The sequence below is a fragment of the Eublepharis macularius genome, chromosome 15 (assembly GCF_028583425.1).
Source record: "Eublepharis macularius isolate TG4126 chromosome 15, MPM_Emac_v1.0, whole genome shotgun sequence".
NCBI classification, from domain to species: Eukaryota; Metazoa; Chordata; class Lepidosauria; order Squamata; family Eublepharidae; genus Eublepharis; species Eublepharis macularius.
In genome coordinates this window covers 27,509,290-27,797,647 of record NC_072804.1, presented here as the reverse complement: position 1 = coordinate 27,797,647, position 288,358 = coordinate 27,509,290, and the positions used below count along the sequence as shown (strand labels likewise).

Genomic DNA, 288,358 nt, shown 5'->3' with positions numbered 1-288,358 from the left:
GTTGTGACCCAGTCAGGAAGCTGGGAGACCACACCCACCTGGCGCCAGGGCTGAAGCCTGCAGGGAGCCATGAGATGCTGGCGGAAAGGAAAGGGTGTCCAGGCAGCATTTAGGAAGGCAGGGCATGGCTCAGGTGGGCCCTGGGCCTGAGCGGGGCCAGCAGAGGTCAGCAGCCTCCGCTGGGAGAGGTTGGGACCAGGAGGCAGGGAGGCCGGGCTGCTGTTTGGGGCGGGCTTTAAAAACAGCAGCCAGCTGCTCTTGAGGGGCTGGTGGTGCTGAGCTGTTGTTGTGGGCCATGTGGCAGGAAGGGCACTGCCAACCACTTCCTTGCCTTGATTACATGATGCTTGGAATAAACATCTGTTCTTGAACTGACTGGTGAGTCCAGTGTGATCCTGGAGACACGGGACTCAGAGACCCTCGACCTTTCCTTAACATGCTCCCTGGCCCTGCCCTGGCCCTCTGGATTGCAGCCTGGACAGGATTTTGCTACCCTTAGTATTGCCCACTAGCCAGGAGGAAAACCTTTCCATAGCATGGAGGTAAATCACATCACCAGGTATTTGCTGCAGATTAAACTGATATTTAAAGGGATAGCTAGAGGGACCCATTTAAAAGTTGGCAGCCCTGCACGAACCCTTTCATGAATGTTCTTGTCTTGATTACAGCCAGTGGGCATATTACTATGGCTTTGCTTACCTAATGGGTTTTTTACAGCCAGAGTGGGGGCAAGAGTGGTTCTAACAAAAGAACCTTAACAAATAGCTGGAGATGTTTTCCTTTCCGTCCTGGAAATCTCGCTTGCTCGCCTTTGAAATGCAGCACCTGAAGGAGGGACAGAGAGTCAGAAGTTTGACGGTTTGAATTGGCACACAGAGAAAGACAGTTTAGCTGAACTGGAAGCATCCTGGACATGTGGGTGTGGGAGATGAAGCATTCTATTGTTCACAGGGGATCTGATTCTGATCAGTGGTTTTGCTGCCTATATTTGAAGTGTCTGCCTGCTTCCGATGGGGCTGTATGGCGGTAAATGAAGCACATGTTGCAAAGGCACAAGAACAGAGATTCCAGTGTCTCCAGTGTTTTCCCACTCTGACAGGACTGAAAGCTTGAATGTCACCTCCCCCCTGACTTTTGATTTCTCAGGGAAGGGGGACACATTTAAAAATAGGTTCCATGTTTGCAGTGGCAGACACATGTGACCCATGGCCAACTTCTGGCATGCTCTTCTACATGATAACAATGTAGAAGCCATTCACACCCAACTGGCTATGGGGTAAGTCTCCTACCCCCCTGCAAAAGCAGAAGCCACAAGAGAATACAAAAAAGGGGGTGTGCACATGACAAGGATTGACATCTAACAACAACAACAACATTCAATTTATATACCGCCCTTCAGGAAGACTTTTTTTCCCCAAAGACCCTTTTCCTTTTTTTTTTATTATTTTATAAACATAAACATGAACAATAACAGTAACTATCCAATGTAAAATTACATAAAGTGTCTAAAGAGACTAAATAACAGAGGTGCTTTTTCCTGAAATCGCATTTTATACATAGTTCGTTTCCACACGGCTTACCTCTCTTCGTAACGTCCCGGTAGATCGCGCAAAAAACACGGAAGATCGCATTTTCTCGCACGAGCTTTGCGCAATGTCACGTGACGTTACACAAATCTTGCGCAAGGAAACGCGATCTTCGATGTTTTTTGCGCGATCTACTGGGACATTACGAAGAGAGGTAAGTCGTGTGGAAACGGCCATAGCTTAATACATTGAAGAGAAAAGATCTTATATATATAGGTTGGTGATATCTTGATGAGGTAAGTTAGATACCAATAACTCATTGTTTGTAAGAAATTCAAAAAAAGGACTCTGTTTAGTATATATGTTTGATGATAATGACGGGTTAGTAGACAGTATATTTTCCAATATTTTCTCCATTATCAGTTGTTCCCAAATTTTAGTATACCACAAATTAAGAGATGGTGGATATTGTGACTGTCAGGTCCAGTATATATCTAAACTGTACTGACTCCATTTTCTAATGCTTCTAGTGTTTAAGTGCTTTCTTCCCAGGTGCACCAGTTCCCAGGCAGCATTCCCACCGGAGGAGACTGTTTTGTCTAACACCGTTCCACCAAGCATTGGCCTTGAAGGAGAGCAGCTTCCCAGGACTGAAAGATGTTGTTTTGAGAACTGTGGGGGGAGGCTGATCCAGATGGGTATTGTTACTCTGTATCCTATGCTTGCTCTTCATTGGTAACAATGACCATGTACCATCCTGAGTCTCCTATTCAGGACAGTGGACTATAATGGACCTTTTCTGCAATAAAGCTTCCTTTGCCAGAGACTGGACTTATTCTTGCTTCTAAAGGGGACCTCGCAGAGAGTGCCTTATCTAGCCACAGTCTGACATTTTGTTACCAATCATGTCTGAGTCGGGCCCAGCGGAATCCAAGGTTGTCCCGGACAGGGATCCTTTGTTTGATCCGTATGCGTCTCCCGACACTCAACCTGTGCAAGCCCAAGACTCCCAGGAGCTGGGAGCAACCGGGAACGGAACCGGAGCTTCCACTTCCACCCCGCCTCTCATCGACCTCAGTACTCGGGACGAGACCGAAGGCGACCTCGGGGCAAGGCCGAAAGCAACCGCTCTCCCCTTGATCTCGGTACCCACCCCGTCGGAGTGGGGAGCCAGACCTCGAGAAACGAGAGAGCGCCGGGCAGGTGGACTCCATCCACGAGTTTCGATGGACGGGCGCCGAAGCCTAGAAACCGTCCCGGAGCTAGATAGCAGCCAACCATGGCGATATTGGAACAGGACGTCTGAGCAGACGGAGGGGGACACGTCTCGCCGCGGCGCCCTGAGTTGGGATTATTCCGAACTTGCTCCGTGGAAAGAGCCAACGGAAGTCCCTGAACAAAGTTGGGAGCAGATACAAGGTCGCACCTATGCGGTAGATACCAGCATCTCGGCCGTGACAGGTATGGCCAAGGGAATTCTAGCCGCGAGGTCGCGAGTCGTCCAAGGGGACCCTCCTCCTTGGGGCCCTTTCTCCCCGGTGAGTACAACGAATGAAGGTTCCATGAGTGAACAACCGGGGCCAAGTCGAATGCAACAGTTAGAAGCTAAGCTGATGGATATGGAAGAAAGTTTGGCTCATGCCATTCATTTAATTTCCTCAATGGGAGCAGGAGAAAGACTGTCTCCTGAAGAGATGGCGATACAGATAGCTACCCTCCAAAGTGTCATCTCCTATCCAGTGGAGGAAGTTCAGCAGCGGTCGTCACCTACAGGCGAGGGGGGCACCTATCCTGGCGAATCGGGAGAACAACCCAAGGAACTTCCCACACAGCAGGAAGTTCCACCGGGAAGGGATAACCCGGTTGAGCCACCCGGAGAGACTCCCACCGAACCTCCTAACGCGGGAGGGGATGTACCGCCAGACGAGACTCCCGTTGAGAGGCCTACGGAAGGGGAGGAAAAGCCAAGTGATACACCGGTGATACCCCCCCATACGTCTCCTATAACGGTCCGGCCTGACCAAGCGGGAGCACACGCGGCTCCATCCGAGGGGGGAGCCCCTGGTCAACCGCGAGAAACTGTTCCCGTCGGGCAACCTTCGGGAGATGGTCTACCAGCGCCACGAGGCCAGCCGTTGCTTCCCAGAATAACAACGCCTGGAGGGGCAAGCCCGCGCGGCCTTCCGCCCGTTCGACCCTCGCCGCTGCGGCCCCTCTCACCTCGACCGCAGTTCATACCGTCGCAGCAGCCCCAGGACCGGCCCGCCTTACCACCTCCGAATCAACCGGGAAGGCCTGCACCACTACGGCACCTCCAACCCCCTCCTCAGCGGCCGATCTCCACTCAACCACCCCAGCCTCCTCCACCTCGACAGCTGCCGCCAACGCCTCCCGTGTTACCAGCCAGGCCAAGGCTGCCGCCACCTACTCGCCCGCCACTGCAGCCTCCGGCCCAACCGAGACCACCCCCGGCAGCTCAACCACGACAACCTCCGCCCGCACCGCCGGCCCAACCTCCGCCGGCACTGCCGGTTCAACCGCCGCCAGTACAGCCGCCACCGTTGCCCCGACCGAGGCTCCAGTTACCTCCTCCCGCGCCCCAGGCGCAATTAAGACTGCCGATGGACTTCTACCCAGCGCCTGCTCCAAGACAAGAACTCCCGATGGGCTGGGTGAAGCTGGAAGCCACCTTCGATGGGGATCCCTCCAAACTGGGATTTTTCTTGGTGCAAGTGGTACAGTTTTTCAACCGGTGGGGGCACCTTTTTGGCAGTGAGGCTAGCCAAATTGAACATCTTGGATCTCGTTTGCAGGGCAAGGCAGCAGATTGGTATGTAGGACTATACAATGTGGGGGCCCCAGAACTTGATACTCTCCAGGGGTTAGTGGATGCTATCCGAGCACAATATGAGGACCCCTTAGAAGAAACCCGGGCCCGAACAGAATTGCAAGCCCTCAAACAAGGCAGCATGTCAGCAAGAGACTATGTCACAGAATTCCGGCAATTAGCAGCCAAGTGCCCCAGGTGTGAGGAGTCCACAAAAATTATTCTGTTCAAACAAGGACTTAACCCGAAACTTTTGGACAGAGCCCTCATGCAAGACAATCCCCCTACACTGTTAGGTTGGATTCAACTTGTGTGCGAAGTGGAGAATCGCATTTTAGAAGTCCGTTTGGTTGAACAACAACAACAAACGGGACAAAGAAGACCATTGACCTTACAGAGGGGAGCACGGGGGACTGGCTACGCCACCCGTGGAGCGAGAGATGCTAGATGGCAACAAGGGCTGTGTTTGCAATGCGGACAGGCTGGTCACTTTGCAGCACAATGCCCCTACCGGCCTGTGCAAAGACCTCCGCTTCAATTACGGCGTCCAACCCTTGCTCCGTTTCCTACGCTCCAACGCCCGACTCCAGCTCCACGAGCGAACAGAGGCCGCGGCGCTTCCCAAAGGTCAGCCTCAGAGAGAGGGCTGGAAGCGGAAGAAGTTATGGAATACGATCCCGCTTCCCCATCTTCAGAAGTCAATCCAGAAAGTCCCCAGTCGGGAAACGAGATGGATCTGTCGTAAAAGGGCCCAAACGACAGATCCGCCCCAAGCCCGTCCCTGCACGGAACCGGCCACCTGGGTCCATCTTATTCATGCCAGTGACTCTAATCAACCCAGAGAGGAAAATGCACATTCGGGTGCAAGCTCTTATTGACTCGGGCTGCTCGAGAGACATTATAGCCCCAGCTCTAGTCAATGGACTAGTCTTACCAACTCGGGATTTACAAAATCCAGTAATCTTTGAACAAATGGATGGTACCAACATGAATCCTGTCACAACTGAAACCATCCCGGTGATCACAGGCATGGGACAACATTGGGAGAAGAGGTCCTTTGTCATCAGCTCTACTGCCAAGTACCCGTTAATTCTAGGCAGCAAATGGCTATGTGATCACAATCCCTACATAGACTGGGCACAAGGATGTATTACCTTCAATCATGCCAACTGTAAAAACCACCGTTGGAATCAAAACTGGGGCGAAGATCCAACTCACAAGGAAAAGGCACTCCTCACCCAAGAAGAAGTCAACCAAATACCCGAACCGTACTGGCCTTTTCTAAATGCTTTCTCTGAGGAGGAAGCTGATACTCTACCCCCGCACCGACGAACGGACTGTGCGGTGGAAATTTTACCCGGGGCCTCACTGCCCAAAGGACGACTCTATCCCATGAGTCTCCATGAACGCGAAGAGCTCCGGAAATTCATCGACACCAACCTCCAACGAGGGTTCATCCGCCCAGCCTCTAGCCCCCACGCCGCTCCAGTCCTCTTCGTGAAAAAGAAGGATGGGGGGCTCAGACTGTGCACGGATTTCCGAGGACTGAATGCAGTATCCACCAACAACGCCTATCCCATACCGCTCATCCGAGACCTTCTCAACGTCGTGGCCCAAGGTAAGATCTTTACGAAATTAGATCTAAAAGAGGCTTACTTCCACGTTCGTATCAAGGCAGGGGATGAGTGGAAAACCGCGTTTAATACGCCCCTCGGACAATATGAATACTTAGTTATGCCTTTTGGATTGACGGGAGCCCCGTCTGTATTCATGTCCATGATAAATGAAGTTCTACACGAATTTCTGTACAAAGGGGTGGTGGTGTACCTTGATGATGTTTTAATTTATTCGGACACCGAGGAAGAACATATTCAAATGGTACAAAAAGTCCTAGCCACCTTGATGAAGAATAAACTGCCCATCAAGTTGTCCAAATGTGAATTCCATAAAACCGAACTCACTTACCTTGGATATTGTATCTCCCAAGAGGGTCTAAAAATGGATCCAGCCAAAATACAGGCGATCCAAGATTGGCAGACACCCACCACCCGCAAAGAACTGCAATCCTTCCTGGGTTTTGCCAACTTCTATAGAGACTTCATAGCAAATTTCGCCCAAATCACACTCCCCTTAACAGAGTTGCTGAAAACCAAAGATAAAGGGGACCAAGCTAAAAAACCCTCTTCCAAATTATCATGGACCCCCGATTGCCAAACGGCCTTCGAATGCCTAAAAAGGCAATTTGTAACGGAACCCATCCTCTCCCACCCCAACGAACAATCCCCCTTCATAGTACAGGTCGACGCCAGCGATACGGCAATAGGGGGGGTTTTGCTACAGAAGGGGGAGGATGGGAAATTGCGGCCTTGTGCATTCTTGTCTAGAAAGTTTTCGGAGGCGGAAAGGAATTGGAATGTGTGGGAGAAGGAGGCCTTTGCAGTAAAAGCAGCCCTTACTAACTGGAGGCATTGGCTGGAGGGAGCGCGATACCCTTTCGAGGTCTGGACAGATCATAAAAATTTGGAGGCTCTCCGAAGCCCACGCAGACTGAATGCCAAGCAATTGCGGTGGGCGGAATTCTTTTCCAAATTCAACTTCACTCTAAATTATCTCCCGGGCAAAACTAACTTTTTGGCGGACGCCCTGTCGCGCATGCCCCAACATAAGAGCAAACGGGCGGAGACTGTCGACACGGTCTTCTCGCCTACGCAACTTGGGGGCGTGGTGACTACTCGCAGCCGTGCCAAGCAGCCCCTCCCGGCCAACCAAGAGTGGAAATCGAAACTTAAAACTGAAGTGGAGAAGGAGGGGGATAAAGCTCCTCGAAACAAACTAACCCAATCTCCACACGGGGATTGGCTAGCTGGGAGCAAGTTTTATGTCCCAGACAGCCTCAAGCTGGAGGTCTTGCAGCGCTGTCATGATGCTCCCACTGCTGGACATTATGGGTACCTGAAAACTTTGCACCTAATTCAAAGACAATTCTGGTGGCCGGGCATGCGCAAAGACATTTCCCAATACATTAGTTCCTGCCCTGTTTGCCTCAGCGCAAAAACCAGAAAAGGGAAGCCTCCGGGTCTCCTGCAACCATTGGAAACGCCGAACAGGCCCTGGGAAATAATCTCCATGGACTTTATTACTGATCTACCTAGCTCAAAAGGACATAATTGTATTTTAGTTGTGGTAGATCTGTTCTCCAAACAAGCTCATTTTATCCCCTGTACTGCTATACCCTCCGCTCGGAAACTAGCGGATCTGTTTCTAAAACACATCGTAAAATTACATTCTTTTCCGTCCAAGGTGATTTCGGATCGCGGCGGACAGTTCGTTGCCAACTTCTGGCGGGAGCTTTTGAAAATGTTGAATATTGAGCAAGGCATCAGTTCAAGCCACCACCCACAAACCGACGGGCAATCCGAAAAAACAAACCAGATATTAGAACAGTTCCTTCGTTGCTACATCAATTTTCAACAAGATAACTGGGTGGACCTTCTCCCCCTAGCCGAATTCTCCTATAACAACAGTGTACACGCTTCAACGGGAGAGGCCCCATTCAAAATTGTATACGGGACTCACTTCAATCCCTTCCCATTGGACGCACCCCCTCTCCATTCCTCTAAACTGCCAGATGTATCTTCATGGTGGGGGGAGGCGGCGCAGCAGTGGGCTCTTATTAAGAAACACCTTGAAAAAGCCAAACTGGATTATAAAAAATACGCAGATCGCCATCGTGTGGCCGAATGGGAATTACAACCCGGAGATCATGTGTATATTTCCACAAAAAACCTGAAACTAGCTCAGACAAGCCGCAAACTCGCTCTAAAATTCCTGGGACCTTTTCCTGTGCGCAAGATAATAAATAAAGTGACTGTTGCTGTAACTTTGCCCAAGAACCTGCGCCATGTGCATGATACGTTCCATGTCAGCCTTTTAAAGAGAGCTCCCACCGACAACAAATGGCACATCAAAGCTCCACCCATTCCAACTTTAATTGACGACCAAATACACTATGAGGTACAACAAATTTTGGACTCTAAACTCAAGCGTAATCAGCTTTTTTACCTCATTAGATGGAAGGACTTTGATTCTGGTTACGATGAATGGGTGAACTCTGCACATGTTCATGCTCCTAGATTAACCAAAGCTTTTCATACTCGCTACCCATATAAACCAGGGGGGGATCTGTTTTAAGGGGGGCAGAATGTCAGGTCCAGTATATATCTAAACTGTACTGACTCCATTTTCTAATGCTTCTAGTGTTTAAGTGCTTTCTTCCCAGGTGCACCAGTTCCCAGGCAGCATTCCCACCGGAGGAGACTGTTTTGTCTAACACCGTTCCACCAAGCATTGGCCTTGAAGGAGAGCAGCTTCCCAGGACTGAAAGATGTTGTTTTGAGAACTGTGGGGGGAGGCTGATCCAGATGGGTATTGTTACTCTGTATCCTATGCTTGCTCTTCATTGGTAACAATGACCATGTACCATCCTGAGTCTCCTATTCAGGACAGTGGACTATAATGGACCTTTTCTGCAATAAAGCTTCCTTTGCCAGAGACTGGACTTATTCTTGCTTCTAAAGGGGACCTCGCAGAGAGTGCCTTATCTAGCCACAGTCTGACAGTGACCTCCATTTTATTGCGATTGCAGTCTTTGCTGCCACAAATAATATTGAGATTAGGTCACGTCTAATTTGCAGTAGGGCCATGTCTTCCCAATAATTAAGGAAGATCAATTCTGGTTTAAAAGCTATACTGTAAGATGTCATAAGGGATCTTTGGTTAAGGACTTTATCCCATTACTCTCTTATATATTTACATCCCCACCAGCAATTGGAGAACGTGTCCATTTCCCCACATTTTTTCCAACGAAGTGGAGATTTTTTGGATGAGATGATTGCTAATTTTTTTGGTGTTAAGTACCAGTAGTGTATGTTTTTATATGTCTGAAGTTTTGTGCTGATTACTGATGAGTTAATTAGTTTGGAGCGCCATATTTGAGCCCAAATATCATCTGTTAATATTGTTTCACAATCATTTTGCCAATTAGATTGAATTTTCAATGCCTATTGTTTTTCTGAATTTTATAGTACATTATAGATTTTGGAGATAAGACCCTTGCAGGAACCATTAGATTTATCTATAAGGTACTCTAGATCTGTTTTGGCTTTAGCCATTATGTTTTTAATTTCCAATTTGTTTAACGTATATTTAATTTGAAAGTAAAGGAACCAAGAGATATTTATTGAGAGTTTGATTTCCAGTTCTGCTTTGCTTAGTACCCCTTCTTTTGTAGCTAAGTCAACTACCTTCAGGAAGACTTAACACCCACTCAGAGCAGTTTACAAAGAATGCAGAGCCGGATCGAGGGGGGGCAGGGGGTAGTCTGCCCCTGGCACCACCAAGGAGGGGGCACCGAGCGCAGCTGACAGCCACCGGGAGCGCGCGGGTGGCAGCGCAGGCAGCCTCCCAGCTCCCCACGCTGCCTTTTGCCTGCCCTGCAGGACAGGGGGTGGCTGAAAAGGCAGGGTTCCCTCCCCCTCAACTTTGATTGGCCCATTTTTTGCTCATCACAGACCACTTTCTAACAATTGGCTGGTGACAGGCCAGATCTCAAAACAAGAATCACTACTTTGCACATATTGCTGGTCATTGACCATGAAAATAAACTACTACTACTACTACTACTACTACTACTACTACTACTACTTTGCACATATCACTACTTAGGACATGAGCTCCCTCGATTTACAGCTCTGCATATGCAGGGCTGCTAGGATAACCCTTCATTTTAGTCTTTGGGAGGTGTCTTTTAACCAAACTTTCCGATAAGCCCTTAGCCAAAAGAAGAAAGAGGTGAGCCAGACAGGCCTGTGGCTACCTACTGGAGGTATCCTTTCAATGCTGCTGAGCAAGCGAGGAGAGGGGGAAAGCAAATAATTGCTCTGATGAGGCAGAATTCCCAGCAACAGAGGATTCTCGCCCGCCACCTCTTTTCTGCGATAACCAATAATAATATAATCCTTCTAATCCCTTCCCTTAGGAGCCTGCATTCCGCTCACCGACAGGAAATGGTGGCGCGCTTCTGCCTCTGCTGATAACTTTGAACAATTCCGGCCCCTGTGGGAAAATGACTGCCTTGGGTTGCTTTTTTACTCTGGCTCACCCATCTCCCTGGATACAGGGTACCCTCAAACTTCCTTTTGCTATCCGCAGCTTCTCCAGCCTCAGCAGGGCGGCAGTCTGTGGAGCCAATTTTAACCACTGCTAGGCCCGGCCCACTCAGTGTTGAATCATCAGGAATATTTTCCCGGAGCAGCAGTGCGATCAGCCCCCCCGGATGGCTACTCTCACGTCACTCCCACCTACCCATTCTCCAGATGTCGCCCACTCCTGCAAGTTCTTTGGCGCGGAGCACGCCACCAAATCTTTCCCAGAGGGGAGGGCGGTGTTTGGTTCTTGCAGCAAAACCCACCAAGAGTTGGGCGAAACTCCTCTTTAAAAATCCACAAATGAATAACTGCGATCGCTCATTGGTTGTCTGAAACCGCCGGGAGATTTTCAGAAGTCCCTTCTAACACAACTACTTCTCAATATGGTTACTGTTAGAAACAAATCACTAAAAAGATGGAACCCCTCAGTTAGAAACCTGGGTTAAAAGAAAAGTTTTAGTCTGGCTTTTTCACTCTCTGAAAAACAGTTGCTGTGGGAATTACCAGATACTATTATACAGATCTCGCCGAATAAGCATCAGCGAAATATATATCTGAATAAAACAATCACTTTTCCCATTGCACCATCATTTTTCAATTTGCTCTGTCCTTGGTGCTGCTGTCTTCCCTGGCATTTGACTTGTTTAAATGACTGTAAGGTAGGTACCAGATGAGCCTCAAGAAAGGGAGAGCGTTACAAAGTGAGGGGCCACCACTGAAAAAGCCCTGCCTCTAGTAGCCACCCATCTGACCTCTGAAAGCCAGGGCACAGAGAACAGGGCTTGAGAGGCGGATGGGCTGGATAGTATGAGAGGATACAGTCCTTCAGTTTAGCTGGCAAGGTCATGTGTCTGCCCTTGGTGGCCTCTGGGAAGTTCCTTTTGGCTCTGTAACCCACTACATGGGGATTCAAGTCCTGTTCTGACTATTTCCACAGAGGCTGTTCCTTTGAGTGGTAGACCATCTCCTTTGCCTGCAGAAGTTTACAGGTTAAATCCCTGGCATGTCAAGTTAAAAGGATCAGATAGGAGGAGATGTGGAAGAGCTCTACCTAAGAGCCAAGCCACAAGTGACGCCTGACACAGGTTGGACACTTGTCAGCTTACCTCAAGTTTTGATGGGAAACGTTGGCATCCTGGTTTTACAGCTGGGCTCTCCATTACAGCTGCAAGACCAGGACCGATTCCAGACGACTAACCTTAAGGCGCTGCATGCCGCCATGTTCCGGATCGCGACAGGGAAAACGCGAAATATCGCATTTTCTTGCGCAAGTTTGGCGCGACGTCACACCAAACTCGCGCGAAAAAACGCGATATTTTGCGTTTTCCCCGTCGCGATCCGGAACATGGCGGCATGCAGCGCCTTAAGGTTAGTCGTCTGGAATCGGCCCAGGATGCCTACATTTCTCATCAAAACTTGAGGGAAGCTGACAAGTGTCCAACCTGTGTCAGGCATCACTTGTGGCTTGGCTCTATGACTCTGGATAGCCACTGCCAGCAAGACCTTAAAAAGCAGGTGAAGAGAGGGCAGTGCCACTAGAAAGGGGCCACAGCTCAGTAGTACAGCATGTGCAGATCCCATGTTCAATTTCCAGTGTTTCTACTTAAAATTATTTCGGGTAACAAGGCTAGGAAAGAATCCAGCTGAGAATACAGAGCCCTGCTGCCTGTCAGAGTACTGGGCCAGATGGACGAATGTCTCATTTACTGTACGGCAGCTTCATCTATTGAGAGCCAGAGTAGTCTAGTGGTTAGAGTGTCATAAAACAACCTAGGCGACCCAGGTTCAAGTTTCCACTGCCATGAGAGCCAGTTTGGTGTAGTTGTTAAGAGTGGTGGGACTCTAATCTGGAGAACCGGGTTTGATTCCCCACTCCTCCACTTGAAGCCAGCTGGGTGATCTTGGGTCAGTCACAGCTTCTAGCTCTCTCAGCCCCACCCACCTCAAAGGGTGTTTTGTTGTGGGGATAATAATAACATACTTTGTAAACTGCTCTGAGTGGGTGTTAAGTCATCCTGAAGGGCAGTATATAAATTGAATGTTGTTGTTGTTGTTGTTGTTGTTGTTGTTGTTGTTGTTGTTGTTGTTGTTGTTGTTGTTGTTGTTGTTGTTGTGGAAGCCTGCTGGGTGACCTTGGGCCAGCTGCATACCCTCAGCTTAACCTACCTCATAAGATTGTTGTGAGGATAAAATGAAGAAAAGGGGAATATTATAAGCTGCTTTGGGGAATAGTGGAGTAAAAATGAAGAAAATAAATACAACATTCAAGAAAACTTTTCACCAAAGATAGCCCCTTGAGGAAAATCAAAAATTAATTTTAATTTAATTTAATTTATTATATTTATATTCCGCCCTCCCCGCTTTCGCAGGCTCAGGGCGGATAACAAATACAAACATGTTTAAAAACATTTAAAAACATTAAATAATACATTTAAAAACATTTAAAAACATTAAATATAACAATTCATGCTGCATAGTGGTTCATACATGCCTCTGTGTTTGCATAGGGGTGATGGTTTAACCCCCCCTTCATGGGGGGGTTAAAAGAGTCCAGTAGCACCTTTAAGACTAACCAATTTTATTGTAGCATAAGCTTTCGAGAATCAAGTTCTCTTCATCAGATGCATGATCCAAACTGGTCAAATACAGAAGAGGAGGAGGGAGAGGGGAGAGAAGAGGACATATATCAGAAGGGGACAGGATGCAATTAGCGGGGAGGCAACCAAAACATTCCTTTGCTAGTAAATGTAAACATCTCCTTGATGTAAAGCACCCCTAGAGGAGGTGCTTTAAAAAAAACAGAAGGGGGTGCTGGGCAGCCATTCATAATAAAGTTGCCCCACAGCCTGGCTTATTCCAAAGAAGTAAACACTCAGAGACTCTTGGGACCTGCTGGCCCAAATGGCAAGATGCACTAGAGAGAAAGAGAATGGCCAGTTGGCAAGTGGGGCACGCCATCTCCCAAATGCAGGGGTAGTCCAGGCAGATCCTGTCCCTTCCTCCTGTCTGTTCCTCTCCCTCCTCTGCTGTGGCAAGCAAGAATCCAGATGTGCTGCACAGCAGACGATGACGGATGTGTGTGGATGACAGGAACCAGTGGGAAGAGCTGCAGCTATTTTGGTTCCTGCTGCATCAGAAGATTGAGGGCCAAAATCCCCAATGCAAATTCACATGTCAAGACACAGGTTCCCCACCTGACTCATGTTTATAAGCTCTCGTGGGGGTTCACCTTCCAAAGCTCTCTGTTTCTCCGTTTGGCTGCAAATGGGGTGTGCTGCAGGGAAATGCTTCAGGCTTCCCTCCCGCAGCATTTCCGCCACCAAAAATGGCAAGAACCAGTACTTGGAATTGCACACAGTTAACAGATCGTGGCTAACAAAGCAACAACAGTAAGTGGCAAAGACTCAAAACAGCACAACTGTGCACCAATAAGATAAAAACAATGCACAGGTTAAAAACATAGCTAGTTCCTTCCTAAATGCAGTGTGTGATGCCCTAACAATGCAGAGCTTTCTGTGCAGGGATGACAGATACAATCAGATACAATCTCTGTACCAGCCCCAGACAGTAACCTGCCTGCTCCCTTCTGGGCCAACTGAAGTTTCCAAATAGTTTTCAAAGGCAACTCCAGCCCTTATGTAAAGCACATCACAATAATCTAATCCTGATGTGATCACCGAGCACGAGTCACTGTGGCCAGATCATGTTTTCTGAGGAATGGCAGGAACCAAAGCCAGAAAAAGTCTCTACATGCCACAGAGAAGACCTGTGCCTCCAAGCACAGGCCAAAATTCAGCAGCACACACATGCAAGCTTCTGGGCATTCAAAGAGCTTGTTTAGAAAGTTGTATTGCTGTTTTCTGTGCTGGAACACGGGTGCAAGCCAGGTGCACAGCCAAGGGACTAAAAAAAAAAAGGTGTGTTTCGATGCTGCCATGTTTGTGGTATCCATAAACACAGAAAAATGGGGAGGAGCAGGGCTTTTTTTCAGCTGGAAAGTGGTGGAACGGAGTTCCAGCACCTCTTGAAAATGGTCACATGGCTGGTGGCCCCGCCCCCTGATCTCCAGACAGAGGGGGGTTTAGATTGCCCTCCGTGAGGCGCTGTCTGGAGATCAGGGGGCGGGGCCACCAGCCATGTGACCATTTTCTCTGAGGGCAACCCTCTGAGTTCCACCACCTCTTTTCCTGGAAAAAAAGCTCTGGGAAGGAGCATTCTCTATTGTCCATGAATCCTGTTTTTTGAACCTGTGAAATCTGATGGAATCTTGGCCAATCTTCAGGTGGAGTCTGGAGTTCTTCTGGATTTACAACGGATCTCCGGACTCCAGAGATCAGGTCCCTTGAAGGAAACCGTGCTTTTGGAGGGCAGACTCTATAGTATTGCATCCTCTCTGAGCTCCCCTTTTTGCCCCAACTCTGTCCTCTCAAGGCACCACTCCAAATCTCCAGGAATTTCCCAAGTTAAAATTGGCAACCCTAGGACTCACCAAAGATAATCGGAGTCCAGCCCCCGGATTCATGAGAGGGAGGAATCCCACATGGAACAGGGCTCACCCCTAATTTTTAATTTCCACACACCACTAGCAGATAAGGCTGGGCCATTCCTCCACAAGAAAGCAGTTTTGAGTCTGCAGGGCCCGTTTCTTCCATTGCAAGCTACATTCTGCAGCGTGGCCTGTGCAGAGCTGAGCACCCACCTGGTCAGTTTTCATCAGCAGCAGTCCTTTTAAGAGCTTTGGCTTCTCTTCTGTGGCGCGGCTGCTGAGCTCAGCTCCTCCAGTTCCATAACAGCTTTTAGAATTACCGACAAATGGAGACCTTTCAACAGGCCCTGCCCCCAGCTGTGCTGGCTTTTAGCCACAAGCCCCCTCCGTCCCTGCCATTATATATATGAGCAGACACACTTTGAGGGCAACGCATACCAGCACAAAAGGGAATGGGAGAATAAAGCTGTAGGCGGATACAAAAACCTCAACTTTTGGCGTACAAGGACAGGCTTTTGCTCTTAGAAACCCAGGGCCCAGTTTCGAGTATTAGATTGCTTGAAAGACATTAGAGGGAATAGAGGAAACAAGCAGCCCCCCCCTCTCCCCAGCATGTTTGGCTCCAGCTCCATCCAGCTCCCAACTGTTATTGCCGAGGCGATCTGTAGGGGGCCAGAAGGCAGTCAGATCCCCTCCTGTGTGTCTGATTCCAGAGTCAGCTGCGAATTCTCTCCCCAAGGAATATTTGTATTGAATTTTAATATCCTTTGCATTTTTTTAACTTCTGTGGTTTGGGAGTCAATTTGGGATGAACATATAAAATATCCCTGGGTGTGTTATGTGCCATCAAGTCGCCTCCGACCTATGGTGACCCTATGAATGAAAGACCTCCAAAATGTCCTATCATTAACAGATTTGCTCAGATCTTAAAAACTGGAGGACGTCGCTTCTTTTATTGAGTTAAGCGACCTTGTTTTAGATCTTCCTCTTTTCCTACTGCCCTACACCCTTTAATAAATGATAAGGAAACTCTAAGATTCGCTTTACTTGAAGCAGCAGGGCTACCGGTCAGGGATTCTTCAAGGGTCACCATATTTGGGCAGCTTGAGCAAGGCAGCTTTGCTCTGTCTTCATGTCTAAACGGGAGTGGGTTTGGGGAAACAGCCATAGGATGCCATCCCATAACGATTCACTTTCCACTTTGCTGCTATCTTTCCCAAATTTGTTTTGGTGTGCTCTTTCGGGAAAGACTGCCGGCAAAGGACCTTTGCAGGTCGTGTGTATTTTTGCAGGACTTCGGGTTGCCAGCTCTGGCTTGGGAAATTCCTGGAGATTTGAGGGGAGTACCTTAGGAAGAACAGAGTTTGGGGAGAGGGGCAGTCCAGTGGGGATATAATGCCACAGAGTCCACCCTCTGTAATCCCTATAGCGTGGAGATCAGTTATAATTTTGGGACAACTCCAGGCCTAGGATTGCCCGCTCCAGGTTGAGAAATTCCTGGAGATTTGGGGGGTGCAGTCTGGAGAGGGCACAGCTTGGAGAGGGGAGAGACCTCAACATGGTATAATGCCATAGAGCCCACCCTCCAAAGCAGCCATTTTCCCCAGGGGAACTGATCTCTTTGTCCTGGAGATCAATTGTAATTCCGGGAGATCTCCAGCCATCACCTGCAAAATAGTAAAGAGTCCAGTAGCACCTTTAAGACTAACCAACTTTATTGTAGCTTAAGCTTTTGAGAACCACAGCTCTCTTTGTCAGATGCAAGAGAGTTGTGGTTCTTGAAAGCTTATGCTACAAAAAATTGGTTAGTCTTAAAGGTGCTACTGGAATCTACTATTTTGCAACTACAGACTAACATGGCTAACTCCTCTGGAGCTATCACCTGGAGGCTGGCAACTCTATCCAGACCTCATCTGGAGGTTGGCAAACCTATCACAGGCCCCACCCCCATCCACACCATTTTCCTTGCCCCAGTTTGGGAAAGATTGCAACAAAGCAGGGGAAACACAGCATGTGGCCAGTTATGTGACAACCTGGGCACTCCGTCATGCGTGAAGATTCAAGCCTCAGATTGTCAGGCCAGAGACCCTCACAGCTTTTCCCAAGACAAGCCTTCCAGGAATGGTTGTGCCAATGGTTTTGTAAAGCTCATTTGGGCCAGGATGCTGGTTTGCATTACAAATGCCTCTCTTATTCCCTCTTCCCCTATTGACCGTGATAACTGCACCCAACATAACAAGCATCCACCCACACATAGCTAGCATGAGAAAGGCTCCAAAGCGGGGAGGGGGGATTTGAGCTTCACAGAAAACCTTTTAAATTGGCTGCTTCAGATGTCCATTTCTTTCCCAAGTGTTAAGGCAAGGAACAACTTCGTGGTTGTGCTGCTGCTTGATTTGCGCTTAATCCATCTTATTTGGTCTAATGGCAATGTTGCGCCAAAGCGTTCCACTGGCATAGCATCTAGCAATGGGGAATGCAGGGCAACAGAAGCCCATTCATCCCTTCGGCTTGGCTTTCGCTGCCGCACCAGCCGCAGTTCCTTTGCCTGGAGCTCTCTGCCTAAGCCGGCAGGGACTACGGCTGGGGATTTTTGATGTCTGGATGAGGCAGACAAGAAGAGTCACATGGAGGAGCTGCAGAACAACTTATGAGTCCTTGGCTGGCCTTTTAGTTGCAGCGACGTCCCCTTTATCTCCTTGTGCTAGATTCCCCTGGCAGCAGGCATGTACATGGGCCCATTCCTCCAAATCACAGAGCAGAGATTAGTTCCCCCTTAACGATTTTTACTATCATACTCACAAGGGGAAGCCAATGCCAACTGACCAAAAAAATAATAAAATCTCTTTACCCCAGGCTGCTCCTATGCCTTTAACAGCAGCTGGCTTAAATGTCAGTAAAGTGACGTTTTCCATGGCACGGAGCTGAGTGTTATCATTTAGTAACTGCTGCAGATCCAGCTGCTGCTAAAAACACAGGGCCAGTAAAAAAAAAGTCGACAATCCTCCCAGCAGGGGCAACATTTCCAGGGAAGGCGGGGCCAATAAGAAAGGCATTTGTAATGCAAATGAGCCTTCTGGCCAATGATCGGACCAGCAAGCACTATTGATATGTTAAGATGGAAAACTGTGGCTTGAGGAGGGGGGAGTGAGTGAACTGGATTGAGGGCCACACTGTTGGGTGAGGGTATTTCCTTCCATGCTGTTTCCCAAAGGAAAACCACCCACCCAGCTACTATATGGGCTGGAGAGATGGATTCAATGATTCATTTTGTTTTCTCCACCATAGCTCACAGCAGCTTAGGCGGAAAGGAATTTCAAACGGGGAAACAGTACTAAGGGGGGGGCAGGCCTCCAGCTCTCCTCCAGTCCTGCAGTTCTGATCCAGTTCTCCCCCCGCAACCTGCTGCTTTTTATCCACCAAGAAAGCATGAAGATATCTGATTCTGGATGTTCGATGTACAGGGTGGTTTGGCCCTGGCTAATGGAGTGACTGGCTGGAGGCAATCTGATTAATTTGCCTCCGTCACCTCAGGCAGCAGAATAGGGGTGAGGGAGGGAAGGGGGCAGAGAAGAGAATCCTCATTTTCATCTTGCAGCACAGGATCCTTTCCAAACTTAGATTTATTCAATCCTCTTGTGGAAGTTTGGCCACCGTTTTGGGTTGCCTGTTGCCCAAATGGTGGGTGACCTCTTGCGAGAGGAATTCTTACTTGTCCTGGAGGTGTTGCAGACAAAGAAGCCCTCCCAGGAAGGAAAACAAACCCAGACCATCGCGCCATTCCTTCGTGACATGGGCCATGATCAGGGATGCTACCTCCCATTCCTTGGACAGAAATTTACTCTACATGAATCATCAGAGAAAGCTAAACACAGTTTGTCTAGTACCTCTTGATCCTCTCCTTGGCTGCTTCCACACTACTTACCTTCACCCGGAACGCCGTGGAACATCGCGAAAAAACCGCAGAAGATAGCATCTTCTCGTGCGAGTTTTGCGCGATGTCGCACAAAACTCGCGCAAGAAAACACTATCTTCTGTGGCATTCTGGATGAAGGTAAGTGGAAATGGCCCTTCTTCCAAGGAGTTTCAGGCAGTGTCCAGGATTCTCCCATCCTTCCTTTCATCCCCACAACAACAACAACCCTGTGGGGCATGTTAGTCTGAAAGAGAATGACTGGTCCAAGGTCACCCAGCTAGAGAAGATTTGAACACAGATCCCCAGACACTTGAAGCAACCACCACATTACATTGGCCATAGAGCGAGCTGTCATTAAAGGAATAGCTACAGCAGTAGGTTCAAATGTTGGTGATTCTAGCAATGAGGTACAGATAAAAGATATTTTGGGATGAATCCACAGCACAGCACAAAGCGCTCGTTATGTGGACTCACTCCATCAGTGTAACGCTGTGCCCGACAAGCTCAGATACTTCAAGTCCCTCTTCTCTGGTCTTTGTCCCACCCTTTTTTCATCTTTGGGTTATGCTTGATTAAAATGGCAGCGGGAATTGCTAGAACTGTCATTCTTCAAGGTTCAGCTCCTTTCCTTCAAGTCTCTGCCAGTTAAATCTCAGACTGAACTGTGGATGCCGCTAATCCACAGGTAGAGAAAAAACAACCCCATGAACAGAGGCACCCAGGCTGTCATATCAAAAGCTGCAACTTCTGAGAGCCTCTTTTAGGACATTTTTTCCTGGTAAACCTTTAACAACAGCCAGTGGACAATGAGACAGTTATGTGTTGTCTTTTTGCTCATTTTTTGAAACAAAACTTGGTTCCCAAAGGACTCATAAAACTCAAAATCTCAGGGGTCATTTCATGGAAAAAGAGCTGGAGGAACTCATTAGCATAACTTATTAGCACAACTCATTAGCATATGCCACACCCCTTGACATCACCAGAAGTGTGTCATTAGCATAACTGGTTTGCATATGCCACACCCACTGACATCACCTATCCTGGCTGTTTTGGACCCAATCCTGGCCATTCAGGGCCAAAATTGGGCACAAAATGGCAAAAAAGGGACTGAAAATGGCCAAAAAGGGTCCCAAAATGGTCAAGATTGGGCCGCTGCTGAGCAGGAGAGTGATCCAGCACCTGTCAGAGGCCCTATCCTGGCTGTTTCGGCCCCAATCCAGGCCGAAACGGATCCAAAATGGCTGAGTCAGGTGGGTGGAGCCACCTGACATGTGACCTCTTTGGGGAACTGCCGGAACTGCGTTCCTGCGTGTTCCCCCTCGAAATGAGCCCTGCAAAATCTAATACAAAATGTCTGCCAGGAAGGGCAACTGTCACCTGGACTTGGGGTGCCCAGATGCTTCCTGCTTTCCCAAAAGTGAAGGCAGACTACAGAGATGCTGCAGGCAGGGCAGAGACTTCTATACGCTACAGTGTCTAGTAATTGGATTGAGATCCTCAGAACAATATGGTGTAGTGGTTAGAGTGTTGTCTTGGAGATACACAGGCTCAAATCCCCCTGCTCTATGGAACTTGGGGCCAGTTGATTTGTCAGGCTAACCTACCTCAGCAGGGTTGTTGAGAGGACAAAATGGTAGAAGGAAGAGTCATAGGTTGGGTCCAGCCGAAGAGTTCACACAAGCAGTTAGTAGGGGTTGCTAGCCAGCTTCCCATGAGAACCTTGGTTAGCACTAAGGTTGGAATGAATGTAATTCTCAATAACATATAAGGCCAGCCAGGGCAAGATGAAAGAAAACCACCCTGGGGAGAGATTGCACAATCACAACTCCCAATCTCTTAATCATGGGCCGATTCCAGATGGCCAGTAATTGCGGTTTTTCTGCGGAAATAATCGCTTACCGGCCACACGTTCACTTTCGTCTCCATCCGCTTTGTCTCGCAGCGTGCCGTGCCATCCCGCTTCCGGATATTCGCACGGCCAACTGAGGTACCCGGGATTGGTTGTTTCCTCCCCGTCACAGTTGATGTCGGGGGACTTCATTGGTTTGCATTTCAGTTTTTTTTTAAAAAAAATTTTTTTTACGTGTTTTGCGCAAATGCACAAATGTGCAGGTATGCGAATACGCAGCGTCAACTTTTGTGCATTTGTGCATTTGTGCGCATTTGCGCAGTTCAATGTGCACAAACGTGCGACTGCGCAAATGGCGCCCGGTTTAAAAAAAAAATTAAGGGAATATTGTTTCCGGCCGGCCGGCAAAGGAAGGAAGGAAAGGGGAGGGCCTCTCCACGGCGACGAAGCGTCCAGAAGTGTGCAAACCCGCAATACGGCGTTCACACTGTCCGCTTCTGGAGCGCAACACAGCACCATGAACCGGAGGTAAGCAGGGACGGGACATTACGGGTTTTTACGAGTGAGGTCGCTGGAAAAGCGAAAGCACTCGCTTTATTTGTGCCCGTCTGGAATCGGCCCAGGTTACGTCTGCACTGGTTGAGAATCACATACTTTGCATGGATAGTGGATTCCCTGCTGACAGCTGAATAAACTCCCTTGTTGCCACTCTTGTTTACCAAGTTCTGCTGTGTTCCTGTTTTGCCCTCAGCATGGAAACAGGGGCACTAACTGCTTTGTGGCGGGGATCCTGTGCAGGCCAGCTAGAAATTCAACAGGCACAGCTTTTCTTAGCATACAACTATAGATATGAGGCTGCATTCCTTCTTGTTTTACAGCTGTCAAGGCACTGGGCTCTGGGGGGAGGAGGGAAAGGGCTGGCAGTCCCATCATGAGGAGGCATTGTGATTATTCTTCCTGTTAAGAATGTTTCTGGAGTTCTGAAAAAACGTGCCAATGGATTACTAAACTAGATAAGCTTTTCCTGGAGAGCAGTCAGGTTCCTTTCACCCTTAAGTGCCGGGCTACCCTGTTCCCAGCAAATAGACACTGGCCATTACAAAACTGGATTTTTCTGTCCACAAGTCCTGAGTCCACATTCATCAAGGCTTTCCCGAACCTATTGTTTAAAACTGAAAGCCATGATCGATTCTTCCACAGCTACATATAACCAGGATGGCACACTATGATTGGTTTGGAGATGTTGGCATGGAGGGGAGGGGAAGGCCTTCTCCCCCTCTCCCCGCTTCTTTCACTCTCTTTTCCAGTAGATAGGAGTCTTGTAGCATCTTAAAGAATAACTGACTTACATGATGTAAGTTCTTCCACAGTAGAAGAGCGAGCATGGCATAACAGTTAAGAGTGCTGGGCTAGGATTTGGGCGACCCAAGTTCAAATCCCCACTCTGCCATGGAAATTCACTGGGTGACCTTGGACCAGTCACACACTCTTCTCCTAACCCACCTTACAGGGTTGTTGTGAGAATAATATGGGGAAGGGGATAATGTTGTATGGATTCCCACAGGGAAGAAAAGTAGTCTATAAGCAAACAAAACAATAGAAGCCAATTCGCCAGCTCCATGAGATCTTATATTTTTATATACATGTATACATTCACATACACATATAGGCATGCCCAAAGCAGGCACTCTCACCCACCTTTTTCTTCTAGGGCTGGCCATTGTTGGGGGTGGAAGTAACACTGTGTGATGTGTCAATGTCACATTTGGATGAAAAGCCAAATATGACATCAGCATGTCAGAGTCCCTCTACATGAGACCTCTTACACGAGGACACTCACATGTAGGGAGGTGCAATGTTAGCCAGGAAGTGTAGTTTAAAAAGACAGAGCCAAAGGCTCTGTCAATTTCACCTCTCTACAGGAGGGTAGTTTAAAAAGACAGAGCTGACAGAGATTGCTCAAGGCTCTGTCAATTTCACCTCCCCTTCAGGGAGGTGAAGATGAAATTAACAAACCCTCTGAGGAGCCACCTCTGCAGACTCTGTCTTTTAAATCTACCCTCTATAGGGAGGTGAAATTGACAGAACCTTTGGCTCTGTCTTTTAAAACTACACTTCCTGGCTAACACTGTCTCTACCTACACTTGAGTATCCTCATGAAGGAGGTCTCGTGTGGAGAGACTCTCAATCGGCCAATGATCTAGAAACTCTATGGTAACTCCCTAGATTTTCCAGAGTGTCAGCTGACACCAGATAGATGCGATGTTGACACATTGCGCAATGTCACATCTGCCCTTTGCCCTTTGCCGTACCCCCCAAGCTCCTGGGGATGCCAGGTATTGGCTTACTTGGCATTCGCATGAGCGTAAGAACTGGCCTCTGCAAGGATGACAGGAGCTGCCTAGATCACTCCAGCCGGCCTAGCTGCTCTGAGGCAGTCAGGGCTGCACCCCCACCAGTAGAGAAGAATCACTGAGGGGCATGACCAGCCTGCTGCTTTTGCTCCAATCAAGGAGGAAGTTACACCCATAAGCCCAGTACAACCGCAGTGGGTATCAAAAGCTTTCAGCAGCCAGCCAACGGGGTAGGCCTCAAGGAAACCCACCCATCTTGACGAACAGGGTGCTGGGACAGGGCCTATGGCTCGGCCGAAGAGCCTCTGCTTTGCAGGCAGAAGGTCCTAGGTCCAGTCCCCAGCATCTCCAGTTAAAAGGTAGGAGGGTGATGCGAAAGACCTCTACACTGAGACCCTGGAGAGGAGCTGCCAGTCAGAGTAGACAACGTTGATTTTGACAGACCGTGATAGGACTGCCATCAACCTGGAGAGAAAAAAATCATGTTCTTTTAATGACGCTTGATGTGTGGAAATGGGAAAGTGACGGCATGGAGGTGAATGACATCATCAGATCAATAACACCCCATTAGGCCTCTCTTAAAGAGACAGGACATGCCAAGCTGATGGCAACCCTATAGACCAATGGCAAATCTATAGATCTGGTATAAAGCACCTTCATCTATTCAAACATATCTTACTATGGATACTAAGTGGTAAAGCATACGCTTTGCATGGAAAGCCCCCAAATTCATTCCCTGGGATCTCCAGTGAAATTATCTCAGATAATAAATGCTGTATAAGATCCCTCTGGAAGAGTCTCTGCCTGTCAGAGCAGACAATACTGGCCTTTTTGATAGGCCAAGAGCCTGACGCAGTTTAATGCCGCCTCAGGTGTCTCCTTCCCATGTACTTGGAGCACTTCTAACTTCAACACAGTATCTCGGACTAGTATTTCCATGGGTCCTTTCCAAGCATTGGTGACTATCCCTGCTCCATAATGGGAAAAGTTGTCCACCCAGAGCTGCCGGTGAGAATCCTCAAAGAAGAGACCGGCAACACACACACACAAGGTTCCTGCAACAAATCTGAGTGGCATTGTGATGAAGTTCCTCATAGTGCAACAGGAGATGAGGGAGCGCCACTCAGCAGAAACGGGGAAGCCACGCAGCCAACGCTCCTCCTAGTGCACGCTGGGCAGGAAGGAAATTGACTTGTGGCCGCGGGCCTGATGTCCCCCTCTCAAGGTCTGCTCAGTGCCAGAGAGGATTTCAGCAGAGCAGCAGCTGGGAAAAAGAATCGCTCTGTGTGCGCCTCTTACATCCACAGCCAGCGGTTTAGACACGCAGCCCTCTGAAGTCAGCTTTGCAAGCAACTTTCATTCAAGCACAGCACTCGAGGGCCTTGGCAAAGCACTCACAGGGAATCTGTATGAACCCCACAGCACAACCTTGGAACATTTAATGGATGAAAACAGGGAGGCTCTGGAAATGTGCTTATATAACACTCGAAGAACTGTCCTCCCAGCCTGAAAACCCTCCACTAGTACAGGGTGATTATTAGAAGTAAACAGTGCCCCAGAAAATTTTCTGCTGCCTTGTGGCAAGAAAAAAGAGACATCTTTAGATTGGCACCCACCAGGCCTGCAGACGTGGGAGCTGCCAGTGAGAGACAGCTTTGAGGTTTGGGGTGGGAGCAAGCAGAAGCAGAAATACTACAACAGGGATCCTCTGAACCGGAGGAAATGTTTGAAATTTTGGGAACAGAGACTGGGTGCCACCACAAAATGGCTGCCATGGGTGTGGGTGCAGGCAAGCACAAAATGGCTGCCAGGGAGGCTGGAGCCAATCACAAAATGGTGGGAGGTTCCAAGCCAAGCATCCTCCAATAATGGAGCCAGCCATTTCTGAATGAGTGCTCCCAGAGCAGGCATAAAGGTGATTCTGTCTGAAGCATTCCCTGCTGCAGTGAGATGGAGGAAAGCCGGGACTGGAAGAAGCAAATGGGTGCCATGGAACACGTGGACAAGCTCCTTGATGGCCACCAGCACCACGCTATTATTTACTTACTTTATTTACACCCCAGTTTTCACCAAAATAGGGACCCAGAATGGCTTACAACATTCTCCCAGCCTCCATTTTATTCTTACAACAACCCTGTGAGGTAGGTAAGGTTGGCAGTGCGTGACTGGCTCAAGGTCACCCAGCAAGCTTCTGTGGCAGAGTGGGGATGTGAACCTGCGTCTCTCAGATCTTAGTCCAACACTCTAAACTGCTCTAGACTAACCCATGCCCCTTGGCTTCTCTTTTGATTGGGGAATCTCTTAAATTCTGCCTGATCTGCCTGTTAGGTATGTGGTGGTGCCTGCTGTTAAGTTGGCTGTGCTACCCCTGTGCTTCCACATCGCTGGAGATTCTTCTCTACCAACTTCATTTACATTGCAAAAGCAATTTAGAAACAAAGAGGCTGTTGACTTTTCCTATTATACTTTTCATCAAAAGAAGATGGACAATTATCTTACAATACATCATTCGCCATTCAAAATGATCTTTTCCAGTTGCAGTGGGTGAAAATGGGAGACTGAACATTGGATGGCGCTTAACGTTCATGTGCTTACATGGGCATGTGGATGAATGACAACCTAACATGACACTGTAACATACTAAGCCATTCATGTTCCTGACAAGAGAATCACACTTGACTATGCTACCAGGCCTCTCTTTGTTTAACTCCTCCCCCTTTCCTCCTATCTTTCTGTAACTTTTTGGATAAATATGAAGGAAATGGTTTTCCTTCTTTCCATTGTATCTGAAGAAGTGAGCTCTAACTCACAAAAGCTCATGCTGGAATAAATGTTGTTAGTCTAAGGAGCCATTGGACCTGTTTTGTTTTTTAAACATATCAACAACAACAACAACAACATTCAATTTATATACCGCCTTTCAGGACAACTTAACACTCACTCAGAGCAGTTTACAAAGTATATTATTACCCCCACAACAATCACTCTGTGAGGTAGGTGGGACTAAGAGAGCTCCGAGAAGCTGTGAGCGACCCAAGGTCACCCAGCTGGCTTCAAGTGGAGGAGTGAGGAATCAAACCTGATCTCCTGTTGCTCTTAACCATCACACAAAACTGGATCCCCTCCTGGTCTGGCACTGTGGCTATCCAGGTCCAAAACCAACATGAGCCCAGAAGCTGATGGGTGTCCCTTACTTGGGCGAACAAAATACTTTGAAGCAACCTTGCAGGGTATATGCGCTGCTTATGATCGGGTTTGGGGTTTGGATACCTATCCTGGCTTCTGCTAAAGTCTCCCATCACTGCAGAAATATCCCTTCTAAATTGTCTGGGCTGGCCACACCGCCCTCCAGGCTTTCTCTCTCCAGTTTGGACACCGCAGACGTCGGTCGCAGATGTTTTGCTGGCACCATCTGCGCCATTTGGCCTCGCTCCGCCTGGACCTCTCTGAATCGGAATCAAACCATAGGAGGGAGAATGAATAGGAAAGAACTGAAGGAGGGGGTAGCGGCCAGAATTCCATCCTTTCTGTCCCTCTCTGGAGGCTCCCAAGGTCAGCCTGCTTGCCTCGCATTTCATGGGAAAGCCACTGAGAATTGGGGGCTGTTGGAAAAAGGAAAACCAAAGCATAGAGTCAAGTCACTTTAATTTCCTTGCAGATGCACTAGAACAAAAAAGGCCGCCTCTGAACATGGAGGTTCCATTTAGCCTTCCAGGTTCGTAGAGAATTTGTCCTTTTAAAGCCATCTCGGCTAGGGGCTGTCACAGGCCCCTTTTCCTTTGGACTCAGCAGAGTCATCATGTGGCCTGAGCACATGTGAAAAGCTAAGACAGAAACAGTGGCATCTCTCGTTTGAGAGACAGACACCTTTGCTGTGTTCAAATTTTTGTTTTTAAGCATACTTGTGAAGGGAAGTTAAACACCGGCACGGCAGGAAAATGCTGATGTTTGCACTCACTGAGATGTCTTTCAGAGTCTGAATCAATTTTAGTCACTGCTTTAAACTCTAACCATTATCCTCAGCAGGATTAAACCGGAGGGGGGGGAGGGGGCATTTCCAGGATGCACACGCAGCTCATTAGTACACTCAGATCTCCCCCCAACAGGGCAAATAGCTCGCATGGGGGCCATTTCAGGGTGGGAAAATATCATGGGGGAAACAGAAGCCCCTCCTCCACCTGTGCCATGGTTCTGATCCAAACCGAATCCCACACACTGGGGAAACAAGTTCCTTTTCAGCTGATAGATGACTGAGTTAAAGTCACTACATATTCAAAATAATAACATGTTGTTTGGCCCTTCAACTAGGATCTGAGAGACCCGGATTCAAATCCCCATTCTGCTATGAAGCTGGCTGGGTTTCCAGGGATTGGCCATTCTGTCAGCCTAGCCTACCTCACAGCTTTGTTGTGAAGATAAAATGGGGAAGGGATAACCATGTTTGCCATCCTGAGCTCTGAAATGAAAATGTATTAGATAGGCAGAAGGAGTTTTCAGATAGCCCGAGTACTCCAGGATAAGCTGTCTCTGCCACATAGGTAACTTGACTGGTAATAATTCCAGAGGGCTAGCTGGTTTATAATATTTCAGCAAAAACAAAACAGGAACCTAGTAGCAGACTCTTACTAAACGTTAATAAAATTTTATTCCAAATTAATTTTTTGAGAGTCTGCAGAGTGAGAATGCATTAATTGCATCCGATGAAGGGGGCTCTAATCCCTGGAACCTTTTGCTGGAATAAAATCTTGCTTTTCTCTATGGTACCACGACCCATTTTGATTGTCTGCATCATTTTATTAAGAGATAAGGAAGAGTTTTTATTTTTTAAGCGTTTAAAATAAATGTTAAATGGTCCTCCGCATGTCCTATTACCTCTTCTGAACAAAAGCTCACTAGAGAGGGAATTGTGTTCTACACAGACTCAGAGAGCTGCTGCAGCACAGTGGTTAAGTGGCTGGGCTATGAATCAGTACTCTCTTGGGTTGAATCCCACTACTGCCATGAGCTCAGTAGGTGGCCTTGGGTAAGCCTCTCCTCTCAGCCTGTATTGCGGGAATAGTAATAATAATTCTAACTTTGTTCACTGTTCTGAGCAGGACACTAATCTAGAAGAATCGTTATAAGCACAGGTATCTTATGCTTTTCATTAAAAAAATTCACAGTGGGTCTACCATGTTTAAAACACTCTACAACGATCCTGTAAGGTAGGCAAGTATTACTGCTGATTGGGGACTGCCAGCTTGCATAAACCTGCCAAGTGAAACCATCCTGTGAGATTTGTATCAGTGATTTTCTGTTTGGTACTTTTCCCTCAAGTTTTGATGGGAAATGTAGGCAGCTTGGTGGAATGTTGGACAAGTGACAGTTGAAAAGTCCTAGTCTGACACTCTAACCACTATACCATGCTGGTGTATGGATTTGGGCCTGAGATTGAGACCCAAAATTGAAGAGATTTTAATCAGCCACTTAACCACTATGCTACAGCAGCCTTCGCCACAGCTGAGGAACTTTACCAAGTGCCATAACTAGGGCTGCCACTAATCCATGGCGGGTAAATTTGGCAACAGGAGAAAAAAGAGGGAGCACCCATTGTACGTGTGGAAACATCATTTCGGGCCAAAAACTGACGATACATTCCTAGAGCATCGCTGCTTCTGGCATCACTTGACACCATTCCCACCTCTCTGTCCCCCCACCCCCAGCCATTCTGCCACCCCAGAAAGCCAACTGGGACAGGAGGAGAAGGAGCTTCAACCTTCCACTACACACTGTTACAAATGGTGTGCACTGGAACCTGAAGTCACTCTTCCCACTATGCTGCAATCCCAATCTGAAATAAGTTCTCCAGAAATGCTGTATGGTTGCAGGGAAAGCAGGTCAGGAGAAAATCGTGTATTGTTGCCAGCTTCCTAGTGGTGGCTGGAGATCTCGTGGAATTACAACTCATCTCCACATGACCGAGATCCATTCCCTTGGAGAAAATGGCTCCTTTGAGGGGTGGCGTCCATGGCATTATACCCTGCTGAGGTCCCTCCTCTCCTAAATCCTGCCCTCCCCAGTCTCCAGGAATTTCCCAACCAGGAGCTAGCAACCCCACGTCATCTTCTTTGGACCTTGACTGGCTATGGGGGTGTGTGGGGCTGGAGCAGCTTGTGCCAATGTACTCCTTGTCCTTCATTCTCAGCATCTTTGTTCTTGCTGAGTTTCTGACAATGAACAGGAATTGCCAGTAAAATGAACGATAAAGCCCTCAACAAACATGGGAATGTCTAATTGCAGGAGCCATAAGAATAAAATCTGTAAGAAGCCACTGCTGGTGGAGGGAATAATACTAACTGTTCCATTAAAAGCAGAGGAGGGATCTCAGCCAAGGAAGTAACAAAAACTAGCTAAAGGTCTAGCAACGTTCTCTCTTTCTCTGAAGTTCAATAAGCTTGGTACCAGGAGAACAGCTGTGAGGAAGGAACCACAGCTGAGGTGCCACCACAGAGAAATCCCTGTTTCTGGCGCTTATGTAACCCCTATGAGGTAATTGGTTTAGCCCAGTAGGGAGGAGTCAGTAGCTAGAGCCAGGCAGCTGAGGGACAAGCTGGTTGCTGGGGTGCTCTTATATGCTCTTATCACCTTGAGTAAGGGCTGTAATTCCCCAAGAAGGGGACCGAAGCCTGGGTTCCAGTTGCTTCAAATTGGAAAGATTGTGAAAAAAGACTCTATCACTTGGTGGCATCAGACAAATTGAACTGTTTACCTTTTCAAAGACATTATTGGTTTAAAGTTTCTGTATGGTTGCACTTAGGAGTTTAGTTAAAGGGGGAAAAGTTGTATTAATTGTAAAAAGGTTTAAAACATTTTTTCTTAACATACAGAAAGTTTGCTTCCTAAGCCCCATAGAACCAATACAAAGAGAAGTTACGCTTACCCACCTTGCTTCAGGACAGCCAGGACTCTTAGCTGAAAGCCAGGTTCATATGGCAAAAAGAGGTCCCATATGTGAACCCACACATAGCAATTAAGTAACAACAACAACAACATTCGATTTATATACTGCCCTTCAGGACAACTTAATGCCCATTCAGAGTGGTTTACAAAGTATGTTATTATTATCCTCACAACAATCACCCTGTGAGGTGGGTGGGGCTGAGAGAGTTCTGAGAGAGCTGCGACTGACCCAAGGGCACCCAGCTGGCTTCAAGTAGAGGAGTGAGGAATCAAACCCCGTTCTCCAGATTACAGTCCTGCTGCCCTTTGTTGTTGTTTTAACAGTGCTGACGTTCTCAACAAGGCCTCCTTTCTTTTTTATTGTCTCCTACATTAATGACCTTCAACTTTTTGTAGACTTTGGACCTACATTTAGCCCCCTAGGGAGCAAAATGGAACTAACTCATGTGTAAGCACATGATTTCACTTGACAGGAAGAGTTTTGACCTCTCCAGTATCAATAGTGAGGACAGGGAATCTTTACAGAATCCCACGATTTCCCTCTACTTTCCCTCTTTCACTCTACCCCAGGCTTAAGGCCTGCACTGCCAATTCCCAACCTATTAGCCTTAGCTCTAGTTCTGCCAGGCTTACCATTTCACAGAATCGCAGAGTTGGAAGGGGCCATACAGACCTTCTAGTCCAACCCCCTGCCCAATGCAGGATGAGCCTAAAGCATCCCTGACATATTCATCCAGCCTCTTCTTGAAAACTGCCAGTGAAGGGGTGCTCAGCGCCTTGTGGGAGGACAGCTCCCACTGGTGGGCTTGTCCTCTTGCCCCTGCAGGAGAAAGTTCTAGGACTGGAAATGATGTTACATGACATCATGGCTGATTCCAGACGGCCCTCCCCATGCCGAAACGTCGTGCGTGGTCGCGCGGAAAACGCGAAATATCGCGTTTTCCACGCGACGTTTCGGCATGGGGAGGGCCGTCTGGAATCGGCCCATGTCTGCTTGAAACCTTGGATGTGACATAAGCTCTTACATCACATCCAGTGTGATGCCACACACTGTAACATCATTTCTGCCCTAGCCCTGCCCCTAAAGCACCCAAGGAAGGTTGATCACTGGCCTGGCATCTTTAAATAGCGTAGAGTATAACATGGATGGCAGTAAACAGCTTGCCTGTGGGGAACCGTCTAGCAAACAGAAACCGCAGCCTTCTTGCCATCTGGCTGAAGCAACTTTTAACACCTGGGCAGGCCTCGAAGTCTTCGGATCTCGCTGACCAACACGAAACTGCTGTAAGAGAAGGAGGATCATTTTGCTGTCCCTTTCTCACGTTTTAGAGGGGGACAATCAAAGAGTTAGAGGTAGGCAGGTATGGGATCTGTTTGTCTTTGCTTTCTACTATCCTGCCACTATCCTTTGATGTGTGGAATGTATTCTCAGGGACTTCTGTCTCTCCCCGTATATTCCCCGGGAGAAAAACAACTGTTATTGGTCCCTGGCCCCAAGGAGGCCCGCCTCACCTCGACAAGAGCCAGGGCTTTCTCAGTCCTGGCTCCTACCTGGTGGAACGCTCTGTCTACTGAGACCAGGGCTTGGCAGGATTTACTATCTTTCCACCAGGCCTGTAAGACAGAGTTGTTCCGCCAGGCTCATGGCTGAGGTTGGGCCTCCACAGGCCGGAGGATGCAACATCTACCCCCCCTCCCTGTGAAAGTTGCACACCACTGTTTGTTTTTCAGCTGCTGTTACTGTGCTGCTATATCTAGTTGTACTGCTGTATCGTTGGCTATTAGTTGTATTGCTGCTGCCCGGCAAGAGTGCTGCTATTTTTATATGTTTTAATATGGAACATTTTAAAATGATTTTAAGGTTGTTATCCGCCCTGAGCCCGTTTGCAGGGAGGGCGGAATACAGATATAAATAAATAAATAAATTGCACTTCATCTTCCTCTCTTTGTCATACTCTCACACTCTTCTCCATCTTGCCACCATGGGTGGAGGACATGCCATCCTGCCATCCACGGGCATCTTTAGACTAGATAGCCAGAAAGAGACCTACCCTACCCTACCCTATCCTATAGGGAGTTCCAACTATAAATGAACTTGTATTTCTTTTCTAAAGCTTAGCGAAGGCTCTGAGTGTAAGTTTGTTTCTCTTTCCATACATGCACACTGTAACAGAGGCTCACATGCACACACTTCTCTGCATACTATGCAACTCTGCTGACATGGGACCAGCAATTTGTCCCATGGAGTGACATCTCAAGAGGATTACCAGGGATCCCCAGTAGGAGGCCAGATCTCCTGCTATAGTGGGAGCACTCCCAGGGGCGGCCCCCATTCCCTGTGCTGCTTCTCAGGGGTGGAAAGTAGGGAGTCGCTCATTAATCCTAGAACGTCATCCTGACGCAATGACATCACTTCTGGTTTTGTGCTGTAAGTGACAACATGTGTCAGCCCAACACTGGAGATGTCTTTGCCTCCGGCATCTCCTGGTGGATTTCTAGCTGCAGCTGGCCGCCCTAATCTCTGGTCTTCAGAGATTGATGGAGTAAGCCTCTCTGTGTTTGTTTTGCCTAGCTATGTAACCACCACTCTGCTTGTAACACAGCTTATAGCATCTCTGCTTATCACAAGTGATTTCTCCTTTTGGGGGGCATCCTATGAACCTAACAGCAGAGTCTGGCAGGCCCCGACTCCAAAGTAATACATGGACCTTTGCTTTCTACACATGCGCAAATGCAACAGAATAAAATTGCCTGCTCTATAGAAGTTTCTGACCCAGAAGGCAGGGTTCATGATTCACCTGATGGTTCCAATAGATCACTATTTGTTGCCAAAGGAGATCTGGAGGGCACACTCAATGACAGTCTCCCAGATTTTTTACAGATTAGGGTCAAGCTGCATCTGTTGAATGGTGTTTTGTTGTTGGTCAAATTGTATATGAGGCTATGAATCTGTCGTCTAGTATGTGAGTTCTCGCATGTGAACCTCAGCAGGCCTCTGAACAGGGAGAGTATACATTTTCTAAATAAATATTTGTTTTAAAGTGCTGAAATTTGCACATACAAAGAAAGTGAGATATATACTTCTAAAAGGGAAATAAAATAAACAATTAGGTACATCCAGCCTGGTAATACCAAAAGTATGTTGATTCCTGTCAAATTTTATAAACATCAAAATACGACTATTAGAGCTAGCAAGTCTTCACAATGTAGTGTGCAAGCTTTTGGTAGTTAATGTGGTGTAGTGATTATAGTGTCAGACCAGGGTTTAGGAGAGCCTAGTTCCAGTCCCCCTTCTGCCAAGGTGACCACAAACTAGTTCCCCTCTTTCAGCCTAACCTACCTCACAGGTGTGCTGTGAGACTAAGATGGGGTCAGTCGACCATTGTACGCTGCCTCAGGCCCCTTGGAGGAAGGAAGGATGGGATAAAAAGGAAGTTACAAAGAACTCTTCCTTAAATGAGGTGCTTAAAAAGAAGTGGGGGAGAAAGATGTTTCTGGGAGTCTCTCTACACAAGACATCTTACACAGGGATGCTCAAGTGTAGGGTGATGCAATGTTAGCCGGGAAGAGTAGTTTAAAAAGACAGAGCTGGTGGAGATCGCTCCCCAGAGGTTTTGTCAATTTCACCTCCCCTTCTCCAGGTGAAAATGAAATTAACAAACCCTCAGAGGAGCAATCTCCACTGGCTCTGTCTTTAAAACTACCCTCATGTAGAGTGGTGTAGACTTTTAGAGACAAGACTGCCAAACTACAAATCCCCAATGAAGTGGGGCAGGAGGCAGCCAGCTGAAACTCCTGGGGCAGCCATTGGTTCTCCCACCCATTCTTTCCCCTTCCTTTTCACCTGCTACCCCTGAAACATTGCACATATTTGCTGTGTGACATACCTGAACTCCCGTTCATCATGTTTGTTTGCTTATTATTTACGTTTTGTATGCCCCATCTTTCTTCCCGATGAAGACCCAAAGCAGTTGACATAATTCTCTCCTTTATTTTATCTCACAACAACTCTGTGAGGCAGGTTAGGTTGAGTGTGTGACTGGCCCAAGGTCACCCCGCAAAGCTCCATGGCAGAGCGGGGATTTGAACCTGGGTCTCCCACATCCTAGTCAGACATTCTAACCACTATGCCATTTATACCTCACTTTTCTCCCCAGTGGGGACCCCTTACACGATTCTTTCCTCCTTCTTTTTGTCCCTCCAGTAACCATCCTTTAAGGGAGGATAGGCAGAGAAAAGAGTGACTGGTCCAAAGTCACCAAGTAAACGCCAGTGGCACAGAGGGGATTCGAACCTAGGTCTGCCACCTTCCCTCAGCAGGGGCGGGGGCAAAAGGACCAAGGAAAGAATGAATGTTGGCTGTGTCATCTCCAGTTTCTTTAGGCGCTCCATTTATAGCTGCCCTGGTTGCAGCCCCAACCAATCAAACCCCAGAGGAAATTATCCCGATGACGCTCATTTTATTCTCAGGAACAGCCTTCCAAATTTTCCAGATTTCCCCCTTTTTCCAGAGACAGTAGATGCTCTTGCTGTCTTCCCTCCCCTTTCTTTCTCCCCCCGCCCTATTTCTGAACACAACAAAGCAGCTGAGGCAAGGGTGCAGCCATCCCTCGAACGCCAGTGGCCGGTCTTGGCATGTGCCAAGACGCATGCTGCCTTCCTTGCCTTGCCACCCTTGTGTCACAGAGAAAGATGTTGCTGGGTCTCCTTAGCCTTTTGCAGTGTCCCTGGCCCCTCACACACCACATCTTCTCAGCTTCACAGCTTCGGGAGGAGGGGGAGCAAAGCCTCTCTCTGTCTCCTGCTTTCTCTCCTTTTTGTCTATTCCCTTTGAGCTGGGGAAGGGAAGAAGGGTATGTGTGCGTGTCTTGCTCCAGCTCCATGCAAACATGAAGGGGAGGGGGAGAAAGATTTGGCTCCATGTAAACACCAGCTGTGTCAAGAGTGAGCAGCTCCTTCTAGGTCAACAGACAGCTGTGTGGTTGCCAGGCAACGGGCCTGGCACTTCCTCCACTCCAGCTTGGAGCAGCGTCAGGCTCCTCACAGTGCCTTGCGCAGCAGCGAGGTCGCTAACAAGGGAGAGGCCTCCACCACGCCTCAGAGGAGGCCAATTAAGCTAGCCAGGATCTGTGCCCTTGTGCTCTGTGCTGTGGCCTGTGGACCCCACATGACTCCTACGGCCAGATCTGATGCCAAAGCAACCAGGGCCCTGGTACCTTTTGCCACTGTGTTAAAAAGGAGGGGGCCATTCTTGCAAGGGCTGTGTGTCTCCCAACTGTGTAGCAACAAGCTGTACTGAGCAAAATGGCTCCTCCTCGCCATCTGATCACCAACTCTGCTGCACTTTCTTTCTCTTTCCCCTTGAGGGATGTAGCTTATCGGCTTGTCAGATCTCCTGCTATGGTGGGAGACTTCCTGGCAATCTGCACCATTGCCCACTGGCACCTCAAAAGGAGAAATGGGAGAAAAATTCAGAGAAATTGTGTGGTTACTTTCAGCAAAAATTGGAAATGTTGTCATGCTGCAGGGGTGACGCTCTAGGATTTGCCGAAAACTCTGTGGTCCCCATCATCCAAATCTTCTCAGGAATGTCAGGCAGCGGCCACCTATCATCCATTTCTCTAACTTAGAGGGGCTGAAGCATTGGAGATGGGTGTATTGTAGAGTTGCCAGGCTTGCTTAGCCTCCTGGAGAGGGCGGGGGGGAAACCTGGCACTTACCTATGTGTTCTTCTTGTGCAGGCTCCCATCAGGCAAGATGACGTCACTTCCGGAAGTGACATGCTGGCTCCTAAAACGGCTTCCAAAATGAATGTAGCCAAGATGGAGTCAGATGGAACAGATGGCACACATCTGGGAAGAAAGTCCCTGGTAACACTTTTTCCCACCCATGCACCAACTTACCATTTATCTGCCCCTCCATTTTCAGCTATAATTATTATTTATTTACTTCATTTATGCTCCACTTTTCTACACAATGGAGAAATCTGGCTCCAACCTCTAGATTTAATTATCTTCAGATTTGGCTGCATTTAGAATTAGAAATAGCTGAATATGGGGGGGGGGAATAAAAGGTGGTTGGGTGAGCGGGAAGGAGAAAAGGAAGCAGGAAAAGGTGAGTTTATGGGGGCAGCCAGGAGGAGGAAAAGAGGAAATAGTGTGGGGATGGTAATACAGGAGAAAGTGAGGTACCCCCTTGCAAGTCCTTGAGAGTTCTCCAGTTGTGAATATTTTAATTCTCAATGTGGCCACGTGGATTTTAGAATCCAGAGACTGGAGCCGTGAACAGACAAGACAGAACTTTCTATAAACCTGAAAAATATCCTGGGTTTGCAGAAAAATCTGAATAATAATAATAATAATAATAATAATATGATGATGATGATGATGAAGAAGGAGGAGGAGGAGGAGGAGGTTTTTTTTAAAAAAAAACTCCCCACAATAACAGAAGCAGCTCCTGTAGCTTTCAGGAATGAATACCCTCCGTGTCCATTGCTAGGAAACAACAGCAGTATTGCCAGTCTTCAAGCCTTGGTTTCCATCAGTAAAAGACAGGGGGAAGGGGGCAGGGCCCTTCCCTGGGCTCTTTTGGCCTTTAAGGGAGGAGTCCTCAGGGCCAGGGCCAGCAGCAATCACTTGGTGACATGCTACCACTGACTTGCATGACCCATCCAGGCCTAGCTGCCTTCCACTGTTCAAAAGCAGCCACCCCACAATAGCCAATATACTGTAGTGGTTAGAGTTTCAGACTGGTAGCTGGAAGACCCAGTTTTGAATTCCCACTGTGCTGTGGAAGCTCACTGGGTGACTTTGGGTCAGTTATACATTCTGAGCCTAATCCACCTCACAGAGTTGTTGTGGGAGATCTGGCATCAGCTCCTACTGCATAGTTATGCCAGTTTAGGTTTGCCAGTCCTCTGGGCATGGAACTGGGGGAGGGGGGTCTGGGGGTGACAGGAGAATTTACCTCACACATACTCTGGAGCACTTCCAAGCTGCAAGTCTTTTAAAGTCCTGCACTGCACAGCTGGGTCCATGCCTTGTGGCAGCTTGAGTTGCCAGACAGTGACAAAAACCAGACTCTTTTGATGAATCTCTCATGCATGCAAAGTGTGTGCACATGCTCCTGGGCCTATGTGATGGCATCACTTTCAGGAGTGATGTCATCTACCTCCCCCAGCTTTTGCAGGGCTGACTGGCCTTGCAGAGGGGCAAGGTGGCTGAGCGAGGCCTGGCCTATACTGCCACAGTGCCTCTTTCCCTTGCTAGGTGTTTGGATTTTTAATCTGTTTGCCAAGGACAGTCCAACAGAATATCAGACTGGCCGTGCGAAAACTGGACACCTGGCAACTAGAGATGGGCACGAACCAGAAAAAAATGAACCATGCAGTTCGTGGTTCGTCACGTTTCATGAACTACGAACCACGAACTTTCACAAATCTGCCCCGGTTCATGAATCGGTTCGTTTTGTTTCGTGAAAATGTCACCTCTGGGCCAGCAAATCACTACTTTCGGGTCAGCAGAATGTCTGCAGGAAGTCCATTCCCTGTTGCCTAGGAAACCAATTGACCGGCGCCAGGCTGTCTGCAGTGATGAACTGAAAAATGAACCAAATGAACCAGCCTAAAGTTTGTGGCGGTTCGTCAGAAATGGGATCTGATGAACCGCGTGAACCACAAACCGGCCTGGTTCGTCATGAATTTTGGTTCGTATTTCGGTTCGTGCTCATCTCTACTGGCAACCCTAGTGGCTGTTCCACAGAGTCGGGCCAGAGTTCTCCCAGGAAACAGCTGCCAGGAAGAGGGAAGGCTGAAGATGGGGGGGGGGGTAGGCTGGCTGGTGGGTGAGAAGGAGAGAAAGAAGCAGGAAAGGGGGCAAGTCTAAATGCTTTCAGGAAAGGCAAAAAGGAAATAGTCGGGGAGGTTGAAATTAGATGCCCCACAAGTCCTTGTGGGTCTCCTGCTTTTATTGTACTAATCTCAGTAAATACATAATAGTTGGTGCATATTTACTTTATTTCTTTTCCTTACATCAAAGTTTCTGCATCTGTACATGTCAATCGCTTTTACAAAGTCTTCTCTGGCGGTTTGGAGAGGTGGGTGCTAGTCAATATGTGCCTATTGATTGTAACCAGAACACTGAACATTAGAAGAGATCGGAACATTCCCCTTCAGTTCACCCAGAAGCCATGCCAAAGACTTGCAGAAATGTTTATTTTTCATAGCTGGCTATAAGCCTTTAAATCCCGCATGCCAGCATTGGGAATGCAGTGGAGGAACGATCAGGTGCCTCTACCGCTTTTGCTCAGGTTTAAACCTGGATGGTGTTTGGTTGTAATTCTGAAACGTAAGCAAGCCTCGCCAAACATTGTTGTGTCCCCTGTGGGGAGAATGTCATGCTGCGTTCCCTCTTCTGCTTTGACTACGGGGCCCTGTTGATGTTACCCTGGGTGTGTAGAAGCTGTTTTCAAACCAACCAACCATCGGGAAGGGCTGATTGCATGAGTCCCAACAGTGGAACTGGCTACCTGCCAGTGGGATACAACTCCCAGAAGGCCCGTGGTTTCTGTCTGTTCGTGGCAGACAACCCTGACACATTCCTGGCAAGAAGGTCTGAGTATAGAGGACCCCTGGAGATGGTGCAAAGGCAGCAGGAAAAGGCTACCCCCCCTACCCTGGCCCATACAGCAAGAGTACAGCACTGAAACCATGTTACAAAATCAATGGCTCCTTTGCTTCTGGGTTCAGAGCCTTTCTTTGTGCCATGCCGTGGCATCCCCACAGACCTGCATGAAGGGCTGCCTTCAGCATACCAGCGGAGGCGAAAGTTTGTACTGTTCACATTAACAAACACTTAGAAACTTCTCATATTCCCCCTGTTTCTCTCTCCTCTTTATTGTCCTTAAGCTGTGCAGGAATTAGCCAGGCTACCCCAGAGGCATTCCAGTGTTAATGGCAGGCAGGAAGGGATGGGAGAAGCACAAAGCATCTCTTTCCCTTCCGGCAGAAAACAAGCATGATATAAGGGTAAGGCAGGAGAAACTAAGGCTGGCCTAATGAAATGAGCTTCTGATATGTTCCGGTAAAATGGGGGAGAGAAGAAAAATGCAAGCTGCTTTGGGTCCCCACTGAGGAGAAAGGTGGGGAATGGATGAATGAATGAATGAATGAATGAATGAATGAATGAATGAATGTCCTACTGGCCACAGATCTGGGTGTTGCTGTCAGACTAGGATCTAGAAAGCACAGGTTTGAATCCACAGTCAGCCATAGAAGCTCGTGGGTGACCTTGGGCCAGTCACAAACACTCTCTGCCTGACCTACTTTGCTAGGGTTGTAAAAAGATAAAGGAGCAGCCATCCAGGATGTTGCCATGAGCGCCGTAGTGGAAGGGTGGGGTACGAAAATATTGTTTCCATAGGATGTTTAGGTTGGGTCAGGGAAGCAGAGGGAATTTTTGTCTGGGAACCCTTGACAGCTCAGGAAGAAGTAAGTCCATGTCTGAGGACTTGTGGAGCTAGCTGGAACTCTTTTAGCACTTTGGAAACCCCTGGCCACTGCTGTGCAAGTAAGGGCAATCATCCTTCTGGGCTGAAGCACTGGTGCCATGTAAGCCAAGAAGATATCTGCTCATCAGCCAGTCAAGTACCATGGCTATGTCGAGAGTCAGGCCACTGGCTGCAGTTGCCAGATTCCCCAGACACAGGGCGCCTCTGAGTTGATGTGACTAAAAGGGGTTAGAGTGCAGGGCCGGATCGAGGGGGGGCAGGGGGGGTAGCCTGCCCCCAGCGCCGCCAAAGAGGGGGCGCCGGGCGCGGCTGCCAACTGCCCGGGAGGCTGAGCGCAGGGTTGGGAGACCCTCGCCAGCCCTGCCAATGGGGCGGCTGGCGGGCTTGCCGCATGCACAGGACCTCCCAGCCCTGCGCTCAGCCACCAGTGCAGCAAGCCAGCTGCCCCAGCACACGCCCTCGCCACCACCAGCTCCGCAGCTCACCGTGCGCTGGGGTGGGCGGCTTGCCGCGCGGGTGGCACAGGGCAGCGGGGCATGCTAACTGCGCGGAGGGCCTCCTAGCCCTGTGCTCAGCTGGCCGTGCGGCAAGCTGGCCACCCCAGCACCTGGTGAGCCGCGGAGCTGGCAGCAGTGAGAGCGTGCGCTGGGGCAGCTGGCTTGCCATGCGGGGTGGCTGAGCGCAGGGCTGGGAGGTCCTGCGCGCGCAGCAAGCCAGCCAGCCGCCCCAGCGCACGCATGCACAGCCGCCAGTTCCATGGCTCACCGGGCGCTGGAGTGGCCGGCTTGCCGCACATGGCTCCCGCCATGCGTGATGATGTCACAAAAGTGACGTCATCACGCAGCGCCAGGAGCGCACACACAACGTTTGCCCTGGGCGTCCGCGCACCTGGATCCGGCGCTGTTAGAGTGTACCCAATATTTGTGTTTTAGAGTATGTGTGGCGGGCAGCTTTGGTAGCCAAGCCTACCTTACCTAAGAGCCAACGTACAAGTGACGCCTGACACAGGTTGGACACTTGTCAGCTTCCTTCAAGTTTTGATGGGAAATGTAGGCATCCTGGTTTTGCAGCTGTAATGGAGAGCCAAGCTGGAAGACCAGGACGCCTACATTTCCCACCAAAACTTGAGGTAAGCTGACAAGTGTCCAACCTGTGTAAGGCGTCCCTTGTAGCTTGGCTCAGAGCAGGGCTTTTTTCCAGAAGGAATGCAGTAGAACGGAGTTTCGGAACCTCTTGAAAATGGTCACATGGCCAGTGGCCCCGCCCCCTGATCTCCAGACAGAGGGGCATTTAGATTGCCTTCTGCGCCACTGAGCAATCTTAACTCCCCTCTGTCCGGAGATCAGGGGGCGGGGCCACCGGCCATGTGACCATTTTCTCCGAGGGCAACCCACTGAGTTCCACAACCTCTTTTCCCCAAAAAAAAGCCCTGCCTCAGAGGGTTGTTGTGGGAGGCACACTTCCAAGGCCGATTCCAGATGACTAACCTTAAGTCGCTTCATGCCGCCCTCTTCCGGATCGCGACGGGGAAAATGCGAAATATCGCGTTTCCTCGCGCGAGTTTTGCGCGTCGTCGCGCAAAACTCGCGCGAGGAAACGCGATATTTCGCATTTTCCCCGTCGCGATCCGGAAGAGGGCGGCATGAAGCGACTTAAGGTTAGTCATCTGGAATCGGCCCAACTATTCCTGGGAATAGTGAGATGTAAAAATCATAAGAAGTGGTACAGCATCGCACCTAAGTGAATGAGCTTTGGGAAGGTCTCTGGTAGAGGTGCAGGGAGCATATTCTGCAGAAGACCGTACCACTTTCAACAGCAAGACTTAGTCATCATGAGCTGAGCCTTGGCTCTTTCCGCCTCATTGCCGTCTCACTCCAGCATCCATCGAACAACTATGCAGCTGTGCAATAGTTATGGGTTGCAGAGTTTCCTTGCTTTATGTCTTGTAGCTGCTTTCACATCTGCACAGTAAATGAAATTAAATCTCCCTCAGGGTCACAAATAGCGTCAGGAAATGGAACAACTGGGGAGGGGACTGAAACTCCTATGAGGCCATGTGAAAATGTACATGTTTGAAATAACATTGATGATACGGACTTATATGGCCCCAATGATAAGGTATTTGTTTATGAATCACTGACTGTTTGTTCACTCTATATTTAAACACTTGGTGAGCAGTGGAGACAACTAAGGCTCCTATGCAGCTGTATCAGAACGCACACATCAAAATGCTGTCGATTCCACTGTTTGAATACACAAAAAAGTAACTGGCCAAACAGGCTCGATCTGTGTACCAGCTACCAAACTGCCTGATAAAAAAATGAGCGCCTCACTTGCAACTGGCAAGCTGCACATCAAGCCAAACCAGTGGGGGCTTCAGCACCCCCAGTCCCTATTCCCACGCTCAGCTCTGCCATAAACTTATTTGGCAAGGCACTGGGCCTCAACCCCCTTCCCCCCTCAGTCCACAAGATGGGAACACAGCCTCACAAGGTTTGTGTAAGAATTCCAGCCAGAGCACTTTAATCCCCAAAATGGTCACATATGTCCAAAGGGGTATTATAATAAATATATGGGGCAACAACTAATGTTTAAAATGCTGAAAATGTTTGAGTTATACAAAGCTCTTCTTCAGAAGCAGGCATTCAGAGAAAACAAAATCACAACAATAGTAAAGGAAAAAGTACATGACTGGATGTATGCTTAAAACTGCAATAAAAACTGAAATCTTCCAGGGCAAAGAGGTAGGCAATACAGCTGGGGAATTAATCAGGAAGAGCTGTTAGTAGGATCCTATTACACATGTTTTCTTTTGGGATGGGGAATAAAGAGCACATTTGCTGGCCATGTGGTACAGAAGAGGCCAATCACCTATAACATGAAAGGCCAAGTCTCCGTAGATGGGAATCATAGCCATGGGTGCGCTGTAGGAATCTGGGCTCCCAAGGGATACTTCTGGTCCCCCTTCCTGAATATGGAATATTCCTTTAAGTCTCCTCGATCCCAGCAGTCCCTAACTTTATTGAGCCCATGGGTGCTTTTGGAATGCTGAGTAGGAAGTAGGTACCAATTCAATGTGGCGGGCGGGGGGGGGGAATCACAAAATGGCTGCCACGGGATGCTGAGGCAAATCACAAAAGCTTGGGAAGCTGCAAGCCAAAAGATGGAGTCAGCTGTTTCCTAAAGGACTGTTTTTCTGCAGTCACAAAGGCCTCTGACCTCTTCTGAAGCCCCTCCTGTTTCAAAGAAGTAGGGGGAAACTCGGGCCAAATCTTCATTTTAGAAAAAAGATATTTTGTCAGTTAGAGAAATGGACAAGAAATCTAATGATTAGGCATCATATTAAGAATCATTGCTCTATTTAGTTATGGAGAGTTGAGGAAAAGAGGGTAGGCACTAGGCAGTATTCAGTAGGAATTAAACCTGCTGATAACTTTCTTTTGCCCTGACTAATGTCAAAGCCACGGGACAACTTACAAGGCCACAGGCAATTGGCACTTTAAAAAAACCCTGTTAAAATGATTGAATGAATTACATAACTTCAGTGAAAAAAACAGAGAGAAAAAGCGAAGCAGCAATGGGTTCTCCAACCAGTATGGAAACCGAGCTTCCTCTTGTCTTCACCATTTGCAAGACAGATAAATGTATCAATGAACCCAGTGCTAGTTTAGTCCTTAGTACTGCCCCCTCCTCCACCATGCCGGTCAGCTGTATGTTATATGTTCATCCTTTGTGTGAATAAAAAAGATATACCCGCCCCCCCCCTCTCCACTGCAAATTTGCTCTGGGGATTAGGGGGTTGAGTGGGTTGGTGACATCACAAGACAGCCAGTAAGTGCTATCATCTTGCGGGTCTTCCCATTTCAGCCACATTGAAACCTGCACAACTGCGTTTTGAGAGCTTGTCCCACATCTGGAGAAACATTTCTGCTTAAAAAGCAGCGAAACTACTTCCAGCACTCACAACCAAGCAGTGTGTTTCAATGCACTCTTTGCTCATATTTCAGTTTTAGCTCTTTGGCATTAACTTAAGATGGCCTGCCTTTAGACCGCCCTTTAGACCCCCCACAATTTCCTACGCCAGACCCAAACACTGACACCAGTGTCAGGTCCACAGTTATCTCTGGGCAGAAGAAACAAAGGGAAGGCTCCTGGGTAGCTTGGCTCTAGTTTCTGTTTATGTCTCACCCTGAAACTTCAACTCAGAACCTGATTCAGAGAAAAGAAATCTCCTTTCTGGACCCAACTTCCTCTTTCCTGCTTTTTTGTCCCCCTCCCTGCCCCTTTCTCTCCCTCTGCAAGCAGCTCCTATAAATAGAGCAGGGGCCTGCGGCCACGGGCTCTCCTCTCGTGTCTGCCTCGGCGCTGGGAAAATAAGAGTGCGGATCCTTTAAATCAGACCCTCCAAGGTCACCGTGGTTTGGCAGGTGGATGGAGTTTTTCTGATCTGTTTCCAGGCTCATTGTTTGATTTGGCCAAGATCACAGGCGAAAGGGAGGCAGGGAGTTTGGGGGCTGTTCCTTCTCGTGCATTCAGAAACTCTGCAGAGGGAAATGTCTGCCTGGGTCTTTGTCATTTCCCCCCTTCCTCGGAACAGCAAAGGAGAGAAAAGAAGGCGAGGCACAGAGACTGGGGAAAGAGCCCGCTTTAGCAAAGGAGATGGTGCCCAAATGCCATCCGCAAAGGAAAAGAGGCTTTGCGGCAAAAGCCACCGTTCCCTCTCCAGTTCCTCCCCCCTCCTAGTTCTCTCCTTTCACTGTACAGATGGCTCTCAAGCCTCTCCTGTTTGCTGTGGCAAATCTCCCCCCCAGTCCATCAGTATGCATCATGTGTTTTTCTCTCCATGGCAACCCCCTTTCTCCCTCCCCAGCCCCCAGCCTTGCAAAAGCACTTAGTAGCAACAGCCGTGACCCTGTGGATATTGCTAACCTCTTCCCACCACCCACAGGTAGCTCTGCCGTGCCTGTCGCCTGCCTCCGTCTCTGCGGTCCTGCCTGCCTGCCAGCCTTTCTCTCCTTCCCCTCCCACTGTAGGACACCGCAGGGCTTTGCCTTTTGATTCCTGGAACCTTCACGCCAGGCTGTGTTTATAGCATTGGCGTTTCCCCCCATCCGCCTCTCTCAACCTGTCTGCAGCCCAGGGTTGGTGCCGCCTCCTTGCCTTTGTCGGCTGGTACACAGGCTACCCGTGGCGATCTATCAAGCACCCCTTAGCCAGGCGCTGGCCACAGACAGGCCTCCAGGTGCAAAAAGGCCTCTGGCCTGGCTGGATCTGCAACAGGGCTGGGAAGGAAGCAGGCCGTTGGCTTTTCCAGCGGCTGAAGGACAGCCGAGGGCACTGCGCCAGGGGACAACTTCCCCCTGTGATCCATGCTCCCACACAGCCTTGAGCAAGAGGCAGCCTAAGCAGAAGCAGAGCACACAAGGTCTGCTCATGCTTACATACACAAGAGGGCCTGGGATGGATTCTCTTTGTTCCTGAAAGTTCGATCAATAACAGAAACTGGGGGGAACATGTGAAGCGGCCTTGCACCAATCAGTCCTTGCGTCTATCAAGGCCAGTATTTTCTACTCTGGCAGTGGCTCTCCGGGGTCTCAGGCAGAGGTCGTGCACATTTCCCACAACCTTATTTTTTTTGCTGGAAATACCAGGGAGTGAACCTGAGACTTTCCGCATGCAAAGCAGATAGCTGAGCTGGCCTTTTCCCCAAACCAGGCTTTTGTTTCACCTCATGTATTTGCAATTGAAAGGGGGGTGGAATCTTTCTTTCTTTCTTTCTTTCTTTCTTTCTTTCTTTCTTTCTTTCTTTCTTTCTTTCTTTCTTTCTTTCTTTCTTTCTTTCTTTCTTTCACAATTGAGAGAAATGAATCATGGTTGCAGGATACGTGCTTCAAATTTGCTGTCTCACTCGCCTCATTACCAGACTCTATTTGCATAGGGAAATGCTGAATCAGGAAACACCCGGCTGTGCCCTGGGACTCTGACAAAAGCGGTTTTTGAGCCTAAATGCATGGGAGGGGTGGAAGGGAAATGGGGTTTATGCTAAAGGAACATAAGGAATTCTGCCTGGGTTTAAGCTTCCTGTTGTAGGGGAGCTCTGCTATGACCGGGTTTTGCAAAATAATAGCTACTGGAATGGCTGGTCAGATTCAAAAGCTAGGATTGCTGATAAGTGTACTACCCAGTCAGTGTAAGGACCAGCCATATATTTGTTTCGGTCTAGCCTGTATCTGTTTTGCTAAAAGGCCAAAACCATCTGACTCCACCACCCCCCAAAGAATCCTGGGAAATGGAGTTTGGTAAAGATGCTGAAAATGATGCCTTCGAGAGTCACTTCAAAGAATGATAAAACTACTGCAATCTTCCCCAGACCTATTTGATATAATCTTTTGGGAAAGACTGCAAAGAGTTTTTGCAGGCTGTGTCAAGAGAATGTTTGTAGGTCCCATCTACATCAGCGCCATTTTCCTTAAGCCGTTTGCCGCTTCACCCCACGAAACGAAGGGACACATTGCAATAGGTTACAATTGGTAATTGACATATCATTGTCGCTTAATGCTATAGCAATAATAATAACTGTGCTTATATACTGCTCTTCTAGACAGATTAGACAAGTTAGTGTTATTATTATCCCCACAATAGAGCTGGGGAGCCGGGGCTGAGAGAAGTGGCTTACCCAAGGTCACCTACTGAGCTCATGGCAGTAGCAGGATTCGAACCAGTAGAGTAATCAATTACCCATTTTTTAAAAAGCCCAGTGGTGGGGGCAAGAAAGTGCAGGGGAAAGCTATCTTGTGTGCATTCAGATACTGCGGCAAATGCCTCTGTATTCACACCAGCAATGGAAGCAATACAGAAAATTGTTATTGCATAAATGCAGCCTAGCTTAGTTCTCTCGTTTACCGGGCCTGATTTTCATGGTACTTTGACCTGCAGATGTAGCAAGAGCCACTTCTATCACGGCCCCAGAACAATGCTGTTGATATTTCTCCCCCTACTCTCGGTATATTTGATGGGAGATCAAAGCAAATCCCAACTTACTAATGAATGCATCGTTAGGAAAAGGAATACATTTAAATGTGCCTGTCCTTAGGGCCTGTTCAAGGTATTTTGTTACTCTATAAGCAGGGCACACCCCTTGCCTCTTCCCTTGTTGCTCCTGGCTAAGTCCGAGCTGAGCCCCTGCTGTAGGGAATTGGTATGGACCTGGCAGGTAGTAGCACAGGTCCAGGAGACAACATGCTTCCCCCGCACTGCATTGGCACCTGCTGCACTGTGCAAGCCCCAAGCGGTCACCTGTGTGCCTTGGCTGGAGAGCATAACCTGGCTTGTTCTGCCACAGGGTTTAACCTCTATGCTGGAGAAAGTATCCAGAGCCAAGTCCCCTTCCTAAGCACCTTTCCTTGGAAGTAAATGATCAGTGAGAATCAGTCCTAAGTAAATGTACATAGGAGTAACCTGAAATGTGTGTTGAGACTTACTATTTAGCCAAACCATCAATTTCTTGTGGGTTAGGTTGGGAACAGAAACAGCCATCTCCCAGAGCCAGAGATTCCACTGTTGAGGCACGCCCCACCCTATTGTATAAGAGGCAGCTGTTTGGAAACTTCAACCCACCTTTTCTTTTTCTGCTTGCTGTCACCTGCAGAGAGCATCCATCACCTTCCTCTTATCTTTGCCATGGCAACAGGCTCATCAACAGGCCAGGCTTCCCCCCCACCATTCCCCTGCGTCCCTTGCACATCTGCTTTCCTTCCCTTTGGCTTTGCAAACCAGGACATCTTCCATCAATCCTCTATGCCTCTCTCTCTCTCTTTCTCTCTTTTAAAACCAGACAAATTCAGCCCTATATCCCCAATTCAGCCTGACAGAAGAAAGGCAGATGGGAGAAAGAAGTCCTGAACCCTTGTGTAGGGTCATAGTTGAGTGCTGTGATCTGAAAGGGCCTTTCTTTGAATATCACTTCTTCCACAAATGCCACTAGCTAGTCTGGGGGACACTGGAAAGGGGATATAAAAATGTTTTCAATAAATAAATAAATTTTAAAATATAAATAAATCCACGTGCATCGTGCATGATCATTGCACTATAAATATCACTATTTTGAAAGCTGATTGCTTTGTTCACAGAGGTCAGTCCAGATGCATGTTAGCTCACACTCCAACGGTGTGCTGCTGTAGCCTCCACTGGACTTTCCACACTATTCACCTTCATCCAGAATGCTGCGGAACATCGTGAAAAAACCACGGAAGATAGCATCTTCTCGCACAAGTTTTGCGCAATGTTGTGTAAAACTCGCGCAAGAAGACACTATCTTCCGCGTTTTTTTCGTGACATTCCGCAGCATTCCGGATGAAGGTGAGTAGTGTGGAAACGGCCCAGAATGGGGATTTTCACCCACATCAGTCTTAACATGCTATTCTAACTGCTGCTCTCTCCTGGCTCATGGTGCTCTGAGCACTGTAGTAGAATGGAACAGTCCAGGAAGCTGCCTTATATTGGAACAGGATTGTCGTCTAGGACAGTGATTCTTGTAGGAATCACCTTCCTTTGACTGCATTGTCCTTAGATCCTGTGATCCGCTCTTTGTTTTATTGATAGTATACCTTGCTTGAGATAGTATGTTGTTCACATTGTCCTCTAATTCTGTGATTCCTAGTCCTCCTGTATTGTTCATTGGTTGTCCTGTACTGTCTGATTGCAGTGATTTATCCTGTAATCCACCGAGTTTCTGCAAGAAAGGCAGACTATAAACAAAATACATACCTCGGTCTGGTTCTCCGGCTGACCATGAAGAGCATAGGCACAAAGACATGAAGCCGGCTTATACTGACTCAGACCATCAGTCCGTCAAGGTCAGTCTTGTCTCCTGTGACTGGCTGCAGCTCTCCGGGGTCTCAGGCAGAGCCTTTCACATCACCGCCTACCTGATCCCTTTAACTACAGATGCCAGGGATAGAACCCAGCACCGTCTGCATGCCGAGCATCAACAACGCACACCAGTGCCCTTGCCCTGCTAAGTTTACAGTGTACACTACCAATTAGCAGCTGCCTCCCCCACCAGAACTTGTTGTTGTTGTTGTTGTTGCTGCTGCTGCTGCTGCTGCTGCTGTTGGGAGCAGGGCTGGTCCCACCCAGGAGGCAAATCAAGAGATATTAAGAGGATTTTCCAAATTGAGTGGAAACCAAGAGGGGCACATTATGCCCGTGGTTGTGTCTCTTTGCAAGCTTCCACAATCTGCACTCAAACCCTGCTTGAACCTCTCTCATTGGTGATAGTCAGGTCAGTAGGCATGGGCACTGGCAGGGCTTTTTTTTCAGCAGGAACTCAGTGGAACGGAGTTCCGGAACCTCTTGAAAATGGTCACATGGCGAGATTCGGTTTCGTTTTCTCAGCCATGCCGGACGCTCCTCTCGGCTGGTCCGGGAGGAAACGACCGGGCACCCTGACCGGGCGGCTGATCCGTAAGGATTAGCCCCCAGGACTCCCAGGGAGGGAGCCAGGGTCCGGGACGCGGCGGGAAGAACTCCCCGAAATCAATGCGGGGGGGGAATTGCCCGTTTGTCCCTATGGAGGCCGGCAGATGTGCGCGGCGCCTCGAGTGCCGCCGGGCAACGAGAAACGGCAAGTAAAAGAAACAGGCGGAAGCCTGTAAACAAGCGAATCCCTTCTGTTCTACAAGCGTTTGTGAAGGAGAGGTTGATCTGAAGAAGACTCGCTCTTCCCCTTCGTGGAGTTCCAGAATTTTGTTGGCGCCCCCCCCCCCCAAAATGGCAGCAAAGAAGCAAAGTCCCGCTCTCGGTAAGTCAATCTCGGCCACCTTGCAGAAAGGGGAGTCGCTCGAAGAGTTGGTGCGCAGGGCGGTGGTGGAAGCCATAAAACCCTTTGTTGACAAGCTGAACGAAACTGATCAAAGGGTGGGCTTAATTGAAAGCGAGGTGAAAACCATTAAGGCAGCAGCGGGGGGGGGGCAGAAAAGTCTGCTCTGGAAAGTGCGTCACTTGTGAAGGCTACAAAAAAGGAGCTGAAGTTGGTGGAGAACCAACTGATCGGGCTACAGGTGGAACGAACGCAGACAATTTTGCGTCTCCAAAACGTGAAAGAGGAGGAAAATGAGGATCTGTGGGATTTGGTCTCGGAACTACTGGCGACACCCGCGAGGACGACTAAAGAAGAGGTTAAAAGCGCCATTTTGGAGGTCCGTCGGGCTTCTTCAAAATATGCAACAAAGCGACAGTTGCCTCGTGAGATCATTATTGACTTTTCAACTAAAAAGATTCGGGACACCATCCTATATAACTCATACAATGCGGATTTGGACTTTATGGGTTTGAAAGTCAAGATTTTGAAGGACGTTCCATTTCTAGTCCGGAAACGGCGTTTTAAATATAAAAAGTTTGCAGCTCTTCTGAGGGACCATGGAATAAAGTACAAATGGTTATTCCCGGAAGGAATATGGTTCAGATATAAAGATCAGGCCTATAAGATATTATCAGAAGATCAACTAAAGGATTTTGAGAATAAAAACCCAGAACTCTGCTGCACCAAGAACGAAGAAAAGGAGGAGCCGGAGGGGGGGGGGGAGGAGGAGAGCATCGCAACAGCAGTTGCACAGAGAGAATTGCGTCCGGGACCTAGAAGGGGGAGGAAAGTTTAATCAGAATTTGAAATGTTTATTTTCTGTATGATTAACCACTCCATCATTATTCTATGGAGCTATTTTTGTATTATGACAGTATGAAGGGAAACATTGAAGTGTAGTGTTTAGTGTTTGTAGTTCATTCCCCCCCCTTTTTCTTTTTCCACCCCCCTTTGTCCTTTCCCTCTCCCCTTTCCTTGTGATAGTCTGGTGTAGTGTTTTGTAGTTATGAAAAATAAAAAAAATTTATAAAAAAAAAAAAAGAAAAGAAAATGGTCACATGGCCAGTGGCCCCGCCCCCTGATCTCCAGACAGAGGGGAGCTTAGATTGCCCTACGCACTGCTGAGCGGCTCGGAGGGCAATCTAAACTGCCCTCTGTCTGGAGATCAGGGGGCGGGGCCACCGGCCATGTGACCATTTTCTCCGACGGCAACCCACTGAGTTCCACCACCTCTTTTCCCAGAAAAAAAGCCCTGGGCGCTGGCATCATCTCCTTGGGAACTACGTATCCCACTTTGTTTCTTTCAGCCACAGAGCAGCAGGAAGTTTTGGGGTGCGCCCAAAACTTAAGCAGGCCATCCAATGCCCACGATTATGAGAAAACCAGAAGACAGCCTGTGTGGTGTAGTGGTTTGGTCAGAATGTCAGACTAGGATCGGGAAGACCCCAGTTTAAATCCCTGCTCTGCCATGGAAGTTGGCTGAGTGACCTTGGCGCAGTCCTATGCCCCAGCTCGACCTACCTCATAGCATTCTGTGAAGATAATATGAAGGAGAGGAGAAAAAGGTAAGCCATGTTGGGTCCTCCCTGGAGAGAAGGCTGAGGTATAAATGAAGTAAAATAAATAAATAAAAAGAGAGAAACCTAATTTCAGCCACTTCCTGGAGGTCTCAGAGTAGGAAGGGCACCGATTGCAAAAAATCTTTGGGAGTGACTTTAGGCTGTAAACATAACAACCCTGCTGGATCAGGCGGGTGGCCCGTCTTGTGTGGCATCCTGTATCACACAGTGGCTTGGAAAAGCCAAGGCGACAGGGCAGCAAGGCCGTGGCCTTCCCTTGAGGCTTCCTAGCATGGGGATTCAATGGTTTACTGCCTAAGAACATGGAAGTTCCTTTTTCTTTCATCCCTGGGGATAGTAAACATTAATCTCCTAGTTGCTATGAGCACTTTTTAGAATGGAGGTGTCAGGGGCTGTGCAAAGGGGAACCGTACCTGAATCTAGGCTAAAGGAGAACATTGTGCAGGTGGAGGTCCTTGAGGTCAGCTGCTGGAGCTGGAAAAGCTGGCATCTAATGTGTTGCTCTCTTGTCCCGATGAGGTCATGAGTCCAGGCTGCCAGCATTCATATTAAGCTTGACCAGTGAAGAAGTTTTCATATTGGAATGGCTGGTGTTGAACATTGTTCTGGGCCTGAAGACACAGCAGGACCTGAGAGCAGAGAGTCTACCCTAAATCAGAAGGCTAAGTCTCAGCTCTGAGGTTTGTTGGGTTCGTGTTTTGAAGGCCTTTGGCCACATCATGTCCTGTGGGACACCTCCCAGACATGGCCACGATGGAGAGAGAGGAGAAGAAAGTTAATGGCAGTGGTGGCTCCTAAGGCTATTGCTTCTTGGATTCTGCCTGCTCCAAGGAGAATCAGTCCTCCTCACTCCCTCATCTTCTCTGTCTCTCTGAGTGGCAGGAGCTCAGGCTTGCTGTGGTGCCTTGCTTGGGCAGGTGAATGAACAGTGGACAGAGGGACCATTGACTTTGACCATTGATCTACTGAGGTCAATGCTGGTGACTCTGATGGGCTGCTGTCCTCCCAGCTCTCAGGATAAGGTCCTTCACAGCACCTCCTCTCTGATCCTTCTAACTGGAGGTGCTGGAGACTGGACCTCCTGCATGCAACTCGGAAGCTGCCCTGCTGAGCGACAGCCCCTTTGGTGAACGTCTCAGGCCATTCGTGGGCTGTGCTGTGCTGCCCAATGGACTCTGCTCCACCCCTCACCAGACAGCTGGCCTTATATTACCCCCCAATGATAGATCACTTTGTCCCAGCCACCTGGAGCCACACAATGGAGACACTGTGGTCTTTTCTCAGTTTAAATCTGAAACATGTCATTGAATCAGAGGTGGAAGTGATCTCTGGGGTTTGTTATCTCAGAACAGCTTATAAAACTTCTTCTAGCCCAACCTAGAACCCATCAGAGTTAGTGTGGTATAGTGGTAAGAATGCTGGATCTGGGATCTGGGAGAGACAGGTTTGAATCCCCATCAATAGTTCTTGCAGATAAGACCTGCTTGGAGACGATTGAAGTTTACAGAAACCCACACACATACACCCAGCGGAGGGGAAGGGGAGCGCCCGGCGAGACCCCGATGCCTGCAATCCCCTCCCGACCGCATGTTCTCCCTCCCATAGACTGCCACTCTGTAAGCTTCAATTAAGTGGAGAGCCAAGCTGCAAGGCCAGGACGTCTACATTTCCCATCAAAACTTGAGGGAAGCTGACAAGTGTCCAACCTGTGTCAGGCATCACTTGTAGCTTGGCTCTCAGGCTGAAAACTCAACCTACCTCCAGGCTAATAGCCAAGTTTTGTGTTATTGTGATGAAATTCCATAGCAAGCAACAATGTCATACATAGAGATCCACTTCTTCCTTCCTTTTGGCACGATCTCAACGATTTTAATGATCTTAACGTATTTTAAATTGTATTATGTATTTTTATACCTCACATTTTATATACTGGAATTTTATGTGGTTCCCATTTTATTTGGGACTGTTGAAAATATATGTTAATGGATTTTAATGGCCATTGACTGCAAACAAATAAATGAAATGAAATGAATCTGCACTCCCCCATGGAAGCTTGCTGGGTGACGTTGGGCCCATCGCACACTTTCAGCTCAGCCTACCTCACAGGGTTGTTCTGAGGATGAAATGAAGGAGGGGAGAATGTTCTGCACCTCTTTGAGTCCTCACAGGGGTGAAGAGTGGGGGATAAATGATGTAAATAAATATAGGAACTGAGAATTAAACAGTATGGAACAGACCAACATCTGCTCAGGGCTCTGACCTGAATGGAATCGGTGGGTACCCCTAAATCTTAAAAAAATAACCCAAACATTTCATCTTTATCAAGGCAGTATCCATTTTGAGAACAACAGCTTGTTTAGAGGATAGGAATATTTCTTATTTTTTAAAAAAATCCTTTAATTGCTATAACTGTGAGCATGGCAAAGGGTCTGAAAGGGATAATAGATGATTTAGGAATAGTCAATTTTTCATCTTAGAAGCTGGTTCCTCCCTGCTGTGATGCCCCACCCTCCCCACGTGCCAATTGGCAGAGGGTCTGTTCTCACCTAGACATGCTGCAGACCCACCTAGCGATGATGCAGCTGGTTGCAGCCCTGGGGCTGGCCTAGATATGCATGAATCAGGAGGGGAAGGGATTTTTTATGGAAAATGGAGTGCCCGGGAGGGGAAAACTGAACCTTCTCCGCTAGCTTCCTGGAGAAGGAAGTACATAACTTCAGGGAGGCTGATCCAAGATGGTGCCCTGAGCAGATACACCAGCACGTTGCTCTTGCTTTTACCCGGTTTTAAGATAAGTGTCGCTGTTGAGCTTTGAACTTTGAGAGCCAGTTTTGTGTAATGGTTAAGAGCGGTGGGACTCTAATCTGGAGAACTGGGTTTGATTCCCCGCTCCTCCTCTTGAAGCCAGCTGGGTGACCTTGGGTCAGTCACAGCTCTTCCAGAGCTCTCTCAGCCCCACCCACCTCACAGGGTGTTTTGTTGTGGGGATAATAATAACATACTTTGTAAACCACTGTGAGTGGGCATTAAGTTGTCCTGAATGTTATTATTATAAGTTACAGTTAGCTTGAATTTCACTAGCTTCCCTTCCTCTGCCCCTTCTATCCCATGAACTCAAGAGGTTGCCTTCCTGTGAGTCAGACCCTTCATCTCTTGAGGTCAGCCTGGCCTTCTCTGACTGGCACTAGTTCTCAGGCAAAGGTCTTCCATGTGACCTCACCCTTTTTGCTGGCTACGCTGCTGGGGATTGAACTTGGGACTCCCTGCACATAAAGCAGATGCTCTCCTGCTGAGCCACAGCCCCTATTCAGGCTCATTTCCTCCCTCCCAAGTTCTAGAACAGCTCTAGGGCGTAGAATGCCCACCAAACTCTTTTGTCTGATTCAAGAAGTGTGATTAAATCAGGCAGCATTTTGTTTTTAAAAGAGCTCATATACTTACAAATCCATGGGTGACAGGCACGACCCAAGGGGAGGCATTCTTCCTACTCTTTGACGCAAAATGGAACTCCTCTTCTGAGTCGTGTGTTCCATCTGAAGGTAAGGGATACATGTGCCTTTTCCTTGGGAAACATTGGTCCCATGCAGATCACATGACTGATTGATCGGGGTCTACTTGAGCAAGAGTCCTCGTGGGTTGGCGTTGCAGCCCAGATGGAGGAGAACCTCCTAACGTGGAGAGCAGGTAGAGAACGGGACAAATTAGAGGGCCGTCTAGCCTCTGCTTAAAAACTTCCCAAGGAGGAGAGTCCAGCACCTCCTGAGTAAGCCTGTTCCAGTTCCTCAGTGGAATAGACGTCCTTGGGAGGTGGTGGGCTCTCCGATGTGGAGGTTTTTAAGCAGAGGCTACATGGCCACCTTACAGCAACGTTGATTCTATGACTCCATATGAATTTAGGCAGGTCAGGAGAGGAAGGGCAGGAAGGGAGGAGCCTGTGCTCGGCTATAATGGCCCTTTCTTATATGCCCAGGGTAATGCTGATTGCCACTTTGGGGTCAGGAAGGAATTTTAATCCAGGCCTGATAGGCCAGGGATCCTGGCAGATTTTGTCTTCCTCTGGTCATAGATCAGGGATCACTGGGGGAGTGTGGGGGGTGGGGAGAGATACCTGTTAATTTCCTGCATTGTGAATGGGGTTGGACTAGATGACCTGTAGGATCCATTCCCGCTCTATGTTTCTAATTACCTAGGCAGGGAGTGTGGGCTTTTCCTCGCTGGAAGGCCCTCTTTTGCCATCTTCTCTGTCCTGCATAGATGGCTTATGAAGCCCCTTATAAAGTTCTGGACTCCAAGCTATTGTACGCTTGGTGTGTCTACATTGGATTCAAGCATGATACAGTGAGTGAGGGAGACACAAGCAGATTATGAACACGGGTGGGCACAAAGTGTGGGGAATGCAGGGAGCTAGCTTCCATTTCTCATAAGCCCAGGCTGAAGACGAGCCCCAAACACTTTCCTGCAGAGTTTATACAACATCATGAGACACATTATTATGGAGCACAATTCCTAAAGATACTTGCCAATCAATTTTTGGAAGCACTAGCAGGGCTTTTTTTCAGCTGGAATGCGGTGGAACGGAGTTCCGGAACCTCTTGAAAATGGTCACATGGCTGGTGGCCCCACCCCCTGATCTCCAGACAGAGGGGAGTTTAGATTGCGCTCTGCGCCGCTGAGCGGCGCAGAGGGCAATCTAAACTCCCCTCTGTCTGGAGATCAGGGGGTGGGGCCACCAGCCATGTGACCATTTTCTCCAAGGGCAACCCATGGAGTTCCACCACCTCTTTCCCCAGAAAAAAAGCCCTGAGCACTAGTATATTTTGGTACTGACAAGAGGCCAGGCAAGATGATGGAAGTGCTATATGAACCCTGCCCTAGTATATTTGAAAGTCCCATTGAGAGTCCCGTTGATTTACTCCCTGGAAAAGAGGACTGCAACATTCATCATTTTAAAGTGCAAAGTCTTGCTCCTTAGGTGTAAATTCACAGAAGAGGATAAAGATATTGCTGCAGCCCGAACAGTTGCTTTGAGGGAAGAATTACCAGCCTGGTCATTGTACCTAGTGAGATTCGGCCACAGAAATGGTGAAAGGAGCCATGTGGCAAGGTGGTCCATTTTGCCATGTCTATTGCTGGTACACAACTTAGAACCTCACGCTCCTGTCTGCACGGCAAAGCAAAGAAACTGTTTCAGATTTGTGCATATGTTCGGCGTGGTCCAGTTCTTTGAAATCTCCTTTGCTGCATGTTCCTCGAGTTGTAAATGGACCTTCTCTGCACTTGCATCAAAATTATGTGTGTGTTACGTGCTGTTACTTCCAGTTTATGGCAACCCTATGGATTAATTACCTCTAAGAGTTCCTTATGGAACTCTTTAAGTTTCTTCTAGTCCATGCCTGTTGGTCTTCCAATGTAAGGCAAAGGCAGTTTCGTTATGAAGTGTTTGACATGTGATCTTTAATCTGATCGTAGTTCTGTCTTTGATATGCTACTTAACCAGTACACCATGCTGGCTATGAAGGACTTGTGTGTGTGTGCGCACGTGCGCAAAAAATGTGCTACTAATATTTATTTTATATTATTATGAACAACAACCAGGAAAAGTCTGCTGTGAAGAGCTCCTGAGGATCACATACATTTATGAAGTGTTTCTCCATCCAAGGCCTATTCAGTCACGACGGCTAAGTGGAGAAGTCCTCCGTGCTCACAGAGGACTTTGAACACCACTTGTGGGAGGAAACGGAGAGGCACAAGGGCACTCGGTTGGCTACTTCGGGGGACAGGGAGCCAGAGTTGCAGAGTGATCCCTAAGCAGGGTTATATCCTTCTAAATCCATCCAGGTTAGAGGGGCCTAACTCTGATTAGGACTGCACTATAAATTGGTCTGATCTTCCAGGGATTCTTCTGTTGAGTAGCTGATAACATTGCTAATAAACCTCCCATTAGAGCAGCTTTTGCCACTGTGACTCTTGACTTTGGGGAGCAAGGTGAAGGATGGACATATATTAATCTGCCCTTAACTTGGCCCTTAAAATAGTTTTTCAACAAACAATGCAGACAGGCAGCTTAGCGCGGCAAGAACCAGGCAAGCTGGAGAGCCAAAACAGTATCCAATTTTTTTGATATGCACGCATGTAAAGAAAGCTGGGAATTCAGGACGAACACCTCCTGCCCGTTTTCACCTTTTGCAAGGGAGCGATTAATATAGCTCTCCTGTGGCATGCACCTGTTGGGTAGTTTCATGCTGTGCCAGCGCCCTGCCTGTCAGTAGATATGGCAGGCATTGGCGAGAGCAGATCTGTGCTGGAAATCTGCACAGCAGCAACCGTAAAAGCTTAAGAACGGCCCTACTAAATCAGACCAGTTGCCCGTCTATTCCAGCATCCTGTTTCACAAAGTGGCCAGCCAGTTGCCCTGGACAGCCAACGGGGCACAGAGAGCAAAGCCTTCCCCTGATGTTGCCTTTTAGCCCTGGGTTTCACAGGTTTACTGCTACTGAATATGGAGTTTCCCTTTACTTATCATGGTGAGTAGCCATTGATGGACCATGGATCTGTCTTACCCTCTTTTAAAGCCATTGGTGCCTATGGCCATCACTCCCACTACCAGGGAATTCCAGTTTAATTACTTGTTGAGTGAAGAAGTGTTTCCTTTTCTGTCCCGTGCCTATTGCCCATCAAATTTATTGGCTGGCTCCAAGTTCCAGTATCATGGGAGAGAGAGAAAGAGCTCCCTCTAGTCACTTTCTCCAGCCAATGCATCATTTCATAAGCCTCTGCACCACTGTGGTGCTCATAAGGGCTGTCCCCTTACGAACCTCCAAGTGGGCCTGGCATTCTCCCGGAATGCCAACTGATTTTCAGACCACAGAGATCAGTTCCTCTGCAGGAAATGGCAGCTTTGGTGGGTGGACTCTACGGCATCACATCACCGCTGACCTGCCTCCCTACCCCTAACCAGGTCTTCTCAAGGCACCACCCCCAAATCTCCAGGAATTTCCCAAGCCAGAGTTGGCAATCCCTACTTAGCACACTGACATTGAACTAGGGTAGGGAGTTGGCATCGTGAAGTGCCTTTATAGCAGCGCAACTTTTCGGACACTCCCCGCCCCCGCCAAACAAAATCAGCAGAGAATGGCTCGTGGGCAAGACTTCCCACTTTAAACCGCAGACCACAGCAAGCCTTTGTCCCCCCACCAAGCTTCTTCTGGTGTAGAGAGCTCTCAGCAGAGAAAAACGAGTGAGCTCTTTTCCTAGCCTCCAAGAGATGTTGGCAGCCCAAAGTGATGGGGCAGCAAGATGGAAGGTCAGATCCTCCAGCTACGCAGCACACAAAACCTTCTGTGCTCCCAATCCTGTGTCCTTTGACTCTGGCCTAGATCTCAGAAACAGCAGCCTTCGCAATGCATTGTCTCTCAGTTTGACCTTGATTGCGCCTCCACCCTCCCCAACTCCAATGCGCAACTGAACACATCTCATGCACATGAGCTAAGCATTTGTTCCAGCCCCCTCCCTCCTGCATCCCCAAGTGCTGGCAACAGACTCTCCCTAGATACCCCAGGCATCCATTCAGCTGCCAACAGAAGCAAACGAAACCAGCCGCATCGCTCAATATATAGGTTTCTTTTAATATAAAAAAGTGTCTATTAAAAATTCCTTCCTAAATACACAAAAAGACCAGTTGGGGTGCAGGGGAAGGGGGGAAGCAAAAAAGGGGGGGCATTGGGGGTGGCGGATGAAGGCAACTTGGCCTGGGGAAGGATTCAAGCAGGCAAGGAGCTTATATGGTAAAATCGGAGGTGTGTTTCTGTCTCCAAGCAAATCTGGTCTATTCAGTTGCAAACACTTGCACAGTTCAGATCAGTAATTGACAACACAGGATTTCTGGGGGGTGGAGGGGGGAAAGAAGTGTCTTCCTCTTTTTTTTCTCTTTTGCACAATCCACAAAGCTGTACAGAAGTTTCCAAATCTACGGGAAACATGGGTTTTGGGGGGGAGGAGTGGGTATAAAGAGGTGGACATAGGTTGAAAAGAAGTCAGCCACACACACACACGCACACGCACACACCCTGAGCTCAGCACCGGCGCAAGGGGACACACATAGAGGAAGGAAATACTTGTTTCGGTTTACAAGTGTCCCATGAAAACTTGGAAAATGCCTTGGCTCCCCTCCCTTCTCCCCCCCCCCAACAAAAGAGGGTTTCTTTGCTTATCTTTAATCTTTTTTCCTAAGTTTTTTTTAAATACAAATTTGGATCTTTGGGCGCGTACTGTCGCAAAAACAAAACCACCCCCCCCCCGGAAACAATAAAAAAGCAACTTAAAACCTCAATGAAACCCATGCTGAAATTTGCACATCACAAAACCACAGCAGATGTACAGATGCAATATACAATACACGATTTATAATAAAACATTATATACAATAAATAGGTTTCTTGTTACTTTTTTGTCAAACCATCTGCAAATAGATTTCTCAGTGCATACCCGACACAGTTAGCTTCTCTCCTGCTTGGATTCTCTCTCTGGACTCTTCCCCCTTTTATTTCTGATTCTGAAAACATTTGTGTGTTTTCATTTTGTTTGCTTTTTTTTGTATTGGTTTTTTAATTTTTAATTTTTTACATTTTTCAAAAGTATTTACAATTGCTGGTTTTGTGCAGAAAGCCCCCGTTTCCCACCCGCCTCCCCACCCCCCCAGCAAGCCCAACTTGCTTCTCAATAGAGGAGACATAAGCACCTCAGTGACAGACCTTGGACAGAGGGGAAAAGAGGAAAAGGTGGCACCACAGAAGAGTACAGTAAGACATAAGGGGGGAAGGCGACGGGAAGTTTCCTTCTTCTCGCTGGGACTTCGGTGAACGAGGATGTTTCCGGTGGAACTCCCGTCCCTTCCATCCCCTGCAAAGAAGAACTGTCAAGAGGAGCTGGGGATGGCTGTCAGTTTGTTGGAAGAGCATAGCGTGGTTGGGGGAGGCTCCACTCGTCGGTTGTGGAAACTAGGGGAAAAAAAACCAGGAGAGGAATTTATAGCACAAAAAATGAACAAGCAGAGCTGGCCAGCACAACTGAGAAACCAAGGCCGTTTCCACACGTCTTACCTGCCTGCAGAACATCGCACGAAAGTCCCGGAAGACACTGTCTTCTTGCGCGAAATTGTGCCAGGAAGACACTATTACCCGGGAGTTTTGTGCGATTTAGCATGAGAAGACGGTGTCTTCCAGGTCTTTCATGCAATGTTCCGCAGGCAGATAAGATGTGTGGAGATGGCCCAAGATGAACTTGGTTAAAAAGCCTGTTTGAAATGCCAGGCCTCAGAAGTCGCTTTCCAGGGCCTCTGCGCATATACAGAAGACACAGAACTGTGTTACTCCTTCCACGGTACAGTGAATGTACGTGCATCCTGCCTGCGCCTGCAGACATCTGTTTGTAAGAAACAGCCAACATGCATTCACTTCACAAATGAAACCGAGGACTAGGGCCTGGACATATCTGTGTTTTTAGTCACATCTTCTGCTGCATATGTGAGGAATGTGAGAATCAATGCACGTACATGGTTTTACCTCCATTCACTGTAACTTGTGAACAGGGCTGTGTCAGGCCATTGGCCTATCAAGGTCAGTCTTGTCTGCTCTAAACTAGCAGAAATTCTCCAGTACAGTTTTCCCCATCACAAACTACCTGCTCCTTTTAGCCACAGGTAACATGGATTGAAATTGGGACCTTCTGTATGCAAAGCAGATGCTGTGCCACTGAGCCCTAAATGAAGCAGCCTTATACCATAAGCTTAATCACTTCGATTTTGGCCTCTCTGACTGGTAACATTTTTTCCAGAAGTGGCCACCAACCTTTTGCATTGCAGCGTAGCTGGCCTTTCAACCTAACGTTACCTGCAAGCATCTTTTTGCAAAGATCTGACGCCTCTTCAAGGCACGTTTGTTACTCTGTGGAAAGTGGATGATGAGGTCGTTGGATAGGGGTTGGCCGACCTGACCCTCGGAGAAGGAAGCATGGGGGGCAAGGGACCCGATTCACGGGTTGCTGGCAGGGCAGACAGCATAGCAGCAGAGGCCAGAGGGTGCAATATCCTTGCTTGAAATAATAGCTTATTTGTGAATCTGCGTGTATATAGCGGTGGTGGGTGGGTGAGTAAAAGAAGTTGCCCTGCATGGAAGCTGTTCGGGATACCTGCAAATGTGTGAGGCTGGCTGTCATGCCTCAGTAGTAAAGTCACTGTCCAAAGGGCCTCTTCCCTTATTTTTATTTACTTCATTTATAGCCCACATTTCTTGCTGAGACTCAAGGTGGATCAAATTTTTTTTTAAAAATTCAATCAGACAGTAATTCAGTCAGACCTTCGATGAACAATACGTCAAGAGAGCCAGTGTGGTATGGTGGTTAAGAGTGCTGGACTAGGAGGGGTAAGGCCCAGGTTTGAATCCCTACCCTACCAAGGAAGCTTGCGGGGTGAGCTTGGGCCAGTCACGGTTTCCCTGTCAGCCTAACGCTACCTCAGCAGGTTGCTGTGAGGATAAAATAGAGACGGGGAGGACGAGGTTATAAGCTGCTTTCGGTCCACACTGGGTTACTAATATCTCAATGTTCATGTGGCTTATAGATTAGGCTTGACCTCTCTAAGTGAGTCACATCAAAGCAGAATCAGACAGAAGAGCAGCAGAGCCCGACTTTGTCATTCTTTCCCACGAGAGGCTTGAGAGTCATGAAAATGCAAAGGGACGGAGGGCCAAACCTCCTACCCCAAAGATGCTGGAGGCCCTCAGGCAGAAGAAACACTGACAGGCATTCTACTGAAAGCAAGGATGAGGAGAGCTGAGGGATCAGTTGTCATAGATACTGCGACTGCTAGATATGCTCAGCTTAGTGCACACGGAGATGCGGCAGAAGGCACCCAACGGACTGTTGAGAGGCTCTCAGAAGTGTCAACAAAATGGCCGCCATTAGGCAGGAACTGAGGAGGAGGTGGTGACGGCAGGGTTGTGCTAATGACACATCTGCTTGCGAATCTTAGTTTTAAAAAGGCTTCCCTCGAAAAGGCCTGGCTGTGCCCCAGCTTGGTGCTCCAGCCAAATTTATACAGGAAGTGGGCTGCAGCAAATACTGTCAGCTCTGCTTTTCATGCTCCAGCTTTATTTGTCGTGTTAGCAAGGCAGCAGTACACCCTCAAGGCTATCAATTGCCAATGGGCCATGTGTGAGTGGACCAATACCACGTGCTTTTAAACATGACTAGGCACACGTGAGAAGTTTTAAATCAGGCCTTCCTCCCTATGTTGGACACCTTTGGTATCTGGGCAGGACTGGAGCCTGAGTCGAGGGACAGAGTGTAGTGGAATCTGTTGGGAAATAAGTAAATAGTCAACGTTTTCTGTTTCTTCCATGGGCTGATGGAGGGGCAGTCTCTGATTCAGGTAGTGAATTCAATCCAGCATGGACCAGGGTCTGAGAGATACAGCCTCAAATCCCTACTCTGACATGGAAGTTCAATGGATGACCTTAGACCAGTCACTCTCTCGGCTTAATACTACCTCACAAGACTGTTGTTGTGAGGATAAAATGGAGGAAAGGAGAACAATGTTATAAGCCGTCTGAGGAAAAAAGTGGGTATAAATATCAAACTAAGTGTGAAGAAAGGAAGCTCCTTATGGGAATGGAAAAACGAGCACGTTCCACAGTTGCTACTATCCTGTAGTCACATCACTTTGACATCACTCACCCTGCCTCCCTTGGACAAGCAGAATTTGGATTGGGGGCGGGGGGTTGCACTAGAGTTGCCAACTCCAGTTTGGGGATTTCTGAGAGGCAGAGCTTTGGGAGGGCATAGTCTGAGTAGGAGAGGGGTCTCAGAAGAAGAAGAGTTGAGTTTTATATCCTGCCCTTCACTACCCAAAGGAGTCTTAGAGCAGCTTACAATCACCTTCCTCTCCCAACAGACACCCTGTGAGGTTAGTGGGGCTGAGAGAGCTGTGACTGACCCAAGGCCACCCAGCTGGCCTCAAGAAGAGGCACGGGGAATCAAATAGGTTCTCCAGATTAGAGTCCTGCCACTCTTAAACACCACACCAAACTGGCTTTCCAGCAGGGATGTGATACCATCAAGTCCACCCTCCAAAGCAGCCATTTCCTGATCTCTGTAGTCTGAAGATCACTTGTAATTCCAGAAGACCTCTAGGGCCTATCTGGATGTTGGTAACCATGCCTATATCCTCTGTTACTATGCCTCTCATGCAGCAGCATTTGAAATGGGATCCCGTTAACCTGGTTTCCGAATGATTGTACATGGCAATGCAATTCAGTAAGTAAAAATGCCGCTATCATTGTGTATGTATATGTGGGGGAAGGGAGCAAGCAAGCCCAACTAATTAAGAAGAGCCATGTGGAATCCTATCAAAGTTCCATCTATGCCACCATCCTGTTTCTCTACACTAGCTATCCAGACGCTCCCCAAAGGCTCACAAGCACAGCATGAAAGCATTTGCTGTCTTGGGATTTTGCACATACACTTTCCTCTAGTACTCAAGAGGTATACCAGCTCTGAACATGGAGATTCTATTTGGCTGATCTCCACTTGCCTTGTCCGTGAACCTGTCTAGTCCAAAAGCCACGTCAGGCAGGGCCAGAATTCCATTTTGTACCACTGAGTTTCATAAATGAATTCTGTATCACGTGAAGGAGGACTTTGGGTGGTGGAGGAATGAAGTCTGTCTGGAATCTACTGCCTCTGAATTTCACCAGTTGACCCCACATCCTGTCTTTTACATAAAGCATTCTGCAGGCTGACCAAGCTGGGCTGGGGTTTCTTTCTCAGTGGGTTGCCATCATATTTGTTTGTTTGAGAACTTGGGCACATTCCCTTCCCTCTTCATGGCATAGTCCTTTGCAGAGTTTAACACTTCAGGTGAGGTGTGTGTAGAGGGAAGTAGATTGCACTTCTGTAGTCTCCCACTGCAAAACCTTCCTGCATGCAGAAAGCTAGCTTGTCAGGGAGAAAGACAGGCTAGTTTTCCACGCATGCGTGTTGTAGACTTGGGGAAGATTTCAAACATGAAAATACTCTACTGTAAGTGTGCAACTGAGCTCTAAGTGCCTCCCTATTTTTTCTGGGTGTCTTTCACAGCATTTGGCTGTTATTCTTTCAAAATCCTTCTTTACCTGCTATGCTTTCCACCAGGTTCCAAGCACCCTTCACCAAAAAAACCCCCCGTGACCTGTACAGAATCGACATATTAAGCAAATCTGCATTTATGCATTTATTTCACACCTCTTGTACTACTTCTGCACGTCAGGAGATGGGACCCAGTAATATGCTCTGCCCCCAAGTTCTGCTCCCTGACCACTGGAAATCAGCTTCCAACTCTGGCTGCTGAGACTGCAGCAGGAACCGTTCAACCCACACAATTGCAAAACAATCTTCATAGCTTTGAGAGATATAAGCTCACTTTTAAAAGAAAGAAGGCAAAGATTCTCCAGACGCTGAAAGGTGCTGAGGAGGGAAAAGATCACTAATGGGGAACAAAAGATTTCCAAAATGACACCAATTTGGGAGAGAGAAAACTTTTCCTCCCTCTCTCATAACACCAGAACTCGGGACCACCTAAAAAAGGTGACTGGCAAGGGATCCAGGATAAAACGATGTATTTATTTATTTTAATTGTTTTTACATTCTGTTTGGAGCCTGAGGACTGTTGTTCATTCCTTCCTTCCTTCACAACTTTTATTCTCCATTCTCCTCCCCAATGAAGACACAAAGTGGCTTACAACATTCTCCCCTCCTCCATTTTATCCTCTCCACAATCCTGTGAGGTAAGTTATGTTGGGACAGGAAAGTGTAAGATACGCTGAATTACAAACAAGGGACCAAATCTTAGGGGAAAACACTCTTTTCCAGGGAAGGGAGTAATAAACTGCTTTAATTGCCAGCTGGGAAGAGATGAGTTTACTGCACTGAGATACACATTTGCCCAACTGCCGGGAAGGGGCAAGATGGACAGTGATTTGGATGACCTGAGTGGATCAATCACCTGTGCTCCAAGGTGATTGGAAAAAAGAGTGCCAAGTGACCCATAAGGGGCATCAATTCCCAAACACAGGACTGGGTGATAGTAAATCCTCCTAGCTGGGGCAGGAAGGATTAAAAAATCTGGACACCCTGTCAGAGGTGCTCAAGCCTGACCAGGAAGGAGGGAGAGAATAGAGGGCATCTGCCCCTATTTCATTCCTTCCAGGGGGCTTATATCCATCCCAAGGAGGGGATGCTAAGGCAACTTCTGAGTCTCTAATGCCTGGGCTTCAAGGGTTTCCCCCCCTTCCTTAACTCTGTAATAGTTCTTACTACAGTAATATGCCCTTTCCCTTATGCACGTGCACTCTAGTGTGTAAAACTGTTGTAGTGAATAAAGTACTTTCTCTTTAAAGATCTCAAGACTGCATTTGAAAAGCTTGGTCTGCAGGTTTAGTGTGTTTCATATGCTACAATTTCCTGGCTAGGCTGGGTTGGACAGCAAATCAAAGAAAGGGGGTGGGAGCTTGGAGCATCCAAACTCCTCTTATGTTCCAAACCACTGGTGAATTAGATAGATGGGAGGTGGCAGGTCCTGAACTACCTGGTGGGAAGGGGAGGGGGGGGACCAAGAAGTAAGCAGTGCCCTCGCCTACATCCGCTGCAGGGCCCCCTGCCTGCTGCCACAGGTTAGGCTGAGTATGTGACTTTCCCAAGATCTCCCAGCAAACTTCCATGGCAGAGTGAGGATTCGAATCTGTGTCTCCCAGATCCTAGTCTGATGCTCTAACCACTACACCAAACCGTTAAGAGGATCAGCTAGGCAGCTAAATGTTTTGCATTCTGGCTGGTTTTTTTTACTGGTTGCACTTTTAATCATTTGTTAATTTTAATGATTTTATCTTGTTTTATGCCGTGAGCTGCATAAAAAGAAGAGGTGGCATACTCATTCCCTACAATAAATAAATAAAATTAAACATGCTTTTAAAAAATACCCTTCTTTAAACCAAGATTCAGGACTGTTTACAATCCATTACAGAAAAAATGACAAGTAATAGGACGGTAAAACACACAATTCACTTAAGGAATTTATTGCTGCGGGATGCCAAGGCAGCTGCTTGTTCCAATGACAGGGTGACGGCTGCTAGTCTTAGCATCTTTAAAAGGGGATCAGACACATTTGTGAATATAGCAGCAATCCCTGGTGGTTCACTGGAGCTCGCATGTTCCTCTAGCTGGTCACTATAGAAAACAGGATGTGAGATGGGATGGGTATTTGACCTGATCCAACAGGGCTATTGTTATTTTCTTAATTTTATACCAATCGCTGAATTTCCTTGGTGAAGTTATTGAAGAGACTCTGTTTCTTCCCCTAGTTTTTAATTGGTTTGTTGTCTAAGTTAGACTGTAAGGTCATTTAGGCAGGACCTATCATGTGAATTCTGCAGAGCTTCACTTTTTTGGCACTTGGAAGACTGTGGTCACACACAGCTTAACTCATTAGCACCAACCAACTCCCCTCCTTTTCATTTCCATCACCCCATGCCTAATTTTCAATCCCCTGGGGCTTTCCAAAGACAGCCTCACAGGCGAGGGTATCAATGTTATAGAGTTAAAAGGAGGGCACCTTGCCCCCTTCCTTCCCACTGAATGGGTTTAAATAAACATTTAATGTGACTTTAACATGGCTGTTTCAGTATGCTAATCCAGTATCGATTGATTGTTAAAAGGGAAGCCCCTTTCCAAAAACAGAATGCATACTAGACCTTGCACGCAATTAGTGCCAAATTGCTGAGGACCTGGCGGCTCTGAGCATATCTTGATTAAAACTAGAAGCTTTAGGAGAAAAAAGGGCAAAATCCAGACAGACACCTGCATCATGGGAACACGTGCGCTGAGAGGCGTGATGTCCCATCGAGAAGTAGGTGCACAGGAGACGGGGAGACCTAATCAAGAGCATTAAAGGCACAGGTGTATGTGGAGGGGGTTGGTGCAACCCGGAGAATGTTTTTAAAACATTGAACAAGGAGGGAGTCTTGGCTAAAGTAAAGGAGTTGTGTGGAACAGGAGTGAAGGATCACAATACGCTGCAGATGGATTTTTAGGGCAGTTGAAGGTAGCATGTTGGCCATTGCCTTGGTATACATATATTCTCCATCCATAATGCACAAAAACCATCACCTTAAATTGGACCCAGAGGTAGACCAACACAGCCTGTGCAAACTGGCCCAATACAAAGTGAATATTCTCAGCACTTTCCTGGGTCCGCTAAAAAAGCCCCCAGGCAGCCAAATTTTACACCAGCCAAAGCGTCCCAGTCATCCTTGAGGACCCCCCGCCCCGCACTGCTGTAGTTAAAGCCAAGAGGTTACAAAAGATCTTTCTAGCTAGTAGAAACCAGAAGGGATTCTCCAGTATGGGGGCCAAATGGGGTAGCAACAGAAACGAGGAGTTCAAGCTGGTGAAGTGGGACAAACCTCTCTAATATTATTTCTCCAGGATGGAGAAAAGCAACTGCTTTGGAAAGAAGGTAATGGCTGAACTTCCAGCACGACGTTTAAGGCATTCAGTCTGTTTTTATTCTCCTTCTGCTCTTGAACTGCAAGTAGGTTTAGTCTCTGATGAGTGTCTTTACTACCAGTTGTGATCAGCCCCATCATTTCCCTACTGCCTTGTAGCACCACCTCCACTGCAAGTAAGAATACAACTTTGCTCGTTTGAAACACCCAGCATTTATCACTCTGATGGCCATGCCGCTGCTTACTAATCGTGGCACATGGGGGCCTAGGGCCAACCTATACCTTACATTAGACACATGGCTGCCAATGGGGGACTCAACTGTCAAGCATCCTGGTTCCCGATCTGGATCAGGGCCACGATTCATGGCAAGAAGGGGCTCTTGCCTCCCTCTCAAGCCATCGGGGACCATCTGCACATGAGCGCTTCACATGAGCACCCTTTCCTTGTGCGTCATAGTCCCTGTCCAAATCTGGGTCCCTCGTGCTTAAGAACTGAGTTCCTATGGGGAATTTATCTGACCTCAAATCCCCGTGGTAGCCACATAGAACATGTATTTTGGCCCCCAGAGCATGGAGGGTTGAATGGGGGAAGGCCTGGTGGGCAATTAACCTTTGAGGAAGTGGATCGAATGAAGGGTCCTTTTGGACATTTCCAGAGCTAAAACCACAATTATGAATAAGGAGGCAATTAGCAGGATTGAAAGTGTCAAGGCAGGGGAAGATCACTACTTACTGGGAGATAACGGTGTCTCCAAGATCCATTCATAGACTTGAAAAATCTTCTGGGCTCTCCAAAGATATTAAGCAACAAAAATATTTTCTCTTAAAAAAAAAAAAGCAAACAAATTGGGAGAAAAATAAAGAAACCCGCACAAGTGGGGGAGGGGGGGCGGGATGAGGAGGAAAATGCTGAGTCTTCAGTCTTCATCACTGAGTTTTCATTTGAGTTCACAGATTAGACGGTTTTCTTTTCCCTCCCCCCATAAAAAGAAACAAAAAACAATGTCCTGTTCCCCGAGGCTGTCCCTATTTGTTGCCGGTTGCCTTCCAGGTGTGTTTCTTGTACACATGCTGTAGGGGGTGGGCGGGAGTGGGTCAGAGCAACCCCCAGGCTTTCACGCTGCGCCCGGGTGGCGTCCATTCCTGTTCGATTGTCTTTCTGCTGGACTGCAGGGTGGAAAGAGGGTTCACGACACGGTCTGGTTCTAAAAAAAATCGCCTCCATGCCGTTCTCAAAGAAAGCGAGTTTTTATTTTTTTTTAATATATTTTCTTTTCTTTTTTTAAAAAAGGGTATTTATCTCTCTCTCTCCTTTCCCCTCTTTTCCTTTTTTCTTTTTTATAGAAAAAAACCCAAAAGAACAAACAAACAAACAAACAAAAAAGATCTTTTTTTTTTTTGATTTCCATTAAATACAGAACTTGAAAAGTGTTCCAGAAAAAGTGCTGGCTAAAGTAGCTCTGAAAGAGAGAAAGAGAGGGAGAGAGAGAGAGAGAGAGAGAACAAGACATATACATCAAAGCATTCTGTCCGAGCATTTTGTCTGAGCATTCATTCTGGACGGAGCTAGAGTGACCGATGATAACCTGTTCGTCAAATAACCCCTCTTCTTAGTATCTGCAGTTTCAGCGACCCCTTAAAAGCACCTCTACATTTCCTTTATTTACTACAGAGACAACCAACTGGCAACTTGCACAGCCTGCCTTCCAAGCAATTTCATCTGCTGCCCCCTCCCCCAGCATCCTTACTGAATTTTAATAACGGTAAAAAATGTTGCCCAGGGTTTCACTCGTAAGGGAACACATCCTGTATCTGTCCTTATCAAGGAACATATTGTGTTTCAACACATACTCTATTCCATTTTATGACTCTACAAGCCATAGACCTGTGACTTCTCCATCATGTTCTGAAACATCTTTTTTTCTCAACCGTTTCCCTTTTTGGGGGGTATCAAATGTCCAGCTTGATGAAGAGTTCTGTAGAACTCAAAAACCTTGCTCATTGTTTTGTGATATTTTGGTTGGTTATTACACAACTTACCTTTCTGGAATTTGTCAGGGAAAGAATTCTCATTTTTAAAGTTGGTGTGTGTGAAAGAGACCCCTTTGTTTGAAAGTTCTGTTTTAACGCTGGCTGGAACATCCATTGGACAATAGGGCAAAGACTGATGCGTTCTCCTCTCTCTAGCAAGACAAAATGTGTGATGCGGTGACATCACATTGCAAGTTGCCCCACCCTGCAAATGGCAGCCAATGAAGCAGAATGTGGGCAGGGCACCTCACAAAGGCATTACAACACCATTCTACATATGCATGTACCATCAAGTCTCAACCAACGTATGGTGTCTCCAGCAAGGTGCTGGGCAGAGGTGGTTTGCCATTGCCTTCCTCTGCAGAGTCTTCCTTGGCAGTTTTCCATCCAAGTACAGACCCTGCTTAGAGCCAAGCTACAAGTGACGCCTTACACTTCCCTCAAGTTTGGATGGGAAATGTAGGCATCCTGGTTTTCCAGCTTGGCTCTCCATTACAGCTGCAAGACCAGGACGCCTACATTTCCCATCAAAACTTGAGGGAAGCTGCCAAGTGTCCAACCTGTGTCAGGCGTCACTTGTAGCTTGGCTCTTAGCTTCTGAAATCTGACAAGATCAGGCTATACCATGCCACCTTCCCCCAGACATTATCGTACACATTACATTGTGATGTCATTATGCAACATCTAGTTCTGGCCTGTGTGTGTTTTGCAGCTAACGCCCAAGCCAAAATTGGGTCTCATTCTGCTGATAAACCTGTGACATAGCTGTACTCTTTGGGGGCCTCAGCATGACTGAATGCATTTCTGTACACAAAATTTCCTCTGTGCATAAAACTGGTGGGCTGGATGCAGGATTCTAGCCTGCCTCCCACCCTCGCTCAGCAGTTTTCTATGTATAGGGAATTCTTTTTATTATATGAAGGAATACTCAATCACATAAGTTCCCACTGGCAGTCTGGAAAAGGTTGGACACCTTTGTGAGACTCAAGCCAGAGTTCTGATTACTCCGCTTGCAAAAACACTTCTGGGCTCTAGACCACCTTCCCTCCCTCCTTGAAAATACGGCAGTTGGTCACTGATGTTTTAAGGAACGAGAAGTTCTATTTGAAATTCGCATGCAGTGCCTTGCAATTCACTTGTAGTCTTTCACAAGAAGGCCAAGCAATACGTAAAAAAGATGGGGACACTCTAAGCTCTCATTTTCACCCAGTAGCACCTGGCAAACATCACCCAGGTAAACATGACGCTTTCTACTGCCAGCTCAGGGGACAACATACACCTTGAAAAATTATCTATACAACCACTGGCATGAACTACCAAGCCAATTTGTATCATAATCACCAATTTCAGTCTTCCAAGATCTGAGGGGGTGGAAAGGCCTACCCAAATACAGATTTGCATCTAGCTTCATTTCCCCCTATGTGTTTGATGACTAACTGTACATAGATATATACACTTGTGATCTGGTTTTATATGAAAATCCAGTAAGATTTGGGGGAAAAAACCCTTATGCTACTGCGTATATTTGAACTCAACAGAAGCAGTGTATACCAGGAGTCCTCACCCTTGTTGAATCTGGGCTTTTTTGGAATTTTGAAAACAGGCACCAGATGCCATCCAAAAATGGCTGCCATTGAGAGGGACTTTGCCAACCATAAAATGGTTGCCAGGAGAGCTGGGGCCATCACAAAATGTTGGCAGTTTCCAAGCCAAGTGTCTTCCTATGTTGGAGGCTGCTGCTTCTGGATGGAGGCTCCCTGGAGACCCAAATGTGATGCTTGTGGGGTTCTCCTGAAACACCTCCTGATCCAAAGAGGTGTGGAAAAGCCAGGATCGGCTCTTTATCTTTCAGAAAGAAAGCAGGCACCAGAAACACATAGGTGGCTGCTATAGGGCCAATGGATACCATGTTGGGGATTATTGCACGGTTATGTTATGTTCTAGAGTCTTTCAGCAGTTTCTTTGTTTTGGTAACAAACTATGCAGTCTGAAATGGCTTGTATCCTGCGTATTTACAAAACTGCTTCCTTCCCTAAGATTGACCCAAATTGTTCCATTAACAACACGATCTGTGCATGTCGTCTGAACTTCAAAAACTTGCTTGAAAAGCCTTCTCAAGGTTCACTAAAGCTCTAGCATAGAAGCGGCGTAAGACAGAGCATGCAGCCAAAGGCTGGGGTTAGGCACAAAGTCTTTCTTTCTTATCTACTGGCTTTTATTTTTCTCAGTTTGAGGGCTGCTTCACAAGGTAATGAAAAAACAGGTCACTGGATTCCCACTCGGTTATAGCTCTGTCCTCTGTATAAGAGAGTTTCTGTGTCTGAAAATATGTCAGAGACAGTGTCGTGTAATGGTTAGTGTGTCAGACCGGGACCCGGGAGAATCAGGTTCAAATCCCTGTTTGGCCACGGAAGCTTGCTGGGCCGTTTTTTCCCCTTACACCTTAACCTACCTCACGTGGTTAGTGTGAGGATAAAATGGGGGAAGGAAGCTGTTTTAGGTCTATATTGGGGAAGAAAGCAGAGCATAAACAGCTAAATAGACAACGTGCACAGTAACCTCTGCCTATCATAGTTCACTTATTTTCAACTTGCAAACACCCATCAGATATCGCCAGATATTATCAGGGCTTATTCACACGTTACAGAGAACACAGCATTGTCCGGTGTGTGTGTGGGACTATTAGTTCAATTGGGGGAACCCATGTACGCATTTGGGCGTTTCTCCAACAGGCCAAATAGCTCCCTGGAGACCATTTTAGGTAGGGTTGCCAACCTGCAAGTGCTGGCTGGAGATCTTCTGGAATTAGAACTGATCTTCAGGCCACAAAGATCAGTTGCCCAGACGAAAATGGCTGCTTTGGAGGCTGGACTCTATAGCATTACACCTTGCTGAGGTCCCTCCCCATCCCAAACCCTGCCCTCTCCAGGCTCCATCCCCCAAATCTCCAGGAATTCCCCAGCTTGGAGCTGAAACCCCTGATTTTAGTTCAGTTAACTGGTGAAGTGGGGCGGGGGAGGTGGAAGCTTCCTCTCCACACATTCCAAATTTGTAATCTGGGCCGTTTCCACATGTCTTACCTGCCTGTGGAACATCGCGTGGAAGACACCATTTTCTCATGCGGAATCGCACCAGGAAGACGCTGTTATCCGGGAGTTTTGTGCAAAATCGCGCAAAGCTCCCGGATAACAGTGTCTTTCTGGCATGATTTCACATGAGAAGACACTGTCTTCCAAGTCTTTCGTGCCATGTTCTGCAGGCAGGCAAGACGTGTGGAAATGGCCCTGAATTGGGCACCACATGCACAGATATTGAGGAGAGCCCACAGCACACATGTAACGGTTACACAGGACACAAGGTGGCGACCCCAGACCCAACCTGTGTTCTCCATAATGTGCGAATTGGCCCCTGGAAGACTGCATTTGGTGTGGAATTTGTAAGCCCGGATACATGGCATGGCCACCCCTTATCTAGGAACTCCGGCAAATCAACAACCATTTTTGAAGGCAATGCAGATCCCATATTTCTCTTCACCATCCTGAGGGGCCGTTGAGGCCTGCTTCCCAACGTGGCAGGCAGAGGGTGCCACTCACTGGCCTCAGAAGTAAGGGCGGAGGGGGTTTCCAGCTCCTTGTTTCTCCTGCTGTTGACAGCTCCTTCTCCCACAGCCTGTTGAGGCTAACTTGGGGCTGTCCTGACTGGCTCCTCCCAATCTCCTTCAAAGGTAGTCTTGGCAGGCTGTGCAAGCCCCTGGCTGCTCCTGTCCTCGTATGCGGATTCTTTCTTCAAGGGAGGCAAGGAGCCAGCCAATCGATCACTGCAGCTGAGCCCTAACTCCCCGTAATGAACCAGCTACTGGGGCCCCTTCCTTCTGCCTTGGCAAACTGACCACCACCCCTCCTTTTATCTTCCCCCAGCGTTCCCTGTTTGGCAATTCGACAATACCCTGTAAAGCTCTTAGCCGGCACATTGCAAAGGAGCCCCAAACAGCCCCTCCCCTCAAAAGCATGCCACTCCCTTTCCGGTGTCTCTTCCAGCACCTACCCTGAAACAAAACCTCGTTGTCCGGTTGGCACTTCAGATGACACTACAATGAGGTGACTGTGAACGTGTCCTCAGGGTGTTGCTCTAGCATCGGACCCAAAAACCCACTCTTCTGGGCTGCGGCCATGATGGAGTGCCCTTGCGGGGCAAAGCTGGGGTACCTGTAGTTGTCCTGCAGCGGCAGCACAGAGTCTCTCGGGACTGGGGAGATATTCAAGTCGTTCATCAAGGGGCAAATGTAGGCCCCCCGGTGGTGAGCCCTGGCCATGTCCATGGGCTCCTTCTCGCTCTTAGAAGGGTTGGTGCTGGGGGGGCTAGTCAGGTGGGGGTTGAGGCAGGAAGCATCCGGGCTCCTCCCCATGAAGTCCAGGAGCATCCCGACCCCAGCTTTGTTGTCGTAGGGGGGGCTGCGAGTGCTAGCGGTGGGGGAGTACCAATAGCCAGGGGTTTTGCAGCTGGGAGAATCGTAGTGTGGCTGGGACATGGGCAGGTCCCGGCAGGTCATGTGTGCAGCCGAATGGGACATGCCGCCGGCCCCTTGCATGGTGTGTTTGAGCGAGTCGCAGGCTGGAAGCTTCCGGATGTCACCGGACCGTAAGTCCTCTTTAAAGGCCAGGGTCGGGGAGCAGTTGGGCGAGAAAGCTTTTTGCAAGCCTGTTTCAAACACAGTCTGTGGAGGGGGCGGGGCAGCCAGCTGGTGAGGGAGGCTGGGGAAATGTTTGCTCTCCAGGTCTGGCTGCCCGAGTCCGGGGGAGTCACTCTGGAACCCTTGCCCAAAGGTGCCGTCAGAAGGAGTGGAGGGATTCATGGAGTAAGGCCCCGCGTAGTCACATGGATCCCTTTCACTGAGCCCAAAGCCCCGGGACTGGGAGGGCAGAGGGGACATACTACTGTCTCCACTATAGTAATCTAGGCCAAGGTCAGTACTGTCTTGGAACAGCGGGTTCACCGGCTGGGATTTGGCAGGGAACTTGGTTTTCCCTGTGCCTCTCTCCTTTTTGGAGGCACAGGCTCCCCGGGAGCCCCGAGGCTGCCTGGCCCCTGTGCCCCGCTTGGAGGGATATGCAGACGTTGTGAAATTCAGGTGGGCAGCATCAAATATGTCCACTTTCTTTCGTCTTCCACGTCCTGGCTTGGAGCTACTTTGGAACAAGACACTCTGGTTCCAGTTGTAACCTGGGGCGGAAGATGACTCATTCCAGTCCATCATGAGTTTCTCCAGGCTAGAAAGGCTGGACTGACCTTCGCTAGACGAGGCCTCACTGTTGGCCCTTCGATACCCGGCTGGCTGGTTGAACTGAGTGCTGTCCGAAGAGGACTCGGAGAAGGTCTCAGACACCGTTTGCTGCTTGGCTTTCTGTGGTGTGTAGTTGGAGATATCTAGGATGACGTTGGGCTCGTTGATATGGCAGTCGAAGCCGGGATTGTAGAGCTGGCTGAAGGTGTCAGAGCTCCAGTCCAGGCTGCTGTAGCCTTGCCGGAAAGACCATTGGGAGGCACTGGGGAACTGCCGACAGTTCTCGGGCGAAGGCTGGAAGGAGGCTGAACCTTTGGGAACCATGTAGCCGCCAGGGGACACAGTGCTGGCACGACTATCACACCGCATGGGGGTGTGGGAGGAGCTGGAGAACTGGCTGGGGTCTGAACTGCTGAAGAAGGAGGCCTTACTCAAGGGCAAGCTGGGGGCTGAAGTCTGCTGGGTGTAGCTGACGCTGTGGGCGCTGCTTGGCGACGAGGGCAGGCTGTTCCCACTGCCATAGGTGAAGCTGCAGTCTTTGTTGTTCGGGCAGTCCTGTGTGGCATGGTATGGCTTCCCTTGCTGGAACAGGCTAGAGGAGGTCACGTTCTGCCCTCCACTGCTGCTGTAGCTGCCGTACTGTGCATAGCTGGAGGCGGCTGAGGAGTGAGCTGTGGGTGACCTGGAGACAGCTGAAAGCGGTGCCAGCTTTTGGAAGGTGTCTGCGCCACGGCACTCCGAAGGAGCCTGAGACATGTTGTATCCTGTCGCTCTGTTGGGAGGAAATGACTGCCGGCTTGGCATGACTGTATGGAAGGGTGCCTCAGTAGTTGCAGTAGTGGTGGTGGAGGCCGGTGTCACTTTGCCTCCCCGGCTCGGGTATGATGCCATGCCCCTCTGGGTAGCTATGGCGTTGGGAGGGGCCGTGTAGGTGGTAGTGGATTTCCGGGACTCAGAGCGGGTATTTGAGAGAGCAAAGTCCAGTAGATCAGAGGAATCATCCGAATCTAGCAAGGAGCGGAAGTAGCCCGTGAAAAGACTGTGTCTCTCCTGGCTTAACTCAGATTGTGACGACGGATTACTCCCACTGTAAAATCCACTCCTGCTGGAAGAACTGGTCTCCACTGTGGAAGAATGGAAGGTTCGAGAGTCAGCACCTTGGTAACTGCAGTTCCTGTTTGTCTGGCTGGAGAGATGTCCGTGGTGGGGCATCCAAGGGCTCTCTTTGTCTCCACTCCATTCACAGGCCCCATCATTGAAGTTCTGCCCAAGGTTCTGCTCTGGAAACAACACCCCGTTCTTGCGGGACCGCCTCTTTCTTTTGGGCTTGTCCATGGAGTCTGGTTCTTGTCGACCTCGTTTCCGTGGGTGTACAGGGTCTGCATGCATGGCTGCTACCGGGGTTATCTTCTTCTTCTTGCCGATGCCTTCAAAGAAATCGCTAAAGGAGCAGCGAGATGAGCGGGCGGAGTGGCTTCCTCCACGGCCAAACCCACCTCCTTTGCCACCACGCCGGCGGAACCCCTGGACCCGGTGTAAAAAGTGGGAGATGCTTTGAGTGTCAGGGGCCTGGTGGATGGAGTCCGGTTCACTTGGGGTCCAGCAGCGTGGTGGGGAGCAACGTGCCGAACATTGGCTCTGACGGTTTAGAAAGGCCAGCTTTGCCAGGACATCTGAGTAGTCGGCTTTACTGTCGTTGGTATCGGCCACATAAGAGGGTTGTGGCGATGCCAGTTTCTGCTTCCTCCTCCTCCGTTTCTTCACCTCTGGGGTGGGCTCCTTCGGTTTGCAGGGCCCCAGCATTAGATTTTTAGGGGGCCTCCCCCGCTTTCGCTTTAGGATAATTGGCATCTCACCAGGAGGGAAGACCACAACGACGTTACGGCCGTTGTTCTTCATCTTCAGCAGTGGGGTAGGTTCCATCGAGTTACAAGACGTCAGCTCTTTGCCTTCCAAATTCAAGTTGCTGCTCAGAGAGGAGACTTTGTATGTAGTCTTGTTCCGCCTCCCGAGGGAAACTGGGATCTTGGCCATCTTCACCACCATCCTGCGCACCCCACGGCATTTGGGCTTTGGGGCTGGCAGATTGGCAGCAGCCTTCTGACTGTCTTCTAGGTCCAAGGTCGAGAGGAGAGGATCCACTTCATCTGCTGATGCAGCCACCACGGGCATGCTCACTTCCTCTGGCTGCGCCACTACCACTTCCACTGGTACGGGCATGGGGAGGACCCTGGTCTCAGCTACCACCTCTGCCCGCCGTCCCCGGCCTCCCCTCCTCCGACGGCAGAGAATCTTTGGTTTATCTGTTCTGCGTAGAGCATATTTCCTGTGATCATCCCTGCCCCGTCCTGCCCCTCGCCTCACCACTCCTCTCACAGAGCAGCCTCCAAGGCGGGGCTGGGGTTGTAACGGGTGTGTTCCTAGGGACTCGTCTGTCCCCAGATGTGGCTGGGAGTCTAACAGCTTGGGAAGCGGGCCTAGCAGCTGAGCCTCGGGATCCAGAAGGTGAGCTTGGGAGTCGAGCAATTGGTGATCCAGGGTCCCTAAAGACTGTAGCCCTAATGGCTCAGAAAGGGGCTCCAGGGATTGGAGAGAGAGAGAGTCAGACAACGGTTCTAGAGTCTGCAGCTCCAGAGGCTCTAGAGTCTGCAGCCCAAGGGGAGCCGGCAAGGGATCCACGGTCTGCAAGGCCAGTGGCTCTGGAGGAGGCTCTAGAGACTTGGAATCTACTAGCTGAGGCTGGTGTTCCAGAGACGGTGAGCTGATTAACTGGGACCTCGTCTCTAGTTCCTGGCTTTCTAGCAACTGGGAGTGGGACTCTGGGTGCTCATGCTCTAGCAGCTGAGGGCCTGGGCAGGCCAGAGAAGCCAGCTCGCTCAAGATATCCGTGTCGGCCAGCTCGGTATAGTCGGTGGTATCAGATTCCGAGCTGCTGCCCTCATCTAGGCTGCTGGGTGCCTTCAAAGCAGGGCTGCTCTGGCAGGCTGAGTACTGGGTAATCTGATTGTCCCCCTCTGCCTCTTCAATGTAGAGGCTAGGTCGACTTTCCTTGGGCAGATCGGCTTTGGTACAGCCCTGTGCCACTTGCTCTTCGGGGCTACGGATGCTGTTGGCCAGCACGGGCGAGGAGTAGAAGCTGTACTGCAGCCCCTGATCCCGGCCTTCCTCATTGGGTGGTGCATGGCTGTTGAACTGTAGGCCGCTGCAGTCCAGGTGAACGCCACAGCTCTTCAGATCCTGGGAGAGACGGTTGATATCCTTCATGATATCGATAAGCTGCACCACAGGGTAGAGGTTGATGCGCCCGTTGCCACACTTGCTCTTTAGCAGGGAGATGATGTTGTCAATGTTGCACCTGCCCGAAGCCAAAGTGGCATTGGAGAAGGTCTTGGCAGCTCTGTCTTGTGTGGCTGTCTCATCCAGGGCCCGGGCAACACTAGGGCAGTCCAGAGCGCTAGCTGGCTGCAGGTCCTCTGTCTTGGTGTTGCTCTGGCTGTGGAGGTTCTTGCACCGGTCAGCTGTCTCAGCGTGACGAAGAGAGCCAGATTTGGGGTCCCGGCCTAATGCTGAGCAAGAACCCTCGGGAAAGCTGAGCATACCGAACGACAAGGCTTTCTCTGCTGGACACGTGGATGCTTTTTGACCAGGATGTCCTGCCTGGTAGAACTTTGGCTCTCGGGAACAATCAGAAGAACTATGGATGCTGCCTCCTGACGGTAGGGACGGGACCTGGGATTTCAGGCGCCTCCTTAATTCGTCTTCACCAGCGTGCCTCTTCGCAGAGCAGTTGCTAGCATGAGGGTCTGCAAACATGGAACTTTGACCTGGAGGAGACAAAGAGGAGATGTTAAGCTTCCAGGTGGCCACTGCACATAAGAACATCAAAAGAGCCCTGTGGGATCAGATGAGTGCACGATCCATTGAATCAGCCACAACATTTGCCCTTGTGGACCAATGGACAGGGCAGGGAGGCCACGGCCTTCTCCTGATGTTGCATCCTTGCACTGGTATTAAGAGTTTTGCTGCCTCTGTAGAGGGAGGGTCCTTTTACTCACCATGACCAGTAGCCACTGATGGGCCTTTCCTCCACGAATCTGTCTAATTCCGTCTTAATCTGTGATCGGGGCTACCACTATGTTCACTGGCAGTGAATTCCATAATGTAATTACCTGTTTAATTACTGGAGGAAAGTGAGGCACTAATGTGTAGACAGCACTCACATCTGTAATGCTCTTAAGAAGAAATCCTGCCCTCAAGTCATAGCTGACTTACGGTGACCCCTGGTGTGGTTTTCATGGCAAGAGACTAACAGAGGTGGTTTGCCATTGCCTGCCTCTGCAACCCTGGTCTTCACTGGAGGTCTCCCATCCAGTTACTAACCAGGGTCGACCCTGCTTAGCTTCTGACGAGATCAGGCTCACCTGGTCTTAAACATTACAATTATTTCCCTTAGGCAACACCTTACGGCACAGCAACACCTTACACACGATGCAGGCACTCTGCCTAAAATGGCATCCCTGCAGCAAGTTCTCCCTTCCCCTGAAATGTGTAAAAAAGCCTGATCTTGTGTTGTGATATCACTACATGTTGCTTCCCTGTCTCTACTCATAGCAAGCAAAGATGTCCAGCAAAGGCAGAGAAAGACACAAAAGTTTGATATCAGAACATGGGGTAAGAGCTGATTTGGGCTATGGAAGGGAAGATTCCAAAAATGGCATTGTGTATCTCATGGGCTCTTCCTTGCCACTATAACATATAGGAACTAGGTTTGTTGAATGCAATAGGTAGTTCCAGATATACATAGAGAAGGTAATAATGTGCTATTTTTAACATGTATTTTATGTGAGGCAAGGTTATACATCTCCAGCTGGAGTTTTTGCTGGAAGGGAAGAGGCTGTAACTTCACCGCAGTTCTTTACCCAGCAACTACAGCCAAACTGTCCTCCCTTTCACTTCTTTAGCCACAGGAAACACAAAGGTATTTGGGACTAAGCTGTCGCAGTCCAGAGGCCTTTTCAGTTGCTGCAGTCTTCCCCCGGGGAGGATTTGGGCAGCAATCACCAAACAACCCAAGCAAGTGCTTCTGCAAGAGGGTTTCTTGTCGTCCCCTCCCCTCATCCAGGTACTTGCACCGTTCATTGTTCAATATATTCGATGGGAATCTTGGAAGTCTCATGCCAACAAGGGAAACCAGCACACAGAAATGCAGCTGGACCCCCATAGTGCCTGCAATGCCACCGCAAAGCGTGTCAAGCCCTCCCCTCCCTCGACCCTATGTCCCTTTGTCTTTAGAGGCTTTACGCCTCACCTCTCCAGCTCAAAGAATAGGGTTGCCACTTACCCAGCGGGGGCATGGGAACTCATGCCCTCTGTTGCCCGCCCTCACTCTGGCAAGTGGCGGGGAGAAATTCAGGGGCCACAACGGTGCCCTACAATGTTGCACCATCATTTCTGGCAACGCTGCTGGAAGTGACATCACTGTGTTGCAGGATGCAGAAGGACCCAAGAGCATCTTGTGACGCGATGATGTTACTTCCAGTTATGCAGACAGTGTGACCTCGCAGGATGCCGTTCCACACAACGCTGGAGGGGCACCAAGAAAACGATGCTCCAGGCTATGGCCCAATGGACACCTTGAGAGGAGAGCTTGATCAGGAGGAGGCTGCCTTGGAAGGATCCAAGGTGGCAAACAGTCTTATAACAGGAAAAGTGCAAAAAAAACCCACCCCAAAGCAAAACTGGAGCTGGCAGAGGGTCTCACTGGCATCAGGATGGGATTGAAATCAGGCGCCACCCCTGAGCCCTGGCACAAGTAGGGAACTGCAGGGAGACCAGCAAGGCCAACTAAAAAAGCGTCTTTACCTTGATAGGCCAAAGCAAATCAGCTGATAGTGCCTGACCCTCTATAAAAAGGTTCTGCTGTGTCAGGTTTGCTCACTGGTCTGAGCTATTCGGAGGCTTGCCCTTGCTAGCTACACACTGTCCTTCCTATGTCTTCGCTTCATGGGGGAATGGGTCCAATAAGGCTTTTAGCTCGAGGTCTTTCCATATGTACCACTGAGGATCACGCTTGATGTGGCTTGTGCAAGTAACGCTAGGAGACAGAGACACACCAACCCTCTTGGGAAAAGAGGATTGCAATTAACCAAAAAGTGTCTCCTCTTGCCTTCAAGACTCATGCCGTATCCTTTATCAATGTCAGCCAGAGTCCTGCTGTGAAGCCAGGTGAAGCGGCTGCATCAGGAGGTGGGACACAGGTAGACCAAGAAGCATGAGGCAGACAGATCTGGCCGATCCAGGACAACCTCCTTGGTTGACTGTGCCACAGTGTGTGTGGCTGGGAGTGGAGGTTCAGTTTTATACCTCAGGCAGCAAAATCTTGGGCCAGCCTGGATGCCCACAGCATCGCATTCTGGCCACGTATGATAGATTTGGAGATAGGATGCCTTTACTGCCAACTGTTCTTAAGGCCACTGGCTAAGACGAGTTGAAAAAGAGGTTGGGCAAATTTATAGGGCACTATATTATTGGCTATGAGCCATTACGTATGTATGTTTTGTTTAATAAAGCAAACACTTAAATGATTTAAAATTTATTGTTTAAACATTCACGAGCTCACGATCATTCTAATCCACCCACAATATTTTATATACAAATAAGCCAAATAGCCCGGATCTGCAGACACTTAAATCCGCAGATTGGGGACACCCTGACACAAGAGAGATTTTCCTTCAAATTTGGAGGATGAAGAAAAATCTGAAAACTCTTTTTAAAAAGTGGTGGGGTTTTAAATCCCCCCCCAAATCCCCCCTTTCACAGAGCAAGAGCAGTGGCTGCAAAGCCAGGCAGGCGGGAAGGAAAGTGGTCAGGTGGGAGAGTCGTGCCGATTTGTGGGTAGAATGGGAGGCAGGAATGAGGGTGAACCAGCGGTGCGCTAGGAGAGTCCTTGTTCCTGCCACATCAGGGAGAGATAGGAAGGCAGGCAGGAATTAATGCAAGCAGGAGGGGGGAAGAGTTGCTGATAACTCTGTGGGGTGCTCAGCTGGCTGGGAACTTTGTTGCTGCTGCTATGAACCTGCATGGAAGCTGCAATTAATAACAACAACAACTGTGCTTATATGCTGCTCTTCTAGACAAATTACTGCCTCACCTAGAGCAGTGAAAACATTAGTGTTATTATTATTCCCCACAATACAGCTGGGCCTACTGAGCTCATGTCAGTAGTGGGATTCGAACCAGTAGAGTGCTGATTCACAGCCAAACCACTTAACCACTGTGCTACAAGCTGGGGGAGGGAGGACAAGACACTACTCCATCCCCACCATTGTTGCTGCCACCTCTGCAGCTTCAGGGGGCCGGGAGTACACCTTACCTCCCCCAGCCTCACCACAGCTACCTGGTCTGCTGCAGCTCACTTGCTCTGGCTCTTCCCTCTGCCAGGAAGCAAGTAAGGAAAAAAATGGGAGACAAAAAGTAAGTGGGAGGGATTTCTGGGAGGCGAGAATAGGAACAGGAGAGGCTATTTGGGAGGGGTCAGGAAACACAAACTGGGAAGGGTGGCTGAGAGGGGGGAAGGCACGGGGAACAGAATCTCCCCCAAATTTCCCTAGCCCCCTTTAACATGGACAGCCACAATCTGCAATATTTTGTTGCAGGCCTCCACTTGTCATATATCTAATAGCCAAATGGCCCTGATATGCAGATGCTTATATCCAAGAACTGGGACCACTTGGATACAAACCAGACGATTCTGCAAGTCTGAAAACCTGCAAAATTACATTGGAGAGCTTTAAAACTTTTGCTAAGCATGAGCAGAAACACTATTACTACTTGACTCGCTCCATGGGCAGTGCAGGCAACAAAGGCCGGGACTCCCGGGAGACACACTGGGGCCGGCGGCACCAATGGATGAGCCCTAGAGCGGTGCAAGACCTGGCGCTGGAAGCTGCATAGGACCGTGTGAAGGCAGCGGCAGGGGTGATAATGGGGGAGAGAGGAGGCCCTCATCCCATCTATGAACGATCCACCTTTGCACAAGTAAGAGGGCCTGGAAGGGTTGCCGGCTCCAACTTGGGAAATTCTTGAGAGACTTGGGAGTGGAGCCTGGGAAGGGCAGATCTTGGGGAGGGAACTCATCAGGGTATTAAGCCACAGAGTTCACCATCCAAAACAGTCTCTTCATGGCCTTGGCCCAGCATACCTATGGGACCACCTCCCTCCCTATGTTCCAACATGGCAGCTTTGCTCATCTGAACAGGGTCTCCTGCAGGTGCCATCCTGCACATGGGCGAAATCAACAGCAGCCCGTACACGGGCTTTCTCTGTGGTGACCCCTAGCCTGTGGAATGGCCTGCCTGAGGAGGTCAAGAGAGCCCCCATTCTCCTGGCTTTCCACAAATGATGCAAAACTAAATTATTCAAAAAGCCTTTTGTATGTAGGGAGGGGCTCTCAGATGCTTTGCTAATGAGTTAAGGACCATAGACTTCACTACTACGTTGCCTTATGTACTCCCTCTCTTCCACCACCTCTCCCAGAAAAAAAGCCCTGGGGGGGCAGAGAGTTAAGAAAAGTGAGGAGGCAAGGAGGAGCCAGCACAGTATGGTGCAAGGGCAGGGAGCCCATCATGGCTCCTTGGAATCCCATGCCTGCAATCCCCACCCACCCAGTTCTTACATATTATCAGCTCTCCTACTGATTTTTTGTTAAGTAAAATTAAGACGGAAATGTGCTCTGGTGTCCACCTTGAGTGCAGACCATGAACAACAAGGCCAGCCCTGGAACATGCACATTCTGCAGGCACAGGTGATCCTGGGACATACAGGTAAGCCTTGGAAAACATTCAGGGCGCAATCCTAAGAATAGTTACACTCTTCTAAGTCCACTGCAGTCAGTGTTCTTAGAAGGCTGCAACGTAAATGGCAAACAGTACCTTATCCTTCAATTGTTTGAAATGTTTAATGTTTTACATTCCTGTGACACATGACACCCCAGATGGGACCTCTGGATTCTGAAGCAGACGGATCCGGGTACAGGGAATAGGTAGGCAGGTGAGGGCTGCTGCTTGCAGGCCCTGCTTGCGAGCTTCTTTGCAGCATCTGACTAGCTACTGTGGGAAAGAGGATGCTGGAGGAGGTGGACCACAGCTCTGATCTGGTAGGGTTGCTCTTACGTTCTCCAGAGAAAGCTGTGCTGTTCTTTCCCCCACCCCTTTAAAAACCTGTTTTCTCCAAGGCAGGTAACGGGAAGGACACCGAAACAAAAGAGTTACTTTACTGCAGAGAATGGGTGTGGGAGACAGGAAAGGTAGCCTTGTCCAATTCAATGATTTTTTTAAAAACTATTTTTTTGGTTATATTTCTACACCACCTTTCCCCTGCAATCATCAAGGGACAGACATATACGCAGTGAAGAGTAAGGTTCAAGCCCAGTAGCACCGTAAAGACCAACAGGATTCCCAGGGTATAAGCTTTGAAAAGTCAAAACTGTCTCGGAGCATATATTTAGCTGTTTTTAAAAGGGTGAGGGCAAAGAACAGCGCAACATTCTCTGGAGAACATAAGAGTACCCCTGCTGGGTCAGACCAGTGGTCCACAGACACGCAGGTTCTAGCTTTTGCCAACTATATCCATGGCTAGCTGGGTATTTCTGCCAGATGTGATATAAGTGGGCAGAGCATGGCATCTGAAGAATGGGGGGGAGGGGTCACCAAATGGTGCTGGCATGGAGAGGGGAAGCGGCTAGTCACTCATCACATCACAACCACAACCCAAAGTGTTCCTGTTACACAATCACACATTGCAAAAGATTCACGGGAATAATTGGGTGCTATCAGAGAGGGCCTGCATTTTCTCGAGGAGCAAAATCAAGCTGTTTGAGCGTAAGGAAAAGGTATTTCCACCACTGAAATGCAGCTCATGCAGACGACCTGTGAACAAATGCACCTTTATTGCACAATAAACTGTTGCCGGAAAGGCCTTGATGCTGCCTCATAAGGGAACACCAATCTTTTAAAAACTCACCTTCTGCCTTGCTGCTCCTGCTGTTACACTTCAATTCTCTGTGGAAAAGGAAAGAAAGGGAGTTTAGCCTGGATAACAGAGCCTGCCCTTTGCCAGCCCCTCCTGTCAGGGCTCAGTCTAGTCTAGCAAGAGTAACATGCCAATCTCATTCGTTCTGCCTCAAGGGCAGCCCAATCTGTGCAGCGGGCACACAATCTTTTGGGTGATACTAATTTGCTCCTTTGTTTTCTGCTCTTCTCAATTGTGACCATATAAATATACACTCAAGAAGGGGGGAAAGGAGGTCTGTCAACAAGGTTCAAGCCAGGATTCCAGCATCCAGTGGTGGTGGTGGCTGTACCCAAACTGAAATGCAGAACTAGCCTCCTGATTTTTACACTAGGCCTTGCCAGTTCAGGGGGGCTTCATTCTACTAGAAAGGCATGGCAGCTGACGACGCGAAACCCTATTTCCTTCTGCGCCGCAACAGAACTCAGAAACACACAGGCCACGTGGTGCACTAGGGAAGCGCCAGCCGCACATCACGAGGGCTCCTACTCAGGGCTTTTTTTCTGGGAAAAGAGGTGGTGGAACTCAGTGGGTTGCCCTCAGAGAAAATGGTCACATGGCTGGTGGCCCCGCCCAGCGGCGCAGAGGGCAATCTCAACTCCCCTCTGTCTGGAGATCAGGGGGCGGGGCCACCAGCCATGTGACCATTTTCAAGAGGTGCCGGAACTCCGTTCCACCGCACTCCAGATGAAAAAAAGCCCTGCTCCTACTTCAAACTTGGAAGACTCTGAAGAACCGGTGGCTGCTGAGGGGAACCATTAACATGGATCTCTTTGAGAGGGTGGAATCTCAGGTTCACAGCTTGCCCAGTTCCCACCCTCCCTTGCCTGCAAAGTGTTGGCGTCACCCCCCTCCTTTCCTACTTCCACACCCCATCTCTGCATTTTGCTAGACACCTGACTGCAGCAAAATGCTCCATCAGATTTTGAGCAGGGAGATAAAGTCAGGCTTTGAGATAGAGGTGATGGAAACGGTACTACATAAAACTCAAATAAGGCTGTTCCTTTTGTTATAATAATGTCAGTTTAGACGCTTAACATCCTAAAGACTCAGATAGGCTTCATCCACATTTCTTTGGCTGGGCTTGCGCTATAGCAGTCCTTCTCAACATGCCCGTGCATCCAACAATACCCTGTTCACCCAAATGTGGATTTCATATTCTGTTTCAATATATATATATGTATCTGTGGTTGAAGTGGAAGTCACAAGGCGCAAATGCATGACTGTTAAAGGATGGTCGTTATTCCAGATTCATTAACAAGGAGTTGCAAATGTGTCTCGAAATTGTGGCACAAGTCACCTTTGGCTACAGGATCTTGTAGCCACGTTTCCACTAGGTGTCCCTAATGAGCTACAGATCCCCTCCGAAGCCGCCATGTCTGTTAAATGGTTAACCCCCCCCCTTCAAAGTTATTCCCACTTTCTGTTTAAACTTTCTGACCTGACTGCATTGCTTCTTTGGCCTGAAAAAAAGCCCCCTTTGTACAGTTCCCTTTGTGTGTGTGTGTGTGTGTGTGAGAGAGAGAGAGAGAGAGAGAGAGTGCACGCGGAAGAGAGAGAATGCACAACAGCATAGTGCCTTCCTTGAGGAAAAGCCGGCTGAGGAAGCGTGCACCTGGCACTAAGGTTGAAAAATGTATCGGTTTCACAATTCTGCTCCTCCCCTCGCCCCAGGGCCTAGAAGGAAGGACGACGAATGGGGAGATGCAGAGAAAGAATGGCACTTCTTTGTTTGCAATTTTCACCTCAGTAGCGAAAGCCGAAAATGAAAATTCACCACTGCGGCCTAGACACCAAAGGCCAGCCCGAGCCTTGAACAAACACCACTTCATGCGTCCTTTTGGTGCTTTGTTCCCTGCTGAGACAGGAGCCAAATCCTTCAACAGGCCAAAAGGAGGTCAAGCTTCAAAGAGTCCTGTGGCAGCCCTGGGCCAGCGAGCAGAAAACTTCTTTAGACCAGCCAAAATGTTTTGGATAAGCTGGCTGAAGTTGAGACCAAATGAAACACTGTGAGAGTATATGTGAGGCACAGTATGCACAACCATGTGTGGGTGGGCGCATGTCACCCGGGCTGAGCAACAGCGTGCTCAGCAGGGAATTTTGTCCTTAAACAGCTTCCTTTCTTTCTTTGCATCCACACATGACTGAATATTATGCTATCGTTGCGCTGTAGCAAGCATTTGCAGGTGGATTTCCTGGGTGTAGAAGAGACAACTTGATTGCAAAATACATGTGGATGCATCTCAAGTTATAATTCTCATTTAGATGGTAAATTTAGAGATGTGAAGAGGTGGTATAAAACTGAAAAAAATACAGGAAAACTAAGGCCTCCCCCCACTCTTTGTCTAACTTCAACGTTTATTTTTCCTACATCTCACTTGGCAAAAATTAAGATAAATGTACTAAAGTAGCTTAGGGTGCAGCTCTCTCCTAAGTAGGGTTGCTAGACTGCAACCAGCAACCCTCAGAAGCAACTGGGGGTGAGGTCTGGTGCAACAATACCACTTCTGGTTTACACGGAACGCTGTAGAATTTCATAAAACTCAATGATTTTACCAGAGTTTTTGCAGCATGCTCAATTCCGGTTTAAACTAAAGTGACATTGGCACGCCAGGCCTTTCTGCCCCCAGCCCAATTCCTCTCGCCGGTGCCCATGGCAGTGGGCATCAAAGGCAACAGCTGGGAGACATCCTGCTATAGTGGGAGGCCTGGCGTCCCTACTACCAAGTATTGTGTACATTTGTACTTTTGCTAGTAGAATATTAAAGCATTTATACTTATAATTTATTTAATTACACAACTCTGATTCTAATTTGTTTCTAAGACCAATTCAAAGCCGAGTGCTGGCTTTTAAGGCCTAAACAAGCTAGGGTATTAAGGCACGCTTCTGCCCATCAGGGATTGCCTGCACACTTTTTGAACAACTACTCTGTTCTTACCTTTGAGTTGTCTGGGTGTGACAACAGGCCCTTTTTGGTCATGGGCACCAGCAGGGCTTTTTTTCAGCGGGAACATGGTGGAACGGAGTTCCAAAACCACTTGAAAATGGTCACATGGCTGGTGGCCCCGCCCCCTGATCTCCAGACAGAGGGGAGATTAGATTGCTCTCCACACTGCTGAGCCGAGCAGCGCGGAGGGCAATTTAAACTCTCCTCTGTCTGGAGATCAGGGGGTGGGGCCACCAGCCATGTGACCATTTTCTCTGAGGGCAACCCACTGGGTTCCACCACCTCTTTTCCCTGAAAAAAAGCCCTGGGAACCAGGCTGTGGAACTCTAAAACTCAGTAGCTATATCAAGTTCCCCTCTCCATTTATGTTGAGAAGATAGATTATATGATGCTGTTGTGTTGGATGTGCAATCTACCTGGATGGTGCCTGATTTATCCATCTCTATGGGTTATGCCTTTTTTAAAAAAACAACAACTATATTTGCTTATATACCTTTTTGTGCAGCTGAAGTTATTGTTCATTTGGAGGGAAAGTAGGGTTGCCAGGTGTCTGCTGGTAGAAGGCAAACACCCAGCGATTTGCCTTTCTGCCCATCAATCTCCGGCAATTAGTCGAAGGAGTCACGCTGCCTGGAGATTGTGCGCCATCAGCAGCCAGCCTGGGCAAATGTCCCCATGCCTGCTCCTGCACCCAGCACAATGACATCACTTCCGGTCGCACAGGAAGTGATGTCACTGCATGGGGTGTAGGAGTGCATGCAAAGAGCTGAGGGAAGTGCCTCCCGCTGGTTGCTGGGGAGACACGGCAACCCTAGTTTTTTATTATTTTGCTGTGACTGGTTTGAGCTCAATGTTCTGATTGCTGTTTTTGGTATTAGGATTAGCTGCTTTTGGGGTTCCATGGTTGGCTGGAAGTGGAGGAGAAATATTTAAATAGACACCTGTTGCATGCCATGTAATCTGTGAAGCATCCCTGAGTGCGGCCTCTGAAGTAGACCCACCCTGTATTTCTTGGACAATAAAGGCATTGATTTGGATCCACTGGAAGATTTTTGTGCATAGAATGGATTGCTGTCCATGAAGCATGAATCGCTTCATTTTCTGCTCCCTGCTGCAGCCCAAGATTCCCCCTGAAAAGCTGGTCCTGGGGGACTGGAGTCCCCTGGGAACAGCAGTAAGAAGCAGTTGCAGGTATGCTGTCGGAGGAAGGAATTGGTTTTAAAAAAAACCCTGTACACATGGAAATTTCCCAGTGGATCTAAGCCATTCCTTGCTCTCCATCCCTTCCTCTGGAATGTTTGCTGAAGTTTACCTCTTAGGATGTTCCAGAAGCAACTTTTCTGGTTTGGCAAGCATTTAAGCAGCAAGAGACAAATAAAACATTTATTTTAGTAGCACCGTTTTAAAAATGTGCCAGTTTTATTCTTTTAACATTTATTGTTTCATTAACGACAATTTTTATGTAGTAATCTCAGTTTTATAAGCATAAACGTTATGGATAGGACGGATTATGAATTTAAAAACACTGACATAAAAGTCAAATAGAATTCAGCCACAAGGTGCACAAAGCATCCCAGCACAGAAGGAATCCGTGGATTTTTGTACCCCCCCCTTTCATCCTCACTAAGCTTTGTTTCTCTCTGCCTTTCTAATGAAGACTTCCATGCCTGATAACATGCATCTTTCCCATTCCTTTGTAGATTACTTATTAAAAGCATCAAAGCAGCATCCATCGGTACAATTAGAAGCGCACAGTCTATGCACTGTTTTATTTCAAGGGCTGCTTATGCTCTTATGCAGTTTAAAGTTTATCTGGCACCTTTTTGCATACACGTGCTCATTTTTTTAAAGTGGCAAAACTTTGGGGGAGGGCAAATGGTAATTTTGTGATGTTACAGGCACCAGTCAATCACTTCTGCCCAAACCAGTTTTCTGCTGCAAACTAGTAGGAATGGATTAATCTGAGCTTAACCCAGGAAGAAATGTGCTTGCTTAAAGAAACTGAAAGGAGAATGCACTTCCCCAGTGCTGGAGTAATGTTTTGTTTATATACACAATGTGTTTAAAAGCAACCATCCCCATGAGCGTCCTAATAAACTAGAATTTAACCCTTTCCTCTGGAAGGCAGCCGTTTCCCTTTGAACCAAAATGAGCAAAATGAGGAAAATTTGAGTTTTTGTTTTTAACAAGGTTGTTTCCAGCCTAGAAACTCCTAACTGATGGGTCAAGATTCTACTAGATTGCAAGCTGAGATGGGAATCCATCAATGCAATTTAATGAGTTAGTTAGTGTTGCCATCTCCAAGTTGGGAAATACCTGGAGATTTGGGGGGGGGGTGAAACCTGGAGGGTGAAACCTGGGGAGGCGAACGACCGCAGCATGGTATAATTCCATACAGTCCACCCTCCAAAGTAGCCATTTTCTCCAGGTGAACTGATTTCTGTGACCTGGAGATCAGTTGTAATTCCAGGAGATCTCCAGCTACTACCTGGAGGCTGGCAACCCTAGAGTTAGTGTATTTATTCTTTATGTACCCCAGAGCTAATGGTGTATATTTTTGAATACATGTGTTTACATTGTGTGTGTGTATTTTGTCACTTCTATTATTTGTTAAAGATAAGACGGGATTTTAGAAAGCTGAACAGAACGCCCACCATTCCAGTGCATTGGGGGGATTCTCTAAAGGAAAGCAGTGAGAACGGGGCACTGCCCTATAGTTGATATGGGAGCATGGAACGTGATGGGGTGAGGCTAAGGGAATCTCTTTTGGAAGACCTCTTGAGGGCGTGTTCCAGTCAAAGATTCTCCAGTTTGAAGCAGGGACCTCAGGGCACAAGGCTGCAAATTATTTTAGGAAGCTAACCAGGACTGTAAGCGATCCTGGTCACAGCGTCCTCCGGCTCAGAACTGAACCAAGGTATGTAGTATCAGTTAAAAAGGAAAAAAAGCAACTAGTGCCTTAAAGACTAACGACATTTATTTCAATATAAGCTTTTGTGAGTCACAGCCCACTTCTTCAGCCCCTGAGATTGGCTGAAAGTATGAAGCCTCTGCATTGACCAAATGGTGATTTTTCTTGCATTTATTCATTCCGTTTAAACCCTTCTTCCTTCCCTAAGCATACACAGGATTTCCCATTCAGTCAGCAACCAGCCTTAGACTGGTTTAGCTAGGCTGCTGTACATATACCCAAGTATACCATTTATTTATTTGGAGGCCCAAAGCGGCTTACGACATCATTCTCCCCGCCTCCACTTCGTCCTCACAACCATCACCCTATGATGTAGCAGGCTGAGAGGGAGTGATTGGCCCAAGGGCACCTAGTGAGCTTCCACATCAAAGGTGGGGATGCAAATATGGGTCTCCCGAACCCTAGTCTGACACTCTAACTGCTGTATCACACTATCTCTTGGGACACGGCCATATCCTTTTGCTCTTGACGGGCCATCAGTATCTTTCAACTCAAGGCCAAGCCATCAGTTCCAGTTCCGGAGACTCTGGGCTGGAGAGGAGGTGGAGATTCAGAGAAAGTTCTGTGCAGCTTCAGTTCTGATATATCCTACATTTGTGGTGCAGTATTGAGCACACAGCTGCCGTAGCACAGTGGATAAGCAATTTGGCTGCGAATCAGCACTCCACTGGTTCGAATCCCACTACTACCATGAGCTCAGTAGGTGGCCTTGGGTAAGCCACTCCCCTCTCAGCCCCAACTCCCCAGCTGTATTGTGGGGATAATAATAACACTAACTTGTTCACTGCTCTGGGTGAGGCACTAATCTCTAGAAAAGCGGTATATAAGTGCAGTTGTTGTTGTTAATGTGGAGAAGTATTAGTAGGGTGAGACTTTCTATGCCAAGTGTGGGAAGTGTGGGTGGATGACGGATTCCAATGAGCTCGGGGCACCGGGGATTAGTTTGTTCGTTTGTTTGTTTCTCATTGAGACCCAAGGCAGATTACACAGTGCAAGTCAATACAATATAATCAACGGCTAGGACATCTCCTGAGCAAAATACAATATGATCAGCAGCTAGGACTTTCAATGAACAGAAAATTAAATCTGAACACAGAGATGAAACCTTTCTGAAACAAAGTGTAATGAATTAGCACGACATCTTTAACAATGCGGAAACTACCCTGTAGGAGCGTGTCTACATCAGCAGACAGTACACAGTAGCATAATCTATGATCTCTTCCTTCCATGGCATCTTTCTGAGTCATTTCTTATGGTATAGCCCCATAACCTAAGTAGAAAGCCCTCTTGAATAATTCAGGTTTGCATAGTTTGCGGAAAGCCAGGAGAGTAGGAGCTTTCCTGACCGCCACAGACAGGCCTTTGCCTAAAGCAGGGGCTACCACAGAGGAAGCGTGTGTATGGACAGCTGTTGCTTTTGCCCAACTGCAGGGTGGTATGTGCAGAAGGCCCTGTTCAAACGCGCGAAGCTGCCTGGTAGAACATAGGGAGCAGTCATCGCACAGATATTAGGGGCCAAGGCCATGAAGGGCTTTGTATGTAATAGACAAAACTTTGAATTGAGCCTGGTAACTGATGGGTAGCCAATGGAATGACTGCAGAATGGGAGTAAGTTTCTTTATCAGGGCTCCCTTGACAACCCCCTAATTACACTTTTAGGAGCCATCATGTATGGAGGTCCTGAGATAAGCCCCTTCCTCACCCACCTCTGTTAGCTGCACCATTTTCCAGAGTTCCATTTTCTTTATTCTGCTGTTCTCTAAAAACAGCTCAGACTGAGATGCACGACTCTCCCTTCTCCCATTTTAATGCTCACAACAGCCCTGTGAGGTTGTGTAGGTTGAGAGAGAGTGCGACTTGCCCAGTTTATTTATTTAGAAAATGGATATCCATTTTCTCAACCTACTTGAGGAAATTCACAACTAAAACCTGCCAAACAAGCTATTGGAAAACAGCTGGGTCATAAAAACAGGCAATCTAAAATAATATTAACAAAACTGTCCTCAGGCTACGAACGACTAAAAGACAGGGAGCCCCTTAGTGAAAAGCCTGGGTGAAGAGAAATGTTTTGGCCTGGCATGTAAAGGACAGTAAGGCAGGCACCAGGTGATCCTCTACAGGGAGGGCATTCCAAAGGCAAGGTGCCACACAAGGTGCCACCACTGCAAAGGCCATGTCTCCGGCTGCCACCTGCCTCACTTCCACAGATGGGGGCAAAGAGAACAGGGATTGGGAGAAGGATCCGAACGGGTAGCCTGAGAAAGTACACTAAGAACATCCAGTAAACTTCATGGCCAAGTACATAGTTGAACTCATATTTACCTAGTCCTACTCCAACCACTACACCATGCTATTTCTCTTGGCACGAGTCTCTTGCAATCCCCATATCTTGGGCTCCATGCCAGCCACCCGCTGCAAACCCCTTCAATAAACCCTGGCTTCTCTCAAGATGCTCCCTTGCTTATGCCCCACCTCAGCACCTGATCCAGCCATAATTCTGCTCCTATGGTTGGGCGATGGGGCTTCCACTTTCCTATAGACGTCTCCAGACTAGAGGCAGGCATGAACCGAAATACAAACCGAAGTTCATCATGAACCAGACCGATTCATGGTTCGCGAACCGGTGGTTCATGGGAGCTCATTTCTCACAAACTGTGACGAATTTTTGCCTGGTTCGTTAGGTTAGTATTTAGGTTCATCACTGCAGACAGCCTGGCGCCGATCAATCAGGTTCCTAGGCAACGGGGTGGGTGGGAAATGGGCTCTCTGCAGACTTTCTGCTGACCCGGAAGTGATGTTTTCATGAACCGAACGAATCAGTTCATGAACCGGGACAAATTCATGGTTTGTGGTTCGTAAAACGAGATGAACCACGAACTGCATGGTTTGGAATTTTCCTGGTTTGTGCCCATCTCTACTCCAGACTTTGAAATTCGCTGTTTCTGAGGCACCAGAACATGACCCTCAAAGCTAGGCCTGTAGCATATTTGATGCTGGAGCACAAACAGTATCCCCTGGCGAGGTGTTGACCAGGGCAAGCCCCTTATGGAAGACCAAGGCCTGTAAGCACATCTGGGCATACACAAAGTTGTGGCTCCAAGTTACCCCCGAAGAGCTGCTTCCAGAAAACAGAGAAAAGGGAAGGCAACTTATTCCTTTGACTGCCACTAGCACAAAGGACTGCTGGTTTTTTTTTTTTTTTTAAAGAAGGAATTGACAATGGTTGTTGTGGATTTTCCGGGCTGTATAGCCGTGGTCTTGGCGTTGTAGTTCCTGACGTTTCGCCAGCAGCTGTGGCCGGCATCTTCAGAGGTGTAGCACCAAAAGACAGAGAGAAGACCACGCCAAGACCACGGCTATACAGCCCGGAAAATCCACAACAACCATCGTTCTCCGGCCGTGAAAGCCTTCAACAATATAAGGAATTGCCAAATTTGTAAAGAATGAGGTTATCAGTGGCCATTAACTATAATGGCCAAGATGGGAAACTTGTATGATATTTCTGATTACCAGATGAGGGGGAGAACTAGCAGAGAGATGGCTATCTGCATCATATTGCGAACATGACTTTTCAAGGGAAGTGTAACCCCATCCAAAACAAGGCAGATTTCAAATCGCTGGTCAGCCTTTCTACTAAAACAGAGAAACTGGGGTTTTTTTTCAGAGTGAATCTTCAGCGTCTTAACCCTCCTCCAGCCCAATACTGACTTCAAGCACCAGTTCAGTGCTTCACCAGTACTTCTCAGAGGGGTCACATGGACATGTGAAGCTGAGTCGGGCTACTGATCTATCGGTCCGTGTTGTCTACTCTGGCGGGCAGAGGCTCTCCAGGGTGTCCTGCACATCATCTGAACCTTCTACCTGGAGACGCTGAGGACTGAACCACAAGGGCCTTTTGCAGGCAAAGCAGATACTACACCACTGAACTACAGTCCCTCTCCATAAAAATTCACACATCATGGCAATTTCAAAACTGGGCACTTAATATGGAACAATAATAATAAGCACATTTCCCAGCCCATGCTGGTATCTTCTCCCTGCACTTTTGGTCATACCATAGATAATACGGTGAAACTCCAGGCACCATATATAGGCCATGTGACCATTTTCATGAGGTTCCGGAACTCCGTTCCACTGCGTTTCAGCTGAAAAAAAGCCCTGGATGTAGTGCTGGCAAAGGGGCAATGGATTGACTGGCAGGAGGCTGCTTCCTCATTCTCCTGCCTCTAGTCTGCTTTAAGCCACAGTAGGAGAAGAAAAGGCAGGTAATGACATTGCTTCTGCAGGTGTATGGAGTTGTATCTATGTATTCTTACATATTGGTTCAGAGTGTTGTATCTTGCAAACTGAATTCTGAATTCTAATTATCTTTCATAGCTGGAACAACAGACTCTTAGTTGCCTGTGGTTAACTTCAGCTGCAGCTCACTTCTAATGTAACTTTTCCTGACATCTATTGCTGCTTTAGGTAAGTTATTTTTCCCACACTGATGTCAGGAATGAGTTGATACCTTTGACCAAATCAAGCAGTGGCATTTTCCTGGCCCATTTCCGGCTGCATGTGTGAATTATTCCTGCTTTGCAAATAACTCCTTGCACAAAGAATTTTTTTTTAAAAAGCATGCAACAGGTTTGGCTGAAGTCTCCCCCCGCCCCCTACAAGCAAAGCATTTTCTCCTTTCCCCTTCCAGTGTAGGAACATTTAGATTTTGCAGACTGAATTTTGCAGACAGCTACATCCAGGCAGAGGTGTTGGGAATTGTAATGGATCCCTACGCTGATTGCCAGGAGCCCAAACAGAGGCATTCGGGATCAGCATGTGGCATCAGAATGGCAACACTAACTCAGCCACCCTGGCACCAGTTGCCCCTTCTCCAAGATGCTCCCAGGGTGGGCAGCGCAGTTGCTGCCAACGTTGCAGTCTGACCATCAGAAGGGCAGGAAATTGGGATGTAAAATGGCCAAAGTTCTTTAATTAAATTTGAATGGTTGGCTGCCATTTAGATCTATGGACTTGCTTATTTAAATAATTATATCGAGCTTTTCTTATGGAAGGGGACCCAAAGTGGCTTACAGCATCATCCTCCCTCCCTCCATTTTCATCCTCGCAACAACAACCCTGTGAGGTAGGTTAGGCTCAGAGGGACCATGACTATCCCAAGATTGCCCCAATGAGCTTCCATGGCAGAATGGAGATCTGAACTCAAGTCCCCTTGATCCTAGTTGGACACTCTAACCACTATACCACACTGTTGCTCAGTGGCACACAGGAGTTTTAAATAATAAAAATAAACAAAATGGAAGGGAGGCGAGATTCAGGTTGCTGCTTCACCCAAGTAATTGAGAACCGATTTGGAAGTGGGGAACTTCAGACTGGGATTTGCGTCCTTAGCCACAACATGTGAAGGATATGGCCCATCTACAAATACAGGAGAATGAAGTGGCAGAGAGCCCCATGCAGCCTCAAAAGGCAGGTGGTGAGGGGCATTTTGGAATGCTCCCTATGGTCAAAACCCCCTGGTAACAGAAAATCAGCACAACTAAAGAGAAGCTGTAGACCTTTCCACCTCTTGTGCTTGCTTTCTACTTGCAAGGAGGGTTTTTTTTTAAACACAAAGGAACATTCAGAGATGGAACCCATCTCCTGCTGTTTGAAGACATGCAGCCTGGTCTATTGCCTCAGTCTCCTGCACAAGCAAACCAGGCCGCAACTCCAGGATGTAGCTGCCACCCAGACTTTTTTCCTCCACCTTTGCTTCCAAAATGGAGCATCCTCACGATACTGACCTCCAAGCATTCACTTTGCATGTTGTCCCATCCTTCTTAGTACACTCTCTCTCCAACTTGGTTTACTATGATTGTTTATCTTGAAAGAATATAGTCTCAGTGCATTTGCATTCTGACTGGATGGGTTCACATTGGCACTGTTTTCCTTCCATCAGCCCCTGGTGCCAGACATTTTTCTTACTGTACCGCCAGTAAGAGGACCCCCCCCTTTTTTTTAAAGGTAATTGCTATAGCGCTATAATGCGAGACCATTTACAGTTATCTCTAAGCCCTCAAAGAGCCCTCTGGTGGTGTAGTGGGGGAAAACAGTGGCAGAGGTGCATGTTCTGTGTTGCCAGTGCATATGCCTCCACATTTGCAGCAGCAGTAAAAGCACAGAACATAGAATCCAGATCACGCGGAAGCTGACGGTCTGGACTGTGGCTCTGGAGCTGAGCCACCCCCGACATTCAATTAACTCCCTTACTTAAAGCCTGCAGGTCATTGTGTTCGCCCAAAGCTCTACTTCCAAACTATGTAACACCATTTGTTAAGACCCACCCCAAATGACAAAACATTTTGTGTGCAAACTGGAGAAACTCACAAGTCTGCATGCACCACTGGGTGCCATTATGATTGGTCTTTCCAAAAAGTAATTCCATGGCTTTTTGTTTTGGGATTTCCCTGTGTAAAATAACTCTAGGACCGGAACAGCAGAAAAGAGACTATGCTAAACATTTCTTTCTAGTATGATGATGCTATCTTTCCTTCCCCCTGCCCTTATTGCACAGATTTTTAACTAGGGGAGCCTTCCAAAACCTGGGCTCCCCACCTGCAGTCTGAAATAGTATGCTCTCCTGTATATCCCACCACCTTATTCCACCAGCCTCAGACCCCTCCTAGTCTCTTTAGGGATGTCTGTACTGTGTGCATCCTTGCCCGCCTCCCAATCTTTCCCGTATCACTTCATATATGTTCAATCTCCTCCCTGCAGCCGTGGCGCTGAAAGTTTTCCATTGCTGGCCCTTGCCGGCATAGCACAACCTCCTTCCTTCCCATTCAGCTCCAGGAGGGCTCTGCTCCCAGAGAACCACTGCAGGAAGTGACCTCAGCTCTTTGGCAGGCCCTGCTGTGTCACACCTACGAGAGCCATCTGCACTGTTCAGGATCCCCTGTCTCCTGCCCCCTCCTCAGTTTGTGTGGGACTGCCAAACTTTCTGCCCCTAGACATCAGCTTGGATTCTTCAAGCTCCCTTTTGTTTCTCTTTCGGGCGTCACTCCTTCCCTCTGAACTTCCTGATGCTGTCCAGCAAGGGTAAGGGGGGGAAGGATCCAACGTCTGCCATGGACCTGGCTTTCCTCTCGGCTCTCCCCGCACCCCTCCACACACACCCGTTCCTGTGAGAACGCTCTGCCCTTCCCTCTTTCCCCTCCTCTGCGCTGTTGTTTCCAGGCAACTCAGGGCCATATGTGGAGTCAAAAGGGTCAGGAAAGTAACAGCGCACAGTCGGGACTGCAGACCCCTGAGGGGCAGGAGGGAGGCTGCTAGTGGAACACAACCCTCTTGTGAACTTTCTCAAGCTGCCTTTCTACAAAAAGGGCTAAAAATGAGAGGAGGGAACTCCACGGCAGGCTTACTTGTGCGGTGGCTTGTGCCCCATAACTGCACTGTGGAAGGTTGGGGGGGGGGGGACCCACAATGAGTACTGTGTGTGCTTGGAATCTTCACTTGCTTCCTCAGAATGAGCAACTTGTGAGCCCCTAAAGCTCAAAATAAAGTTACAGAGCTTGACTTGAAAGCAGGGATGCTGCCGAAAACACCTGTCTAATCCAAGTTGTGGGCACCACAGAACAGAACTGGGTGTGTATTACAGATTTTGAGGGAGACGTAGTACATTTGGCATTTGGCATTATAATGGCATTATGGAAGCCACGTCCTCCAGTTTGAGCAAGTCTGTTAATGATAGGATGTTTTGGAGGTCTTTCACTCATAGGGTGGCTATAGGCTGGAGGTGACTTGACGGCACATAACACACACACACACACACAGCACTATGGAAATACAGTTTGCAACATGCATCTAATGCATGCCAGGTATATATGTAAGACCACACCCACACCACCCACATCGCTGGGTTGTGGTGGCAGTGGAAGTATAACCAATGGCACCCACGATGCCATAGAACTACAGAACTATGGAAGAAGTGATGTTCGTCCCTGAGGTGTGTGGCACAATGCTTGGTGACTTAAGCCAGGTAGTGGGAGGGCTCACAGTTCCAGGTTTGGTCTTCACTCGGCTCTCTCACCATGATGAGCAGAAACAAAATTAATCATTCAACTAATGCTAATCTGCCTAATTTATACAGGTTGGGGAATCTTGCTCTTCCTAGCACAGAGGGATTGCAATCCTGGCTAAAAGAACTAAGCAAATATAAACAAGTCAATAAACCGTCTCCTGTCCAAATAGCATCTCTGCCACAAATTCACTTGGTGGTCTGAGACAAGCTTTACTCTCTCAGCCACGTCACCACCACTTCCATCTCCAATGTGGGAACAATCCTACCAGCCCATCTCACAAGCCGTTTTAAGAATAAAAATATTACGTACATGAAGGGCCCTGACTACTAAAAGTGCTCCATAAATGCTATGTATTATTATTACTTATCACCCAGGATCACCCCAAATGCCTATTTGCCCAAATGCTAGGCTGCTAAGGAACTAGAAAAACAAGTGGGGAACCTGCGAGCTCTCGTGGGGGAACCACTCCCTTCTGACGGGTCCTGCCCCAACCTTGTCTCCCTGCTTCCTCCCAGGTGCTCCAGGTGCCCCCACCTCCCCGTTTCCTCCTTGCAGCCTCTTCTGGCTCTCCTTTCACCTCTCACGTCTCCAATGTCATCTCCTCAGTTCAGCCTCCCCATACCTTCTAGTTAGGAGGACCATGGAACACTGGGTGTCAGTTTGGATCGCTACATATCCCAAAATGCCACTTGAATGTTGTTTTTCCCCACATCATTCTCAGGGTTTTAAATATTTTTCATTTTTAAAGAAGATTTTGTATATTTTGCCAAACTGGGGATTCCCTCATGTTGGCAGAAACATCTCCCCTAACCGAAGGTGGCCCTGTTGTGTGGATTTTTTGATCTACCCACTGTTATGCAGGGCTTTTTTTCAGTGGGAACGCGGGGGAACGGAGTTCCGGCACCTCTTGAAAATGGTCACATGGCCGGTGGCCCCGCCCCCTGATCTCCAGACAGAGGGGAGTTTAGATTGCCCTCTGTGCCACTGGAGCGGCACAGAGGGCAATCTAAACTCCCCTCTGTCTGGAGATCAGGGGGCGGGGCCACCAGCCATGTGACCTTTTTCGCCAAGGGTGATTTAAACGTTAAAAAACTCCCCTCTTGTTCCAGCTGACCCGAAGTGACATCATTGTGCAGTCCTGAGTTCCACCACTGAGTTCCACCACCTCTTTTCCCAGAAAAAAGCCCTGCTGTTATGAGAATTAGTTACAAGACAGTATTCTTGCCTTGTGAGGGGCAATTGTCTATAAAAATGCTGGCACATGGAATAGTCTTCCAGTCCTAGCCAAGAAACCAGTCACAGAAAAGGGGGGAAACTAAGGGAACAATATTCCAGGGATCATCCTTGAACCTTTTCTTGCTATTGCTGGGGGGACAATATTATTACGCCTGTTTTCATCAGGTATTTGGTGCATATTCTTCTGAAGGGGGCCAGAGAAAGCCTTTGGCTGGAAGGGAATCTGTTGCGGCTTCTGGCAGCTGTGCCAGGAAATGTGTGGTGTAGGAGAAAGAGTGCGTACTGCTCTGCACGTCTTCCGTTTCCAAGTTCCCTCACCTGGCCTGTCTTAAAGGTCATCTAGTTTTGGCAAACCACCTTGGTGCACATGTTCGATGCTCAGAGAAGCAACCGCTTCCAAACACTTCCAGCTTTGGGGTCAGCCCCCATGCTTAGCACCCCACAAAGAAACACCACCACTTCTGCACAAAGCAACCTGAGGGATAGGTTTTCTGTGCGGTGTAGCCATTGTGACATCACTGCTCTGCTCCGGGCTGAATTCAAGGATCCTCAGAGTCTAGAAAACATGGCTTTTTAGACAAGCCCATTCATGCAATGGCCCAAGTAATAACCATTTCTACTGGGGGACCCTCCTCCCCCGTTGACCCTCTCCTGGCCCCTCCTTGGGCTTACCTGGGCCGGGTGTGCTTGCAATGCAGGGTCACTTTGAAGTTCCTCTCACCAAGTTCCACTTCGCTGTTGGGCTGCCGCAGCCCTGAGCCCTGGGAGCGCGGGATCCATTCAGCCGGTGGGTTGCCCCCATTTTCCCAGTCCAATGGGCTGGCAGGCGATAGAGCTCCCATCTGTTCAATGGAAGCACACAGATCCAGCAATGTGAATCACAGACAGGCCAGGCAGACAAAAGCTAGTAAATAAAGGGACGATGATGGGAAGCCAGAGCGTGGAGTGTCGGACTAGGATCCAGGAGACCCAGGTGCCATGGAAGCTTGCGGGGGTGACCGTGGGCCAGTCGGACACTCTCAGTCTAGCCTATCTAACAGTGTTGTTGTGAGGACAAAACGGAGCAGGGAATAACATAAACCGTTTTGGGGAGAAAAGCAGGGTAATAAACGAAATAGATAAATAATAAGAAGAAAAAATGGGCTACTGCAATTCAAAGTAATTGAGGTCAGTGGACTTCCAAAGGGCCTGGGCAGACTTTGCTATTGGGGTGGGGGTAGACAGGGCTGCTGATTGAGGAGCAAACTGGCTGGCCAGTGTCTCCTTTTCCTAAACTGTTTTTCGCCCTCAAGCCACGCAGATTTTTTAGCACTCTGCCCCCATCCCATACAACAGGTGGCTGAAGTGGACAGATAAGCAAACCGCTTAGTACAGGATGGTATTAGCGTCTCCCCCTCATTACAGAGTTATTCGGAATACGCCGACACAGGTATGGATAGCAACTTAGGAATTCACCCTTGCCCAGGTACAAAACTGGCTCCTCTTTCCCACCTGCCCTATGCTGTTAAAACCAATGTATGGAAGGGATGTAGGTGACAGCTAAAGGATCCTGTATCTTTGACCCTGGATGAAGGGTTGAGTGATGCTGTGTAAGGAAACTGCCTGAGCAGCTTTTTGCAAACTGACAGGGAGAAAAGCTCGGCTTTGGACGAGACAGATGTGCACAGAGGTGCTTGGCTCCTGGAGAACAGAACTCCACCCTGTCTTGGAGGAATTATGCCAAGGGAGGTCAAATGTCTGTACAGTTCAGATAAACAGACAAAATGTCCATGCCTCCTTCTGAATGCCAGACCCAGCTGTTGCTCATTGAATCTCCAGCCTAGTCTCTCTCTGGCCTTTCCGTCCCCCTCTGCCTCCCCTTCCCCCTCTTCTCTTTCTCTCTGTCACATCATAGCCCTGCAGGGGAACAACCAAACTCTATTAGCTGCAGTCCTCCTGCTGTCTCAGTCAGTGCGCGCGCACTGGCATGTATTGACATCTATTTGGTGTGCAAGTTATCTGTGTTTTACTGACTAAGTGCTACTGCAACATGCCTGTACAATCTTCACTCAAGAGCCTGGAACTGGACAATTTTGTTGGTGCGCATTTATGTGCTGAATTATCAACAGAGCAAGGTTCTGCCTTGTTCAGCTTCACAACCACCCTGTAAGGTAGACTGAGAACAGAAAACAGGTAGCCTATAAGCCAAAACCAGTATGCTGACAAATCAGGCCTCTGGGGACTTCGCAAAGATTAAGACATGGTTTTAAAAATGGCCAACATTTTTACTTGTTAAGGAACAAGAGCTAGAGTACGCTGTAGAAAGCGTAAAGTGTCTTTTTGGGTTCAGTACGCACTGACCCAGCTACGTCCAAGCATGCACAGCCAATATAGTGTAGTGATTAGAGTGCAGGAAGGGGGAAAGGGGGGAGTTGAATTCCCACTGCACCACAGAAGCTTGCTGGGTGACCTTGAGTAAGTCACACAGCCCAAGCCACCTCGCAGGGTTGTTGTAAGGATAAAATACAAGAAGGGAGACTGATGATTTAAAGAACTTAAAAAATCTGGAGAGAAAACTGGGATAAAGATCAATAAACAAAGTCAATAAATAATCTTATCCCATGCAGCACTGACTTGATTCATCAGAGCTGGAGAAAGCAGTGAGTAAGGGCCAAACTATCCATGATGCACGAAATCTATGATCAGATCTTTCATCTGTTTTCCAGAGGAGTTAGCCATGTTAGTCTGTAGTAGCAAAATAGTAGAGTCCAGTAGCACTTCTAAGAATAGCCAACTTTATTGTAGCACTAGCAGCAAAGTTCGTTGTAGCAAAAAATACTACAGGCTCTAGAAAGGGCCAGGGGGCCGGGCCGGCCATTGCCTCCTCCCCAGAGCCCTGATCTGGGGTGGGGAAAGGAGGGCAGGGCGGTGGGGCTGGGCATTGCCCCTTCCCCAGTGCCCTGATCTGGGGTGGCAGGAGGGCAGGGCAGCCCGGCTGGGCATTGTCCCCTCCCCAGCGCCCTGATCTGGGTGGAGGGAGGGCAGGGCGGCTGGGCCTGGCATTTGCCACTCCACCGTGCCCCAATGGGGGGGAAGGGGAGGGTGGCGGGGCCTGGCATTGGGGCTGGAGGCTTGGCAGGCCCTTCTCTCCACTGCTGGGATCAGCTGGTGGTGAAGGGAAGGGAGGTGCACCTGCCAGTCCTGCAGCCTGGCCGGCCCAACAGCATTGCCCCCTCCCCAGTGTTGCGATGGGAGGGGCGGCGCCAGAAGCCCTGACGGGCTCCTGTGTCCAGCAGCAACCCGTTCTGGCCCCATTGCGGCTGGATTGGGATGCTGCGGGGGGGATGGCTCCAGGTGGCCGGAAGGGCTCCTCTGCCCAGTTGCCACCTGGATCTGGCCACTGTGGGTGCGGAACACACGGGGGCAGCACAATTTCTCTGAAGGGCTCCTGTGCCTCTTGATGACTCTTTCCAGCCCCACTGGGGCTGGATCAGGCTGCTGCGAATGGGGAGTGACTCCCCTTTTAGCCCCTAGGGGTAAGCTACCACTCCTGTGCTCTGGGATAAGCAATGAGTTGTCTCAAACACGTGTACCCTTTTATGTAGTCAGACAAGCTTTCAAGAACCACAGCTCTTTGTCAGATGCAGCCCAGGTGCTACTGGACTCTTCATCTGTTTTAACATTAAAAGCAGGTAGTGAGCGGGCTGGGGATTTGCTTTGAAGTGCTCGGGTGGGGGAACTGAAGCAGGATTTTCTGGATAGAGATAGGTCTGCCCCCAGCTGCCGCTGGGTGAAGCTACAGTTGCCAGCCTGCAGGTGAGGGCTGGCATTCTCCTGGAATTACAGCCGACCTCCAGCTGACAGGGATCGGTGCCCGTGGAAGAGCTTTGGAGGGTTGGCTCTATGGCATGCCATCACATCCCCACTGAATTCTCCACCCTCCACAAACTGTGCCCTGGAATTTCCCAAAACAAAGTTGGCAACCTGTGAAAAAAAACTGGGTGCCAGTCCTCCCATCCTGTCTAATAGCAGCTAAAGGAAGGGGAAATTTACAAGGAAACAGCACAGAAGAAATGGGCTAAATCCATCTTCCTCTGCATTGCAACCCTGATCCAACATCTCTCTTTCCTGGCAACTGAAGGTTTGAGAAAAATTACACCAGGAGATCCAGCTATGCATTGACTATATAACGAGTTGTTTGACCCAAACAGACACAATAAAAAAACTGGACGTTTCCTGCCCCTGATTTCAACCCTGCCATGAACTCAGGAAGTGTTTTGGTTTTTTTTAACAAGACAGGCCTGTAGTTCTTAGCTTTCCCTTTGAAATAGTAGGACAATTCTGGCCTATCTTGTAGAAGAAACTATCCCACCCCCTAGAACAAAAACTTGTGGCATCTTAAAGGCTACCAAAACCTTTTTGGGGAATGAGCTTTCCCAGAGCTGATATCATCAAAACCCTAGAGCTATTGAAAGGATGACAAAGGTAACAACAACAACATTCGATTTAGATACTGCCCTTCAGGACAACTTAAGGCAACACTCAGAGCGCTTTACAAAGTGTGTTGTTACTATCATCAGGACAATCACCCTGTGAGGTAGGTGGAGCTGAGAGAGCTGCAACTGACCCAAGGTCACTCAGCTGGCTTCAAGGGAAAGAGTGGGGAATCAAACCCGGTTCTCCAGATTAGAGTCCTGCCGCTCTTAACCACTACACCAAACTGGTGTAGTTTAGTTTCCATGGTGTAGTCATAAACCAAGCAACAACAACCAGCATACTACAGTGGTTAGAGGGTCAGACTAGGAGCTGGGAGACCCAGGTAAAAAGCTCCACTCTGCCTTGGAAGCTTGCTGAGTAACCTTAGGCCAGTCACCTACTCTCAGACTAACCTACCTCACAGGGTTGTTTTGAGGATAAAATGCAGGCAAGGAGAATGTTGTAAGCTGCTTTCGATTCCTGTAGGGGAGAAAGATGAGCTGGGGTATAAATGAAGTAAATAAATAACTAAATAAAGAAGTAAACCTTGCTGACGTAGGTTTGGGACTGGTCAGTGACTGACTGGGAAGCCTCTTGGGAACCCCACAGGATTCCAAGAAGGAAGTAGAAGTGGAGATAGATACACAATCAGTCGCTTGTGATATGTATATGATTTTCAGTCACAATAGATAGTGCTGATCTTGGGGGCGTTCTCTCTCCACCCTTTGAAATCTGCACCCATCAGCAATGCGCTACAGAAACTTTTCCCTAACCAATAAGCTGAAGTTACGGAGTCCTTTTTACACTTGACACTGGTCTTCCTATTTCAACCAGGAAGGAAGCCTAGCCTGGAATTTTAACACATTTTAGTCATGCGTGCAACAGCAGGGGTGGCAAACCAAAGCTCATTTAAAGGAAGAAAAACACAGAGGAATGTGACCGTTCACAGAGAGAGAGAGAGAGAGAGAGAGAGAGAGAGAGAGAGAGAGAGAGAGAGAGAGAGAGAGAGAGAGAGAGAGAGCAACCTCCTATTTGAAAACAACAACAACAACACAATCTCAGATACTATTTTTTTTTTAAGAACCAGGAAGAAGAACTGGGCATCTCCTTGTTCTCTGTCATTTGGTCAGAAGTGACAGTCTGCTTGCAAGAAGTTACAGGTTTTCGGTCACAAAGCCGTTCCTTTGTGATTCTAGACTTTCCGTTCTGTGTCTTGGAGTAAAAACAAGCTCAGCATCTCAGACAGCAAAGACAGCTTTCCAGTACACACAAGAAACAGAGACCCCCTTCCTCTTTCTATCTGCTGCTATCTCACCTTTGCATCAGATATAAGTCTAGTTATATTCTTTTCAGAAGCTATTTCATGACCCTTCCTTGAAGAGCTCAGAGTACATGGATCTCTCCCCTCCTCTATTTTATCCTCACAACAACTCTATAAGGTAGGTTAGGCTGAGAGAAAGAGCGTGTGAGTGGGCCAAGGTCACAAGACCCGAGTTCAATCCCCCCTCTCAGACTAACCTACCTCACAGGGTTGTTTTGAGGATAAAATGCAGGCAAGGAGAATGGGCCAAGGGGGTCTGAACTCGGGTCTTGTGGTCCTACTGCTACTCTAATCACTATACTACACCGGATGTTAAGCAGCCAAGCGGCTCACAAACTATATTCAAAACAACCCAGCTAATATCAAAGAACAGAAATGAAGCAGAAAAATCTTAAGTGCACCACTCTACCAAACAGTGGCCCATCTAGTCCAGCATCCTGTTTCCTACGGCAGCCAATCCCCAAAAGGCTTACAAGCAGGGGGTGGAGACTGTTATGTCTTGCTTGAGTAGAACGCAGGCTCAGGAAGCCTACAAAGCTATTGGTGTTTGGGTGCCAGCACGGCCAATCAGAACTGTTGCCTTGTAGCCAATTGCTGTGCTGAAAAATAGATACTTGTATATAGTTCATGCAAACGAAGGAGTCTAGCTGCTTACGTTGTATTGGTTGTTGGAAAAGTGGGAGTGGTTTCTACAAGTATAAATTGGTTACCGATGAGCCTGAGTCTTCAGTCTGTTTCCAGACTCCAATAAAGATGTTTACTATAGTAAAAGAGCTGTTAATCTCAATATACAACGGAGACCTACACTTCCTGCTGTTGCCCTCCCCTGTAATTACCATCCAGAAATAGACTGCCTCTGAACATGGAGGTTCCTTTTAGCTATTTTGGTATCTGAGAGACCTCTCTTCTGGAAATTTGCTGAATCTACTTTTAAGAACCACTCTGAAATGCCATCAGCTGAACAACAGCAGAAGGATCAGAGACAGGGGGGGAAAGCAAATATCACCCGAGCCTGGCCTGAACAAGAATTTTTTCATAGGGCATCCAAAAGAGGTGGGGGGGGGGAGTGCTCGATAGATTCCTATCCAGGAAAGGTAATCCAAAAGGATATTGATGGAACTGAAAGCCACTGGAAGAACGTCATTTTGCTCATCTGGTATAGATTGTCCACCAGAACAATCGAGCCAGTTGCAGTTTCAAAACCAGACTCAAAGCTCAATGGAATCAGCCCCAGACAGACCAGAGGATTTTTTAAGGAGCCACCTCTCCACTTTTAAGGAAACAGTGCAAAGAGCATTCACTACCTCCTGGAAACAACTGGTCACTCGGCCTATTGCGAGGCTATTTGGGTACCTTACCCAGCATCTGGGTCTGCAACCCCAGGCCGCCACTCATCTGAAAAAAGAAACTGAAAGGGGATGTCTTCTCCTTGCACCACTCATAATGCAGCATCCAAACTGGAAGGGATGTGAGTGATTTTATCCACGAAGATGCTTTGCAAATAGGTCACACAGGGCCTCCGGGAGTTTCAGTAAGTCAGCTTGGAGAGAAAGACAAAGAAGGTTCCCGAGAATAGCTCTGAGTCCCAGGGCTGACAACTCCCCGTTAGGAAATTCCTGGAGATCTCAGGGTGGAGCCCAGGGAGGGCAGAGTTTGGGGAGGGAAGGACCTCGACAGGGTACAATGCCATAGAGTCCACCCTCCAAAGCAGCCATTGTTTCCAGGGGAACTGGTCTCTGTGGTCTGGAACGGGTATCACCTTCGATTCCAGGAGATCCCCAGGCCCCACCTGAAGGATGGCCACCCTAGCTCCGACTGGTGGCAGTGAGGTGTAGACAAAATGGTGGAGGAAAACTGTTTGGCAGCCTCACTGCCAGAGGGTAGGCGCTGAAGCGTGCTGTGGGCCATGTGTGGGCCTCTACGTCCTGTTGCTCGGCCTTCCAGAATAACTGGATGGCTACCATATAAAGCAGGGTGCAGAAGTAGATGGACCGCTACTCTGGTTCAGCAGGGCTCCTCTTATTTTCTTATGTACACCTATGCTTTAGCTTTCAACCCTGATATTTCAGCCCTCTTGGCTCTCCAGGTAAACCACGGAGCTGAAAAGGCAGGAACCAGGAGCACAGGGCTATTCTGCTTGCAATGATCGCTTTGGTTGTCTCTGAATGCCAGATTGACAGGAGCAACCCAGTCACATTCACGGGACATTCTCCAAGGGCTCTTGGGCAACCATTTGGATACATCACCCAACCATCTCCCGGCAGAGGACCAATGCAAGCACTTCGTGAGTCAGCCCGTGCTTTTGAGAAGCAGGTGACCTTGCAAACCATGTGGCCAACCTAATTTCCATGGTGATTGGTAAGGTGTAGAGCAAGATGAATTTCCACACTGGTGTTACCTTAAAGGCTAACGAAATTTACTCTAGCCCTTAAGCTTTTGTGAGTCAGAGCTCACTTCATTAGATGCATGCCCATAGCAGATATATTTATACTTAAAATTTAAAGCAACAGAAATACAGGAGTAATGAGACAAACAGGCCTGTTAGAAATAATAGACAATGGCTGATTCCGCACATGTTGGATAATGCACCTTCAATGCACTTTATCAATCGTTTGAGGTGGATTTTTTGTTCCGCACACAAAAAAATCTGTTCCAAATGATCGATAAAGAGGATTGGAAGTGCATTATCCAACGTGTGCGGAATCAGCCAATATTTGCATCTGAGGAAGTGATCTGTGACTCATAAAAGCTTAAATTTTGTTAATCATTTACGATGCCACTGAAGTACAATAGTCTATCATGGCTACTCCTTTTGAATTATCATTAATTACTATTAATTCTCGACATTCATTCCCTTCCTAAGTCTGGATAGCTCTTCAAAAGATTTTTCCTCTCAAGCTGATTGTCTAAGTTTTAGATTTCTTATTTTGGAAACCAACCATGTAGAAGTCTGCAAAGTCAGAATGTGTGTATGAAACTTCCCGGGCAAGTAACAAACCAAGATATGAGGAAGGCGATTGTGCAAACAAATACCCCTCAGCATCCCCAACTAGGAGACACTTGCAACAAAACAAGGTAGCCGCACAACTTGTCTGCACTACCTGTGCAAGATTTTTTTCCTTAAAAAAATAAAGGCCTTTTCCTTCCAATACTGCTGGACAAACCGTAATGTCAAAACAATTAGGATTTCTTCATATACAGAAAAACACCATCTTAACATTTGCCACTTAGAGCAGGTCAAACATTTATTGTAAATTCTAAAAAGCGCAGTATGAAGTGTGGAGTACTATTTTCAGAAAGCCTGGCTGTGGGCTGTGTGTTGTGCTGCACAACACTTCCAACCACCACACTCATGCCTGCAGAACAGAGGGAATGCAGCAACTGGCCACTCCTAAGGCCGACCGCACCAGTTCCCATTTTACAGACGGGCAACCAAATTGCAATTCCGTCCATGTCTAGACTCCCTGCATTTGAGAAATGTGGCACACGGCACAAATGTAGCCCCCACCGGGCCACATGGCCTGCACTGGCCCCCTTCCCATCCCCACAGCTGAAGGGAACGACTGTGGACCTGGCAAAGAGAAGCCAATGCGGTCAACACAGCAGGTTCCACCGTATTTGGTGATCAGGGAGGAGGGATCTGGAAGGAGTGGTACCCAACTTTTTCCAGAGACATGTCCTGTATTTCCAGCTGTGCTGTGCTGTGCCAAACCAGACGAGCAAACAGCTACTATACAGACATGTGCTCTTACATGCCAAGGCCACCCACCAAGCCCTGGATGAAGAAAGATTTGATCTCACACCTCCCTGGTTCGAAATCCAACGCCAACTTTGACTCAAATCTTAGGGCACCGTCCAGCTGACTGTTAAGCACCCTTTGGTTGGTCAAATATCAATGGGGCACTTAACCAGATCGATTAAATATTATACCTTTAAAAAAGGTCTCGCTTTGGATATGTTCTGCTCTTCCTGTTTTGTTTTGGATGGGTGGTATGGAAACGGCGGGGGGGGGGGGGGGATGCAAAGCCGTTTAAGGTATTTTGCAACCAGCTGAACCGGATGTTTATATTACAGGCACATTTGGAAGAGTTCTTCAGGAGAGGAGGAAGAGGAACACGCTTGCAATCGCCGGCAAGCAGAAGCAGCTGCTGCAAAAAAAAAGGTTCCTGGATTCTGCAGACAGAAATTAGCTCCGGTTCTTGAGCCACGCTGGTGGCGGAAGGTGCAGGAAACGGCGGGTAGGGTGCTGTTCACTTACAATTCAGCATGATTTGAGGGGGTAACTTGATAACAATGTTTCGAGATCGACCCAAATGTATTACAAAAGTAGAAATTTTTAGCAAGTATGATAAAGATGGGGGCCGGGAAAACTACAGGGAAACAAGCACGCACACACATTTCTCCAATGGCTCCTTTGGTACCTCCTTGGAGAGGGAAATACAACTTCAAGTATCAGATCCTGGAGGAAAACATCGGCCCCTTGCTCTGTTGACGAATATACAAAAGCCACAGTTAGAAAGAGAATCCCAGCCTACCTGGAATGGGGGCCGATCTAGCAAGGAAGCTCCCATGGCTCTGCTTTTGGTACTTAGGTGACTGTGTTCGTAGAGACATCCAAGCTGTGCTCTGCTGTCTCTTCAATAACTCTTAAAGCCTTCCTTGGGCTGCATGCTGTGCTGTTCTCCTTCAAGTCAACCGGCACTGACTGGGGCCCTTTCTCTGCAAGCTGGGCTGGACTGGTCTTCTCTTGAATCCAATGAGCGCTCCATCACATTTCTAGCCTGCCTTTTCTCCGAGGAGCTCAGGGAGATGTCCAGGGTTCTGCTCATCTCCATTTTACCCTCACAACAAACCTGTGGAGGAGGGCTAGGTGGGAAAAGGGTAACTGGCCCCAGGTCCTCCTATGGGATTTATGGTGGAGTAGGGGGGGTTGCTGCCTTCTACTGAGTGAGCCCATTGGCCCATCCAGGTCGGCATCACCTACTTTGACTGGCAGCAGCTCTTTAGGGTCTCAGGAGAAGGTCTTTCACATCACCTGCTACCTGATGCCACCTGGAGATGCCGGGGATTGAAACAGGGACCTTCAACCTGCAAAGCCAGCTGCTCTACCATGGAGCCATGGCCCCTCTCGGGCTTCCCGGGTCTCTGAACACCATACCAGATCTTTCACTTGTCCAGCCACCGGCAACCTGCTCCTTCCACAACCTGGATTCTGGGAAACTCTGTTTGGGCTGGCATTCCTTCCCGACACATGCTTCAAAATACTGTTTGGGTTGGCCTGCTGAACTTGGTCTATGGAGGCCCAGGTTCAAACCCCAGCTCAGCCACAGACCTCGCTGGGTGATCCTGGGCCAATTGTTCTCTCTCTCAGTCAAACCTACCACACAGGATTGTTGTGAGGATAAAACAGTGAACAGGGGAATTCATTCATTCATTCATTCATTCATTCATTCATTCATTCATCGATTTTCCTCAATGGGGATCCAAAGCAGCTTATATTATTCTCCTCTCCACTCTTTTATCTTCACAACAGCCTTGTGAGGTAGGTGTGTGGCTGTCCCAAGGTCACCTGGCGCAAGGTCACCCAGCACGCTTCCATGGCAGAGTGGGGATTTGAACCTGAGTAACCCAGATCCTAGACAGCACTCTAACCACTACATAATACTGCCTCTTATATGCTGACCTGAGTTCTGTGGAGGCAAGGAAGGACAAACAACAAGATTGGGAAACAGAATCCAGCACAATCTCAGTTCTGAAGTCCACCCCCCCCCTCTCCCCGTGGTCTCCAAGAGGGCAGGAAAATGCAGTCAGGCCGTTTCCCTCTAGACTGAATGTGGAGCTGCTGCTTTGGGCTGAGGGGGTGTAGAGTTACACCAAAGGGCAACGTGGAACCAGGAAACAGGCACTCAAAAGACCAGTCTAGTCTTGGCTGAGTCTGCTAATGTGCCTGGAGCTGGAAGCCACTGGAAGACAGACAGACACAGGCAGGCAAGCAGCTCACAGAAGGCTTTTCATTACAGCCTCTGGGTCCCAGACTCCCCTGCCCTCCCCAACTTCCCTTTCAAATCAAGTGAAACACGGAAAGGCTAAAAAAAAAAACCCGTTCAGCCTCCAAGGCTTTCCTTTCTATGGAAAGAAGGACAGCGAGGAAAGTAGAATACATTCACAGGGACTCTGCAGGGTCTGGCACACTTAAGAGTACCTTTTCATTTGGGGGGAAACAATGTGCAATGTATGTACATGCTTGATGTGCAGTTACACCCGGGGGAGATGAGCGCAAAATCCCGACTGAGTGCTGGAATGTGCATCATTTGCCTGGAGCCCAACACACGTGTGTAAAAAAGGGGGGATGTTTCTATCTAGCAGGTAAGTTTTTATTCGGTTCCTCCTGCAAGGCTCGCCTCTGCTTCCTTCTCGTAACAGCCCCGTGAGGTGGGCTGTGCTGTGAGAGAGCAGCCGGCCCAAGGTCACGTGGTGAGGTCCACGGCAGAGGGGACTGCAGCTCAAATCTTTCAAATCCCAGTGCAAAATGCTAACCTGTATCCCTCCTCAATTAGAAGATCCTTAGAGGGAACACAGATTTCCGAGTTTGGTGCTGGGGAGCTGCCGTTCGACCGCTTGGCCCCTGGCCTACAGGGTCCGGCAAGAGTCTGTCCCCCATGATTTCCAAGATCTACATAAAGCCACCGGGAGAGGTCATCTGGAGATTTGGGCTCAGTTCTCACCAATGTGCAGGTGACACTCAGCTCTACTGTGCACTTCCAGCAGATCTCAGGGAGGTTGTGGAAACCGTCAACGGGTGCCTGGAGGCAGTTTTGGGATGTTTTCTAACAAGCTGTAGTATAACCCCAATAAACTGGAGATGTTACTGGTGGGGGAAGGTTTGACCCAGGGACTGGGATATCTGGATGGGACTGGACCCATTTAAAGGAGCAGGTTGGTAGTTTGAAGGTGCTGCCAGACCAGAGCCTCCTGTTGGATAAACAGGTGGCAGTTCTGGACAAGAGTGCCTTTTACCACCTCCGGCTGGCTGAACCAGCTGCAGCCCTTCTTGGGCAAGAAAGATCTTGGCTCTGTGGTGCATACCTGGTAATATCTAGATGAGATTACTGTAGTGCACTATACCTGTGGCTGCCCTTGAAGACTGTCCAGAAGCTGCAAGCAATACAAAATGGTGTGAATGTTGCCTGGAGTGGGTCACAGGGACGGTATCATTCAAGTCTTGCTACATCTACACTGGTTCCCAGTTTGCTTCTGGGTCCAATTCAACGTGCTGGTACTGACCTCTAAAGCCCTATACAGCTTGGATCAGCATACCTTAAGGACTACCTATTCCTGTATGAATCTACCTGTTCATTCCAGTCAGCTTTGGAGGCCTTGCTTTGGGTGCTCCCACCATCTGAGATTAGGCAGGTGCCAAACCTAGAAAGAGCTTTCTTAGCGGTGGCACCAAAACTTTGGAACTCCCTCCCTAGGGAGATTCATCTGTTTCCCTCCAGCAGGTGAAGCTGTTTCAGTTTTATGTATTGTCGAAGGCTTTCACGGCCGGAGAACGATGGTTGTTGTGGGTTTTCTAGGCTGTATTGCCGTGGTCTTGGCATTGTAGTTCTTGACGTTCCGCCAGCAGCTGTGGCTGGCATCTTCAGAGGTGTAGCACTAAAAGACAGAGATCTCTCAGGACACTGTCATTTGGTGCTACACCTCTGAAGATGCCAGCCACAGCTGCTGGCGAAACGTCAGGAACTACAATGCCAAGACCACGGCAATACAGCCTAGAAAACCCACAACAACCATGTTTCAGTTTTATTTGGCATACCCCCCCCAATAATATCATTGGTTCTCCCTCCATGGTTGTGTTGTTAACGTGTATTTACATGTTTCGTTGAATTGTTCAACTATTTTCTGTATATTCTATTTTAAATTCCATTTTAATGTCAAACATTTTCAAGTTGGAGACCCTTTTTGGATGGAAAGGTGGCACAAACATGTTTTAAATAAATTAAATAAATAAATAAACATCATTGTACATGCCTAGAGGCAACGCGACATGTACACAAAACAGTACCAATCGCACAGAGGCGCGTAACATAATTAGTCATGCAGAGGGGCATGCGCAGAAGCCGGGTTCATCAAGCCCCTGCTGGTGGCGGGTGATTCCCGTGGAAAATTCACGGTCCAACAGCATTCACAATTTTTTGCTCACACACTCACCTAAAGCTGCCAACCCAGACATGCAAAGCCTTCCTTGAGCTCACCGACACAGAATCACACAAAGCAGGCTTACAAACAGCACTCACAAAATTACAGGCTGCCATTGTTCTCTTGTGCCCTCCATTCACTGTTTCAGCCTGGATTCTCAGCCTTGCCCAGTTTTGATTGTGTAGCAACAAGCCTATGCCTGCTCCATGATGTCTAACTGCCGCTGGATTCTAAAACTGTATATGTTGAGAAAAGTGGGAGCGAGCACCCCCCCTGCCCAGGCAGGAGGAAGTCCCTCCTTTCCACCAGCCCCACAAGGCAGCGTAAGTTCCACAACATCATGTGAAAAAGGACGTGACCCCAGTGCATAGTGAGAAATGCTGAGAGGAGATAAAGAGAGTATCATTTGTCTGTGTTTCGGAGCCAGATCCTCCATTCTTTCCCACCCCACTTGGAGCTGGGGCTCGTGACCAGGGCTTTTTTTCTGGGAAAAGAGGTGGTGGAACTCAGTGGGTTGCCCTTGGAGAAAATGGTCACATGGCCGGTGGCCCCGCCCCCTGATCTCCAGACAGAGGGGAGTTTAGCTTGCCCTCCGAGCCGCTCAGCAGCGCGTAGGGCAATCTAAGCTCCCCTCTGTTTGGAGATCAGGGGGCGGGGCCACCGGCCATGTGACCATTTTCAAGAGGTTCCGGAACTCCGTTCCACTGCGTTCCTGCTGAAAAAAAGCCCAGCTTGTGACCCTTTCGCTACTTTGTGCCGAACCTTGGAGAATTCAAAGATTGCCCTCGCAGTTCAATGAAGCACACAGTGGGCTGAGACAGTGTGGTGCAGAGATTAGAGTTTCAAATTGGGAAGTTTGCTGGTTGACCTTGGCCCAGTTCGTGTTGCCCATACAGCTCCACAAGGAAGCCTCGGTCTCTTTGGAGCAAACATGGCTTTAAAAGATTAGATTAATTAATGGAGGATATTGTTTAACCGTGGAACCTGTGTGTTCAAAGGCAGTCTAGCTCAGAACACCATTTACTAAGAAACACTAATAAGGGAAGGCTTTAGCTTCAGGAGTGTTAAGGAAGGGATGTGGCTCCATGGTAAAGCACCTGGTTTGCATGTAGAAGGGTCCAGGTTCAATCCCCGGCACCTCCAGTTAAAAGGATCAGGATGCAAGTGATGGGAAACAGATCTACTGCTGAGATCCTGGAGAGCCACTACCAGGCACAGCAGACAAGACTGACTTCGATAGTCCAATAGTCTAACTCTATATAAGGCAGTTTGGGGGGGGGGGGGCTGGCCAGTGTGCCTACATAGACTCCTGTTCTCTTATTCCAAATCATTTATGAACAAGCTAAACATCACCTCTTCCAACATAGATCTCTGCAGAACCACACCAGCTCTTTCTTGGGAGTCAATGGGCCATTAGTCTGATTTAGCCAGGCTCTACTAACTTAAGGACAATCTTACACAACGTCATTTTTCTGCGGTTTTTTGGTAATCTGGGAACTGCCGAGTGCCTCAGCTTATATTGGTGTCTAACCAGGTGAAGCACGGGTAAGACGCCACTCCCTAGTTTTGGCCTGCACAAAAGCAGGGCCGTCTTGCTCATATTCTGGAGCCTTTTGGGAAGTCAGAGGGAGGGCAGGAAGAACCAAGCCCCCAGAATAGCCAGTGACTCACTCTGCTGGCTCAGGGAACGGTCAGTGTGTGTGAGATCTGAAGGCCAGGCTCTCTGCAAGCCTCGTTCTCAACAAGCAAAAACCAGGAGAGGGAAATGTTGGAAAGACAAGCTGCCGTGTCCATATGCACCCAGTCCAAGCGGCTGAAGGGCAGAAAGAGGCTCTAAATCGCTTGGATGGGCAACTGCCGGGAGCAAAGTCTGATGCTGCCCAACTGCGGGAACCCAGATGCACTGCGCCTTTGCAGACTTGGCCCCAGGAAGGAGGGTGTGGGAAAGGGGCCACTGCGGTGCAGAAGACGCCGCCATTAAAGGGATGCTCCTTCTGCATTGGGCTCACGTTCACCTCTCCTGCTCAGCCTCAGGCAGCCATTCGACAACGGTGTGTAGGAAAGCTGTTTTGCCTGGCTAGCACACAGGCCGACACAGCAACCACATGGTTTGCATTAGGTGCTGTGGATGTCGCCATTCCTGGGGTTTTAGCCAGGGGTATGTTTCCCCCTTGGTTACAAAACATCAGCAGAGACCACACAAGAGAGAAGAAGGATGGTTGGGTAAGAAGGGGAGGGGAAGGAGAGAAAGAGGGGGAAAAAGATGCTTAGGGGAACGGGGGTGACAAAAGGAAAGCCTTAAAAGGGAAGGGGCAGCAATGCAACAGAGAGCGTTGAGATTGCAAAGAGAGACGGCTGGGCTGCAGAGAGCAACAGCTGAGCTGTACAATGAGAGAGAGAGAGAGAGAGAGAGAGAGAGATTGCAGTCACCTCTCCTCGCTACCTCCTGACCCTGGGAGCCTTGGAAAGATAACAGCCCCCAAAGAGTGCTGACTTGCCTTTCAGAAATCCAATATCCTCGGCCTGGTGAACTAATCGACTACCTGGGCTCACAATAACCACCCTGCAAAGGATTAATCCTGGCGCTGAAAATCTTTAATTAGTTTAACAGTTTCGGGCTCGGCGGCAGAGGCAGCAAATGGCAGACTCCGAGGGGGGCATCCTTTCCCCCTGCTTTCTTCCTCCCCACACCTAGCACTCAAGTAGGAGATCTCCTGGAAGAGGACTCGTTCCTGGTCTAAATGGAAAGGAGAAGCAAGGATGTTGCCTCTTGGGATGGGAGACAGGGAAAGGGACCTCTCTGCAGCTCCGTTAAGAGTGTGGCGTCACAGCCAATTCGGGGTCAGGTAATCAAGAGTCCTCCACATATTCCTCGGTGGCTGGGGGATAAGCGCAAGCATACACCAGGCCAGGGGCTGCTTCTTGCACACCGTGACCCAAACATGTGCGTGCCACAGATCCAGCGTGGTGGTGCCGGGGCTAAAGACAGACCACATCTCCAAACTACACTGCCTTGCACTTGTCCATAGCTTTGTTAACAGAAGGGCTACATTACTTTTGGGCTCTCATCTGCTTCACTCCGTGCTGGACAGACTTTTGACTGACTGCTGCATTTCATAGGACTGGGTCTGTGTCCTATGGATCCGTTCCTTCTCCTTGGTGCAGAGAGCCCTTGACTTCTGGCATCGGTTGAAGGCCTCGTGTGCTGGAGGGAAGGTGTCACCACTCACAGAATGGATCCTCCGGATCCAGCCCAATCATAAAGGGAGGACATAATTTTTATGTTTATTTATTTAGCACAGCTGAGGACACCATTCACCCCTCCTCCATTTTGTCCTGAGGTGGGTTAGGCTGAAAGCAGGCGACTGGCTCAGGGTTATCCAGGGAGCTTAGTAGAAAGAAGGTTCAACTTGGGTCTCCCAAATCCTTTTCTGTCTCTCGTCCCAGTAATTTGGTGCCCCTTAAAGATCTTCTTGCACCAGGTGGCATCTAATCCAAGTCAGTGCATGTCACATCTTGTTTTCCATTGACTGCAGACTTTGGGCTATACCATCCTGCCTTGAAAAAATGTATGCCCCCCTGATCCTTTTTCATAAGTTGGTTGATCCTAATAAAAAAAGTTTCACACAACTTTGGGGCTCTACAACTTGGGAGATCAGGCTTTATATCCTCCTTCACTGAAATTGAGCAACTTTGGGCCACCAGTCACATTTTCTCAGACGAGCTACCTGATAGGATTGTCACGATGCGGCTAAAATAAGGAGAGGAATCTGTACTCTGTCCTGAGCTTGTTGGAATATGGGCAGGATTTTTTTTAAAAAATGTGATTGCTAGATACATCCCACAGTTATGCAATCACCCTGGGTGGTATAGTGGTTAGAATGTCAAATTAAGATCTAGGAGACTCAGGTTCGAATCCCCGCTCTGCCACGGAAGCTTGCAGACTGATCTTGGGCCATTCACACAGTATCAGCCTAGCCTAACTCACAGGGTTGTTGTGAGGATAAATGAAGGAGAAGAGAATGATGTAAGTTGCTGTGGGTCCCTGCTGGGGGGAAAAGCCTGGGTTTAAATCAAGTAAATAAATCAAACTTTGGAACTGTGTACAAAACCCAGTCTTATAAAAATGTCAGGGCTTGCTTCTTGAGAAACTAGTTTATAGCCCTTAAGACTGTGGACAGTAGGTTTGAAAATGTTCAGTCATACTAAGCAAAGCAGGGATGGCGGTGACATTAAACTCGTCCAGGGCTGGGATTGCCAGTTCTCCTGGGGAGAAAAATGTCCTGCCCCTTGAACAGAGGCTTAATGTATGGAAATTGGCAGCTAACGCTATTTATGGCATAGAGGTAAAAAAACATTCCATTCTATTAACGAGACAGGATATTTTCTTCCCAGGTACCAGATAACCCTATCCTGGGTGGGTACTTGATTTAGATCTCAATCCTATACTTACAACAGAGTAAGTCCTATTGAACTCAAGTGGATTTGCTTCCAAGTAGACCTACGTAGGCTTGTTTACTTAAAGCCCTTCAGTCTTCTCCCAAGACAGGGATTTCTGCTGGTGGGGACTCCTATGCCTCTGCAGCAGCAAAGCATATCGTTGGGCTCTGGCGCAGCTCCTAGTCTCCAGCATCAATAGGCCTTCATTTGGACTGCGCATCTCAGAACCAGCCAACCCAATCCAAGGAAGATAAAAACCTCCCCTCCCCACCCCCGCCCTCTCTTTTGGTAACTTTATCCTGCCACTTGCCTAATAGTGGGGCTCACCTTTGCCATTTCATCAAAGACAAAAGTCCATTAGAGTTGGCCTTGCTGCATTACCATTCTGCTCCCCCGCCTCTTCTGGACTGGCAAAGAGGCACGGGGAGGGCAGTGACTTCTTTACAAGGAAGGAAAGCAGAGCCTCTGCAGAAGAAGATAGCAGCTACAGAGAAAGGAGATAATGCGCTAAGACAGCGTGTATGGAACAGAGAAGACACAGCCTTTGTGGCAAGCAGCTATGGGAACTGAAAAGGCATGACCCAGAATGGGGTGTGGGTGCATCGGGAAGGGTGGTCTGGAATAGACAGATAAACACGGAGAGGCAAAGGATGCGTTTTTACTAGCACCTCCCCACCCCCAAGAAAGGACAGAAACCATCAGAGGGTCAAAAGTCAGGAAAATCCCACCATCTTCAGAAGTTCAAAGGACAGGACAGGGGTGCAGGATGTATCAGAGGAGAAAGAGAATGCCAGAGGGACAGCAGGCAAAACAGACAGAGAGCCTAGGGAAACCAAGCTCTGTGAAGAGGAAGTTTGTACCCAGGCAGTCCCTGGCTGCTCCGTTGCCTGGTTGATGCTACAGTGCAAAAAGAAGCATCAGGAAGAGTCATTTGCAAAACACGGATAAGGATGCAGAGAAGGTACAGATCCCCAGCCCCAACCGCTTCCCTAGCTCACAGGAAACAGCCTGCAAAAAAGCAGTCAAACACAGACCCCAGCTTTAAGCAGAGAACATTTTTATTGTTGTTGCAGTGTCGTGTAGTGGTTAGAGTGCTGGACTAGGATTTGGAAGACCCAGATTCAAATCCCCACTTTGTCACAGAAGGTTGCTGGATGACTTTAGGCCACAGTCTGTGCTTCACAGGGTGGATACTGGGAGGATAAAATGGAGGAAGGGAGAATGGTGTTGAAAGCGACTTGGGATCCCCACTGGGGAGAAAAACAGGGTATACATTTTTTTAAAAATGACGCATAGATGTTCACCTCTCTCTCTTGCTCCATCCTCATACTTGAAAAAGAACGGTGGCATGGCAGCCTCAACGACCTGTTCATCTGTGATGGAGAGGCAAATCCAACATGGTCCCTGGAAGAAGGGTTGCCTAGCACCTTTTATTGCAAGGCTGTATAGATGCTTGCCAACTTACCAGGGACCAGAATTCTGGGCAACTTGCTCCATGAGCAATTGAGCTCCTGGATCCGCTTCTCTCTGTTTTGTTACTCTGTACTTGTGGGGAGCTGCCTTTCTACGAAATCAGTCTATCAGTCGGTCAAGGTCAGCATTGCCTATGCTGACTGGCTCTCCAGGGTCTTAAGCGGATGTCTTTCATCCCTTCTGCTATCTGATCTTTAACCAGGATCGAACCTGGGACTTTCTGCATGCAAAGCAGATGCTGTACCACTGAGCCACAGCCCCTGCCCCCAACGAAACTGTCTTCGACTGAGTCAGACCCATCAAGGTCCACCAAGGTCAGTATCGCCTACTCTAACTAGCAGCAGCTCTTTAGGGTCTTAAGCTGAGGTCTTTCACATGATCTACTGGCTGATCAGTTTAACTGGAGATGCCAGGAACTGAACCTGGGACCTTCTGCAAGCAGAAGGTTCTCCCACTGAGCCACAACCCCTCTGGTGTATCCTGCTGAATGGTTCAGTCCTTTCTTTGCTTAGTTCTTTTCATGACACACCTCTTAGCTGTGGGGCTTTTGTCACTGACTAGTGTGACGAACGCCCATCATGTGATTGAAAAGGACACTGTTCAAGAACTGGGGTTACGGAGAGAACCTTAAGCATGAAGACTGACACACGCTCTCAAGAGTGGAGGAAATGGTTCTGGCACACATTTTTCCAAGGAAGAGAATGTGCTTCTACCACGTCAATATCCACCACTGCTCATTGATGTATCTTCTTGCAGGGTAGGTATGTGTTTTGCTGGAAGATGGTAAAACGTTTGTCTTAGCACCTCTATTGCCACTAGTAACTTGGGCTTTGCTCTCCTCCTCCTTAACACTTTATGCAGGTGCTGCTTTTTGATTTTTAAAAACATTTCTTTTCAGGAGCTTGGCTGATTAAATCACTGATTTGTCCCTTTTTTTAAAGTCAACCCACTAATGCTCTTTTAGACTTCTGCAATCGCCACAAGTAACAGGCAATCAGAGCTGTGCACAGCCGGAAGGGAGAGGGATTCGTGACTGCTTTAAGGTCCAGCCAATCAGTGCGCTGCACAGCCAGTTTCTCAGGATACAGGAAGAATGGGCTGCTTCCTAGCTTGAATCACTTTGGAAATCTGTCTAAAATGGGGGTGGCTGCAGCTCTGTACACAGTCTCTTTTCATTCTTAAGGTGCTCAGCTGCTCTAAACTCGGAGGCTATTCTCTTTATAGGGAACCTGGATGCTGAGATCTGAAGATGTGAAATGACGCAATACTTAAGGCCCAGCCTGATGGAGGGACGCCTTGGAGGCAATCCTTTGCAGGGCACGCCTTCGCCACCCCACATGGCAACCTTCGCCTCCTTCCAACATTATCCCACCACTTCTTACATTCTGCCGGAATAACTCCCGTTTTGCATTTATAATTAGGAGACAAAACAGATGGCAAGTGATTCATCTTAGGTAATGGGTCCACAAGAGTCCCTTAGCACCGCTGGGTTTCCTGTGCTGGAGCCTATAACTTTCAATTGTCTTCGATGGCACTTTGTGGGGGTGTTTTGGGGGGTTTTTTAGTCAAGAACTGCTACCCAGCAAAAAAGAAATAGACAGCAGCTGGTTGGGGAGACTCTCTGAGGCCACCACATGCACCGTTCTATTTGATTGGCCGTGGTGATGGATATAGGGTGATGTGAAGTGTGGGAGATGCCCCAAGGAGCAAAAGAGGGGGGAAAGGTTCTGGCAACGCTGCCACCAAAGGAAACATTCTGATTACATCCACTCAGACCCAGAGCTTCATGTCCATGGTTTTGCTGCAGTGCATTCTGGGATGACAAGGGCTTTGAGCGGAATCAATTTCAGGTTAATTTCCAAACACAACACACAGCAGCATGTGAAAGGAACAGAGATGGGCTAGCCAGATAAAGGAGTCCAGAACTCGCTGCAGACGAGACAGCTCTTCACTGTGCAGGGCCTGGGTTCAATCCTGGCATATCCAGGTAAAAGGCTGGGGATGTGAAAGACCTCCACCTGAGACCTTAGAGAGCCGCTGCCAATCAGACCAGACATGACTGACCTTGACCAGTCAAGGGTCTTACTCAGTAGAAGGCAGTTTGATGTGCTCAAACATTAAAAAACAGAGTTTGCTTCTTCCCCCATGTGTTAAATACAGTCCAGTCCTGCTTTAAATGTGTCACAGGGCCTCCATTTTAACATCACAACAAACTAATTGGATCGAAACTAATCAGTCTTCAGTTGTGGCATAGCATGAGAAAGAAGGGAGAGGGGATGAGGTACAAGCTCCCAGACAAACTTAAGTCTGTGCTCATTGCAGACCAACTCTCGGTTTGTTTGTGACATCTAAATAGGTGTTTCAGCACCATTATGGAACCCACAGCATTGCTGCAATATATGCTGATCCATCAAAGCTGGTCCCAGAAGTTTCAGACAAACTTTTGGCAAAATTCCTAAATCTTCACCCACAATGAAACATGCAGCTGCATATAAGCCAGTGTGGTGCAATGGTTCTAGTGTTGGACTAGCATCTGGGAGACCCAGGCTCGAGTCCCCGCTCTGCAATGAAAGTTTGCTGGGCAACTCTGGGCCGAACACACTTTCTCAATCTAATCTACCTCACAGGGTTGTTGTGAGGATAAAATGGAGGAGAGGAGAAAGATGTAAGCTACTTTGGATCTCCCTCTGGAGACAGGGTATAAACGAAGTAAAACTAAACTTTAAAAAAAATAATCCTCTTTGGCTTATCTCAATTCTTATTCCTCCATCTATTGTCTGCCCTCCATTGAAATCCACAGCCAAATGATACACTCTCATAGGATCTTCCATCATGCAGCTGCATACCCAGGGGATTTGCTGCACGGTGACAAGACAGTTGGACTAGGATCTGGGAGACTCGGGTTCAAACCCCGCCCCCTGCCATAAAGCTCATGAAGTGACGTTGGATCACTCAGCCTCACCTACTTGACTGGACTGTAGTGAGGATAAAAGGGGGAACGAAAGGCTGAGTCTGCCACTCTAAAAGTCCTTGGAGGAAGAACAGGATACAATCGTATTTGATGGTAGATTTGGAACAGGCCACCCCCAACACCATTTCTCCGACATCAATTCCCACTGCCACTTCAGTTTCCTTTATTTCTGATGGAGAGGAGGAAGACATACAATACAAATACCTGCACTGAACTTATTCCCCCTTCCTTTGGCTTTGGTTGTAATAGCAACCAGGAGAGATTTTCTATTGGGAAAATGGGATGAGGGAAGAGGGTTAAACCCTTTTCCAATACCATGGCCCCAATCCTCCCGTCACCCATGCTGCTGCTTTTGTTTAGTTTAATCCACCAGGTGGAAGACCCATTCATGATTTGGCCACAACACTGTTATGCTCCCCCAGCCAGAGACCTGCTTCTTCCCTATCAAGTAACTCTGTCAAGCTCTGCAGGCAAGAAAAACAGAGGGGTAGGGGAGACTTGCTGACCAGATTCAAGATACTGGCAACAGCTGTCAGCTTCTGCTATCCAAAGTCTTAAGGCCAAATATCTCTTGCATGACCGCCCCCCCCCACCAAAAACCCTGCATTTGCAAACCAGCAGAAAGCCCTCCACCCACCAGTCTGGACTTTGACGTCCTGAGTCCTGGGACTGGAAGTTAACGAAGTCCTAGCTGTGATCAGCGGGAAGGAGGCACGGATCTGTTCCCACAAATAGGACTAGACGCTTAAAAGCCAAAACGGGGCGAGAGGGCGGGGGGGGGGCGCTGCCTCGCAAGGCTTCCACGCCCCTAGCGCGCAGGCCCCCCCTCCCCGCGATTTCCGCCCGCCTTTTCACCTTGTGAGAAGGGACGGCGGGGGGGGGGCTGGAGAAATCAGCCGCCAGATGGACTGCAGAAGCGGCGCGCCTCGGCCGGCTGAAACCAACCACGCCGCAGAGCGCACAACAGCGAGCGGGAAAAGGGACTAAATTTAGCCGCCTCCCAGGGCCAGCTTTGCGCCCCCCCCCCCCATTATGGTGTGTGCTTCTCGGCCGGCAGCCCCTGGTCCCGTCGTGCTTTGCGAGGGAGGCTGCGCCGGCTTCCTCGGAGAGGGCCACGTTGCCGCCCGAGCTGGCTGCGCGTTCCAGCCTTTCTGCCCCCCCGTCCCCTCCACAGGACCGGGCCTTCCCCGGGCGGGTTCGGCTCCCGCAAGCGCCCCGTCCCCGAGACGAGAGGCCTCCCCACGGGCGCCGCTGCTGTCCCGTGCCAAGGACGGGGCTTCTGCCGCATCGTGCTTGGCGAGGAGGGGAGGGCCCCTTCCACCACCCCGAAGGCCCCGCTTTGCCAAGCCGAGGCTGGAACCGGGCAAGAGGGCACTGCCCCTCCCAGAGAGCGGGAACTGCGGGGTGCGCGGGCATCGCGTTTCCCCTCCGCTTTGCGCCCGACACACCGCCGGACCGGAGGCGGCGCCAGGCGCGGATGCCACCGGCAGGGAGGCCGCTTCGCCCAAACTGGCTGGGGCGCGCTGGCGCTTTCCCTCGAGAAACCGGAGCCTGCCTCGCCCCCCTTCCCCGACGCGTTTCTATCTTGGAGGCTGAAGGACGCTTGGAGCGACTTGCTGCAGCCCCGGCCGGTTGCTGGGCGGGCTCGCTGGAAAGCTGCCCAGCTCAAGGTCTGAGGAGCGGAACAGGCACGGCGCTCCCCAGCCGAAGCTGCTCGGGGCTTGCAAGGGTGGTAAAGGACGGGGGAGCAGCAGCGGGCTGGGAAGCGGGCACCTCTCTGCGCTCGCCCTGAACAGGAAAGCGACGGAGCCGGAGGCGGGGAGGGGGGGTCGCGACTTCTGGCACAAAGGGGGGGGGGTCTGCGGGACGAGTAGCGCACAGAAGAGGAGCAGGCCGGAAAGGCGCGCGGGGGGCGCGCAGGCCGAGTCAGGCGGGGGTCGCCGGCCGTGGGGAATTTCGCCCCTGCCCCGAAGCCCACCCAGCCGGCTTCTCTTCGGGCTCGCCGAAAGGATGCTGTAGCAGCCCCGGCCTGGGAAGAGAGCACAGGCCCATCTCCTCCGGGCAGTTTTGCTGGCCAGGCGGAGGGGGAGCGGAAGAGCTGGTCCATGACCTCCCCACCCGTGGAGCAGCAGCAGCCCGGCCCGCACTGTCGCGTCTGCAGGGCCAGCTGGAGCAGCCCCCTTGGTTCAGAGACAAGGCAGGAAAAGGAGGTGCCACCAGCCCCGCTGGCCCATGCAAAAGCCGAAGCAACAAGGAAGCGCTTTTTGTGGGACTGACCCAAAGTGACTCAAAACCACGTTCACGCTCCCCAGCACTCTTCATCAGTCCTGATGTTACGTTTTTTAAAAAACCTGGAAGGGGGGGGGCATATTTTCTTGGCCTTGTTGGCATTCCTTGTGAGGCATAGCAAGCTTGTCAGTTCGAATTGCTGCTGGTGTTAGATTCTGGCCGCGGTGCCAGTCCTCCCCTCCTCTGCAACATCTACCTGCAAAGACGGTGTGCTGACAAACAAAAAGGGGCAGGGGGGAGGCACGAGAGAGTTGCACGTAACAGGAGCCAGCTGATCATTAAGCACACTGCCCACACCTCTGGGGCTCGCCTCAAACACTTGGGCCAAGAAGCGGCTCTCGGTGCTGAGCAAAACAGTCTCATGTGGCATGCATTCCAGGGGGGGGGTCCCAGTGGACAGGTTGGAGTATCACCTAAAACTGGGGTCTTCAGCCCTCAGGTGGATCCCTGACTTCCATCGAGTGGGTTGCCAGACCTTCCAGACCCACCATGGTTTTGCTGCCTTTAGTGCACATGCGCAGAAAACAAGGTTGTCACACTCCCTGCTTCTCCTTGCACTTCCATCAGTATTAGGACGGTGAAACATAGGGGAGAGGATTTCTCCATGTTTCTGTCCCCGAGTGTGTTTCTAGCTACACTAGACCAACTGAGGCTCAGCTGGGGTTTACAGTCCCTGGCCTTCTGATCCCCCTGCTGCTTTGGGCTGCAACACCGCCTCCCTTCCTGTCACATGACTACGATGAGCTGAGACTTCATCCCATCTGCTTGCCATTCAGTGAGTGCTGGTTCCGGAAAGGCTGAAGACCTCTGACCCAACCCACCTTGGCTGATTTGTGCCAGGCAGCTTTCTCAGCTGGTCTGATGATCCCATCTTTTTAGGTTGTGCTGGCTGGAGGTGGCCAGGCCAAAGATCCCTCCAGTCCAGTTCAAGACCTGCTGTAAGCTCCGGTCTGTGGGCTCAGTCCAAGCCCCTGCCCCCGCAACTGCTGAAGCTGTGCAAACACTTTCCAAGGGACACACAGAACTAGGGTAGTAAGAATACACATCACAATGGAGTTTCCAAATACTTCCCTCCTGGGGGTAGCACTAGAGGCATGAGGGAAGGCCTTAGCTGGCTACAGGGGTGGGCTGCAGCCCAAGCAGGCAGATCATGTTACAGAAGCTGGCGCATGGATTGCAATGTCGTGTGCTGAGGACTGTGGCTCACAAACAAGTTTCTGGTCCTTAAGACAGCTTTAAGGAGTGTGTAAACAAGAGCTAGAGGGAAGTGCTGAAGGGCAGCAGTGTGTGTGTGTGAGGGCGGAGGAATGGACTGAAGATTTCCGGAGGTTAGGAGGCACAGTTTTAGCTGTGTGCAGGACTTCAAGCAAAAGTAATACACTGTTCATTTACATACAGTTGTCTACTGGTTGCAGAATCCTGTTTCTTCTTTCTAAACATTACAGCAGGTCACTGCAGGACCCTAGAAAGGGGTTTGCTGTATAAGCAGATCTCACAGGGGCTGTCAAAGGCCTTGCTTTTTCTAGGGCCAATACCCAGCATAAGCTCTGCCAGGCAGAACCAAAGATCCATATAAGCACAGCAGCATTGCCAAGGTCTGGCAGCAGGTTTCTGAGAAACTGAAATGAAAGGCCCCTCTCTTGTTTTCCAGCACCAAATAAATATTGAAAAGTAGTTCCTGTCTCTTCTCTGGGACCCCTCATGCTAGAAGGGGGAAAAAGGCAGTGTAGTGGTTACACTGCAGTATGATCTGGGAGACCCAGGTTCGAATTCCCGCTCTGCTACGAAAGCTTGCTGGGTAACCTTGGGCCAGTCCCACACACTCAGCGCAATCTACTTCACAGGGTTGTTGTGAAGATAAAACGGAGACGAGGAGGTGGTCGGCTGTTCTGGGTCCCCTTTGTGGAAATAAATATCCTCTTCCCTTCCTCCTCCCTCTATGAGAGGGTTTAATCATGGAAAGTTCCTGTCAGTGAGTTCAGAGGACTGGCTGTTCCACAACCTGGTCCCCTGGGCTTTGAGAGCAGGATAAATCCCTTCATGAGAGCGGGCCTGCTGGAGATTTCAAGCCCTACTTTAACCCCCCCCCTCCCCAATGCTCCTGCTGCTTCGGTGACTTCCCAGCAAGCAGCCCACAGAAAGGGGCCTTGGGGGAAGGGAGCAGCAGACAGGAAGGGCGCACAAGGACAGGGGTGGCAAGACCTGTGCCAATTTTAGAAACTGGCTGGACAAGAAAGGTAGGATCCAGCTGGTAGAATGGATTTATGACCCAACCACTGGCTGTTCTCTCCCTGCTCTTCTCCACTTCACCCCCTCCCGTCTTCCAAGAGGCACATTAGTGGAGCGGAAACTGCTGGCTGAAGATCCTGCTTCCTGGGAGACCCAGACATTCACGCAGAAGGCTAAGAGCGGCCTGCAGGGACAGAGACGAGGCTGCCAGCAGAGACGTGTTGATGCACAGGAACCAGAGGGGGAGGGAGGGAGGGAGGGCGGGGAGGCAGTGGGAGAAGCGAACACCCAGGGAGAGCATTACACATAAGGGATTATGGCAGTAAGGCACACACAAGTGACAGTTCCGCACCAGCCAGGAGAGTCAAAAGTGTGTGCGTGTAGGGGCTGGGGGAGAACGGATGTTCAGAGTGCAGTCCTTGCTTTCACATCCTTGCAGCGTGTCTGGGAAAGGGGTGGGGAGACACTGGTTTTGTGCATAGCAGTGAAGCCTGGCCCCCGATATCCTACATGACCCCTGATGCATCAGACCCCTGAGAAGTCCAGCTTGCTCGTTCTCTGCAGCTTTTCTTGAGCCACACGCTGAGCCCAACTGAAGCGGTAAGACTGCGGCTGGGCTGTACCATGGCAGACGGTGCTGCGGACCCAATGGAAGACGCCTCCATGCAAAAACATATGCAAAACTGTCCCATCGTGGAGGAGGCTAGACTACATGAAGAGAACATTTTGTAGAGAGAAGCATGCGTGCCTGCAAATGTAAAGCTGAGATGTCGGGTTGGATCCCCTTTTCACTCATTCTTGCCCAATCCCCTCTCCCTGTCCAACATGACTTTTGTCCCTGTTGGTCCCGTGAGCTGCAGCATAGCATTTTGGGGATGGTTGAAGGGGCCCCCTCCTCCCTTTTCAACCATGAAAAAGCTGGCTGGATCCAACCCATAAGCGTACGAGTTTAGCAAGAGTTGAGCCCTTTTCTCTGCCCGTAGAGCCAAAATGTCATGATATACTCTTTGTGTTGTTATTGGCTTTGAAAGGTGGGGGAAAGGGGGCAAAAGATGGATGCTCCCCTCTCCCCAAAGAGGATAGAGTAGGTCAGGTTCAGGTTCTAAAATTGCTGTGATGGAAGACAGTTGTATCTCCTCTCCCCGCTTCCGTAGCCACAATCTGAACTGGGGTCCTTCGCCACTATTATTTCTTTTTACAAAAGGCTAGGATAACCCAGTCATCACGTTTCCAGGATTTTGTCTAGCAAGACCCCAGAATCTGCAAAAAGGACCAAAGATGCAAAAGGGTTTGGGTAGGTCCAGAACAGAAAACAGTCACTCTTTAAAGCGCTCTCATGCTTACTTGGCTCTTGTTCTTTTCTGTTTTTTAAAAGCCCACCACAAGGAGAGAGTGCCTCACTTGAGCCTACTGAGCATTCATTGAAATAAATTGTTACTATTACTGCTGGAGAAGAGAGATTAGCAGCACCGTTACCAAGAAAATCAATAACACAAATATGTCAGGTTGTGTTATTTAGTTATCCTGCTTCCAATGAACACTCCTGATTTGGCTTTTCCCGATGTGGAGCTTGGGTTTTGACATATAAAATCTACATTCTTGGTAGGGGGTGTCCATGTTCCTCCATTCTCTAAAAACATGAGACTTTCTAAGCCTCTTAGATGAACCACATTGCTGCTGATTGGAAGCACTGGCAAAAGCTAACTAAAATGTCAGCAATCGATCAACTTTTTTAAAAAGCTGATTCTCTTGGGTGATGCCAGCCTCCTGAAGATTTGAAGGAACTGCTCCCATCCTGGGGGGATTTCCTGACAGACCCTATTGCCCTGCCTAAGAAATGGAACCTTTGAGAGTTCAGCTCCTATTGGGCCTCCCACAACCCTCAGACTATACCATTCCGTCTTTCTCTAGCTGCTTTCATGTCTAAACCCCGGAGCCTTCTGGACTGACCCCTTAGTGCTGGGTGAACCAGAAACCCAAGATCTTGTATTACCTGGCACAGTTCAGATAATACAAGCTGCTGGAGGTAGGGCCCACTTCCAAACTTATTTGTCCTTCTGAGACCTCCAACTCCCTCCTCATTTAGTTCCTGGGAGCTTCCTTATTTTTACAACATTTACAGCATTTACAGTGTGCATTTCTTAAGAACCTGCAGAAGTCCTCTGGTGGACTGAAGCCTCTGCTGGTCTCCTCCGAGATCGCTGCCAGATAGAAGTAAGTCAGCAATATCACCAGCTGGGCTTGGCTTGGCTCTGCTCATCATCCCCTGCCCTGCTGTTGAATGGGTAGTAGCCAAACTCCTAGGAATAAATGTAGGCGAAGTAAAGGAGGGGAGAATGCAGTCTTCTTTTCCACCAACTGGGAATAAGGGGCCCTGGAGCTGCTTCTCCCCACTCAGTGGTATGAGTTTTAAAATGCAACAGTGGGGGAATCATAACCCACTCTGGGGTCACAAGCCACCATTTGGGAATAACCAACCTAGCGGCAGCTACTAAAACCAAATGTGGACCAAGTGCATACTTGGTACGGGAAGACCTGGGTTTCAAATTCAGCCAATTGGGGATGTGTCTGTGTTCAGAGTGCCCTACCTTGCAGGATTGTTGTGAAGATTAAAAGAGATAAGCTCTATGTTTGTAATATAAGTAAATTGTCGCACTCTCATATTCACAGGGGTACCAAGAAGCCGGATTACTAGGTCAGGACACAGGACCAAAATGCCATACGTAACAACAGTGGAAGGGAAAACTCCAGAGATAATTCCAGTTGCAAACCACTAGCAAAAAAAGGTTTCCTAATTCAGAGCTACAGCACAAATGCAAATCGTTTCATGCAGGACAGCAACAGATCCAGTTGTGGTGATGATGTTAGAGGGGAAAGGTGATACGGAAGTATCTTGCAAAATCCAATTTGTCAAAATCAGGGCCTGCTCCTGTCATGTATAAAAACAGGTGCTTGTGTGAGAACAGAAAGCTTCCCCTTACCTATCCTTTAATTCCTCATTTCCTCCCCACCCCCCACCCCCCACCCCCGGCCAGTTTCTTCCAGCTCGCCTTGTTTGCGGCATCAGAACTTGGCATAAGATATAAACAGCAGGGTGTCGGACTAAGGGGTGGAACATTGCAGCTGTGTAAGGATTTAATATCCCCCACCTGCACACCTCTTTTGCTCTAAAAGTCAGCCGCCCAACCCTGCTTTACCAAATAAGGGCATGGATTTCAAGAATCAGACCCGCCATCATTATGTCTACTACGGTCCTGTTTTGAAAAAAAAACCCCTGTATTTATTCATTTCAGCTATTAGCCAGATTCTCCATTAAAAAAAATCCAAAGCAGTATACACTAAAACAAAGTACATTATAAGCCTACTGCAACTGATAACATTATTCCCCCCCCCCATAAAACAGCAGCATAAGAGAAACAATATACAATTTCACCAACGGCAAATGGCCCCATAAAACAATTTTCATGAGGATCAGCAGAAAGAATCAAACACAAAGGAACGTGCAAAGGAGTACGGGTCAAATTAACCCAACGTATCCCCCAGCACTTAAAGCTTAAAAGGCCCAGAGCCAGAATAACTGCTATAGGGGAGGGCATTCCACAGCAGAGGTGCTACCACAGAAAAGGCCCCATCTCTGGTCACCCATCACTTTGCCTCAGAAAGTATATTGCCTTGCCTCTTAACTGGTAGGCAGATTAATGTGGGGGAGATCGAGCAAAAAAAGCAGGGGGGGAAACAGACTCCCAAAATTTCTGTTCAGCTGAGGAGCCAAGTGTTTAACCTCTCAATAAGGCCTGTCTTTCAAAGGGTTACAGGCAAGATGAATTCCTACAGGCCTTTTTTGAAATAGGGTTCCCCGTAGGCTTATCAGTTGCCAGCTGGTTGCAGGCGATCTCCACTGGCAGGCAATGTGGGAAAGTGCGCACCGGGTGCACTCCTGGTGGAATGCAATGATGACACTTCCTGATAGGGTTGCCAGCCTCCAGGTGGTGGCTGGAGATCTCCTGGAATTACAACAGATCTCCAAGTGACAAAGATCAGTTCCCCTGGAGAAAATGGCTGCTTTGGAGGGTAGACTCTATGGTATTATACCACTCTGAGGCCCCTCCCCTCTCCAAACCTCACTCTTTCCAGGCTCCACCCCCCAAATCTCCAGGAATTTCCCAACCTGGACCTGGCAACCCTACTTCCTGAAGAGATGTCATCATGCCAGCCGTGGGCATGCTCTTGTGGTTTGTTTGGGGCCAATTTTGGCCCCAAATGGGCTAGAATTAACCCCGCACAAAGCATGGGAGCACACCTGTGGCAGGCATGATGATGTCACATCCTGGGAGTGATGTCATCATGCCTCTCAGGATCACGCCCAAGTGTGCACTTCTCCAGGTTGCCTGCCAGTGGTGGACGAACTCCGGGGCGGTAGCGTGCGATTGGTGGACAATGGGGCTAACCCCCAGGAGATTGCCTGCCAGCAGCAGGCACCTGGGAAGCCTAGTTTGAAATAATACTTTATACAGGGCATATTCAAGGTAGGCAGTACGTAGACCCCTGAATGGGCCTTTTTCTTGGGCCCCCAAATCCTATCTCTGTAGAAGGAAGAGAGCATTATCCTAAAGACGAGGCCTGTGTCAAATGTTACAGACTAGAGAGCTGAGTTCGTATCTTATTTCTGTTGCCTTCAGCTGTCGCTGGTGAGGCATAAACTCCTCATTCTAACTTTCTTTTTTTACATGCACAGACCATTTTTGGGGGGTGAGGTTGCTTTCAATCCCCATCTCTGGATAAAAATAGAAGGCATTAGGAAAGGCTTTTCTCTGCTTGATCATTGGTCCAAAGGCGGTTTCATAAGTTCACATCCCACTTTCCTCACTCACAGCAGTCCTCCTGCCTTACATTGTTGTGAGTCTATTTGGGACCCCATTGGGTATACACATCTAAATCAGGGGTCCTCAGCCTTTTTGAGCCTGTGGGCACCTTCGGAGTTCTGACACACAGCCACACAATGCCAGCCACAAAATGGCCACCACAGCTTCCCTTCAGTCACACAGTGAAGATCCCTGTGCTGTGGTGGAAGCTGCTGCCAAAGCCATATTTTTAAAAAAATCTGCACAGCCAATCAAATCTTCAATGGCCAATCAGATGCCTTGCTGGGGAAAGCCCCACTGGGCCCCACCCACTTTAACAATATTTGGTGGGCACCATATTGATCTTAATAAATAAGTTGTGACCATCCAGAACAGTCTACACAGCCTCCAATTGAGACTGTAGCATGACAGCTTTCCACAGAGGGCTGTGGTTTAGTGATAGAGCATCTGTTTAGCAAGCAGCAGATCTCCAGTGTTTAAAGTATCAGGTCATAGGTAGGTTTGCCAGGTCCCTGTTCCCTCCCAGCGGCGCCCGTTTGTCTTCGGCGTCTGCACACTGGCATCACTTCCAGAAGTAACATCATCGTGCCAGCCATGGGAGCGCTCCCACGCTCTGTGCAAGGCTGATTTGGCCTATCTGTGGCCAAAATTGGGCCCAAATGAAGCACAGGCGTACTCCCACAACTGGCACAACGATGTCACTTCCGGGAGTGACATCATCACACCCCCTGGGAGCACTCGCGTCACGGGTGTTCCTGGAGTGCCGGCTAGTGGTGGGCAACCTCTGGGGGGCTTGCCACCTCCCGCCAATTGTTAGTAGATTGGCGGGCAAGGGTGCAAATCCCCAGGAATTTGCCTGCCACTGGCGGGAACCTGGGAATCCTAGTCATAGGTGATGTGCCTGAGCTCTGGCAGAGATGCTGCCAGTCTGAGTAGACAGTACTGACCAAGGGTCTGGTTCAATATGGGGCAGCATCACGTGTCCATGTGCATCATCCTTTAGAAGACAAGACATTTAAGTTGCAAAATCATTCACAAGCATATTATAAACACACAGGGTTGTTACCTTTCAGCCCATTACATCTCCCCCATCTTTCTCCTGATAGATTAAAACAAACAAGATTTTCTTTTTGCTGAAGAGCTCTCTAGCGATTTGGACCGGAAAAATACAAGTTGCAACCAGAGGCCCTATGCCAATCATATGCAACCTGTCAATCAACCATCACTTCGTGGAAGCCCATAAACTGCTCCATTACCTCTTCTAATTGAGAAGAATGCAGCCGCTGAAGGGTGTTGGCGGAATGGCTTTCAAAAGAAGAAGAAGAAAGCTTATGTTGATATTTGAAGATAAAATTCCAAAAGAGCTTCAACTAAGGTTGCAAGAGGAAAACCTGCACTGAAACCAAAAAGCCACTGTATGAGATATGGGAGGGATGCAATATTTGAAGGTATGTGAGCTGTGCACATAGAAAAGCAAATAGTGCAACATAACTCTTCCCCTCCCCCCAAAGTACGCATGCAATTAGAATAAATTAGGAAAATTCACATGGATTTTGATCCACAGAGAGCTCCACAACCGTAATGAGCTGTACTTGTTGACTCCTATGTACATCTCCTGATTTGCAATGCCACCCTAAACATAGTTATACCCTTCCAAGCCCAAAGGATTGTTTTTCAAACTGTGTACATGTTACAGTGGCCACGTGGAGGCTTCTTGAAATAGCTTTTTGTAAGGCAGGTGCCTTGCAAATACTGCATAGAGCATTTTGCAAGAATGCATTCCACAGTGATTTTTTAAAACAATGCCTTCCCTTTTCAGCAACTGTTCAGCACTGCCTTGACCAAAAGATCTGCTTATTTGTTTGAATTACCCTCACTTACCCTCGCTCTCCGCTGCTTTCAGTGATATAACCATACCGCCAGATCTTATTGGCTGTGTTGGCCCCCACTCTTTTTTAAATTTATTGGTGAAGTCACACATGCCAGCTGTGAAGTTGTAATATCAACGTGTCTGCTACAGGATCTTTGATTAGGTGGGAATCACTCATGTGAATAATTCAAGGAGGAGGAAACAGCAGCCACCAGTGAAATAACATCAAGCAGTATTGAAGGCAGGCAAGTATCAGCAGCTGGGGGGTAGGGATTCAATATCATTAACCTACCAAAATCACTAATTTTTCAACCACCCAAAAATGAAAATGTTGAACATTTGGTGCAGCCATGCTTGATGCCGGAGCATCTTGTGATCAGAGCCCTCAGTTGATAATATAGCTGCAAACAAAACTGCAGGATCCCCCCTCTAGATGGATCATGGCCATGCCGTTGGTGAAAGCAGGGGGGGGTAATTTTTTCCCTTTGGGGAAGTGTCCTCCTGGTAGCTTTAAGCCCCTGTGTGCATGGTGGGGAAATTGGCATCATCCTCCGAGTTGTGGAACAGAAAATTTTCGAGTGCTTTATTTTTCGGCTGATAATGTTCCGTTTCTAACAATTCATTGTTTCACAAAAACAACAATGAATGAAAGCCATTACAACAACAACAACAACAAAAAGGCAAGCTTGGCGGTTCAGAGTTATAATTAATGTTTTTCAGGTGATGATCCCTAAACGGGCAGTAGGAGGAAATACACATGAACACATGAAGCGGCCCCGTACTGAACCAGACCCTTGTTCCATCAAGGTCAATATTGTCTTCTCAGACCAGCAGTAGCTCTACAGTCTCAGGCAGAGGCCTTTCACATCACCTCCTACCGGATCTCCTTTGAACTGGAGATGCTGGGGATTGAACCTGGGAGCTTCAACATGCAAAGCAGATACTCAGCCACTGAGCCACCCCTTGGTCCCCAACAGAACCACAAACACACAGAGAGAAAAAATGAGTAATGAATGCACTTGAATAGCTGCGAATACCAAATCAAAACATTTATGAAGACATCCTTTTGCATAGGGATACTGAAATCACCCATCTAACCTGGAACTAAGTTACATCAGGAGATGGCCATGGCCTCTATGCCCATTTGTCGGCCCTCCAGGTCAACGGATTGTCCAATGAGTGAAGCAGGATGCTAGGCTCAATGGACCATCGGTCTGATCTAGCAAAACACCTTTTCTGTTCTAACTGATTTGCCTCAGGGCCCTCCATGAACGCGAGGTTGAAACCGATGAGTGGATGTCCATGTCCAAGAGAACTCACAGAAAGTTCTTTCCGGTTAGTATGGATATAGTCAGAAATATAGGGGAAGTGTTGCAGGATCTGAACAAGATCAAAGAAGATGTCACTGCACACAAATCAGGGCTAACCTGGCCCTGCTGCTCGACATGCCACAAAGGGAATCGAAAGGCCCAGAATAGAACCATGTTGGGGCGAGGCATGAAATAGGGGAGTAACACAATTGTATGGCCTTATGTAGATTAGAACTATTGTCTAACTCATATCAATAGATATTATTTGTTGAGACCCAGGTGCAGAGAGCATCTGAGAATGGCAGGACTGTCCAATTTCACAGAAGTTAAGACGTGATCCAAGGATAGGTGTATTGGCTGAAAGCCAAAAGATATCATATGTATGAGAAACTTGTAATAGCTAATTTTACATACACTTTGTTAAGATAAAAGTAGCAAGTATGAACTAACAATTTTCATACATTTTAAAAAGACACTTCAAGTACAGATAGCCTTGTATGGTGTTTGAAGTTATAAGATAATTAGTTAGTCAAGAATGGGAGCCCTTATCAAGTGGGAAAGTTAGTTGTTGTTAGGAGATACTAAAATCCTATAAATATGAGATGCTGGATTGACCATGAGCTTCTTTCTAGAAGGGGCTCCTGGATTGTGACTTGCTAATCTTTGGGGTAAGATACTTTCTTGGACTCATGTAATTCCTCTCCTTTACTGATCTATGTAGCAATGATGGATGGTGTGATTTTCTGTGGATTTAGCTAATTTTAAGAGCACTGAATAATCATGTTTTAATAAAAGCAGAGATTCTGTAATAGTATTTACTTGTGTACTATACCCAGTAGCGAACCTAAAATGTTATTGAGGTTACCTCTTGCCAATGTAAGCAAAATACAGGTTATATTATCTTTACATTTTTATGAATATTGTTCCAATAAAAATAATTTCCATATGTTTTTGGATCTGAATGAATATAAGCTTTAAACCATGCTTGATTTAAAAAAAATCAAAAAATCAAAGCTTAAGTAGTTGTTACTATTGGGACATAAAATTAATGTAGGATACTTCCTAATTTTTCTTATTTATAAGTAAAAATAAACATGCTAAATCAGATCATGCTACCACGGCTTAAAGCAATTGGGAAAGGCGGAAGCATTTTCAGTCACAAAAATGGTACGGAGAGGCAAGTTTATTCCTCCCCAGCACTTCTTCCTTGGCTATGACCATTCTTGTGGGTAAACTGCGCACCTGGGCTGGGGCTACACCTGATCACAGATTTCCAGTATAGCCTTGGCCTTTTGTTTCCAAAAGGTAGCGACAACGTTGCTAGAAACATTAGCTGCTGTCAAGACAGCACTGGCAAAAACAGAGATCTCAGACTACATGGATCTATACTCAAGAAGTCACGGACTTGTAACAGCAATGGACATATTAGCATCTCTTATTTGAGATAATTATAAAGAAAAATCTCCTGAAGATGCACGGAAACAATTCCATACCATTTGAAAAAACACTCAAAGAATGATCACATAACACAAATTCAGGCATTTTCTCTATCACGCAAGACTTGGATCGCCTTTGTTGAGCAATGGATTATTTAACTGTAAAACAGATTATTGATTTAAAAAAAACACCCTTCACCCGACAACACACCAAATCAAAATACAGCGTTGGACTGAGGCTGCAGAGTAGCAACCACTGGTGGTCAACAGGAAAAGTTTTGCTTGTCCCAAGCAAGCAGTGGAACGATGCCACCTTGATCTTTGGAATGAGGCTAAAAACTGAGGGTCTAGCTTTTGTAACTGCAACCAAGAGTGAGGATGGACAAGGAGAAGAAGCCAATGGTCAGAGTGACACGTGAAGCTGCCTGCTACCGAGTCACCTGTTGGCCCATCACGGTTTACTCAACTTGCAGAGGCTTCCCAGGGTCTCACACCGCCTCCACATCACCCTGCTCCCTGATCCTTTCAACTGGAGGTACCAGGGCTTGCTACCTTCCTAGCCAGCCACCAAGTCTCACTTCAGTCTCAGTATTGTCCACACTGATTGGTAGAGGTTGTCCAGGATCTCAGGCGGCAGTCTTTCCCATGAGGTAGTAACCTTATCTTTTTTAACCTGGAGATTCTGGGGGAAGGGTGGGGTCTTAGGACCTTCATGCAAAGCAGATTCTCTGCCTTTGAGCCATAGGCCCACTCCAACAAGTTCCAGTCCCCTGCTGGACATGAAGCTCAGTCCCTGTCTTTATTACAAACTTACAAACTACTTAAACTGTCTTCCCCCAAATAACCCAGGGAACTGTAGTAAAGGAAAAATACTGAGAAGTCTGGTAGAAGCTACGCATTCCGCGAAGAACTACAGTCCCCAGGAATTCCAAGGGAGGAGGAATGGCTATTATAATCAGCATGGTCTCGATAAGGCCTCACTGGAAGGCCGCGTAGGCGTGTCCCAGCGCTTTAGCTCAACTTCTCTTCAATGTTGGGCACCAAAATCTCCGAGAGGTATGTGAGATATACTCTTGTGCCAAAACTGAATTGACAATTCTGTGTCAAGCGAGCTAGATCTTGCCCTTAGAAAAAGGGGCGACTTAAGGAAATCTCTGCAGTGGCTACAAAGAAGAAAACGGGAGATAAAAGGCAGCCTACAAAAGGCAGCCTACAAAAAAAACCAAACTGTCGACATACACCCAATGTAGTTAATCCTGTTGTGACAATATCCTCACCCCGAATGCATATTGGCAAAAGGGACCAGGGTAGCGGCCCCCTTTCTCAGAAGCTCTGCCCCCACGTGTTACCCAGCAGAGCCCATCACCCCAAAAGGGAGGAGTTATGCCGGACAACACAATCACACCTCTGTTGGACTGAAACCTTAACCCACACTGCCTGTCAAAACTTCATCACGTATCCCACGGATGGAAACTGCATCCAAGGTCACTATCGAGCTGCTGATTTTCTTTTTAAGAGGGAAGATTCAGCCCCCTGAGTCTTGTCTAGCACTGAGGCAGCTGTCTGCAGCCCAGCATCCTCTCCTTGGAGGATACAACAGCAATATTTACTGTACTGCGGACTTAGCTGGCCGCAGCCCAATGCACTCTGGATTCAGAGACCGGATTCAGCTCTGGGCAGGACAGAGACGAGAGCACTTGGGTGCAGAACAGCATGATGTGATATCGTTTGGGGATTAGGAGGCAAAGGAGGGTGGTGTTTGCTGCAGGAAGAGCACATGGCAAGGAAGAGCAGAAGCGCAAGCTGTCTAGCACAGGCAGGGGAGGGGAACCTGGGAAAGGAGGGGAAGGAGAAGGGAGGGCAATTTCATGCCAAATACTTTCCACCTTCCCTCTGAATTTCACTCTAGTGGAAAATTTTCCAAGCTGCTCCACAGTTTGCCCAGTTTTACTGGAGCCCCTGGGCAAAGCACTGTGGGATGCCAACGCATCGCCATGGAGAATGCCATGTTTGTCCCCGCAGCACAAGAACTTGCACCCTTGGCTACCCACCCACCTCCATTCCTGAAAGGCAATTGGCGGGGGGGGGGGAGAGTTGGGGTTCAGTACTGCATGTTTCAGAAAATCACCTGTGATGGAAAAAAGAAAAAAGGTGCTAGTTTAAGGTAGCGGGGAAAATAGGGAGTGGGGCTTCAATCTAAGAGCAAAACTAATGCTTTGCTGAAAATTGGCGACAAGTGGGTGGGGGCTGCTTTTTCTCCTGTCTTCCGAAAGCCAGACAAGGGCTTGGTGTCTGGACAAAAATCCTCTCCTCCCCCAGGTTTCAAATCTCAGAAAAGAGGAAGCAGGAGGACAGGCAAGAGCCAGAGAGAGAGAGAGAGAGAGAGAGAGAGAGATGCCCAGTCTGCAAAAGGGAAACTGGAAGCCAAATCAGGCTTAAAGCCCTGAAGGAAATCCATGGTGAGCAGGTTGGAAGGGGGGGGGAGAAGATGAGAGAGGAAAAGGGGGAGGGGGAGAGTGGGGGCCAGGAAAGCTGGAATGTCAGCTGTGGGCAAGAGGCTAGCAGATGCTTCGGGCTCAGGTTGCACACATAGGGAGCAAGATGGCTGGGAGCAGAGTGTGGGAAAAGGAATTCATTTTCTCTATTACGGTTGCAGAAAATCTGAGTTTGTGGAAAGCACCACAAAGAATGCATGTGTGGGGGCAGTTGTTGATTTTGCCCCAGTTGTTGATTTTGGATCCGGTGGCACCTGTTGAAGACCCTGTTCAGATGTGTGAAGCTTCTGTGGCAGAGCATAGAGACAGAAGTCTCTATGAGGGACCCAGGCCATGAAAGGCTTTGTATGTGATAGCCAAAACCTTGAATTCAGCCTGCTAACTGACGGGTAGCCAATGGAGTGACTGCAGAATGGGGATAATATGCATCCTCCATGCAGGATACTGATGATAATTGAGCTGCAGCATTCTGCACCAACTGCAGTTTCCAAGCTGACTTTGAAGGGAAACTGATATAGAGTGCATTACAGTGGTCAGGTCTCAATTGTACTGTGCCATGGATTCAGGTGGCCAGACTGGCTGTGTCAAGGTACGGGGGGCTATCTTCCAGGCTTGTTAGAACGCATTTTTTGCATCTGTGTTAACTTGGTTTTCTAGCAGCAGCAGCACTGGATCCGGTATAACTCCTAGACTCTTAACCGAGTCTGCAAAGGTCAGTTGAGTCTCATTGAAAGGGGGGGGGACGGGACAGGACACAATGTCCTCCAATATCTCCATCTTCTAAACCAGCACCACTTTCATCTTGTCTGGGTTCAGTTTCAATTTGTTTGCTTTCAGCCAACTGACCACAGTTGTCAGGCAGTGACTGAGGGCCTCTACTGCATAACCATGGGATTTGGATAGAGAGATACAGAGCTGGGTGTCATCCACATATTGATGACATCCAACTCCATAGCTACAAATTACCTCTCCTAAAGGCTACATTACATTGGCTACCTATCTGCTACCATGCTCAGTTCAAGGTATTAGTTATCACATACAATGCTCTTCATGGCCTTGGCCCAGCATACCTATGGGACTGCTCCCTCCCTATGTTCTTCCATGGCAGCTTCACTCTTCTGAACAGGGTCTCCTGCAGGTGCCACCCTGCACATGGGTGAAATCAATAGCAGCCCGTACACGGTCTTTCTCTGTGGTGACCCCTAGCCTGTGGAATGGCCTGCCTGAGGAGGTCAAGAGAGCCCCCATTCTCCTGGCTTTCCACAAATGATGCAAACTAAATTATTCAAAAAGGCTTTTGTATGTAGGGAGGGGCTCTCAGATGCTTCGCTAATGAGTTAAGGACCATAGACTTCACTACTATGTTGCCTTATGTACTCCCTGTCATCTTAAATATTTGTTCCTATGAGCTACTTGTGCTTCATGTGGTCTAATGTCGACCCTAGCATTGCTTGCATTCTGTTTTAGCATTTCTTCAACTCTGTATTGGATTCTTACTAATGCTATGTCTTTGTAAAATTGTGCTTATTTACCCTATGGCACTGTTTACGGGAATGTCCTTGAAATTGAACGTTCTAATCTCACACTGTGTAATCCACCTTGAGTCTCAGTGAGAAAGGTGGACTACAAATGACATAAATAAAAAATAAAAATAAATAAAAATACATAAAGGTTGAATAACATGAAGGATAAGATTGCTCCCTCAAAGTAACTCCCACCTGAAGACAGCTGGGCCGTTTCCAGATGGCTTACCTTCTACCGCTCCATGCCGCAACGTCGCGGCTCGTGCCGGGGAAAACGCAAAATATCGCGTTTTCTCGCGCGAGTTTTGCACAACGTCACACAAAACTCGCACGATATGTCACGTTCGCCCCAGGACGAGCCGCGACGTTGCGGCATGGAGCGGCAGAAGGTGAGCCATCTGGAAACGGCCCTGGTCTCCAACAGCAACCCTTTCCATACATGAAGCTCGATGCGTGAAACTGCTTTCTCCTGAGTCATATCCTTAGTCCATCAAGATCAGTACGGCCTACTTTGACTGGAAGAGTGGAGTTTTTCCACATCACTTCATACTTGGTCCTTTTAACTGGAGATGCTGGGAATTGAATGTGAGGCCTTCTACCTTTTTGGGCCTGGCTCCAGCTTGGTGGCAATCTCTATCAGAAGATATGTGGGCCCACATCTTCTATCGTTCTGGTGGGCCTGCAAGACTGAGATGTTCCGCCAGGCATGTATGATTGAGGCCAGTCCAACAGTCATCGGAAAGCCTCCCAACCGGCCTCCTGTCAGGGACCATGTGATCATCTGGCCCCCCATGAGTTACAGCTGAGAGAAAGGCCTGTCCCCCCTCCTTTTTGCCCACCCCTTTGTGTATTATTGGCAGGGATGGGGTGTAAGGTCACTGTCTGGGGGTGGGTGTTAATTCTGTGGTTTTATTGAAGTTTTTAATGTAAATTATGTTCTACTGTTGTAACTTGCCCTGAGCCCGCTTGCAGGGATAGATAGATAGATAGATAGATAGATAGATAGATAGATAGATAGATAGATAGATAGATAGATAGATAGATAGATAGATAGATAGATAGATAGATAGATAGATAGATAGATAGATAGGTAGGTAGGTAGGTAGGTAGGTAGGTAGATAGGTAGATAGACAGACAGACAGACAGACAGACAGACAGACAGACAGACAGACAGACAGACAGACAGACAGATAGATAGATAGATAGATAGATAGATAGATAGATAGATAGATAGATAGATAGATAGATAGATAGATAGATAGATAGATAGATAGATAGGTGGGTGGGTGGGTGGGTGGGTGGGCGCATGCATGGCCTAGTAAAAACCCAGGACAGGTCATATATACCATGTTTATTGTCCCAAGCATTCAGCTTCAGCATGGAGGGGGAGCTGATCCTTACATCAAGACTACACACTGAAAATTAGTCTTACGTCAGTGAGCGTACTCTCTCGATCCTACCCAACAGCACTGGTGGGACCATGTTAGAAGCTGCACCTTTTCAGTATCAAGGACCACCTATGGTATCATTGCAAGGCCCCGAGCTGCTATGGGTATTGCGTTTCCCTTATATTGTGTTTCTTATACTGGATACCAGTTTGTCCTCTGATCCAGTTCAAAGAGTTGACCTTTGAATCCCTTGTCCATCTTGCATATCTGAATGACCACCTTCACCTCTCCATGGTCAAAGATCCAGAGGAGTGAGCTGTGTTTAGTCTGTAGTTGCAAAATAGTAAAAAGTCCAGTAGCATCTTTAAGACTAACCAACTTTATTGCGGCATAAGCTTTCGAGAACCACAGCTCTCTTCGTCAGATGCATCTGACGAAGAGAGCTGTGGTTCTCGAAAGCTTATGCCGCAATAAAGTTGGTTAGTCTTAAAGGTGCTACTGGACTTTTTACTACCTTCACCTCTGCAAACCTGCCCCTAACTGAAGTTTGATTTCTGGGGCTCTCTTGGTGCGTACCTACTACAATTGAGGTTAGGATGCGGACGATGTGGGATACGACCTTTTCAGTGGTGGCTCCCAAACTTTGGAAATCCCTGCCCCCAAAACCTGTCGACTCCCTCATTGCTGGCTTTCCATAAAGACAGTGGTATTTTCCCAATCAGCCTTTGGGAGCTGAACCCATCCGTTTTTGGATGTTTTGTAGCTGGATCCAACTGTTTTACTGGTTTTAACATTGGTTCAATCTCTGTAGCTTTTACCTGCTTTGATTTTATTGGTTGCTTTGTTTGTTATTTTAATGGGTGTTTTTAAAAGAACCTTTATTGCTTTTTTTTGGAAAGCATTTGTAAGCCACCCACTGGAAGAGTTAATAGTGCTGTATATAAATAAATGGTTCCTGCATCTTTAGAAGGCACAGCTGAAACCTCCTGCTCCACTCCTCCAGCAGCCCCCCTCTCCCACCTTGGTATTATTTTTATTTATTTACTTTCATTTATAGCCCGTGTTTCCTCACTGAGATTCAAGGTGGATTACGTAGTGCAAGTCAAAAGGACATTAAAGTCCCTCAGGCCACAAGCAGGCAGGAAAGACAGCTGGGTTTGGGAGGCAGTGGGAGAAGGCGTAGCGGCTGCAACCTCAGCCTGTGCTCTGCAGCCTTTAAAGATATAATATAGGACCACCCCAAGTGAAGACCTGGCAAGTCAGCTGTGCCATACACATATCCCAACAAGGCAGAGCTACTGCCTGCATGAGAATCACCACTGCTCCATTCTCATATCAACCTGACGCCTTTGGGAGACTCCCAGAAGGGACATCATCTTATCAGCATATATTTACTTATTTTTTATTTTCGATTTTTATTCTGCCCTCCTCATATTTCCAGCAGGCTCAGGGCGTACCTTTTGTTTGTTTCCAGCAAGCAAAAAGGACACTACTTCTAATCCTGGAAGTTCACGTGAACATAAGAATAGCCCTGCTGGATCCAAGCAAAACTCCATCTACAACAGCTTTCTGCTTCCAACGGTGGGCAGTTAGATGGGGAAGGGAAGGCAATAAATAGGGTCTGCAGAAAACAGCCGCCCCCTGACATATAATAATAATATAATAATAACATTTGATTTATATACCACCCTTCAGGACAACTTAATGCCCACTCAGAGCAGTTTACAAAGCATGCCATTATTATCCCCACAACAAAACACCCTGTGAGGTGGGTGAGGCTGAGAGAGCTCCAGAGAGCTGTGACTAGCCCAAGGTCACCCAGCTGGCTTCAAGCGGAGGAGTGGGGAATCAAACCCAGCTCTCCAGATTAGAGTCCTGCGCTCTTAACCACTACACCAAACTGGCTCTTTACTATTTGACAAGCATTCTGCCTCTGACCCTGGAGGTCCCATTCAGCTATCATGCATGCTAGCAATCAATCTAATAGCCAGCAATCAACATATCCTCCATAAATCTGTCCAGCCCTCTTTTACATGCATCAAAGCCAGTGGCTAGTGCCACATCTTGTGGCAGTGAGTTCCAAAAGCCAGCTACCCATGGTGTGAAACAGCCCCTCCTTTATCTGTCTTGAAACATTTGTCTTGTTGTGTCTAATATCCACCAGCAGTCCTGTCTGCCATAAATCCATCTAATTCATTTTTAAAATCAGCCAAAAACAATTAAATAGTCGCCTATGTGTTAAACCAAAGGGCAAAGGAAAAAGTGAATGAGCCAAGGGACATATTTGGGGGACAAACAAGCAGGTGTGTGTATGTACAGCTACACCTGAGCGTTGAATAGGTATGTGATATTAGAAACTGTCACATACACACCGCATTGTCAACATGAGAGACATACACACATATATGCCTGCTTTGGATATATTAATTACACATCTGAGAAAAGAAAGGAGGAAAGGGCACAATCCAGGCCCTATGAGGAAAATGCACCCCATGAAATAGAGATACGCCATGGCTGTGAACCACACAACACAATCAAAACTATGGCACAGCTGCCCACATAGAACGTATAATCCAGTCTCAGTGAGAAAACTCCCAACCCACATACCACGTCACCATCTTGCACTAACTGCTAGACACCCCTTCCCTAAAGGGAGATATCTAAGTATATCCCTGGCTCGTAAAACGTTGTAAACCCCCACTACCTTTTAGTTCTAGGGGATGCTTTCTCAGGCCATTGGCCACTAACCTGCATGAACGGATGGGTTTGGGGTTCAGAAGGGGGCAAGACGCCTCTTGCAAAATAGGAGAGGGGTCTTGCTTTCCACAGGAAAGAGAAATGGGGGGGAAGGGGAGGGGAAGCCATCTAAACTGTCTTCAGGGAGTTTTGAGATTGTGAATTCAGACTGAGCCATCCTGACATCAGAGTCCTACACGGGATCCGGTTTCCATGGCAACCGAAGGTCAAAGGCCAGAGAGGGGAGCCAGCTCCTCCAGTTAGAATTCCAATTGTTAAGTCTCCGAATAAACAGCTGAAATGGCCAGGAAGGAGAGTGGGGGGCGGGGGAGGCCGCGCAGTGTGGCGTTGTCAGCGAGATGTCACTAATTGTCTGCAGGAACAGCAAACCCGCCATTAACCCTTCCGGCGCCGCTGCCGAGGAAAGCTCTAAAAGAGCGGCAGCAGAGCATTTTGAGCCGCATCCTGCCCCAGCCTTTCAAAGGCTCTGCGAGCAACCTGAAAAACCAAACGGCACTGTGGTTCGGGGGAAGCAGAAGACTATTACAGAAAAACACAATGCCTCAGGGTCACGAAGGAAGACATGGGCTTGACAGATTTATTTATTTATTTACTACATTTATCCCCTGCCCTGATCTCGATAGGCCAGACAAGCCTGATCTCATCAAATCTCAGAAGCTAAGCAGGGTCAGCCTTGCTTAGTAATTGGGTAGGAGACCTCCAGGGGAGACCAGGCAGTGGCAAGCCCCCTCTGCTAGTCTTGTGCCTTGAAAACCACAGCTATGACTTGATGGCACTTTCTACCACCACATTTCTACCCCACGTTTCTCCCCAGAAAAGGACCCAAAGCGCTTACAATGTTATTCTCGCCTCCATTTTATCATCATAACAACCCTGTGAAGTAGGTTAAGGCTGAGAGGGTTTGGCTGGCCCAAGGTTACCTAGCAAGTTGCCATGGCAGAGTGCGAATTTGAACCTGAGTCTCCCAGATCCTAGTCTGGGAATTGATTCCCCCCTAGTGCTTTGGGGTGTGTGTTGTCCTAGAATAGGAAACTAACTGATTATTGGGGGGGGATTGTTCTAGACACATATTGGAGACTGACTGAAATCAAAATACCAATAAAGCTGCTTGAGTTTCACCCATTGTCTTTCAATGCCAGTATTGCATACTCTGACAGGCAGTAGATCTCCAGGGTTTCTGGTCTTTCCCATCACCTTCTACCTAACTGTAGGTGCTGAGGATTGAACCTGGGACCTTTTGTGCAAAAAAAAAAAAATGCTCCACCACTGAGCCATATCCATCCCGATAACCCATGTGTGATTCTGGACAAAAAAAATCCCCAATTGATCGGGAAACTTACATTTAATACTGTCTGGTTTTCCGCATGCCAGAAACCTGATATTCATGCACCGAGGAGGGCCTGTTTTTTCTCACATGCACAACAACAGCTAGAGAAGGGCTGGAAAAGGTTTTAGGTAGCAGGTGAGAATTCAGCCGAATGGATTCATGTAGTAAACTAGAGTTCACTTCGTCACATGAATGGGTCAGCTAGCAGATTAGAGGAAAGAGAGGCAGAGACAGACAGGCATAGAAGGGCGAAAAGGCTGAGAGACACAAAGAGGTACAGACTGTAGCAATAAATGCTTTGAATATTTATTAAATATTATATGGATAGGTAGGTAGGTCCCTATGCAAGCACCGAGTCATTACCGACCCATGGGGAGACGTCGCATCATGACGTCTTCTTGGCAGACTTTTTTGTTACGGGGTGGTTTGCCATTGCCTTCCCCAGTCATCTACACTTTACCCCCAGGAAACTGGGTACTCATTTTACCGACCTCGGAAGGATGGAAGGCTAAGAGCAGAATCACAAGTGACAAAAGGCACAGATTGGACACTGGTCACCTTCCCTCAAGTTTTGATGGGAAATGTAGGCATCCTAGTCTTGAAGCTTGGCTCTCCGACTGCTGTCCAATGGACTTTTCAACTGTCACTTGTCCAACATTCCGCCAAGCTGCCTACATTTCCCATCGAAACTTGAGGGAAGCTGACAAGTGTCCAATCTGTGCCTTTTGTCACTTGTGGTTCTGCTCTAAGTCAACCTTGAGCCAGCTTCCACCAGGATCGAACTCAGGTCGAGAGCAGAGCTCGGGCAGCAGTACTGCCGCTTACCACTCTGCGCCACGGGGCTCTTCATATGGATATGTATTAACCCACAAAAGGTCACCAAGTGCCACAGAGCACAATGTCCGAAAACAAATGTAACGGAGTATTGAGTTAGGGTTTGAGACACAAGAACATCCGGAGAACCCCGCAGGATCAGACCAGTGTTCCATCTGGTCCAGCATCCTGTTTCACACAGAAGCCAAACCAATTGCTTGAGTGCAGGGGGGACAAAAGCATGTCCCTCACTCTCCCCCCTTTCCTTGCATGTGGAATGCAACTGAAGGCTTTCCAGGACTTGGGAAGCTTTGACACAAGTTTCCCCTGTATGACTTCCAAGGGAAGGTGCTTCGGCAAACTGGTCCACCCCGCCTATGGAAACAAACAGATAAACCAGAATCCAAACCTCTCACTTTAGAAACTGGGTTTGTGTGTGTGGGAAGGAAATGAACTTCAGTTTGCCCAAGGGCCTCCATTCACATATCACGCAGCATGATCGAAGTCTTCCTCAACCAGGAAGTCTTCCATCATGCTCTGCACACATGAGGAGGGACAAGCAGCAAGGAAAATATTTGAGCATGGTGAGCAGCTGTGCTCGAGGCCATCCATTTTCCTCCCCATCTGAAAATTGCAGCCATTTGGAAGTCAATGCCTGTTAAACCAATTAGATTATTCTGCATCCATTTGATCTGCTTCCAAGTCTGAGATGTCCACAAACTAGTATGTTGTTTATTTAGGAGCAATGAACTGATGAATGGAAAGACTGGCAGGATAGAATCTGGGTTTATGTGAACAGCAAGGCCAGAGAGAGGTCATGCTAAACAAAGGAAGGACAAGCGGCAATGCAGTTGAGAACTGACACCTCACCTCCGGACTACCAAAGTCCTGGTTAGTTACCCCCTGGATTCTGACAAGGTCCCCTCATTTTGAAGTTTTTCTTCACAGCCATGAGGAGTATATATTTGCTATCTTAAAGGCCTCTTGACACATTATGAAATATGGACGTTGGGTCTGGGATCCCCACCCTGTCCCCCGAGTAACAGGGAGATACGAGTTTCAGGTGAGTTGCCGTGTTGGTCTGCAGCAAATGAACAAGGTTTGAGCCCAGTAGCACCTTGAAGACCAACAAGAGTTTCCAGGGCAGACGTTTTTGAGAGTCACGCTTCCTTCATCAGCGAGATATGCAGGTTTCTCAGTTCCCACATGCAAAGGGTCACCTGGGTCACAACAGCACGCATCAAGAAGGGACTTTAAACGGTCGATACAACCCCACATTTTTGTCAGGATGGCAAATTCCATGCCAAGCAGTCATCTTCCAGGGTCACTGGGGAGCCTTGCATCTGTGCCGGGTATGAGCAAGCAGGCCACAAGGGCTGTGCCAGGAAAACCCCACCGCCTGTTTGCTCATAACGCCCTCCCGCAAGCAGCAACAGAGTCTGGAAAACCAGTACTCATTTCTTGCCTTTCAGCCAAAAACTGGCTCACCAGAATCTCAATGCGTGACGAAGGGCAGAAATGTTGTGTGGGGGAGGGGATTCCAAGCTGAGCTGAATCCAGTCGTGAGGAACTGTCACAGGTGGAGCTTGTAAGAAGAGCTGCTTATGAGGTGTCCCCTCCTACCATGATTAAAAAATTGGCACAAACAGGACTCATTTCGAGGGGGAACGCGCAGGAACGCAGTTCCGGCAGTTCCCCAAAGAGGTCACATTTCAGGTGGCCCCACCCACTTGACTCTCGGCCATTTTGGGCCCGTTTCAGCCAGGATTGGGGCCAAAATGGCCCGGATCAGGCCTCTGACGGGTGGTGGATCACTCTCCCACTCAGCAGCGGCCCAATCCTGACCATTTGGGCCCCTTTTTGGCCATTCTCAGCCCCTTTTTGCCATTTTGGGCCCAATTTTGGCCCTGAATGGCCAGGATTGGGTCCAAAACAGCCAGGATAGGTGATGTCAGGGGGTGTGGCATATGCAAATCAGTTATCCTAATGGCACACTTCCGGCGATGGCAAGGGGGCATAGCATATGCTAATGAGTTGTGCTAATAAGTTATGCTAATGAGTTCCTCCAGCTCTTTTTCTCCGAAATGACCCCTGGATGAAGCCCACAGGTGTTTAGTCACCTGTGCCTGAAAGTATGCAGAACCAAAAGAGGGTATTTTTAAAAAATCCACAGCAGGACACACAACTGAACTCAAAGCAAGGATAAAAAGAGAGGAATTCCAGCGCTGTCCTCCATTTGCTGCAAAGCAGAGCATCATCGTAATGAGCCTGGAACAGAAAGGAGGCGACTCTCCTTTCATTCACTGTTGAGGAGTCGGGACCTTCATTGCTCCAGGTGAGTCACTACAGCCTTGCACTGCTTTATTCTCTAAGGCAGCACTGCGGCCGTTGTAAATATGCCCCACTAGGAGAAACTAGGAAGTTGCCCTGGATGGGCTTGGCCTCTCTTTCAAGATTTGCGGAGAGAAGGTTCCAGGTTCAATCCCCGGCATCTCCAGCTAAAAGGACCAGGCAGGAGGGGATGGGAAAGACCTCTGCTTGAGACCCTGGAGAGCCACAGCCAGTCTGAGTAGTAGTATTGACTTTAGTGGACCAAGCGCTGGATTCAGGATAAGGTGGTTCCACCTGGAGATGGGGATCCCTCCCATTACACTGCCAGTACAACTAGGAGTACATCAACTTTTGTTCTCTGGTCTGACAAGAAGTCCGACAAAAGTCATGCTGGCTTTGTGGGTGGCCAGCACCTCACTGAAACTGGGCTGCTATGGCCACAGGCACAATACTCAGCTAGGTTATGGATCTCTGGTGTGCTAATGAGGCATGCAAAACAACAACAACAAAACCTGGACTTGCATAAAGCTCTGCAGGCAAGTTCCTCCGTCCTGGTGGCATCATGTTTAAATTAGACCTCGGAGCAGCATTTTAGGGGCTGTGGGCAAAACCTGGAAACATTCCTGTTTTTGTTGCTCCCAAACCTGCAGCCAGCCAAAGACTGGAGAGTATTCAGTGTGGAATAATTATGTTCATATCACCTATGGTGAATGGTGACTTTGGTGGTGTTTCTTTTTGCACAGGATGCTGATCTGTGTATGTTGCCAAGAAACCTTTTCCAAGAGCTTTTGCCCAAAGTACGACCAGCCTTGTAGATGCAGAGACTTGGGGGTGACTAAAAGAAGCTTTTATTTAGGTAGCATCCCCTACAAACATTACGTTTCTTCCTCCCAATGCACTGTAAAGGGAAATTCACTGGGCTGGCTGCTGCTCTGAAACCTATTCTAGCCTGATATCACCATTCCACTAGTTTGTATGGTATGTGAAGACGCCATGGTGTAAGTCTAATATATTCCCTTAAGTCTCTGTGGATTTACACGGCTCACAAGGAACAGGACACAAGCTCCAAATACAGCAGACATAGCCCTAATGCTCCCTTTCCCATTACTAGAAGCATCCAGTGAATAACATGCTGGACATTTTTATTTAAGCAAGTTTTTTGCTGAGGATTGATACTTTATGGGTTTTAGGTCCCATAAACACTAGAGCATGTTATTTTGCCCATTGATTATTTGGATGAATTTATTGTAGAGCTTTTTATTGGACTTTGCCTAGAATTTTTTACAGCATTAGCTAGAAGTTTAAACTCATGGCCTTTGCTATATCCTGTGGCAAGAAAATAGCATGCATTAATTTCGCCAGTGCAAAAGCCAACAACTCATCCCTCAGTTCAGCACTCTTGACCCGACCAGCCTGCTACAGAACTTTACCTTCACACACTTCCTTTTGCGCTCAGATTTTCTAAACATCCCAATTTTGATTATTTAGAAATAGTAAGTCAAACATGGTCCTCCAAAAGAGACTGGTAACAATAGATTTACTTCGCTGCCAGGAAGCTTTCCATTTCCCCCTGAAACCCCAGCAGTCAGGGAGGGCTGAGGACGCGCATCCAAGACACATTGCATGAAAAAATACAACGGGCTCTAGCAAACAGTTGGGAGGGGTGTGCCACGTTGAGCCGCCCTGTTACCACCGCAGCTGTTTCGAGGCCTGCAGTGGGCTGTGCTGCTGCACATGAGGGACATGCTGCTGCGCCGGGCTTCCTACTGCTACGGTGGCCTCCGCAAGAATGCACCACCTTGCCAGGCCTTCCCGCCACAGCCTCTGGAGGAACGCACCACCTTGCCAGGCCTTCCTGCCACCGCAGCTTCTGGAGGGACACGCCGATGCACCAGGTCTTACCACAGCCACCACGGCCTCCGCAGGCTGTGTTGCCAATGGCCCAGTTTTTATCCTGGTGCTCCTACACAGGTGCACCAGGATAAAAAGTGAGTCGTCAGCAACACGGCTTGCCTTTTATATAACAGGATTAGGGTCAGTTTGGATCAAGGTCAGGAGGGAGAATTGCTTGCCCCTTCAGCCCTGCAGTAGTCTGGGCCACAGCCAAGTTTCTCCATCTGGCCTCCTGCTATAATGGCTGGCATCTCAGCACAGGAAGGATTGGCCCGACACTTACTTAACCCAACTGCCTTCAAACACTGCCTCCCCTCATTATTTTGCTTTACAAAAATGAAACTACAGGCTAGCGCTCAGCAAAACCAAAGAATAGAAGAGTTCAAGTGAATGGCTCACTTTTCTAGAAAACTTACCTAACGTTGTTAAAAGTCATCATTCATTATGATATGTTTTAGGAGTTAATTTTCATTGTTCCACGATAACAGTCGAACATGTGAAGATGCTTACTAACAGCTAGACACTTGGCCTTTCAAGGTCAGTACTCTGGCTGACACAAGAGCTCTCACACCATATAAAGCTATCTCTTGGCCAAGAAGGTTAAATGGAACTTGTACGTTCATATGCATGTATCACACATAACATTGCTTCATACTGAGCCAGATGCTTTGTCAGTCAAGGTCTGTGGTGGCTATGCTGTCAATAGCTCTTCAGGTTCTCATGTAGAGGCCCTTCACATCACCTGTGACCTGCTCCTTTTAATGTGACCATGTCAGGATTTGAACCTGGGGCCTTCTGCATGCAAGGCAGAAGCTCTACCACGGAGCCACGCCTCCTGCCTTGGTGCCTTATAATGAGCCAGCCCATTGATTTATCAAGGTAACTACTGTCTACTCATACTGGCAGCAGCTCTGCATGGTCTCAGGTGGAAGTCTTTCACATCACCCTGATACTTTTGTTAACTGGAGATACCAGGGACTGAACTTAGCATTGCACGTGCATCACACCCATTGATAATGAACATTTCTTTCCCATTGCTTTTAATACAATCAAATGTTTTCAAACTCTCTGACTAATATTGGACCAAATGCCCTGCCCTAGGGAAGGCGAGGCCCTATAGGCTTGAAAATAGTTTGCATCTTAGACATGCAGAAGTCTTTGGTCTAACTGCTTGATACAGTTCTCTAAAGGTCAAAAGTCTGAAAACCTGAAAGCAGAAGGAAAACCCAAATCACACTCACTCCCCTGCTCAAAAAACCCCCAAACCCAAAAACAAAAGCAGGAAGGAGAAATACAGCTATATCCCAAGGCACTTTAGTGAAACAATAAAACTGCATTCCCCATCTCGCTCTCATACCTCACTTTGTTAGGGAAAAGCAAGCTGATCCCCAGAAATAGGTATGGGACACCCAGGGTGAAGCGGAGAGACTTTTGGTTCTGCTCGGCGCAGCTCTTTGCTGTTACCCATTTTGTTCTTGTCCTTTGTATTAAGAGCAGCCTCCCCTTTTCTGGCCACCCGAGGAAGCATGGGGACTCCCTCCAGTTCTCCTAAAACCCAGAGGATGGAGGATGACGCTACCCTGAGAAAGTAAGGGTGGAAGGGGACGAGAATCTGGCCTTGGCCGGATTAATCTCTTTGCAAGGGCATGCTGCTCTATCATTGCCTGCCCTTGCTGAGCTCAGCGTTCTCACTATCCCAAAGCACAACTGAGAAAGCATATGGTTTGGGCTACCGGGCCTTTGGCCCCAGTGGGCATCCAGATCTCATAATGAAATAGCCTGGTGGAGGGCTGCTTTAATTAGACAAAAGCAGTTGTGGAATTTCACACACACACACACCACCCCACACACACACAGGTTCCCCAAGCTAAGGACAATTTCATTGGACCAGCCCTAGACCCAGGCAAGTCACTGCAAGGAGGTCTTTCCCTCACCCTCTAAACCACCGCAGCCTACAAAGGGGAATGGAAAAGAAACAGCTTCCAGGCCACAGCTGAGGCCCGCGGCTTTATTCAAGCTACGCAATTCTGGAGTGCAAGGAAGTTCAGAGACAGGGGACAAGGCTTGCTTTAAACTGGCAACGAGCAGAGGGAAGCCCTGGGTGACAATATGATTTTCAGTCCAGAAATCCCACCCCACCCTCGGGCAGATCTGACTCAAGGACTTCCGGGGCCCTATATAACTGTGCTGCGCTGGCCTCCAAATAAATGACTCTGGATGGGATTGTTAGCCTTCTTCTACGGAACTCGGATAATCTTGGGTACAATCACCTTTCAGGTTCACTATTCCAGCAACTGGCGATCTCCCTAAGGCAACCATGGCAGAGTAGGGTGGTGTTACTTGGGGTACCAACTGGGGCTGAGCCAAAATGGGAAAGTGGGGGGTATTTTTCATGAACATTTTTGCATTCCTCAAGAAATGCTCCCCCCCCCCTTTCTGTGATTTAGAGAGGCTTCTAAGTGGGGCAAATATGTGGTTCCCTTCTTAATATATATTCTGAAAGAGGGTTCCTTCCCTCACTCTGAACTGGCTTGACGATATCACTTTGCAAATGCTGACTGGTTTCATGGCAACTAAGGTGAGCAGCAGTGCAGGGACAGGAAATGGAGAATGTTTTGGAGAATGCTATGAAATAGTTTCATAACAAAAATATCTGCTTGAAAACATATTGCAGAGCACCAGGTCCATCGTACAAACTCATTTCTGTACCCAAACACTGCCACACTCATTCCCAATAATAATGTTTCGTTCTCCCTGGGCACCAAAGTACTTGAACGTGGTTACATGGCAACATCACAGACCTGGCAAGAAGAGTGTGCGAAAAAGTAATTTTAAAAGGTGAGCATCAAAGCTGTCGGATCATTTCAGACCTCGTTCCTGACACTCCAGCCTGGTTTTATACATGCAAAGCATTTTATTGCCCATCGCTTGATGACTTTCAATTGAATGTGGGACCGAAGGTAAAGTGGGCTGTTGAGTTGCAACCTTCTCATAGCAACCTCATGAAGTTCTACCTCATGGGGTTTTCAAGGCAAGAGATGAGCAGAAGTGAATTGCCATTGCCTTCCTCTTGTGAGCCAGTTTGATGTAGTGCTTAAGAGCAGCAGGACTCTAATCTGGAGAGCCAGGTTTGATTCCCCATTCCTCTGCTTGAAGCCAGCTGGGTGACCTTGGGTCAGTTGCAGCTCTCTCAGAACTCTCTCAGCCCCACCCACCTCACAGGGTGATTGTTGTGGGGCTAATAATAACACACTTTGTAAACTGCTCTGAGTGGGTGTTAAGTTGCCCTGAAGGGCAGTATATAAATCGAATGTTATTATTATAGCAGCCCCAGTGTTTTTTGGCGATCCCTCATCCAAGTACAGGCCCTGCTTAGCTTCCAAGCTCTGACAAGATTGGGCTAGTCTGGGCTGTTAGGGCTGCTACAGATGAGGGACCCACCTCCACCAAAAATGAGCACATTAAGAGGAGACACAGAACCTCTTTGTGGGGTCTGCTCTGTGATGAGGCTTCCCTGCATGCAAGCTGTCTCGTGATGAATATACTCTAATGGAAAAGGCCAATAGCTAGGGACAGGCTAATATGCATTTTGGTAGCTAATACAGCATGAGCAGTTATTGCAATAGATGCAACAGCAAGGACCCAAACTGGCAAGCCAGAGGCACCAGCTGACGCCAAAAGATAACCACCAAGCTCTTTCCAGATTAGTGGAACACAAGCAAATAATTCTAGTTTCCATAAGAACTAAGTATGGCATAAGGTGGGAAGGAAGGGCATCTTCCTTCCATTAAGGACAACTTAAAGAACTTCAATCCCATCTTTCCAGCAGTTGGAGCTCCAGGTAGAAAGCTGGGGATTCCCTGACCGTTACATCGAGGAAACGACCCGAAACATTTCACCTTGGCTCACATTATTATAGCAGCAGGAAATTCTCCTATCCATGGCTACACTTTAACAAAGCAAGTCTTTCCCCCAGGGAGTGCAAAGGTTAATCAGCAGATTGGTAGGACCTAATTAAGGAAGTCGGTGTTGGGCAGCAGTGAGTGTTGGACTAGGTTCTGGGAGGCCCAGTTTTAAACCTCCACTCTGCCACAGAGCACACCGGGAAACCTTGGGCTAGTCTTTCTTCTCTCAATATAACTGTCCTCACACGGTTGTTGTGAGCAGGGCTTTTTTTCTGGGGCAAGAGGTGGTGGAACTCAGTGAGTTGCCAGCACAAGGGGCAACGCTTGGCAGGAGGTGGTGCCCCTGGTACCAGATGTGCGCACGCAAAGTGCACGCATGCTCCCAGGGCCAATGACGTCACTTTGGGTCAGCTGGAACAAGGGGGTTGTTTTTAAAAGTTTAAATCACCCTTGGCGAAAATGGTCACATGGTTGGTGGCCCCGCTCCCTGATTTCCAGACAGAGAGGAGTTTAGATTGCCCTCCACGCCGCTCCAGTGGCATGGAGGGCAATCTAAACTTCCCTCTGTCTGGCAATCAGGGGGCGTGGCCACCAGCCATGTGACCATTTTCAAGAGGTTCCGGAACTCCGTTCCACCGTGTTCCAGCTGAAAAAAAGCTCTGGTTGTGAGGATAAAATGTGGAAGGAGAGAACCATGTATGGCAACCTGGTAGGGTGGAGAGATGAAAGATGCAAGTGTGCGCCATCTGGAATTTCATATTTGTGTATGAGCTGGGAATGGAAGAGGGAACATTTAAGACCAACATTCCATATAACAAGGGACAGTAACTTGCATTTGTTTAAAAAATAGCAAGTTTTTCTGCCATTCTGGCAACATCTCAAAAAGGCATTTTCATGAAACTTGATAACAGGCAAACATATTTAATGTATAAATGATATAGTCAACTGATTAATCCATTAAGAGGCTGATGACTAATCAACCAACACCTTCTAATTAGCCAACAAATCTATTCTTCCCCCTTCTTGATAGCAAACTTCGAGCGGGAAAGCCAGGAGGAGAGAGCGTCATTAGAAGAGGTACAGGAGACCACTCATTGCATCCCACTTGGCCCATGCAAAACTGTTTTCATTCTTCCCTTTGGAATACGCAGCCTCTAAAGGAAGAACCACTTCAGCGACTTGATTCAGCTTGGCACTGATCAAAATCAACTCCGTGGCCAGCAGATTCTTCCCATGCCACATTTTGGTGGCTCGCCGGGAATGGGGTAATGCTCCTCCCCTATCAACAGTAATTCTAATTAAAAAGTCATCTGTCTGCCTTTAGTTACTTCTTTTTAAAAAATACTTAAGCAGTCTTAAACATGGTGAGCATGTTCTGTTGCGGAATGACTATCTTTGTCACTTTCGGGATGGGTCATGGCTCAGTGGTAACACACATGCTCTGTGTGCACAAGGCCACGGGTTCAAACCCTGACATCTCCCATTTTTGTGGGTTTTTGTAAAGAGGTTACACATAGCCAGCACTGTATAGAGGTTAGAGTGTCAGACTAGGATCTGGGAGTTTGAATCCCAATCTGCTGTGGAAGCTGGCTGGGTGACCTTGGGCCAGCCAGTCTCTCAGCCTTTCCTACCTTGCAGGGCTGTTGTGGTGAAGATAAAATGGAGGCAAGAAGAATGATGCACACCAGTCTGAGCTTTCTGGAGGGAGGGGGGAATAGAAATCTAATCCAATAAACAAATATAAGGTGTTTGGAGAAGGAATATTGGACTTATCCAGACGGCTCTTTTTTACTTGAAAAAGAGGAGATCTTCCTTGGATGTTTGGATTACTTCCTCATTTTATCCGAACTGTCCCAGGACGTCCTCCTCTTTTGAAGTGGAAACCTCAGCTAGAGAGATTGGTGAGCTGCTGCCAAGCAGATTAGACACTCCCAGGCTAAATAAACAAATAGACTGACTTGGCATTGCACCATTTCCTAAATTCATAGTCCACATTACTGCTGGAACACAGAATAAGTGAGGAGTGGTTATAGACAGCTAATCTAGAATAAGAAAAGCCTTGGTTGTTGTGGGTTTTCCAGGCTGTATTGCCGTGGTTTTGGCAGTGTAGTTCCTGACGTTTCGCCAGCAGCTGTAGCTGGCATCTTCAGAGGTGTAGCACCAAAAGACAGAGATCTCTCAGTGTCCTGAGAGATCTCTGACTTTGAGAGATCTCTGTCTCTGACAGATCTGAGACACTGAGACACTGAGAGATCTCTGTCTTTTGGTGCTGCACCTCTGAAGATGCCAGCCACAGCTGCTGGCGAAACGTCAGGAACTACAATGCCAAGACCACGGCAATACAGCCCGGAAAACCCACAACAACCATCGTTCTCCGGCTGTGAAAGCCTTCGACAATACAAGAAAAGCCTTTTTTGTAAATTTGCCCCCCACCTGGAAAACTGTCACGGTGGCCATCTCCAGGTCCACTTCCCTCAGGTCTGAGGAAGCAGGACCAAACTTTCAGACAATAGCCCTCGGGTGGACTTTTTCCTTTCCACCTTGATTTACCCTCCGCCCAAAAAGACAGATACCAGTGTTTTGCAGAGAAACCTCCAGAACAAAAATGGATTCTTTGTCATGTGGCTGGGCTTGCCCACACAAGGTTTGAGATGTTCCTTCATACAGTTTTCACACTCCAAATCTGGTATTTAAATGGCTACCTGGAGGTGGCTGGAGGAGAGGTGAGGGGCATGGTAACTGCCTCCGAGTTTCACCAGCAGATTCTCCCCGAGAGCCTTAAAAACAACAGTAGCTCCCTAAAATACCCAGTGCCGAGAAGTTATTGTCCAAGTGGCCGTTTCTTACATTTGGCTTCAAGAGAGGCCACAGCGACACGATGCTTGCACAAAGGACTAAGCAAGGAGGGAAAGGAAAAGGAAAGTAAGAGAAGTATACCATGACGTCTGCATGCAAGTGACAGGTATCATAGGGTTAAGAAGGCCGGTTGCATGCAGAGTGCTGCGTGCCTGTCTGCGCTCATAATCTAGAGGTGTGTGTGGTATTAAAGTAGCAAGCGACAAAAGCAGGCAGAGGTGCTGCCCTCTCATGGGCAGAGAAGATATTGCAGTAAGTTCACACAAGGGAAGAGCTCACTCGTGCATCTGCTCCAGCACATGGGGCCAGACACGCTGCAGTCAGCACAGCGCAAAAGCAAAGATGTACAAAACTACAAAGGCCAGTTTCTGCTCCCCAGATCCCACAAAGACCACCAGGTAGGGGTTGAAACATTCACGCAAAAACAGGGAAAGCAACGGGCAACTTCATTTCATTCTTTCTGCTTCACGTGCAAAACAGACAGTGTGAGATTTGCAGGCTGCCCAGAGCTCATGCATCTCTGTGGGGGAGAGAGTGAAGCACCCGTAAGGCAAAGCTGGTGATGGCAATTCAGGCTGGGGGGAGGGGGGGCTTTTGCAGCGAGAATTCGATTTCCAAGTCCCATTCAATTCAAAGCACTGCAGTTCCAGCAGCTAGAAGCTTCTGGCAACAGCACGGAGCCAGCCCCCACTGGTGATACTAAAACAAGACCTGTTTTTCCATCCGCTTCTTGGAGGCATAACTGAAGAGGCTCTGGGCAACAGGAAGACTTGCACACAAGCCCCTGCCAAGTTCTTCCCTGGTTGTTGTCCAGGATTTCATCCGAGTGAGCGTTCCCCTAGCCCCAGCCACCCCTTTTCTAATGCCCCGGGGCAACCAAGACACCAAATGTTCTGGAGCAGTGGTCTTTGGCCCATGGGCCAGCCCTCTCAGGTTGGTTGCAAGTCCCAACAGAGCTTCTGTTTTTGCAGTCTTTTGGAAAGAGCTGTTGCCTAGTGAGAAAAGGTGCCACACCTCCTATCCCTCTTTGCAAACATGCTGCACAGTAGGAAGGTGAGGTGGAGAGGATGGTGCTGTAGTATAATGGCGAAGTGGCCGGGATGCATTTCAGCACTCTGCTGGTTCGAATCCCACAACTGCCATGAGCTCAGCAGGTGGCCTTAGCTAAGCCCCTCCTCTCAGCCCCACCTGTGTTGAGGGGATAATAACAACCCGGACCTTGTTCACACTCTGAGTGGGCACTAATCTGCCTAGAAGAGCAGTACATGAGCACACAGTTATTATTATCACTGTTATTATTCCTCCATGCCTCTGGCCCATATTCCTCTGAAACCCAGTGGCTAGGAGGCAACATCACTGGGACGGCCTTGGCATATACGCCCTGTTTATTGTTTATTGCTCTCCAGGCAACTCATTTGGCCACTAAGCAGAATTCTCAGCTTAGGCTTGCCATTTGCTTGTTGGCAGCAGACAATCTCCCGTCTTCAATCCCCTGCACATGATCATTTGAGAATCAGGAGAAAAATGGGGGAGAGATGGAGTTGAGGGTCACGCTCTAGGAATTTCCCCATTCTCTGTGGCCTCTTCTGTAAAGATTGGTGGAAATTCCTAGAGCATCATCTGGAAGTGACATCACTTCCCCTTAAACTCTGCCCTCCACAGGAACACCCCTAAAATCTCTTGGCATTTGCTAATACAGGGCTGGGAACCCTAGCTGGACTAGATGGACCGCTCGTCTGATCCAGCACAGCTTTCTTTCTTTCTTAACCACTATACCACTATACCAAACTGGCTCTCACTATGCTACAACCTCTGGTGCTTGCCTAATTTTCTCTGCCTCCAGCTCTTTTGGTCTCCTGGCCATGCTCCGGGTCTGAACACGGGTGAGGTCATAACTCTGGCTCCCCCTTTTCCTGCCACGTGACTCTGATGTCATGTTACTTTCTGCTACATGTTTGCACGCTAATGCATCCCCAGTTTGGAAACTTTGGAAACCACTGCTATAGAGTATGTGAGGTTCCAACACCCAGCCAATATGAAATTCAGAGGAAAACTTTTCCAGTTTAGAGTGTGTGTGGGCCAAGAAGACATCAACTACTTTAAAAAAAAATGAGCTGGTACATTTTTAAAAACCAGGCAGAGATGTACATGCCTCAGTACTAAAAGGAATGGTGGTAGAAAGAGAGAAAGCTGAGGCCTCCAAGTTATCACAGCGAACTCAAGCCAAATACAGAGTAGAACAGCCAGTCGTCTATGAGCCACTTGCCCTACCTTCTCCTGCCTCTGGGCCTAATGGCCCATGCAAGCTGATCTCCACTATTGGAGGCGCTTCAGTATCTCCAGTATCGGAGGTCTCTCCATTATCAAGTAAGGGCAGAGTGGCATGGATGTTGCCTGCAGTACGCTGGCACAATGCATCAAGCCACCCAGCGCCCAAGCAAAGGCAACACTGCTCCTTCAACAGTTTGCACAGCAGAGAAAGGGAAGAAATAGAGCCCTTAAGAAAAAGGGGGCCAGGAAAAAGGGGGGCAGACCCCACAAAGGGACTGCCTCCTGCTGTTTTGCTTTTCATTTCAATGCTAAAAACTGGTAAACTGGGAAGGTAAAAACACAGCCCTAGTTCTTGCTGCTCTCTCTGCCTCGCCTCTTCCCAGGCTAAAAGACAGCGTCTCCTCCCCAGCTTTTTCAATGTGGCAGATGGGCCGTGCCTCCCCCTCCCCTAGAGGTGGCTGTTTGGCTGAGTTAAGCGTATTTAGCCCTTTTTAATTATTCTTAATAAGTCAGCCCCCTAAATCATCTTTGTGGCTGCTCCCGGCTTCTGCTCCTGAGGTCTTGCAATACCTGCCCTGCCTTGGGTGCCAAGGAAAAAAGGTAAGCTGCATTGCTCATGGAAAGACACCTCATCCCACCCACCCCCCTTCTTTTTCATCTACTTGATCTCAGCAAAGTTGAATCTAAGGCATGTGACCTAATCAATCACCCGGCCTTTTGTTTTGCTCCCCCAGCCACACAGCCCTCCCATCTCCCTCTGGCAATCCGCCCTATTTCATCTCCCCCCCACCAAAAAAAAGTTAATGGGGTAGCCAGATGTGAAGTAGCAGGAGTGAGATTAAGTATGCCTAATGGCCAGAGCTGAAGGAGGCAGGGCTGGCAGGAGGTTTGCCTTCCCTTGGTAATTCGCGTTAATAAACGGCATGTGGCCTTTCCCCAAAAGTGTAGTTCCCATAGTGGAGCAAAGTAAAAGATATGGTGTTGAGCGCAAAAAGTTTGTCGTAACAGGGTAGTAGAACTTGGCTATAAAGGAAGGGAGAGATAAGGCAACGTCACACTCAGATTCTTCCTTGAAAGCTTTAGCCCGTAGTGCCCGTAAGCACTTCTAAAATTTACACTACATCCAGGGCTTTTTTTCAGCTGGAACGTGGTGGAATGGAGTTCCAGAACCTCTTGAAAATGGTCACATGGCCAGTGGCCCCGCCACCTGATCTCCAGATAGAGGGGAGTTTAGATTGCCCTCCACTCCGAGCGGCGCAGAGAGCAATCTAAACTCCCCTCTGTCTGGAGATCAGGGGGCGGGGCCACCAGCCATGTGACCATTTTTGCTGAGGGCGATTTAAACTTTTAAAAACTCCCCCCTTGTTCCAGCTGACCCGAAGTGACGTCATTAGTCCTGGGAGCCTGCGTGCACTTTGCATGCGTGCATGTGGTACCAGGGGCATCACCTCCCGCCAAGAGTTGCCTCCTGTGCTGGCGACCCACTGAGTTCCACCACCTCTTTTCCCCCAAACAGAAGCCCTGACTACATCCTCCTTATCTGAAGATCAGTTTAAAATGGCATACTATCCAATTAATTCAGGGTACCAGTTCCTGCTCTCCCACCATCACTTATTTGGGCCTCTTCAAAAGATGCATCTGACAAAGAGAGCCGTGGTTCTCGAAAGCTTATGCTACAATAAAGTTGGTTAGTCTTAAAAGTGCTACCGGACTCTTTTCTATTTTACTTCAAAAGATAGAAAGGGGAAAGGAGGAAACCACTCCAAACTTTCTGGACTCTTCCATTAAACTCTGTTAGGAATGGGTAAGTATGATGAGAGCTGTGTTCTCAATGGACAAAATGCAACCAGGTAAGCAAGAAGCATTCCTCCTCCTACATACCAGCAGCGGCCAAAAGTATTCTGCAATGAAGACCATGAAGGAAATGCGGCATAACTCCAAACTGGCTTATTTCAGTCAACATCCGGGCTCTACATAACTTTAGTATCATTTTTAAAAAAGTCATTGATGTCCCACCTATCCCGATAGCTCAGATTTTAACTGCACATGGGTTCCTGCACCTTACAAGGCACATGATGACGCTAAGGCCACATGAATGGACTCAGACGAACAGACAGGAAAAAGGCTAACACAGCAAACCACCTTAAAACAGCAAAGCTCCAGTCAGCTAACAAGAATCCTTTCCTACACATGAATATTTCTGGGGCAAGCCTGTGCCAAGTTATTGCCGTTTAAACCCATCAGACTGGAGTAAATCCTGCATGGGATTTGGGCTGATTCACAAACAGAAAAATATCAAGAAAAAAATGTCACATCCCATAATTTTAATACTCCTATTTTTGAATGTCCCATTTTCAACCTTTTCTATTAATCTGGGTGGGCCAAGTTTCAGCTTTCTAGCTAACATGGAAGCATTCAACAATGGCACGATTCGTGCCACTGGTTGGTGGGACAGATATACAAACATCTATCTGGCAGATTTCCAGTCATATTGGACTGCACTGTACCAGGTTCAGGTCTCTGGATGATGGAGACATACCATGAGTCAGTACCAACTGTCTTTATAAATTACGATAGGTAGCCATGTTAATCTGTCTGTAGCAGTGGAAAAGAGCAAGAGTCCAGTAGCACCTTTAAGACTAACAAAATTTGTGGTAGGGTATGTGCTTAGTCTTATAGGTGCTACTGGATTCTTGCTCTTTGCTACTGCTTTATAAATTACAGTTTCGTTTATTTATTCAGATATTTATACCCTGCTTTCACCCCAATGGGGACTCAAAGCAGCTCACAATAAGCATTATGTGGTAGGTTAGACTCAGGGAAAGTGACAGAATCACTCACTCAGTTTCCCTGATTGGGAAACTGATTGCCTAGTCCCCGCTGCTCCCCACAGCCCCAGGTTACCAGTGGCTGCCAACATCTTGCTCAATTTGCTGACCACAACCATCTCTGCTCACTCACAACAGCCCTTCTTAACCATCGGGGGCAGGATTCAGAAGCCAGCCAGAGAAGGCAGCCTGCCTGAGAAGCAAGCTACAAGAGACAAATTACAGGAGACCATGCACGTGAAGGGAGTTGCAATGTTAGCCCGGAAGCTGAATTTTAAAAGCAATCAGAAGGCTTTGTCAGTTTCCCCTCTCTACAGAGCCAGGGAGATTGCTCCTCAGAGGGTTTGTTAATTTCTTCTTTGCCTCCTGAAGGCTCTGTCAGTTTCACCTTTGTTTCTAGGAGGCAAGAGGAAATTAACAAGCCCTCTGAGGAGCAATCTCCCTGGCTCTGTAGAGAGGGGAAACTGACAAAGCCTTCGGATCTCTTTTAAAACTCAGCTTCCCGGCTAACATTGAGATTCTCTTCACGTGCATGTTCTCATGTAATTCGTCTATTGTAGCTTGGCTCTATGATTCAGAGTATCCCAGGCTCACAAGTGTCAAAACATGCGACTGAGAGCACACAACTGCATCCATGTGAAAATGCAAACACTCATGACAGGCTTTTTGCCTCCCGAAGACACTAAACTAAACAAGATTCACCATGAAATGTCCACCCCTCACACCAACTCCAAAGTTTGCTCATCTCAGCGTTTTAGTCTGGAGAAAGCCACGGTTTGAATGAGAAGTCTCCTCCCAGGTATATGCGCTAATGAATATTCGAAGATTAATGATCTTCAGAAATCTCTTAACTATTCCTAGAAAGAATTCTGATAGATTTTTTAAAATTAATTTACTTTTTAATTAAGCTTTATAACATACAACAAATAGAAATCAACAATGAACATCAACTGTTACACAACAACTAATCAATAATAGTTTACAAGTTTTGAAGAATATGAACATTACAATAACTTTTAAACAAAGCATACATAATATTACCAAATATCAGAAAACTGAGTCAACGTCTGAGAGAATTCTGATAGATTAATGGGAAGCAGGTTACCTATTTTGATCATGACATGGAAGACTATTTGCATCTACTAAAAGAGGGGGGAGAAATTTATAATAAGCCATAGTTTTGTGATTTCTGTAGCCTGAGGGTCCCCCCCCCCCCATTCCAGAAAAGGAGAAGCAGGAACTAGCTGCCCCTCGCCTCCCCGTTCCCAGGCCCTTTGTCTCTCCAATGCTCTTCTTTGCCATCAAAAAAAGGAAAGGTAATGAAAGAACAGCTCTTCCCACCCCTCAAAAAAACCTCAACAAGAATTTGCCAGCCTAGTAGGCGTGCTTGAAGTAGGCTCATGCCCATAAACCGACAGAATCATAGAGTTGGAAGGGACATCCAGGGTCGTAAAGAAGAAGGAATGACAAATCTTTCTCAAGTACAGCAAACTGTACAGCACACAACTCCCTTTCCCCAAGAATATGCACAACAGTCTGGCACAGATTTCCTTCATTTATTTTAGTCCCCAGGGCAGCGGATCTGTACCTGTAACAGAACCACTCTAACAAACCAAGAGAAGCCAGCTCCCAACATTTCATTGCAGGCACCGAAAATTCCGTCCACGCTAATTAACACGGGGTACAATTCACCAGGAAGTTCTACCATTCAATGTGGGTCCCATAGAATGTGCAAGGCAGTTTTCCTGGATCATGACCAATGACACAGTGCATTTATACCACATTAAAATTCTGCTCAGGTGAGTCACTTCTACATGGTTAAAAAAGGAACCTCTGAATTTGCTTTATACCAAACCAGACGGTTGATACCCACAGCTCAGAATTGCCTGCTCTGATAGGCAGCGGTTCTCTAACGCCTCAGGTCTTTCCCACATCAGGGCCTGAGATTCTTCCGCTGGAGATGCCAGGGATTGGACCCAGAGCGTTCTGCATTCAAAGCAGAACTCTACCACTGAGCCACAACCTCTCTGTCACCAAAGGCCAGAACTGGCCAGGTACACCCAGTTTACTCTCCTAAGTATTCTATGGCACCAAAGGTTGGAAGCTCTTCTTTGCATCATGGGAGGCAATCTGTTTTAAATTGGTGAGCAGGGCCAGATCTACGGGGAGGCAGGGGGGGTCGCCTGCCCCTGGAGCTGCTGAACAGAGGGCACTGAGCGGCGGCTGGCCAGGAACACATGCTCCCGGCCCTCGGCAGCAGCGCAGGCAGTGGCATGGGAGGGCTAGGAAGCCCCCCCCCCATGCCTTGCTGATGGGGCGGAAGGCTTGCCATGTGCTTCCAGCCCTCCAGCAGCCGTGCAGGCAGCTGCGTGTGAGGGCTAGGAAGCTGCCCGTACCATGCGCCTGCAGCACTGACAGGGCAGCCAGCTTGCTGCGTACTCCTGGTCCTCCAGCAGCTGCGCAGGCAGCAGTACGGGAGGGCTGGGAAGCCATCCCCCACGCCATGCGCCTGCAGCACTGACGGGTGGCCAGCTTGCTGCGTACTCCTGGTCCTCCAGCAGCTGCGCAGGCAGCACACTCCAGGGGGGGGCACCCTATGTGATGTCACAGAAGTGATGTCATCATGCACTCCTGGGAGCGCACTTGTGTGAAAGGGGCGCCACTGGACTTGGGATGCCCCGGGTGCTGGCAACCTTAGATCCGGCTCTGTTGGTGAGCTCTCTCTCTCTCTCTCTCTCAACCCCCCCCCCCCCTAGTTACTTCATCAATTACACTAGGGGGCAATTTGTTTCCTGACCCAGTTGGAAGCGCTAGTGTTGACCTTTGAGGCGGTGGGCTCTCCCTCTTTGGAAGTTTTTAAGCAGAGGCTAGATGGCCATATGACAGCAATGCTGATTCTGTGAACCTGGGCAGGTCATGAGAGGGAGGGCAGGAGTGCTTAGTTCTCGTGGCCCCTTCCTCCATGACCAGGGCAAGGCCCATCTCCACCTTGGAATCAGGTAGCAATCTTCCCCAGGCCAGTTTGGCTAGGGATCCTGACAGTGTTTTACCTTCTTCTGGGCATGGAGCAGGGGTCACCAGGGATGTGGGGAGGATTTCCTGCATTGTGCAGGGCGTTGGACTAGATGACCCTAGATGTCCCTTCCTACCCTATGATTATTCTATGATTCTTACCCTGCCCAACAACGTTGGTGGGATCATGTCAGAAATCACAGGACTGCCTCTCCTGCTGTGGGGATTGGGCTCCCCTAGTTGCTTCATCAATTACACTAGGGGGCAATTTGTTTCCTGACCCAGCTGGATGCGCTAGTGTTGACCTTTAAGGGCTTTAACAAACAGCCTTTGGACTAGGATAGCTAGAACCCTTTTTCAAGTGCCTTATTTCAGCAGGGTGAGATTGGCGTGGACGTGGGAAAGGAATTTGGGGGAAGTGGCTCTTAGGTGCTGCATCTACCTGCCCCCAAGGTGGCCGGTGGCCCCATCATTGTATAGGCGACATGCAATTACATATTCTCTGTTGCTTTAAATATGTACTCCTATGTACTACCTGTGCTTCATGTTGTCTCATGTTAGTCGTAGAATTGCTTATGTTCTGTTTCAGCATTTCTTCAACTCTGCATTGGATCCTTGCTAATGGTATGTCTTTGTAAACTTGTATTTATTTACCCTATGGCATTGTTTATGGAAATGTCCTTGAGATTGTACTAATCTCACACTGTGTAATCCGCCTCGAGTCTTAGCGAGAAAGGTGGACTATAAATAAATAAATAAATACAAATAAAACTGTATATTCCTCATGCAATGCATATAAAATGCACTATATATTCCCCACGCATTGCTAAGCACAAGCTCACAAAGGAGATGGGGGACATTCATAGGGACTGTTGATGATCCGAAACCAGCTGGAGGGAGCTGCTCTTTCTGCATGTTCCAGGTGCACAAATATCTTGCCTGTGTGTACTTATCTCCGCACAGTCAACAAAGGGACAAAATATCCTATACCACTCTAGACTGCTAGTGAAATGTGTGAACAACATTTTGGAATGCACCACTACATTAAAAACTCCCTGCAAACAGAAAGCCAGCATAACAGGCAATAAAAGGGTTGCCTGGTTTTTGCTGTGTGCTTTTTTTTTCCAGACAGAAAAGCTTTTTTTTAAAGTGATCTCTTTTAATCTGAGGTAGCACAGTCCACTCTTTACCCCCAGCTCATCCCACTGTGCATGCGTAGACTGAAACCTTTGTCTGGGCACACGTGCAAAAACAAGTCGTGAAAAACAGAGCAGAATGGGGGGGGGGGTTCCTGTGGGCCTTTTAGGGTGTGGGCTAACCCTGACACAGTTGCTGCAATTGCTAAGAGGAGGCACTACGCCCCATCTTGGGGGACAGCTGCAGTTGCTAAGATACTGGCAGCCGTGTGAATGGAAATGGGTCAGTAAACCTGTGGAGAGATAGTGTGACATTCCCGCCACAGCAGCTGTTGGTGCGCTGATCTAAATCCCACTCTTTCAATATTTATCGCTCCACGCCTTCAGGCTCCTTCCTGTTAGCAATTTCCCACTTTGCGCCGCCCCTTTCCCGGGGCTCCAGTTGGAGGTATGACAATCTGTCAGCCAGGAAAACGGCCCCTTCCCTGCTACTGCTTAAAATATACAGATCGTGCCCACCCCCCATCCCCTAATATTTGGAAATTCAAAGTGGAATTTACCAAAGAAAGAAAAAAGAGAAGGAACACAAAATGTGGGGGGAGATTAAATAACAGAACCCCCCCCCCCCCGCAAAGATGTCTTCCCCTGTTAAAACAGGATGGAACTGGTTTCTGGAGGAGATTTAACAGGAAACAAGTTCTAATCCCTTGGTAGGAAAAAGGGTTAAAAGGTCAATTTTCTTCTGTCCCTCGCTTAGGCACCGTGGTAAAATTACGCTGCTAGGAAGAAAAAGGTTTTCGAGGCCTTGTTTTCCTCTGCTGCATCTTCACAATGCACTCCAAGTTGCAGAAGCACAAAGACACACGGGAGATTGTGGAACACATTTGAGTGTGGGCAGGACTTCAAAGTACTTTTGGGTGAAAGAGCACAAGTGTTCATCAGCTGGCCACAGGGCCCAGCCAAGGAGGTGGAGTTCACCTTCATATACAGTGTCTTCATGTGCACACACACACACAGAGGAAGGGTGAGCAAAGCCACTCAACTGGTGCAAGCACACAGGGGCCTGAGTGCATATCAGTGCAAATCACAGAGGGCAGAGCTCAGACCCTTCCCCCTGGGAAAATCAGCTGAGGCTCCCATCCAGTCACAGCCTGCAACAAAAATGGCGGGCAGGTCAGGTCAGAATCTCTTTAGGCGTCCCTGCCAAGACTGGGGCTATAAAAAGCATCCAGGGGTTTAAAAACATTAAAATAATAAAACTTGGGCACACTTGGTATCTGCGCTCCATCAGTCCCCTTATCTTGTCTGATTCTCCTTCTCTGGCACTCCTTGATGGATTGCTTCCCTCTGCTCCATCTGAGCATTTTAAATAATACTTTGGGGTTGGGGTGGAGCTGTTAAATATAGAAGGCAACAATAACTAAGCCATTTTCATAACCATGCTGGCAATGTAGGTGACAGGTACGTGACTGCCGCAATTCCTCCAAAGAGCCCAGAGGATCATTCTTATTTCTACCTTAATAGCTATGTCAAGTAGGCCAGGCCAGGAGAGTGCTATTTGCTTCAGCTCATCTAGTAAGTTGCTTGGATTTGAACTCATAGCTCTCTGCCCAAGACCAACAGGGCATACCTATAGTGCCAGTGTATATGCAATGGAACGTACTCCTTGTGTACAACAAAACAAAATCTTGTTTAATTTAAAATAAATTGTGTGTGCACACACAATTTCCCCAATATACTTTTGTACCACTTTAAGGTCTATGGTTCCCCAAAGAATCTTGGGAATTGTAGTTTGGTAAAGTGCCAAGAATTCTTAGTTAGAAATCCCTAGCCCTACTCACAGTACTACAATTCCCAGGGGAAAAGGAGTGACAGTCAAAACAGTTCGCGTCTGTAGGGTAGACACATTCCTTGCTCTTCTATGAGTTATTCCTTCTTTCACAGCCATCATTACTGTAATATTCTTCACTATTTTACACGTGTACATTTTATGAACTATAAAAGGTCCTAATATTTCTATTAGAAAACAGAACCAAAGAGCATTAGTAGTCCCTATTAGCCCCCACACCTTTGTTTCATGTCAGCACTTTTCATAGTGGTATACAAGACACAGCCATGACAAGGACCCTGCCCCAAGGGGCTTACAGTATTACGATAGGAAAGACCTCTAGAGAGAAGAGATCACAGAACCCAAATAACAGGCATAATGAGGAAAGAGCCTTGCAATGGCAGCAGTGCGTTAACAAAAGACTAAATGACAGAATGATTGCCAGAAGAAACAACAATAGCATACATCTCTTTCCTTGTGGCTTAGCCATGTTGGCATCTTGCTTTTTTCAAAATAAGAAACCAGCAACCTACACAAATCTCTCTTCCTTTGCTGCAGAATTTTCTATTTGTATCCAAATGGAAATTATTTCCCATGTGGGAAATAACATGAAACCTCTGTGTTTCCCAGTGTGCATACAAGTCACGGAACTGCAGCCAATTTGACTGACACAATGTGGGTACATGCAGCAGCATGGGTAAGAGAGAGAGAGTGATCTACATGTTGATTTTGTATATTGTTTATTACCCCAAAGTGACTTCCACAGAAGAAGCCAGAAGCAGCCTTGCATTGAAACCCAAGCTCTACCACAAAACCACTTTGGTTTTTCAGAGCTCGGGCAGGTGGGGTACCAAACCATAAAGATCGAGACCTAGAATGGTATTCCTAGTCTCATCAGGAAGAGATGCCTTTTTAAACTGAACTGGCACTGTGGATAGCCACGACAAAGATTGCTCTTTGCTAGAATGTTGGTAGGATTGGGCTCCTGTCTGATCTGCCACTCTGCTTGCAAGTTACAGGACACACACACAAAACCTCCCTTCTTTGTGGTGGGTGATGGGGATGTTAACCTTCCCAGAACTTTTGGCAGCTGCAACTTGTGATGCCGAGGTGAGAAAAGCTGAACCTGTCAAAAACCGTTTCGTCAAGGAGCTTGTCCTCGCAGGGGATGCTGTTTTTAGGGAACCCAGCTCGAGAAGGTATTTGCGTTTAAAATCCAGCCCTGCATCTTTGAATGAAGGCGGAGGAGACGGATGCCTGCAAACAATTCATGCTTTGCACCTCATGGCTCTGGAGCTCCAGCCACTAAATAGCATCCTTCCTGCATCTCTACCCCACTGTGCAGGTGGATCGAGCAGAACGGTTGATATGGAGACAGAAGGAAGAAACAGGCTGACGAAGGTGACATTCGACAGATGCTGGGCGGGTAGCCTTGCAGAAATCCACCATCCCTACTACCACTTCCTCACCCACCAAGTGTGAGGTGTGGAGGGGCCTTCCTTGGATCACACCTGCCTTACCAACCATCTGACAAACACACCCCTTCCCTCCCCCCACTAAGAATTTCCAATGGGAGTGCATCATTGCCATAGTAATATTATCATTGTTTGAGGAAGGGACATGTCACAACAATCGTGCAAGGCAGGCTAGTATCACCGCATTAGAGCAGGCAGTGCCCCAAGTCTGAATCTCAGGCTGCTCAAGAAGTTGGTAAGAGAGGCTTCGTTTGAACTCATGCTGGTTTTCTTAACCAATATGTGACACCCAGACCAGATTTGGATACTTCTATTTTATTTGTTTCTAACACATTTTTGTCCAGTTTTACACCAGAGAGTTCAGGGCAGCATACATGCTTCCTCCTTCCCCTGTTTTACTCTAAGAACAGTTCGAGGGGGTGGGTTAGGCTGAGAGAGGTAGCCTAAGGTCACTGAAAAAACTTCATGGCAGAGTGGAGACTTGAACTCAGATCCTAGTCTAACATTCTAACCACTAGAATGGAAGTGTAACCAAGCCCAGGAGTTTGGAACCCTTCTCTCACAAACACCCTTTTTGGCAAAAAGATGGACTTCTGATCTCTCCCCCAGCAGGACACAGGCAGTTAGTTGGCTTTGCTCCTCACCAAGGGGCTGAAAAGGCAAAGTCACAAAAGCACCAGGAATAAAAGTAAAAACTGCAGATATTATATCATTGTGAGGGTCAAGGTGGGAATGGAGCTGTGAAACACAGAAGGGCAGGGTGCGGAGCAGTGCACCTGGAAGGCACTGGTTGGCCCGGGTTCCATTCCTGGCATCGCCAATGAAAAAGATCTTGTACAGCAGTGCAAAGCCTGACCTCAGAGAGCTGTTGCTGGTTGGATTATGTGGTACCAAGCAATGATGCAGTATGAAGCTCGCAGAGTCAGGAACCAGAAGCAGCAAGAACGGAATTTTGGAGCAAGACCACAAGATGCTTTCACTTGGAACCAGTGGCAAGTATCTTCCTCCTCCTGCCTAGTAAGGCAGGACCCAGCACTACAGTGGCCCTGCCAACTCAGGTTTCAGACCGGGCTAAGCCCCAGCAGCAACCAGCCCCAACGGTGGGAGGAGAGGGAGGGTCTTTGTCAGTGGGTGGGCGGCTTGTCCGGAAAATTAAGCCTGGATGTCACCAGCAGCGAGAATTTCCTTCCCAACCCCTGCAATACTCTCCGTTCTTTGTAAAAGAGCCTTCGTCTCTTCCTCTCTGCACACCCTACTCCCCCTCACACACTATTTTTCTTCCTTCTCCTCTTCCCTTCCTTCCCCCTCCCTTGGAATGGCAGAAGGCAGCCAGCAATTAAAGAGGGAAAAAACCGAAGCGCTTCTCACTCCTGCCACAGCTTCGCCAGTGCTGAGATCAAAGGGACATCGCATAGATCAGCAAGCGAGGGGCAGAAGAAGATTCCCGTCACGCAAAGATCCAGGCACCAATTTCCTTATCGCAGCCAAGGGGGAGGAGATTGGGCCACTGGGGCCACCAGCCCTACGTGGCAGGGAGCAAAAGGAAACACTGCTTCCTCCCAATCTAAGCGAATCTTGCCAGTATCAGCCTCTTCCATCCTTTTAACTGTTTACTTGCAGCATATTCTGGTTGTTCCAAATTTGCATTCCAGCTTTAGTTTTGACACACTGATTCCCCCACCCCAACACACACACACAAATCAATGGCCTTTTGCTCTAGGCGCAAACTCAAATTGGATTTGGGCTACCTCCAGCCCTTCCTCTCACCCTTCTTTTCCATGCAAAAGGGATGCATGTCCCACACGCATCTGCATCACGCAGGCCACATTCAAAGCGCCATCCAAAGTTGGCCATTGCAAACAGGCTGCACTTGACGTCTTTCCAAGCTAGCAGGCAGCTAGAAGAGAAGGAAGTTGCTTTCTTGAACTGCCTTTAAAATTGCCACACTGTGACGTTGGAAATAGTCATTGCACGAATTTCGTGTTTTAAAATAATGTATACCCTGCCTTGTAAGAAGTTTCCTGGGTGGCTCACATCTGCTATCCAAACGCAAACAAATAAAATCCAAAGTAGAAATCAAAACAGAAACCAGCCCTGGCGTTTAAAACAAAGTGTGTGTTTGGAAGGGGGGGCGGAATATTCCCTGCCAACATAATTCAAATTCTGTGTGGTGTGTGTGTGTGGTGCAGTGGTTAGACTGTCAAACTAGGACCTGGGTCCCGGGTTCAAATCCCTACTCTGCCACGGAAGCTTGCTGGGTTACCTTGGGCTAGTCACACACACACAGAGCCAAGCTACAAGTGACGCCTGACACAGGTTGGACACTTGTCAGCTTACCTCAAGTTTTGATGGGAAATGTAGGCATCCTGGTTTTACAGCTTGGCTCTCCATTACAGCTGCAAGACCAGGACGCCGACATTTCCCATCAAAACTTAAAGGAAGCTGACAAGTGTCCAACCTGTGTAAGGGGTCACTTGTAGCTTGGCTCTGAGATGCTGGAGACCTGCTGCCAGGCAGGGTAGACAATGGTCAAAGCTGACTTCTTTTACCACTTTGCAAATGTCTTTCCTTCCATTAAACAATTCAGCCGGGAGATGTAGAGCCAAGCTACAAGTGACGCCTGACACAGGTTGGACACTTCTCAGGTTCCCTCAAGTTTGGATGGGAAATGTAGGCATCCTGGTCTTGCAGCTTTAATGGAGAGCCAAGCTGTAAAACCAGGACGCCTACATTTCCCATCAAAACTTGAGGTAAGCTGACAAGTGTCCAACCTGTGTCAGGCGTCACTTGTGGCTTGGCTCTCAGCCTGACTTCAGAGGGCTGTTGTGAGGATAAAATGGGGGAGAGGAGAACAACGTAAGCTGCTTTGGGTCCCTGTGAGGGAGAAAGGCAGGGTAGAAATCAAGGAAATAATCAAATTGGCACGAATCTCTCTAAAACAGCAGCGTGTAAGCGCCGTTTATCGTTACTGTTGTTGTTATTAAGTTTTGCATGCAGGAATGTGAACTTTGCAAATCAAGCAGATCGTTGCTTCATCGTGCATAAGTAGCTCTCCTCCTGCTGAGGAAAAGCTCCAAAGGGCACCGAGGTCCCACCTCTGGATCCCAGCCAATGACTTCTGTGGGCTTCCAAAATTGCCAGGTGATGCCCAAACGCAAGTTTCTGTACAATTCTGGGTATTCTCCCACCAAGCCTTGCAGTGCCGTGACAGAGGCAGGATGGGCATGCTACACTGATGTAAGGCTATATTTTAAAGTATTTTGGCACCGTTTTACTAGGATGCATAGAAAAGTATATCAAAATAGATAACACAACAGCAGTGTGACTGAGGCTGCAATCCTAAACACGCTTCCATGGCAGTAAGCCCCACTGAATAACAAGGCTTAGTTCTGAGTAGACCTGCTTAGGACCGGCTCATACGTGACATCATCTTTGGGCTCTCCCTTAAGCTCCACCTGCATTTCTCCCCCTAGAGTGTCATGTTTAGAGGACTGGGGGCATCTGGATTCACATCTGCCCCCTCCCCCACTGCCACAAAAGCTGGGTGATCTTGGGCCGATCATTTTATCAGCTTTACCTACCTCACAGGGTTGTTGTGAAGTGAAAAGGAAGAAAATGACATGAAACTGCCCCAAGGTCTTCAAAGGAAGAGTAAGATAAAAATGTGCAAGAGAGAAATACACAACCAGGAGGATTAGAAACATAAACAACAACAATGTAGCAATCCAGATTTTGCATGAGGCAGTACAGTCCTGTGTATCAAGCTACTCATCCTACTGGAAAATGGCTGGGCAGGCGGTTCCCAGGTATGCTCTGAGGTCATGAATTCTTAGCGTGGGTGAAACCGTGAAAGAAGAGCGTTCCTGGAAGGGGAGGATGGCGAGGACACCATCTGGAAGGCAGCACCTTCTGGGATCAGCTCCCCAGCACTTCCCCCCAGCTCATCCAAAACTCACACAAAACCAAAGCGTAGCTGACTTGCCTGGCAAGGTCAAGAAAAGGGACGGAGGGTCCAGGCAACAGGGTGCACGAGTAGGCAGAGGCAGCAGAGTGCACAGCTGAGCAGAACCTATCCAAGGAACATTTTACAAAAAGGAGTGGGGGGGGGCAAGAAGTGGATGCATCCCCTCCCTCTTGGGGAAGATGAAACAAAACCCCCAGAAGGCTGTTGCCTGTGCCTGTTTGCTCACCGGCAGTAAGCCACGCCACAAGCCTGAGTGACTGAACGCTGGGTCACATGCTGCAACAGAACCACCTTAAGAAGAGGAGGCCCAGACACATTTCACGTCCAAGGGGAGGGCGAAAAGGAGAGGGGGGAGGGGGGCAATGGAGAGAGACTCACGGCTTGCAGCAAAAAGGCAAAAACCAGCACAGATCCTCTCACCCAAGAATTCCCAATTCCTGCTCCGTGACTTCTCCCCACAAGCTCCTAGTGGTAGCAAGAGTGTGCTGTTTTCTTTACAGATCATTTAAAGTTTGCTGTCCTTCCCCTCCTTTTCCAGCAACCTCCCTCCTCTCTCGCTGTCTCTTTCTGGCATTTGGTGTGTTCTCAGCTGCAGGAAATTCCTAATGCACTCCATCATGCAAGTCGGCTTGCAAATAACTCCCCGCCAAGTCTCCCCTAAAGGACGGACATGTGTTGGGCATTGGAGCACACCCGGTGTCGTGATTGCTTTCTCCTCCTCGCTTCCTGACGCAGATCTGGTTTCTCTACCTTCCTTTCTCCCATTAACGAAAAATGAAAAAAGCCACAAGCCCTATTCAGTCTGAGAGAGAGAGAAAGAGAGAGAGAGAGACCAACCCCTTCACAGGGCAGAGAGCCTTGGAACCAGCTGCATCGGCAAAACCAGCGTTGTACGTTTCCCCAATTTCTTTCTCTGCCTCCCCGCCACCTCTCTTTCTGAGATCCCTCCTGATCTTATTTTAATTCGTCTCAGACGGTGTTGGGGAGTGTTATTTTAAGAGAGAGGATATGCACAGACATTGTGTTTTCTGCTTTTTCCCCCCCTGGCCCCGAGCCAGTCTCTCTGGGCTGTCAAGCTACCCACTGTGTTGCAGTCACGTGTGGGAAGAAGCAGCCAGCGCCAGCTTCAGAACTCCTGGTAGCAGCATGAGAATCAAGTGTGCACTTTTCTTCCCTCTGTATGTGTCTGTATTATTAATAGCATCTCTCTCCTCTCCCCCACCCCTCCCCACTGCATGAACTATCCATAACTAATCTTAATACTTGTCTAGGGATGGCAGCAGAGGGACAGAGACATTCAGTGATTAGGCTATCGGGATACCACTTGACTACATATTCACACACGCAAAAAGGGTGGGAAAAGAAAGGTTCAGAATACAGCCACAAAGCTCAGCTACTGAAGTCCTTGATGCGCCACACACACACCCAGTAGACCGGCATAAAAACAACCCTTGATCTAGAAGCAGAGGAACTCATTTTCTGTGATAAGCGTTGTGGTTTGCAGACTCTGCCCATGTTGAATCTGGCCATGCAACCCCTTCTCCATGATGGTACCGATACAACTCACGTTTTCTTCCCTCCGCTGAGAGTGGAGTAGTGAGTTACTATCACATGTTCCTTCTTCTTAGGTGAGAAGCTACCAACTGGCAAAAGGCAGTGTGTGTGTGGGGGGGGGGGGTTAGTTTTGACTGATTTATTGTTGTGCAAGCTTTGCGGAACTGGAGGAATGCGTCCGATGTGAAGCGGTGGTGCCACAATAAATCTGGAGGATGCTACAAGACTCCTTTATTAGTTGCTTTGGCTGCAACCGACTAACTCAACTACACTGTAGAATGAATCTGCAGCAGAAAGACATGCTGAAAGGAACGTTCGGACAAGCATTTCACACGACGGAAAGGTAATCTAGCACGTTTTTATCCCACTGTTCTACCAAGGAGCTCAGGAGGGCAGAAAGAGACAGTGGCCAGAGCGATGGATTTGAGAGAAACAGGCTCCCCCCTCTGCACGGATCCCCTGGTGACATCAGGCCAGTTGCTGCTGCTGCTTCTCTCAGCACAGCCTACCGTACAGGGTGGTTGCTGTGAGGATAAAATTATGCGGGAAGCTGCTTTGGGTCTCCTCTGGGAAGAAAAGGTGGGCATAAGCACCTCAAAGAAATAAATATACGTGGGTTTCTTTCCCATTTTACTTTTCACATGCACACACACCCCCTATGAGGTGAGGTTGGCAAAGAAAGAGTGACCCAAAGTCACCCAGTGATCTTTATGACCAAATAAGGGTTTGATCCCGGGTGTCTCCATGCTTAGCCTGACCCACTGCACAGCAGCACTCTCCATTGAGCCAATCTGCTGTCAGTCTGGATGGGGGGCGGGTTCTGAGCAAGTTGCTCTTTTCTCCACTGTGGCATTTGTCCAAATCAGACAGGATTGGGGGGGGGAATCATTGAAGCCTTAAAACTACAGGATCATTAAGACCAGATGAACTACGTGGGGGGTGGGGTTTGCCACCAGAAGCTCTCACACTACTTGTGGGGCAGCCTGCCCCCCAATTATCTGGATAATCCCAAATTCTAATTTTTATGTTTCACAGAGGGCTACACTGATACAACACTATACAGTGAAATGTGGATATGGCCACATTAAAATGTTACAAGTATAAGAAGAGGAGAACCCTAAAAGCGCCCAGGTTAAAGTAGTGATTAGACCAGGGCCCGGGTTCAAAATCTCCACTCTGACATGAGGCTTGTTGGGTAACTTTCGGCCAGTCACTCACTCTCAGCCTAACCTACCTCACAGGGCTGTTGTTAGGACAGAATAGGAGAAAGGGGACCCACATAAACTCCCTTGAGCTTCTTGGAGGAAGGATGGTTTAAAAATGGACTGGACAGATACAAACTGCACCACTCAAAAACAAAGAGAGGTTTCCATTTCAGAACTGTTTTATATATCAGCATGTTTCATACAGATCAACAGTGTTTAAGACTCAGAACCAGCCAAGGTTTCTTTAAAACTGAGAGGCATCCCTGTTTTAAAAAATGGATATAAAGTGGCATTCTGCATCTCTCCATCTAATATACACATAACACTGAAAATCTCTGTAAACATGTTGTTTTTTTAAAAAATAAAATCAGTTGCTAGTTATCAGAGGTGATTTTTCCAGTCAGATCGTCAAATTCAGGTTTCTTAAACTTAAGACAACGGTGCCACTTGATTGGCTTTTTAAACAGAGGGGGGAAAATGGCTGCCATGCAACCCTTGCTGTGATTGGCTGCCGAAAAATTCCGACCTCGGCACTGCCGCTCAGCCTCCCTGCGGTGCCCGGGCAGAACAGAATTGTGAGCAAGCCTGTCTGGAAGAAGTTAGCTCATTAAGACCACAGCCCAGCTGCTGCCTGAAAACCAAGGTGGGTCCAAATGTGGAGCTGGTTTTGGAACTCGACACTTAATCGCATCCCTCAGAAGTCAGCCAGCAACTGAAATAGCCAAGGGAGGAGCTCTGCGCCCGGCTGGCAACAAGCCTCCCTGACTGTTTTCCAGAAACAAGGGGTTGCAATAAGGGGGGGGGGGGAGAACTGGGCTCAGGTCTGCCTAAAGCTCTCTGCCAGTCCCCCCAACACACACACACACACACAATCCAAATGAGAGAATTCGCTCCTGAAGCCAAAAGCCTTTTACAAAGCTTCTCCCATCTGATGTCAGTTTCCTTAGGGGGAATAGAAAAGGGGAAACTGGAATCCAGTGAGTGAAATTAACAGGAGCTATAGGCTTTGCAATTCTGGATTCTGGTTCCCCCTATTTCTGCTCCTGGCTGTTGTTTCCATGGAAACTGGCATCAGACCTGGGAAAATAAGGTTAGGGTTTTTTTTTTTAAGGGAGGCTCTCTTCCAGCTCCCTCTCCCCCCGCCTTAATTTCTGGCGCTCTGGCCCCCTGTTCCACTGAGAAAAGCAAAAGTGAGGAAAAACAGTGAACGAGATTCTCTCCCCTGGAAGATTGCTGCTGCCTGCTGAGATGGGGTAAGCGACGCTTTTCAGAACCTGATACCGATTTGCAGTGCTTCCAAAAAAAAAAAAAGCAGGGGAGGGGGTGGGGGGAACATTTTAATTAGTAAGTGACAATAATAATACCTTTGTGCTTCTCCGCTGCCTTTCATCTGGGCATCCCACAGTGCTCTGCAGACATTCATTAATTTGGAAATGCATATCAGCATCCAAGCACCTCTGCCAGGAGGGAGGAGGAACTCTATCACTCTTCCCTCACCCCAATTTTCCAGGAGATGGCTGTGCCCAAAGTCCCATCATCAATCAAGGGATAAAGAAACAAACAAACAACCCTGCAACGGAACCCAGAACGGCCAAGTCTAACCACATCCCTGCACTCCCGGGAACTTACAATGCTTTTAAGAGAGACCCACACAATCTTCATTCATATAAAAAAAAATGAGCTGCGTACTTTTAATAGCTAAATGCTGCTGCCTCATAAAGGATGATGCCCCCTGCTCCCCCCACCCCTGCCTGCCATGCTCCAGTAATGTGCGGAAGCTTTCTGTAGTTCTGGACACAATGTAGTAAGCAAAGCCAGCACTTCAGGCAAAGAGAGAAAAATTAAAAACAAAAAAAATATATGGGGGAGAGAAGCCGTTTTAAGAGTCACCCCCACCCCCAGGTACTAACCTTGCCATTTCTAAAATTAAAAATACAGCCGCCTGCCTCAGTTTCCCTTTGTGTCAAGGAGGCAGGCACAATAACATTCCAATGAGATGGCAGGCCATGGAACTTCACATATATTTTCAGAATACGCTGAGTAGAAAAACATGTTGGAGGTTTGGATTATTACTGCATGCATACATATGGAACAAAAAGCAGCACTTCAAGCAACATATAAATTAAGTGCGCAGCACTTGCTTCCACAAGGGCTTTAACAGAGATCCATTCGCGGAATACAGAGGCAGCCATGGCTGGGATGCGAGCCTCCCTGTTCAAAAGCACCGCACTTCTGAAGACAGTTTTCTGGGGGAGGGAAGTCTTGTGGCTTCACATCCTGGAAGCACTTGGCTGCCCACTGCTGGAAACGGTAGACTAGATGGTTCCTTGTTTTGATTCAGCAAAGCCACTACTCTCGGGTGCACCATTTCAGGCTGGAGATGGACAGTGTTACACTCCACCCCGCTCCTAGTACGGTGTCAGAAGCAGGGCTTTTTTTCAGCGGGAACATGGTGGAATGGAGTTCCGGAACCTCTTAAAAATGGCCACATGGCCGGTGGCCCTGCCCCCTGATCTCCAGACAGAGGGGAGTTGAGATGGCCCTCGCGGAGGGCAATCTCAACTCCCCTCTGTCTGGAGATCAGGGGGCGGGGCCACCGGCCATGTGGCCATTTTCACCGAGGGCAATTTAAACTTTTAAAAACTCCCCCTTTGTTCCAGCTGACCCAAAGTGATGTCATTGTGCGGTCTTGAGTTCCACCACCTCTTTTCCCAGAAAAAAAGCCCTGGTCAGAAGTGTTACAAGTCAAGCATCATTGCTCATTATCACCTTTGGCCAGCAGGTTCCACAGTGTTTCCCCCCTATTGCTTAGTCAAATAAGTTCAGTGAGTTTTTTGAAAGTAAAAGAAACCCTGCTAAACCCGTGCTTTCACAGGGAATGCCATAAGGGGGAAAGAGGCGTGTCTGCCATTACCAACAACTATGCTACCTCTTTCAGAGCTTTTTAAAAAATCATTTTAACTATTGTATCTAAATTGTGGGTTTTATGGTGTTGTGACCCACCCTGAGCCTGCTTGTGGAAGAGGGCGGGATATAGATTGAACAAAATAAATAATTTTTTTAAAGTGTTTCCAGACAAAAAAAACAAAATAAATTACCTGATCTGAGACACAACCTGGCTTTGACAATTTTTCATATTTAAAGTACCTGGTTCTTTTGTGGCTTCAGACTGGATAAAACTCTCAGTACAACCAGCACCAGGAACTATGCCTATTCATACACCCAAGAAAACCTCTTTCATATGAAATTCTGCTTTCCTTCTCAAACCAGGGCATTCCTGCCTGACAACTTCAGTCCTCTAACAGCCTAGAGAAAAAAAATGTCTTGGCCCTTGGATATAGGTTTAATTTGTGGAAATGGGCAGATAAGGCTTTTCAATAGCAAGGAGAAATCTCATCACATAACTTTCCAATAAACCTCTATTAAGAGGCAGGACATTTTTTTTCCTCCAGATTGTTGGCAACCCTACCCCAAATGCTAGTTCATCAGTCATTCTTGTTAACAACCCCAGAGTGGAGCTCTCAATGGAGCATTCATCCTTTTTTCCCTCCCTCCACAGGTAGTAACCGTAGGATACTGCACAAATAAGCATGCATAATCTTATGTGCAGATTTAAAAAATCATTGCATTATAAAAACCCATAACATTTCAAAATACTTTACTAATGCTTCACCTTGGTATTGTTTTACTGATTTATTTACTAAGATATTTATAACCAGCTTTTGTCCCCAGCCAGGGAACACAAAGAAACTTACAATATTGCTCTCCCTTCTTCTATTTCATGCTCACAACCACTCCCTACTCTCATGAAGTAGGTAAGGCTGGCCAAGGTCACTCAGCAAGCATTCATAGCAAAGTGGGGATTCGAACTTGGATCTCCCAGACCCTAACCAGACACTCTAGCCACTGCACCACACTGTTGTTGAAACATCATGGCTTGGGATGCTGGGCCAGAGCAGTAGCTGAGCTGGCACACTTTAACCCAAATGTATGATTTACTGACTTGAACGGTTTCAGGGACTAACTGCAAGTTATACTTTGTATGCAAATATATATTCCTATAGATGTAGATAATAGCTAGCAACCCTCAGTGATAAGGCGAGGGTCTGGGGAAAGCTGATAAAATTATCAGTATTGTTCAAACATTTACGTCCATAAATTCCATTGATCTGGGTGGGCAAAATGCTCAGTTTTGGCCGGGTCACGCCTGACAGTGCTGTGCACCACAATATGCTGGGGAGAGGCTATGCCTCAGTGGCAGAGCACATGATTCACCTGCAGAGAGTCCTGGGTTCAATTTCTGGTGTCTCCAGCTGAAAAACAAACACCAGATATTGATTTTGAACTTTCCTAACTTTCCACCAGGGTGGTTGGGCCCATACATGGCTCATCCTTCCTTGGCCTGGGAGAGTTGTTCTAACAAAGGGTTGTTGATATAGAACAATGCGCTCACCCCTCTTAGGATTGCTTAACCCTAATCCCACATGTAGGTAAGTGACCACTGGCACTCTGCTGATGCTCAGGTTGCCCTACATCACCTACTACTTTCTTTTTAACATCTCAGAGGGTCCAATGCCCCTCCTCCCTCTCTAGTGAACTCCCTGGCTGAGCCAGGATCTGAACCCAGGTCACAATCCAACCTTTTGTTTATTTTTATTTATACCCTGCTTTTCCCTGCAGTGGAGGTCTCCCGTCCTCCGTTTTACCCTCACAACAGTCCTACGAAGTAAGTCAGGCTGAAAGTGTGAGACTGGGCCTAGATTACCCAGCAAGATTCCATGGCAGAGTGGGGATTCGAACACAGGTCTCTCAAGCCCTAGTCCAACAATCTGGCCACTACGCCACACTGGCCCTCCAACCTTCTTTCCACCGACAGCACACTCTGAGCTCCGGATTCTTGGGGAGCTGATTTCTGCAGGCATTACACCAAAGTCCAAAAGTGGGAAGTGAGACTGCACTGTTGGGTGAAATCAGCACCTTCATTAAAAGAACATAATCACAATTTTGAAAGCGGGCTTCCTTTCTTCAGAATACAGGACATTTGGGTCCATCCACCACAAGCCCTTGGCCACAGACAGTGCCCGAGTTTGAAAAGCAATCAAGTCCCTCCCAAGGAACAGAGTAGGGGTCCCATTCCCTCAACGGGGGCAAGGATCCCCTGCTCCCACATTTTGTCCCCCGCCACCACTAACCTGGCTGGCAGGGGAAAGGCGGGGGGGGAAACGGGTGATGATGTCGCTGATATCATCGCACCATCCCGAGAGCGCTCCCTTGCTTTGTAGCGGGCCAATTTGGGCCCCACTGCAAAGCATGTGCTCCCCCGCCTTGTACAATGACATCACTTCCTGCAAGTGACATCATCACACCAGAAAGCAGTTGAGGAGCGACACCGTCAACACATCAAGCAAAGGTCCAACTCAAGCCCTATTCCCTAGAGCGTGACTTCATCAGATCACAGTCCTCCTGGAGTCTTTAATATATCCAAGAGGATGGGAATGGGGCAAGCCTGCAGGACAAGAACGAGCTTTTGATGTAAGGAAGAGAAGAAAACTTCAGGCAACATATCCCAACAGTTAGAGCAAAGCCATGAACGAACAGCTGGTCCTGCCTGGAAAAACTGTAGCGTCTTCTTCATTAGATATTTCCAACAAAAATATGGGCATCCGTACTGTGTACCTTTGGGAATTATAAGGGCAGGAAATGAGATCTCCCATAAGAACCTTGCTCTCTGGATAAGATCAAAGGCCCTACTCTGCAGCAGCTTAAATGGGTGAGCAGCACTAGAGGTAAGTTCTTTCAGTAGCAGGACCCAGACTCCTGGCCTTCTCTCTCTATAGAGCCTTGCCAGGTACCAAATTACAATCTCTTAAGCACCAGGCAAAGAAGATTTTATTTTCCAAGGTCCTCTATAGTGGAATTATTTATTCATTCATGTAATTTATAGTCCACCTTTCTTGCTGAGACTCAAGGCAGATTACACAGTATGAGATTAGAACAATCAGTATCAAGGGACACTTCCATAAACAATGCCATAGGGTAAATAAACACAAGTTTACAAAGACGAAGCATTAGCAAGAATCCAATACAGAGCTTTATGCCGTAGCTTTATGCCTCCACCATTTTTGCACCGTCAGGTTTGATGGTAAGCTGCTTTTAGGACAGTTTAAAAACATTCTCTTTCTCTGATGTTGTTTCAACTGCTACTGGCTTTTAACCCCTCCCCTATTCTGCTTCTTTTTATATTTTTATGATGCTTTATTGTGTTGGATGTAGTATTGTTATTTGCAACACTGAGAGCTGTATTGTAGATATTCACATGAAGAGGAAGGAAACAATAAATAAGTTTAAATCCGCTCCTTTATGTAAGTAGCTCATTCTAGCAATTTATTTATTTATTAGACTTTTATACCACCTCTCCCTTGAACGAGCGCTGAAGCAATTTACAGCATTAAAAACAATAAATATTATATAATAAAATGAAAAAACAAATCACTACTATGTAGTTTTCTCCACCAATCCACCCTCAATTTTATCTTCTGCCACGTAGCTCATGGCAGATAACACTGGTTACATGACCACCAAGATCCCAACAATTTAGGCTGTTTTTTTTAAAGTTTCCTTTTGCAAGCATTGTAAGAGATTTCCTTCTACTCTATGGGCATTCTAAGCAACTGTGATGCCAGACGGTCCATCTTAAATGTACCCATACGGTGGTACACGAAACAGTCCAGTTCTGTATAGGGTGGCTAGCACTACCACAAATTAGTTACCAGGTTCAAACAGATTTACAGTGAAATCCTAAGCAAAGTTACTTTAATCTAAACTCATTGATTTCAATGGGCTTAGACTGGAGTAGCTCCGCTTAGGATTTCACTATTAGTGTATACCCCTTCCCATATCAGACTAGCTAGTGAGATTTGGATTTTGGCCTCTGGGCACTGTACACATGGCTTGGTATCCATGCCAGAGTCACCTTGACCTATCTTCTTGGCAGATGTTATATTATCTCTTGCGGTATACTAAGATCTAGATTCCTCTTTAGGTAACCGATGGGAAGATGATCTACCCTGAGTAGGGGGAAACATTCTCCGATCTCTTCCAGAGCTATAAAAAGTCACCTCTATTTCCAGGTGAGCATTTCAAGGCAACAGAGATTCAGTTTCTGGAGCTGTCAAGAACGGCTGAAAGGGCCACCGGAGCTAGCTCAATTAATTTAGGGAGGTGAGAGGGGACACAGAATCACCCCTCCATGATATTTGCCACTTATACAGTGCAGGTATCTGAAGAAATGAGCTTTGGCTCACAAAAGCTCACACCCTGCCACAAATTTTGTTAGTCTTATAGGTACTACTGGACTCTTGCTCTTTTCTAGTACAGGGCTGCGTGTGTAACTGGAATGAACTCGTCTCACACAACTGATAGAAGGAAAGACTTTTATGGATCTGAGAAGAGCACCACAACAAGGATCTTCCATTATTAATAATTGGTGGAAACCCACCGCAGGAAAGCCCTCTAGCTGTAGCACGAGTTCAGCATGTTCCTTGCATCGCAGGCACATCTCCACTCGTGTAACCTCAGAGACTTTCCAGTTTCTTCTGATAGTCAACTGGGCTGAGCTCTGCTCTGCTCAGCCCAGAGGGGAAACCATTCCTGACCTTCCCCTGGATCCCAAGTGCAAAAAGACACAGCCTGCTTGGCTGCCAGATCCCAGGCAAAAGCAGAGGCTCCTCCTCTCCCTAGAGGTGAGACAGGCCCTCTTGGTAATCCTTTCCTCTCACACAGGAGCCATCGTCCCTGCTGTATCCACGGCAAAGGAGGACACAGCACGGCAAAGGTGCTTTTTAAAGTATCCCTCGGCTCCTACTGTTTGTTATCACCCCCCAACCAGACTCTAATCCCTTTTGTGTGGAGGTGCCAGCTGTGGGGAGACGAGAAGGTGGAAAAACAGTTCCTGTTTTTGTCAACAAGAAGCCCTCCCTCTCGTGTGCCTGGTGCTTTTGCTCCCCAGCCGGTAGATGCTGCACATGAACCACAGAAGGGCCCCAAAGCAGATCTTCCTTCAACCAACCCCAAATCAGTAACTCCATTTTTTACATTACAACAGTTAATATTTTAGTGGGCAGTTTTTTATACAAGGAGCTCCGGGTAGTATACAGAATTCTCCCCTCCCTCCATTTTACTCTCAAAACAACCACCCTGTAAGGTAGGTTAGGCTGAGAGTGTATGATTGCCCTTGGTTAAGCAGCAAGCTTCCATGGCAGAGTGAGGATTTGAAGCTGGCTCTCCCAGAGCCTAGTCTGACACTCTCACTATTGCACCACACAGGTGCAGTCCCCTAAAACTTGTTTTCGTTTGCCTTACCAACAGCTTGTGAGGTACTTCTGGCTTCTCCTGCCTTTTCTTTTTTTCTCCCTTCCCCTCTTACTATTTATCTTGAGGATCGCTTTCACTTGGGGGCGAGGTCTTCCGAAGAGGGTTGCAACAGGGGTCGGGGATCACAGAAGCCATCTTGCCACTGTTCTCTGGTAACTTGGCTTGGCATATCACTAAGAGGCTGCATTGCTTAGGGTTGCCCGTTTGCACCCAGTGTAATTCCCTCCCCAGATGGAAAAACGGCAGCCAGGTTGTACTCCTGCAACTATACTCTGCAGGAGAAAAGAGCAAGAGTCCAGTAGCACCAATAAAACTAACAAAATGTGTGGTAGGGGATGAGCTTTTGTCAGTCACAGCTCACTTCTTCAGATACTTATAAGACTAACAAAATCTGTCCTAGGGTATAAGCTTTTGTGAGTCACAGCTCACTTCTTCAGATACTTATAAGACTAACAAAATCTGTCCTAGGGTATAAGCTTTTGTGAGTCACAGCTCACTTCTTCAGATACTTATAAGACTAACAAAATCTGTCCTAGGGTATAAGCTTTTGTGAGTCACAGCTCACTTCTTCAGATACCTATAAGACTAACAAAATGTGTGGTAGGGTATGAGCTTTTGTCAGTCACAGCTCACTTCTTCAGATACTTATAAGACTATCAAAATCTGTCCTAGGGTATAAGCTTTTGTTAGTCACAGCTCACTTCTTCAGACACTTATAAGACTAACAAAATCTGTCCTAGGGTATAAGCTTTTGTGAGTCACAGCTCACTTCTTCAGATACCTATAAGACTAACAAAATTTGTGGTAGGGTATAAGCTTCTGTGAGTCACAGCTCACTTCTTCAGAGTATCTTCAAGTGAGCTGTGACTCACAAAACGCTCATACCCTACCCCACATTTTGTTAGTCTTCTAGGTGCTACTGGACTCTTGCTCTTTTCTACTGCTACAGACAAACTAACAGGGCTACTCATCTTGATCTATACCCTGCAGTAACACTTCCCTACCACTAGGAGTGCTGCCCTGGCTGCCTTAGAGGTGAGATTCCAAGCAGCAGCCAGGTCTTGGCCGTTTCCACAGGACTTACCGGCCTCCGGAGCATTGCGCAAAACACGTGGAAAATAGCATCTTCTCGTGCAAAATCGCGCCAGGAAGACACTATCATCCGGGAGTTTTGCATGACATCGCATCTTCCTGGCACGATTTCACGCGAGAAGATGCTATCTTCCACGTGTTTTTTGCACTATGCTCTGAAGGCCGGTTAAGTCCTGTGGAAACGGCCCTGGTGGGCTGATCCTAGCCACTTGTGGCAGCATAGAACCCTAAAGTTCATTCATGACTCCCAGTGAAAAGTCAGCCTGTGTTACAGAGGGGACTAAAGAACTGCATGCTAAAAAAAGGTATGACTGATTCAATGTATTGCAAAGTATTTAGCTACATTGCAAAAGAGGCTCACATGTCATTTGTTCTTTGTATATAGTGAATTATGTAGCGAAGGCAACTTTGCAGCTTTCAGTTTTATCATCACAATGTCTAGGAATTTCAGTAGAAATGAAAATTATGGAAAGATGATAATTTCAGACATGTTGGTCTGCAGTAGAAGAGCAAGATTCGAGCCCAGCAGCACCTTAAAGACCAGCAAGATTTTCAGGGTGTCAGCTTTCAAGAGCCAAAGCTCGCTTCTTCAGCATTTGACAAAGGGAGCTTTGACTTTTGAAAGCTTATTCCTTTTTTGAAAAAGTACATTTGTTTTGGACAGATGTAAAATGGGGGAAGGATTTGAAGAAGCCAATATTGTGCCTTGCCCCAGGGCCCAAAAGTCCTAGCTGTGCCACTGTGTGCCTGGGATATCTTAAGGACCACTTGTTCCTGTGTGAACTGCCTGCCAACTGAGATTTGTGTCCAGAGGCCCATCTTCTGTGAGGTGGACTGTGATGGGCAGGGGGCTTTTCTGTGACTGTGTGCAATTGCCATCACATGCACCTGGCATGCACATACATGTCTCTTCATCAGCTGCTAAGGTCCACTCTGTTTACTCACACTTTCAGTCACAGTTCTGCTGCTTTGGTTTTTTTTTTTAAAAATGCTGCAGATTGGAATCTGTAGTATTTATGCTGGATTTTTGGCCCATTTACTGACATTGCTTTTATTATTAAACCTAACATTGTTGCTTTTATCTTGTTAGATTATTAATGGTGTAGTTGGAAGCCACCTTGCAAGGTGCTTTTTTTAAAAAAAAATGCAGAGTAAAAATTGTTAACATTAAACAAAAATAATAGCCGACTGGGTAGATTTGGGAGGACAGAGGACAGAACCCATTCCCAAAGAGCCACTTTAATACGAATCCCCAGAAATGCTTAGAACGACAACTACTTGCTTTAAGGCCGGCCTCCAAAATGGAGAAACGCGGCAGGATTATTTCTAAAATAATCTAACTAACAACAAAATACTAATTTAAACACCGAAGCACCCTGGCTAAGTGCAAACCCTGCAGCAACACTGCAGACCTCATTCGATGCTGGGGGGCGGGGGGGGGAACCTAATCCGGTGGTAAAAAAAACAGCCTAGGTGTTGGCTGGCCTGCCTGACCGCCTACAGCAAATTCTGTTTTGGATCTGCCTTGGCTGCATACACCATAAGGGGCTTTTTGTGTGTGACACAGCTGTGAATGTTTTGAGCACAACCCACAACTCCCCCCACTGCCTTCTATTTCACCAGCCCTCTGTATCCAGTCAGTTCCACATTCCATCGCTTTACTTTGGGAAAAGGAGGCAGCCTCGGCTCTCTCAAGAGCTTGCTTGGCACTGTGGGAATGGGCTTCCCAGCATGCACTGCAAAAGGTGTACTGCAAACAAAAGGAGGAGAACGGCAAGTCAACAGCTGGACTGCATGCGCTGACCCGAGGCAAAGATAAACAAGCGGAAGCCACCCGACATCCCAGCAGCCGTGTCCTTGTGGAGGGTAAACCCACTTTTTGCACACAAAAAGAATCCTCTTCCCGGATAAAGAGCAGCCAGAGAATAATGTATTCCAGATTCAGTACTGCTTGGCAAAACTTGCAGGGGAGAAAACAGAATCCTCCCTCTCCTCAAGGCAATGGCAGAGTTTTGGGAAAGGTGCGCATCTTAAAGATCCGTGCAAATTTATATAAGGCGCACACTCACATCCAGATCCTAGAGGAGCTAGGCATTCCCCCAGACTCTGTGAAAAGCACTGTTAGTAGAACTCTCTTTAAAATGGCCATATGCAAACTTTTGGTTTACACAGAACTCTTTCTCACGCTGGATCCAGAGGAGTTAGCTGTGTTAGTCTGTAGTAGCAAAATAAAAGAGTCCAGTAGCACCTTTGAGACTAACCAATTTTATTGTAGCATAAGCTTTCGAGAATCACGTTCTCTTCGTCAGATGCATGGAGGGCATCTGACGAAGAGAACGTGATTCTTGAAAGCTTATGCTACAATAAAATTGGTTAGTCTTAAAGGTGCTACTGGACTCTTTTTTATCACGCTGGATGTTCCAGATGGGACCAGACTACAGAACAAACAAGTATATCGCCTTTTATGTGTGTCTCCAGACACTGCCTTTAAAATAATGTTGAGTGCCCAAGGCACTCTCTCTCTCTTCATGGTTGGGTCTTAAAGACATAAATGCAAAGCCCCATTGAAATGAAGTACACTCAACACAGGCCAAGTTTGCTGAAAAACGCAAAACAAAAGTTGTAAACACACAAAATCCAGAACAAGAAACAAAATTAATGCATTAGGGCCAACCGGCTAGATGTTATGAAATTTTTTAAAAGGGTGAAGGAGGAAAAAAAAAACCCACATTTCCCAGGTCAAGGCCTGAAGGCCCTGGCTTAACCGCCTTTGGTGTCAGATGCTGACAGCCTCCCCGTTCAACTGCTGTAGGTGTCAGATTGCAGCGCTTGCATTCTGGGAAGAAGAAGCAAACAAGAGAAAGTCATCTAATTCGAAAAATACAGTCCATCAAGGTCCTAATGGAAGCCACAGGGACGCCTCACCCTACCAACCGCACTTTCAGGGAGTTTCCTAGCCATGTCCAGCAGAGAACAGATCCAGAGGAGTTAGTTGTGCAAGTCTGTAGTTGCAAAACAGTGAAGAGTCCAGTAGCACTTTTAAGACTAACCAATTTTATTGTAGCATAAGCATGTAGCATAATAAAGTTGGTCAGCAGAGAACAGTTGACTGGGCTGTAGGCACGATGGGCCCTGAGTCCTGGGCATAGCTGACCATACAGACAGGTCGTGCAAGCCAGCTCCCCCAACAATGGATGGTTCAACTCTGGTAGACCCCACGTCAGTAGGAACTCTGTTGCAGCTGTGCTGTCCCTCAGCCCCACAGGAGGGTCGACACAGCTGTAGTTGCCTGAAACCCACCCAACCCCCAGCGCATTTGTTACCTCCCCAGCCTCAACACCCCCACCCTTGTTTAATGGGATTCTCCAATCTATACTTGCATAACATGCATTTCCTCCCACCCACCCTGGCCTTCAGCTGTACTCTTTAGTTACTAGGGGGAAAACCTGTTTAAAAATGAAACTAAAATTACACTTCAGCTGCTCTTGCATATTTGTAAACACGGAGTGTGTATAGAAAGTGGCCCTAATACATAACTACCTTGGTGGCCCCGACTGGGGAGAATGGCAGAATATAAATTCTGCAAATAGATAGGCAGGCAGGCAGGCAGAGCGAGCGAGCAGGTTGCACAGGGAAGCTGGAGAAGTTTGATACACACTAGAAAGATGCAACAGCACTGTAAATTCTAAAAAGTTAACACAAATAAGTTCCTTACTTACTCAAGACATCAAATAAAACACATATCATAGATTTATATATGAGGGGTGAGCATTGATTAAAAAAAAAAGATTGTTAGGACAACAGAAAAAGTGGTCACCTTCTTCCAAAAATGCTTGGTACATTGATGGACTAATGGGGAGGGCAGAACCCCAGGATAACAGTGACCCGGGCCGATTGTGGCAGGGGAAGGTTGGTCCGTCTGGAGGTATGAAGGAGTAAAAGTGCTCACTTGGCTATTGGAAACCGTAAGAGACTCTGCAGTTTATCACAATCACTCATTTCACTTCCTAATTTCCCTGCTGCCACCAGGTCTAGGAACTTTGATGGGAAAAAAATAGTAAGGAAGTTACTTATACAAGTGTGTAATCCCATTACATGTCATCAATGGGATTCTTAGTAGTGGTGATAGAGCAGTTAAGAAAAACAAGTTTGTTGTGCTATCAAAGCCCCTAAAGGGCTCCGTACAATCATGCAGAAGGAATGAACTACTCTAGTCACTACCATTGTTCCCTTCCGTACCTATTTTTTAGACAAGAATCCCATGAAAAAGCCTGCAATGCACCTATATAAGGGAGGCTTACAATTAGACGTGCTTTTCTGTTTTCGCTGTGCAGCATGGCTGACAAAGGGCCAGTTGGTCTCACCCTCCCCTTACCTCTGCCTGCAGTGAGGTGAACAGCAGACCTCAGCCTTGTGAATGGCTGCCTGCTCCCTCTCTGCCTCACTGCACTGGAAGTCCCTGCATTTATCTGAATGCCAAATCAAGAGAGCTGGTGTGGTGTAGTGGTTAGTGCCATGGACTGGGATCTGGGAGATCCAGCTTCAAGGTCACACTCTGCCACAGAGCTTACTGGGTGGCCTCAGGCCAGTCACTCCCTCTCAACCTAACCTACCTCACAGGGTTGTATGGAGCATAAAAGCCTTCCTGAATCTACCTCACAGGGTTATTGTAGGGATAAAATGGAGGGGAGCACATAAGCTACCCTGCGCTGCTCAGAGGAAGGGTAAGATAAAAAACACACACACTCACCACTGAAAGCCAATTCAGAGAAGCTTCAGCACACAGCCCTCCATTTTTAACACACCCTCCCTCAAGAGAAGGACAATTTGTTTGTTCGAAGGTGCCCTCCTGACAAACCACCCCCTAGAAAGCTGGCACATGAAGGCAAAGGCATCACATCTGCCGGCTTCCTATGTGTTTTTACAGATGTTTTAAAGACAGGCTGGTGCTCGGTGTGTGCTCTAAGGTGGTACAAGCCACAATGGGGCTGTAGTCTTCATACCTCTGTATGAAAAATTCCACGGTGTATCAGCGCAATTCCAAGGACATCCAATTCTTCTACCCTCCCCCCATGAAGTCTTCAGCTGCCCCCCACCCCCACCCCATCTGTTCTGTTAAAACCAGCAGAAGCCTTTCCACTCCTTTGGTAATAAAGGTCCCTTCAAACAAAACCATCTGCATAAACAAGAGGCAGAACGTCCTTTGCAATCCTGGCCCACCGGGTTAACTTCTAGAATTTGCAATGGCAGAGCGACCTAAGCCAAGGTCATTACCCCCAACACACATACACGGACAACCGCCTCTTCCCTAGCATCTCTGTCACGCTCTCCTAGACTGATTCATGCCACCAACATACCGAAATCACACAACCAAGCAATGCCAGTGGCTGCCAAACACCTACAGAGCCCAGGTGTGCACTCCCCCCTCCCCGAGACTGATTTCATTTGAAGGAAGATGTAGAAAAGAGCAAGAGTCCAGTTGCACCTGTAAGATTGACAACATTTGTGGTAAGGTATAAGCTTTTGTGAGCCTCAGCTCACTTTTTCAGATACAGCTAGAATGTGAGTCCATCTGTCCTTATATCTTGGAGAGTGGCGTGATTGCAGAAGCTCAATGATAATATCTGGTGCATGACAATGGCAGGTGTGATTGAATAGGGTGGGGTATGCAGAGGGGTAGTGGTTGTGGAGAAATCAGCACTGTTAATGAGACAGGAAGCCTATGTCTTGATTCAGTCCAGGTGGATGCATTGTCTTGAGCTTCGTTATCAGTTGCAATTCAGCAGTCTCTCTTTCTAATCTACCTTTGAAATTCCTCTGGAAGATGTTAAAGATGGTAGAAAGCGGGCATTGTCAAACTTTTAAAAAATACTGTTGATTTAAATTCTAGAAACTGGCTGTTTGGGAACAACAATTCCATCTCTTCTAAACAGACAGCTGGTGTGGTGTCACCATTACAGTGCTGAATTAGGATGTGGGAGTTGTGGGTTCAAACACCCACTTCACCATGATGCTTGCTGGATGACTGTGGGCCTGTCATACTCTCACTGTCTCAAACAGCCTAATACCCATAGGTAGGGCTTTTTTTTCCAGCCAGAACACGGTGGAACGGAGTTCCGGCACCTCTTGAAAATGGTCACATGGCCAGTGGCCCCGCCCCCTGATCTCCAGACAGAGGGGAGTGTAGATTGCCCTCCGCGCTGCAATCTACTCTCCTCTGTCTGGAGATCAGGGGGCGGGGGCCACCAGCCATGTGAACATTTTTGCAGAGGGCGATTTAAACTTTGAAAAACTTCCCCCTTGTTCCAGCTGGCCCAAAGTGACGTCATTGTGCAGTCCTGCATGTGGTACCAGGGGCACCACCTCCCACCAAGAGTTGCCCCCTGTGCTGGGAACCCACTGAGTTCCACCACCTCTTTTCCCAGAAAAAAAGCCCTGCCCATAGGGTTGTTGTGAGGATAAAAGGAGAAAGAGTGGGACATGTAAGCCACCCTGCAGTCCTCAGAAGATGGGAAAGCTGAAAGTATACTAGATAGCTAACTAGATGTTACAGCTTATTGTCTCACTGCAGGGTATCTATCTATAGGTGCATTCTGATATACTTGGGATGCTTTTAAGCGTACACTGCTTCGGGTAGCAGGCACACAGATTAACCTGGTCTCTTCCCCCTCTCCTTCCTCGTTCATCATGGCAATGAACCTATATGAACCTATATCCTTTCTGCGGCTACCAGAGTTTACCTGAGCCAATTCTCCCCCCCACACACACACCCCATTCACCCACCCTCCCACCCCTTGTTACTGGTCTCCGCTGGGACAGATCCCAGAGAAATATTTTTTTTTCCTGAAAGGCGTGCTTTACGATTCCTCTGCCCCCAAAACAGTACCATATGTAGATGATACAAGGCCATCAATAATCACACCACCACGCAATCTGGACAACAACAACCGTGTCGTGAGCATGAAAGCGCAGAGCACTGGGTAGGTGGATCAAGCCACATCCGTATGGTTACACATCCGTATGGTTACACATTGAGCTATGCGTACCCAGCGTATCATAAAAGAATAAAGCATTTCTGAGATGTTCTAGAGAATGTTTTACAAATGAGGAACGCCAAGGCCAAGGCTGCCTTCAGACATCATGGGAAACAGAGACATGCCTATGGCAGACATAAAAACAGCTGCTTTTTGTGCTTGCACACTCAGCCCCTCCCCACTTCTATGCACCAACAGTTACAGAAATCTTCCTGGTATGGGAAAAACCTTGACATCAAGCACTAAATCAAGCTCCCCCTCACCGCCACCAAACTGGGTTTCTAAATCTCACTTCAGAATCCTGATTTGGGGGAACCAAACTCCAATTCCACGAAGTGCCTACAAGCCAGCATCATGGAAGCTGGGTGTCAGTTCAAGGCTTCCCAAAGCTGGAAGGCTTCAAACAGCAAGAGGAGGGGAGGGAGGGAGGGAGGGAGAAGGACTGAGGCGAGCTCCCAAGCACAGCAATACACATTCATGCCCTTCATGGACAAACTTCTGTGACTATGCTCAAGGCCAGCCAGAGGCATGGTGGAGAACTCCAAGTTCCTGAACAGAAGTTGGATCAAGCAAGTGAGCCAAGCCACAGATCAAACGTATGAAACATGTAGTCAAGGCATTCAGTGCACAGAAAATATGTATCCATTTTACAGATAAGAAACACTATAGGCCAAATAATCCAGTCAACAAACCTAAAACAGAGAACACAAACATAAAACATCCATTCTTTCACTATTCGTCCCCTTTTACAGCAGGCAGCACGTAAATAACACACACAAAAATGACAGCACAGAGTTTAGCACACTGAATACTTCACACCAATGGACTATATAGCCCAGTATCTTTTTCCCCACCGTGGCTAATCTAAAAGCTCTGGAAGGCCTCCAAGCAGGACAAGCAGACTAACGTCTCATCCTATTGCTGCCTCCCTCCAGCCATGGAGACTCCATTTAGCCATCATGGATAGATAGATACACACCCAGGCAGAACACAAAGAGGGCAAATTCTCAAGCAGCAAACAGGAAAGGAGGTGTCATCGAGAAGGGTTCTGGATTAGCCGTCTCTCTCATATGCTGGAGAAGCCTGTAAGGATAAGCACATTCTCAGCGGTCACTCCAGCAGTAAAGCAAGGGTGTGCTCACAGCAGCACAATGATGGACATTATCTGTCCCCTAGTAACAACACCCGTCCTACGAGTGGTTTCATTCTCCAACTTCATCTGTTTCTGAGTGACGGTTCAAGCTGGAGGTGAAGGTACCTCAAGGGAACAACGGCTTCTCCTGCTGCGCCAGCAAACCCCAAATGCCAGACGAGAGCCAGTGTGGTGCAGTAGACAGAATGTTAGGGTAGGTCCGGGGAGTCAGAGGTTCAAATCCCTACTTGGCCATGAAGCTCACTGTCAGTGCAATCCATTGGGCTTAGACTGGAGTAACTCTGTTTAGGATTGCAGTGTGTGTGACCTGAAGGGAGAGCTGTATCCATTGCCAGGAGTTCCTTGGAAGAGGAATATACAAAAGGCCCCCAGACTGAGAGCCTCTTCAAGTGCTACTCCAAACCGAGGATTCTACCTGGAACAAGCATCAGATCTACTCGCTTTCTCCGCCAACCTTACTGGACCAGAGGGGGACCCAGAAACCCAAGGGCAAAGTAATGCCTGAACAGACCCCCCCCCCCCCCTCCAACAAACAATTTTAAACATGGAGGTCTGCTACACTGATGGTTAATAGCCTACATGAGATCACAAAAAGTCAAACATCCAGAGACAACTGCACACACTTTTGGCTTTAAAATCAAATAACGTTGCCACAAAGGTTCTGTTTTGAGGTTCTTCGGGTTAAAACAGACCCACACCAGCAACTTCTCTCTACAATGGTGATGCCTGGCTTTTATGACAAAACTTAAAGTATCAGGACTTTGGAAAAATGCAAAAAACAAAATATTACCAAGGAACACAGCTGGAAAAAATCCATACGGGGCAAATCTGATTTACAAACTGAAGGGCTACAAAGACAGGGCTGGGCGAGTCCCTGCTGTCTCCGTGCATTACCTGTAGATCAACTGCCTCTGGATACCCTTTCCTGCTGAGGTTAACACCTACCTTGCTTTTCTGAACCCCCCCCCCCTTCCTGGATTTTAAAGACTCCTACCTTTTCCCACTCCATGTGTCTGAGGAAGGGGGCTTTGACTCTCGAAAGCTCACACCCTGGAAACCTAGCTGGTCTCTAAGGTCCTACTGGACCCGAATCTTGCTCTTCCTGCCTTTTAACCCCCCTCCTCTCTTTCATTCTTCTCCCATCTATTTTGGGCCTGTGAACCTGCCCTTCTCCCTCCCCGTCCATATATCTTTCTTAGACTGCAAAGGAGCCCTTCAAGACCACCAGACCAGCACCGACTGCAGAGCTCGAGGCTGCAAAAACAAGCACCCACTTCCAATTCAACACAGCCAAGGCAGGAAGAACAAGATGGCCCTCCCAAGGTGGCAGAGCGCAATCGCTTGATTTCTCCCCTCCTCTTTGGATATCCTACACCACCAGCAGGGCTAGGATGTGCCGGGTTTTGCTCATCTAAATGCTGCAAAACCACAAAAATGATCGCACGAATCCACATGGTAGACTGCGGGGCGGGCGGGGTTGTGGCTAACACAGAGAAAGGCCCATCCCACACAACTTGGGGGACTTTCCTTGCTTCCAACCCAGTGTACTGTTTCCCATACTTAAGAGCTTAACAGAAAGAAGAACGGGAGGGCTCATGTGGGCAGGGTCCCTGCCAGTACATAAACACCACCAATGCCCAGAGAGTATAAGAATGCATGAGAGGAGGGCAGACCCCCCTCCTTTTCTCCTGAAGCAGTGTTGTCTCAGAGGAAGGAAATAGACCCTCCCCCACACTGCTCATTTGCATATATTAACTCATTTCAATTAGGGAGGGCTGATTAGTCAACCAAAAACAAGTCTTCAGTCACTTGCCTTTTAAATCAATTATGTTTCAATAAATCTGAACACAGCTGAAATCTTAATATATGTGCCTTTTTCTTTTTCTTTTTTAAGGAAAGCTGTTCCTGAAATGCTGCTGGATCATTGTCCTGGGCAGGGCTTTTTTTCAGCTGGAAGGTGGTGGAACCGAGTTCCGGAACCTCTTGAAAATGGTCACATGGCTGGTGGCCCCGCCCCCTGATCTCCAGACAGAGAGGAGTTGAGATTGCCCTCTGGGGGCAGGGCCACCAGCCATGTGACCATTTTCTTCGAGGGCAACCCACTGAGTTCCACCACCTCCTTTCCTAGGAAAAAAGCCCTGGGCCTGGGCCTGTTTCCTGATGGCCACCAATGCTGCTTTTCTTACTTGAAAATAGCCCGGATGGTCTGTCTGAATTTAGTATTGGGCAAAGGCAACTTTATTGTGTTTTTTTGCAAGGGGGGATTGGGTTTGAAGACTTTTATATCCTGCCTTTCTCTCCAATAGGAATCCAAAGCAGCTTGCATCATCATTCTTCCCTCTTCTATTTTATCCTTGCAACAACAGCCCTGTGAGGAGGCTGAGGCTGAGAGTGAGTCACTCTGCGAGGTTCCCTGGCAGAGTGCAATTCAAATCCGACTCTCCCAGATTCTTATCTAACACTCTAACCACTCCATCGCCTTCAAAGGTATATACAATTAAGGAAGGTCTGAAAAGTCTGAATGGTGGACCAATCAACTTTAACCTAAGATCTAATTTTATTTATTTCCCTCCCTCCTTCCAAGGAAGTTCAAGGCAGTGTATGTATGTATTTACTCTTATGATCCAAGATCAGAAATCGGAATCAAAATCGTCTACAGACATATACGTTAAATATGTGTCATAAATATATAAAATATACTAAACATAAAATACAGTTCATAATTAAAATTTCCTAAAGCGAAGCCATGTTTTTCGGCCTAATTAAGCATGCCAGGGCACAAAATCTAGCTATGTTAAAAAAGAGATTTCAATACAACAATCACCAAGGAGGAGAGAAATAAATCTGATTTGATCTACCAGGATAATTGTGCATAAGTGGGTTAATATATACATTCCGAACGTTCTGGTAAAACCGACAGTATAGGAGCACCTGCTCAGTTGTTCCTACCATACCGGAGTGGCACAGACGGAGACATTTCTCACACGGAATGCAAGCATATCTTCCATCCAGAAGAGCAGATAGAAGGATCCAGGGCTTTTTTCCTGGGAAAAGAGGTGGTGGAACTCAGGACTGCACCATTACGTCACTTTGGGTCAGCTGGAACAAGGGGGAGTTTTTTAAAGTTTAAATCGCCCTCGGCAAAAATGGTCACATGGCCGGTGGCCCTGCCCCTTGATCTCCAGGCAGAGGGGAGTTTAGATTGCCCTCCGCGCCACATGGCAATCTAAACTCCCCTCTGTCTGGAGATCAGGGGTGGGGCCATCGGCCATGTGACCATTTTCAAGAGGTGCTGGAACTCCATTCCACCACGTTCCAGTTGAAAAAAAGCCCTGGAAGGATCAAAGCAGTGTAAATGATATCCTTGCTCCATTTTACCATCTCAACAATCTGTGAAGGAAGTTACAACTGAAAGACACTGATTGGCCCGGCATCACCTAATGAGTTTCCTGGAGGAGTGAGGATTTGAACTCATACATCCCTGATCGAAGTCCAGCAATCCAGCCGGTGCACAAATCCAGTCTTTGATTTTAAATGCTGAACCTCTGAGTTAAACATGCACCTCTCCGTTTCATTATGGAACATTACAGTAACAAGATTAAAAGAAGTATTATAGCAACCTACAGATTCTGCAATAGCTCAAACCTTGAAGAATCACACTTGCTATAAAGTATTTTCATATGGTATAGTCCTCTCAGGAGACAGTCTCCCTTCAGAATACAGAGAGGTACCATATCCAAAGGCAAACACAGGTTGCAAACAGAGACGTGTTAGGAGAAGGCTTTTGGCCAGAAGCCATCTGTAAGACACAACTGCTTTCCACCAAGAACAACATGACATAGCATTTAAAGATACAACCAGAATGCAATCCCTCACCTGTCAGGATGGAGAGAAGGCCTTCACCTGTAATAAGCTAGGAATTTTTGATCTGGAAATGCAACCTCTTGCCGGCACTCTGAAGTACTTTTTCTTAACAACTAAATCGGGTTGTAGGGCCTGCTCCACCCATTTACTCTATTTGCAGTGCATCTAGGAAACACCACGAAACCCCCAAGGAGGTTGTCGTGTGGGGAAACGGTACATGCTTATATGTTGTTGTGTATTCTTACATCTGGGACAGTCACATGTGTGCTGCCCACGCATATGCTGCCTGCCTTTCATGTGCCTGAGAAGCAGCTTGAAGAGGCCTGGGCTAGGGGGGAAAGAAACCCCTCTCCGTTCTTTGTCTCGGTTGCCAGAGGCCGGATCGTTTTGTTGGAGCTTCCCAAAGTCAACCCTTCCAGAAAATTTCCGTGCTCCTCCGCTTCCATCCCCTGCCCATTTCCAGATCTGTGCCTTTCATCTCTTCCGCATACGGGTTTGCTTCTCTGGCTCGCCCGCCCTTCCTTGCAGCTCGTTCAGCCCTATGGAAAAGGCGTGGGGAGCTTTCTATCCCTGCTGAGAGATTCAAGAGAAATGGCTCCCAGGCACCCCAAATCATGCGGGAGGAGAGGGGAAGATATGGCTGGTCCTGGAGCAGCTGTGCTGTGCGTCTGTTCCTGGGCTGGATCTTGCCTTGTGTCTCTCTCAGGCATGCAAGGAGCTGGCAAAGCCGCCCGCTCCGGCTGTGTCATGCAGTTAGCCTATGTCCAACTTTTTCCTTAGCTTGCCTTCAGGCAGAATTGGGAGGGGAGGGAGAGAAGAGAGGAGATTCAGGCCCAGAGAGAGAACAGTGTTCTCCGTCACACACCCACAAACACACTCGCAACACACACACACACCACCATCCAATATTAGCAATACAGGTGAAAAGGCTCAATGTTTTTTAAAAAAAGTTGTGCATTTCAACTTTCCAACAATTTAAAAATCACAGGTTTTTTTTTTTTTAAATGAGGGAGTGAAATGGTTGAAGTGCCTCTGGGCCTGAATATGTACAAAAACCTAATTCACACAAAACCGTGGAAAACTATTTACAGGTGACCGGAAGCTAGTTTCTTTAAGGGTGTGGAGGGAAAGAGGCCTATGAAATACTTGTTGGCAGTAATACTAAACACAGTCCTAAAAAGAAAAAAAAAGAGAAATAAAACTGCCTGGTTGCCTTTGTTTGGGGATACTGACCTCCTTTTGTTACTGATCTAGAAATTACAATTCTCTTACAAAGGAATTTCAACTGGAGAACCCACAGAAAAACTGCAGAATTCAAAATTCATTCACAAATTCAACACTCGGTATGCCTGGGGGGGGGGGCGCCTTAATAGGGATCTGAGATTCTTATATCACCATAGGTGCTAATAACTTGCATATTCTACCTGACTGATGTTACTAAAACAGGGTTAACATACCTGTAACTTATGTTCATCGAGTTCTTCTGTGCCGACACACATGGGTACTGCGCACGCGCAGGCCAGCCGCCGGAAGATTTTTTTATCGCTTTCCCAGCTCCGAAGGGGCCGTTTGCCGCGCGCCTCAGCGACCGTTTCCCGCCCAAACGGTCACATGCTCCTCAGCGGCCAACGGCCCCTTCCCTCAGTTCTCCCTTGCCGCCGCTCAACCAACACACAGAGCCATAGCCCCGATAAGACTAGAGCCATAGCCCAGCCATAGTACAGCGATCTGTGTTGGAGTTCACAGCGGGGTAGGAGGGAGGGTTGTGTGTCGGCACAGAAGAACTCGATGAACATAAGTTACAGGTATGTTAACCCTGTTTTCATCTTCGTTCTTCTGTGCCTCCACACATGGGAGAGTACCAAGCTTCACACAATAAGGAAGGTGGGGTGAAATCCAACTCAATTTTATTATACAACAAGAAAGGAACAAAACAACATATATACACGTACCCATATATTACCACAGAAAATATATCAACCCCACAACATCCAGCAAGTATAAATACATATCAATATATATATATATACACCATATACAGCGACTTCACCTCCCCATTGGAGTATATTAACCAGCATACTCCTAGGGAAACAAGGAATGGAGGACAGCCCTTGCAACAGCTACATCCTCATTGGCATTTACATCCACAGCGTAATGCCGTACAAAGGTATCGGCGGACGACCAAGTTGCAGCCCTGCAAATATTAGCTAAAGGTATACCCTTGAGCAGTGCCGAAGACGTCGCCTGGGACCGTGTGGAGTGAGCCCTGACACCCAAAGGGCAGTCCACCTTAGCCGTGGCATAGGCCTTCACAATGGCTGTCACAATCCAACGGGACACCGTCTGTGCAGACGCCCTGCGGCCCTTGTCCTTCGCCCCGAAACACACAAAAAGGTAGGGACTGTTCCTGAACACCCTTGTCCTCTCCAAATAGAAAGCCAAAGCCCTCCGCAGATCCAAACTGTGGAGGGCCTTTTCCCCTTTAGTTGAAGCTTCAGGGAAAAATACAGGCAGAGAAATCTCTTGTGAAAGGTGGAAGGTTGACACCACCTTGGGCAGGAACGAAAGACACGGTCGCAAGACCACCTTATTCGCATGAAAGCGAAGGAACGGGGGGTCTGCCCTAAGAGCAGCCAGCTCGCTGACCCGTCTGGCAGAAGTGATCGCCACGAGGAATGCCACCTTGTAGGAGAGCAAGTCCAGAGGGCACGTAGCCAAAGGCTCAAAAGGGGGCAACATCAACCTGGCCAGGACCAGGGAGAGAGACCACTGGGGCACAGGGGGTGACACAGGCGGGTAAAGATTAAGCATCCCCTTCAAAAACTGGCGAGACTTATGGTGAGAGAAAACCGTGCAGCCATCCACCCGATCATGGAACGCAGAGATGGCCGCAAGGTGCACCTTCAGAGATGCTACACTAAGGCCCTGGTCTTTCAGCTCGCAAAGATAATCCAAGACCATCCCCAAGGGGCTATCGAGAGGCGCCACCTTCCTAGAGGCAGCCCAAGCCTCAAACCTACTCCACTTCGCCTTGTAGGCACGGCGTGTGGAGGGCTTCCTAGCGTTCAGTAGGACCTTCCTGACGGGCTCAGAGAAACCTAGGGACGGGGCCGAATCCGCCAAGCGGTCAGGTGTAGTTTCCTGGGCTCGTGGTGAAAGAGCTCCCCGTGTAGGAGGAGATCCCTCCGGGGCGGAAGGGCCACGTAAGTTCGGCCGGACATCTCCAGCAGCTTCGGGAACCAGAGCTGCCGTGGCCAGAACGGAGCCACTAAGATGCAGTCCGTGTTGTCCCTCTCCACCTTGCACAGCACTCTGGGTATGAGAGGGACGGGCGGAAACATGTAATGTAGTCCCCGGGCCCAAGTAAATTGGAAGGCATCCCCAATAGAGAGGGGATCGCTCCCTGCCCGAGAGCAAAAGACCTCGGCCTTGGTGTTTGACGACGTCGCAAACACGTCTATGCTTGGGCGACCCCACTTCCGAAAGATCGGCCCAGCGTACTTTGCGTTGAGCCCCCATTCGTGATTCAGCATGTGCACCCTGCTGAGAGTGTCCGCCTGCACATTGTCCGACCCAGCTACATGAATGGCGCGAAGCGTCACCCCATTCCTGATTGCCCATTCCCAAATGAGCGTGGCCTCCCTGCAGAGGATCATGGACACCGTGCCGCCCTGTTGGTTCAGGTAATACATAGCGGTAGTGTTGTCCGTCTGCACCAGCACCTGATGGTTCTGCAAGATTGCTGTGAACGACATAAGTGCAAAACGAACAGCCCTCAGTTCAAGCACATTAATATGGAGACCCTTTTCTCTCTCAGACCACACATCCTGAACACATAGCTCCCCACAGAAAGCCCCCCACCCCTGCAGAGAGGCGTCCGTGGTTACGGAGAACTCGGGATGATGGAAACCAAATGGGGTCCCTTTAAACAAATTAACATCCGACAACCACCAGTTCAGAGAGGATATAACGGCTCTGGGAACAGAGAATTTAGCAGTCGGAGGATGCTGTAAAGCATTGTATCTCCTCACAAACCAATTCTGAAGCGGGCGCATCCGCAGCCTCGCAAAAGGGACCACCGGAGTCGCAGCAGCCATATGCCCTAACAAGCATTGAATCATGCGCACTGGCTGATAGCGATTCCGTTTAAACAGGGTTACCAGTCTCTTCAAAGAACGTGCCCGCTCTGGAGGCAATAAAGCCTTGGCCTCCCCTGAGTCGAACACTGCCCCAATATAAGGCACAACACGGCTAGGTGTCAGCTTAGATTTTTCAAAGTTAACCAGGAGGCCCAAGCGTTCGCAAGTGTCTAGCACCAATGCCACATCTTGCAGAAGCTTAGCCTCCGAGCTCGCCGTTATGAGCCAATCGTCGAGATAGGGATAGATGGTACAGCCCTGCTCTCGAAGAAAGGAAACCACAGGAGCCACGCACTTAGTAAACACACGTGGGGCTGTGGAAAGGCCGAAGGGGAGAACCTTGTAACGGAATACCCGCTGCTTGTAAACGAAGCACAGAAATCTCCTGTGCTCCTCCAAGATCCCCACGTGGAAATACGCGTCCTTTAAATCCAGGACAGCGAACCAATCCCCCTTCCTCAAAAGGGCAATTATAGCAGGCAGTGTGATCATTCTAAACTTGGTGACCCTTAGAAAGGCATTTAGGCCCCTAAGATCCAAAATCGGACGTAGACCCCCATCCTTCTTAGGGACTAGGAAGAACCGGGAAAAGAAACCCCTCACAGACTCCACAAAGGGCACCTCTTCCACAGCACCCTTAGCCAAGAGGGACCGAATTTCATCCTCCAGCTCAACCAAGGTATTATTCACCGCACTCAGCGGTGAAGTACACATCGGCAGTTCAGTGAATTCCAGCCCGTACCCCTTATCAACAATTGTTAAGACCCATGAGTCAGATGTTATTGACTCCCATTCAGACAAAAAAGGACTGAGTCTGTCCGAAAAGTTCAGGGCTGCCGCAGGGCCGGGTCTTCAGAACTGCCTTCCAGCCCCTTGCGGATCTTTCTGCTGGGGTGGAGGTTGAGACGAGCGGGGCTTGAACGGCCTACGCCTCCTGCCCTGGTGTTGAGCTGGGGTATACTGGCGCTGCGAAGTAGGGTACTGCGGATAGTACGGACGGGGTTGGTATCTGCTGCGGTACTGGTAGGGATTATACCTCGACGAGTACCGAGACTTGAACGTGGACCTGTCCGTCGGAGTGACCCCCAGGGAGCGAGCTGTTTGCCGGTCCTCCTTCTTCTTCTTAAGCGCCTCGTCGGTGGTGGTAGAGAAGAGGGAGTCACCCTCGAAGGGCAGACGTTCAATCTTGGCCCTCACCTCCTGCGGGAGGGCAGTTGACCGCAACCACGAGTGTCTCCTCAGAAGCACCGCTGACGCCATACCCCGAGCCGCCGTGTCAGCTGCATGACTTCCAGCATTCATCTGTTGTTTTGATAATCGTACTGCCTCCGTCTGCAGCAACGACACCACCGCCTTCTTGTCAGCAGGGAGGTCAGTGACATAGTTGGCTAGCTTCTCCCATAGGTAGAGCTGATAGCCCGCCATAATTGTTTGATAGTTGGCTATCCGGAGGGCTAAAGCAGCGACTGAGTACTGACGCCTACCCAGTGCGTCCATTTTCTTTCCCTCCTTATCCGGTGGTACGGAGGAGGACCCCGACCTCTTGTGCTGAATCTCCTCGGCTATCAAGGATGATGGTGGAGGGTGCTTGATGAGAGACTGCCACGTCCCTTGTTTGATCTTATACATCTGTTCGATGCGTTTGGACGTGGCAGGCAGGTCAGATGGTGACTTCCAGACCTTGTCGATGATCTCCTCCAAGCCCTCCAACATAGGAAAACCTACTGTAGCCGGGTTCTCTCCATAGATTCTGCACAGCAGCTTGTCTTTCGTCTTCGGGACCACGGAAGATACGTCAATCTCCAAGGCCTTGGACATGCGGGCCATTTGGTCTGCATAAATCCGCAGGTCCTCGAAGGGAGAGCTGGTGGATGGGCCAACATTGTCGTCTGGGGATGGTTCAGAGAACGACTCAGAGCGGTAGCCGGACCCCACATCCTCGTCATCCTCATCAGACGGAAGAGCTGATACTTCGTCTCCTGGGAAGGGTGGGGGCAACCACTCACGACGGCTAGACGACGACGGCCCCGGATCCGATGATCTGAAGCCAGGCGGAGCCCCTTTCCACTGGCACCGAAAGGCCTCAGGTAGATCTGTAGCCTGTTGATGACGCGCAGCCACAGACCGTTCGGATCCGACTCGCTCGGATCCGACACTCCCCTCCGACCAGTACCGCTGACTACGGGCAGACTGTGCAGGCGAAGGATCCCTGGTCGCCTCTCGGATCCGACGACGCGGAGCCGGGATCGATTCCGGTGTTGGCGAACGCCGCCCACTCGACAGGACCACATAGGCCCCGGGATCCGGCACCTCTTCTTCAAGGAGGGGAAGGTCAGGGGAATCTAGGTGAGGCGACGGCGTAGGTGGAGACACCAGGACCACCTCCTCTGCAGGCCGGCGCCGAGGGGACCGAGAACGATGTTTGGTCTTCTTAGCCTTCTTCTTCGGCACCGATTCGGAGGAAGCTTTCGGAACCGATGTCCTCTTGGTCGACGCCTTTCGCGCAGCCTCCGGTCCCGGGACTGACGCAGGCCTTTCGATCGACGCCGGGGCTGATCGTATCGGATCCGACTCGCCCGGTTCCGGCCTCGGAGTCGACCTCCCCGGTTCCGACCTCACCGACGCCGACTTGTGCGGGGACTTCGCAGACCTCGCCACCGAGCTTGCCCTCGATGCAGGCTTGTCCGCCGGGCGGGATGTAGCCACCGATTTTGAAGAGGCTACAGAGCCCGCTCGCGACCGGCTCCCGACATGGGTGGAGGTTCGACCAGCCTTCTCCACGGCCCCAGGTTTCTCCGCCTCGGAGGGCCCAGGGGCGTCCAAGACCCGCTGCCACAGTGAAGCCTTGAGGCGGGCGGACCGCTCCTGCCTGGCTTTATGCGTAAAGCCCTGGCAGATCTTGCAAGTGGGGACTACATGTTCCTCCCCCAGACAAAGCAGGCAAAGGCTATGTCCATCCGTTTGGGCCATTTTTGCACGGCACTGGGCACAGTGCTTAAACAGGGCTGTAGAAGCCATTCCAGGGGGCAAACCAAAAGCGAAGTCACACAGTCCGGGTCAAATACCTCACCGAGATCAGTCCGTCCAAATCAGTAAACAGAGAGAAGTCAAATCCAGTCCAAGTCAGTCACGAGAAAGCAATCCAAAGCAATCCAAAGCACAAGAAAAAAGCACGGAGCTACAAGCGAACGTTCTCCTCAAGCGGCGGCAAGAAGAGAACTGAGGGAAGGGGCCGTTGGCCGCTGAGGAGCATGTGACCGTTTGGGCGGGAAACGGTCGCTGAGGCGCGCGGCAAACGGCCCCTTCGGAGCTGGGAAAGCGATAAAAAAATCTTCCGGCGGCTGGCCTGCGCGTGCGCAGTACCCATGTGTGGAGGCACAGAAGAACGAAGATGAACTTCAACTTTCTCTCTAACTTCCTAGTGTATTGGCTTTTCTCATTTCACCTTGCATTATGTTTTAGGTTTTGCCTATCTAACACGTCAGGAGCAACTCACATTCTGCATGTGAACTGATGGCTCTCTGGATTGGAATCTGCTTCATACTGGCCTCTCTGTTGCATTCCTACCTCCCTTTTCAGTTGTATATATAAATGTGCCTGACTGACCATGTGTATTTGATGAGGTGAGCTCTGACTCACAAAAGTTTGTGCTGGAATATGGTTTGTTATTAACAACAACAACAACTGCACTTATATACCGCTCTAGACAGATTAGTGCTCCATCCAGAGCAGTGAACAAGTTAGTGTTCTTATTATCCCCACAATACAACTGGGGCTGAGAGGAGTGGCTTACCCAAGGCCGCCTACCAAGCTCATGGCTGTAGTGGGATTCGAACCAGTAGAGTGCTGATTCACCACCGAACCACTTAACCACTGTGCTAACGCAGCTCTCTTCTGCTGCAACACACTAACATGGCTCCCCGTCTGGAAATAGCTCACTACAAGAGAGGCACGCTGTATCCAAAAGGGCAGTGGGCATGTGTTAAGAGACCACAGCCAGTCTCCTAGGGAGACACATACCTCCCGTCTCCATTCTACTTGTATGCCCTTAGCGCAGCAAGCGCCACTCTTTCGGCCCTTGGTTTTGCACTGTGCAAGGACAACCAAAGTGAAGAAATGGAGTCACAGGCCTTTCACTACCGTGCCTCTCAAGGGTCAGGCCGCAGGAACCAGTGGAGAAAATTTAGTGTAAGGGGAGATGCTTGGTGGGGTTGAGGTTGATAAACTCTACAGACCTGGTGTGTGAGAGCTAGCTCCTCCACCCCAGGAAAATTCAAAAGTGGAGCTCAATTTCATAGGACACTGCAAAATAGGGGTTAAAATGACCTCAAGAACTCAGTTTTTACATGTTCAGTATCACCTCAGCACAAAATAAACCCCTGGCTAGTTTAAACAGGAGATACTAGGCTCATAAACAAAAGGGAACCTTGTAAGTAAAGCATGAGAAAGGAACATCACTTTTTGTGATGATTCAGAGACCACAGGCCTTGTTTACAAAATCGCTGCAGCCAGTAACAGGGGCAAGGCACAAGAAAGGGGAAAGCAACCCCCCCCTGCCCCCACCATTCCCCCAGGCAAAGATTCACCAACTGGCACCCAATGCCTCTGTTCAGCACAGAATGCACAGGTGAGACCAAGAGCAAGGGAAGAAGGCCACTGGGAATTGGACACTCCTAGGTGGCCTACCACTTGCCCCAACCCCCACTGGCCTAAATCCCCCCCCTCCCCAAGCCTCTCTTTTCCACTCGAGTTCCACAACCACAGACATAAGAATGTAGCTGGGGAGAAGGTTTACCCAGTAGTTAATTAAAGTAAGCATCAAATTAAATACTGCAAAATTAAAATAGCTCCGGAAATTAATTTCCAGTATTTAAAAAAAAAAACCACCTGGTATGGCTAGATATTATTTAAAGAGTGAACGGAACCTGCTGAGGCGGGAAAGATATAGCAGCATCCAGTCACTGAATTCCCCTTGCCAGCCCCAGCAAACTGGTGACAGTCTTCTCCCCCCTCTATTTTCCTCCCAAATCCAAGCAACAAAACGTATACCCTCCATTTTACTACAGCTCTCCAATCCCAGATAGCGGCACCCACGCCCACCGAAGCGGGGTGGCCATCCCCTGCCTTTCAAAACCCATTAAGCTACGTAAATGTTTACCACCCCAAACTCTGAACCCTTTAGGTGGTCCAAACACCAGCAGCCTTCCTTAGCAGCGCCATCAGGCATTCAAGCACACTTCAAATAAATCTCACTCTTGTGGGACAGAGTACAGAAGGAGGAAGAGCAGAGAAGGCAGCTTGGAAAATTTTTATTAAAAAAATACCTCCTAGTGGAGATTTTGCAAAGCTGCAAGCAACTCATTGGAAATAACAAAAGAAAATTTGGGCAAAAATACATCCAGAGCTACCCAGGGGATGGCTTGCATCTCTGCATGTGCGCATGTGCGCGCGCATGCACGTGCAGCGGGAAAAGAAGATGGAAAATGGGAGAAGCAACTCCTTTTGTTAATTTACAAAGGATTTTGTACCACTCATTGATGGTATTATATTTATGAGGGTAACGTCAACGAAAAAAATCATACGACGAGAGGACCGTAACTTGCTCTGGTCTCAGCATGGCTGTAAGGATCCAGCTAAGATCAAAACCCGAAAGAACATCAGGAATCAGGTGCCAGTGTCAGAATCAGGTGCTCTCAACATAACACACACAGAATTCTTTAGTTCCCAGAATGATAGCCAGGCTTATCCGTAGCATTTACCGCTCACAATTTCTACAAACCCAAAGAACTTTTTAAATGATTCATTAACAAAACATTTAATGCTAGAAAATGAAAATGGGCTGATTATCAAAGAAAGCATCTTAAACTGTAAGAATTGCAAGGAAAGAAGTTAAGGGTGGGTTGCAGGATCCAGCAGATAATAGTGAGCAGACTTTGCGGATAACAGGGAACAGCACAGAAAAATGTGTGCTTTGTGATTCTCAAGCATACTAAAAAAAAGGGGTGGGTAGGGTGGGATTGCAAACCTCTTACCTTTAGGAATAACAAGGATTTTTGACTGTGTCAGCGCCCTCTGCAGACCAAGAGGTGTTCCTGCATTTTACTTCAAGGAGTAAACTTGGTGTGTAGTTCAGAGCAAGCAATATGAAATCGTGGCCATTATAAAGGTACTTTATTTCATTTGCCCGGTATAGTCTACCCTGACTGGGAGTGGTTCTCTGGCGCCTTAAAAACAGAGAGATCCTTCCCTTATGTTTGCTATCCGAGATCTGAAGGTCTGCTGCATGCAGCACATGCACTCTACCACTAAGCTCATTTATGTCTTATACTGATCCATCTAGATGAGTGTTATCTACAGCAACGTCTATCCCCAAACCTGCTAGTTGAGATCCTTTAACTGGAGATGCCAGGAATTGTACCTGGAACGTTCTGCATGAAGAAACAAGTACGTACCACTACTCTACACTCCCTCCCCAAGTTTCCTTCTGCAATATATATATATATAAAAACTCTAAGAACAACAACAAAACCTTGGGGGGGGGGGGAGTTAAGGATTGAAGAACTGCTCATTCCTGTGTAACAGCTTCCTGTAAATAAGGTGCTCTACTGTTAGCAATGCTCAGCAGTGTCCACACCAGACATATTTCACGTGATTCAAGGATGGCATTTGCACAAGGAAGGGATGCTTCTTATCCCCTCCGCCAATAAGGTTTTTGCTCCACTTTCTGATTCTTGCGCACAAAGCCATCGTTCTCTTATTCAGAGCTGCAAAAGTTTGCATGGTTGGCACAGACCAAATCTTTTTGAGGTGCAGCATACGCAATATTCTCAATGCAAGTCTGATGCTGATACTGGCAATCTTGGCTAATATCTCTCCCTCTCAGTAACTCAGGCAGCGCCCTTCCAGTTGTTGCAATGTTATTGCATTGTGCATTTCTCGCCCCTCAACAGGATAGTTCAGGGACATGCATCTTTTCTGCAGCCCTGTCTTTATCATCCTCTTGTGCAGCTTGGATCTGCAGAAGGGCTATGTGGAGTGGACCTTGCCTGTTAAACTGACATCTGACAGCTGCTCTGTGTGCTTCTGCATGGCAACAAGACCGGGTCTTTTCTATGATGGCACCTTGGGGGTAGAATGCCTTCTGCACAAGGGATTTGCTTGGCACGGAGTCTCTCAACATTTAGGTGCCATGTTATAAAAAAAAAACTCTTCCCATTTCCCCAGACTTTGTTGCTATAGATACTTCTGGTTTTGATAACAGTTGAAAGGTATTTTTTAACCAACCTTATCAAAGTTGTTTACTGTGCCTTTTTATGCTGTTTTTACTTATTTAAATTCTGTTTTTACAGTCACTTGATTTTATGGATATTATTGTTTTCAATATATTATTACTGATCTTATAGTAAGATGCTTTGGGTATATTTTTATCTGAAATAAGAAGTCTATGTGGAGGATAAGAAACCTAATCAAATATTTTCCCGATTCTCTCTTTTTTCACTAGCCAAGCCTTTTTTTTAATTTGAAAAGTTGGAGCAAATTTGGATTGCACCTAGGTAGTGATGAACCAAGAGTGTTTAAGTGTTTACAAAAGCTTAAAAACACATGCACATCCACACGCGCGCACACACACGCTACTATTCCCTTTATCATTTGAGCCAAAAGCCTTAATTAAAATTACTACGAACAGAATCCACATAGATGTTGCAAAAAACCTCCGAACATTATAATCATTCCAATCCAGGAAAATAATTACCACTATTCATTTTAAATTGTCATCTTTACATCATATCTCATTTCGATGCAAGAAATCTTTACATATTTTAGTGTCTGCGACTGAAAATTCAGCTTCTTTCCGGACAAGCTAAAAACTTGGGATCCTAGAGACCAGCTCCTTTGCAATCTGGGGAAAAAAATCACTCATGAGGTGTCTTCTCCAGACTACTTTTTCTTCTCTTCCCTTCTAAGCCACCACATTTGAGGGCGGGGGGGGGGGACATTTCGGAAAGAACATGCAACACTGTTGACAAAATTATAAGTTGAAGGAGTGGTGTGGGAGATTGATACTTTTCACTGTTTTTAAAAGTGTTTTTGTCATTTTCGAATTATTCCAAATTGTAGATATTACTTTCTAACTTTTGTTTTTGATTGCTTGTCAGAAGTGCAGGATATATTAAACAAAAGGTAATAAATATGTGCGTAGTTTGCGTTTACTTAGACAACCTCCCAAGCATGCCATTCTGGGAGGAGGGAATGTGTTTGCACGACACACACACACGCACCAGCATGCGCACACAGAAAGATTTAGGACCAGCGAAGGACCAGAAAACAAAATGGAGAAGCATACTGCTATGGTCTTAGCCTCAATATAAAGCCTTCCTGCACTACTGCGGTTTGCACAATAAATATACCACTTGCCCCCTATTTGTTGTAAATATTTTTGCACACCTTTCAACAAGGTTGTGGTTGCAAGACTGTAATTTCATACTGCTATACTTGTGAAAATGGGATGTTGCCACTCTAGGGTAGTGCATTTGTTGCTGTTCTGAATTGCCACAGGAAACGCGGTCATGCAAACCTCATGCTCTACCATAGGTTGTGCGCATTCACTTCTGAGGAGTGAAAAAGCTTCCCTAAGCTGTACACTGGCTACAACACTGAACTGTAGGATTTTCTCCTGAGGAAGATGGTGCCTCCACCAAGGTTATTCTTTCTTTTTTCCAGAGGCACAGATCCTCAAACCTATTACATGCAAAAGATTTGAACTATTGTCAGTGAAGAGTCACTTGCAGGACTGAGGCTCAATGGCCACAAACAGGCTTGCTCTCTGTGTAAAGCACCTCTGCTTCTCTAAAGAGAAAAGCCGTGTGTGCAAACCCACTCCATATGGGAAATGAACCAACATGCTCTGTACTAAGACAAGGCCGTTTGGACAAAAGTTGCTGTTCGTCTTGTTCCTCAGTTACTCAACAGTCTGAAAAAAGACTTTAGGGACACTGAACTCCATGCCCAGAGATCTGCCATAACATGAGACAGAAAGCCCAGACTGCACTTGAGTTTGAGGTGGGGCAGCCCCAGCTATGACAAACAGAGTGAAGCCACCCTCTGGCAAAGAAGAGAAAAGGGTGTGCCACCTGCAAGTGGGGCAACTGAGCCACAGGTGCAAGCAGTGGCTTGCAAGAGGCAAGATTTCCAGAGCATATTTTGGCCACTGCAGGAGACACTCACATACCTCACCTCCGAACCCCTGCTTTCCTTATTTGTCTCACTTGTACAAATTATTGTGTGCGTGTGCATGAAGGATCCTGACTCATTGATTTTTCTTTCTTGCACATGCAACAGGCAATCATCATGCCCATTTTGCACTTCAAAAATAATCAACTTGCACGACGTTTGTGACAAAACGAAACTCTGGCGTTCAAGTCATCTAAACCTAATTGTATCTCAACAGTTCTTAAAAAAGCAAAACAAAGGCTTCCTCGGGGAATTGGGGGGGGGGGGCGAGAATCCGACACAGAAGGTGCCTCTGCCCTCAGTGCTTGTGTTGTGCAAGTTTGGAGGCACGAGTGTTAAACCATCCTGGCTTCTGTCCCAATCCATGTCCGTTTCCCAACAGTCTTATCTTTTAAGGACGATCATACAAAGCCGCCTTCAATTGAGTAAGGCCATTGGTCAACCAAGAGCAGTCTTGTCTACTCTACCTGGCAGTAGCTCTCTGGCACCTCAGGGAGAGGGCTTTCACATCACCTGCTCTTAGCTGGAGATGCCAGGAACTGGACCCGGGCTCTTCAGCGTGCAAAGCAGCTGCTTGATCCCCGAGCCACCAGCCCTCCCTATCAGGACTTCCACCCTCAGCCCCTAGAAACTGTTGAATGTGCTCTGGCATAGATGCACAAGTGAGGCCATGACTTACTCAGGGATTGACACAGTAAAAAAAATACCATGGCCAAGGTGGGCACTGGAGACTCTCCCACATTCAATTTGCTAGCCACGGGGACCATACAGAGAGCTTCTTGCTTTTTATAGCAAACTGCTTGCACACACATCAAGGAAAAGACCAAACTGATAATATTTGGGGGGAGGTTTTTTTTTCTTTTGAGGGGAGTCTTAGCTATAAACTGTAAAGGTTCCAGCCGCTGCTGCCTTGACCTCGGGGAGGCTCAATCCAATGGCTGAATGCCTTGGGCCAGCTTGTCACTCCATCTTCTCCTACTCTTAGTGGCAGTGTCTTTTTGGAGGGTGCCTTTCTCTCCACAGAGGGCACCAGCAGCAAGACTGCTGAATTTGCCACAGGCAAGAGAGAGAGAGAGAGAGAGAGAGAGAGAGAGAGAGAGAGAGAGAGAGAGAGAGAGAGAGAGAGAGAGAGAGAGAGAGAGCATGCTCTAACTTTTGCAGCAGCCCCTCCCCACCACTCTCCAAGTGCCTAATTCTGTCCCTGGCTGAGCATCATTTTATCCACTCCCCACCCCCACACCACACACATGCACACACTCTCTCTCTCACTCACACACACACACACCTTCCTGTGAGATGTCAGGATGATCTTGGATCTTTGCCTAGGCAGCTCCAACACAATTTCTCCTTCATTTGACAGCAGCCCTGCCAGTGAGGAGGGGTCAGGGGGAAAGGGGGAGAGAGGATTTGGTGGGAGGGTCTGGGGTGGGTGGTTAGAAAAGAGATTGCAGGTGTGTGTGTGGGGGGGGAGGAAGCGTCCTTCCCTATCATGGTGCATTTTTGTGAGCCAGTGCTTCCCCACCCACAACCATTTCTCCGTGCCCCCCCCTTACAGAGCAGGCCATTTCAATCGCTCACTGCTGGGCAGCCTGGCCTTCCTCAGCCTGCTCACAGATGGCTGTTTCTCCTCACTCAGGCGCTTGACCTAAATCTTTCTCCTTCCTGATCCAGTGGCACTGCAAATGTCTCTCCAGCACAGCTCAAGGCATAGCAAGGAAGGAGGAGAGGAAGACAGCAAACAGGGGGCTGGCCCCCAACGTGGCAACCCCACCCCCCACCCCCAGTTCCCCATAAAAGAAAGGGGAGAAAAGGAAAATAAATTTGTAACTTTCATGGCCCAAGGCATCATCTGTCGTCATTGGCTCTGCGCCACCGTCTGAAAACTGGGTAACCACACATCCGGCCCCAATCTCTCTGATAAATTCCCGCGCGCCCCCCCACCAGCACAAAGGAAGTTCCAAGAGATCTAAAGTTTCATCGGTGACTCAGCGGCTGCCTGCTTCAGCCAACAGCATGTCTCTTTTGTCCACACACACACCCACCCCACAAGGGAAATGGAAAAAATAAAAAAGAGAGGTTTTCGAGTCCCCATCTGCAGATGGAGCTGGCTGGCCGGACGACAGCCCTGCCCAAGCGCTAGAGGGAAAAAAATGTGTGTGCCTGTGTTACATTACCTTGTGACCCTTACAACCGCTTTGTAAGACACTGTGGTGCCGTTAGCCTTACAACAACCTTGTATAGTATAAAAAAAAGTACAACAACCTTGTTATGTATGACAGAGGTTTCTAAAATTATGCAAGGGGTGGAGAAAGCAGACAAAGGGAGCTTTGCCTCCCTCTCCCATAATACTAGACCTCAATGAAGTTGTTGAGAATAGGTTCGGGACAGACAAAAGTAAACACTCATTTTATCAACGAGTAATTAAACCCTGGAGCTCGCCCCAGTGGATGGCCATGAGCACAGAGAGCTTTAAAAGGGGGGTTAGACAGATGCATGGAGGAAATGTTCTTCGATGGCTACTAGCTATGGGGACTAAAGTGATACTCAATCTACAGAAGCAGCAAAACCTGTGAAGATCGCTGCTGGGAGGGCCCCGGACTTTATGTTCTGTCTGTTGGCCTTCCACTCTGCAAAACAGTATGGTGGACGAGATGGACCACTGGCCCAATCCAGAAGATCCTACTCATGACCTTAGGTTTAACCCTGTTATTATCCTTGCAACAGCCCTGTGCTGGTGGGGGCTCCAGTGCACCAGGGGGGAAATATAATTTATCTGGCCCACAAACACATCCATCCATCCATCCATCCATCCATCCATCCATCCAAGAAAGCCATCTTAGGAGTGTTGAAAGAAAAACATCTATTATGTCTTCAATCTACTGCATCATGGTTGTGTAGCCGCAGTAGACAGCTAGCCTCCCCTGCCTCCAATGCTTGCATCAAGTCACTTAGGCACACATTCCCACCCACCCCCAAGTCACTCAGTCTCTTTGGCGTTATCCTGCGCTATCCTTTTTTTTTTTGCACTCAACACACTAAAACTCCACCAAAAGAGACTTGTAGCATCTTGAAGACTAAGCAATGTCCAGAACATCTCCAGGCCAGGGGTCCCCAACCTTTTTGAGCCCGGAATTTTGAAAGGGGTGGGGGTGAGCAGGAGGCAGAGCCAAATCCAAAATGGCCTCCGCAGGAAGGATCACTCCCCCCTCCTTCTCACATCTCCAAGGAAGAAGGAAAGGTTATGGAACCACACACTGACCAAGGAAAGCCCAGGTGCTTACGAATCCCAATCCTCTGATGGAAAACTGTTGTATTTGGATGAGGGCCGCTAACAAAGCTCTGTCGTACAATGGCCCTGCCCACTTTCTGAAATGCTCGGCCAGTGCCAAGCGAAGCACTGGTGGCTGCAACAGCTTTCGTGGGCACTATGTTGGAGAACCCTGCTCCAGGGGGTGGCCACGTGATTCTTCTGCAGTGAAAACTGGTTCTGGGCCTTTTGGGTAGAGTCATGTGTGGTATTCACCAGCTGCAATAATTTTTTTTTAAACAAAGTCTGGTGGAAAAACAAGAATTTTATATCAGCATAAGCTTTTGCAGACTGGAATGGCTCCTCAGTAGCCTGTGCAAACTTATGCTAGAATAAAATCATGTGTAGCCTTTCAGGTACTACAAGATCAATTTTTGGAGCGACTGAAGTCTTTACTAGTTTTTAAAACGGCCAGAAAACTCTTTTGTTGTGCTACCACAGACCAACTCCCACTGCAACAGTGCTCTTGCAGTAAGACAAAGCAGAGAGTAATGCACACAGAGACGCCCCCCCCCCCCACACACACAAATGTAGAGCACACATGAATTCTGCATTCTCTGGGCCCCAAACATCAACAGAACACAACACAGGACGCATCTTTCTCTGAATACACAGAAACCTTGATTCCCACCTACCCACCCCCAGCCAAAAAGAGAAATCTTTATAGCCATAGAAATATAGAGCTGGAAGTAGGGTTGCCAACTCCAGCTTGGGAAATTCCTGGAGATTATGGGGTGAAGCCTGGGAAGAGTTGGTTTTGAAGAGGGAGGGGAGATCAGACTATAATGCCTTAAAGTCCACCCTCCAAACCAGCTATTTTCTCCAGAGCAAGTGATCTCTTGCAGCCTGGAGATCAGTTGTAATTCCGGGAGATCTGGAAACTGGCAACTGTAGCTGGAAGGGATCTCAAGGGTCATCTAGTCCAACCCCCTGCACAATGCAGGAAATTCACAGCTACCTCCTTCTCCCCTCCCTGCTCTCCTCCAGAGGAAGGCAAAAAACCCGGAGGATCCCCAGCCTATCTCCCCCAAAGTGGCCATCATCATTACCCTGGGCATATAAGGTCCATCAGCCTGGCAGCGGCTCATTCCTTCCTGCCCTCCTTCTCCCAATCTGTCCACATTCACATTGAGTCATGGAATCGTCATTTAACCACCCATCCACCGCGTGCATGTGCGCGCCTGTCTTTTAGCCAGCCAGCGCGATGGAGTGGATGGGCTAGGCTCTCCGAGACCCAGATTCGAATCCCCCCTCTGCGTGGAAGCCTGCCGGGCAGGCGGGGGCGGGGGAAACGGCAAAGGCCGCCCCAGCCGAGCCCTTTTGCCCGCGTCGGCGGAGAGCTGCCCCTTTCCTTCCCAGAGCGGTGTGTCTCTTGCCGGGATGGGCGGGGCTAGCCACGGGCCATTGCAAACGCGGCCCTCCCCAGCCAAGCCGGTCTGCGAGCTCCAGCGGGGCCGCCCCCAGCGCCGCCAGAATGCTTTTTCAAATCCCCTACGCGCGGCGTGACTCACCGCAACCCCATGTTGCCCAAAACAAGCTCCGACAAGGAGAAGGAACGGAGGGAGCGAGCCCGGAGGCGGGGATAGAAAGAGAAGCGAGAGGGAGGCAGGCAGAAGGGGCACCGAGAGAGAGAGCGAGCGAGAGGAGAGGCCGGAAAAAAGAACAGGGGCTGCAAGTCGGCCTGCTGGCTGGAGGCTAATTGGTTCCGGCAACAGCCTGCTCTGCTTGGCCACGCTTCCTCAAGCCTGCTCCAGCCACTGCAATGCTGGCCCGGGCAGGGGGGAAAGGGGGGGGGGTTTCTTCCCCTTCCGTGCAGCCCCGGACGCAGCCCCGGCTGACACGCGGCGAGCAAAAAAGCGCCTTCCAAACAAAAAGAAGCCCTCCCAACTGCCCCCAAAGGCTTCCCGAGTGACGCGCGGTCAGACCTGGGTGAACCCCACCAGTACGGAGCGAGCCAGCTGGGGGCAGCAAAGCATAGCTGGGACTGGGCAGGGGGTGGCGGGCGAGCCGTCTCTTCTCCCCACCCACTGCTGAAAGGGAGAGTTGGGGGGCTCCTTTTAAGTCAAAACTCTGTACTGAGCCCAATTCTGCAATCGTCGGGCAGGATGCAAATTTGAGGTATGTCTTCGGCATCATTTCATCTTTCCTTCCACTTTATTCTGATTATTTAAACCCAGCTGTTGTCCCACATGGGGGCCCCGAAGTGGCTCACACCGCTGTTCCACCTTCATTTTATCCTAACCACCACCCTGTAGGAAAGGTTAGGATGAGTCACCCAGCGAGCTTCCAGGGCAGACTGGATACTCGAAGCTGGATTTCCCAGTTCTTAGTCCAACACCGACTCCTACGCCATGCTGGCTCTTGATCATGGAAGGCGGGCACTGAGCTAAGTGGAGCTGTTATGGTCCATCTCCTATAATTAATTGCACACATTGCCTTCCAGCTTCTCCCCACACAATGCCCAACCAACACCCAACCTCAAGTTTCTAGTCCGCAGGGCAATGCCTGGCATTTCCATGTCCAAAGTTCAAGCAAGCCCCGCTGCTCCGCATGTGGCCCGATGTAGTTATCACCAGGCTTCTTCCCAGAGTCCAGCTGCTTCACAGCACAAAAGCAAGCTCCTCTCAGGCCTGTACCAGCCTGGCTTCCATAGTCATCCTTCATTCCAGTCTCTCAGTTTGCAAAGATGTTGCATTGCAACGTTTACAGCTTTCCACCCTCCCCTCTGGGGGAAAAGCAGCCATATCTCCCCTTTCCCTCTAAATTTTTGCTCTGGCTGTTATAAAATGTGGGGCCCGTGGAAAGCTGTTTTCCCACCACACCAGCCACACAAAATCCTCCTCTGGTTTTCTTACCCCCGTGGTGAGGATGAACAACGCTTCACATGTCACTTATTAAAATCCTGCCCTCCCTTCAGGGAGTGCAGGCAGCTTCCATGGACTTTCCCACCTTGGTTCTGTCTTCACAACAACCCTGCAGGGTAGAGTTAGGCAGAAATAGTGACAGCCCGAGGGCAAACCAGTAAACTCATTCATGACTGAGCAGAAATTTGAAGCCAGGTCTGAAGCAGAAGTTAATAGTCCACCACCTCTGGATTGGGACTATGTGCACTGTAGCAGTCTGTCTGAACAGGCTCACTAAGTGACATTATCCAGACCCTTTGCTTTCATTCCCGGGACAAGTATAGAGAACGAGAGAGTACACAGCACGTATACATTTTCATAACTTGGGGGGAGGGGGGGTTGGCCTTACGAGTTGGGAAGAATCAGTAAGAGTACAGCCTTGACATTAACACATGGCGCTGCCTTATAGTGATCAGGCATGGGGTCTACCAAGGTCAGTGTTGTCTGCTCTAACTGGCAGTGACACTCCAGGATCTCAAGTGGAAGTCTTGTCCATCACCTCCTCTCTGGAGATGCTGGGGACTGAACGTGGGACCACCTTCTGCAGGCAAAGCGAATGTCGTACCCTTAGGTCAAGCCCCCTCCCCAAAATGCAAAGCTGGCTTATACCAAATCAAATCATGGATCTATCACAGTCAGAAGTGCCTGCTCCGACTGGCAGAAATTCTTTGGAAATCAGGTCAAGATCTTTCATATCACCTACTATCTGATGCTTTTACCTGGAGATGGCAGGGGTTAAACCCAGGGCCTTCTCCATGCAAAGGCACTACCACTAAGCCCTGGCCTGAGGACATCATAGCCACACACCTTCATGTTCCAGTCCAGGTGCATTACCAGCTCTTGCTGCCTGCAGCACCTGCATCCCAGAGAGCACGCATTCAAAAAAAAATTAAAAAATAAAGGACAGTAAAAGAGAGCCAATAGCTGATTAACAGCTGCCCAATTCACTGCAATCTAAAGGCAGCAACTTAGACTGGGTTGATGCCACTCAACTGGTCTGTTTGTAGGGCTAGCCAATCAGCAAGCCTCCGCTGAAGCTCAGGGCCACTCGGCCTCCCTAGTGGCAGCAGCTCGCCAGCAGAACAGGACAAGAGTCAATCTGATCCAGGATTTTTAAGGATTCCAAGCCAATTGGAAGAGTGGGAACAAAAGCAGTCTGGGAACAGGGAAAAGGTAAGCAGGTTCGACTGCTTTTCTTTACTGGCTGCGAAGCAGGAAAGGCTCTGAAGCAGCTTGGTTGCTGGCACCATGCAACAATGGCCTCTTTGTTGCAAAGGGCACATCTCCGAACACACCATTAGCAGCTGGTGAGGTCTGCACCTCATCCCTGGTCATGTCCCTGGTCAAGGATCCAATTTCAAGTTGTGTTACAGGTTGGGCAACACTTTTTGGTTTCTTATAAGAGGAGCTCGCTCAACTGGAGTACCCCTTCGACAGGGCCTTCAAGCTAAAGGGACAACAAGACAACGTGTGAAATATAGAACTGGAGCAAAGGTTTGTTTATTTAAGACATTTATTAGCCACCTTTCCACCTCAATTAGTTCTAGGTGCCTTACAATATAAAACAGAAAGATACGTCAAAAACAGTTAAAAACTACTCAAATTAAAAAGTGCCTGAACAAAAGCCATCCTAAATTTTAAAAAGTCGTCAGCTGCCTCCTGAAAGATAGTGAGCGAGGGGGCCAGACACACTTCCCTGGGGAGACTGTTCCATGATTGTGGGGCTGCCACCAAAAAGGCCCTCTCATGTACCCATGAACTGAGCTTCTTTGACTGAGGGCCTCTTCCTGTGTTCTTAACTCCCAGGCAGGAACATATAGGAGATGAGGGTTCTTCAGATACCCTGGTCCCAAGCCATAAAAGATGGACGCAACACCTTGAATTGGGCTTGGAAACAGATTGGTAGCCAGTGTAATTGCTGTAATACTGGGGTTACATGCTCCCGGTAGCTGGCCCTGACCAGCAGTCTAGCTGCAGCATTCTGCACTAGTCGTAGCTTCCAAGCACTCTTCAAGGGCGGCCCCAAGTAAAGCGTATTAGTACAGCCCCGGGTACTGCTGGCACACGAGCCAAATCTGGGCAAATGCACTTGAGGCACCACAGCCACCTGGCTTTCTAAGACAGCTGCTGTGTCAAGCAGCACTCCCAAGTGGAGAACCTGGCTTTTCAAGGGGAGCGTAACCCCATCCGAAACAGGGCAGATCTCACGTTGCTGGGCAGCCTTTCTACGAACCCAGAGACCCTGTCTTCTCAGGATTAAGCTCCAGCTTGTTCACCCTCATTACTGAATTCAAACACCAGTTCGGAACGTTAATAACACCCTCAGAATTAGATGGAAATGAAAGGTTCTGTGGCAAATGTGACTATTGCCTATTGCCATAACACAGCACAAATGAAGTAAGTGGCTGTGATTCCGAACATTCAGTTTGAAAGAAGGGTGACTAGGAGGAAAGTCCTGGTTTTGTTACATGCTGGAGAAACAAATTCATGTGGGACTTTGCATAGCTGTTATGTTTTTTTAAAAAACACTCTTCCTCTAAGGTTCAAGGGAGTATATATACCCCTCGTCCATTTTAACCTCACAACCACCATATGAGGTAGTGAGTAAGTTTCTTAACAGAGATTTGAACCCAGGCCCTAGTTTAACTATAAGAAGTGCTCTCCTGGATCAAGACCAGTGATCCATCTACAGCAGTATCCTGTTTCCCACAGTGGCCAATCATTTGCCCTGCAGGGCCAACAAACAGCATGGAGACAAAGGCCCTCCCCCTGTTGCTGCCTCCCAATAAAGGGGTTCAGAGGTTTATTGCCTCTGGATAGGGACAGTTTCAGGTAGGTAGCCTGAACAGCAGGATTTGAGTCCAGGTAGCCTGAACAGTAGAACAGCAGGATTTGAGTCCAGTGGCACCTTCGAGACCAATGAGATTTTCAGGGTATAAGCTTTGGAGAGTCAGAGCAGGCCTTCTGAAGAAGGAAGCTTTGGTTCTTGTTGGTCTCTACAGTACCAGTGGACTCAAATCCTGCCATTCTGGATACAAAGGTTCAACTTTTGCCCTCATAGACAGCCACCATCCATGGAAACATGGTCCTGTTTGACACTAACCACTACACCACACTACCCCCCAGCCTCCATGCCCACAAACCGACCCCAGCCTTCATGCCCACAAACCCAGCAGCACCAAATTGGAGGAAAGAGAAAAAGGTCAAAGAGCTGCTCTCCCAAGGACCACCATCCGTTGTGTGTCACCGCTAAGATGGCTGCAAACACCCCAGTCCCACCCTCCAAATTTCCTTGCTGTACTGCCCTAACTCAGCACTCTCTATGGGGACAGGCTGGCTGGCAGCCATTTCAAAGGAAAGGTGTGACGGAGAAAAGGCACGGCCTTGGGGACTGCAGAATGGGGGGGGGGCAGCAGAGTGGAGGAGGCCTGGGAACTTCTTGTAGGGCTCCGCATGTCAGAAGGTCTCCCGCCTTCTAGACAGCACTCTCACCCCCCCTCCAAGCCTGCAGGGTCTCCACGTTCTTAAGAAAGGTCCCCTTGTTAAGACAAAAAAACTGCAAAGAAGGAAGTGCACATTAAGCTTCTCTAATGCATATTTTGTTCCTCACAGAATCTGAATTATTTTGACAAAACCGAGGATGGGAGCTATTGCAAGATGTCATACCCGAGGGAGGCTCAGGTTGAGGACTTAGGGTAAAATACTTGAACTAAGCTCGCTGAACCAGTCTCTGTCTGCATGAAAGTCTGCAAGCTTTAAAGAAGTCACAGAGCTCTTTGAATTTGTGACCCACAAAGAATTCAGTATAATTCAAAAGCCTCTATATCTCATCAATCAGACCTTGCTTCTCCTAGTCGGTAGGACAGCAGTTCTCATTTTTGTAGTAGGTTTGGGTAAGTGACTGGCTCAGGAGTCAACCAGGACGATGCCTTGGCAGAATGGAGATTCAAACCTTTTGAGAGCGCCAAAACGGGTTTGCTCCCAGTTTCTTTTTTTCTACTACTGCCTTTGGTCAAATTAAGTCTGCGTGTTTTTGAAGGCATGGAAGACCTTTGAAAGCCTATTTCCAGAGGCAAAGCCCCAGCCACCATCTCAAACTGCTGTCAACTGTCTGGGGAGAAAAACCACATACACACTACCATCAGTCTTCAGGTCAGGTTTCCCATGTCCAAGAATTATGCCTTTCCTAATGGAACCCACTGATGGCATAATTCTCCTCTCAAAGCTCCCACAGCATAAGATTTCTGAGTAGCAAATTGACTATCTGGTTCGGCTTCCTCCAGAGAGAACACAGCTAAGAGATCTGGAGCCACTGCTCTCTGTCCTCCGGGAACCTCCACCCCGCCAACACTCAGGAGAAACTGCAAGGAAAACAAAAGCAACATTTGACAGCATAATCCCTCAATCGTGGTCAGGATGGGGCCAGCTGGTTTAGGGCGGGGGGGGAGGGGTGGATACTCAGTGTTGGCTTCACCCGGGCTCGGTGGCCTGGTTGCAGACACAATACTAACCGCTCAGGAAGAGGAGAATGAAAAAAGAACCACCATTTTAATTACATCAGCATGGTGCCGTCACTAGGATCTGGGAGAGCCAGGTTCAAATGCTACCACGGAAGCTCAGTGGGCAGCCTTGGGCCAATCCTGGCCTTTCTGTCTGACCTACCTCACAGAGGGTGTGGTTGTGAGGACCAAAACGTCATAAGCTGCTTTCGAGCCTTATTGGGGAGGAAAGGGTATAAACATCTTAAGTATTTCCGGGATTGTCAAGATTTAAAATAATGTGCTTCCCGTTCAATGAACAAAGATGAGCAGGTGTGCCATAAAGCACCCAGTCACTCCCGCAGCCTCTCGCTTAACAGGTTTAACCCATTTTCCATCAACACCTTCTAAAGACAGCTAAACACTTAACTTCACAGAATTCTTTAAATTAGAACCCCCCTCCCCTTTTTTTGAGCTGGCAGTCCTAATCTCTTCCCTAGGGAACGGATCACATTCCTTCCCCAACTCATTCACATCCCCTACAGCATAGGGCTTATTTTGTTCTTGAATAGCTCAGGGGATGCTGCTTCCCCTTGCCCCCAAGCAACATTAGGCAGCCCGCCTGAGCAGGGGCCAAGGCCGCCCCAAGGCCGCCAGCCCCAAGACACTCGCCAGGAGTCAGCAGCTTTGTTCCAGGTGCCTGTTCACTTCTTTCATTAGACTAATGGGATGCGGATGCATTACCCCATTCCACATGCCACTAATGAAGCTCTCAGGCCTGTGTGTTTGCATTAATGCACGCAGCGCAGGCGAAGTTGTGGGGGGGGGGGGTGGCGGGGGGAGTGACAGGACCGCTTAGGACCAGGCTAGATATACTCCCCAAAGAAATCATCCCTTGCTTTCCCACTGGCCACCACTGATGGCCTTCAGAACCACCCCAGATGATGTTGTGCTCTGGACAGACAAAGCCTGGATTTGCCCAGGGAGAATTCTAGAGCACATTCCACTACACATGGGAAGAAGGCCTTTTCCACTGGGCAGACTCAGAAAACAAAACAGGAAAAAAAGGCTTCACCTAGCCCTTTGCCCTTCAGATGGGAAGCGCAATGGGCAGAGCTGGGGAGGGGGAGAAAGGATCTGCCCTTCCAGAACAAGCCACTCTTTGCAAATCCCATTTTCCACACAGGAAACACATTCTCCTAGCCCTCCACCCTGGCCAGCAATGCAACCAAGGAGCTCAACCCGCCCAACTTGGCTGCCACGGGTGTATACCAAGAATAGCGGCCAGTGTTCCCCCTCCCTCTTTTCTGTCTTGACAAGCATGCCCAGAAATGGAGGGGGGACCACCTCCCACCCTGACCTCAGCAATGGCGGCTTGTAAATCTGCCCAGCTCCTCCCCGTTCAGCAAGGCTGCTCGCACAACCAGATGGTGCCCAGTCCCATCCTTCTCAGAGCTCACCCAGCTCCGCCTCCTCCTCCTGGCTATACTGCATTGCCCAGCCCCTGCCTGCCTCTGTTCCATTCAGTAAGCAGCATGCCAACAGACTCTGAATGTTGCTGCTTGGCGATGGGGCACCCTAAACCGGGTAGTGTAACTCTCGTTCCTGGCATGTGACCAGAAGGTTCACAGCTGGCAGTCAGTGAAAATCCCCAGCCATACTGTCTTTCTTCTACGTATGCAGAAGTGGCCAGATTTTTAAAAAGCATCTCTTGAACACATGTCCTCATGGCTGCAGAGAAAATCAGACCACATGTGTCAAAAAGTTGTTTTGGTCACAGGCAAAGCTCCAGTGCTCAGCGTACCTTTCCACCAAGTATGTACCTTCAACCAGTTGCCTTTACGGGTGGTGGAAATCCAGAAGGAAGTTCACAGCAGGTTTTAAATCCTGTTGGGTGGCCTTAGTCAACTCACTGACTCTAATCCTCCTAGGTAGGCTAAGCAGAAAGTTAGGCCAAGTTCTTTGGGAGAAAGGGGAGGGTCTCATCACATATTCCTATTCAACAATGTTGCTCAGCAAAAAAAAAAAAACCCCAAACCCACTTGTGCAATTTGGGAAGCACCTTTTTTTTTCCAACACATGGATCGAATTTGATACGTGGGCCAATAAGAAATGGAGAAACTGAAACAAAATCATTCCAAAGCACAGAGTGTGGGCCCTCTGAACTCCTAAGTCCTCCCCCCCACCCACCCCGGCCCCGCCTGTAGAAGATAAGTGGATCTGGAGGTGCATTTCCTTCGCCAGTCTACAGCCAAGCCTCTTACTCCTGAGTGACAGGACACAGATGCCAGCAGGGCGGAGCGTGGAAAACAGGAGATAATGCAGCCAAGGAGGGGGAGCAGGACTGGAGCCAACGTGCTCCAATGGCCCCAGTCCTTTCTCGCAGAAGTCCTTGCATGCAGACACAGAGCCAAGGAGCTACGCTGCCTCCTCCAAGGATCATTCTGAACACACATTTCCCACTTTCCTTCACTGCATGGTTGGGGGGCGTGGGGGGGGGAGGAAACGCCCACACATAAAATCTTCAGGGTTCAGACACTGAGGATCAGGTCCCCCACCAAGACACAGCTTGTTTGTTTGAGTGCTCAGGCCAGCTTCTTCACCTCCCCTACTCCCCACCCCCAAGGGCATCAGGAAGGCGAGCGAGTGACCCAAGAACTGGAATTCAAAAGCCTCTAGCAAACACGTCCAGATGCCTGCACCCAGATCAACACGAGGGAGGGAGTGTGAGCCTCTGGCTGCCCCAGGAGGGTCAGCTGCAACATCCACCCACGGCTCAGTACACCACATACCTCTGGCTTCCCCTCCCTCCCCATAAAACACACACCCCCTCCACTTCTGGGCTTGCTAGCCAAGCTAATCTGAGCCTTGCTGAGGCTCTTCAGTTCTGCAGACTGGAGGCATACAAAAGAGATCCTGGCAGACCGCACATTCCCCCCCCCCCGCCCCCGGTCTGGCTGCTATTTCACCAGGTACTGAGGAGTCATGTGCCAGACTCAGAGGGCATTTTGCCCCAGCCAGCCAGCCCCCTCCTGCTTTCCTTAGCTAGCGGCCGTGCCAGACCCTCTTCTCTTTATTTTGCTCTGCCCCTCTCTTCCTTGCCCTCTGCAGAAAAGAAAAATGGAGTCTTCATTTGATCCCATGTGGCTGAGCACAGGGCTGGCAAGATTGGGGCGTTGAGGAACACCAAGTCAAAGGGAGATGGAAGGGAAGGCAGCCTATCCTACCCCTGCAAAAAGATAGTTTTGTGCCAGCAAAGCATTCTGGGCCAGCAGACCTTTCTTCTATGAGCAAGGCATCATGTTGCCAGGGCTGGCATCGCCAGGAAAAAAAAAACCCCTCACTCAGTGTTCCCTTCCGCCATCTTGATTTGACATTGTAGCATCGAGGAGTGAGCTGTGCTCACCTCTGCACTTGGCAGTTGTGCCTGCAGCCACTGCCTCACAAAGACATCACAGTATTTCCAACTACCTGCCACTGTGTTTTGAGAAAACTCCATAGATCTCTGGCCCTCTCACCAGCTCTACAGTCTGAATGCCTACAGATCCAGAGGAGTTAGCCGTGTTAGTCTGTAGTAGCAAAATCAAAAAGAGTCCAGTAGCACCTTTAAGACTAACCAATTTTATTGTAGCATAAGCTTTCGAGAATCACAGTTCTCTTCGTCAGATGCATGGAACAGAAACTGGTCATGCATGGAACAGTGTCTGTTGATTCTCGAAAGCTTATGCTACAATAAAATTGGTTAGTCTTAAAGGTGCTACTGGACTCTTTTTGAATGCCTACAGTTCTCAATCAGCCACCCACAGAATGATATATGCACAACCTTGTCCCAAAGTAGAAACCCCTTTACCTTTCCCGTATTTCTCCCAATAAGTAAAGAGTAGGGAATGTTTGTTTCCTATGGGTTGGTGAAATTTTTGCTGTTATGACATGGTGCATTTTAAAAAAGTAAACCACTAGTAGACCATATTAAAACACATTGCATTTTTTGCAGCTTAATCTTGAGTACATCCAATAGCAAGTCATAAGAATCTCTGTGTGTGTGTGCGCACACGCGCGCATGTGTGTGTGCACGCGTGTGTGCCCTGGGCACATCCCCTCTACCAAACAGCATCTATGTAAAACAGGTTAAACATTGATAAGAGATGTATTGTCGAAGGCTTTCACGGCCGGAGAACGATGGTTGTTGTGGATTTTCCGGGCTGTAGAGCCGTGGTCTTGATCACACTGTGACACTGAGAGATCTCTGTCTTTTGGTGCTACACCTCTGAAGATGCCAGCCACAGCCGCTGGCGAAACGTCAGGAACTACAATGCCAAGACCACGGCAATACAGCCCGGAAAACCCACAACAACCATTGATAAGAGAGTTGACAGTTGGTACTGGTATAAAAGAGTTAATGTTGGTACTAGTATAAATGAGCACATGTACATATTTTGTATAATTTATTCTGAAGGAATGGCAAGGAACCATGCAGGGTATGCTGAAGGCTACCCCATTCCCTTCTTTCCTGATCTACTGAAAATTATATTCAGTCCCCCCCACCCCCCCACCCTGCCTTCTCCCAGGGAATTCTTCATTTCCAAGCATGACTAGACATTCACATCCATAAGGACTAGAAACTTGCTGGACTTTCAAAAATGAATGGTAAAACTCCCAGGCAGTCAAATTCTATGCCCATTACTCAGCATGTTCCCCCAATAATAGCAACACAAACAGAGCCAAGAAAGCAAAGAACTGAACGCTCTTTAGGGCATGGCTCAATGAGACAGCTTGGCCTGTCAAACTCAGCCTTCTCACCACTGTTTATTAGCAAGAGGTATTGGGTGGGGGGGGGTGCCCAACGTGCCTATGGCTCTTCCAAAGAAATCCAAGGTTGCTTTGCAAACATAGCAGTGCTGTCATGTGAAGGAGAGCAAAAAGGTAGAGGCAAGGAGGGGAGGGAGTACAGGCACATGTGCGTATCTGGGTTTGTCACAGATTGGTGAGCAAGTTAATCTCAGACTCCCTGACACGTGGAATAAAATCACGATCCCGTAATGGAATTCATTCGTCTTCCTGTCCGGGGAGAGGACAACCCCAGCACTGTATGCCAGAACAGAGGAAAATAAAACATCAGGACAAGGACTCTGCATAAAGCGACAGGACAGCCGAAAGAGAGAGGGAAGGAGGGTACACTGGGACTCCTGACCCTTCTCCCTTGACCAATGGAGTGTGCACCAGGCAAGGAGAATGAAGGAAGCATGGGAGGCATGTTAAATTTTAGCTCATTAATGAGAAAAACCTGCAGAGCACCAGTTGTATCACTCCATAGCATACACAGATTGAAGAAATCATGACCCTTTCTCAGACTGAGCTGCTGTCTCTGTCACTAGAACAACTTTTTGCTTAGGAAACAATTACCCCTCCCCAAACGAGCTCAATCCATTCCACACATTACATAATACCAAACCTGGGTTTGTCACTGAATGCACAAGAGACATGGAAATGCAGTACAGTCCATCTCCCAGTGAATATACCCTCCGTACACGGACACTCAAACACCCGTTTAGCTCATTGGTGCTATACTTGCGTTGTTTCAGGTGTAAATTTATTACTAAAGTGGTCTTTATTCACCACTGTTCTTTAAAATGCACATAACAAGGACCCAAGATACTATAAAAGAGAGGTCTCCTCTTTGGAAAAGCTCAGTGTGGGAGATATGGGCCATTTTCACACTGCTTACCTTCCCTCGGAAGGACCCGGAACGTTGCACAAAAAACACGGAAGATCGTATTTTCTCGCGCAAGATTTGCGCGATGTCGCAGTGCGAAAATGGCCAAGGGCTGATTCCGCACATGTTGGATAATGCACTTTCAATGCACTTTAGCTACCGTTTGGAAGTGGATTTTTTGTTTCACACTCGAAAAATTCAGTTCCAAATGATCTATAAAGAGGATTGGAAGTGCATTATCCAACGTGTGCGGAATCTCTCATGGTCTGCATCTTGACTTTAATACTGGATCTTTTCCCACATTCCCTCACTTCTGTGCTCGGGATCTCATCAGCCTACTGCCCAGGTTGCATCCTACCTGCTTGGCAGTCACTTTCAAATGGCACACAAAGCTGAATCCAGTCCATCTCATTTAAGAGAGATGACACTGGTTTTGAATAGGAACTGCACTACGGAAGGGAAGGGCTTACGAGAACAGTATGTGGAGATTATTAGCAATTTGGCCCAGAAATGCCCAAGAAATCATCTTCTGTCTCCTCCCATCCCAAGAATTAGTGTGATAAACTCTGCGTGCCCTTTTGGAGGTCACCCTCCGTATACCGGGTATAGGTAAGCATCCTTCTCCTGCGGAATTCCCCTCTGCTGCAGACTCATCTACATTCACGTCCCCATTTTACAGTCTGTTTTGAGGACCGGGGGGCCTAAGCCAACACAAAGCAGTGTTCGTCTTTGTACATTTGAATGGATTACAAATGCAAGTGTTTAATCTACATGCGACAACTCCTAAGCAATTGGTATGAGGGTAACATTGCAACAGAGAATGGGGTACTACTGTCATATTTGTGTAGGTGGTGTAGTTTCTCTCTTCCCCGTCCCCAACACCACAACAGGATAAGCTGAGCAACTGAAATTCCCTCTTCTGTGCAAGGCCTGCTGTCTGCCATACCCAGCTACCCTTGTATTGAAGAGTGGACAGGAAGACAAGACTTTAAATAGGAAGCAAGAAACAAAAGACGTGGAGGAAACTGCTAACAGCAATGTGGTGTAGTGGTTGAACGAGTGGTGTAGTGGTTCAAGTCTGACTAGGATTTGAGAGACCCACGTTCAAATTCCCACTCTGCCTTGGAAGCTTGCTGGATGACCTTGGTCCTAACCTACTTCACAGGGTTGTTGTGAGAACAAATTGGAATATGGGACAATGCAAGCTGCTTTGGGTCCTCATTGAAAATAAAAATGGGATGTGAATGAAACAAAGAGGTTCAAAAGGGTTCATAAATGAGGCGGGAGGCACAGAGAGACATACAGGAGTCTACGGCACCTTAAAGACTAACAAAATTTGTTCCAGCGTAAGATATTGGGAATTGGAGCTCACTTCCTCAAGCCAAATAACTAAAATTAAGAAACATAAAGTGGACCTTTTCTTGCCTTAAGCTTTGCTAAATACTAACCCCTCTTCCGTAAGTGGGAAGATGCTGCCCCAGCCCCAGCCCCCCTTTAGGGCTGGGCAGGCCCCAGCCCTGCAAAGAAATGTTCATATGCAACATATACCCCAAACCACCAAAAATGGGCTTCCATGCGGACATTTCATTTTTATAAAACTGGACAATGTTCAACAACACAAACATTTCCAAAGCAAATTACGTAGAACGCAATGTCATATTCAGAAAAAAAATACAAATACACTGTTTAAGCCAATAAACACTAGCCAAATAATAACAACTGCACTTATATGCCAAAGAAAAGCATACAGACACCAACAGAAGCAGCCTGTGAAATATTTGCTGAGAAATGATAGGTGGGAAGCAGGGGAAAAAAGTCACCGGGCAGATACCCTTGGGCAGAGAGTTTCTAAAGGTAGGTATGTGCATTTTCATTTAGTCTCACTGATGGCAATGGTTGCCAGCCTCCAGGTTGTGCCCAGAGTCCTCCATAATAACAAGTGATCTCCAGACCATAGAGATCAGTTCCTCTGGAGGAAATGGCTGCTTTGAAGAGTGGGCTTTATGGCATCGCATCCCCACTAAGTTCCCTCCCCAAACTCCACCTTCCCCAGCAACCACCCCCAAATTTCCAGAAACTTTCTGAGCTAGAGTTGGCAACCAGAAGCACAGAGGAAGGCATTCCTTTCTCATCTGAGGATAGGGATAATGAATTATTATAGATCTGGATTTGACAGGAGTGAGCATTGTTCAGCACCTGGCAATTTAATCGTTTTTTAAAAGCATTGCAAATGAATTTCAATGTTTCAAATGTAGGGTTGCCAGCCTCCAGGTGGTAGCTGGAGATCTCCCAGAATTACAACAGCTCTCCAGGCAACAGAGATCAGTTCCCCTGGAGAAAATGGCTGCTCTGAAGGGTGAATATGGCATTATACCCCACTGAGGCCCCTCCCCCTCCTCAAACCCCACCCTCTCCAGGCTCCACCCCCAAAATCTCCAGGAATTTCCCAACCTGGACCGGGCAACCCTATTCAAATGTAACATTTCCAAACAAACACATCCCTATCTATGCTCAAGGAGACAGAGTATATACTTGGCCAGCCTGAAAAGTAGCTGTTTGGGACAGACCAATGCTTTCCGCAAAAGCTGCTACCACCATCCCATCACCTTTCCTCCCAAATCCTGTTCATGTCATTTTTACAAACGTGCGCCAGTCCAGCTTCTTTTCCCCTTTTTTCAACCGTAGAAAAGAGGTATAGGATGAAACCCCAGTGCTTGAAATGCAAGTTACTTTTGGAAGGAGAGATGTTTTCCTCTCTCCTTGCAAATGGCCCAGATCATCTCTGAAGCACAGAGGCGCATAGAACCACATGCAAGCATCCCAGAGGGTTTTCCAAGGAAGGTTTCCCTTATCACAAGCTGTTTAGATAACCGCACAAAGCTGGGAGCAAAGATGCAGGTGCTGACCAGATCATTCCCTCCCACACCCAGCCCCCAAGCAACTGGTAATAGAGGATGGACTCTGGGCACAGCGACAACTTGGGATGGGGACTGAGTTGTAAGATGGGCCAGGGAGGAGGGGGACAAATTTCCCCCCAGGATACAAAGACCCTTTCATGAGGAGCTGACTGGAGCCACACAGCATGGCGATCATTCCAGAAAGGGACTTTGCTGTGTTATCAAATACAGCAAAGCAATTCCTTTCTGATCTTAAAGCAGAGAACAGGCAGCTCGGAAAGCTGGGTTCTGTGTCTCTTCCTGGAAAGTGGTCTAAGTACAGCCCCCTCCCCCCCCATTCCAGAAACTAACCGTGTAACCTTTTAAACCCCCACCACGGCCAGTTTAGCTTGCACTCATGTAAGCTTCCATAGCCTTGAGAACACTAAATGAGCATAGCAAGCCCTCACACACCCACTAGCGGGGTGTAGTGGTCAGAGTACGAGACTCAGAGGTGGGACACCTGAGTTGGAATCCCTACTCTGCTATGGAAGCTTAGCCTACCTCGCAAAGTTGTTGAGGATAAAATGGAAGGGGGAGAACAATGCTGTTAGAGGCTTTGGGTCGCCACCGGGATAAAGGGGGCAAGTGGATTCCTTCCTGGCAGCCCTCCGTTAAACACTCACTGCCTCTGACCTCCATTTCTCATCTGCAAAATGGAACACTCCGAAGACAATGAAAGAACAGCACTTGGGGAAGCACAGCTGAGGCAGGAGCCAAAGACGCTTGTGGAGAAAAGAGCACAGGGGCCGCGATCCCAACACCCCCACGGACCGACAGAAGTGAGCACAGCCACAGCTCTCCTCTGCCTGCCCCCACCTCCACTCTCCTAAGGTGACCCCCAAGAGGTAACTTTGTGGCTCTCCCACAAGCCCTTCTTACATCCCCCCCCTCACAAGCATCTTAATTATATTAATAATAAAAAGTTGCTTGCATGAAAAACAGGAGATTTGTTGCTTAGGAGCTCAGCTGCTCCCACTGCTTATTCCCCACTTTAAACTGTAATCCGCTGCTGGGGACGCTACAATTAGCTGCTGCAGAGATGGTCGCAGTGTCACAGAGGATTAGGACTTCAGCTGGGTACTAAGCAGGAGTCCGCGGATGAAGCGCTAAGCAACTGCCATCCTGCGTTCAAGCAAGAACGGGCAGCAGCCATGAAAAACAAGGACCAAGGAGAAGAGGGAGAAAACCCCCATGCTGGTGCCCCATACCCGGCCTCTGGGCAGTCTCAAATTCCCCCACAAGGTGCCCCTGTCTGTGCATATGCCTAGATACACTTGCAGAGCTTGGATCTGCCGCCCCCTAGCCTGTAAACCTCATTTCCAGCATGCTCTTCAAGGCCCAAGGCCCAGAGGACGACTGGCTACAAAAAAGGAAGGTAACAGCAGGTCTTCTTCCATGTTACCACACCTCCGGTATCCATGCACCAGAGCCAGGTTATGCGGCTGCAGCTCATTAGTCCTGCAGGGATCAATAGTTGGCAAGAGAGCTAAATTTGGCTGCTAAAAAAGACAGGACTGCATGTATGGAAGAGTACTTCTGATTGATATGGGCAAGCTCTTTCCTACAGCCTCTCTTCTCCCTCCCCCCATCTACCTCCTTCACACTCCTTCCCAAGAGCGAGCCACATTCCCTGCACCACCCTCAGGTCCTTCCAGCAGTAAACCTGCAGGAGCAAGGTCTGAACCCTCCCTCCCCCCTCCTCCTCCCCTCCCCCCTTGCCATCCATCAGCCGCCACGGGGTTAATTCCAGCTCCACCAGGTTACTCTCCCCTCAGTGCTTCTGACTCACTAATGATGTGCCAGGGACACAGAGAGTGCTTTAAAGCAGATACACAATCTCCCCCCACACACACCCCTGTTCCCAGCAGTGTCTGCCTCCCTCCCCCCTCCTCCAGCCTCCGGATACACCTGTGTGTGTGTGTGGCAGGGAGTGCTGTTAACCCCTTGTCAACTGAGCTCAGATTCTTGGAATGGGGGGTGGGGGTGGACAGCAGCTGAGTGTAGGGCAAGAAAGAAGGACAAAGGCGGAACTTCCCTGCAGCGGGAGGAAGAGAGGGAAGAGAGACAGAGAAGAGAGAAGTGTGCAATGGTCTACCCCAACTCCTATTTCTGTGAAGTTTTGCAACAGCAAAGCAAAAAAAAAAAAAAAACCAGGCCGTGGCTAACACACACCCTTCTTGCAAACCCCGCAATGAAGTACCCACCGCAGGAGTTTGGTGCCTAGTGTCACAGCGCAAGCAGCATAGCAACAATGCTCTGTGCATCCCACCCCAGAAGTCTCAGAAGATAGCGAGGCAGCTCATTAGAGAAGGCAACAGGGAAAGGGCCTTTCCGAGAGTCCTCAGCTCCCCATGAGGCCCCACGTGCCCCTTCCCAAGTGCTCGTCTCTCCACCAGTAAAACGGGAAGACGGCATCTGTCACGTGGGACCTGCGTCCTCTGAGAATACCTAGCTACGGCCCTTCAAGCAATATCTGACCCGGTGCTATAAGAGAGAGTGGAAGTGCAACTTCTTGCCCAATTCCATGCAAACAAATTATCGGTAGGATCTCCTCTCCCAATCCCACAAACTCAAAACAACAGATGAACGAGGTGGGCAACCCTGGAGCAGACTGGCCTTTAAACTTACTGGAAAAGCTCCTGAAGGGCCGCTGCAAGAGAGTGCCATGGGCAGCCAAAAGCAAGGGCAGCCAAGCAGCCCCTGTGATCCTGCAGTGCTGCCAGTGTCTGCTTGGCCCAGGCTGTGGCATGTGTAATCTGAAGCGGTACAGACCTGACACGGGTTTTCAACCATGCAGGAGCTAGGCCAGAGCGATACGTATCAAGTACTGAAAGTGGCCTGTGCCTTGATTGCAGGGAGTGACAGAAGATCCCTTTCCAGCTTCCACTAGTAAGCAGATATCTATTTTGTTGACACCAACATCCTGGCTGTTAAAGATATTTTCAATGCTGGACCTATTGAGTTTCCAACACAGTCATTAAAGCAGCCAAGGAGAAAGAGTATCCCATTTTCATCCCACCTGGTCTCCAAGATGTCAGACATTATTCTCCTATCATCCAAGTCTGTCCTCACAACAACCCTATGAGGTAAACTGGGTGGAGAAATACTGGCCCAATACTTTGCAATCAGCTTCAAAGCAAAGTGGGATTAGCACCTGGCTTCAATACTCAAACAGCTCTAGCACACTGGTTGGGTTTAAACAGCCAATCTTCTCAATAAATGTGAACTGTCAAAACAAAATTCCAAACACCTCCCCCGCAAAAAAACTCCTTGTATATGAATAAGGTCTGTCCCGCTATTTCCAAATTTGGTGCATCTTGCATTACCTAATTTTTATTATTTACTAATGCTCACTGCAGTGAAATACTACTGATACCAAGTCTTAGAGTGACTTTTTTTAAAAATTCAATTCGCATGTGGGAGGCGGTTGACTTTGTTGTAAATACACATTTCTGGGTTTTTTTTCTGATGAATGAGCCCCACCCCTAGGGTTGCCAGCCTCCAGGTAGTGGCTGGAGATCTCCCAGAATTACAACTGGTCTCCAGGCCACAGAGATCAGTTCACCTGAAGAAAAGGGCTACTTTGGGGGGTGGACTCTATGGAATTATGTCATGCCAAGGTCCTTTCCCTCCCCAAACCCCACTCTCTCCCCACTGCACCCTCCAGATCTCCAGGAATTTCCCAACTTGGATCTGGCAACCCTACCCACCCCAGTTCTGCTGCTAAACTTCCCCCCTCTTGGCTACTTATCTTTTCAGCAGTATTTTTTATCAAATGAGAAGTCCTCTTGTATTAAAAACCTCTTTGAATGTAAAGAGTCAGCATCTATCGGCCTTTATCACTGTCTATGGCTTTGACCATATGCTTTGGCTGAAAGGCCTGAAAAACAAACAAATGAAAAAAGGAGTACTGAGCTAGTTTGGTTGGAAAAGCAGGTTGGAACAGTAACAGACAGGGAAAGGAGATTAGGTCCAAGCGGATGGAAGCCCCGCAGACATCCTACTTGCTCACTAGGTTTGACCCCTAAAGCATTTGTATCATAACTTAAATATTAGGCTAACATAATATGTTAAAGTATTGTGAGTGAAAATGACCTCTCATGTATACTTATGGCAAAGAGGTCTTCTCCCAAGAGATAAAGGGTATATAGGTCACCCGTCGCTAAAACACTGGGACTCACTTCACCTTGAACGTTGAGAAATATTCAGAATCAAAAGAAATTTTGATACTTGTCTAGTAGTCCTTACAGATTCAGCATCCACCTCTTGAAAGAGGGCTATCGAGAGAGAAAAGGGTTAAGGATATAAAATTCCAGAGGGCTATCGAGAGAGAAAAGGGTTAAGGATATAAAATTCCAGACACCCAGGATGATGGGAGAAAGGAGAGAATAATATTAGTGCACATGTCTTAATCAGCTAGGGCAGAAATGTGACGCAACATGATGGAGTAGGAGGAAAGAGGGAATCTTTGTCTGGGAGGCCTGTGGTGGGTATCTGCATCCTTTCCCCTTGAACAGTTGGTAGAATTTCATGTCACCTCAGATAGAAAAGCCATTGTTTTCATGGGAACACATTCATGGCACCAGCAGGCATGGCACCAGAAATGTCTCTCAGACACTATTTCCTTATTCCCTACTAGCTCCGATTTGTGCAGAACCAGAAGAATTATACCTGTGGCCCCTCCCTTTCCTGGACAGCTCAGCAATTTTCCTCTCTCACAGCAAACCCAGCCCCCCCCCCCGCCCCTACAAGGGTCAGACCAGTTGAGGTTGCCATGAATCCAGAGGACGGGGCAAGGAGAGCCTCTCTCACCCTGCCCCCCCCCCCGAAACACTGCCTGCTCCAGCACGTTTGCTCTCCCCCACATGCTGCTTAAGCTGACACAGACATTCCACAGAAAATCCCCTTTGATCGCCAGAAATGCCTGCCCAGAGCTACAATCTGACCTGCCTGGCAGCCATTATCGCTTCTTTTCAAGGAGGAGGCAGCACGTCTGGCCCTCCGCAGTGGAAAGGGGAGCCTGGTTCTTCCAGATCCAGGGGTTCAGTTACAACTTCTGACCAGAACCATGAGATGAGGCTGATTCCTGCTGAAGAAGTGGCAGGCCACATGCCGGGCAAGATGGCTGCCCTTGCCTAGCAACCACTCCCACTAGTGATGAATCCCCTCCGAAGAGATAGCGACAGAAGGCCCTGAAATAGCCAAGAGCTATTCATTAAAACACAAAATCATCAGGAGGGAAAGGAATAGTTGAGGGAGGCCTACAAGATATCCCTGTCAGCTGCTTGCTGCCCCTCCCCCAACTCCCAAAGGAAGTTGCTGGCCCGGCCGCACCTCAGTTATTTATATCCCACTTTTCTCCCCACTGAGGAACCAAAGCGGCTTACAACATCATTCTTTCCTCTATTTTATTGTCATAACCCCCACCCTGCAGGGCAAGTCGGGCTGAGAGAGAAAGAGAGAGACTGACCAGCCACTGGCCCATTGGCAGAGTGGGGGTTTGAACTTAGGTTTAGATAGAAAGCACACAATGTTAACATTTCATACGCTCATTAACACTACTACCCAGCAACGTTTGTTTCCCCTTTTTTACATAAAGGCTGAGGAACTGCCACAGCAGACCTGGAGGTCTGAACCAGAGTCCAAACAAGAGTCACTCTGCCTCCAAGGATCTGACAGAATTTGGTTAAGTCTCCCTTTACTGAATATCCTTGCAAGGAACAGCTGCACATCTTAAATCTGCGCCCACTAAGAGCACAGGCATCCTGCCAGGCAGGGCTGCTGAGAACCACCATGTGCCCCCGGACAAATTCCCTCTGTCGTCGTCCCCCCACCCCCCAACATATTTTAAGGAACACAATGTTTGGGGAAATGGAAAAAGTACACACACAATAGGGAAGGAACTCACAGAAAAAGCCTACCTAGGAATCCAGATTCTCTGGTGTTAAGCATTTGTTTCTTTGGAAAATACAAGTGATGGCCACAAGGACTTGCGGGGGTATCTCATTCTCCATACTTCCCCCTTCCCCATACTTTTTCTTCTTTCCCTCCTCCAAGCAGCCTCCATGTGCTCAGCTTTCCCTACGTCTTTTTCTTTCAAATCCACTAAGTAACTTACATTTTATCTGCCCCGCTTCATCTATATTTCTTAACTTACTTCAATTACATACTGCCTTTCTCCACAATGGGGACCCAAGGCAGTTTACAGCATTCTCCTTGACTCCATATTATCCTCCCGGCAACCCTGAGAAGTAGGTTAGGCTGAGTGTGTGTGACTGGATCAAAGTAACCCAGTTAGCTTCCACCACAGGGTCTCACACAGCCTACTCTGAAACTCTAACTACTATACTACACTACACTTGGGGGGGGGAGAATGCTGTTGAACAGCAGCATGCAAACAGACCTGGGTGAGTCATGTGGTATCAAGTTGCCCAGTGGTTTTTTCTGGGCCTGGCCCCTATGAATCCTCCCTCAAAGGTCAAAACAGCCCTGGAATGGGCTCTGCCTCCTCCGCCTGCCTTTTTCTGACAGAAACCAAGCCTGGAATACTGGCTAAACTGTTATGGTTGCGTAACCATAAAGCTATGGTTGTAGCTTTAACCACTGAGGGTACTGGTTAAAGCAACAGGTGTTCCTTTTATCATTTTGAGGTTTTTAAAAATATTTTTTTAAAAAAATATTTCAGATTTTTCTGCAAACCTGAGGCATTTTTCAGGCATGTGGGAAGATCTATCTTGTCTGTCCTTAGCTCCAATCTCTGGATTTAAGTATCCACAGATCAGGGCCACTTGGCTATTAGTATATAAGATAACAAATGGCCTCCTGCCAGCAGGACAACACTTCCTAGGAATTCAAACCAAGCAGAAAGTTAAAGTGAACAATCTGGGATCCCTACAAAGGCCTCAAGCTGCCACCAAAGGCCCAGGATTTCAATTATCCACCTGGACCAAGAAGTCTCTTGCTGGCTCCTCCCTTACTTGCACACCAGAACAAAGTGAGGCAGGTGAACCCCCCCAGCTTCTCTGACTTCAGTACAGCCTGGGTGCCAGGAATTTTGTACACCTAGCCCCCTCTCACCCCCAAACTCAGCTGCCCTGCTGCCAGGAAACCAAAGCAGCAAAAACTGCAAAAACCAAAGAACACCTCCTCCTCCCAGCCATACTTAAGAAGCTTTGCAAAACTCAAAGACTTCCCAAGTCTCACACCTGCTCCTAAGGCTCACAGCTACCTTCCTATTAAAGCCAAGCCATGTGGCTTCTCTAAGATTCCCTTGAAACAAACACCAGGCCCACCAGCAAATGCGTTTGGGAACAGGAAGGCGGGAGACATTGGCCCAGGCTTACAAGGCATCATTTGAATGTGGTCGCAGCCAGAACACACCTTGCCAGATGATGCGATTCAAGAAACATTTCCTTGTGCTGCATCACAGGAGGGCTGAGCCGACTCTGCCCCCCCACCCCCGTGCCTGCTGCCACAGCAGACCCTCCCCCCATACACACACATATCTAACAGGTTTAGCTCTGTTAAACATAGACACTGTTTGTGTGGGTGTCCTAGGTGGAGGGATACCAGCTGAGAGTTGTGCGGCTTGTCACTGTTCATTAAAGTTGCCACTAGGAGGTGGGGGGGGGAGAAAATGCACAAAATCCTTCCACTCACACCACAGTTTAAAATGTTTCCTACTTTAATGACATCTGATGGGAGGAGGAGCCAGTTCCAGAAGTTCCTCTAGTTGGAGAAAGGAAAGCCTTTAAATCTCTCCTTTTGCCACTGGTATTAATGGGAAAATCCAACTAGGAAGCAATCAGGATCAAAATCCAACTCCCTCCCCAGCTCAAAATATTCCTATATGAGACAGGCGTTTGCAAGCACATGTTTGGGGCATTGCTACCTCATATTTATCTTGCCCTTCCTCCAAAAATGTTAGGAAACCATATGTGGTTCTCCCATCTTCCATTTCATTCTCACAACAGCCTTGCAAAGTAGATTAGGCTGAGGGATTGCATGAGTACCGTGGCTGAGAAGTGAGTTGAGCCCTGGCCTTCTCAGTTCGAGTCAGTGGTCCCAAAATTTGTTGAGCCTATGGGCACTCTGGAATTATGAGAAAGAGTAGTGGGTGTCACCACAAATTGACCACCACTGGAAGTGGGACCAGACATCAAGGGACTACCATGGGAAATGTCAAGACAGTGGATGCTCTTGCATTCATGGGAGGCAGCATTTAAATCAGTGTTTTAAATCAATTTTTGCATTTTGAAATTGAAATATTTTCTGAACAAGCATTCATGCCAACCATTTGCTATGAAGTTTTTTTTAAAAAAACATATTGGTCTGCAACTAAAACTTTATACAACTTAGGAGCATAATCCAAAAAAAACTAGATCATGCAGCCCAAGGAACTTTTGCACTGGAGAAACGATACCTTCTTAAAGACCATAGACAGGATGGCTGTGTGGCTCTCTCTGGACATAGGCAACAACAGCAACAACCCCAAAAATTCACTTTCCTGAAACCCCAGGCTGCAATTTTATGCATGCTTTTTTTTAAAAAGCCCCATTGAATAAAATTGAACTTCTGAGTAAAAACACGCACAGGATCAAGGTATGAGGGCCAAGAGCTTTTTAGAAACAAGGGCTGGCCGTTGTTGGGGAAAACAGCATTTTTCAAAGAGATTAAACATCAGTGCTGCTTGGTTAGTAGAGTCAAACATTAAATGACTGTAGAACACTGCAGAGGCCCAAGAAATGGGAAGACAGAACATGAGGCCAAAATTACCTATGGGGCTCTGCAGGCGATCCCTCTTGAGATACAGGGTGGCACCCCCTGCATCCCAGCACCTCGAATGCCTCGATAGTCCCAGCATCCAAAGGAAACCCATATTGCCACAATCACACAATACACAACTTTTCACATCATGTGTAACACTCAGCTTCTCTGATCTATTTCCCCCTATGGTTCTTCTTATGCAGAAGACGGCCTTGATCTCAAGGTGGCCACGATTTGGTTTTAAGAGATTGTAAGTATATCCCTTCAGGGTGTTTGTATTAACAATTCAAATTTCACTTCAAACCCAGGTTATTTTTTAAAACGATATAATTGAGATTTAAAAGCCCCCTCTCATACATATACCTTGACCCACTCCAAGGATGGGAACATGGAGGTCTGCTCATATTCTGGCCCATAAGGAGCCAGATTCCACATCAATAAATCCAAAATTCCGTGCTCAGATTGATGGCAGCCTATCATTTGGACTGGCGCACATTTGCTGATTTTGCACAAAAGTTTATTCTTTAAGTTGAAATGTCATATCGGAGAGGGGTTCCACCCCATCTTATTAACTTGGCATTTGCAGAGAAAGCTAACAAAAGCAACATGAAGATCAGAGAAACATGACCAAGTCTCTCTGGAGTGGACTGAAGCTTCGCATCTCCCATCGCTTCCAACAGGATCTCTACCACTATGAGGACTAGAAATTTGTCTTGGAAAAAAGGGGGAGGACCAAAAGAGGAAACCAAACAATTTCAACTACATTTTCTGAAATTTGGAAAGGAGAGAGTCAATCCTGATGGCAGTGAGGAAATCACGGGAGAAACAGGGCTCATGGACTCTTTATCTTGCTTCTCCACGGCTGATCCACGAAATCAGGCTGCCCCACAAATGATTTCTTATTTCGCAGTGTGCCCCAAGAATGCTAGACTCAGTCTTGGGTGGAAGACTGTGCCAAAAGAGGAAGGGGGAAAGCAGATGGGGCTTTGGGGGGGGGGGAATGCAGGCAAAAAAAAGAAGAAGAAGAAGCAGAAAGCAGGCTCAGCTAATCAGGTGCAAGTAGCAGCACATAAGGAGGGGAAATCAGCCGGCTGCAGGAGCACTGCTGGCAGGGAGTCTCTACTCAATCTTCCTGCAGGTTTCAGGCTGTTAGACAACTAGGCCAGAAGGCCTGAAAGTGCAATCAGCATTTAACCGCTGGGGCCAACAGCAATCACAGCAGTGGGAAGGAGTAGGTGGAGCGGCACCAGAGCCCCGGAGAAGGGGTGCGCAAGTACAGCTCCAGCCACAACACCCAGGCACTGCTGCCAAAGGGACAGCTGCCCCGTACCTTGCCCAAACCCTCACTGCACACTAGGCACACTCATGAAAAAGCTGTCATGTTGTACAATTCTCTTTCACCTACTAGAACACTACTGCACACGAGAAGCCCCGTGACGCACACAGACTGTTCGGCTGCAGGGCAGGCTCTCATTTGCACAAAATAGCCCTCAGCAACCCAGAAAGCAAATCTGAAAAGTTCTCTCTGACAATCCGTAGTGGAAGACGGAATGTTAAGGTCACATACACAAACCAGCACCAAATATGAAATTTGGGGATGGGGGGAAAGACCCTCCTTTGTGAATTGGGAGGGGTGAGCAGGCTGCCTCTAACTTCTTCCTAGCAAACCCTGATGACTCTCACACTCCTCTCCATCACAAGACAATCCTGCAATCCCACCCCCCCCACCCCAATACACACACAGCCCTGGGATTTCTGCCTTCAAATCTTGCTCAGGAGCGAGAGTGCAGAGCCGAGCTGCTCGTTAACGGCTGCTCATTAACAGCCCTCTGGGACGAGCAGGATGGCCAGGGCACCTGCAACCTCCAACTAATGAGCTCCATTACCGTCCTGAAGCCCTGAGCACAAATGAAGGGGCAGAGGACCCTTTGTGCCGTGGATGCTAGAGCGCTGCAAAGCCATCATCCCCAATTTTGCCACCCTCGCAGGGAGCCATGGCTGACAACTTGGCTTGTGCATGCTGTTGAGGTGGGAGAAACACACACACCGACGTCCAGGGTACAAGGGCCTCGCATATGTTGAGAGTAAGGGTGCTGTGGATTTAGTTGCGAAATGTGATCAACAGTTGGAACGTGCCATGTTTGAGCACCTGACCAGACATGAGCCGAGCACCAAGTCTGCTTGGTTCGGCATCAAACCACTCAAAACCTAGCAAGCAGGTTTGCACTGGATTTTTGCAAAACCAAATGTGTGAAAACGCTGCCGATCCAAACAGAAACGCAGCCATTAACATTGCTAAAAACGACTTCAAACACCAAATGCTGGGATTTTTTTTTAAAAGTATTTAGTACCGATTTATATGCTTTGTGAGTGATTTAACTGTGTATTTAAATTATTGCCAGTCGACCAGACCAGTTGTGCAGCAAGGACAAGGAGAAACAAAGTCCACCAGGCTGTGAGAGAATGCACATGCGCAAAAAGCTTACTGTGCAGTACCGTAAGGAAACCATAGAAGATACAATTTGCCCAACAACTCCACTCAGGTCAAATAGATCATTGGGGGGGGGAGGGAAATCGGTGCCTGGTTTGCAACTGGCAAAGAGGACGCAAGCTGAACCAGCTTTGTCAAAGTGCAGAGAAGAACTCAACAGTTTATCCAAAAAGGGAGCTTCAAAGCTGAGAAGCGGAGAGAAGAGGACAAACGATGCTCTCTGGGTCACCACACCCTGGAATGGGATAACAACGGCCAGAAGGGAGGGAAAGCTCTGTTTTGACTCATCGGTGGCCATGGCAGAGAGTCTGGGGGAGGCAGAGAAGCAACTGCTGCTGCAGAGAAACACCCCAGCCTCACCACAAACATGCTGAAACCGCCCCAGGAACACTCCCCTCTGCCTCAGCCCCGTGACACTTGCTCATGGCCAAAGCCAGCCACAATGGGTGGATGCCGTCTCCTGGAAGGCCGGGTTCAGAATGTCAGCAAGGATGTGGGGAGGGTGTAGATCAGAACAAGCCAGCCACTGCTCAGCCTCCCAGATGGCGGGGAGAGCAGCAGACACAGGATCTGAAGAAAATCTGGGAGCAGCAGTCTTAAGGAGGAGACAGCCACTCCAGAACAGACACATGCATGAAACCAAGCTCTCTCAGGAGACAGAACCATGCATGCACGCATGTGCACACACACACACACACCCTTCCCTATAGACCTAGGCAGAGTTTCAAAGTGATCTAGCATCTCTCTCTTCCCCCTGTCTCCTGCACTGGAACTCTATACGATAACTAGGAGTCTTCAACAGAGAAGTCTCAACAACACAAACACACACACACACAAAACTACAGTTCCCAGGATTCCTTGTGGGAGGAACAATTCAACTGATTTAAAACCTAATTCACATTTGTAGTCCAGCGTCCTGCTGCAAAAAAAGGCAATGTCCTTTAATTGGCCTGAGATCATTACCCAGACCTCTGCTGCTGATCCAAAAAGAGGCTCAGAAAAACCACACATGCCAAGCAAAGACATGACAGGTGGGGCCTGTGCTCCAGCTCCTAAGACTGCAGAAAGCAATGTTGGAGAGGGAGGGGGGAGAAAAAGACTTCTGCAGGCCAAGTGCTGTGATCTTTCTTCGCGTCCAAAGAACAGTGAGAGCACAGTCCCCCTTGCCCCCATGCTGAGCTGTTGCTGCTACCAGCCACTTGGCAGAAGCCACCCTGTTTATCTAAGCTGCGCACCTGCACCAGTGAGAGATGCAGCTGGGTAGATTTCTCCTGATTTTTAGTTTGGCTCCTCCAGGAGGGTTGGGGGGTGAGGAACCAGACTATAGTTGGAGTTCTCCACCCCTTTGTCTGGGTACAGCACCCAATATTTTGGTTGAAAGGGCTGTTTCACCATGGAAATGGAGATTCTGCAACTCACATGGGCAAAGTCACAATGGGAGGAGGGGGATTAATGAATAATTGGAAGTGGCACAGCTTAAAAAACAAAAAACGCTATCACTATAACCAGTCACCAATAACTAGACAGTGGAAGCCAGCGCGGTGTTAACAGGTAGAGTCCTAGACTAGGATCCGGGAGACCCAGGCTGGAATCCCCACCCTGCCACGGAAGTTTGCTGGGTGACCTTGGACCAGTCACAGGCTCTCACTATAACCTACTTCACAGGATTGTTGCAAGGATAAAAGGAGAACGATGTAAGCTGCTCGAATCTCCATGGGGGAAATAAGCAAGCTATACATGAAGCAAAATAAAAAAATACTCTTGTTGAGACGAATTGGTTCAAAATGAAAAGAATTGATTATGGTAATGTGATTTGGCACTGAATTGTAAATTTCTTTTAAAAATAAAAAAAATTAAAAATAAAATCAAAATAGACAAAGAACAAAAAAAACCCAGATCCCTCCACAGATACTGCCCCACCCCTCGTTGGCAGAAACCATCCTCTACCTCCATTTTTGTAGAGTGGTTCAAAAACTGGACTAGGTTCTGGAAGACCTTGGTTCTAATCTCCTAGAAGCTTGTTAGGTGACTCTGGGACAGTCACTCAGTCAGCCTAAGTTACTTCACAGAGTTGTCATAAGGCTAAAATAGAGGAAAGGAGAACAATCTTGTAAGCTGCTTTTGGTCCCTTCTGAGGAGAAAAGCAGGTTACAGATATCTAAAGATTTCACCTGTTGTTTTTTAAACAGTGTGAGTCACTGGCTGATTCCGCACACGTTGGATAATGCACTTTCAATGTACTTTATCAATCGTTTGAGGTGGATTTTTTGTTTCGCACACAAAAAAATCCGTTCCAAATGATCTATAAAGAGGATTGGAAGTGCATTATCCAACGTGTGCGGAATCACTCACTGACTCTAATGCAAGAAGTTTCTAAAAGCAGGAACATTTGGGTTGCCAACCTTCTCCTCAAAGGCAGCTCCTGTGGCTTTAAGAATTACATGGCAGCAAACACCTTTTCTTAAGCAATGGCACTTCTACAACAGTGCAGAGTCTCCAACCATTACCTGCTGCTGAGCTTTCCCCAAAGATGCAGCAATTAAAAAGCACAGAAGCCCCTTCAAGGGCAGCTGTTGATAACCTTAGCCTACATGCTGTGAGTCAACACAGGGCTTTTGAAAGATGCATCATTCCGAAGACTCTCTTCCCCCCCCCCCTCTCCAGAGCACACCACACATTCTCATGTTGCCCACGAAGCCATCTTCCTCCCATCAAACGAGACTGACAGCCCCCGCAGGCAGCCCTGAGCTGGAAAAAAAATCCTCAGCTTCTCACAGAGGACTCTGTAACTTCCTGGCTCTGTGCAAAATCTCCACCCCCAGGGACGCACTCTGCTTGTTCCTGAGATAGAAGCAGGCTGGCTGCCCCAATCCTCTTGGCTCTGTGGACAGCCGGGCAAGGAACACAGTGGGGGCTGTCTGTCTCTAGCTTGCTAGCTCTGCCCTCCCCTCCAAACAGGGAGGCAGAATACTTTTTCAAAAGGAATCAAAACCCAAGACTCTCCCATTCCTAGAATTTTTCTGCTATATGCTCCCTAGAAGTTGCAGTCCAAAACCCAATGAATTAACTTCAGTTCTCTTAGCAGAAGACTGAAATCCCACCCACCCCAACAAAAACGCTGATAAAAATTATGATAATCAACATGGTGTTCATGGCATAGTTGTATTGGCTCAGGGATACAATCTCTGCTGATGGCAAGAAAGAGTTGGGCATGCACTTTGAAAAAGCAACCATCACTGACTGCATGCCTAGTTCTGGTTTTCCTTGTGGATGAGCCAGATCCCCAGCTGCAGGCACCCAACAGGAAGAATGTGTGGAAGAGTAACCGAGTACCTTTGCTCTCCTGCCTTGGTTTCTAGAGCCAGCATCCCCTCTCCTAGCAAGCACCCAGGCCTCTGACCCTGAACCTCGCAGGGGGTCTCTCTCCCCGTTAATGTTTACTCAGGCTAGTTTAACAACTGCAGGTTGCCATGGTAACCTTTACAAGCTGGGTCCAGCTGAGCTGGGGAGAGCAGAGGGGACGATAATGGCCCCCACCATGCGTGGGTGTCACCTTGGATACTTGGGGGGGGGGTGCTCACAAGAGGCAAGGTTTTTAAATCCCCCCTCCTTTGGTATTCACACATACCTACTTTTCAGACTGCATTTCCGCCTCCTCCGTTGAATACAAATGCCTTGGTCCTAGGGAAACTATGGGGCACAGGTGCAAAGCCTGTGTGCATGCGTCAGTGGTATCGGGGTTCTATTCCTGCCTTTCCAGCAGGAGTGGGTTTCCCCCCCCCCCCAAGCCAGAAGCGACAAAGACCGAGTGTCAGCTCTCTGGGGTCTGATTCCGAACTCAAAGCATTCACCAGTGGTCAAGGCGGATGATTAAGACAAGACACCTGCCTCCAATTTTCACCTTGGCAACAGACTGTGTGAAGTCTTGGACAGGTTCTCTTTTCAACAACAACAACCTAACCCCCTCCTTAACTGCACGCATCCATCCACCCTCACAAAAACGCATGCAGCCGCCCCAATGAGGCAGAAAAGACGTAAATTGAAGTCTGGAAGGCGTTCGGAGATCCTCTGGTGAAATGTACCACAGCGAAGGCGAAAGAAACTCGCCCAGCTTCCCCAATTATTAAGGAGGAAGCTGCCAACTCCCTTCCAGAGAGCAGCCCCTCTGGGGTCCAGTGTAAAGAAGAACCACCTGACCAGTACCCAACAGCCACGCCTGCCCTCTTGCCAACAGAGCAAGCCACATGAAATCCTCCTGCCTTCAGCGACCACAAGGTTAGAGTTGCACCGCTCCCCCCCCGCACATTTCTAACTAGCCCCCCCCTCCACCAACCCAGCCTGCTGCTATGTGTTGAAGGCTCCTTCGATCCAACTGTCTGTGAAGCTTTCTGCCAACACGCCTCTGTGCTGCATTATTTATAAAACAGAGGAGCAGAGGGCCAGGCAACAGCTGCAGAGCACTCCATGGACGGCAGCCCTGCCCAGCTTTAAAACACCATGACACCACAGGGCATGTGGCGGAGGGGGGAGGGGGGGAGAAAGACTTCTCTCTGCTGCTGGTGCATCAGCCCTGTCCTTTTCTGCCCTCTCTCACATGCACGTCAACTTCACAGTACAGGCGGGCATTTCTCACGGCCTTCCTGTGGTCTGGGCACGGAGGGAGAAGCGTGGTGGGAGGAGGCCACGTCTTAAGATTCTTGGTCTCTCAGGAGAACCCTTTGTCAAATGATGGTGATTTTGCAAACCACATGACCAGGGATGGAGGGGAGTTATCCAATTGCCTGTTAAAAGCATGAAAATTTTGATCCATCACATGTCATGGGTCACCCAGAGGCCCTGTACAGAAAGCCCTCTTTAGTGCCTGGGGTACCGACAACTCAACTCCCCACTTCACCACCAACTCTCTCCAGTGTATCACACGCCTGTGCCATAGGGTGCAAAAACCAGCCTTTCCTATGCCCTCCCACTATGGAAAAGAGAAAAAGGAGGGGAAAGCAGCAGGCAAAAACAAGGAAGGTGCCAAATCCCACACTCCTGTAGCCAGAACCTGATTTCTCATCAATGCAGAGGACGCCTTGCTCCAGTGGAGCAAAATATGATCCCAGGCACACAAACATGCCCAAGACACACACTTCAAGAATAAATAGTGCAAACAGATTCTTCTTTGTTGAACCCGGCTCCTCTTCTTCTTTCCAGCTCCCATTTCCTGCAAGCCCCAGCAAGGCAGTGTTCAAGCTTTAATTTTTCATTATAAATTTCACACAAACACACCAAAGAGCTGCCTGTTTCCCCCTCCCTTCTCACTCCCCCACCCTCCCCAAATCTGTTCTCCTGAAGATCTGTACCCGCTGAAGCCAAGCTAGGCAAGGATGCCGATAGGATTAATTCTGCATGACTGCCCATCTCCACAGGGGTGTCTAAGACCCTCAGGCCTGCAGCAATCTTTAAAAAAAATTCCTCCAGCCCAACTTAATTCCCTTCTTCCTGCAGTGGTAGTACATCTGCTGCAGTTGAACACAGGGACGCTGGAGCAACCAGAAACAGACATGCAGAATTTTTCAGAAGAACAGGAGAAAGAGAAACAAGTCTGGCTCGACAGCTTCTGTACTCGACTCCTCTCCTAGTGCTGCATGAACCAGGCAGCTCCACAAGATGGGGAGGGGGGGATCCATATAACTCCCATCTACCTGCCTTTCCTAGGTTCAAGACCTTCAGCTGTTTGGCAATAGAAACATGCCACTCTGAACCCCAGTTAGATTTTCCTATAAAAATCCTCCTCTAACAGCTTAACAGGTGTAACACTAAGCAGGTTTTGCAGAAATTTGGCAGATAGGATTCTAGCAGTCCAACAGCTGTCAAAGCCACCAGCATTAGATCTTGTGTCCCTCTGTCTGTAAAAATAATAAGTACCCTGTACTTCTGTGGCTACAGTTGACAGAATTTATCCTTTAATGCCTGTAAAGTAATCCAAGATCCCGCAACAGGAGACACCTTAGAAAGACTGGATTTTACCAGAAAGATGTTTATAATGGGCAGAATCAGACTGGATAGCCATCAGGAAGATCAGCCAGCCTGGTGTACCCATTACAGTGCCAGATGCTCAGGGTCGAACCCCCAGTCTGACATGGAAGCTTGGTGAGGGACCATGGGCCAGACACAGCCCAACCCACTTCACAGGATTGTTGCAAAGATAAAGCCTTAGTAAGTTGCTTTGTATCCCCATTGGAGAGAAAAAATTATCTAAATAAAGTCACAACAGTGCACAGACGGGATGGGTAATCAGACAGAATGCATGAAAAGTTTCCTGTGGTTCAGATGGGAGGGGTATGCACAAACCCAGAACAGTTATTGAAAAACTAAAGCACAAAGACACACATTTATTTATTTATTTATTTCAATTTGTATTCCGCCCTTCTCACAGCCTGCAGGCTCAGGGCAGATCACATACATCTAAAGCACACAATAATGATTTACATTAGATACATTTAAAATTAAAACACAGCCAGGATAGCTCCTCAAGAACATGCCCCTCTTGTGAGTGTCATAGGTGTAGTCTAATATATAGGAGATTTCACTCCCCTGTCATGTGGCACTTATATATACAAAGATATCCACCGGGCACTTAGTAAGCCACAAATTCAGGTTACCTGAGGAGCTGAACGAGCAGTGGATCTCTTTCTGTGATCAAGTTCCACATGGGTCCTTCCATGCCAGAAATCAGCACTCAACAAGATACCACTCTACAGTGCTAGAAAACCAAGAGCAAGAGCCAGCAGGGCACTTTCAGGAAAATACAGGCAGGTGGTACTGCATTGTATATCCACATCTGCTAATCCTAGTCACGGGGAGTCAGTTGCTACTCATCCCTGGAAAAATGGCAAGACTGCTTTGCAACCTTTTCACAGCTGGGATTAGTGAAAAGGCTCTCTTTGCCATGCCCCATCACTGGTCTAAAATTCAAGCTATACACCTGAATGAACACATGGGAGCACTGCCAGATCAGAACAGTGGCCCAGCATCCTATCCCACTTAGCGGCCAACCAGTTACTCTGGAAAGACAGCAGACAGGAAATAGAGGCCAAGGCCTTACCCTGATGTAGTCTCCTAGCCAGGACTTTTTTTCCTGGGAAAAGAGGTGGTAGAACTCAGTGGGTTGCCCTCGGAGAAAATGGTCACATGGCTGATGGCCCTGCCCCCTGATCTCCAGACAGAGGGGAGTTGAGATTGCCCAGTGGCGCGGAGGGCAATCTAAGCTCCCCTCTGCCTGGAGATCAGGGGGCGGGGCCACCAGCCATGTGACCATTTTCAAGAGGTTCCGGAACTCCATTCCACTGCGTTCCTGCTGAAAAAAAGCCCTGCTCCTAGCACTGGTATTCAGAAGATGATTGCCTCTGGATGTGGAGGCTCCCTTTCATCGTCTTGGCTATTAGCCAGTGATGGACCTCTCATTCAGGAAACTGTCCAACCACTTTTTAAAGCCATCTTTACATCCAGCGGCAGTGCATTTCATGCATTACTGACTGAGTCAAGAAATACTTTTGTCCAGAATCTGTTGCCTATCAACTTCATTTGTCCCCCTCCCCACCCCGGGAATTCAAGCATTATGGGCATAAAGGAAAAGATCTCAATCTACAGTTGTTGCCCCAGGTGTAAGTTTATAAACCTCTGTCATGTTCTTCCCCCCCTAAACACCTTTATTTTTCTGTTTTCCTAAATGGAAAAAAGTCCTCGGCAAGGAGGAATATCCCAAATGTCACAAGGCTTCCCAGCATTACATCCATCTTGCTTCAATGCAGATTTGGTCAGGTCAGCCAAACAAAAAGACAGTTTCTGAAAAGTGGAAGAAGAGGGATTTGGGAGCCACCCAATGTTAAGGAAATATTTTTTCCCAAACAAAAAACAAACTAATCTTAATGTTTGAACTGAAGGCTGCAAGGCTGCTTTCCATCAGATGCTGGGCTGCAGTGATCATCTCTGAACTTTAAAAAAATGTCATGGATGGTACTGGATTTCCACTCTGTGGGCATTCCTCATAGAAGATCATTGTGCATGTTAGTTTTATCGATGGGGCACCAACACTATCCACAGACAGAGAATTCCCAACTTCCCTAAGCCTTCGACAATATATCCCCTAATGTAAATCCTTGCTAGGGTAAACCCCTTTGGGCTCCCAGAGATACTTTTCTTGATCGCATGATACAAGCAATTCTATCTGCCGTCTCCCCAACCAGGGCCATTAAATCCTACAGCCCTTAGTGCACTCATGGGCTAAGGCCTAGAGAGAAACGTCACACTCTTTGCATTCACCCTTAAGCTCCTCAAAACTGACCTACCCAGCAAGAGATTCTGGTAGGCTCTGTGCAAGCAAATGGGACTAGAAGCTTGGTCCTAACTGTTTACTCCAAAGGAAAGCTCATCAATTTCAGAGAAACTTGTATCAAAGTAAATATTTTTCAAGATTGCAGCCCTGGCTGTATAAGGGATGGTTCACAACCTGCTTCTGTAGCTTCCCAGTATCACAAGTAATCACCAACTTGTCCAATCCATGACCTATAAAGCAACACAACGCCTTCCTAGTGCATAGCAAGTCATGAAAATCCAGAAAGGCACAAGCTTGGGATACTGGTTATAACGGTCTTTGAATTCTGGCTCATCATAATGTCCATTTCTTTCTTCAGCAGAACCTCTCCCCACCCCTCAGTCCACAACATGATATTAATTTAACAAAGCACACGAGTGTATATTCAGGATTTCTTAACAAACAAGGCATAATTCATCTATTTTAAATATGTACTATTGATACTGCCTTGATGGATCAAAGCAAAACCTAACTTACTTCAGAGTGGTTGACTAAGATCTGGGAAACCCAGGTTCAAATCCCTACTCTCCCATGGAAACTTGTGGGTGACCTTGAGTCGGTCACACTCTCTCAGCCTAACATCCCTCACAAGGTAGTTGTGAGGATAAAATATGAGCGGAGAACACTGCAAGGGGCTTTGAGTCCCCACTGTGGAGAGAGACAGGGTATAAATGAAGTAAAAATAAAAACTCTGCCTCCCACAGTAGTCAAATGGATGCCTCTATATCGTTAGCATTTCCAGACCTAGGCCCACCTTTAACTCCAGAGGGCAGCATGGTTCCCAATGGGCTGTGAGCACATGGCAGGAAGTCACTGAGATGACATCACAGTTATCTGATGGGAAGAGGAGAAGCTAGAGGCTTTGCACCTGCCTGTGCTAAGAAGGAATCCTCTCCACGGCTGAGAGGGCTCATCTTCCTAATGCCCCGCTCAGCATGTGTGCAGAAAGACCGAAGCCCCTGCTCTGCGCACATGCACACGAACAGCATGCACTTCCAAAAAGTGGAGTGGGGGTGGGATCTGGGTAGGAGCTCACAAGCCAAGTGACAGGATCCCATGACCCGTGGACTGAAGGCCACTGCTCTGGGAACTGCGAGTGATCAACAAGTGTTTAGCATCCCCTCAGAAATTGGTCAGTGGTCCATCACTGGTCTACCTTTGCTCAGAGCGGCAAAAATAGCGTGCGAGATAGAACAAGGAAAATAAAGAGTTGCAGTATCGACGATAATCAACAGTTAAGAGCCCCTTTGCACCCATCCCCTCTCTTCTTTGTTTGGTAGACCTTTCCTTAAAAAATACCAACAAGATCCCTTAAACGGGGCAATCTGTTTACAGGGACCATCTAGAGTGCTCTAGAAACAACTCCCCCACCGCCGGCTGCCCCATTTTCTACCCAGGAAAGGAGTTTTTTTTTTCTCCACCCAGAAAAGAAGTTATCCACAGGGATCAATTACACACGGGATCAGCTGCTTTTAAAGCCACCAAAGTGCTTCAAGGCAAGCAGAACAATGGGGCCTGCCAGAAATGGAAAACAGAACTGATGGTTAACGTCTTACCCCACACCCCCAAAATTCCCATAATGCACCGGCACCCACAAAGGAAGAGGCAAACACTGCTTTGCACTTTGAAAGCTTGAAAATCCAATCTAGCCTTGAGGCAAAGGCTCTCTTCTTTTTCGGCTGGAGGAAGAACGGGCAAAGCAAGCCCCCCCCCTCACAAGAGAAGCCCAGCCTCCTGTTGCAGAGCAGGGGACTTCTCCTCCTACTCTCCCCCCACCCACCCCAGACTGACAATGTTTTATCTCAGACAGGAGAAAGGAAAGGAAGAAAACACTTCCCATCCCAGATGCTTATAGAGCTATAGATGCATGCATTTAAATCACTTATACCTTTACCTTTCTACTGCGCTGGCTGAGATTTTTTTTCTTTTTTGGCACTGGTAATTGGGGGTGGGGGTGGAACAGATGGCAGAGGGCTCACTTAAAGTAATGCATCCATTAAAATAACCTTTGCTGTCGGGGACCATGTTCCCACAAGGGGCTGGCATCAGCAGGGGACAGAAAGCAGGGAAAGGGGGAACGGGGCTTTAGAAAGCGCATGCACAGAAGCCACAAGGCAGCCACAGAGAGAAATCAGCATGCAACGGCCCATAGAGGAAACTGGACCGGCCTAGCTTCCTAGGGAGGCCTAGGAAGAGGACTAGTCGTGGTATGAAAAAGAGATCCAGTATGGCTCAAGGGTTGGTAGAGAGTGCCCTCAAGTCATAGCTGGCTTATGGTGACCCCTGGCAGGGTTTTCATGGCAAGAGACTTAAAAGGGGGTCCACTTAGCATCTCTTGTTCCACTTGACCACCAGTGATTTGATTCTGTTCTCTGACTTCCTGCATTCTCTGCCATTGCAAGTGGACTGTTCTTAGCCCACACGGGTGGGGAAGGCATCATCAAATTGTATTTAAAGTTAACCACAAATTCTGGACCAAGAAATGCCAAATAATTGGATCTGAATATATTATGCAATTTTTAAAAGAAGGCCCCAGCCTGAACTGACTTACTTGACCAAATGTTTCCTATAGCTATGGGAAGAAGCAAAGAGCCATTCAAACTTACTTGCAAGTTCACTGGAATTCCTGTTCAGTTTAATTCATCCTTCACAATCATCTCCTTCCCATCCTTCAGAGAAACCCAAGGCGACTTACATGTAGCTCCCCTTCCTCATTTTATCCTCACAACAACCCTATACGATAGGTTAGGCTGGGAGAGAACAAGTGGCCCCAAGATTTTATAGTTTTATGATTAATTTATTGTATTTTATGGATGTTGTGAGCTGCCCTTCCATTCATGGTGAGGGCGGGGTATAAATCAAATAAACAAATAAATAAGATTGCTCAAGTGAACACTGTGGCTTCAATAGAGATTTGAACCCATCTCTCTCCAATCAGTATCCTACACTAACTCTTCCTCTGTTACTATTGCTTCCTTCCCAAGTGTTTTGCATGCATTTCCAAGCTTATTACTGCAAAGGCTAGCAACATGCTTATATAGAGATATTGAAGCCGTAAGCAGAAAGGTTCAACATGCCAAGTTTGACACCCAGTGCATTACTTGTATGGGGCAGTCACAAAGTACATAGAGCCCTAAGCGTTGTCAACTCAACACTAGGGTGCCTAGCGTTTAGTCAGCAGGGTACGCCCAAAGATGCCACGCAACTGTCACTACAATCTCAGAAGGAAGTCTAAACGTGGTTCAGCATACCTCAATTGGCTGGCACAGAGGACTCAACAAACCTTGCATAAACTCCAAGTAGCTTGAATGAAACAACCTGGTGCAAGTTCTCTCTGGCTGGGAGGAGCTTTTACATACCAACTGATGTGACCTGGAAGGTGGCCAGCATTTTAATAAAAAAGCACAAAGGTGTAGCCTTGCAATAATATTCTTGCTGGGGCGATACCAACCCTGAGGCCTCTAGAGGACGCAACAGCTGCACAACACATCCAGGGGCCTTATTGCACTTTCATAAAAAACCCCAAAGTCAACCTTGCCAAGGATTGGAGGGGCGTGGCAGAGGACTCTGCCCGAGGGCAGCCACAAGAATCTTGCAATCCTTGCCTTTCCGCCCGCCCCAGCCCCCAGCCTGAGCGACAGGCTCCCTCCTGCAATGGAAACCCGAAGGGGGCCTAAAGGAGCAATCGCCATTCCAGGCAGCAACGGCCTCTCCCGTTTCAGGCTTGGCTCCCAGGAGAGCGAGGGCAGGCTTTGTTCAGGAATTGGAGAATGGGCCAGAAAGAGCGAGACTCGGTCTGTGCCAGCGCTCGTGTTTCATTCACATGGAATGCTGGGGGGGGGAGTTCCCCCCCCCAGGGCTTTGGCTGAGGGGCAGCAAAGGAGAGGGATACTTCATAGGAGAAAGTATTTTAGCTCAGGCGGGTTCAGGAGAAAAACCTGAGCACACATTTGTGGTCATGACCTGGCAACTTGAGGGACAGCATGAGTGCAAGTTTTTTTTTTTTTAAATACTCATTCATGCATCTGGCACAGGTGTTTCTGGAGACAGCTGCATAGACACTCCCTCCAATATAGGGGTTGCTGCTGCTGCTGCTGCAGGGTGCTCCCTATCCATATGACAAGCATCCAGAAACATCTCTCATGGAATGCAGCCCTTTGAGGACTATTACATTTTTATCTCACTCTTCCTCCAAAGAGTTCAGGGTAGCATATATGGTACTCTCCTCCCCTATATGATTCTCAAAATAACCCTATGAGGTTGGTTGGACTAAACAAGAATGACTGACCCAAGATAATCCAGCAAGTTTGACAGCTGAGCAGAGATCTGAACTCATGTCTCTCGCCCTTTCTTAAGAATTCTCCCCACACCACTTCTTTATCCCTTAGACAGGACACTGATCAGGTACCTCAGTAAGTAGTTGTGCCCAAACTTGGGCTGGTGGGGTGGTGGGGAAAGACAGCATTTTTATCCTTGTTTGACTGTTGATTAGATTTTGGGGGGAGAGAAGGTGGTTAGCGGTGCTGGAGAGGATTTCGAGACCTGCCACCATGTAACTAAGAGCCACATTTATTTACTGAACAGAGATCAGTGTAAATCTGAGAAGAGTATACATTCACAGGAGGCAAGTTATGCACTGGCAGAAGTAGTTGTGCGCACCAGGAATGTACAGCCAACCACCAATTTCACCTCCAAACCATTTTGCAATAGGAGTGATCAAGTACTCAGAGGAAGTGCTTGATTGCAGACTCCTGGAAATTATTTTAAAAAGGGGACTGTTCATATTAAAATGACCCTATATTTCCTAGCTGACCTAGGAGAGGGTATTTCTCTCCTCCCATCACTGGATGCCTTGTTGGCTTCTAGAAGGGTTGCGGAATCGGGAGGAGAGGTGAACATTTCCTCAGAGCTTTGCATCCGCGCTTCCCTTGGGGTATTTGGAGGAAAGGGAGGGAAGGGGGAACAATCCCACACTTGTGGAGAGTATTTACTAGCTGGCTGCCCCCATCTGTCTCTGTTTTACATAAGCTTCCTTCTGCCCCACCCCTTGAGAGAGGAGGATAGAAGGAAATCAATGCAAAGGGGAGGGGGGTGAGGAGAAAGAAACAGACGGCAAAATTCCAACCCACCCAGTTACGTTCAAATATTTAGTGTGTGCTTGCAAGGTGTTTCTGCCCGCCTTTAGGGTCTCTCTGTGTTTGAAGCACCAGAGAGCAAAAAGAAAGGAGAGTATGGGGTGGGGGGAGATGGTGAAAGGGAGAAGTGAGAGCAAGCTTTGTGCATTGTTTTCTCCTCTGGTTAACTGTCGGCTTTGTTAGTGCTGAGGAACAGATATGGTGGCAACCAGAAGGAAAGAACAGAACCAGGTCTGTCTATAGGAGAGGGGTCTGGATGTGTGACTGGAATAGCACATGACTCCTCCATAAATCGCACCTGGAAAGCCTCTGACTTGCCCGGGTGGGGAGAGGAAGCAAGGAGGCCTCCATTGAGGATTTACACATTTGTTGAAGGATTGGGAGGGGGGGGGAGAAAGAAAGGGGCTGTGGAATTTATCTTTGATCAGTCAGGCAGGGATGCTATCCATGTGTTGAGACGCACACCAGCGCACTGACCCTGAGGAGTCACATACCTTGCGCTCCAGGGAGCCCAAAAAGATCTAGGCATTTTCCCCCTTCGTGCTGGTGCTTGAGTTACACTGAGCAGGTACCTTCCAGGCTCAGATCCTCTTCCATTACGGTTCACATCAGGCATTTTCAGGATGCTACCGCCCCCACACGCACTCCAGCCTGTCAGGCTCACAGCAGACACCTCCCTCCCTCCCTCCTCCTCCTCCTCCTCACATTCCCCCCTTCCCAGCAATCTGTATTCCTCACTGACTTTGCTGTGCACACACAGTTAACTTCCAGCTGCCCAATGGCTCTGGAGTGACCCGAGGGATGGCAAGCAGCTGTGACACTTCAATAGCCAATGTGAAAAGGAGGGCCATACCTCCTTTAAAAAAAAAAAAACTAGCCCATTAAATAAGCACTGGTGGTGGGAGGGGGGGTACCAAAGTCTGCCCTTGCTCTCTTCTCACCCCTACCCCATCTAATATGGAATCTGACCCTTTCATTCTCTGCTCATTCCTTCACAGTGCCGAGACATTTTAAAAAAGAACCAAACCAAGGTGTCACTTGCAAAGGCAGGACCGAGAATTTCCAAAGCCCTTCCCTAGTTTCTGGAGGCAGCAGAGAACAAGCTTGGCGGCAGGGTGGGGGGGGGGCATTCTTTTTGTTTTGTGGCATTCCAACATACAGTATTATTTGCTGTGTCCATTCTGAAGAAAGGCCCGATGAAGCCATTTGGAATGTAATTGACCTGTTTTCCCAATTAATTCCTTATTTAAGACACAAAATTATGTGACTAGATGCCTACAATTATCCACCACCTTGACGTCCTACTCATTTTTACCCCACTGATATAGATAATCCAGCATTTCACGACAATTTATTCCTTTCAGGCATGGCAACCTTCATTCTCCCTCAGAGTGCTTCCCGCAGGCTTCGTGGCTACTATGGCAACGGGCAGGCCCGATGTCTTACTACAAGGCCACGTGCTTATGGGGCTGCATGGCCCTGAACAGCAGCACATCCATCCCCTTTACCTGCTATACATGTGAAAAGGAACAGGGCGGGGGTGGGTGGGACAGAGCTCTAAAATGGCAGCTAGCACCTACTCCTAAAGAGCTGCCCCACAATGGAACAGAATGCTCCCCATCCAAACCCAGCAAAACAGCCATGGAGAAAACAGTACCCAGGACCAGGACCAGGCAAAACTTCAAAGGAAACCAGGGAAAGAAGGTTAGAGGTGAAATTAGTTCCACATCTCACAGAAATTGACATTAGGAGCCATAATGCTAGCAGGACCTGTTCATTAGGATTCTCCTCAGACAGGCACACAGTCACTTTTTACTGACCACATTATGGGAACCCACATCACTTCCTTTGCGAGGATCTCCTCCTTTATCAGAATACACAAACCAACAACAAAGCACCCCTTCCTTCATATGCCCGCTTAGTATCCCCGTTCCAACTCATATTTTGTGCAGTCTGGGACAAAATGTCTCCACTCAATGGGCTTTTCTGCCCCTTTGCAACAAAGCTCATTCCATGCATTCACCGGCCTGTCAGCTCATCCATCCCTTCCACAAATCCAGCTGAATTCCTCCCTCCCCCCCATTAGCCACTACCATAAATAAACCCTTTTCCACACCCACCCGCCAAGTTCCACTCATTTAATCTCTGCTGTTCCCCCCCCCCCCGCCCTAAAAACTCCTTTTTAAGAACATCACGGGTAATATAGGGAAAAAACAGGGAAGGCAACAAAAACCAATTACTCAATTCCTTAAAAGCTTTAAGAACTGATTGCATAGTTTTTGGACTTTCTCACCATTAAAGACTGCAGTATCCCAAAACATAACTGACCTCCCCAACCCTTCTGTGACCCAGGTATTTGGGCTTCATGTCCTGCAGGTCAGGAACAGATGCATACCCTTTCCATTCTGCACAGCAGCAGGAGACTTTTCACCCTTGCAGTGCCAGTTTTTGCTATAAAAAGCGGACACAGGCCAGTATCACTTCTAGGTTACCACATTAGTCACAAATATTGTACCCATTATTTCTTTCCACAAAAGCAACAGCGCTGAGATGAACACACACACACACATCAAACTTGACTAGTTTCCTGAATTCAAATGTAATCATTTCAAACTGCAAGCTATTGTGGCAAATTCTGAAAAACTCAGGTTTTGATGTTGCAAAATGTGTTTCTCTCTCTGCACCATCTGTTAAGGCAACCCAAACCCAATGGTGAAATTCAAATTCTACTCTTGGAAAACCCAGAGGTAAAGCTCGTGCACACCTCTTTCCATGTCACAATTGCATAGTATGCAGTGTACACCGGCAACTTTACGCCCAATTTCTCTGTGCTCCTGCCAGCCCTGCATCTTTGGGTTTACTCGAGCTGACCTGGTGAAGAGAACAAAACCTTGTAGTGCCCAAATCCCTTGCAATTGTGTGTCTGCTCGGGAGTGAGATCTGCCACACTTGCTTGGTTTGCCTTCAAGCACAGGCCTAGGACTCCTCTATTTCCAAATCACTTCTCTGGGAGGACTCCCAGTTCTCCACAAACAGGCATCAAACTAGGTTTGTTGCACCTTGCACTCAGAATGAATCTTCTCATTATGTCCCTCCTGGAACTATCTGACTTAATAGAGACATCAGGCCCCGAACACACCATGAGATTGAGCCTTCCGTGAGACTGAGCCTTCCATTCTCCTCAAACCAATGGAGCCGAGTTTGTTTGTGGGCTCCCTGCACATGTGCTAGAAGAAAGCTTGTCAAATCTTTTGAGTTGCAACTCCCTTGTGGAATTTTGACTTGTTTTGAAACCCCCCTCCCACCTGCTGATCCCATTCACATTCCCTCTAGGGCAGCTGTGCAACCAAACACCAGTTGCCAACAATCAACGAGTGGGTCCCATCTGGGAGTTACTAGTAGTCTCTCTCACCATTTCCCCTCCTTAAGGAACAGACACTGACACTTCCCAAGGACGTTATTATTCCCATTATGACTTCCTGCACTCTTCTTATCCCACCATCCGCTTGGATTTTGCAACTCTCTTCTCACCTACACATACTCCTACCCAGGGCTTTTTTTCTAGGAAAAGAGGTGGTGGAACTCAGTGGGTTGCCCTCGGAGAAAATGGTCACATGGCTGGTGGCCCCGCCCCCTGATCTCCAGACAGAGGGGAGTTGAGATTGCCCTCCGCTGGAGGGCAATCTCAGCTCCCCTCTGTCTGGAGATCAGGGGGCGGGGCCACCAGCCATGTGACCATTTTCAAGAGGTGCCGGAACTCCGTTCCACCGCGTTCCTGCTGGAAAAAAGCCCTGCTCCTACCTACGCACAATCCTACCATGGTTTTTCCTTTTTTAAAAACGCTTGCAGTACTCTCTTTTCTTGACCTCTCAATACCACGTCCAGCCTCGCCTCGCAAACCTGAATTTCATCACCTTTGACAGCAAATTTGCTGACCAGCAGAACTGAAAGGCTGTGGGAAGCAGTTAGATATTGCCAGGGTGTTCTGCACAGTTTCCCGTTTTGGAAGGGAGAGGGAGGAAAGTATAGCTCTATATTGGTCATGAGACTGTTGTACCCAAGCAGACTTTCCTCCGCCTCCTGAAGAAATTTTTTCTCTCTCCCCACCCCCAATGACACAAAAGTATATAGAAAATAGATGCTTCCCTAGAGCAGACAGAAAATCCATGGTATGGGATCAGAGCCATCAAATCAACCTTACCAAAACCCAGTTTTCCCTAAGGGAAGGGGATCCACATACTTAAATTACTTGACCTCCTTGCAAGCAAACAGATAAGGAAAAAATGGCACAACCGTCGATAAACGCTCATAGTGACTAGCTCCTTTTGCCCAGGAGAGGCTGCAGCTCAGTGGCAGAATGCATGTTTGGCATGCAAGGGGTCCCTGGTTCAACCCCTGGCATCTCCAACTTAAAAGATCTGAGGTAGCAAGGAGACCTGGGAGGGCAACTGCCAGTCAAAAGGAGATGGGCCAGTTGTGCCACCCTGTGCTGGTATCCGTTTGGTCACTCCAAATTATTGCATGATCTTTGCTGTCTTCCCCCCAGCGCTGTAAGTCGCTGGGTCAGATCTCCACTCAGCCTTAGTCATGGCCACTGTATCTCCACAATCCCCTCCCTACCTTTTTAGACTAGTGCATAGATTCTTAAAATAAAATGTAAACAAGTAAAGCAACATACGAGAAATACTTTGCCTGTAGGAAAAGCACTAACATCAAGTATTATGAAATGGAGAACGCATATTCCCACCTAACATTTATCTAGGAACTGCCACTGTGTACCTAAGACATAGGAAATAAGGAACCGGGTTCTATCACTGTCAGATCCAAAAGACTACTAGCCTTTTGCCACTAACCCCTAGCATTGGCTCTCCTCCTGGAAGTGGCCCATGAAGCACTCCTTTAGCAGTAATTCAGGGTTAAACCGGATGTATTTATTACAGGAAGATCCAAGCACAGCAGGCAACAGAAGACAAGAGGTACACACCACTCCACGTTTCTGAGCAGCTATTTCTCCCGTTCTCAACAGACTAAGCCATTTCAGAGGACACTTCGCATTGCCTTCCAGAGTTTAAGCTCTTTTGCCTTCTCAAACAAGAACGGTGGGCCAGAACTTCCTTGTACAATGCCAACACCTTCCAGGCTTCCTTGTTGCATGCATAGAATAGGTGTGCTCGGCAAGGAGCCTGACGGGGGAGACAAAAGTTGCAAAAGGACCCCAAAAAAAGTTACACAGGATAGTTTCAAGGCTATCTTCCCGGCTCACGGACTGGAGGACAGGAGCCCTTCTGCTGCAAAATCCCTGGTTTTGACACCTGCCCAACCTTTTTTCTCAAAACACACCTGAGCACAGAAGTAGGAGGGCATTTCAGAAAGTAACATCAATTTTCCCCACATGCAGCAATTTTTGACATCGCTTTCTGAAACAGCCTCATAATTACAGCAATTATTTACTGCAGTAATTACAGAGTGAGAGAGGAAACAAGAAGTGGAGCAGTTACCAAGGGGCAAAACTCAGATGCAACTATTTTGGGATAAGGCAGAAGGGTATCCTGAACCCTGCTTCAGGAACCTCAGAACCCACAGGATATCTTCAAGACGAGTTTCCAAGAGTTCTCACAACACAATACAAAGGAGTGGCAGCCCTCTTCTCCCTTTGCATTTAAGCACCACAAAACTTGCAAGACAGGGTATCTACCTACAGCTGGGCTGAGAAAGTTGGAGTGAGTCAGAGAACAGTTCAAAGAGATACCCATTCTGGGAAGAGGCCTGTATGGCACAACAGATGAAGACCTTCGCTTTGTATCGCTTAAAGGTAGGCCTTTCCCAGCAAAAGCCTTTACAGAGCCACTGCCGTAACACGGGGCCCAATTTAGTGGATTTCACGAGTATTTCACCTGCTTCAAGCCCCAGCATGCAAAAGAGATTCCAAATTCCAGCTTAAAATACCGACTGGTAACGTGTTTCCATGCTGCATAGCCGGATGCTTCCGGTCACTTTTGTTGTGCCAGCCAGAGTTGGCAGATGCTCGCTCAAGACTTCACTAGATGTTGGAACATCACCGTCCCAAAAAGCATTCCAGGTTGCTTTTGCCTCAGGATACCCCTCCAGGAAGCCAGTTGTGGGGCTGTGGCTCAATGGCAGAACATCTGTTTGGCATTGAGAAGGTCCCGGGCATCAATCCACAGCCTCTCCAATAAAAAGGATCGGGAACCAGGCTATATGAAGGCCTGAGAGAGTCAACCCCAGTCAGAAAACAGCACTGACAGTACTGACTATGGCAGACCAATGGCCTGACTCCGTATAATAAAACAGCATCATGTGTTTCAAGTAGAGACTTTCCAACCTAGCTGTTGTGGTCAGTGCTAGTCACGTAGATGCCAAGAAGCAGTAGCGCTCTGTGCATTTCAACTACCAGGATCAGAAAAACCATTTCAGAGCTCTCTATCCCTTGACTGCCACCCTCTGTACCACACACCTTGCCAAGAGCCATAAGGAGACACACAGCTAAGGCATAAGTGTCTTCAAAGTCAAGCCTCCAGTTTTATCACTGCAAGTCTATTCAAACCTCTGCTGAAGAGCTGGAATGCTGGACACCAAAGCTGAACCCGCATCATTAGAGTGACCAAATGAGGCACGCTGTCCATCGTGTCTCTTCGGAAAATGGAGATCCTATTTGCTTGAGATTTTGCAAAACAGTTTTGGTTTTAAAAACCTCCTACTACTGTAAAAGAAGAGGGGAAAGGCACATTCTAAGCATATTTGCACACCTGTAAGGAAGTGTCTTGGCAGAGGAATGCAATACACAAGTGTGATAGCACTCATCTCAGAGAAATCTGCAATTTATCGTATGTGGTACTAGAGGAGGAGCGCAAGAGATGTCCTTCAGAACATGTACTGTATACTGTATCGTTTAGGCATGGAAGGGAGACTTTGAGACACATAGATACAGAGGAGTTAGCCGTGTTAGTCTGTAGTAGCAAAATAGAAAAGAGTCCCGTAGCACCTTTAAGACTAACCAACTTTACTGTAGCATAAGCTTTCAAGAATCACAGTTTTCTATATCAGATGCATGCATGCATCTGACAAAGAGAACTGTGATTCTTGAAAGCTTATGCTACAGTAAATTTGGTTAGTCTTAAAGGTGCTACTGGACTCTTTTCTATTTTGAGACACGTGGTTCTTGCAAATCACAAAATAGAATGAAGTGTCAAAGAATGGGACAAACATGGTGTCACATGCATGCATGCTTGCAGTGGTCATTATTTCCTGACACGCATGCATGCTAACTAGAGTCAAAAAAGTCCATGCAAACCACTCACACTTGTTTGCATGTGACAGCATTCCAGCAGACACACTTTCTACACTCACGGCCATGCAGAGTTGACCAGTCCCAAGGATTATGCACGCAGCTCAAACCATGCAACCCCATGTTTATGGCACAGCAAATAAGACTTGCACTAGACAAGCAACATGCCAGCCGACTGCAGAACGCTCTCCTGGAGTCAATGCACCGCTGCGAGCCATGCCAAGAAAAAAAAAGTTTCTTGTCAGATCCAGGAACTCCAAGGAATGTCCCACTTCTGGTAAGGGGAGATATTTCAGCAACAGGGAAGAACAAATAAGGTTAGGCATATATTCCACAGATCTTCATAAGTCCGGGAGACTGCCACGCTCCTTCCAAAAAACAAAAAGCCAAATTTAGAATGAAACAGGTTGATTAGCTGCTTCAGAGAAACATGCAAATTAGTATTTCATTAACACCCCTTTGCCACCACCGGCATCATTTCAATGACCATCCAGCTCCATGGATGTCCAGATTTGTCCAAATTTAAATTTAACCCTTTTTCCTGGGGATGGAAAAAAACAAACAGAAATAATCACGGTATTAGTCCTCTCCTTCACTGATACCTGAGAAAAGCCATCAGTTAAGGACACTTGCAGAGAGGCACAATATTTCCAAAGTAACCAGCAAAGGCAACCAATTGTCCCCCAGCAGCCCCCATTCAAGCCTCCACAACATGTAACCTCAGACCAGCCACATGTTCAACAAGCCCTATCCATATTTTCATAGTTTTTCCAGGCATCCCCGCCCCCCACGAATAAATAAATAAAAAGTTGGGGAGATTTAGAAAGCCCCATATGGGATGCCAGACACGGCTGGTGGATTATGTCCAGCTTAGCAGATCACAAGTTGCACAGGCCTAGGTGTAACACATGTATTATTTGTTCTACCATCCGCTTCTAGAATTCCCAAACACCCTTCATCCTCACCAGTTGAAATCTTAGACCAATGTGCATATAAGGCCCCAAACCTTCTCCCAGTGCCACAAAGTAAAATAAGGCAGCTCTTTCCAGTTGTGAATTTAGGGGGCACCTTTAAGGACAGAGAAGTGGGAGGCAGCACTTGATCCAAATTATCATGGGCATAAACCACACTGAAACGATGGAGAAATTCCTAGCCCGTCATGTTTTTTAGGGTGTGTTGAGTTGAGACAAGGCAAGAGGACACCATATGAATTTTCTGTTTCAGGCTCCGAAATAACATGGGCTTCCTTATACTGAATCAGGCTGTTGGTGTTACCAGGGTCAGTGCTGTCTAACTGGCAGCTGCTCTCAGGACAAAGTCCTTCACGTCACTTCCCATGTGATCCTTTTAACTGGAAATTCTGGGGATTGAATGGGGACCGTCAGCATGCAAAACGGACATTCTACCATTGAGCCACAATGATCCATATAAATATGCGCACACATACGTGAAGCTGGCTTATACTGAATTGGGTCTATCAAGGACAGTCTTGTCTACTCTGACTGGCAGTGGCGCTCCAAGGAGGTTGCAAGAAGTCGTTCACACCACCTACTATTTTTTTAGGAGATGACAAACGTTGAACCCGGGGTCTTCTTCATGCCAAGCAAATGCTCTACCACTGAGCCTCCCCCGGTTGTCCTGCATCAACATATAACAAAGTTGCTCTTCTTTGACCATACATCAAGCGACGTCAATGTTCTAAAAGGTCTCCAGGCCATCTGGATATGTTCTATGCAAAACAACAGAGCCCCAGCAGTCTCAGAAATTACCGCCACAGAAATTCCATGTTGCTAGACCAAGGTGGTTGCCCCGCTATCCACTCTACCAAAGACCCCCAATCGAATTCTTGCTGAGAAATCCCTTAGGGAAATGTCATCAGCCATCTAGTGACAGTTCAGAGGGGGTTTTTAGACTGAGGCTCCCAAGTCACTTGGCGCTCCACCTCCACCACATTTTTGCCAGAGCACTCACACAGGGCAATATGACCTAGATGTTATGCTTTTTTAAAAAAAAGCCTGGACGCATGCACCCCAAACAACAGGAAGCCGCTCATCCCTGCTTCCCCCCCCCTCCCCATTCCCAGGACCCAAGTTCCTCAGGCCCAGATCTCACTGCTAACATGGCCCTCCCCACCATAACAGAGCCCTGTTTATCAAGGCCCTGGTCTCTCAAGCAGGAGCATTTCAGAGGCTCTGCTTCCACTCGGCTGACACACACTATTTATAGATGCTTACCATTCTCCCAGATCTTTCCTCAGGATCTCAGCAGAAATAGACCGCCCCCAGGTCCCCGAAGCCTCCCTCCAAAGCAGCCAGGGCAAGGATTCCAGCCAGGCCCCTCTGGGCCGCCCGGAGCATTCCGCATGTTTCCACCTCCTCGACTCAGCCAGACTCCGGTTCCCAAATGTTCAGCCTGTTTTCCTTTCTACCCATTCCCCTACAGGAGCCTCACAACCCTTCCCATCAGAGCACGCCTGTTTGCGCTTTGTATATTGAACGCAACACCCTAGGTCCACCGTTGTGTTTTCAGAACACCACTGTTTTTAAAAAAAATTAAAACAAACCAAGGCGAAGGGGGAAAGGGGAGTAAGAAAGAAAGCAACATCCCTAACAAAATTATATTCAACCAGTGCAGAATGGGACCCTCTTTCGGGGTCAGAGACCCAAACTGCGGAATAAGTGCAATCAGACAGAACTGGGTGCCACACCTTCCTTCCCTCCAGGTAGCCCAGTAAACAGACATGGTTGCCTTACAGAGGGTCAAGGCCACTGTCCCTTCCTTGACGGTAGCTCTTCAAGGTCAAGGTCTCTGGTTAACAGCAGCCTTTCAAGGTCTCAGATCGAGGTCTTCTGCTTGCCACCCACGATCTTTGCAACAGGAGATGCTGGGGACTGAACCTAGAACCTTGGGCATGCAACACGTCTTCTACTACTAAGCAACAGCCCCTCCCCAGTGGGACGTTTCTTGGTGTTGATAGGTAAGGAGACACCCAGGAGCTCATTAAGGCCAATGCTGTATCTACATCAGCCTCAAGCAGGAGTTACTCTAGGCTTATTTTACACCCTTACACAGAATTTGAGAACCCAGCTTCTGGTCCTCCCCATTGCTTTGTGCTCTGTCCACAAGGCAGTAAGTCCAGCCTGGGAATGAGTTAATTCCTAGGCAAGTTAGCTAAACAGCAATACCCAGGCACAGCGTCTGCCTTGCTAGTGAAACTTCTGCCATGCCAAATGATATCAACTGATATGGAGAAGGAAATCCCCCAAAGGTTTGCCTCAATAAGCACCCGGTACACCCCACCAACCAAAACGGCATTTCTAATTTGTTCCTTTAGGGAGTTTATTTTTTTTAAATAGCTCCATTTCCTAGATTTTTTTTTTAAAAAAAAATCTAAATCCAGAGGTGGAGGCAACAGGACTAAGCCAGCTTTCCCCCACAGTTTAGACAGGGAAGTCCCAAAGGAGACCCCCACAGAGAAGCCACACCAAGATGGTTGCAATTAAAAACAAAATGTGAAATGCCCATTAAGAATGAAAGAGAGAGAGAGAGAGAGAGAGAAGCACAAACAAAATGCCATTCTTTTGAAAACCCTCAGGGTTCCTCCTCGGCAACAGGAAATCCATGCGTGGCCCCCACCACATTTCAGCCGCCCTGAGGAGGGGCGGGATGGAAAGGTGATAAGCAAACAAACCTCACACTGGAGAAGCCAGCCCTGCTTTCCCAAAGAAGGCAGCCGGCCCAGGCTGGACGCTCTGCACAAAAGTTAAACATTTAATCACCCATCAGGAACTTCGGCGGCACCTTCATCGATTGAAGCTGAACGCCACCTGCCTTTAGGTGGGCAGCTGCTTGATTGGCAGCTGTCAATCAGTACTTTGTTGTGGATGGGAGGCGGGCGAGAAGAGACCCCCCTGCTGCTCTCCTACCATTATTTTGCAGAAGCGCCGCTTGTGCCGCAGGTCTCCTTCCTCCCCCCTGCCCCCCCCCGCAATCTGGACCGGTTTTGCAAGATCCCCTCCCTTTTCCTGTGCATGAAGTCTCCTCCGTAACCTTTCACACACACCCCGCGTGATCCGGGGCTCCTTTGCAACTCCAGTCCAAAATGATCTTGGAGGGGGGGCGGGAGGAGAAGAAAAAAGTCTGGCGGAGAGGAGGCAACTTCGCCCTCGTCCAGCGGGGGGTTCCGCAGGGCGCTTCCGTCCCCAGTCGCGCCTCTCCGCCAGCCCCACATACTGAAATAATAAGAGAGTTGTTCGCCGGAGAGCTCCGGCGCCCCCACCCCCAACTCCTTCCCTTTTCAAAAAGCACCCCCTCCCCTTCCCCCCCCCGCCGGTAAACAGATCCGCTCACTCCTGCACACGCATCCAGCGCCACGCCACAGCCCGCCCGGCCCCCGTTCTGCATGTGTGAATCCCGACTCATGTTTACACCGAAAGCGATTTCGGCAGCAATTTAGAGAGCAGGCTGGGGGGGGGGGGGGAGGCGAGAAAGTGGCGGCGGCGGCTCAGCACATCGCGGCGGTGAAATTTTTAATACATAAAAGAGACCTGAAGAGGTGTCGCTTGGGAAGGGGAGGAGGAGGAGGGCGAGCGAGCGCAGGAAATCAAAAGAAACATTTTGTGTGTGTGCGCTGCAACTGTCTTGGTCCAACTGCCAGGGCTCTTCGCTCCCCCGGGCTTGAAACAAAAGGCTGCTTCATACGGACTACACACTGGGGGGGGGGGCTTCCCCCTTTAAATCATTCATCTCTCGCCCCCCCCCCCTCCCCAGCCTCCTCCCCCTCCCTTCCTGGGCCAAGCCCCATTGAGACTTTGTTGCCTGCAGAGACTTCGGGCAGCTCTTAAGGTGGGTGGAAAGCCTCCCCCTCCCTCTCGCCCCCGAAGGTGGGGAAAGCCAGACCCCGAAAGGGGAAGCCGCGGAGCATCCCGCCGGAGCGGGCGGCTGAGCAGGGGGCGCGTTTCCTTTTCGAGGGAGGGGGCACAAAAAGGGGGGCCTCGGCTACTCACCCGCCGCCGCCTGCTGCTGCTGCTGCTGCTGGGCCCCGATCCCCTCGCTGGCTTTCCGGGGGAGACTTTTCTCCTCGCGAGGCGGTGCGGACTCCTGGCCGCCGGGGAGGCTGCCCGACCCTTCGGCGCCACTGCCAACCTTCAGCGAGAGCATATTCATCGCCCCTCGGCTCGCCCGCTCACATTATCCTCGCGCAGCTCGGCTGGACATGACGCCCCCGCGGCTCCGCTCGCTCGCTGGCTGCCTCTGCCCGCCTCCCGCCCCCCGAGCCCCTCTCGCGCTCTCCTCCCTTCCCTCCCTCTCCGACGCACAAAAGAAGAGAGCGCCAGGAGGAGCGGGTGGGAAGAAAATGTGCAAGGCTGGGAGAATTTGCGCCCCGGCTGGGCTCTCCCTCCTTGCCGCGGCTGGGCGGGGGGAGGCAAGACACAAGCCAGAGCCTGGCGGCGGCGGCGGCGGCGGCGCCCCCTCCCCAGCCTTCTCCTCCTCCTCCTCCTCCCTGGCTCGCTTGGCTTGGAAAGGGAAGGCGGGGGAGCAGGCGCAGGCTTCCTTCTGCCGAGCTCCTTAAGAACCGCTCTCGCTCGCCTGGCAAAGCGCTCTGCTTACCTTGTCAGCAAGCGAGCAGCAGCCCCAGCATCCGGAACCCCAGGGAGAGACCTGCAAAGCATCTTGGGGGATGTAGTTTGGGGGGAAAGAAGGTAGGCTAGACTTTAAGGGAGGTACCAAGAGCGGAAGGGGGGGGGTGGCGGGGCTCGCTCTTCCTCGCATTGGGGTGGGTTTTGTTGTGGGGGGGGGGGGTGTTAGGAGGAGGGGGGTGGGAAAGGAAAGGAGCAGCCATACCAGGCCTGCTTGGAGGTGCCGGGGAGTTGCCTCGGAGCCAGTCCTTCCGGGCAGGGCTTCTCAAAATAAAGACATACAAAGATGCAACTTTTCCCGATTTTTAAAAAAGTGGCAACTTTTAAAACGTAACAAAGAAAAGCTACAAGTTTTCCAATAAAAAAAAAGAGGCGACTTTTTGTGCACTCCAGCTGAACGTTTGGCCTTTCTGCATGGAGCACTGTCACCCACATTGGATAAATGCTCGTGTGATATAGGTACCATACTTTGCCTGGAATGTTTGATGAGCTCAGAATTTTTTTTAAGGGCGAAAAAAAATCCCCAAACCTACGATTAACAAACCGGTCACTGTTTGTGTGTCACCAGTGCCCTCTGATGGTGGGAATCGGAACTACTCCGCTCGGCGTACCTAAATGCAGGATCGGTTTCTATAGGGCAGGCTGCTGAGAAGATGCGCGACGCCCCCTCTTATGTTGGCGGCTGGGGCTGGCAATAGACGTGCTTTTTCCCTTTCCCTTTTTCCGAGTTATTGGAGAGGAAGCCGTCGTTGCCTGTAATGTGTACATTTATCTGGTTATCATCTCTTTGACAAACGGGTTTGGTAGGTTTTTGTAGCATTCTTTAAACAACTGCAAAACCTGTTTGACCAAAGATGACACAATGGAGTAGTGTGGGGATGCTATGGGCTTGGATGTTCCCGTTACACCACTTTCTACTTTTGAACGAACTCAACAGAGGCAGTGTGGTGTCATGTTCAGAGTGCCGAATGAGGACTCGGGCTTGGATCCCCACTTTGTCATGGAAGCTCAATGAGTGACCTTGGCCATTCATTGCCTCTCTACTGAACCTACCTCACAGGGCTGTTGAAGTGAGGATAGAACGGAGGCAGGCAGAACAATATTATAAGCTGCTTTGGATCCCCGCTGGGGATCCCAATTGGGATCATCCCCATTGGGAAGAAAAGATGAAATAACTTGTTTTTGCAGAGCTGTGTTCATATATTAGGACTTTATCATTTGTCATGACTGGAGTTACCTCTTGAAGGATGTTTATCCCTGTCGGATTCCACTTGTGGCAAGAAAGTGATAAATCCGATTTAGTTGCTGCTGCAAGGACACCCAGCGGAGGGTTGCCACGTCTCCGAGATCTGCCGATGGAGCCTGGAACCTAAAGGGCTGATCCTGGTGAGCAAAGAACAGAGAAGAAGATACGAAGAGCCCTGCTGGATTGGACCAGCAACCTGCCTCACACAGCGACCAACCAGTTGCCGTGCAGGGCCAACAAACAGAGCATGGAAGCTGAGCTGCTCCCTTGCTGCTGCCTAGCAGCCCTGGCATTCAAAAGTTTGCTGCCTGGCAGAATAGTGTCAAGAGAGAACCTGGCTCTGCCTGGTGCCTCAGAATTATGCAGCACAGAATATGAATGGAAAAAGCCCTCAAGAGATCCAGTGCAGCATAGCGGATGGAGCGTCTGGCTAGGATCCTGGAAGGCCCAGGATCTGATCCCCACTCTGCCATGAAAGCTTCCTAGGTGACCTTCAGCCCAGTGCATTTGATCAGCCTAACCTATCTCATAGGAGTAGAAAAGAGCAAGAGTCCAGTAGCACCTCTAAGACTAACAAAATTAGTGGTAGGATATGAGCTTTTGCGGGGCTTTTTTTCTGGAAAAAGAGGTGGTGGAACTCAGTGGGTTGCCCTCGGAGAAAATGGCCACATGGCTGGTGGCCCCGCCCCCTGATCTCCAGACAGAGGGGAGTTGAGATTGCCCTCTGCACCGCTGAGCGGCACAGAGGGCAATCCAAACTCCCCTCTGTCTGGAGATCAGGGGGCGGGGCCACCAGCCATGTGGCCATTTCAAGAGGTTCTGGAACTCCGTTCCACCGCGTTCCTGCTGAAAAAAAGCCCTGAGCTTTTGAGAGTCACGGCTCACTTGAAGATACTCTGAAGAAGTGAGCTGTGACTCACAAAAGCTCATACCCTATCACTCATTTTGTTAGTCTTAGAGGTGCTACTGGACTCTTGCTCTTTTCTGCTGCTACAGACAGACTAACACAGCTTGATCTATCTCATAGGGTTGTTGTTATAAGAAGATGGAGAAGAGGAGAACTATAGTTTAAACAGCTTGGAATTCCAATTAGGGAGAAAGGCAGGTATAATATATATATATATAAATAAATAAATGCAAACTGCATCAAGAGAAGGCTTAAACAGCCCCCCGCTCCTTGACCCGACTGCTAGCCCTGAGTTTTTACTCTTTCCCTTGGAAGGCCTCAAGAAAGAAGTTGAAACCTTCACCCTTGAAATCAAACCCTAACTCAAGATGGGTGAGGTCACTATCCGGGCATGCCCCTGGACAAACCTGTCCAGAACTAGGACTTACAAAGTTGCAAACATGTGGCATCAGTCATGTGACAGAAAGAGGAGGGGCCAGTGTTATGACTTTGCCATAGGTGGTAGAGGGGGAGAGCAATGGACAAGAAACTCAAGCTGAACAGCAGGAGGTGTGCCATGTGCCATAGTGAGGAACAAGCCAAAAATCGAAGCCACAAACGAATACACTCCATCATGGAGTGACCTGCTGCTCCTCTGGGCGTGTGTGCCTAGAGCAGCAGGAGACATGATGTTCTTCTCTATGCATGTGCACTAACAAAAGGAAACAAAAAGTGGTAGCTCCAAAGAGGCGCATGATCTAGTAAATAGAGCTTAGATCCAGAGGAGTTAGCTGTTTTAGTCTGTAGTAGCAAAATAGTAAAGAGTCCAGTAGCACTTTTAAGACTAACCAACTTTATTGTAGCATAAGCTTTTGAGAGCCACAGCTCTCTTCATCAGAGCTCTCGAAAGCTTATGCTACATTAAAGTTGGTTAGTCTTAAAAGTGCTACTGAACTATTTACTAAATAGAGCTTAGTGATCCTCTGGAATGCCTGGATCCACGGCTTGAAGATCACGGCCCTAAAGAGTAGCTAGTGTTAAACAGCAGTGTAGAAAAGGATCAGAAATCCTGATGTGTAGTTAACAGTGGGATCCTAAGCAGTTACACCTTTCTAAGCTCACTGACTTCAACTGCTTGGGATCGCCCTGTTAGAGGCCAAAAGCGCCGAAGGATGGAGAAAGTCATATAGATCAGGGCCACAGGCATTGGTTTTTTTAAAAAAATGCTCCTTTCTACCTCATTCCCTTACTCAAAACTGCCTTCTCCAGCTGTGTCTAGCCCTGGCAGAGAAAAAAGGCCAGTACCAGTATTGACTGTCTTTTTCTCTGAAATTAAAGTTGCTGGGGGAGGTAATTTTGATTGAGGAAATGGCCTGGGAGGGAGAAGTTTTTCTTTTTAAAAAATTCCTCTGTACCATAGGCCTGATTGATTTTCCATCACGGATATACTGTGGGAAGAAGGACAAAATCTCCTACCTTCCCCAGTCCAGATCCATAGGATGTTCTCCCCCGCCATCACCCCAAGTTGCTTTTTGTAACAAAATTAGATCTTGTGTCTGCTATCCCTAAGAAATTGACAGTGCAATCATAAGCAGAGTTACATGCTTATAAACCCCATTGTCTTCGCTGGACTTAGCAAGGATGAACTCTGCTCAGAATGGCTCTAGTTTTAGGTGGGTAGCCGTGTTGGTCTGAAGTAGAACAGCAGGGTTTGCCTCCAGTGGCACCTCAGAGACCAACACAATTTTCAGAGCATAAGCTTTCGAGAGGCAGAGCTCCCTTCTCCAGAATGGCACTGTGAGGTTGCAATCCTAAATACACCTATTAGGAAGCAAGTCCCATTGCAACCACTGGGATTTCTTTTTGAGTAGGAAGGACTAGGATTTGGGAGACCGAGATTCTAATCCCCGTTCTGCTATGGAAGCTCACTGGGCAATTGTGGGCCACTAACTTGTTTTTAGCCTAACCTACCTCACAGGGTTGTGAGGACAAAATCAAAAAGGGGAGAATATTGTAAGCCATTTTGGGTAGCCATTGTGGAAAAAAGTGGGGTATAAATGTGGAGAAAAGTGGGGTATAAATGTGGAGAAAAGTGGGGTATAAAGGAAGTAAATAAATAAATATGACAGGCAGCAGTTCTTCAGGACAGACAAAAGTGTTTCCTGAGATTCTCAGGACTGAATCTGGGACCTTGTATGTGCAAGGAATGAGCCACAGCCCCTCGGTAAAGATGCACCTGTAAAGAGTCATTTCAACACCTACAATCTAAACACTGGACCATTCCACACATTATGAAGTCCATATGGTGAAGAGACACGGGCTGTCAACAGACATGGTTTTGTAGTTTTGTGGTGGGAGTTCAGTTCCCAGGCTTGCTGGGGCTCAGTTTGAATTGGGACCATCACAAGCAGAGAGCGGGGTCTTTGGGCTATTTTTTTCCCCAGGAGCTGCAAATTTCCTCAATGAACAAATCACACGTGGCCATTGGTATATGTAAAAATCACCTCTAGGGCAAATAGTGGTACCTGAAGCTGTTTCAAGGTGGAAAAACCACATGGGGGGAAGTTGAAAGCCCCTCTCCCCACATGCTGTGATGCTAATTGCCCCCCCTCGCTTACCTAGGGATTGAGTTTCCAGTGCAGAACTCCAGGCACACATCTGTCCCAAAGGGTGGCCATGTCTGCCTTGTAGACTTTGCATGAATTGGCACTGAAGTCTTTAACTGGAGATGCGGGGGGTTGAACCCAGGACATTTCTGCATGCCAAGCAGGTGCTCTGCCACTGAGCCACTGCTCTCCTGAAATGGAGCAAGGGAGAAACACATTTTGAAGACAGTACAGATGGCATATTATAATGCCAAAAAAAAATTCGCCCACAGGAATCAATATCTGTCCGGAAAGGTCTATCAGTGCATGAGGATTTTGTGAAGCAGCCACTCTGCCTCCCTTGAACAGACTCCGCCAGATGCACAGCTCAGCAACATCTGCTGTGTGGACAAGCCAAGAACTCTGACCATTACTCAGCATTGCTCTTTGGCTTATGGCCTTGGTGCACTGACAGCGCTATCCTGGGGGGAGGGAGGCCAAACGTTCTTAGGGAGCTGACTTGCTCAACGCCTTCGTGCTGGACCCAGCCACCAGTGCAGCCCCACAGCCACTGCCCACCGGTGGCACACCAACATATGTCCCTGTGGCAGTGCAAGACAGCGTGGACCCAAGGCTGACCAGAGTTAGTCAGCTCTTTAAGCCAGCCCAGGCCAAGAACACCCCTCACAATGCAGCAGAAAGTTGTCACCAATAAAAACAGAATAGCCCATAAGTTCCCATGCAAACTGAGAATTCAGCTGCCTCCCCACCCATATGGCCCTGCTCAAAAAGCCTGGTGGAGCGCGAGATGCAGACTACAGCTGCAGCCAATCATCTCCCTCCTGCCCCTGCAGCAGCCAAGTCCCTCCTCAGCACCCAATCCCCCCCCCACACACACACATCCTGCATAAACCCTGGTCAGGACACACTAGAATTCGTTAGGCAGGGTGCATGGCACAGTGCTCTGTCTCGGAGCTCCCTATCATGTGGACTTAGAGTGCATGGCACCTTGGTGGCAGGAAAAGCACAGAATGGGTGAGCACTTAGCACTTACACCCCAGGAGGAGATCAGGGTCCAGACTGTGCGACCAACATGTCTCATTGCAGTCCCCTAAAGACCTAAAACGAGATGGCTTGACTCCATCAAAGAAGCCACGTCCTCCAGTTTGCAGGATCTGAGCAAGTCTGTTAATGATGGGACGTTTTGGAGGTCTTTCATTCATAGGGTTGCCAGAGGTCGGAGGCGACTTGACGGCACATCACACACACACACACACACGACAGGTACCCAGTCTCTGAGGGCTCTGCAAGGATTCACTAGCAGGTAAGCAAGAGCTGGGAATCCCGCTGCCCCAGCCCAGCCACCCTCCTCCACCTCCCCTGTTCCCCTTGCACGAGATGGGAGCAGAGCTGACAGGGCCACTGCCCTTAACACAGCCTGGCAGCATGTTGGGGGGGGGGGAAGGAGTGGCCTGAGCCAGGTGCGCCAGGAACCGTGGCCCATGTCGTGATGGGGCAAGTCCCCAGAAAAGTGTACCTGGGAGAGCTGCCAGGGGGCATGCGTGAAGCCCTGCACTGTTAGCATACTCCCTTGACAAAGACCCCTTTCTTGCATGGAAACTGCCCCCCTATCCTGAGTGGATCAGCTGGCCAAGCAACCCCGGGACTCATTCCCTTGCAGGATGAGAGCCCTTTGCTCTACCTGTAGTAGCAGCACCTCTCTCATTTGCAGTCGCTGAGCACTTCCACACAGGATGGGAGTCTTACAGATGGCAATAGCATCCACCTCGGGGTCTCCTGGCAATCCCCCACCCCTAGGATGGAATGGTGGATCTTGCTGGGGTGCTGCAAGCATGGCTGTGGCTGGCACACACCTGTGCTTTTTGCCATTACTGCACACGTCTGTGGTTTGTTTTTGTGCAGGTGGTGATTTGACACGAAGACCTCAGAGCATAACTATTACTCTTCCTGCCCCTCTTCTCTGTCTCCAGTTCTGGACAGTTCTGTTCTCCTAGAGCATCGTGCCCTGGGCAGCTGTTCGGCCTGGGAGTCTGCCTCACTCACAAGCACACTGCCCTGGGCACAGCACAGCCACGTTCTCCATGGTGGCTGGGAGCAGCTGTCACAGGCACAGGTGCCATACTGGCCGGAGGGAGCTGGCAGCTTGAGTCATTGGACCCCTTCCTGTTTTGCAGTTGTGTAAAATCCGGGTTGTTCCACAACTGTGTCCCTGTCAGTCTGTTTGTGAGCAGATGGGGCTAGCCCTATACCACTCCCCCCCATCCCCCTATCTGTAACTTCCCCTGTAACTTCCCCCTTCGCATGTCCGAGAGGGCAGGCTCTGTTGCAGGTGTGGCCATGTGGGGTGGCTGAGGCAGGTTGCTGTGGCATCGCTGGACTTCTCTTTTGTTCTGCTGCAAAACCACCTTGGAGGCTGTGCCCACACTGAGGTCCCCACCCCCTTTCCCCATACACTGGGGCTGTGTGCAGCTTGCATGGGGAACAGGCAGGCGGGTGGGTGCTCCGAGGCAGTGCACAGCTGCTCTGGGAAGGATCGGGGTCTCTGGGTTTGCACTCTCCCACAGTACTGCTAGCATCTAATAAGCCACACAGATTGTTAGCACAGGTGCAAGGCAGCCGTGGCAGATGCATGGAATCCGCTTCCATGGGTGCAGCAGATGGGGAGTGGTGGGGCAGAGTGTTGGCAAATTGCTGACTTTCTAGGGTGACCCAGTGGACAGCCCATACAGGCTTTGGCTGTTTGAAGAGGGGTAGCCAAAAGTGAGCCCCAGAGCTTTGGCCTGCCTCTCGCCTCTCCCCAAGCAGTGTTCAAACCAGGAGCCCCCCGTCACGCTATCCCAGTGCCTTTCCACTGAGCCACACCTGCCTGTGTGATGTTCCCTGCCTGGCCCCTTGTGACTGATGGAGAGCTCAAGGCTGCAGTGGGGTGCCTCATTTCTGCTGGCGTGTCTCTTGGGAACCTCCCCTCCTAGTGCTGAAGTTAGGGGTCTGGGCTGGGTGTCAGCATCTGTAGGTTTGAGCCTTGCTTCAGTGATTAAGTGGTCTGGCTGCGAATCAGCACTCTGCTGGTTCAAATCCCACCACTGCCATGAGCTCAGTAGGTGGCCTTGGGTCAGCCACTCCTCTCAGCCCCAGCTGGATTGTGGGGATAATAATAACACTGACTTGCTCACCATTCTGGGTGAGGCACTAATCTGTCTAGAAGAGTAGTATATAAGCGCAGTTATTATTATTATTTCTATTTTTACTTTTCCAGGGGAAGGGTGTCTGTGGCTTGGAGTGGGGGGGGGGTCTTGCATGTGGGCAGCACTTTTGCTGCCATCCTGGCCCTTGCCAGGGGAGGTGTTTGCCACTGGGGGGGGTGTCCCCTTTGGGCTGCGGCGGGTGCCTCTTGGGCCACATACCTCCATTAGGGCGCTGCTTTTGTGGGGTCTTCCTATCTGCTGGGAAGATTTTTTGCAGTTTAATCTTGAATATGTCCAAGAGCTGGTCTTTAAAACCTGCTAATAAAACCATTATCCTACCTCCCCCGGTCTCGATTCCTTAAAAGGCACCCTTAAGAACTAGGTCTATAGTTCTTTGAATCCTTTGCATAACGTGTGTTGAAAATTTACGAATGTAGAACTATTTAATGTTAGTCAAAGGGTGCTATCCCACCAAAGTTCAGCCTTTAAAAAATTCTATGGATCTCAAAAGAATTCAATGCACTTGTAATTCTTTTGTGCTGAAATTGACAGGACTCAACATTGGCTGGATCATACCTAAAATTAGGAAAAGTTTCTTTGCGGCAGGGTGCTATGGCATGCTTTGGTGAATTCCTGTGATCTTTATTCCTCCCTGCATTCTCTTGATTTGTTCTTTAGCATACTTGAATCCATTATGTGCCTGACGGTGCAATTCTAAACAGAGTTACTCCCTTTTAAATCCCTATCTGTTTAGAATTACACACTGGGAATCCATCCATTTTCTTATTTTGTATAACCTCACAGAACCCAGCGAGGCTTACATCCCAGTAAATGCCTATAGGATGGGGCTGTGATGCAGCTGGTTCTTTCTCTGGGCTTCTCAATGCGTTGGTTTTGTGCCTCCGGAGCACTAGATGGATCAGGGTTTTTTGGCCTCCTGTCGCCGATGATGTCAGCTTTGAATTCTCGTTCCTATTTTTAGAAACGGGTCAAAATCAATACCAATCTGCATAGTTTTTTTTCCCATTCTCTCAGGGCATTTGCATGGTATTAATATGACATAACGACATTCTTAGCACGTGCACGAAAACGACTACATTTTGATCCCACCCAAGGAGCTCAGAGCAGTGGGAGTGTTCTTTCCTTGACCGGTTTTATCCTCACAACCACCCAGCAAGGTAGGTTAAATGGAGACAAGGGAAGATAGGCCATTAAGTTCACTGGGGGAAAGTCCCAGGGGACCACAGGCCAGGGGGAGACATCCCCTCCAATTGAGGGCAGCCCCACCCAACCAAGGCAAGACTCACTTCACACAGGATGGCCCTGCATGAGGTGGTGGGATCCACTACTGCAGGCTGGCACAAGGTGGGTGGACAGTAGCCATTGCCCCTTCAAGCTGGCAGCTCACGCTTTGTGCACAGCAGCAGGTGCCAGCCAGAGGACCACCCTTGACATGAAGTGGGCAGGCAGGAGCAATTCCTCCCTCCCTCTGTGAGGGGCCCTTTTCCAGAGCCTTTTGTCATCCCCAGGGCTTTTTTTCTGGGAAAAGAGGTAGTGGAACTCAGCGGGTTGCCCTCGGACAAAATGGTCACATGGCTGGTGGCCCCGCCCTCAATCTCCAGACAGAGGGGAGTTGAGATTGCCCTCCGCGCCACTGAGCGGCACGGAGGGCAATCTCAACTCCCCTCTGCCTGGAGATCAGGGGGCGGGGCCACCAGCCATGTGACCATTTTCAAGAGGTTCCAGAACTCCGTTCCCCCACGTTCCCCCTGAAAAAAAAGCCCTGGTCATCCCAGCCCATCCCAGGGCAGAGAGAGAGGGTGACTGGCCTGAGGTTATCAAACAAGCTTGCTGACCTCAGAGAGAAGATTCAGACCTGGGTCTCCTGGAAAGCAAACTCTGAGCCAACATTAAAATTAGGTGGTCTTACACCTGGCTTCTATCCAGTAACATCTCTTCTGTTGTTCCTTCCTATTTGGGGGAAATGGTGCCCATGAAAGGAAAATGGCACTGAAGACGGAAGCAGCACCTTTTGAAGCACAGAAAACTTTCCTCGTGGGAGGCCAAGGTGGTTTGGGAAAGCAACTTTAAAAACCTTGACGGAAACTGCAGCAAGACAACCGTCACTTGATGCTGTGAGGAAGCTCAGAGGCAAATCACTGCTCTTAGGAACCCAAACAGCGGCAAAGAGCCTGTGTATAAAAGGTCTGCTACACCACTACTGGAAGGGGACCGAGTATTCAAATGAAACTAGGATGGGGGGAGGGTTTCTATTCAAGAGGGAAGAAAATGCTGGGTGGAAGATGGCACCATAAGTCACATGGAAGTTTTAAGGGAAAAGCCTTCATTAACTTTAATCTCAAGTTTAGAAAGGTCAAGTATTCATCTCACAGAGCCTTAACGTTGTCAAGGTTGCCTGTCAGGTTTGAAGCATATATCTGTGGGCATCATAAAATGCCATGGTTTGGCACAAACCCCTTCTAAAGAACTAAGAGCAGAATGGCATAAAATGGTCTTCTTGGAATGGACTGGAATTTAGTCCCTGTGAGTGAACATAGAACGATTCATGACCCCTCCCCCCCTCCCCCCTACATCTCTTCAATGTGTTAAGCAGGGGTGCCAATCATTCCCGTCTGCCTTTTTTACTGATAGGTTTAAAATAAATAAGCATAATACCAAACCTCCAATAAACATATCTTTGGGGGGCATGTCTGCTTCCCTGGATGGGAAGGGCAGGAGGTATGTGATCTGGTTGCTCTTCCAATCTCTGCCTCAAAATGACTTAAGATAGGTGACTAAGCCCTACGTTGTTTTTTCCCCTGAAGATATGCCAGGGCCAAGCCATAGCAATGCTGCAACTGTGTTAGGGTCTTAGGAGAGACCACTTTTTAAAAAAAATGTTCAAAGCGTTCCTTGGAGAGGGAAAGTTAATGTCCTGAGCGGTGGGGGAAGAAACCTTTCCTCTCCGGCTATTTTCTTAATTTAAATCTTTCCCTCTCGATCTGCTATTTGCCTCACATGGGAAAAAAATCCTGTGATATCTGTGTGCTCCCCCACATAGAAAAAAATAAGAGATGGGAGTTACTTGGATTTGTGAAAGCAGTCCGAGGAAGGGATTAAAAAATCAATCCCAGAACTGCAACTTGGATATACGCCGCCTCCCCCCAGCAGTCACTTTGAACATTAAGAGAGGGGACCATCTGATCATGGATTTCCTGCTCTCTTCTCTCGGAAAGCACTGGACTATAACTTAGAGCTTAATTAATGATGACAAAGTTTAGCACCACTAGGTTTGGGGACTCTCTTTTAACAGGGACCTCTCATTTCTTCCTTACTATATATGCTTATATCTTGGATTTCCTATCCTGTGACGGATGATAATTACTTCAACTATACCCCTCTAACTTCCTGCTTATCTCATTCCAGCCTACCTTATGTTTTACATTTGCCTGTTTGCCTAATTGGGAGTGTCTCATATCCACTCTGAGTGAACTGATTACTTTTAGGATTGGACCATGATTTGAACTGGCCTCTCTCTGTAACATTTTTCCTACTCCATTTTTCTGTTGTGTATATAAATCAGCCTGATGAATTTACACTCCAGTGCATCTGATGAAGTGAGCTCTTAGTAGCTAAAGTGCCGGAATATATTGTTACAGTTTAAGGTGCTGCTGGGCTCCTATTTTACTATTTAATTTTTAAAAACTACCTCTCATTATTAGAAGGAAACACTATTCTTAGAATTTTCTAAAATGTTTGATTGCTTTTTTATTCCTCCAAAGAACTAAGGATGACAGTGTGCAACCTCCCCTATTTTAGCCTCACAATAATCCTGTGAGGTAGGCTAGGCTGAAAGAGTGACTGGCCCAAGGTCAGCCAGTGACTTGCGCGGTCAACGGTGGGTCTCCACAGGATACCACCATACTAAATCAGCAAGTCAAATTCTATTATTTAAATGTGAGGTATGGCCACAGTTGTGTATCGTTCTGGTTTCCCCAAAGCAAAAAAAGAAATCGTAATGCTGCAAGAAGGTATAGCAAATGCAACTAAAATGATCGATGGTTTCAGCAACTTTCTTTGCAGAAAAGCCATAAGCATTTACAGTGCAATCCTATGGAGAGTTACTCCAGTCTAAGGCCATTGACTTCAATGGGCTTAGACTGGAGTAACTCTGCATAGGATTGCACTGTTAGAATTAGAAAAGACAGAGGCTAGAGGTGTACAAAAATTCTGAGTAGTGTGGAATAAGATAAATTTTTCTCCCAGAGTCTCAACAGCAAAAGTATGATAATTTCTAAAAAAAAATGGCAATTGACTGGGAACTGGTTCAAGACAGATAAAAGGAAATACTTTCTACCCCCTTCAGAAATACATAATTAACTTACAGAACTCACTGCCACATGATGTGATGATGATTGCTGGCTTAGATAGTTTTTGAAAGAGCAGATAAATTCATGGAGGACAAGTCTTATCAGTGGCGTTTAGCCTTGAAGGCTACATGGAACTTCCATGGTCAAAAGCAGTCTACTTCTAAATGCCAGTCTGGGGGAGTTGAAGAGCTTTGGAGTGCTGCTGTCTCCACACCCAGCATCTGGAGCAAACGGTCTTTTTGTTCAGATCCATCTGAATTCTTCTTATGCTTTTAATTTAATCCTCACAATTGCCCTTTGATGTTGGTTAGGCTGAAACCCAGTGAATTACTCCAAGCAGTGGCGCAGCTAAAGCAAAGCATGATCTCAAAACTGTGTCCACATTTCACTGCACATGCTGTTTTCCATTGCTTGCTTGTTCAGGTTTTTTTCCTTCTGTTTTCTTTTCAGTTTAGGAAGGGGCAGCATCAGAAATTGTGTAACTGTAAGAACCTAAAGATCCAAAAGCTACATACTTTACTAGCAAATTATATAGAATGAAGGTCCAATGACATGCTAGCAGCTTTTGTACCACAACTAAATACTTCCACAATACATTGACTGTCAGACACAGTGTGTGTGTGTTATGTGCCATCAAGTCCTTTCCGACCTATGGCAACCCTATGCAGGGCTTTTTTTCTGGGAAAAGAGGTGGTGGAACTCAGTGGGTTGCCCTCGGAGAAAATGGTCACATGGCTGGTGGCCCTGCCCCCTGATCTCCAGACAGAGGGAAGTTTAGATTGCCCTCTGCGCCACTTGGTGGCACGGAGGGCAATCTAAACTCCTCTCTGTCTTGAGATCAGGGGGCGGGGCCACCAGCCATGTGACCATTTTCAAGAGGTTCCGGAACTCCGTTCTACTGTGTTCCTGCTGAAAAAAAGCCCTGACCCTATGAATGAAAGACCTCCAAAACATTCTGTCTCTAACAGACCTACTCAGATCCTGCAAACTGGGGGATGTGGCTTCTTTTATTGAGTCAAGCCACCTTGTTTTAGGTCTTCCTCTTTTCCTGCTGCCTTCCACTTTTCCTAACATTATTGACTTTTCCAGGGAATCTTGTCTTCTCATGATGTGACCAAAGTATGATAGCTTTAGTCTTGTCATTTTAGCTTCTAAGGAGAATTCCGGCTTGATTTGATCTAGTACCCACTTATTTGTCTTTTTGGCTGTCCATGGCATCTGCAAAAAACTCCTCCAGCACCACATTTCAAATGAAGAGTGGAATGATAAAACATCTCTTTTATCTGGGTAGGCCTACCCCTCCTGCAGCCAGGCTAACTTTTCATTAGGAGTCTTGGAAGACCCATAAACCCGTGATTTCCAAAAGCTGCCTAAATCAGCCCACTAGACTTCACCATGGAGGCTCCAAATCTCACCTCTAATGTAGGACCCACAGCACCTCTAGTGATGAGGAAGTGTCACTGCATGGAGGGTGTGCAGGCACATGGCCAGCCTGTTGGTTTTCCAGCCAGGACCAGTTTAGATATAGTTAGTTAGTCATTCAGTCATAGGAAAGAACTTCAGACTCTTTCAGGAGAGAGTTTGTCCCCAGCAGCCTTTTGGCCTGGGAAGTCAGATGATGCTGGAGTTGTGGTACAAAAAGTGCTACTCAGGGAGATCAGTTCTCAAAGACCTGCTGACTTCCCTCCATCTGGGCAACTTTGCCTCTGGAGGAATCTTGTGTCTTAGCTACAGTAAGCCTGTAGGCCCTTTCGTTGTGGAGACGGGAAAGGTGTATCTCCACATCTAAAAAAGCTACAGATATTTTTGTTTAAATGAGTGCTGGGAATTCTGAGGAACTAGTACATCTGTTGTTATAACATTAAATTATGTGCCGATCAAAGATTTTAAAGAACAGAAAAAGCCCTTTGTTGGCAGGTGCAAAAGACTGGAGAAGGGAAAATAGTGCCAAGGTAGGCAGGTCCAGCAGGATCCAAACTTTCCCAGGCACATGGTTGCTATCCCAACTTTGCTATGATCTCTCCCAAAATATCATAGCACACCAGGTTTGGGGAAAGATTGCAAAAAAGACTGGGAAAAGCCAAGAAGCGGGCTGGGGGGCAGAACTGCTAGCTAATAACATGGGGGGGGGTGGAGAGTGCCCTCAAGTCAGAGTTGACTTATGGCAACCCCTGCTGGGGTTTTCATGGCAAGAGACTCACAGAGGTGGTTTGCCATTGCCTGCCTCTGCAGCTCTGGTCTTCACTGGAGGTCTCCCATCCAATTATTAACCAAGGCTGACCCTGCTTAGCTTCTGAGATCTGACAAGTTCAGGCTTACCTAATAGCGTACAAGCCAGGAAAAACAACCCAAATGAAAGTGACTTCCATGTGAGGCTTGCCTTCAGCCAACTCAGCTTAATACTGCAGAATACCAGGTGCCAGTCACCAGACTGAAATCGCCAGTGGTGGCTGGACATCTGGATATTTAAACCTCTCCCTCAGGTTTATATCTCTCGGGCTGTGTATAGGGTACCTTTTGAAACAAAGCTTGGTACTTTGTACCGAGAAATGCTGGAATCTACAACGTGTACTTTGTGTAAATTAGGCCAATTTACATTGAACAAGGCTGTTGTAGTAGTTAACTAGGTCCAAGGGAGCCCAGAGTCAGATCCCATTGGGCGATCTTAGGTGATCATGATTTCCCAGCCTGCACTGCCTCTCACAGGGTTGTTGTAAATATAAAATCAGAGTGGGACAAAATAATTTCTTAAATTATTCTGGTAGCCATGGTGTTGAAGTCCTAGAATGAACCCTTATATTCTATTCCAGGCCAGATTGGCCGGGGTCCTGGATGTTTTTCGCCATCTTGAGGGCATTGAGCAGGAACACTGAGGCAGTGTGTGTGTATGTAGGGGGGGGGGTATAGCTATGAATTTCCTGCATTGTGCAGGGGGGTGAAATAGATGACCCTTGGGGTACCTTCTAATATTAGGATTCTATTTTATTTCTTTTTTTAAAGTATAAAAAAATATTTTAAAAGAAAAAACAGTAAAAAGTGCATAAAAACTTATACAAGCACTACATTTGAAATTAGATTAAACTGATAGAAGAATACAATCAGAATATGTAACAGTTATATAATAACTCTTCTTCCCTCTCCTTAGTTACTTATACCTAACTTTGATTTCCACTGTTTTAATTAATCATTTCCCTGTATTTTATCTTCTTACCTTAATTAATCTTAATTTTAGCCTAAGTAGTCAAAGAAATCCTTGCATTTCCCCCCAAATGCAGCTATTGGTCTATTATGTACATAAGTAGTTAATTTGGCCATTGATGCATCTTCATAGATCTTATCTATCCACTCCGACACATCAGGGCACACATCTGATTTCCATTTTGCTGCATATAACACTTGCTGCTGTCACCATGTAACAAAAAAGGTCTCCCTGTTCTTTTGTAACATTATTTGGTAAAATGTTTAATAGCATGTTTTTTGGATTTAGCTCAAACCTGAGCTTGAAAATCTTCTGCATCTCTTCATGTATCTTTATCCAGTATTTTTGCGCTTTATTTGTTGCATATGATTCGATTTTTGATGTACTTAGGAGCATCTCTCCTGCTATTGCTATATATGAGTGAAAGGCATCACCAAAACCTCCCCACAGGTTTAAAGACACTTATATCAGAATGCCAGATTCCTTGGCGGGTGATAGTATGTGGAAGATGGATTTAGAACCACATCTTGGTGTCACCTCACCTATCAGATGCATTTGATCCAAAATACATTTTTACAAATCCTAAGCAAAGTTACATCCGTCTAAATCCATTCAACTCAAGGGGTTTAGAAGATGCAGTCCTATAAGTCATCCAAGTACCGCCCCCTTTCCCCTTGGGAACGTCTTTTCTTCTCAGCAAAAGCAGGCTTAAGAGTATTCAGTCGTAAATTGTAGTTCCACCGGGGATGCCCTGTGAAATTGTGCTAATGACAGATAATGTTAAAAAAAAGTTCAAATGGTTGAATCACAAAGATTAGGAAAGAGGAGCTCCACAATAGTTGTTTTGCTTGCAAATCTAAGCTTTCAAGGTCAGAAGGGTGTTATTTATAAAGGGAATTGGATTGTAGTGAGAGAGAATGAAATGGACAGGATTCTAACTTCTGCCTACATCTGAAAAATGTAGGTAGTTTTTTTTTAGTCTTCTTGCACTATTATATGTATTATGCTGCTTGTATTGCATTTCCCCCCTAATTTTGGAATCCAAAATTTGTAGTATGAATTGTGCTTTTTTCCCCATTGCATTGTTCGCAAGTATTATACTGTTCTATTGCATTGCTGTGGAATCCTTGATTCTCAGTGAGTAAAGCACAGTATAAATGAAGTAAATAAATATCTCAAAAATGCAGTTTATAAAATTATGCATGGAATGGAGAAAGGGGATAGGGGGAACCAGGGCTTTTTTTCTGGGAAAAGAGGTGGTGGAACTCAGTGGGTTGCCCTCTGAGAAAATGGTCACATGGCTGGTGGCCCCGCCCCCTGATCTCCAGAGAGAGGGGTGTTGAGATTGCTCTCCACGCCGCATGGTGCGGAAGGCAATCTCAACTCCCTTCTGTCTGGTGATCAGGGGGTGGGGCCACCAGCCATGTGACCATTTTCAAGAGGTGCTGGAACTCCGTTTCCCCGCGTTCCTGCTGAAAAAAAGCCCTGGGGGGGACTTTTTGTCCCTCTGCCATAATACTACAGCTCATGGGTTCCCAATGAAGTTGATGGTCAATAGTTACAGGACAGAGAATTTCTTCTTAACAAGAAATTGAATGGTGGCATTTATTGCCAGTGGGCATAGATGACCACAAATATAGATGGCTTTAAAATGTGAGCTGGACAGATTCATGAAGGAGAGCTCCATCAACAGCTACTAGCCCTGGCGACAAAAGAGAACCTCCATATCCGGAGGCAGTCAGCTTCTGAATACCAGTACCAAGAGACAATATCACAAACAGGTCTTGGCCTCTACACCATGTTTGTTGGCCTCCAGGGCAACTAGGTGGCCACTGTATGAAACAAGATGCTAGGCTTAATGGACCACTGGTCTGGTCTAGCAGGACTCTTTCTACGTTCTTATAAATAAGGAACCCAACAGTACAACAGCACACAAATCCCTTTAAAAATAATAAAGGTGTCTATAACTGGCTGCACTTAGCTAACAAATGACAGCAGCAAGCAGGGCTGGATGAAACTGACTAAAATGTTACCTGTATCACATCTAAGGAGGAGAACAGGATGGAAAGCTTTCCAGCAGCTGCAGCTTACTTATGGGCAGGGGTTTTTTTCAGCTGGAACGCGGTGGAACGGAGTTCCGGCACCTCTTGAAAATGTTCACATGGCCGGTGGCCCCGCCCCCTGATCTCCAGACAGAGGGGAGTTAAGATTGCCCTCTGTGGGCGCGGAGGGCAATCCAAACTCCCCTCTGTCTGGAGATCAGGGGGCAGGGCCACTGGCCATGTGACCATTTTCGCAGAGGGCAATTTAAACTTTAAAAACTCCCCCCTTGTTCCAGCTGACCCAAAGTGATATCATTGTGCGGTCCTGAGTTCCACCACCTCTTTTCCCAGAAAAATTAAGCCCTGATTATGGGATGGCATCCAAAGCGGTGAGGGCCAGTTTTCAGGGCAGTTTGGGGATGGAGATTTTCTTCTTCAGTACTGCAGGGAAGAGTATGAGGATTGGTGACATTAAAGATGAGGGGAGCAGGAATCGGCTTCTTTACTGAAGTTGGGGGAGATTCTCTAGTTGCTGCTAAAAGCGCTTCATAATACAGGTGTGGTTTCAGCTGTGCTTCTGGCTATTTAAAATCCTTCTCAGCCCTGGCTTCCAAGACTCCATCTGACATTGCCGCATATCTTCAACAGCTATAAACATTAGAAACTTGTTGGGGGGGAAAGAAGCAACATTGGAGATTCTTGGGTGTGGGAGCTGTGCCCAGTCCTGTACAAAACACCGCCCTGAACTGATCTCCCTGTAGTTTAAAACCTGGCTTATTGTCCTTCCCTCAGAGGCCCATATAAACTATGCTCCTTCCTCTTCTTGCTGGGATTTTTTTTTTTGCAAGATTGACAAACCCTCCATAATAGGGTTGCTAACAATCTGGAGAAAAAAATGCCGTGTCCCTTTAATAGAGGCTTCGTGTGTAGAAATGGGAAGGGGAAACTTTTCAAGGAATAGAGGTAAATAACATCCCATGAAGCCTCTATTAAGGTGGCAGAATATTTTTTTCTTCAGGTTGTTGGCACGCCTACTCCATAACCTTTCCATCGGCTTTCTTTCCTCTTAAAAACTTTTTTTTTTTAGTGACTCTTCTCCGAACACTTTCCAGTTTGTTCTGCTGACGGGCAGGAATGCATCAATCACCATCCAGTCAAAGTTTATTTGAATATTCAAATCAACCGTGAAGATGCTTTGTTAGGAACAAACAGGAAAGAGCGATTTATGGCATCTCAACTGGGGGTGGGGGTGGGGTAGCAAACAGACGCTTAGCCCAGGGGATGGACAGGGGCACACGCCCTGA

The 288,358-nt window shown here is 48.2% G+C and overlaps 1 protein-coding gene across 1 annotated transcript; it reads right to left on the bottom strand.

Annotated features, from left to right (window-relative positions):
- Positions 1–58,657: 58,657 nt before the first annotated feature.
- AHDC1 (AT-hook DNA binding motif containing 1) lies at positions 58,658–269,513 on the bottom strand. Its single transcript, XM_054999210.1, has 7 exons — positions 269,492–269,513; positions 268,888–269,026; positions 100,855–101,024; positions 84,917–84,954; positions 73,660–78,720; positions 68,318–69,044; positions 58,658–60,048 (listed from the first exon to the last, which is right to left on the bottom strand). The coding sequence occupies exons 3-5, from the start codon at positions 101,022–101,024 to the stop codon at positions 73,703–73,705; spliced, it is 5,226 nt and encodes a 1,741-aa protein (XP_054855185.1). The 5' UTR covers positions 268,888–269,026; positions 269,492–269,513; the 3' UTR covers positions 58,658–60,048; positions 68,318–69,044; positions 73,660–73,702.
- Positions 269,514–288,358: the final 18,845 nt, after the last annotated feature.

Coding starts and splice junctions, on each gene's coding strand:
- AHDC1 (XM_054999210.1), bottom strand. CDS start 101,024: ATGGGAGCTCTATCGCCTGCCAGCCCATTGGACTGGGAAAATGGGGGC. Junction 84,955..100,854: donor TGCAAGCACACCCGGCCCAG/GTAAGCCCAAGG, acceptor CCTTTTCCACAG/AGAATTGAAGTGTAACAGCA. Junction 78,721..84,916: donor CAGGAGCAGCAAGGCAGAAG/GTGAGTTTTTAA, acceptor TGTCTCCTCCAG/GTCAAAGTTCCATGTTTGCA.